This window comes from Falco punctatus, assembly GCF_963210335.1.
Source record: "Falco punctatus genome assembly, chromosome: 7".
Classification (NCBI taxonomy): domain Eukaryota; kingdom Metazoa; phylum Chordata; class Aves; order Falconiformes; family Falconidae; genus Falco; species Falco punctatus.
The window spans coordinates 29,882,117-30,170,474 of NC_137587.1; the positions used below are offsets into that span (position 1 = coordinate 29,882,117).

General features: G+C 40.6%; 6 protein-coding genes and 1 long non-coding RNA gene across 8 annotated transcripts in view; 6 read left to right on the forward strand and 1 right to left on the reverse strand.

Annotated features, from left to right (window-relative positions):
* The window catches only part of TDP1 (tyrosyl-DNA phosphodiesterase 1), a 45,469-nt gene extending 234 nt beyond the window's left edge, over positions 1-45,235 (forward strand). The window contains exons 2-16 of the mRNA XM_080396731.1: positions 619-1,169; positions 2,550-2,593; positions 3,245-3,300; positions 4,339-4,435; positions 5,736-5,770; positions 8,051-8,143; positions 10,468-10,638; positions 12,211-12,289; positions 14,613-14,798; positions 15,564-15,612; positions 18,495-18,561; positions 22,616-22,723; positions 24,196-24,298; positions 37,333-37,447; positions 44,749-45,235. Coding sequence (XP_080252857.1) covers positions 623-1,169; positions 2,550-2,593; positions 3,245-3,300; positions 4,339-4,435; positions 5,736-5,770; positions 8,051-8,143; positions 10,468-10,638; positions 12,211-12,289; positions 14,613-14,798; positions 15,564-15,612; positions 18,495-18,561; positions 22,616-22,723; positions 24,196-24,298; positions 37,333-37,447; positions 44,749-44,822 — 1,824 coding nt within the window. The 5' untranslated portion in view covers positions 619-622 and the 3' untranslated portion in view covers positions 44,823-45,235. The remainder of the gene's footprint in view (positions 1-618; positions 1,170-2,549; positions 2,594-3,244; positions 3,301-4,338; positions 4,436-5,735; positions 5,771-8,050; positions 8,144-10,467; positions 10,639-12,210; positions 12,290-14,612; positions 14,799-15,563; positions 15,613-18,494; positions 18,562-22,615; positions 22,724-24,195; positions 24,299-37,332; positions 37,448-44,748) is intronic.
* Positions 45,236-54,189: 8,954 nt separating this feature from the next.
* On the forward strand, positions 54,190-175,095 carry KCNK13 (potassium two pore domain channel subfamily K member 13). The gene is made up of 3 exons (XM_080396735.1): positions 54,190-54,840; positions 121,172-139,209; positions 139,386-175,095. The coding sequence occupies exons 1-2, from the start codon at positions 54,504-54,506 to the stop codon at positions 122,062-122,064; spliced, it is 1,230 nt and encodes a 409-aa protein (XP_080252861.1). The 5' UTR covers positions 54,190-54,503; the 3' UTR covers positions 122,065-139,209; positions 139,386-175,095.
* LOC308067612 (uncharacterized protein) lies at positions 54,854-80,608 on the forward strand. The gene is made up of 4 exons (XM_080396754.1): positions 54,854-60,206; positions 60,403-60,490; positions 60,674-60,799; positions 61,567-80,608. The coding sequence occupies exons 2-4, from the start codon at positions 60,483-60,485 to the stop codon at positions 61,763-61,765; spliced, it is 333 nt and encodes a 110-aa protein (XP_080252880.1). The 5' UTR covers positions 54,854-60,206; positions 60,403-60,482; the 3' UTR covers positions 61,766-80,608.
* Positions 175,096-177,220: 2,125 nt separating the features above from the next.
* On the forward strand, positions 177,221-186,270 carry PSMC1 (proteasome 26S subunit, ATPase 1). The gene is made up of 11 exons (XM_080396733.1): positions 177,221-177,327; positions 178,063-178,116; positions 178,951-179,047; positions 179,451-179,575; positions 180,082-180,267; positions 180,456-180,584; positions 181,568-181,664; positions 181,838-182,027; positions 183,102-183,253; positions 185,021-185,175; positions 185,974-186,270. The coding sequence occupies exons 1-11, from the start codon at positions 177,325-177,327 to the stop codon at positions 186,106-186,108; spliced, it is 1,323 nt and encodes a 440-aa protein (XP_080252859.1). The 5' UTR covers positions 177,221-177,324; the 3' UTR covers positions 186,109-186,270.
* Positions 186,271-189,390: 3,120 nt separating this feature from the next.
* Positions 189,391-220,106, reverse strand: NRDE2 (NRDE-2, necessary for RNA interference, domain containing). 2 transcript variants are annotated; one of them, XM_080396691.1, is made up of 14 exons: positions 219,205-220,106; positions 211,787-211,895; positions 209,563-209,787; positions 207,439-207,588; positions 205,480-205,936; positions 204,885-205,287; positions 201,104-201,237; positions 198,962-199,082; positions 196,799-196,977; positions 195,721-196,107; positions 193,773-194,695; positions 191,427-191,565; positions 190,367-190,438; positions 189,391-189,711 (listed from the first exon to the last, which is right to left on the reverse strand). In XM_080396691.1, exons 1-14 carry the CDS (start codon positions 219,281-219,283, stop codon positions 189,586-189,588), a joined length of 3,504 nt encoding a protein of 1,167 aa, XP_080252817.1. In that variant the 5' UTR covers positions 219,284-220,106; the 3' UTR covers positions 189,391-189,585. The 2 variants fall into 2 exon arrangements, with proteins under 2 accessions (XP_080252817.1, XP_080252816.1); XM_080396690.1 differs by having other exon boundaries at positions 209,563-209,790.
* LOC308067616 lies at positions 211,902-221,115 on the forward strand. The gene is made up of 2 exons (XR_013929676.1): positions 211,902-216,269; positions 220,102-221,115. It is a non-coding gene; the product is annotated as an uncharacterized lncRNA (long non-coding RNA).
* A 31,936-nt stretch (positions 221,116-253,051) lies between these two features.
* CALM1 (calmodulin 1) lies at positions 253,052-262,449 on the forward strand. The gene is made up of 6 exons (XM_080396752.1): positions 253,052-253,220; positions 256,267-256,297; positions 257,183-257,326; positions 259,391-259,497; positions 260,973-261,108; positions 261,344-262,449. Exons 1-6 carry the CDS (start codon positions 253,218-253,220, stop codon positions 261,370-261,372), a joined length of 450 nt encoding a protein of 149 aa, XP_080252878.1. The 5' UTR covers positions 253,052-253,217; the 3' UTR covers positions 261,373-262,449.
* The last annotated feature ends 25,909 nt before the right edge of the window (positions 262,450-288,358 follow it).

Consider the following 288,358-nt stretch of genomic DNA (forward strand, 5'->3'; position numbering starts at 1 on the left):
GTTCGCCCCGCTGCGGTGCCTCCTTCGGCCGCGGGCTCCGCCTCCCCCGCGGGGCGGTGTCGCAGCCGGCGGGAGCAGCGGTGCCGTCCACATGGGCGGCGGCGGACGGCGTTCCTGCCGCACTCGGCTGAAGGGGGGAAGCGCGGCTGTGGGCCTGGCAGGGGCGGGGGGGCGGCGGCGGGGGTCTGTGGCTCCAGGCCGTGGTTCCGGAGAGAGCGGCCTTGGCTCGGTTCCGTGCTCCCGTGTCCTCCGCGCGCCGGAGCCCGGAGCAGTGGGGTCGCTATGAGAAAGATCTGTGTCGGGCAAACTATTAATTTGACTTTCGAAGTGCTTTCTTGTACGTGCCCCTCTCCTAGCCCGTTTTCCATGTGCAGATTTCCACTTTAGCTGCTTCCCGCTTGATGGTTGCTCCCATGGCACGTGTTTCTTTGTTTCCTGGGCACTGACACAAATAACCCTTGAACGCTATGAAATATTCCCGAGTCAGAAGTTGCATGGAGATTCTGCTAAATATAAGATTCCATGGTAATCAGCAAATGGAAACTGCGAAGGGAAATAGGCTTAAGTGTAGGAAAAATGCACAACTTTTGTTCGGGGTTTTCTTTTTGTAATCCCTAGGAACATGCTTCAGGAAGGTGCACATGGAAAGTGGACAGTATCTAGCAGTGATGAAAGTACTGAGGAGAATTCAGACAGTGAAAAACCATCTACATCTTCACTGTTGGGTGCTGCATGTGGCAATGCAAGTGGGCCGCAATATCCATGCTCCGAAGCTCGGAAGGCTGCTCATAAGAGAAAAGCTTCTCCCCTGAAGCCCAGTGATAAAAGTTTTTCTACAGAAATACCTCCAGCAGGAAAACAGAGAATTAGCCAAGAAGGCTTAGGTTGGTGTCTTTCTAGTAGTGATGAAGAGCCTGAAGATCGAGAAAACCATGCCCACAAAGAAACAGTGAAAGAAGAAAAATGTGATGCACCCAAAGAGCATCCTCAGAATCTTTGCAAAGATGATGAACTCTTAGAGGATGAGAAAGCAGAGGAGTATAATGAAACACCTGATGAAGCCCAAGATACCTGGGATTTGTTGAATGGAGGGAACCCTTTCAGGTTTTTTCTCACGAAAGTCAGAGGAATTGAACAGAGCTATAATTCTGGAGCCCTGCACATAAAAGGTGAACAAGTGGCTTCTACTGAAGTGGGCTTTTGGGAGACTTGTTTGCAAGAGAGTGCTTATTTTTAGCTTGTGGCTATTTTTAGGTGCATGTATTCCTTGTTGTAGCTGAAGCTTCATATTCTAAATGTCCAAGTTGTAGGAATTGGTTCAGTTATCTTTGTCTGTCTCTTTTAGATGTATAATGTATAAAGCATTAATTTGCTGATACCGAGTCTGTTGTGACTTCTGAACTGTGCTCTAGAAATCTCATGTGCACTTAGCAAAGGCAAATCATATGGTGCTGCTTACTGCTGCTTTCTCTGTCAGTTAATCTGGGGAAGACCATATGCCTTTGGTTCTTAAAGGGGTGCTTTTCTTGGGTGCCTAACCATCTCTGAGTAGTTGTACTTGTCTTTATGCTGCTGAGTGGTTTGGTCCTAGTAGTTCGCTATTATATGGTGCAGTACAAGACAGTACATCTGAAGTTCTGTGGCTTGGATTCATAGGCCCATTTCAATGTAATTAGAAGTGAGCACAAGTCAAGATGAAGTCTTTGGTGTACAGTACTGATGCTTCAGGAATGCTGTGTAGTTGTAGTAAAAAAAAAAAAAGTAGTTCTCTGAAGGAGAACAAATGACTGAAGACCTATACAATTAGGTTATAACTCTTCCTTGACCTCATGTGCTCCCTATGAGCATTGATTATTGATGGCAGCCTTGTGTCAGAGACCTCAGTTGCTTTACTACTTTGTGTATCCGCTTTGTGAATTCATTGTGGCTTTTGTCTTGTTCTATCTTAGCAGTAGTTGTCCCACTAGGTGATTAATTGAGCTGGTGAAGGGGCTGAGAAGTTTAACCTGCAAAACCTGATTTCTGTAGAGATAGGGTATGAGATATTTTGTCTATCCTAGAACATATTTGTAATTTGTTCTCAAGTTGCTGTTGTGCTTCTGTTACTGGGGTTATAAATCCTCAGTTGGATTAGTTTTCTATGTTACCATGATTGAGCTAATGATACACATATCCTAAGAATAGTCTGCAACAAGTCTTTAAGTATTACCTGTGCCCCTATTGCTCTACTCTGCCACAGTTGTACAAGCTCTCTCTATAGGGGAGAGAGTAGTTTGATGTCCTTTTTTCCATATGATCTTGGTCTCCATCTTCTTAAAATTTGTTTTCTACTTTGAGAGGATTAATACTTTTTATAAACATAAGACCATAAGAGTTTCACAGGAGAATTCCGTGTGTTCAGAATAGTGAACTTAACTGTGAATGTCTCTGTTAGACCAAGTCTGTGAACCTGTCTGGCACTTGTGGTAGTTATCAAACTGTTTGAGATGTGAAATGTTTACTTGAACCTTTTTTTTTTTTACTCAATTATGTTTTAATGTTTTTAATAGATATTTTGTCTCCTCTTTTTGGGACTCTCGTATCTTCTGCCCAGGTGAGTTTTCTGTTTGCCAAATTGATCTCACTTTCTTATTTCACTTTAAACTTCATAATCCATGTTTACACAAGATACCCGGGATTGTTAAATTGAGGGAATGCTTTCATGTCTTCTCACTTGTTTGTAACTGGTATTAGCAGGGAACCTGGTTAAAATACAGAGGAAACTATAAATGTTTTCAGCTGTACAATTTATTGAAATATAAAAATCATTCCATGTTCTACTTAAAATTAAGGCAATTGTAAGATGGCATTCTCCCCTTTTTTGGGGGGGTGTGCAACTGAAAAATGCGTATTTAAATGCACATAAATATGTTTTCTAAAGAGAATAACCTTGTGATCTAGGAGTGATGTTTTTGTTATTGCATAGAAGCTTTTGCTATCATTCATGATATAAGTATGTGGCAAAGAGATGGTTCTTCTGCAAGTTAAATAATATATATTTTTGAATAACTTAAATTTATTCCTGAATTAAGAGACATGAAAGAAAGCATGTCAAATTAAAAAATACACCTGTTCTTAAAACATGCTATGTATGATACGTAATATTGACTGATGACTCTGTGTAGGAAGCTTTTTTTGCTGTAGTTCATTGTTCTGGCAAAGTCTGCTTTTTTAATAAGTCTGCTTTCTTTTCCTTATGTACAAGTTTAACTACTGTATAGATGTGGGATGGCTTGTGAGACAGTATCCGCAGGAATTCAGGTATTTTTATTTTATGAAGATGAAATGATACAGTTTCCAAATCATTCTGTTCATGCAAGTTCCTGTTATAAGTGAATGATAAACACTTGTTTGCATTTGCAAATTGTTACTAGCTGTGTATGTGTAGACTCTTGGTTTTCCTTGAACGTTTATTCCACAGTTGTAGTTCTCTATTGATTTCTTGACTCTTTTCAAGACTGTTAAATGGTCAGAGTTCAATAGGGCTAGTTTTTGATTTTATTAATTAACACCTAGGAGTTCCCATTGTGGGCCATGATAACAATGCAGTAGATGACCAATAAAGACAGAATAACAAACTTTTTTGCCATACGGTTTACTGAGCCAAGAGCAAGGTAATGCAGGAGAAAGGAGGGAATGTGGAAAGGGCACAAGAAAACTGTGAAAGTGATCGGAGTAATATATCAACGGGTATGATATTGTTGTGAACGCAGGTTTTATGTTTGCTTGAAATTCCTTTCTGGTATTTGCAACCTACTGCAGATGAAGTAAGTGTATGATGTACAGTTTTCTCTCTATCTTTTTTTTTTTTTTACATTTTACTGGAAATGCAGTATAATGGAGCATTAGGAAGTGAACATGAAACTATTGCCACAGTAGACCTAGCCCTTTCCTTTTCCCTCTTCCTTCCCACCTTCTCTGTAAGATAACGATTACTACATTGTCTTACATCCACAGTGTGTGTATCAGTACTTCTGAGAACTTTTATTTGTTTCTCTCCATATAGGCAGGAGTTCCTTACAAGATCTTGTATTATTAGTTTCTTTTGCGATATTTAATTTACTCTGTGCTCCCTGTTTTCCTTTTTTTCCCCATTAAAGTTTGCTAGTATCTTTCTCTTACAGGTTCTATTGTAGTTAACTGCCCTTTTGAGTTAGTTAATAAGGCATATAGATTTTTAGTGCTATCTTCCTGCTGGGCTATCAGATTTAGGGGCCACAAATCATAGCTACATTAAGGAGTGGTTTAGACTGATTACTAATTCACTTATGTTTTAACAGTAATCTCCTTTTATTTAAGGAAGAAGCCATTGTTGATAGTTCATGGTGAAAAGAGAGAATCCAAAGCTGAACTGCTTGCACAGGCTCGCCCTTATGAGAACATTAGCTTTTGTCAGGTAATTGAAATTTGTATCATCCTTTAGTTGAAATTAAGCCATCTGTTGCACTCAGTCTTATTAAGGAAGAAGGGGGAAATGGCATTTGTGATGGTATTCTCAGACAGGAAAACTCCTTCAGATTCTTCTGGTAGACTTACATGTGTTCCTTCATGCTAGTACCCCAAAACGAACAATGTTGAAGCTGTCACTGGCTAAAAGTACTTTCTTAACATCTGTAACTCATGTTTTGTTCTCTCCCTAGAAATTGTGCTGTAAATACTCTTTAGTAAGAGCAAAGCACTAATAAAAAAGCATTTCTGTCTGGCTTCTATGCTTTTCTTTGTAATGTTAGCCATTAAGCTGCTTGTAACAGCCATTGTATGCTTCAGAATCACAGAATGCTTGAGGGTGGAAGGGACCTCTGGAGGTCATCTGGTTAACCTCTCTTGCTCAAGCAGGGTCTCAGATACATTTGTCCAGGCTAATGTCCAGATAGGTTTGGAATATGAACAAGGATGGGGATTCCACAACCTCCCTGTGCAACCTGTGCCGGTGGTCAGTCACCCTCACAGTAAAAAAAGTGTTTCCTGATGTTTAGGGGGAACCTCCTGTGTTTCAGTTTGTGCCCAGTGTCTCTGGGCACAACTGAAAAGAGCCTGGCTCCTTCCTTGCACGCTCCCTTCAGGTATTAAACACACTGGTCAGATCCTCTCTGAGCCTTCTGCAGGCTGCATAGGCCCAGCTCTCTTAAGCTCTCTTCATTGGAGACGTGCTCCAGTCCCTTAATTACCTTGGTGGCCCTTCATTGGACCCTGCAGTGTGCCCATGTCTTCCCTGTACTGAGGAGCCCAGAAATGGACACAGCACTGAATGTATGGCCTCACCAGTGCTGAACAGTGGGGAAGGATCACCTGCCGTGACCTGCTGGCAATGGTCCTCCTGATGCAGCCCAGGACATTGTTAGTCATCTTTGCTGTAAGAGCACCTTGCTGGCTTCTGTCAGCTTGATGTCCAGCAGGAACCTCAGGTCCTTCTCTGCAAAGCTGGCTGTTTCTGAAAATACTGCTGGTAAGAGACCAGAAATTCTGCTGGAGCAGTTCCAGCAAAGAGTTGCGTGGCTGTTTAAAGTCTAACTTCTAGAAATTAGGGAATATGTTTAAAGGTGTTGGGGGCGGGGGGCGGAAAGAAATGTATTTTGTGATCTGTCCGCTAGAGAGCAGTGAAGTGAAACAAAATGAAGAAACGCCTCTCCTTTAACATTCTTGCATATAGGAATGCACAATAGGAATTTTTAATGATCAACTTTTTAATTTTATAGGCGAAGCTGGATATAGCATTTGGAACTCATCATACGTAAGTAACAGCTATGAAGCAGAAAACTGGCCATATTTAGAAGTGGAGCTGGTACATGCAGTTACTGTGATTAAGACACTAGACTAATTAGTAGTCCACAGTATTTATAGCATAGCAAGATCGATTATTACTGTTTGTGAAAACATAATTCTGAAAGCCTGATATATATTAATGAAACTTAAAAGTAGTACCTTTCCTGTTCTATATGTATCAGTTTCATTTATCTGCAAGTTACTGTAAAGCCATAAAACTGGCCTTCATAGAAATTGCTGAGTCTTGGAAGAAAATTTTCCATAATTATTTTGTATTTATAGATTATAGATTTGCTCTAGTTTGAGAAAGCAAATCAGTTTATTGGGTATATATAAGATGTACAAGTTAGAAAATTGAAGTCAGTGAAGTGCAGGTCCTGGCTCTTAACTCATGCCTTAATAACAAAACGGTAATGCAGAGTTGATCAGTCATTGGCAGATCAGACATAACACTGATTTACTCAGTTTTTGCAATTAATGTGGAGGATCTGGAAAGAGTGAATTCTGAGGTCTTCTCAAAAAAATTTAAATTTGGTATTGTAGAAGTGTCACAAAGGGGATTTTGTAGATTGCAAGCTATCAATAAGAACAAATTTAATCTTACAGCAAAGATCTTTGGATTCAGGACACTGCAGTATTTTTTTAATCAATTAATCCTTTCATAGAACTCACTTTATAAAACATAATATTATGCTAAAACATTGATCTTAAAGAGCCATTTGTGGTGTGTTTCTGGTAGAAAGCAAACTGACCTCATTGCCTACTTGGAGAAGGATATGCAAATAAGGGAAAAATCAGCATTTGAAAAACAAATGTTGCTTCTCAGGTTTAGTGAGGTATATGGATGGAATTGAGGTGGTTTTTCAAATTGATTGTTTTTAAAGCTTTAGGTTATTTTCACTTAAGCAGTTTAAGCAGCAGCTCTCATTCTTGTATGCCCAACTTTAAACTTTTTCTTCTACCACGCTTTGGGATAAGTAATGGATAGTGATGTGTAATGCTACAGTTCTTTAGCTCTATATTTTAAAGGGTTGTTCTGGGTAGTATTTCTGAATGCATGTTCTACTGCAGGTGGAAAACATCAGGTGTGTAGCAGACCAGTAAATCTGGATATTGTTGGGTAATGAAACAATTTTGTTTGAAGAGAAGCTTGACAGTTTCCACCCCATCAAATATAAAGACTTAAATTCACATCATTCTTGTTGTATGATGTAAAACTTAAATTACAAGTTGGTGACCTTTTTGAGGTAGTGATGTTTTAATCAGTTATCACTTCTATACCTTAGTCTTTATTTTGCTGTAAAATACTTATTTTACTGTCAAGTCTGTTTGTACTTAGATCAAGGCATAACACGTGGGGAACTACTTTATAGTTAGGAAGTCTTGCATATTGCATAAACTATGCAGGAAGCACAGGAAAAATGTGCAGGTACTTGAATATTAGTTTGCTGAGCTCTTAACATCAAAAGCAGAAATTACTGAATAAATCATTGTCTAAATTTGAGCCTGATATGATTTGCATAGCATCATCTTGCTGTGGGACAGCAATGAAAATAAGTGTGTTCCCTTACAGCTTTCATTTTTGAGCATTGGTTTCTGTGGAAACAATCTCATCCTTCAGGGTCACATGGATATGCTGTATTTACACAACTATTGAAAACTTGTATGTGAAAATTTGAGCACTTACGTTACCAAAACTACAGATGTTTATTTTTAACTCTATTACTAATTTTTAAATGCCTTTGTGCTGTAGCTTGAGTTTAGATTTATAATAGATAAATAGCCTTTTTTGCTATCCCAATGGTTAGTTACCTATATACCTTCTTTTATTTTGAAGGTTCTCAGTTTGAGAAAAGAACTAGGTTTTAATTCAGCTATAAGCACAGGCCTTTTAGTGTTCCTTAATTTTTTAACTATCTGCAAAGGAATAAGTTTATCTAAAGAACATAGCAAATATAGAAAGTGTTCTGCAAGTATTAATTTTTTTGTTTGGGGAAATCAGTTGCATGAGATGTTAAGCTGTACTCCGGAATGTATTGTAAGATGCTGCTGACAAAAGTACTTGGGGGTGGTCTAATAACTGCCATGAGTTTAGCGTGCACATGGATTGAAGTCTTACTGTTTTCACTGTGCAGAACAAGGTTTTGATAATAACTACCTTGGATCATTTTAATGAATTGTTAATTTATCTGCTACACTCAATATACTTGAAATAGACTGAGTATTATGTATCTTTTTCTTTTAAAAGGAAAATGATGTTGTTGTTATATGAAGAAGGTCTTCGAGTTGTGATACATACATCCAATCTTATTGCTGAAGACTGGCACCAGAAAACTCAGGGGTAAGCAACAATCTCTAGCAGGTGTATGTTTACTTTAATACTTTCAGTAGGTATCTGCTACTGCTGGAGACAAGATGCTAGGTTGGATTATCCAGTGCTACAAGTCTTACACTCCTAAGATACAGCTATCCTGCAAAACCAAAAATCAAGCCTAAAATTGTGGTAGGTGTCTAAGCCTGAACTCTACTTGCTTTCTACTGTAAACAAAGTTATGACCTGAGCTGGCTGTTACCTTAAACTTGGTCTGGCTGACTTAAGATCTTCTATTATGCCATGCTGTCCCTTTGTGAAAAAATTGCCTAGCTATAAAGTACTCCTTCGTACAAATCTGAAGCAGCTGTTTAGACTCTATGCTGGGTTAAAAGCTGCCTGGATGGCCAAGCCCAGCTAGTGGTAGTAAGTGGAGTGACACCTGGCTGGTGGCCAGTCACAAGTGGTGCTCCCCAGGGCTCAGTGTTGGGGCCACTCCTCTTTGATATGTTTGTCGATGATCTGGAGGAGGGGATCTAATGCACCCTCAGTAAGTTTGCAGGCAACACCAAATTGGTAGGGAGTGTTGATCTGCTGGAGGGCAGGAAGGCTCTGCAGAGGGATCTGGACAGGTGGATTGACTGGTTGAGGCCAAGTTGTATGAGGTTCAGCAAGGCTATGTGCCAGGTCACAACAACCCCATGCAATGCCACAGGCTTAGGGAAGAGTGGCTGGAGATCTGCCTGGCGGAAAAGGACCTGGGGCTGTTGGTCAACAGCCAGCTGGATATGAGCCAGCAGTGTGCCTGGGTGACCAAGGCAGCCAACGGCATCCCAGCTTGTATCAGACACAGTGTGGCCAGCAGGACTAGGACAGTGATCGTCCCCCTATACTGGGCACTGGTGAGGCTGCACCTCAAATCCTGTTTTGGCCCCTCACTGCAAGACAGACCCTGAGGTGCTGGAGCGTGTCCAGGGAAGGGCAATGAGGCTGGTGAAGGGTCTGGAGCACAAGTCCCATGAGGAGCAGCTGAGGGACCTGGGGCTGTTTAGCCTGGAGAACAGGAGACTTGGGGGGGACCTTATCACTGTACTAACACCTGAAAAGAGGATGTAGGCAGGTGGGGGTCGGTCTTTTCTGCCAGATTACAAGCAACAGGCCAAGAGGAAATGGCCTCAAGTTACGCCAAGGGAGGTTTAGATTGAGTACTAGGAAAAAAGTTTCTTTACTGAGAAAAGGTGGTCAAGCATTGGAACAGGCTGCCCAGGGAAGTGGTTGAATGGCCATCCTTGGAGGCGTTGAAAAAACATGTAGATGAGGTGCTTAGAGACATGGCTTAGTGATAGACTTGTCAGTCCTGGGTTAACAGTTGGACTTGATGATCCAACGGTCTTTTCCAGCCTAAATGAATCTGTGATTGAAAATGGCTTTTCAGAAACTACTCTCACCTTGACTTCCATTTTGCTGCCATTAAATGTGGCAAGGTTTTGATGCTTCTCACTTGTCTGGGGGAAGGTCTCAAGGGTTTTGAGTGGCAAAATAAAACCACTGATTTTTTTGCCTTCAGATCTTTTACTTAAGGGTGGCTTTAGTATCTTTTGGTAGTTAGCTTTTCAGAAAGTGAAGAAGGCATGAAAATACCTACTTGGGATGGTTAAGAAGTTGCCCTACTTGTCAAAAATGAAAACCATTTTTCTTTTTAGCTTTTGCACCCTGCAATAATATGCAGTATCACGAATGTGATGGTTCACTGGCTTCTTATTTTTATAGGCTTCTGAATTACAGAGGATAATATCAATGTGTTGTAAAGTTGATAATGCAGAACCTTTGGTTTCCATGGCTACAATAATGTGTGACTAGAAAGAAATGCTAGATGTTTTCCCTGCATAATGCCCACCCTATTTTATTCTGTTGGAAGTTCTGGAGAAGCGAGTTATCACTGTGGGTTACTCTTCAAACTGTGCAGAACTTTGAAATGCTGTAATTGGTCATTTTTCCTATATCATTATGGAAGCCAATACCTCAGAAGAATTCATTACAGTGTTCTAATCGTACAGAAAATCTTTGAAAGGACTGTTCGTTGGTAAGTGAGCCTGGCCTGTTTAACAGTGGTGAAAGCTGTAAACAGGTGCATGGATAAGTGTGAGATTGTCTTCATTTGGAAGTATTAGTTCTATGGTATTGATTGTAAGACCTGGTGATTCTGTAATTGTAAAATAAAGGCAAATCACTTTGTAGTTAGTATCACGATAGATCTGTCTAGTATTCATTTGGGACCTTCAGGTGTGCTTTGATCACTTACTAAACCTATGTGTTAATGTGTGGTGTCCTTATTTTTGTGGCTTTGTTTTTAGAATATGGCTAAGCCCTTTATATCCAAGGCTACCTCAGGGAACAACTGGTTCTGCTGGTGAATCTGAAACTAATTTTAAATCCGACCTAATAAGTTACTTGATGGCTTACAATTCTCCTACGCTCAAGGAATGGATAGATCTGATTCAAGAACATGATTTATCAGAAACAAGGTATAAGTTATCTTGTGTTTATAATAACTTGCACGCTGCTTTTCCAAAAAATTTAAACATCTCTGTTAGGATCTATTAGACCACGGGTTTGGTTTGTAAGCTTACCTTTTTACAGACTTAAGTCTTCAAACATGAGTCTAACTTTAGGCAGTTTTTTAAATCTTATGTAAGTTATGTTGAACTGACCAACTTTTAGTTTTATAAACATATGTTTTAAAGGAATGAAAAAAGGTGCATCAGCAATAACTTGACACAAGGTAGATATACGTAATAGATACTCAGTTTCATTTAAGTCAGTCTAGCTTAAATATTTGCTCCATTAAAATTATCAGTAGACAAAACTGCATTGTATTTGGTTTGTTGTGCAAGAGGGATCATATAAGCCAAGGTTACTGTAATGGGGATTTTATTAAGAATAGGTTTCTGAACTTTACCATATAAGTACAGTCTGTATACATATGTATAGATATTTGTCCATTACAGGCATGGGTTTGTCTGGTAGGCAATGTTATGTTAAATAATAACTCTGTGTTGAAATGGTCTTCTCTAATATTGCATTGCTGATATTACTTAAAATAGTTCAGGATGCTTAATTTACTTCTAATAGATATATCCCACATTTCTACTGAAATGTGGCATTTGCTTCAGAGAGTGTAAATCTCCTTGGCTGCTTAATAGTAGTTTTATAAGCTGGCAAAAAAATTGTTAAAAAGAAAACTGTGGTGGAAATAGAGACTGAAATCCTGTCTAGTTTAATACATAAAAAAAAGTCCTTTTTTTCTTTATGTGGATTCTTAGAAGATTGGAAGGGGTAAAAAATAAAAATAATTGTCTTAATCAAGTGAGCTAACACCCTGAGCTGCTGTTCTTATTCACTTTGTCATCTACATGAGCTTGGAGAGGTTGGTAGAGCCCTAACTGATGTGAGTTTATGCATGGGTTAGGGAAGAGTCAGTTGTTAAGATAAGGATCAGTTCCTTGCCATATAAAATATGTAGGGGACATTCATTTATGGATAAAACTAGGCATGAGTACAGTAAAGAACAGCTGCCTAAAGCATTGTTTTGAATCTGAGCAGGTCTGTTCTCAGGGTAAAGTCAAACAGGATACTAAACCATTACTAGGAAGACAGTTGAAGAAGGTGTACTTTGCATCTGAACTATTAGGTGACCAAATGAAATCTCATACTGAATGAATCTTCCAATTTAGATGTAGCAATAGATTGGCTTTACTCAAAATTACATATTTATTTCTGTGCCAAATAAGAGCTCTTTGCATTTATGCTAACATGATCTGTCTTCTGCATTTTTGTACACAGGAATAGATGCAGTTCTTGTGTAGGCTATAGAATAGCCTGGTGGTGCATGACAGCCGTATAGGATGCTAATAATAAATTACACAGCTGAAAATCCACTTTATATTATAAATCTTAAATGTGAAAGATTAACTATTTCTAGTTGTACTTCTATGTTCAACCTTGCTGATAGGTTTTACATAAATACCTTAATACTTTGCAAACCAAAACACTTCAGAGTTGCAAATAACTTTGCGTTGTGTTTTTCCTTTCTGTAGAGTATATCTGCTTGGTTCTACCCCTGGACGATATCAAGGTAGTGACAAAGAGAAGTGGGGTCATCTTAGGCTCAGGAAGGTACTAAAACTATAATCTTTTTTGTTAATATAATTTTAACTGTAAATATAATTTTGGGGAGCATTCTTTAGTTCAATTTTTCCAGCTATGATCAGCAATCTTTTAATACATTGGTACAGTTTGCTAGCAATAACGTAAGCTTCCAACTTATCACAGCGTAGACTTTGCACGTAATATTCCTGGGAATTACTACCATGCTCAGCTTGTGGTCTGAATGTGCTAACGGATATCTGAGGAGTCACCATGACTCAAATGACTTTGTCTGCTGTTGGTTTTTCTAACAAGTATGACGCCATAAAAACGTTGTGACTGGGAAACAAATACAGCCTTTTTCAAAGGCACTCACTGAGTGAAAATGTGTTGATACAGACTGGCTTGCACATAGGGAACAGGCTTATTTTGTTTACTGAAATGTAGAGGGCTATTGCAATTTCTTCTTCCCTATTGACCTGACAAAAAAAAATATCACATTAACACCAAATTTGCATGTAGGTGATGCCATCAGTTCAGTCAGGTCTTTAATCTTTCTAAGATCTTGATTTTTTAAATTATTATTTTTTAAATCAACTGAATAATTAGGAACATAGATTTATTTGGGTTTTGCAAACACCACCATCCCCCCCCATTTGTTTTTTTGGAAGAATTTTGGGTATTTTGATCATGAATCAGTTTACATGATAGCAGGTCTGTTGGCAACAGATGGGGTACACCTGTCTTAAAGTGGTAAAAGGATCTAGGATCACTAGGGCAGTGATCATCCCCCTGTATTCGGCACTGGTGAGGCTGCACCTCAAATCCTGTTTTGGCCCCTCACTGCAAGACAGACTGCAAGGTGCTGGAGCGTGTCCAGGGAAGGGCAACGAGGCTGGTGAAGGGTCTGGAGCACAGGTCCCATGAGGAGCAGCTGAGTGACCCGGGGCTGCTTAGTCGGGAGAAAAGGAGACTGAGGGGAGAGCTTGGTGTGCTCTATAACTTCCTGCAAGGAGGTTGTAGCGAGGTGGGTGTGGGTTTCTTCTCCCAAGTAACAAGCGATAGAGCCTGAACTGGTGCCAGGAGAGATTTAGTTCAGCTATTAAGTGAAATTTCTTTGTTGAGAAAAGGTGGTCAAGCATTGCAACAGGCTGCCCAGGGAAGTGGTTGAGTCACTATCCCTGGAGGTGTTTAAAAGACTTATAGATGGGGTGCATATAGGGATGCGATTTAGTGTTAGACTTGGCAGTCCTAGGTTAATGTTTGGACTTGATGATTTTAAAGGCATTTTCCCAACCTAAACAATTGTATGTTTGTTTAGGCAAGCCATAATGCTTAATCTTCATACAAGACTGTATTTCTCAGGTTTATGGGGCTCCTTTTCAGTATTTGTTTAGAATGAGGTAAGGTATTTCATGTCATCTGTTAAGTGCCTCAGAACTGGGGAAATTTCAACCTCCACCTCCTGCTGAAGTGGCATTATTTGAAATTCCCTCATGAATTTTATGTGACATTCTAATTCTGTCCATGCCAAATTTCAGTGACAAAAAATACCTATTTATCGTAGTGCTTTCCAAAACAAGTCTACTCTTTTAGACCTCCCCTTGCTCATAAAGTGCTTGCCCATTCTCATGTGTTGTTGGCATGGGGTTTTTTTTGCCTAGCAAGACACTGAATGATAGCAAAATAAACCAGAAAAATCCTGTAAAGGATAAAGATGGTCTTGTGGCAGATGTTTCAGTGATTGAAAAGATTATTTTTTTAGTGACTGAGGTCACTTAATTTTGTATCCTCTCTGCAGGGGGAAAAGGTAGCCACTGCATCCAATTTAATATATGTCTATATCCATCTGGTTTTAATGTGACTTTAAATTCCATTCACAGCTAAAGAACTCCTCTAAAAGGATTATTTCAGTTTTCTCTCCAACTGTTCTTTTTCCCATCTTATTGTAGGCTTCTATTGTAGTTGGGACTTTAGGATATGAGAGGAATTTTATGGCCTACAACCACCAAATATAAAAAGTTTTAGTTGTTTAATTTATTGTGACTTCTGAAGCTTATGTTTCATGTTTTTAGGAAGAGCTGCTAGTTTTCTTTTTACTCGTTATTTAATGGTGGGCTTCAGTGCTTTTGGATAAAACTTCCAATGTTTGACCTTCTCTTGAAGGAAAAGTGGGTTTATTTGGAGAGCCTTGTGACTTCTCTGTTGCAAAGTTAGATAGTTTGAATGTTAATTTCTTTTGTTGTCAGAAGTGAGTTATAGGGGCTTTATTATATCGGAAGCAATGTCAAACCACTAATTAAGGTTTTCTTTGCCTGTTGAAGTCTAACAATGTTTTGATTTCCCTCACTAGCTTTTGAAAGAGCATGCTTTGTCAATACCAGCACAAGAATCCTGGCCTGTCGTTGGACAGTTCTCAAGCATTGGTTCAATGGGAGCTGATGGGTCCAAATGGCTGTGCTCAGAGTTCCAGGAGAGCCTGGTGGCTGCAGGCAGCAGTATGACAGCTCTCCTTAAATGTGATGTTCCACTCCGTTTGGTATGTCTTTTAGATGCTAGTGACCTTTACTTAACACTTGTTCATTTGTTGTTTAAATCTTGGTCATTGGTTTGATTTTACCTTTTGGAAGGCATTGATGTACTTTCCATTGTGAAGTCATAAGGATGCCACTTCAGTGTTTTAGTTTACATACTAACTTGTATATGGAATACTACAGAAACGTACTGTAATTTCCATCTGTAAGACATTAGAGTGTTACATTATCATTATATTATCTTTGTCTTCTGTTGAGTCTTGTATCTGCTACTGAGATGTAACTGAAGCCTGAGTGATTAATACCTAAGCCAAATTATTTTCTAACCTGGTTATTTGGTTATTAGCACAATTAAGGGCATGAGCAGAAACAAGTTTGTAGCAGGAGCTTGTTAAATCAAGGAGAAAATGTTGTCAAACTACGACCTTACCATATGCTAATTGCCCCTGCATGCTGATATTTAAGAGATGAGTCTAAAATCTCATAAAATAATGTTAAGGGCTTACTTTGACACTGTGGAAGTGGTTGAAGCAGGATTGTTTTAGTCTTGCTAGCTAATTTTGGTAAGCTGTGCAAAAGCAGTAAAAATATTACAGACTTCCTGTGTTACTGGCACACAACTTTTAAGCTGCATTGTCATTTTATTCTGAAGAAAACATTAAAAGCTTCATTTCTCAAGGTATTTTTTTTTTTTGGTTGAAAATGGAGAGCTTGTGTATTTAGAGCTGTGTCATCAAAACTATTCTTTCTCACCCCCACCCCTCTCCAAGGTTTATCCTACCGTGAACAATGTGAGGCAAAGTCTGGAAGGCTATCCCGGTAAGCAGATGAACCCCCATTTATTAGCATTTTGTGGTCATAATGTCCTGCAAAATCACTTTAGTGGTTGATTTTGAATGAACCTGAAGTTGTCATCTTGATGAGAAGCTGGTAGAATAGGTGGCAGTAGAATCATTTTATTACTGTTGCTGGAGCTCTGGCTCTAGCTCTCCTATTGTGATTGAATAGAAAAAGCTTTATGGGCATTGTTGTAAAATGTTTGTCTGTATAACCATGTTCATATGTCACTGTAAGGAAAAATCAGCTCTTGCCTACTGTTCTAACTTAATCATACTTTCATTTTGACAGAAAATTCAGGTTTGAGTGTGCCAAGTTCTCCTTGTGATGTCTTTGCAGTGCCATCCTGCACATCAGATACAATAGAGAATAAGATGTTTCACTACTCATTAGTAATTTTTTTAATATTGCAGTATGCAGTTGTTCAGTCCTCTCATGCTTGTGTTAATAAAGTCAATAGTTTGTATAGAAAGCATAGCCCCAGCCAGCCTGAAAGAGGAAGAAGTACTGTAGTATTCTGATGCAGCAAAGCTTTTGTTTCTCAAAAGCAAGCACCCTTGCATCCTAAGGGACCTGGCTGATGTCAGTGCGAAGCTGTCTTTCATTAGTCTGCAAAAGGTCAAAGCAATTGGAAGAGGTTCATGAGGATTAGTGATTGGGATTAGTCAGCATGCGTTTATATAGGAGAAATCATGCTTGATTAACCTGATGTCCTTCTATGACAAGGTGACTGGCTTGATGAATGACAGAAGTGTCCAGTATGTTGTTTGTCTTAACTTTAAGGCTTTTGACACAGTCTCCTAACACATTACAGACAACCTGATGAAGTACAGGCTGGATGAGTAGACAGTGAGGTGGTTTGGAAACTGGCTGAACTGCCAGGCCTCAATGGTTGTGATCAGTGGCACAAAGGCTAGCTGGAGGCCAGCCAGTAGTGGTGGTGTGTGCTAGGCATTGATATTGGGGCATTTAATATCTTCATTAATGACCTGGATGGTGGGGCAGAGTATACACTGTGAGTTTGCAAAAGATAGAAACTCAGGAGGAGCGGTCGATGTATCAGATGACTGTGCTGCCATTCAGAGGGGCTGTACATGCTAGAGAAATGGGCCAACAAGAATGTTGAGCAGTTCAAAGAGAGCAATGCAAAGTACTGTTTTGGGGCAAGAATAACTCCAGGTACACGCTGAGCGTTGACTGGGGAAAGACCTGAGAGCGCTGCTGGTCACATAGCTGAAGATGAGCCAGCAATTCTCTCCTGTGGCAAGAAGGCCAACAGCATCCTGGGCTGCATTAGGAAGCACTTTGCTGTGGGGTGACCCATCCCCTCTATTTAGTACTGGTGAGGTCACATCTGGAGTGCTGTGTCCAGTTGTTGCCTTCCCAGTACAAGACAGACATGGACATACTGAACCCAAACCCAGCAAAAGGCCACGAAGATGAATAAGGGATTGGAGCATCAACGGAAGGCTGAGAGAGCTGGGTAATTCTTCAGCCTGGAGAAGAGAACTTTCCTGGGAGATCTGATAATGTGTATAAATACCTGATAGGAAGATGCAAAGTAGAGGCAGATTCTTCACATGCTGACTGGTGAAAGAACAAGAGGCAGTGGACATCAATTGAGATAAAGGAGATTCCAGTGTAATCTTACAGCAAAAATGTTTTCTGATGTTTAAAGTTGCTGGGAGAGAGAGGTTGTAGAGTCTCCATTCTCGGAGATATTCAAAACCTGACAAGACACTGTACTGAGCAATATGCTCTGTTTGACCCTGCTTTGAGCAGGGAGTTAATCTAGGTGATCTCCAGTGGGTGCTTCCAGCTTCAACAATTCAGTGATTCTTTGGCATTGGTGAATTCATAAACACGTGTTCCTGTTCCAAGCTGAATACCTGTGCTCCTGTGTAGTATGAAGTGGAGTCGTTGTTGAACTCTTCTAACAATTGGTAGAATTTGAACACATGGCTAGCAGGCATGCTTTCAGCTCTCTTTTTCATCTGAATTTAGTGGTGTTTGGACAAATGTAGAAACTGCGGCCAGTGCATTTATAGATGTTAGTTAGGGTCTTTTGAAATACTTTTGCTTGTCTCAGCATCTGTTTAGCAAATTTTTAGGAAAAAAAATGGTAAGAAGTGCAATGACTTCTTACTGTAATTTCTTTCACATTGTGAAATAACTTGGTGAGTTACTTAACTCTGTATTTGTACACAGGAACAGCTCCATGGGCTCGTGCAGTTAGTGCATTCCTGAGAGTCGTAAAGCTTTTGTTACAGGTCTCAATGGTATCTTCTAGGACAGGTTGAATGCAGTAGGTTTTGCATCATGTTTGTAATAAACAATACTAATATAACTCAGTATGCCATGGCTGACTTTTCTTTAAATCCATTTGGAGAAATCACAACGTGCCTTAGCCAAAGACCAAATCAATACAAATATAATTTCATCAGAGAAGTTCTTGCTTTTTAAAATGTTTTTTGGTGGTCTACTTTGTTTTGGCGTTTTTCTGAAAGTTGCCTGTTTTATTCCCTCTAGCTTGTATGAGTAATGATTCTGATTTGTTGATATCAAGTGGTATTGTAACAAAAAATTACCCATAAATATCTGTCTTATAAAAGTACTTAATTCTATAGCTTGTATATTGTTTCTCTTAGTGTAAATCTGCTGTGTAGTGTTTAAAAACTTCTTAAACTACAAGAATGAGGAAAAAATCCCCGTCCAACTACATACTAGTTTATATTACTGGAGCATTTAACCATTTTCTGAAAATAAGCAATGAAGATAATATAGATAGCAAGCATCTGGAGGAATAAGCTGCTTCTAGTATGTCTTTCAAAAAACAAATGTACATGTTCTATTTTTTCCTTAAGCTGGTGGCTCGCTTCCATACAGTATACAGACAGCACAGAAACAGCTGTGGTTACATTCCTATTTTCAGTAAGTAGAGCTCAATGCTTTGTTGTTTGTTTTTCTTTTTTTCCTTAGACTGTATGTTTAAACTTACAATGCTGTAATGTTTGAGTTTCAAAAGCAAATTAAGGGGAAGCATTCAGGAGTATGATATTCTTCAACTCCTTAAAAGAAAAGCTGATAGTTTTTTATCTGCTGGTTTTATCTCTAAAACAGTCAAAACATGCTATTTACCTGTAAAAATTACCTGTTGCTAATGTAGACCACTACCAGACTTTGGATTCTGTATTTAAGCTTTCCTTCTCTGAACTGGAATAATGTTACTCTTCTTTCTTTCTTTTTTTTTTTGACAGTTGTATTTCACTTTCCCACTTATGCATCAGTATTAACAGGATTTCAAGTGAGCCACAACAGGGTTAGGAAGGCTTTTGTGTTTGGGTTCTTTTTGAGTGCAAAAATTCTCAGTCTGTCATGGTAATATCTTCTCTTAAAGGTGCCTGACGTTTTCCATTAAGAATTCTGTTTTCACATGCTACTAATTTTGCCAAATTCTAAATCTAGCACATTCCATGCCAGATGTCTCCCTGAGGCTGAATTTTTAAAAACTTAAGCATGTTTTGAGAACAATGGGAAAAGTTGTTTTGCACAGATCAAAAAAAAAAAAAATAAATTTGGTAACCTCTTATAAGACCACAGCTCCCCATTCCTTTCAGCAGAAACTTTTAATTTTTCCAGGTGGGAGTTGCTCTGGTAAGATACTTTCCCCATATCTAAGTAATAGCGTGTAAAGTTGTGTATATAGTCAGAGGGCTGAGAATACAATTGCTAGTGGCAGAGAGCATTCTCCATTCTGGAGTGAACATGATTGCTGCTGTGAGCCTTGCTGATCCATGTCCAAGGAATGGAACTGGAACAGAAAGCATGTGAGGCTTTGTTTCTCCTGCCTTTGAAGTGTGCTCTCTGAGCACATTCGGCAAGGAAGAAAGCTACAAAGATGTTCAAGAATTCAAGATTGTTCAGTTATGATTAAAAAAGTGAGGAGACAGTAAAACTGGGAGTGTTCATACAGTTTTAATTCAGTTTCTATATATACTTCATGAGAATCTTGTTGGAAGAAAAATTTAGCTTTTTTCAGTTAGTCTCTTATTTAGTGTACAGAACGTTACTTGATGAGATCATTCATTGATTTATTCCTGTTTAATGAGAAAACACCCACATACCTGTCTCATTGGGCATACTAGGGTCCTGCTCTGGCAACAAAAGAGCTGTTTTAAATAGAAGGAATAGCTCCTTGTTACAAGCAGGGAGAGAGTAATGGAGTTGGAAAGTGGTGTCCTGTAGTCTCACCCAAAGAGGTAGAACCTCTGCCCCAGGCAAACAGTTTTTGTAATGTGTGTGGGCTGCTTTTCTGTCTCTTCTGCTGGCTGAGTCTATTTAACCTATAATGCAGCTCTGAACTGTAATTTCTCAGAAGAATTAGGTAACTAAACATAATGTTGATTTTACTTTTCTGATTGTAGCAAATGATTACTAGATCGCTTTGTTAGATTAGCTACTGTGTAAATGGTGCATTTTGCTCAGTTTTCTCTCTGATAGGGTTGCTGTTTTTTCCTTTCAGTATTGCTAATTGATAAGGAGAGATTTGCAGTGCGTAATGATTTGTTAATTGCCGCTTTTGTTAGTTCCTTTTCCTTACCCCACACTTGAGCTTTTAGTTTACATGGTACCATGACCTCTAACTGTCAAAAAAAACCCTAAACCAACAAACCAACATACCTCAAGCTGTAGTTTTGCTCCTTAAGATTTATCAAAGCTAGTTTCATTTAATTAACGGTATTTATCTTGAGACTGAACATGCCTGAGGTTTACTGCAACATGAGATCAGTCCTGTGTACATCATCTGCCAGCTGCATTCTGGTGAAAAGTTTACTGCTTAAAATGTGTTAAGTCAATTTGGCTAGAAGTAGCCTGAAATTGTTATACTGACATATGCTCTGCAACTTCTTGAATTTTACTTTAGGGTTTTTGTAATCTGTTTTGGCTTTTTTTTTTTCCTAAAATATGCCAGGAAAGTTCCATGGTGAAATTGAAATTTAGCTGTATTAAGAATAAATTAAATGTGATATTGTACCCATCTGAAACCCCTTCCAGTTCTTTTGGTTTATAATGTTTTCTCTTCAGCCTAAAAGCTTATCTCCAGACTAGATAATGACATTTCTTAAATACTTCTTTGTTAATAATGCTTTTACTAAAAGCATCTGAGTTTCTCAATGGGGTAATGACTTAAAAAAAACCCCAACTAAGCAAATGAAAAAATAAACCCAAAACCAGTTGGAGAACATAGTCGCTTTCTTTTCCCTTCTTGTCTTTACGTATTTGTGCTGTCCTACAAAGAAAATATGGCCAAAATAGATGCTCCCTTTTCTGATTTTAACTTTCTGGAATACCAGTTTCAATCAGTTTATAATTGAAACTAACTGCAATTAGATTACTGTAGCTAGTAAATGGAAGAGAAGTGGTGGTACTCTTGCTAAAACACAGTACTTAATTGTATCTGTCAAAGATAAGGAGGCAGAAAGGCAGTAGACGGGGACAGTAGCTCAAAATTATTGCAGTTAATAGTGGGAGGAGTTTTATCCCTGAGTAAGGCAGCAAGATAGATCTAAAGAAAGTCTGTGTTGGGTTCCCAATTCTACTGTTTTTCCTGGCTTTCATTTTTACAATGTTGCTGGAGTTACCCAGGGGGTTTTGTGCTTTAAACTCATAGATAATGTTTGCCTCAACTGTCAGTTGTGAGATAAAAGCTGTTAACAAGAATTCTTGAGTTATGGTATAGCCCTATACTCTGTATGTATGGAAAGTGTGGAGTTCTGTAGGGGAACACAAGTTTAGTTTACAAGTTTCTATATCATGTATATCTTAGTCTGTTCTTCAGAAACAGATTTCAGTGTGGCTTGCAACAAAATATAAAAATGTCTTGTTTGCTCCAAACATGCATACAGTGTTTCAGCTCTTGCTATTTAGGAATACAGGACCAGTTCTCAGCAACAGTTTTCTTTCCTTCATCACAGGATGGGGTTCTTGAAGTAGGTCTTGACCCCTGAACGGCAAAGCTTCTTGGCTTAGCTATGTGCAAGTTAGTCCTGAAAGTCAACTTAGGTAAATAATTCCAGCCCTTCCACTTCAGTCATCTTAAGCTTTTAAATGAATGCAGTTCACTTAGGAGGGCTTTTCAGAGCTGATTGATTCTTTTTTGATTTGCTTTTTAGAGGAGAACGCTGAATTAGAGAAACGCAAAACCAGAGCCTATTATATTCCAAACTGAGGAAAGAAGTCTCTGGGTGGAGGAAGGTGTATTTAAAAGCCTCCTTCCTGACTGAGTCAGACCTAAGAGCTGCGAATGGAAAATGCTTCTAAATACTACCATGATTATGTACCCTTCAGTTATGTGCATATATTTACTGCTTGCTTACAGTTTAGATCTGTAACACTGATGCTGAACTACCCCAGCAATGGCTTGCTGTTTTAAACTAGTTTTATATATACATATAGATACAAGCTCTATTCTCTTAAGCCCCCAAATTTCTCAGTGGCTTAGGGGCGTAGAAAAGGGAAGAAGGGCAGTATCAAGAATTCATTCGTTGGTCCCTGCCTTTACTTCATGTGTAACAAATTTTAATAAGCTTGAGGAGTTTTGTGAGATTTAATTTGTTCCTAAGCTCCTTTGTTTAAATGCATAACCATTGGTAATCTTCAAAGAAGAAATACTGGCTGGAAGTTCGGACTCAGTTTCTTGAGTACTAGCTGGAGTGGAGGAGTGGAAAACCTTGTTAGGAGAGCTGATACCCTGAGGAAAATGGTTGCTTTGTCAAGAAAAAATAAATCCTGCCCTGTGACTACTATTGAGATCAGATTTCAGGATAAAAATTCAGTTAAAGCATTTTCAGCCTTTCTGTAGGGGAAATGAGACTAAATGCAGCAAGTGTAGGGTAATATCACTGAAAACATGGCACTGTAGTATGGTAATTTTAAGGCCTTAAAATAAAACTATATATGAAAACAATTCCTTTTCTTTTTCTAGTAAATGGTCAGCAGAAGTCTCGGGTCGAAGTCATGCTATGCCTCACATTAAGACATACATGAGACTCTCTCCTGACTTCCAGAAGATTGCATGGTTCTTAGTTACAAGGTAAACAACTAACCATACACCTCTCACAAAAAAAAAGTCATATATAAGGTTCTTGTCAATTGCAGGTCCAGGTGAATTACTGCCATAATCCTCATAATATTACAAGTAGTGATAAGAATTTTTGTCCATATTTAATGTTTCTTCATTTTATTGCCCCTTTGAGGGCTGCAGGTTGAAATGATTAAGTTAGGAACTGTTGGCAGTAGCCACCAAAATCTTGTCTGGGCTGTAACTACCAATTTGGGCGTTCAGCATCAACTGAAGTGATAAGTATTTTTAAGCCTTGGGTTAAATTTCTTTAACACATGCTGCACTTGAATGTCCTGGTTTGTACGAAACAGATGTGTATTAAGCCAAAGTTTATACTTGTGCTGCCTTATTATGAAACATGTAGATACCTAGTATTTGGAATATGACCTTTTGTTACTGAGCTGTTCAGCTGTCTAGCTTGAAGTCTAGCTTTGTACTTCTGCTGTTGTTTTTTAAAGCCAAAAGAGGGAGCAAGAAATTTCTTGACATGAGGGGAGAATGTCTTACTGTGAATGAAAAATACAGATGTTTCAGTTCTGCCAAAACTGATTTTTGTGCAAACCTATATGCTATAGGCAATGGTCTTTGCATCCTTACTCTTATATTCTGTCTTTCCGAATTTCATCGCTGATCAATACAGTTGCCTGCAATGATAGTAGTGATTAAGGTGCTTTTAAAGGTTTTAAGTTATTCAGATGCGATGCTGAGTCCACCTAATTCAGAAATTCATGGTCACTTTTATTTTTTTCTCATGTTTCTTCTATTCCATCATTTGATACTATCAAAGAAGCATGCAGTATGTCTCTCAGTTTAAATGTAGTGTTTAAGCTTTGTGCTTTGCTGTAGAAGTAGGTCTTGACAACAGAATTGCAGGGGTTTTTTGACTCCAAATTGATACACTTCATAGCAGATACTGATGAAGGATTATTTACAACATGGTACTGAATAACACATTAAAACAAGAATACCTCTAATATTTGTTTTCATAAATATATCAAAGAAAAAAATGCCAGGAGCAAAAGATACTGTTTAACACTTGCAAAAATGCTTTGTACTAAATGTATTATAATGTAGGTAGTCATAATTGAGCTAGCCTTTAATCTTCCAAAGTCATCAAACAAGCTATTTACCAGTATCAACCTCCTTTTTTGAAATGTGCAGGGAAGATTCAAAAGGCTGAATTTGTCTTGTAGATCTGTATGGCATAGACTTCTATAATTATCCATGTGTTGTACGAATACCCTTCTACATATTGTCTCTGCTGTTCCCACTGTGCTATAAAAATAGCAATAAGGAATAACACCCAGATCACTTCTCATGAAAAAACTGTTCTAGCAGTAAAGCTTCACTTCAATCAGAAGTGCATTGGTACAACTGCGGTATTTAAATATTTTCTGCCATGAAGATTATGCCTCACTGAAATGCTTTGTTTCTCTTTGCAGTGCCAATCTATCTAAGGCAGCTTGGGGAGCGCTGGAGAAAAACGGCACTCAGTTGATGATCCGTTCTTATGAACTCGGAGTCCTTTTCTTGCCTTCAGCATTTGTGAGTTCATAGTTGAAGTATAAATCCTGGAGTGTACTGAGAATATGCAAATATTGATGAGTACAAATATGACTGAATAATCTAATTATTAGGTTCTGTATTTCTGGGTTAGAAAGCTGATAGCAAGTGGAGTTTATACAAGGTTTTCTTTAAAATAGAAACAGTCTTTTTTCCTACGCAGCAAGTATGGATTTTGTATTGATCTGACTCTGTGTTACTGAAATTACAAAAATATTTTGAAATTGTAACATATACTAAACGTTGCTGAAAAGGATGATCAAACCTATTCTGTGCTTCTTAAAACTAGGCTGAGTGCATATTCACATTGAAGTGATGTGTCTGGGTTGTAATTTGAAAAACAATTCTTAATGTTGCACTGATTGCTGTTCTTGCTCTTTCCCTGAAATGCATTTGCAAAGCCATGTGACTTTTCTCAAACTTTTTGCTTTGAGTTCTCAAATGTGTCTTCTAAAATCTCTGATACAACTCCAAGAACATCTTCATAAAAGGCTATTTAAAAGCTGAAGGACTGTATCTTCCAGGCCTATGACAGCAGTCTCAGTATGTAGAAGACAAGTATGACCCAAAGTAACTATTATTCTAGTGTGAAGCAGAGGACTGGGAGACGTGAAAGGTTTTCATGGTAACTAAGGTCCATCTACCTTGTAGTCTAGTCTTAGTGCAGTTGTGGCAGGTGCCATGGGGATTGGTATAACAGTATGTATGTAATATCTCTTAGTATATGTTCCCTATGATTTATTTTAAAGGCTTTCTAGGATAAAAATTGTATCCAGACCATGATGGCTAGTACCTACAACACTGTTTATTCTCTTAACACATCAAGTTCCTTATTAAACTACTCTTGCTGGTTTTTAGCCCTCTACAGAATCCTGTGCTAGTGAGTGCTGTGACTTAATTGTGCATTGTATTGAAAACAAAAAGCTTCCTTCTCTTGTTTAGATTGTTTTTGTCGTACTTGGATCTGCTGCCCGATAGTGGGGATGTGAGCTTCTTGTTCCTGTTGTTGATACCTCCTTCTCTCTGGTGAACCTGTTAGTACCAAAATGTTACCAACAGCAGTTAATCTATGATGAGAAACCATTCAAACTCGTTCCTGTGGAATTTCTTCTTTTCCAGAGGAGAAATTGGAAGTTTCTCTGAAATGTTAGTGTGCTATAAGTCCTTAAAAATATTTTTTATGAATACATCTTTCCTAGATAATATTCATAGATATTCACATAACGTTTCACTTCTGTTGACTAGTGATGTACTCCCAAATGAAAATTTACTAATATTATGATATTAAAAGTTACCTACCATTACTGTATAACTGTAGTCTCCTAAGATCACGATATTATGATTGATGGTTTCTGGCTGTATCTAAAGAACTCATTACTTCTGTAAACAACTCCTTTAACATTTATTAAGGAGTTGATGTAGTAGTGTGGTCTCTGATGCTCTGAACTTTAGAGACAATTTCAGACATTGTTCTCCAGCATGGTTTTTTATGCGGAAGAAAACTTAGAGAAAATGCATTGATCAGAGACTGAAACAAGAAAAAAATCCAACAACTTCCTATAGTAGAAAGCATTGGTTTTGATATCACTGTGCTCTGAAAAAAAGCAAACATCACTTGTGTAAACAGCTATTAATAACAGAATAATGAAGCACTGAGGAAAAAATTTGTGCAAAAAGACTTTACTTTTAACAGCAGCTGACATCAAGGGGTAAAATAATGCTCTAAGCTGGCTACTGTTATTTCTGGATGCTGTCAAGCAAAGATTTTACATACAGTACTGATGTGATTGTGCTTAATGAATGAAGTTTTTTGTATTAACATAACTGATCACCAGATTGTACAGTAATTTTAAATAATTTCAATATTCCTGTTTTGACCCTGGACTTCCCATGCATTGCTAGTTCTGGAAAACACACTTCAAATAGATAGAAAATCAGGAATAATTGAGTTAGTCTCTTTGCCAAGAGTTGACCGTATGTGTTTCAGATCTGAGCAATCCGCCAAACTTTTGCTTTAAGGAAAAAAAAACACCCACCAAACAGGAAAAAAGGCCACTCCCCAAAAAAACCCCAACAAAACCAAACTGAAACCTTGTGAGAATGTTTGGCTTGCATTCCACTCTGAATCTTGCTTGCATTCTACACAAGATTTCTTGCATGTGGAGCAGGGGAGGGGGCATCACCAGAATATTTTTCAGAGGGCCAAAACCTATGTAAAAAGATCTTGATTTTTCTTCCCTGTGCCTAAAACTGTAAGTCTTAATGCCTTTGATCTCATTGTTGCGAGGTTTTCTATAACTCAGTTTCATTCTAATATAATTTTGATGAACAGAATTATTTGTTCAGGAGCATTTAACTTATCAGAAATATAAAAGATTCTGAAACACTTGAACCTTAGAAAATTTCAGCAATCTGAAGCCTTTACCCTATTTGCAAACTAGTTAACCTTTCTGCTGTTAATTACTTTTTTATCATTCTAGGTGTGTTAGACCAAAATTGTTTCTGCTTGTAGTTCAGTCTTAGCAGTTGGAGTAAAATCCACCTAGTCATTTAAGAGATTGAGAATTATTAAAAATAGAAGTGTATTTTTATTTTTGTTGCATCAAAATAACCAAAACTTAAATGCAGTGTCTAAGCTAAGTTTACTGATGATTAAGAATACATTGGATACTTATTAAGCATCTGCTCCAGCTTTTAGCAGAAGTCTGCAGGCTGGTTTATGCAAGAAAATTTAGAGATACATTCTGCTATAAGTCCAATACGAGTACTCTAATAGTAATGAGAACTGTAAGAACGGTTTGGTAAATACTTTTGGGTAAACAGTTCCTAATGAAGCTTATGCCTTGTGGTCATCAGGGTGAGAGGCAAAAAAGACATTGGCTGGGTCTGCTGTAACAAGAGAAAAAGTTCTACTGAAACACTGCAAAATTTTAACCTCTTTTCTCCCTCCTTTGCCAAACCTCTGTTTAGGGACTAGAGATAATTCTTGGTGTGGGAGGGTGGTTGCATTGCTTTGAATCTTAAAGGCTTTTCAGCAGTTTTTACTGCACTTTAGTCATACGCTCACTCTAAATCTGTTCATGAAATGAACCACAGAGAACGTGGGTTTTAAATGTGTGAGAATCCTCGACTTCTGACATTCTGGTTTTTCCTTTTAATCAGTGTTTTGGGAAAGATAGTCGGGGTGGTCCTGTTCTAATCCCTGCTATGTTCAGGTAAAGATCAAATTAACCTATTACTATATAGCTTTATATTATTTAGTTGAAACAGCAAGTAGTGTGAAAACTTCCTGCAGTGTGAAGGGCCGCTGCTGAAAACTTGACTATTAAGTAAGCAGTGAAAAAATGTTTATTTTGGTTTTATTGTTTTTAGTAGCAAAAAGGAGGAAGAATTAATAATTTCATACACTGGGAGCAGGAACTGTAATCTTGTACAGTGTGCCTGTAAGGTAGAATTATATTAATTACAGGAGTAGGATTTGTCTGTTCTCAGTTTATTCCACTGCTCCCTACTGTCTGATTGTTGTGATTTTCCCCTAGAAAAAGATTTCAGGCTTTAAGACTCTTAATAGTGTTATTGTGCTCTTATGTAACACTTGTGTAGCAGTCAACCTTACAGCAATAATGAAGTTCTAGTTTTCGTCTCGAGAGTGTCCACCTTTTTCATGACAATTTTTTTCTTCTTGAGAAAATACAGTTTCTGTGCTGCTTTGTAATTTCTTTTTAAAGTTGAAAATAAACACAGCATATTAAATATAGTCAGTGTCAAATGCAAAAGCTAGGGGCCACTATTCTCAAAACTGAACTTCCACTTGTACCCTTAACATAGTTATAGAAGTGTAAATTAGCAGAATTGGAGGGGGTAGAGTGAGGCTGTTTGGGACCCAAACAGCTTTTCAGAGTGCAAGAAACATACATATTGGCAAGATCAATCACCAACACCAAGTGATTTAAGTACTGCTGGAAACAAATTAACTGTTGGCATCAAGAATTTGAATGGCTGGTGTTTTATTGCACTGTAAACTTACCTTTATGATGCATGCATAACAATCTTTTATCTGAAAACCAGAAATAGCTTAATGCACCCAAGATGTTTCTTTCTTGAGAATTGCCAGTTGATGGTTATAGCAATGGAGTTCAGAAAAAAATTGGCAAAACTGTCCAAGAAATGGAGCTACTAGAGAGCCAAGGTAAGTATTATGTTATGTACTAGTGGTGCCCATGCTAGATAAGAGTTCCTGAGGTATATCTATACAAACTGCTGTCATTAGTGACATGCCTTCCGTTAATTAAATACATTTGTAATGTTTTAGTAGACACCAATACCTCTGGCAGTTTTTCCTTTATGCAGCTTTAGGAGCCAGCATTTAAAGAAGGTGGTTCCAAATATCTTTAGGTAACAGTTAATTTAGCTTCCATAACTTGAGATAACCTGTTCTAAGGCTGTGTTTCAGTCTAATGATACTCTGCATTAGACTTTATAGTGATAGGATCTGACCTTTGAGAAATCTGTCAAAAATCATTCTGTCAAAGGTGTCATTAACTGCTAGAGATGAGGATTTTGTCTACTGGGCCATCCTTTGTCATCAAAGGCTGTGGAAATTTTGTAACAATATCCAGTACAGAAGGAGCCTTCAGCAGGATTGTAGTTAGTTACTCATAAGAGTAAAATAATCTAATTTCTATACATACAGCAGATCAAAACACAAAAGTTACTCATACAAACCTAGCCAAGATCTTGATCTTGCTGAGTAGTTGTAGGGCAAGTTCAGATTTGCAGAAAGGATGCTGACAAGACTGGGATTGTGGCAATCATTTTTGTTTGTTCGAGGCCTCTCTTAAACCTACAACTGCTGCAGGCTTAGACTCTCAGCCTAGGAAGAATGCATATATAGTGAAGCTTTACTGCAACTCAAGATCACATTCTGGTGACAGGTAGGTTGCTGTACCTGTTTCACTCAGCAGATCAGTCTGTTAGAGAATTAAACACCTAAGCTAGTCTGTTCCTTTGAGACGTTTGAGAAGCCAGATTCCAACCTACCTTATCACATGGAACTGCATCAACAGTCGGCTGTACCATGACACCAGCCTGTGCATGGATGTCTTCATTGCCTTAGTTGTACTGGCACTGGTGCTTATTGGCATTTCTTGTGCTTTAAACCAGCTTGGATTGGACTGGCCAAAACCAAATGGCACAAGTTTTCAGGTGTTGTTCCATGAACCAGCACAAAATGATGAGTTGATTGTTAATGCAAGGAAGCAATAGGAAGGGCAGGTTCAAGGGGGCAGAGAGCAGGGAGGTGAGTGTAGGATCACATTGAGATAGCATGCATTTGGCCAGGTTATGGAACCAGAGCCTATGGAGACGGACAGTCAGTGAAGTTTTGAATTAAAATGGGCATAAATGGCTAGGACCTGGCTGAGGAAAATACATTGCGCATTATAAATGGTAGAGCCAAGCCCCCAGATCTTTCCCTTTTTGTCACAGTGGTTACTTTAAAATATCCATTGTTGGGGAAGAAGAAAGCTTAACTTTGTCATATCAAAGGAACATCTCAAAACTCTGACCAAAAGCAGATGCTTATAGAAAAGTACAGTGGTCAGCCACGTATGCAGTAGTTTAAGTCAGGAAGTCTTCAGGGATAGAAGCCTCCTTTGCAAGCATCTCGTGTATTCTCTTAAATGCCTGTAAGCTTTTAGCATTCGCAACATGTGGAACTCGGCTAGAACAACTTAATGTCACATGAAGCAGAGTGTTGTGAGAATTGGTTTAATTTGATGGTTTTTTCCTTTTCGCATTGAAAGACGGTAACAATGTGGTCTGTGATCACCTTTTCCACACCACTCTTTCTGCAGACTTTAGCTGTTTGTAGGCTGAAGAGTCCTTAGCCTGTTGCTCCTAGGGTAGAGATTGTTTGATCATTCTTACTGCTGTTCTCTATTTTTCTTCTGTATCATTTGGGTTGAGAGGGTAGTGAGTGGAGGGACAAAAGCACACATGAGATGGAAGTATAAATATGGAGAAACAGATCCAGATGTAAATCTGTGACAAATGATGTTCTCACCCACTGAGTCTGGCGTGCTCGTTTGGTGTTTTTGTTTTTTGGGTTTTTTTAACAAAGCGGTACGTAATAGGTTAGGTTGTTTTTCAACAAGTGAATGAGGAAGTTGTTCATTCAGAATTGACAGAAGTGTATATGCATGAGAAACAATTCTAACGTTGCAAGTTGTGATAATTTAGTTTGATTTTTGTCAAATGCCATAATGACAATGTATGCAATATAAAGATACTTTCTGTAAGTACAGTGCTTTCTCTACAGACCTCAAAACTTTTGTCTTATGTAAATTTATAGAAAGCATGTAAATATGTGCTCATATACAGGTGGGTGTAGTAAAATATGCCAGTGTGTATGAGACAGTCTTATGTTTGAGCTTCAGACCTCTTGGAACACAACTTAATTGAAGCTCATCTAAAACTTGCATGAATAATGTGTAGCAATACATATTTTTGAAGAGAGCACTCAGTTCTTTTCCTCTCTGTTTCCTTAATATTGATGCTTAATTGTGCAGGCTGGCAACCAGAAAAAAAAGTCACCTGTCAGTAGTCACATGATACGGTGTATATGGGAGCAAAGTGGGGAAAGGGACTGTGTCTGTCTTTCATTACACTGCAAAGTGACTGCAGGGACACCTGATAACTAGGTGGTAGTCAGAGACACAAATATTAGTACTTGTTTTATATACATGCAGTCATCTGATATTTTGCAATGCTTATCTTGTGTATATGCCCTGCAGTTAATTCTGCGTTAAAATTACTTCTTTGATAACTTGGTCCAGTTGTCAGGGGTTTTGTTGGTTCAGTGTGGTTTTAACATCCTATGTGGCATATTAGTCTTACATGAAAATAATGGAGGACTGGGAATAGACTTAACATTTTTAGAAACTGAATTTTCTGAAGTTTGTTTGCAATTAAAAATAGACTACAAACTAGATAGTGCTTTGAAACATAACTGAGCATTCTTAGACTTCAAGAGACAGTAAGCTCTAGCTATTGGCCTGACAATTTAATACTGCCAATTTCTGATAGTTCTGTTTCTTCGGGTTGTTTCATGCATTTTGATCACAAAGTTAATGACACTCTGGTAGAAGTTAAGGCTTTGAATCATAGGATCGTTCAGGTTGGAAAAGACCTTGAATAGAGTTGGACAGAGAAAACATTTCTGGCAGCGGTGGGATTCGAACCCACGCCCCCGGAGAGACTGGAGCCTTAATCCAGCGCCTTAGACCGCTCGGCCACGCTACCCTGGTGGAGTGCTATTGCACATACTTAATATTCCTAAACTTAAAAATGCCACTAGCTCTGCAGTTTGTGCATTCGGTTTTCTGTGGAATACAAATTTGGGAGTTAATTGTTCTTCGCTTGCCATCTGTTGACTGCCAAGTTTTTTGTCTGGTTTTTAAAATGCTTCCAGTACTTGTGCTTTGTGGTTGGGTCTTGGCCTGATGTGCTGATGCAGACTCTCAGGAATGTGTTGAATGGTTGTTCTCAACATAGCAGCAGCTGTTATCATTTACAGTTTTAGTGTTTAGGGAGAAATTAGCTGATGCTGACAGATCACAAGCTTCCCTTGATTAAAAAATAATGTTTATAAAAAAGATTGTGTCCTGTGTTTGAACTGCATTTCCCTTTCTATCTCCAGTTCTATTTCTCACCTCCTACATCTTCACTCTTACTCACGTTCAGCTTGTTCAGCTGCTGGGGATTCCTTTCCAGAGGCTGAAATAAGTTACATCTTTAACATGTAAAACACCTAACATAATGAAGTTCTGGGAAGCATGTTGCAGTAATTACTTAGAAAAGCCTGGGAGTGTCTAATGAAAAGAGTTTTAAACAAATAGTTCCTCCTCACAGCCCTTGTCCGATGAAGCTGTAACAAACTCAACTTGACCTGTAAAACAACATAAAAGCTTGTGGAATTCTTAAATCTTTTTAAAGATCTGTTGAAGAATACGGTACTAGCCAGTCACCTTTTGGTAACATAAACTCAGAGAAATACAGTAGCTGCTATTAAACTGAGAACTTAACCATGCTTGCCTACCTACTGCTATCAGTGCTACAATTATATCTAGATAATCAGTCACAGACAACTAATAGTGTTTAAAGTTCTGAAATGCTGTATTTGATGGTGTATACTCACTGGTAATGAGTAAAATACTCATGTACTTGCCTATGGGGGTGGTGTATGGGCTGAATCTTGTTCAGAGAACAGCTAGCTGTAATGTATATGTGTGTGATCATTAGAACTGAACTGCTTAATTTTTTGCTGAGTTCAAACAACTGAACTGAGTACCTTCAGTCATAGCTCAACTCTGACCAGAACCAAAATAAATAGGTTAAGCTCTTTGTAACATTAATTTTTTTCTTTGTACCACTTTGGTTTCTCTGGTTTCAGGTGAAGTCTTCTATCCTGTATGAAATGGAGTGTGGGTGGGAAAATAAATACAGTGTAGGCAAACCAAGAGTTTATATATAGACTTTAGGACGTTAAACCTTGCTTTTAGTGTTCACAGAACGGCCACAAGGTTTCCAAACTCCAGTGGTAGAGACACCCAGAGACACATTTTCCATGCCAAGGAACTTCGGCTTTAGATACCTGAATTTGGCACTGTGGGCTTCTTGCAGAAAAAAATTTTAAAAAATGCTCTGATAAAATTGAGTAAAACTGTTCTGAATAAATGCGCCTCAGTGTTGAGGAAGGATATCATTGCATACTCTCCTGGCCAGAAGAGCATGGTCACTGCAAAGTTTGTGTGCATCCTTAATTCTTTACTGCCTAAACTACTAAGTTTTTAAATAGTTTTGCTGAAGAGCAGGCTTTTTTTATGTTTACTAGCATGGGAAAGGATAGTCCCATAATCATCCAGTGGAATTATTGGCTGCTTCCTGTAGGAGTTACTTCAGTAGTAACAAAATATTGTAGTGATATCAGTATTAATTCCCACTGATGTAGGGATAGCCATTCTTGCCTCTCTCTTGTGTGATGCTTTTCTATAGTCTGCAGTGTGCCTTGGTTTGGGGCAAAAATGGTTGGAAAGCAGAATTTTAAAAGCTGTTCTACTTTTCCTGTTCATCCTCCCAGTGCCTGCTTTTACAATGTATGATGCTAAGGCACTAATAGAACCCACAACAGCATCTGAAGTTTCATAAATACAAAAAAAATATGCTTTCCCAACTGAGAAACTTGTATTGACATTTCAAAACGTATTGCTGTGAGCAGCAGTCAAAGAACAAAATATAGCTGCAGAGGGAAAAATTCTGAAAGAATAGAATAAGGCTGAGGAAAACTTGAGGCAGGCAGAATTTTTTTTTTTTTTTAGGCAAGAGCCTGCTGGTTTGCTTTTGGAAACAGCAATGAGAGCTGTGAACACTTAGGAAATGCTCAAAACAGGCAAAATGTGTGACTTGTAATTTCTGTGTGCAGATAGAGACATGAGAGTTATTTTTAAAAGCATGTGAATCTCCTTGGAGGGCCTTATTAAAGAATGTATTTCATAACCTAGACTCTCACTCCAGGATGTTTTAAGGAAAACTAAGTATCTTAGAATAGCATTTCCTGAATGGAAGATCTCTACAGGTTAAATTCTGACAAATAAAACAGTTTAGGGATCAATTGATGAGACAAGTGGGGTTGGAGGACAGCATCAGAAAAGAAATAAGATGCTCAGAGAAGAGGAAAATGTAACTAGTGGCTACTGAGGAAGAACAAGGAAGAGGAAGGCAAGAGAAGGAAGCAAAATGCCTGCAAAGAAATACACTGAAGTAGTAACAGGGGACAGAAGAAGTGAAGCAGAAATGCAAACATTATGGGTCTGGAAAAAAGATGGATAACAGGGAGGAAAATAAGACGGAAAATGTCTATAAGTGGTGGGGATTTTTTTTTCTTGTGTGAAAATCAGCCACTGCCATGAACTTCAGAACGGCATGCATGTTCTTGATACTTAAGCTGAGATTACTATGTATGTATGTAGAGGCCTGAGTAGGTGGTGTTCTACACTATGTGTTTTGATAGCAATGATTATACAAATTTCACTCAGATTGTGCCAGGTAACAGCTGTGTAGCTTTGGTGGTCTTGATCAGGCATGCATATGAAGTTCATAATAGAATAAGAACCAACTCAATACAGCAGAGAAGCCTTCTTTACCATTCCACATTTCTCTCATAGCAGCATGTGGAAAACAAGGGAAAAGCTCACAGGTGCTTGGGGCTATCAAACCTCATACAAGCCACTTTATCTGCAACATAAAAGTGACCTTATGAGTAGTATCTAGGACTGCACACCACCCAGACGTTCCACCAGCGGAAACCTGACTACTATGAGTTGCGAAGAAAGTTCTTACCTCCACTTACACAGTTTCAGTTCTTTCTGAGCTGTAGTATCCTTGGCATATTTCATGTTCTTTCCACTACAGACATAAGTGTGGTTATTTGCATTTTTACATGAAATTTCTATCAGAGTGGTTCCAATTAATTGGAAGTAAAGCTGTACAACTAGATTGTTCCATTTTTCCCTGAAGTTATTAATTTGTTATCTTTCTATTCAGTCAATTTCAAACCCATAGATATTTATGAGCTTTTAAAAATAATCTTATCTTTGCATTGGTTTGTTTTGAAGATGTTGCTTGTTACTTAAAGGCTAAGCTCTACAGAAGATTGTAGCCTGATTTGATTTTAATAAATTAATCAAAATTCCACTGACTTTAATGGCATAAGAAGGGGAAGTTTAAAATGGCTTTTCATTCATACAGTCCTTTAGCATGGACATTGTTTGTTTCCCCTATTCTTTCATTTAAAAGGCAGTGCCTTTTACCTAGTCTTTGATATAATACACATTTTTTCGTAGATCATAACCAGTAGCTTCCCATTACTTTGGGTCATGAGACAAAAGAAGCATCTATATTCTAAAGGAGTTTCTTGAACTGACTTGCTAGTACTGCTGTAATACAGCTTGATGTTGTCTTTGGCAGCTCTGCCTATTTTCTGTTACTGTGCTTCTTGGGCATCAAAGAAAAGGGTGTAAGTGTAAGGCTGCTTTGTAACCTGTGCTTTTTGTGGTCATATGAATGTTGCTTCCTCTAGCTTACAGTGTTGGCATTTGATGAAGTAAAACTTCAGTAAAGAAGAATTTACAGTATGGTAAAAGTACCATATATAGACGTGACTATCAATTCAGCCAGTGTGTATCCTGTTTTATTCAAATGGGATTATTTAGTGGTGAATAAGAAGCTTGCTTGTGCTACAGTAATCCAGTAAAATTTGGACTGATGGATCCTACAGCTGGGATAAAGTATAAGTTAATATTTGGGTATGAGCCAGCAATGTGCGCTCACAGCCCAGAAGGCCAAAAGAAGTGTGGCCAGCAGGCTGACAGAGGTGATTCTGCCCCTCTGCTCTGGTGAGACCCCATCTGGACTACTGTGCCCAGCTCTGGGGACCTCAGTACAACAAAGACACGGACCTGTTGGAGTGGGTCCAGAGCAGGGCCGCAAAAAATGATTGGAGGGCTGGAGCACTGCTTCTATGAGGACAGGCTGAGAGAGGTGGGGTTGTTCAGCCTGGGGAAGAGAGGGTTCCAGGGAGACCTTAGAGCAGCCTTTCAAGACTTCAGGGGGCCTTACAAAAAAGATGGGAACAAGACTTTTTAGCAGAGCCTGTTACCAACAGGACAAGGGGTCATGGCCTTAAACTAAAAGAGGTAGATTCAGACTAGATATAAGGGAGAATTTTTTTATGATGAGGGTGGTGAAACACTGCCACAGGTTGCCCAGAGAGGTGGCAGCTGCTCCATCCCTGGAGAGGTTTAGGTTGGACGGGGCTCTGAGAAAACCTGATGTAGTTGAAGATGTCCCTGCTCATTGCAGGGGGTTTGTACTAGATGACCTTTAAGGGTCCCTTCCAAACCAAACTATTGTATGATTCTATGAATTTAGAAAGAAAAGTATGGTTGTTCAGTAATGTCTTAGAAATAAATAATAAAAGCTTGATAGCCTTTAAACTTTCAGTCTATTCTAATCTAATTGTACTTGATTGACAATAGGCCATTGGAAATCTCAGTGTTAGAGATTTGCTTTTATATAGCTCATTACAACTGATGAATGGGATCCAATTTCTCTGGAGAAGTGGCTAAGCAATATCATCTGCCAAAGTTATTTTAATAGCTTTAAATCTATCTTCCCTTGTATTGCCTTGCATTACAGCTTTTTTTTGGTAGTTCTTAACCTTGTTTGAAGTTCACTGTCATTCCAATATGAGCGTAGTCTTTGAAACTTTTACTCAAGCAGTTTCAAATCTTCATTAAATTTTTTTAGTGTACATGGATGGTGTTGTCTAAGTTATCTAAAAAGCATAAGTCTGAAGTCATGTGTCTGTATCACAAGTTGAGTTTTAATTCAGATTGTGAAAGATACAGAATATCTAACTAATATGGTCAGGATGAAACTGAACAACAAAGAGAAATTTTTTAAAGCTTTTCCCTTTAGTTAAGTATTAAACACCAAAGGTATTAATGTTTTGTTTCATAATTAAAATTTGGTTCCAACATCCATAAGAGTTTATGCAAAAGAAGCAACATCTTGTTGTATCGAGATATGCTGCTCATACTGTACTAGCAAAGACTTGTGCAGCTTATACAGAATTGCTTACACAAAGTCACAAGTGTGTTTACCTATTGAACACGTAAATAGATAGATATATGCGTAAGGGACAGAGAAAACTAAGTATATCCAGTAGGGCCACACGCATGAATGTAAAAGAAAGAGAAGAGCCTAAAATAGTAGCACTAATAGAAGCTGAGTTCTTAGGACAGGAAGATGCTAAAGTATCTAATCTAAGTAACAGAGCCAAAACATTTTGTTTACCAAAGTAAGTCTTACTGAGAAAGAATCTATTGTGGATTAAGTTTGTCTTTTTCCTCAAAAACTAATAAGTCTGTCTTCTGTATGTTTCACTTCCTTCAAAGGGATTGGACAAAGGTTACTTTCATGTGAGAGGGAAAATGCATTCAGAAGGTAATGATTCAGCAAAATATTTTCCTGTACCTTATGACCTGCCACCAGAACAGTATGGAAGCAAAGGTAAGGCATGACTTCAGAAGAAAAGTAGGTGTGTTATATATGGAGTAAACTAATTTGAGTAACTCTTGAGTCATTTGAACACTGCGATGTTCCAAAGATTTAACATTTTTGTGGCATGACTCCATTTGAGATTATATCAGTCCCACATTCTGCTTGTGACTTCAAAGCAAGCAACTACAGAGTCTTGTGGTTCAAATTTTTTCTGTATTGTTGTTTAAGGTTTGAGTCAACAACCTAAATATTTTTTTCATTCCTCTTCTGGGATTCTTGTGTGCATTAGGAAAATAGATATTATTTATGGAATCAAAATATTTTTCAGCAGAACTAATGGGGGAAGGAGTGTTGAAAGAGGAATGTTTAGAAAAGAGCAGGTGTCAGGAAAAAATGGGGTGTGAAAGAAATACTGTAGAGCAAATGTGAAAGAATTGCTGCAAATCAGAAGAAAGAAGAGTTCTATTTGTTCTATTCTGTATTTCATAGTTTCAGACTTCCATTTTCTTGAAGATCTGTGTTAGAATCCTCCTTGGAGGGGCAGAGGGGATATATTTCATAACACTTGCTGAGATGGTAAAAATTTCAACCTTCTCAGCTTCTGAGACTCTAGAACATTCAGATCAGGAAAGTGATAAGTAAGTGCTGCTATGAGGTAATGAAAACCTAAGGCTTGAAAACCTAAAAATACACTGAGTAATGCTAAAAGATTGTAACTAACTTCTTCGAGAAGCCATGATCTAGAAAAGATGTCATCTGCAGCAGAGTTTGAAATAATAGAGAGTAACGAAGAGTTCAGGAAAGATGGTGTTTATTGCAATTTAAATCTTTCTGTAGATTTTTGAACTAACGAATGATGTGGGGAGAAAGAATTTTTAAAAGCTGTGAAGTAAATAGACTATTTATAGAGTCTTATATAGTAAATAAAAGTAAAGACACATCATTTCAGGGTGACTGAAGTCCCCCAGCAGGATCAGAGTCTGCAAGCATGGTGCTTCCTGTAGTTGAAGTAAGAACGTTTCAGTAGCATCCTCTTTAGTCAGGCGACCTGTAGTAAGTAACTATGTGTTTTTCTTTGTTGGCTTGTCCTATGATTTTTTTACCCATAAGCTGTCAACCCAGCGCTGTTTTTCAAACACAGCTCTGTGCAGTCAGTCTACTTTTTTCTACACTGAGAGCAAGCCCCCTCCCTTTCTTCCTTGCCTGTCCCTTCTGAACAGTTTATAGCCATTGATTGCAGTGCTCCAGTCATGTGATTCATCCCACCAAGTTTCAGTGATACTGATTACATTGCAGCTTTCTTAGCTGCACAGTGGCTTCCAGCTCCTGTTTGTTATCCATGCTGTGGCATTCATATAGAGGCCCTTCAGCTGGGCTGTTGACTGTGTCACCCTTTTAGAGGAGCAAGCCATAATCCCTTTGCAGCATTTCACAGGTGTTTCCCTGTTGTTTCCTAAGGCATCAGCAGTCCCCTGGCCCTTCTGTGTTGCTTAAAACTCCATCCCTTTCCACCACTGAGGAGTCTAGATTAAACCTTTACTTACAAGTCTGACCAGCTTGTTGGCAAAGAGGCTCTTGCCCCAGTCGGTATCAGTTGAATCCCATCAGCTCCCAAGAAACCTGGCTTGTCACAGGTAGATCCATGATTATAGAAGCCAGACCTTGAGTACAGCACCAGCTGCATACAGACATTCACTTGTTCAATATGATAAATGTTACTTTTGTAACTTGCAAAGATGATTTTTCTGCTTTAAGACCTTGCTACTTACCTAAAGAATTCTTGACTGCTATTTCAGTTTTCCCAGAGAAAAAATACTGGCTCAATGTAGAAATGGTAATACAATCAAATGTATCGTATGGTTGGATGGGGCTTTGAGCAACAGGATCTAGTGAAACACGTTCCTGCCCATGGCGGGGGGTTGGAAGTAGATGATCTTTAAGGTCCCTTCCAACCCAAAACATTCTATGATTCTGTGATCTATTATACTGTTTTATTTAGTATAAAACACACTGCCCATTGAAGTACTGTTTATGTTGTTTGGGGGAGTGGTGGCAGGGGTTGTGCCAGGGTTGCTAGCTAACTAAAGGGGAAGGATACATTGCAACTAACAATTGTGCTCTGGGACATGTATGCACTGTCTGCTTGTTAACTAATGTTGATTGATGATTTTTGGAAGGTTCTTCTAAAAGTTCATACGTAAATTTGTTGAAAATTTAAAACAAAGATTAAAAAGGTGAATCCATGTGCACTCTCAAATGTGTTACATACGTTGTCTTCCATTTAACCTACTGTGGCAGTGAGTTTTTATGCATGTTTCAACTAAATGTTAAGATTTTTTTCCAAAGAAGTTTTTTCACTATTTGCATGGAAAACTTATTTCTGTAGAGAACTCATTTGTCTGTAGTTCAGCTTTTGGGTCTCAGCTTTCTCCCGTGATAGGAACAAATGTCAGAATTCAAGTTGTTTAGGCTTTGGCAATGGAAGCAAAGACAGCTGCCTGTGCCTTTTCACATCTCGTTCCTGAATATTCTGCTTCAGTTCCTCAGTCTCCTGGTGGAAAAGCTGTTTAAAGAATTTCCATGTTATGGGATGGACTCATAAAATAATCTGTAATCTGTCTTTAAAAATACAGTTATCAACTACCAAAGTCTCTGGAGTGATATAAATAGATTTATTTTAATAAAGTCTTGAGAAGCAGAAATGCAAGTAATTATCTTTTCCCTAAAGAAACCATATTGACTGATCCCTATAATTGAAGGAGAAAAGGCTCGGGGGGATTTTCCATGAACTTAGATCCTCTAATCATGGGAAAAAAAAGTACACATCACTTTCATATAATCAGAAAAATCCTATTAGGAGCAGGAGGGAAGAGAAGCAAGTGGAACGGTGAATAGATGGTCAGGAGCAGGGCCATATATTTGCCATGTTGAAGTTCTAAGTAGAACTGAGGTATACCAAAATACGCTGTTTTTTCCTGTACACATGCAAATTCAAATCTTGGACCAGACACACTTAATGTTACAGAATTGTATAATGTAACAAAGTGAAAGAAAAACAGTTCCTTAGTGTGTGGAAATAATTTAATTGCAAAGATCAAAACCCTGATCCTCTCATGAAAGCACAGTATTTTTTTTAGAGTGTTTGAGAACTGATTCCCCCTATCATTTTTGTTTCAACCTATTGAGAAGTTTTTTAGAACAGACTTACATTGCACAAAGGGATACAGCCCCAGGGGTTGTTTGTTTTTTTTTTTTTTGCACCTTTGTATAGGAAGAGGTGCAAGCTGCTTGCTGTAGTCATGGATTATCACTTAAAGCGTGATTTAAATATTACACAGTTTACTGACTGTAAAGGAAATAATCTGCTTTGTACGCTCCCATACAGAAGTCATCTGTATGGGAGGAACTTGAAACTTAAAAAATCCCTTTGATGTACTAATGTATTATAGAACAGCTTGAGAAAGGCATCAGAAAAGTGCAAAGGTCTTTGTGTGTGTGTGTGTTTGTCATCATATCAACGCTTTGAGAAACAAAGCAAATGCTGCTTTTAAATTGTAGTACTGGGTTTTGTTTTCTTTTTCTTTTTTCCCCAATAAGTGGTCGTTGTCCTGACCTTGTTTGTGAATATTATTATAGATCCCACATTTACACCCTGTCTGCCTTTCCCCTTTCTTTGAGATCTTTCAAGTATGATTTTTGCATTGAGAGGAACAAGATGAGTTCCTTTCTATATGCCATGCTTATCCAAAGGGAGGGGAGAAAAGAGACTGAAGTATGGTGTGCACCTTCTACAAGTGCTGAAAGGGAGAACTTTCCAGCCTCATGCAGCAGGCAGCAAGTTTGCTGCATTACAATGTATGTGTAGAATGACTTGAAGAACTCCAGTTATTCGTGAGTAACCTTTCTATATAGGTGAACACTTTTTACTTCAAAGCTGTTTTTCATTTGGGAGACTCATGAAATATTGTGAAAGATGGTGTAAGACTCCAGTGTCCATGTTTAGAAATCAGCCAGGAATAGCTCTCATCCAGATCTCCACTCACAATGCAAAAGACACTTGTATTTTAAACTGTAGGAAGAGGATCACAGAGATGCTTTAATTGTGTTTTATACTTTACTATTCAATGGCATGTTCCTGTAATTCATAGCCTTTTCAGGTTTTGGCTGTACATACCATACTGCCATCTGTCATACTTAGGAGAACATGAAATTTTGAGATAGCTTGCTAGGGTGTTTTTGACCTACACAATATACTGCATTTATGAAATACTATTGTTAAAATTTGCAAAATAACCTTCTTGTACCATTGTCAGCTCATGATTTCATATTCTGTAACATGATCTCCAAATTGGGGCATTCTTTGAGTGATTAATCAGGTGTACTTGAAAAATAACTTGTCTTGTTCTTCAGGGCTTCTTTATCTTTATATGAAATGTGATAGTCTATTCAGTTGTGGAAGAATCTTCAAAAGTCTGCCAGAGTATAACTGAAACAGTGCTTTGTCTGAGATTTCAGATAAACTTAAAGTAGCAATGGGGTAGGAATGGCCCCGTTCATTTTACTGTGTGCTAACTAGTGCTAGAGTTCTGCTGCTTATGAGGCAAGAAGGAAGCAGTGGTACTGGGTCACTAGATACCCACATTTTGTCTCAACTGCATCTTCTTGGCATTAGCATTATCAGAAATGAGGAGCTGAATTTGAAATGTGTAGAGGATAGGTACGTTGAGGATGCTTTACAAATACATATAGCAGGGTTCTAAATAGGGAAGTTAACACACACACACACCCCCCAAAGGATTTAATTTTCAAATGTTTGGCTATCATTTTAGTGTGCAACAGTAAGTAGCTGTGCTCATACAGTATTTTTACACAGTCATTGTCTTTCTTTTGCTGATATAGCTCCTATTAAAAGTGATAAAAAATTTTTAAATACATCTGACACTTTAAAAATGACTGAATTATAATTTGTTTCAGCAATAGTTTTACACATATTATTAAAATAATATCCAGTGTTTCACAAAAACAATACCATTTCCATTAATAGAACAAAGTTCAAAGTATGTTAATAGCTACCTTAAAAAAATTTTATTAAGATAGCCACAATAAAAAAGAACTAAAGTAAGTATTGAAGCCTCTCCGAGTGCTTTAAGGGTTGACTGAAATAATTCCTGTACATCCAAGTCTTCCTCTGCCTGTATGTATGTTTTGCTGAATTAAACAGTTACTGCAGATGGTAACAAAGATGGATAGGTCCAAGCTGCATAATGTACTCCAAGCGACAGATTCCAATGCTTCAGTGGGACTGGATTTATTCAGATGTCATAGATGGAGGTCAATGATCAAATCTCAATGTGTGCTCGAAATCCTCAATGCTTTTTCCAGCACTTGCTCTATTCTTGACCCATTCTTATAACTGTTAATATTTACTATGCAGTAAGGTATCCACCTAAAATAAAAGAAAAAACACATGACTGTCAAGTAGGAGACTGATAGAAGCAGCTTAGGAAAATAATGGCGCTACTCCTTTTTTTGTTTTGGTTTGGGTTTTAAGAGATCATTCATGCAATTGGCCCAGAAACCTAGAGACATTTTTTGGCAGTACACTGAGTTAAGTGCTATAGTTTCTTCCAGTTTCTGATGCCTTTTATTGTTTTGCGCTTGGAGGTCACCAATTCACTGTAACCAAAGGCTAGCCAACTACTTGTTCCACCTAGAAGCTGTATGATGATTTTAGATCAGGGGAAAGCACAGATGTTAATGTTATTGTAAGAGGACAATAAAAATAATATGAAAGATGGCATTTGTGGCACAGGCTGTTCTTTCTCTGGTGATCACATTCCTGTGACTTGTAAAATCCCTATCAGCCTTCATAAACTCTAAACTGAAAGTCTTTCTTCAAGTCAAGCAGATTCACTTTTGTTGTAATTTAAAGCATTTTCCTATTACCCTCTTACTACTGTGAACAGACACTTTTGTACAACTTTTGCATAGTTGGGATATGTTTCAGTACAACATATGGAACTACAGTACTGGAATTAAACGCACTTTGTTAGCAAGTAATAGGACTTGGTAGGAATGCTTTCCCTGCCCCATGTTTAATTGGCGGTACTTGTAGTGCGCTGTTGTGTAATTTGTGTGTACATCCCTTCACTACTGCTTCTGTCACTTTCTTACTCTCCTCTTCTTGCTACAGTAATTCTTATTTCATATACTGTGAGAGCTGGCATTGGATCCTGTAAACTTAAAATTGGACAACGGTAATCATCATCAGTAGCTTATTTAAAATTTCGATTGACAAGCATGTAGCAAATCTTCTTTAGCAAGTGTATCATGTATACATGTATCATGTAACATAGTGTATCATGTAGATGAGTAGCTTGGTTTTGATAAATGAACAACTCACATCATCCTCAGTACATTCGGTTTAATCTCTGCATCATACAGATTAATGTCACTGTCTTCCTTCAGGGCTCATTTTGTAGATGGAGAAAAGAAGCAAGGCTAGATTTATATAAACTTATTGGAGAAAAATCACTGAAAGAATTTAAGGAGTTTTCTCTGTATTCCAGTAGGAATAGCCTGAGAGAATCACAGAATCATAGAATGTTTGGGTTGGAAGAATAATAGTTTGGCTTCATAGACCAGCTGCTTTTCTGCAAGATGTACATGGCAGGAAGAGCCTAGAGCAGGTTGCAGAGCAAGCAGTTGTCTCATGCTGCATTGCCTTTTCTCCTTCCCAAAAGTGGGAATAGCTTCTGTATTCTGAGAAGTGGAGGGAGGGAAATGTCAGCTGCAAACGTGTTATTCATCTAAAGATGTAATGTTTGAAGAAGTGAGGTGTGAATTTGAACATTTCAGAGTTCAGACAGTGTCATTCTTAGATACTGAATTCTTGCTGTCCGTGTGAGAAGTATTAATACGTTACAGCACTTATTTATAATTGCATTTGGTTAAGAGATACATAGTCAAAACTTGCTGCCTGTGGGCCAAACCAAATGTGGCTGCATTACTGTTCTTTGTATACTGTCTGAAATACCATTCTTTTATAGCTGGTGGGGGAGTATGTTGGGTTATGATAATTATATTTAAAATAATACTTGGGGGGAAGCAAAGCCCTTTGAAAACTGTAACCTTTTAAAAAATAGCTGAATAAGAATTTCAGTAAACTGAAATTGCACGTGGGGTTATGTGAAAATCACTGGGAATTTTGACTGTCCTCTTCCTCCAAAGGGAGTGGGGGAGGAAGAGGATCAAAATTTTACATTTAATAACTGAATTTATCATGAGCATGTTTTTGTTTTGGTTTACAGATCAGCCATGGATTTGGAATATTCCTTACACTAATGCCCCTGATACGCATGGAAACATGTGGGTTCCATCCTGAATGTTTCCAGTATTCTGTGACATTTCACTTACTGACACTGACCCTGCCAAGCTACTTGCAAGACTGCTTATTTCTGTTTTTTAAGCTATATTGTCTGCTATAATGGGTAATTTGTAGTTGAAAGAAGCATGAAAATGTTGATAATGGGAGGATTTTTGGAGAATCTGTAACCACATTATTACAAATGAGCCTACGTTTTAAAATACCTTTTTATATGCTTCTTCCTTACTGTGGTTCCTAATATACTTTTCAAGGTTAACAGGTGTAGACTGTTCTCAGAGATTCTCTCTGCATTTTTAGCTGTAATGAATTAAAAATGTACTGTTCTGCAAGACTTATTTGGCCCCAGTAGCTGGAATAGAAGCTATTGTATGTAAAATTTAAATAAAAATAAAGTCAATCTTGTTTATATATCCTTTGTTCCATCTTCTTCTAAGTGTATGCATTTCAAATTGGATTGAAACTTTGCTTTGTAATTATCACTTCTAATGCAAACTCTGATATTTGTTTTTTTGGCTTTTTGCAGCATTTGGCTTCTTGTCAGTTATTTCCTAATCTCTTTTTTTTCCCCCCTGACGCCACTTTGCGGACATCCAAGTACTGTCGAAAACACTGATTTGCAGTGGATGGGCTTGGGTACTGAAGAGTAGTCTTAAGTAGTGCTGTGGAATGTATGAACAACTGGTCCTGCAGCCTGGAAATCTTGTAGTATAGTGTGATGCTTTGTTCAGAATTCCCTCTGGATCCCAAATAATCTGACAGGGAAGCTGTTCCCGTACTATCTCATTCATTTTGCAGTGTCATTCCCCAGGACAGTTTAGAGTACGCTGGGAGTGCGCTACTTCCTAATGTTTATCTAGTGTTTATCAGTTTCATTCAAAAATCACCATAGAAATGGTGTGTGTTTAGGAATGGTCATGGCATCTATCTGCCTACCAAGGAGAAGATCTCTTTTTCCTACACTGTCACAGAACAATCCATAGAGAAACTCCAAGTTCTGCTACTTTTCCATGTTTCATATCCTTTCCCTGTTTTCTACCCTCTAGTTACATTCAAGTTCTCTGGTGCAGTTAGCAGATGGTCTTTCAAATCGGAAAGGTTACAGCTTTGAGTTACTCTTGGGGAAATTATTGTACAGTCTCTTACTCAAAGAGTAAATGGAACTACAGAGCGAAATAGCCTTGCGTTTAAAACAGAGAAATTTTACACTTGCTCCTCACAGCAAATACCAGGAACTTAGGTATTTAGGTCGCTCATTTCTTAGTCCATGTTGGCAATTTAGAAGGCCAGTAGTCCTTGTTATTGCTTCACCTGGTTTTGAGAACTTTGCAAGTAATGTCAGCTGAGTGTGGGTCAGAGTGCTGCTGGGATGTCCACGGACCAGACAGGAAGATTGCTTCCTGTTTTCACCTTCCCTTGATTCTGTATGCAGAATCTGTACTGTTTGTGCTACACACAAAAACTTTTTGATTCTGCCCCTGATGAGCCTGAAGAGACAGGGATCAGGGAAGGTAACATGAAAATGGAGCAGTGAGCTCTAAAAACTGAGTTACCAACTTCACAGCCATTGTTGTACTTACTTGTTAACAGAGTATTAATCACTTTAATTATTTTGACTCTATGAGAATTAGAAGTTCTAAGTAGTAAAATATCTTCATAGGAGGAAAGCTTTAAGAGTTCCAGAAGGTGAGCTAACAACTAATGGACATGTATCTTTAAATTATGAAGAATGTGATTTATTAGTGTTCCATATATGAGTGTTTCTGATTTTGCCACAGAGTGGTTTGACTAGCTCTGAGGCATTACTGCTTAAATTCCAGCTGGAATTTTTCAGTTTCCAGGAACTTGGCATGATTTAACTTCAGCTTTCCAGGGCTCAGATGAATGTAGTGTCAGAAGGTCCTTCCAAAGTCCATTGGTGGGAACCAATAAACCAAGTGATCAGTTCTGCTAGGAAATTCAGGAAATCTTTCCAACACAGAGCTATGACCCAAGGCAACTTGGACTGTGGTATAAGCGTGGAAGTGGAGCACTGCTGGTGGCAGAGGTGGAGGTAAGAGTGAAGGGTGGGGGTTTGGTTTGCTGGACAATATGTGGTGTTGGGCAAACTAATGGTTCAAATCAAGGTTGAGTTTGGTTGAAACAGATAACGTGTGTAGTTCTAACTGTCTAAGCAATGCTCTTCCAGAACTGCAAGGAAAACTTGTTTTGAAGAAACTGAAGACAACTAAAACTCCAGGGTGGCAACAGTCTTTTGCAGTCAGTCCTGTGCAACCCAAACACAGCTGGGCTTCATGACATACTTGAGCTGGACAGAAGGGTCTTGAAAAACCTTTGGCCAGGAAATGCTATTTAATAACAATTTTCTAGATGTGCAGCCTCTTGGGTGCCAGGACAGACCTGAGAATACTTCTTAACTGTCCAAATAAAATTTTAAAATTTTTCTTGTGCACAATATTTTGAAATTCCATTTTTCATGCCACCCTAATATTTTTTTATTATTATTTCATGTCAGGGTCCCTAGCATTTAGAAGTGAAACTGAATAAAGAGAAGGAGAAAACAGACAAAGTAGTCCAAGCCACAGCAGAATGTCTGACATGTAACTGAATTTGACTCTGGGATCTTTGGTTAAAGTGATATTTAGGTGTGAGACCTGTGTGCTTCTTTATTTTTAAAAGGTAGTTAAAATTAAAAAAACAAACACAGGAAAAAAGCAATAGCATTATACAAGTAATTGTTATTCAGCACAACATCTTTTTTTACTCAATAAATTGCTGATTAATTTTTCTTGCTATTGCTGAGAATGAATCTGTAAGTGCTTTTCAGAATTTATTGTTAATATATATTAGTATGTGCTGGTGCAAACAATGTGCATGCATTTCTGCAGTGCTGCTAATTAGGTTGTAAAGAAGGAAGTTGTGCATTTTTCTGTGCCTAAATCACTCAAACAATTTGATCAAGCCTTAGCCAATTTTAAGGGCTAATATAATTGCTTACGTTTTGTAAAAGCTCAGCTGACTCCTAACCCCCAGCTGTACAAGGTCCCATACTGGGGTTATAAACCATGCGTCACAAACATCACAACCTGGAAGGGAAGTGAACTCTGCAGAGCTGCCATACACCCTGTAGAAGGAGAGATCAAGGTGGATGACTAGAAATGTGGTTACACAATGGCACTTCAATATTGGACTGCTTTGCTGTAGCCATTAACATAATAGGATAATAAAAGTTTACTCCCTCCTGGAAAAAGGAAGGAAACTTGGTCGTTGCTTATGATTCTGAAAAGGTTAAATCTTCTGTCAAGGGCAGCATAGCATTGTGCAGTTTCTTATTGGAGTCACATAGTAAAACAATGATCTCATTTTGGTTTGCTCAAGACCATGATACAGTGATCTATTTAGAGTCTTTTCACCGTACTCGAGATTAAATCCAGCATCACAGAAGGTAAAAAGGCATAAAAGGTACCATGCATTTTGTTCCATGTTAGGTGTGCAAATGTGCTATGATATTATAACTGTGTCATTTGGTGACCTTCCCAAACATTTCAACATGCTTTTTTCAGCAGTTACTGATATGTTAATTCCTTGTACTTTCTTCTGCTAAGGCTTACTATGGTTTTGATATTCCAGACTGTCTTCCAGTAAACAAATATGAATACAGTAACAGAAATAATTGCACAAAAAATCCAGGTAAATTATAATTAATAGAGAGATGTGATACCAAGAACTGAATATTGAAATCGGTAGATTAATGTCATGTATAGATATTCAGTGTGACATGCTCTGGCTACCCAACGTGTGTATTTGAAAAAGCTAGAATGGAGATGTAATGTTCTTTATAATGCTAGATGCTACCTAATCCCATAGGTATTTTTACTGACATCGCTAAAGTTGCTGACATTTTACAGCTGCAGAATTAATCACTGTGACCCAGGATGTCAGAAATTTAGCAGAACACTGACAGTAGTCACACCATTCCCTTTCTCTTACCTCCGAGCTTCTTTTAATCTGAGCAACTGTAACTGGCATCCTAAAGGGCAAAAGAAAGAAACATAGCAAAAAGCACTGGAGGCTGAAGGGAGATGTGAAAGTTCAGACAAATAAGTTCCTATGTTAATCAACAGTCTCTATATCCTTGGCTTTTTTTCTTTTTGTAATATACTCTTTTCTGCTTCTCCATTTATCAAGATTTTATCTCTGTTCAGACTATTTCCCAGTACTGCTTTCTAAATGTTGCTGCAGTGCTTTCAAGGTATTGTGACCCCATTGTATTAATCAGAATAAAAAGTTCATCCTTTAGTTGAAAGTATTTTCCATTGCTTAGAACGGAGGACTGCAAGCGGGCTCCTGGATTCTTTTACTAACTCTGTTCTGACTTCACACTAGTTGATTCGTGTGTCTCTGATTCTCGCTTAACATGCAAATCACTACCGGACACAGTTCTAGCATGAATAAACAACTTTGCTCTGAATTGTGGTTGGTTGGTATGCAGTCTGGAAAACTAAGCTATCAACTCGACCAAGTTTTTCTTACCAGCTGAAATGCTGAAAGATAAACAGCATGCAAATGCAAAGTGGCTTCCAAAAGTGGAAGTTGTTCTTAAGGACAGCTCTCGAGCAGTCCCTTGTAGGGGCTTTTAAGCCCTGTCTATCTGCCTCACTCTCCCAATTGTAAAATTTAATTTCCAAATATATTTAAAAAAACCCCACCTATAGGGTATTCTCTAAGTATAAATGAAATATTGTCTTCTTCAGGTAGACTGGAATACAATTATCTTTATCAGCCACGCTTTAGTAACTGATGTGAAAGATATGGAAAAAGTTTTCACATTTCTCATTCCTGAGAATCTCTTTTATACAGCAAGGCTCAGTTGTCTTTACTGCTAAGTGTCTTCTGCTTTGGGAGGGATGTGCACACTAGATAAAGGCAAGAAGCAACATTCTGGCTGAACATGAGCCAGTGGTGTGCCCAGGTGGCCAAGAAGGCCGACAGCATCCTGGCTTGTGTCCGAAACAGTGTGGCCAGCAGGACTAGGGAAGTGATGGTCCCCCTGTACTCAGCACTGGTGAGGCCGCACCTTGAGTCCTGTGTCCAGTTTTGGCCCCTCACTGCAGGAGGATGTAGAGGTGCTGGAGCGTGTCCCGGGAAGGGCAATGAGGCTGGTGAAGGGTCTGGAGCACAAGTCCCATGAGGAGCAGCTGAGGGAACTGGGGCTGTTTAGCCTGGAGAAAAGGAGACTCAGGGGGGACCTTATCGCTCTCTACAGCTCCCTGCAAGGAGGATGCAGCGAGGTGGGTGTGGGTCTCTTTTCCCAAGTAGCAAGTGATAGGACAAGATGAAATGGCCTCAATTTGCACCAGGGGAGATATTGGGAAATATTTTTTCAGTGAAAGGGTTGTCAAGCATTGGAACAGGCTGCCCAGGGGCACGGTGGAATCGCAATGCCTGGAGGCATTTAAAAAAAAAAATAAATGTGTAGATGTGGCACTTAGGGACATGTTTAGTGGTGGACTTGGCAGTGTTATGTGAACAGTTGGACTTGATGATCTTAAAGGTCTTTTCCAACCTAGATGATTCTATGATTCTATGATTTTTTACTTCACATTCAGTAGGACTCCCCCAGAGATACAATCTCTTTGAAACTCCTAGCAAAGCAATGGGGATGTTGAAAAGTCTAGCGTATTCTAGATGCCCCAAGTGTTACACATTCATGAGGTTTTGGATTTTTTTTCCAAATTAGTCTGTTAACATCAAGGTTATTAAGTTCCAGAAGAAGTTTTGTTCAGCATCAAAGGTAACAGAAGGCTGCTTCCTTTGCTCCTCTAGCAATATGTTTTATTATGTATAAAATTTGCTCAGGAGTAAATTGCAGCTCTCCTATAGCAGCTCATAGATAAGCAGTGTATTTTATTTAAGTGTACCACCTTATCACTTCCAAAGGAGATGTTTAATCAAAAAGTACCGACACTGTCAACGAACGAGAGTAAATCTCTATGTGATGCTTCCAAGTAATTTGCTGATGCATTAATAATAGCTCTGTTCTGACCAGACATTTGTTGGTAATCGTTACTAGGGTGCTCAGTGACTGTAGTTTTGTTACAGAATCCCAGAATCATGGAATTGTGAGGGTTGCAAGGGACCTCTGGAGATCATCTAGTCCAGCCCCCTGCTAAAGCAGGTTGTCCTAGAGCAGGCTGCACATAGTTGCATCCAGGTGGGTTTTGAACGCCTCCAGAGAAGGAGGCTCCACAGCCTCTCTGGGCAGCCTCAGAGTAAAGTTCTTCTGCACACTCAGATGGAACTTCTTGTGTGGCAGTTTGTGCCCATTGCCCCTTGTCCTGTCACTGGGCACCACTGAAATGAGACTGGCCCCATGCTCTTGGCACCCGCCCTTAAGATATTTGTAAATATGTTAATTACAGGGTTCTCATTTACCATTATCAACAGAACTAGTAAAGACACTGATTTTTTTCCTATTATTTACAATCACGCTAAGCCTCACCACCACCAATCTCTTTGTCACGAAATACCTGCACACATAGACACTAGGGAGCTGTGTGCTGCTGGTGCTGAGGGGTAGGTAGGGCACATGTAGCAGGTTTCCTGATAATGATGCCACCAGGGACTGTACTGAGGTTAATGGCAATGCATTCAGTGTTTGTGCTCACAAGGTGTTAACTTTGGTTTGGAGTTAAACATCAGCAACAGGTTTAACCATTTTTTTTTACCTGAAATGAAAAGCTATTTTTTTTTCCTAATGCCAGTGAATACATTGCTTTTCTTTATTCAGCCTTGCTTAAATGCTCTTAATGGGTGACTGCATCATTACACTGTCTGTGCTTTCCACACACTCCAGTTTTTCCAGCTACCTACCCAACAACAATGGAATTAATGACCTTTTATACAAGAAAGTATTCTTCAGAATAAGTACCTTAATTAAAACAGAGGAAGTAAAGGAAGAAAAGGAGCTTAAAACAATAAAAGGTGCCACACCTGTGATATTTGTCAGCCACCTTCTCATTTTCCACTTCAGGATTCCAGTCAATATCAGCTCACACTTGCTTGATCCCTTAACAGTAAGCATGTCCTTAAAAAGCTGCTTTCTCAAGAGGTTAAATCACAGCACATCCTTCAGTGTTTTAGTTTGGTGAAGGTCAGGTTTGACAAATTAAGGGAAGTTGCCATTTTTGATATCCAGTGACACTAGTACACTTCATTGTCATTCAAAACCATGCCAGATGTTCTTATCTGCATTAATTCTTACCTGCTCCCCCTACGCCCAAGACCAACACAAGAATAACTTTTCCTCACTAACAAAATAGTATGTAAGTAATAGGAGGAGCTCAATAGCCTTGAATAATTTTCCCAGGAAAATTCTTGGGATAATGTGATCGTTGTTCACATTCCTTTGGGCAATCACATTGATGTCATGGTTTTTAAATGATAGAAGTAGACTGCCAACCTTTTTGATGTATCCTTCTCCAAAACAGGCATCCAACACTAGCCAAAGATGATACACCTCAAACACACCTCAAAAAGCAGATCAATAATCACATGTTGTAATGGCAGTTAAAGTTCCTGTTCCCACCGCGCTATTCCAAGCCACCCAAGGACAACTTTGATGGATGAAGACCTCAGCGTGGACTGAGGGTGCTCAGTCAGTTCTGCCTCTGCTGGCTGCGAGAGCACTGACTGAGAGCCATCTTTCTGGCAAAGCAGGGAAATACAGGGGTGTGGTTTTTTTCCCTCTAATAGTAACTATCAATAGTTTTTAAGATACACCAGCATTTTTTATGGAAGCATGTGGTTACCTTTAGCACTTGGCACAGAGTGTGGTTAGTTTGACTGGCATCTCGTCTTCCTCTTTTTTTTGGCTGTGTAATGTCTTCCAGTGTTGCTGCTAATTTTAATTGCCATATGTCAGTCTATGCTGCAGACTAATGAAAAAGGAATAAAATCCTGCAACATGATGTGTTATGTATTACCTACGAATAAAGCAAATAAAACCAATGGGAATAAACAAAGGGGAAGCGTGAGTCTCATTCATCCTCGGCTGTTGCTTTGCTGTGCGATGTGAGGAAGTGACTTAGCTTTCCTCTGTGCCTGGTGCCCAAGCAGATGCGCTGCCACACAGCTGGTGATCCTCCCTCGAGCACCGGCACAGAGTTGCCCGCAGCCCCCTCCCAGGGCTCTGACCGATACCTGAATACGCCTCAGGCTGAGAGACCACCAGTGACTCTTACACTGAGCGTGTATGATTGTGCACCGCAAAGGGAGATTTCTAACTGCTAAGACCTTAGTGTTAGCTCCCATTGCTTTTTAACTGCATTTAACTGGGGGGAAGAAAAAAAAAAAAAGGTAGTTGTTGTAGTAATACTTCATTAACCTGCTTTCTAAAATTAAAAGTTGTCTTTCACTAGAAAGAAAGAGTGTTTATATACTAATATGTTTTACAGAGCTGAATTCTAGCTCTGAATGATTTTAAAGTAGAATTCATCACTGTAGTAATTGCCAGATATTGCAGAGTTTAGCTTTTTTTCCTTATAGTAACACGGATTTTTCCAGAAGGTTTGGATCGCGAGCTCTTTGCCCCTGAGAACGATGCGTTTTGAAGCCACACCGCAGCTGGAGAGCTGCCTCTGCCTTCCGCGGCCCTCCGACTGCCCGATTCTGGAGGACGGAGACGCCACAACCTGTCGCGACAGCAAGCGGTGGCCAGCCCTGCCGAGCGAGAGGTGCCCTCTTTTGGCAGAGGGGGGTCATTTGTGTTGCTTCGATAGCAGGGGCACCTCATCGGCCGCAGGTGCTTACTCCGGGGCTCTGTGTGAGAGGCCCCGTGCCCGCGGCGACCCCAGCGGACGGGGCGGACGGCAGCCCCGACGGGCGGGAAGGCGGCGGCCGCTGGCGGGGCACCCCCCGCCCCTCGGAGAGGCGGAGGCCGCGGGGCAGCCGTCCTCCGTGGGCCCGCCCCGCCAGGTGCCGGCCCGGCGCGCCCTGCCCGCAGCGCCGGCGAGACCCTCGAGGCGGCGGCCGCGCCTCTGCTGAGGGGAGCGTCCCTTCGGGGCGCGGCGCGGCGCGGCCACGGCGCGGCCAGCCCGGAGCTGGGGGCCGCCGCCTCCGTCGGACCGGGGCGGAGGAGCCCCGCGCCGGCGAGGGAGGGCGGCGGGGCGAGCTGCCGCCCGGCGAGCTGCCGCCGGTCCCGCCTCGCCCCCCCCCGCGGCAGGCAGGAGGCGCCTGGCGGTGCCTGTCCCTGCGCCCCGCTCCGACGTGCTTGGGGCGGGGAAGGAAGGGGATATGAAACCGGCGGGGCCGGGAGCCCGGCGCGGGGCGCGGCGGGGCTGAGGGGCTCTGCGCGACGCGACGGGACGGGACGGGGCGGGACGGGACGGGACGGGCGGCTCCCTCGCCCGCAGGATGCGCCGCAGCCCGCAGCCCGTCCGCCGCGGGGCCGTGCCGTGCGCGGTGGGGCAGTGCCCTGCCCCCGGGGCGGAGGTGCCGGACGGCTCCCGGGAGCGCCGCTCGCCGCCGCCGCCGCCGGGCTCCGCGGCACCCTGAGCTTGCGGCCGCGGCCCTGCGCACGCCTGGCGGGCGGCGCCGTGATGCCCGGCGGCGGCGGCGGCGGCGGCGGGAGGGCCCCGACGTAGCGTGGCGGCGAGGCAGCCCGGTCCCGCGGGGCGGAGGATGGCGTGTCGCGGCGGCTGCTGCTCCAGCGCGGGTCGCCTGAACGCGGACAACGCGCGGTTCCTCCTGCTGGCGGTGCTGATCGTGCTGTACATGCTGTGCGGCGCCGCCGTCTTCTCGGCCATCGAGCTGCCCACGGAGCGGGAGGCCAAGGAGCGCTGGGAGGAGCGGCTGGAGAACTTCACCCGGCGCCACAACCTCAGCCGCGCCGAGCTCCGGCACTTCCTTCGGGAGTACGAGGAGGCCAGCGTGGCCGGCATCCGCGTCGATGACATTCGGCCCCGGTGGGATTTCACCGGCGCTTTCTACTTCGTGGGCACCGTCGTTTCCACTATCGGTGAGCGGCGGCACCCGCCGGCGGCCGTGGAGGGACGGGCGGGGACCGGGGCGGCGGCGGGGCGAGGGCGGGCGGGGATGCGCAGCCCCCTCTCCCCTTCCCCGGGCTTCAGCGGGCTTCGTGCCCGTGCCGGGCAGGGTCCTGCCCCCTCGCTGCTCCTTTGTTCCCTCCGCCCACCGAAGAGACGCTGCGGGGGGAAGCACCGCGCCGCGGAGAGGAGACGCGCCCCGGGCAACGGCCCCCGGAGCGTGCGGCGGCCGGCTGCCCTCCCCGCTCCCCAGCCAGCTGCCCCCTACCCCAGCCGGCTGTCCCCCCTCCCCTGCCGGCTGCACCCTCGCTCCCCGGCCAGCTGCCCCCCACCCCGGCCGGCTGTCCGCCCCGCTCCGGCCGGTTGTCCGCCCTCCCCTGCCGGCTGCACCCCCGCTCCCCGGCCGGCAGCCCCCCTCCCCGGGGCTCGCTTGCCTAGCAGAGCAACTTGGGCTTGGCATGCGGTGGCAGATTTTGTGGGAGAACAGTCGCGCCCAGAGCGAAAGCTTTAAACAAATGCTGTATGTCTTTAAATGCTGGGAAATCTTATTATAGCGAATCTCAGATCGGGAGGTAGGTGGCTTCGTAGGTTGTGAGCTCGGAAGGGACCTTTCTGAGGATCTAGTTAGTTCTTAATGAGAACCATAAAATAGGGTTTGTAGCGTCCAGCTACAAAGCATGCAACTTGGAAATGTTGGGTTCCAAACCACTCGGCTTTTTACTCTTCTGGCTTTCAGAGACAAAATCAACCAGTGGGTGGGCGCTGCTTATTTCGTTTGGGAATAAACCCGAGTTTATTCAGGTTGAAGGAGCCTTCGGGAGGAAGGCGATACTGAATGGAAATTCCGAGGGGGCTGACGAGAGTACATCAAGATGCAAAGGGACAGCACCAGGCACTGACATACGCACCCCAGGGAGCCCATGGGTGTCAACAGAAAGGCTTCCTTCGGGCAGCTGCGGGCAGCTGAAAGCCTGGAGAAACAGACCTTTAGCTAAAGACAGGCGATGTTGTGTGCGTTTACCACTAGGGCAAATGGAGTCACTAAATCTTGGTAATGCTATTTCCAATGCACATCAGTCTTCCTCCACGTTTGAAATGCACACTGAGGAATGGTTGGTTAATTACCGACAGCAATTCTTCAGGAAATCTCCATTAACACTCGTTCCCTGACAGAGTTTTGAGATGCCTTGCTTTATGCAGGACATGTGAGAGTTTGTGCTGCAGGTTGTAGAATACCTGATGCTTTCCGGTGGTTCTGCTCAGCCTGTCCCTAATACTGAGTTTCTTAGGTCTGCAGTTAATTTTATCGTGAAAGATGTCATCTTTTATATTTCCTCGGGGCATCAAGATTTGGGTGTTTGTGTCCTTAGACCTTGTCTGTAAGACCAAGAACTATGCTTGAATGTTCTGCTGAACTGGTAATTTAAAATAACTTCTAACGTTGTTAAACCCATTTTTGCAAACTGCTGTAGTCGTTCGGCATTGTAACATCTCCTGTAAGGTGTGCTTCTTGTATAAGCAAAATACATGTTGATGCTAACCTTTGCTACAGTCATAGAATCGTAGTAAAGACAACTGGGACCAGGTCTCCAAAGTGCACCTGGTCCACCTCTGTTACCAGAGGAGGACAATTATATGTGACTTCTTTTTACCTAATAGATGTTTGTCCAAGCTGCCATTTTGAACCTGTGCTGCTGGAGATCCCACAACTTCCACAAGGAATCCAGCCTTGTGCATTACTATCCTCACTAGAAAAAAAGGTTTTCCTGATGTCTACCTTACTGCAGCTCAGTGACTTGCATTTCTGTCTTACCATCCTTCATACCCAGAGAATGGCCTCTTAGGTACTCAAAGATCGTTGTCATGTATCCTTTCAGTCTTCTCATTCAGAAAACCCCAATGTTGTAACCCCGCTTTGCAGTGATACAGTTACTTCTTATATATTAACTGATGCCGGTAGTTCTTAACATTCATATTTATCATATATAAATGAGATTGTAGAGGAGAGAGGGGTATCTGTGGTCTTACTAACTGTAGCTGCTTGCAAACACAAGCATCCGCTTACCCACTCACACTTTCTGGTAGTTTCTCCGGCTTGCTGATTTCCATAGCCCACAATTTAGATCTCCATCAATGTTTCTGAAGAAAATATCCTTGAGACCCCTTTTGCTTCAGATTGTGTCTGCTCTATAGACGTTGGCAATTTACATCCTGTCCCTTCTTTTGAACTGGCATGGCTTTTTCTCAGTCTTATCAATGGTGTCACCTTCTGGGTGTGTTTTATCAATTGCATCATTTTTTCTTAATCCCGTCAGTGGCATTGCACTCTTTCAGTCATATCAGTGGCATCCCTCTTTCTTAATCTTCTCAGTAGCATTGCTACTTTGTGAGACTGTGGGTTTCAGCTCTTGATCTTAGCTTGTGCTGCAGGCTGGGCCCTCCAGACGTACACAAGACTCTTGTGCTTTGGCCAGATCCCCTCAGCTGTGCCATGCAGGAGGGTTCTCCTGCAGGCTCTGCAACCACACGCTCATTTTTATGAACTGTATTGGGGTCCTAACAATAGGGTTTGTTTTATGCATCTCAAATCAAGATTTTTGCTGTCTTGTCAGCCCTTCCCAAATGGTCCACATCTTTCATGCCCCAGTATAGTGCCCCAAAGTTCATGTATTACTCCATCTGTGACCTTGCTAGTTCTGAGGAAAGTGGAAGGATTATTCCATGTGGTTTTCAGTCTGTACTTCTGGTGGCTTTTCTACATTTCTACATTTCTACAGCTAAATAGAATTTTGTGACTTCAGCTAAAAGCACTTTTTCAGGAATGGGTGCTTTTATGGCATATTCCTAGTATCAGCTAACTTTCTACACTCAGCACTATGTGCTGGTATAGGAGCTTTTGATTTAGCAGGTAAATTGTTGTAAAAGCAGTCATCTTTTATTTCTTTTGTAAATTTCTTTTTTTCTCTTTGGCATAGAGGAAATTATTTTGCTACTCCACCAGCAGAAATATATTTTTTCTGCAGTCAATAATGCAAACCTAGCCACTTTGATATACTGCTAAAGAATCACTCAAAAGTTACCTGTAGCATCTACTGCTTCCTGTACTTTAGCTAGAAATACCATCACGTATTTTTGCATTTCAGAGGAAAGAAGAGAGTTTTGCGATATCCAAGGGAATAACACTGTCTTTTTAATTAAGATTCACATGAAATGTTTTTCACATAGGTATCAGAGCATGGTGTCAGTGCTTCAAGTCAAGTCAAAACTAAATATAAGCAGCCTAGTTTTATTTGTAAAGAAAATAACAAAGCTAAACAGAGCTGAACTAATAAGAAATAAATAGTTTGTCTTTTCTTAGTTTACTAATTTAGAGTTCGTTCCATAAAAGGGTTTATTCCTATCAGTACTCAGCCTGTAACTCCAAACTTTAATATGTCTTTTGGACTCTGTGTAAGCCATTATGGAATAAACGCCACATGTTTGTCATGGTCAGACCAGGCTGGATGGGGCTTTGAGCAGCCTTGTCTAGAGGAGGGTGTTGGAACTAGATGATCTTTAAGGTCCCTTCCAAACCAAAACATTCTATGATTCTGTGATCTATTATTCTGTTTTATTTAGTATGAAACACACTGCCCATGTAATTACTATTAATGTTGTTTTGAGGAGTGGTGGCAGGGGTTGTGCCAGGGTTGCTAGCTAACTAAAGGGGAAGGATACATTGCAACTAACGATTGTGCTCTGGGACACGTATGCACTGTCTGCTTGTTAACTAATGCTCAAATTGATGATTTTTGGAAGGTGTGACCCAGAACTAATGCTACTATTAGAAATGTAGGAAGGTAGCGACAAATACCTGCCCTACTGGGACACTGTAGACCAGCCAGGAGGTGATCCCAAGGAAAAAGATGGGGTCGAAGCCTCTCCATCCCATGAAGGCAGATGCGTAAGTCTAACCCGCAGAAGGAGACCACAGGTGTGTATTGGGCTCCTCCATAAGCCCACTTTGGTTTCTGATCAGCCCTTTGTCACATAGTGTAGTGTCCCTTTTGCTTAGAAATTGGGTGGTAGTAGTGCTGTCTCAGGACGCGAGAGATCAAAGCAACTTCTTTCTCAGCAAGGACTTGAAGCAACATCCTCGTGTCTCAGCAGAGTGCCCTTACCACCGGTCTGGGGAATATTTTTAAGCCAGGACTCTCGGTGTTTTCTGTTGAAACTCATTTACTTTGCATAGACTGATAAAATATTCTGCAGACTAGAAAGTACAAGTTCTAAGTCCCGATTTGCACTTCAGTGAATGTTTATTTGGTTTATAGAGGGGGGTACAGCATTTGGTAGGCTCTGGGTGTTCAGCAGCATTAGACTGTAGGGTTGCAGTCATCAGCAGGCACCCTGATACTGAAGGACCTCTGTGGTACCTTGTGACAGTAGTGCCTCCAAGAGGTAGGGAGCTGCTGCCCAGGTGTCTGAAGATCAGTGCATTGGATCGCTGCTTACCTTTTGTGACAGACACCTGGGCACCCTCAGTTCCACTGGAAACAGGTGGACACTACGACCCTTGAGCAATACAGAGGGTTAGCATACGGGGATATTTGCAGCATCTAGATCCTCCTCTGCTCTTTGAAACCATTGGAAAAAACCTGTTACTGACTTCAGTTGCGTCAAATGAATGATCTGTCAATGCCTCAAGACACCCTTATCTCATGAGCAGCTATTTTTCTTTGAATAACTTAAGAACGTTGAAAGGACTGTGTTTCCTTTTTCTTTTAAAAAAACACCACCTATGCTCACCCCAGCCCATATTATGATCTTGATTAAAACCTGTTTATTTTAACTGTAAATGGCACAAAATGTATCTTGTCATAAAGGCACAGCCTGAAGCAACTCCTCAAACTGGCGTATGATACAGCTGCCCTTTTCACGGGGTGATGGAGGTTGGAGAGGGTCTCTGCAGATCCTCTGCAGACGCTCTAGTTCAGCCTGCGCTCCAGGCGGGGTCAGCTGCAGCCAGCTGTGCAGGGATGTGTCCTCCTGGGGTCTGGGTATCTCCATGGACAGTCCATAAGCTCTCAGGACAACCTGTGCCGGTGTTCAACCACCCTCGCAGTAAAAGAGGGGGTTTTTCTTCTGTTAAATGGAATTGCCTGTATTTTCAATTTGTGCCTGTTGCCTCTTGTGTTTTTTCTGTGTGAACTGTTCACGAGCAGTGAGGTGAAGGAGGAAGTTGCATCATCCTCACAAAACGAGGCACATTTTCTGGAGAAATTGTCAAAATTTGCATCCTTCTTCTCTGCAAGAAGCTGCAGCATGTTGGGCCAGAGGTGTAAAGTCTTCTTGCAAGGTGAGAAAAGAGATTTCTCCACTGATGCATTACCTGAGGCCAAAGAGGTAAAATCTCCTGGAGTGACAGGTGAGGTGTTTACCACAGAGTGACAAGCAACAACAGAGCCTATTGTACAGAAGGGTTAGAAGGAGTCACAGCACCTTCTTCAAGCAGCTTAGAGAGGGTTGCTGACGAGAGCATTGTTTGCTGACAGGGATATCTGCATGGTGTGAGGCAGCTGCACTGGCCCTGTTAGAGCAGTCTGTAATGGCATGAAGGAGGGAGTGCTGACCGATGTCAGAGTAAGTACCCATTTCCTCATTTTCACCTGCGTAACTGCAGTACTTACTACTGAGTGGAGTTACAGCTGTGCAAGAGAAAAGTGTGCATGGGGATAATGCACAGCAAACCACCAAGGTCATTAAAACCAGAGAGCTGGGCTACTGCTTGTAGCCTTGAGATTACCCTGTCTTTACCATGTGTAGAGTGAACACAACTGCACTGAACGATCCACCTGAGGCCAAGGACCAGGCTTGCTCCTGGAGTCACAGAGACCAAAGGATGTGCCATTGCCTAACCATACTGAACTATTTGAACTTGGACAGCACAAGGTACTTTGTTCTCCTAGCTAACATTTTTCTTCTTTAAGTATTGTTTACGCGCAAGCAGACCTAATGATTCCAAGTGACCTGTTTCAGCCACTGAGCCATAACCACAGCTCCATAATCCCAGGTGGGACAAAGAGATAAGCTTACAGGAGCTAGTGTTCCCTTTTTTGTAGATTCATTCAGTTTCTGGGTTTTTCTAATCATAGACTCTGGTCTTCTCTTGCTTCTTGGTGAGCTGATGCTTCAAGGAAGTTGTGCATATGCAGAAAGCGTGTCCTGCCATTTAGAGGAAAGCAATACAAGTAGAATCTTTTAGTTGTGCTTGAAGCTGTACCCCTCATTCATTAATAAAGCGTGTCATCTCGCTGCTTCACTTTATCCAGGCCAACAGTGAGAACAGAACTATTCTTTGACTCACAGAGGCTAAGCTCATTGTTACGCCCATAAAGTCTATTGTCATTCTTGTCCTTGAATGTCAGTTGCCTAGCTGCGAACTTTGGAAGACAGCATCAGACCCTGAATCCTGTCCCAAATGCAACCCCCTATAGATTTGATTTTAAAGAGATCCATCTTTTCCTTAAAAACAGTGGCATGCAGCTGTTGAATAAAAGCATAGTGATTAAAGTTCTGCCACAAGAAGGGGAGTTTGGGTTTCAGGTCCCTGCTTTGACCACAGCTCTCACATTCTGCCTGTTCTTGATAGAGGCTACATTTAGTGGAGGGCAATGTGTACATAATTTTCAGTTTTATGGATCCTTTACTGATTCCAGGATGCTTTTCACCAAGGCTGCTGTCGGTGATGGAGACATTCCTATGAGGAAGAACTTGTTCATCATGGGGGCTGTTTCAGACACCCTGCTGAGCTGCCTGCCTTCTCCCTGGTACCACGTACAGTACCAGAGCATGCAAGGACTGGATTACATTCCTCGAGCCACTAAGCCTCTGAGTCCTTTCCTGGATATAAAGTAGTTTCTGTCATCTTGCCATACTCACCAGCAGAAGTGCAAAGATTGCACCACGCTGTTCAGATTCTCTTTAAGATAACCACTTACAAATAAAAGATTTAGTTCCAACGAGCTCTGTTGAAGGTAATGTATTGATGGTTTCCCTGCTTTCTCCTATTGTGGAGTGACCAGGAGGATAGGAATACTCCAAATATCAGTGCAGGTCATGATTGCTTAAGTTAGTGTGACACATACTCTCTTTTTTCCTTTGAATCTACCACATCCTGCAGTCTCTGACTTGACAGGCGTGGTCCACTTACACTCTGAAAAGATGGGGTACAGGTTACTGAATGTCACGTCTGCTGTCCTTTCCTTTTTGGCATACTTTAAAAATGATAATTTTTTTCCAGGATGAAAAAATATTCAAAGATCTCATAGTTTCAGTGCAGAAAACCAGAAACTCTGATGAACATAAACATTATACAAGAAACAGCTTCTTAAAAAAGTCATTGTGCTAATTAGTGTACCAACAACTTCATTGTGATAATTTAAAAGTGAAAAGTGCATTTGGCTGAGTAACTAACATTGAACAAGGAAATGAAGTTTAGAAGAGAAGATCTTGCTTTGAAATATTTCAGAGATGTATGAGAAACAAAATGAAAAATAAATTGTTACACTGATTGCTTTGGAGGCTGTTTTTTTCAGAAGGTATTGAAACAATCCTGCTGGCCTACATTGTGTAAACAGGGTTTGGTTTTTTTTCAAAATAGTGTAGCATTTGCATTAAGAGGACTGCAAAGGGGATTTTAATTAAAGATAAAAAGTGTCTCACCCAATATATGTCTTAAAATTGGAGCTACAAAAGAAAGAGGAACAACAAGACTTGCTTGATGCCAACAAGAGGACACAGCAGCCATAAACAATGAAATTAGAGGCAGCGAAGAACAAGATTTATTTGACATGCAGGGAGCTGGTAGTGAAGGAAAAAAAAAACACCAAACAAATTGGGCAAAAATGTTCCTCTCTCGTTTTGATATTTGGAGAAGAAAGTTTTGTCTAGTGTATATAAAAAAGTCTTTCATTAATTATAGGTCATCTTTAAAATGCATTCTAATACTCCTGCATTGACAGCCCTGAGAGCCTGAAAGATATATGTCCTGTGGGAGGAGGATGGGACTGTTTCCCTTCCCTTGGCTTGGGAGCGTGCCTCAGGAGAGGCATCTCTAGAGCAGAAGGCGCCTCACTTCTCATTCCCATCCTTCATCGCCACCCCCTGCCCTGCTTTGTTCTGTGTTTGCCAATAAGCGCTGCTTAGGCTGATGCTTGAGGGAAGTTTCAGGTAAACTGAGGCCATTTACTTGCTTTACAGAGACTACCAAGTAGTTGTCAACTCACTTTAACTTGTAATTGCTACCAACCTAGGACTGCATCTGTTAATAAACTAGAACATTCCCCACCTTTGAAAGACTTACATGCTCAAGTAAATGGGTCACTGTAACTTTTACTGAAAGCTTTCTGTAATATATGACAGATCTGTATAAAGCAAAGATGTAGGAAAAAATGTGAAAAGGACGACAGTGGTTATAATGACAGGATGGCCACCAGCCTCTGCTATCTGCAGAACGAAGTTGAAATATTCAAAGAAAGCAAACCATGTCATAGAAGGGAAGTATAAAATTAAATCAGCCTGGAACTTCTTTTACAAGCAAGAGCTAAAAAGGTACAAGTGTGATAGCCTAGCATGTTCTGTCTTGGATACTGGTTAAAACACAAGGAAAACCATGTGGCTGTAACACACAAGGTTAGGGGAAGGGCCAGGTCAGTTCTCCTCTGTAAATTTTCTTGTTAGTGCCAGAGTCTTCAAGTTATCCAATTTTACAGAAGATAACTAAAACAGGTCAGATAAATTAATATGCCCTAACGTGTCTGTTCCTCGTCCCTGCCTGGAAAAAAAACCAGCTGAGATGCTGAGTGCAAAGGTAGATACTAATACTATTGGAGTTGAAATTTAGGTAGAATAAATCCCACCCTAGCAATCTAAAGATGGGAACCCAGGCAGTAGCAGAACCAAATCAGCACACCAGATTTGATTTTAGCCTAGTTTCAATGAAAGTGTAGAAGACAACTGACTGCAGAGTGGCAGAGCTCATTATTCTTTAAAGGAGAATGGGGAAGAACAGAAAACCAGGGGATTTCAAGAGCAAAACTTGTAATAAACTCCGAGATCTGCAGTGTGCAATCTCAGAGGAACCAAAACTAAAGAAAAAATTACTTAAGGCAGCCTAGCAGTTTCTCGGACAAAAGGTATGAGTGATACTGACTTAAGTGATCCAAATGTAGGAGGAGGACAGGTACTGTAATAAAAGACCAGTATGTCCAAAATTTAAGTTAATTACTGGTTTCAGTCGCAAGAATGAAGACAAATAAAAGGAATAATATGGAAATTCAAGAATAGAAAAGAAGTCCAGCTCTCAAAACATGATGCTATTAGCAAGGGATGTCAAGGGTGATGTGAACTCATTCATCAGCGCAATACTGATGAGAAAACGACGTGTCTGCCTTGAAAAGAGGAAGAGATCTCAACAAATGATGCAAGAGGGCTGATGTTTTTTGCCTTTTTCTGCATCAGTCTCCTGAAAAGGTCAACTCTGAACTGATGTGTGGTACAACTAATACTTGTAGTAAAGGGGAAAGTATAAGAATGGGTTAGAATCCCTAAAATTGTCAGATCTTTTCAAATCATTTAGCCAACTCAACTTCATTCTGTAGTCAAATTACTAAAGCTATAAGGAGCCTTTTGGCAATTCATGGAAGGGGCTGAAATTCCAGGCAACTTAAAATAGCAAATATTTTGCTAGTCTTTAAAAAAGATGATGACAGGAAGGAATTAAAAAACAAAATTATAGCCTAAACAACCTTAATTCACTGAACATTGCTTGAGTAGGTAATCAGATCAACTATTTGTAAACATTAAAATGGAAACAAGGAGTCAAGTAATGATCAACATGAAATTGCCAAATGTAGATCTCATAAAAGTCAGTCTATTTTGTTGTATGATAAGGTAGCTAACCCTGTGGATAAGAAACAAGCAACCGATATCAGATATCTTGACTTTAGCATGATTTTTGACATTGCCTCACGTTGAATAAGCAACCTGAGGAAATGTGGTTCCAATGAATTAGCAATGGGACCAGCTGGAAATTGTATTTATTGACCAGTTTTCACCAGATCATTGTCGGAACAGAAGGGTGTCTCAGATGGGGTTCTGCAGGGGCCTGCCACCTGTCTCCGGTCCAGAACTGTTGCTATGCCTTTGTAAAAAAAATTCTTTTAAGATCACATTTAAATATAGGAGGAAGATTGCAGCGTAATATTTCCGCTGTGTGCTGCACTGGGAAGCATTGCCTGGAATACGGTTTTCAGATCTTGGCTGCTTCGCCTCTGGAAGCAGAGTCTAGAAGGAACTGATTGGTATGATGAGGCATTTAGAAAACAGAACTTGCGCAAAAATTTGAAAAAATTAAGGAAGTTGCACAGCTGAAAGAACGGAATTAGTGAAGGAGAGTATGATGTATGAAAATACGATGCAGGAAGGATTAAACACACTGTTCTTTAAGTGCATGGCAGCTGGGATCAATGATCAATGGGCTTAAATTGCAACAAAGAAGATTCAGGTCGTACATGAGAAAAAGTTTCCTAACACTGAGTAGAGTGAAGCAGTTGTGCAGCCTCCTTAGGAATGCCATAGACACTTCATCACCTTTACACTCAGCTTAACCAGACATCCCGGAAGAATGACGCTGGAATCTTTAATTCCATCATTGGGCAGTGAATGGACTAGATGACCTTTTGATGCCTCTGCCAGAGCTTTTTTCCCCAGGTTCTCTCATAGTATGTATTCATTATCCCTGTTATCCTTAAATAAATAATAAAAAAAAGGCAAGTTGTTCAGCGCACTGCATATAGAATCTTGTTCTTTGGTAATTTTTCACTTGTATTTTTCAAGTATCGGTGACAAGTTTACGTGGGACTTCATAGATTTTTTTTTTAAACCTTCAGGAAATGAAAGCAACATTTTAGTATTAGGATGAAGCTTTAACATGTGCACTTGTGTTACCCTGCTTAGTATAAATCTCAAATTAAATAAACTTTAAAAAAAGCCTAAAATAGAACTGATCACGGACTAAGAAGCACTTAATTAAAACCAGTGAAATCAGACATAACAATGTCTTTACTGCTGCTGGAATAAAAAAAAAAAAAACCTGAATGGAAAAAGACTCATCAAAAGACAGCTAAAAATAAACAGACCCTTTACTTTCAAGAACTTGGTCCTGTAAGGAGCCAAGTACTTTGCTGGAAGTCTCTGTTTTGGCAGCTGTAATTAATTGTTACATGTACTGGTGTGACTTCGAGACAAAAGAGCATGAGGAAAGCAGTTACCCATATTCAACAGGGGAAGAATGAAGGCAATGAAATTCCATTTAAACTGAGTGGTGGATGTTCTCCACTGTGCCCTCCACTGCTCTCTTCATCTCCCACATGTTGAAAAGAGAGACCTAGCAAAAGAAAACATTGCTCACTTTTGGGGCAATATGCTTTTGTTGTTTTCCTGCAGACACCAGGGGATGAGTGGAAATGAAGGGTGGCAGGGCATGCCCAGACCTTGCTGACACGTACAGGCATGGCTGGGGCCACTGTGTGGGATGCCACTTTTCAATCACAGGCAGATAAGTCCTAGAATATGAAATTGTTGGAAGGCCTAAATGATTTGGATGGCCAGATCCTATATTCAGGAGTTATTTAACACAATTAAAGCTTCTAGAAGTCCATATACTCCCAAGCTAAGGCATTTTTTGCACAAAACACTGCTGAAAATGGAACGTAGTCCTTCAGGTGACGTGCAGCAGGACCTTCGCAGGAGGTCTGTGTGTCTGAAGGGAACGCTGCGCGTTCGCTAGGTGAAGGTGGAGGGAACGCTGCAGGCAGAGCCGGAGTGCCCCCCACTTACGCTGCGGCTCGTTGCAGAAAGGTGAGTAGGTTGGGAAAGGCACCGTGGTCACGGCTGCTTTAGCATCTCCCCAGCAAAGGCTGAGCATACAAGTACCAGCCAAGGAAAGCTCAGGTAGATGTTGGCTTTCTCCAGATGGGCCAGCTGAAGGATAGCTCCGTTCTCCAGACAGGCCGCTCTCCAGCCTACTCACCTTGTGAAAAGATCTCCCCGCTATCGTTCTACCACTTCTGCCTAATACTTACTTCTAAGGCACCTATAATTTTCCAAGCCAGACGTTTCCTGAGGAGCATGGTGCAGGCTGAGCTAGAGGCTAATTCAATGTACTGGAGCACACAGCAAATGAGAGTTTTCTGACTGGAGTGGTAACATGCAGTACTAAGTTTTCCCGTTTCCTGGAGGGAAAATTACTTTTTTAATTGAAAGCAAAAGCCTAATCAGGGCTGAGAACATTAGACATGCCACAAAGTGGGATAAATTGGACGAAGCAAAGAAAAATACTAATTTAAACAAATTAATCGCTGGTTGTGGGAGCAGTCTGAATTTGTCCAGCGAATGACTTCTAGGAATGAAGGGGGCTGATCCCAAATAGTGGGATCATTAAAAAAAAAAAAAGACTATATTGACTTAAGTGATTAAAAACTAGTCAGTTCAAATAATGATTTATATTTTAGCTATTAATATAAAATAATTATTTTGACTTGGATTAGCCCACATATAAACCAAATGGGAAAGTTGTGCTAATTAAATCATAAATGCAGGGGGGAAGGGTTGCAAACTTAAATCCCGATATTAGCTGACTGTCTTAACTGAATGTTAGAATAGTTTAGTCAAGATATAAAGTACTGAAAATAAAGGCTTTGGTTACCATTTATGTTTACTTACATGGATAGAACTGTTTATTCACTGTAGTTATTTCAGCTGTTAAGATGAAGCATTTGTTCAGGTGATTGATGCACCAACAGTTAATACATTAAACCTTTTTTTAGCACAGTAAAAAATACTTCAGAATTGTTTCAATATTGAAAATGAAAAAAATTGGGTTTATACATGAATGGTATTCTTTGTAATATTCTTATATAATTCAGATGCCAAGAAAAATATTTAGGGTTATAATATTGGGATTTTTATAGCATTCATGTGGCTAAAGAGTTCCATTGATTTCACACTTCCATCCCTGAAGGAAGAATATAGCTTGTGGAAGTGTTTCAGTCTTCTTGACATGTGAAAATTCAATATATCAGAAGGTTCTGTTGATTGCAAATATAGCCTAGGCTTTTTGCAGCCTCAAACCGATTTTGAGTTCGAGGTGGTTTTGTTCTCATAGTAAGAATGTTAGTAAGACACTAAATGTGATTTTATTCACATGGAAGAAGCGGCAAGTATTTTAAGCATAACACTTTTTAATAGGAAGCAGTTCTGCTGAAAATCTGGTAGTCTTCAGTTACCAAAAAACTAAAAAAGTGGAAAGTACATATTACTTCAGTGTAAAACTGTAACATTGTAAAAAAAGAAGTAGCGAAACTGATTTTAAATGTACTGAGGATGCAGACTAAAAGAAGTTTTCTATTTTAAGCATGTATTTGTATCCATTTTGTACTTTTCTGCAATGGTATTTTGCAGTAATTAGAACTTCACAGCAACAGCTGTCCAGCCTTCTTGCTAAAATAGACTGTTCCTTGTGTACGTCTGTTTTTCTGATTCTCTTATTCATGCCAGTGTTGTAGATGTAGCCTGTACAGACAGATGAGCTTTGCTGGTTCTGTCTGGTAGAGGATAATGCTTACCAAATAGGCATGATACTGAATTCCGTGTTCTTATGCACACACATAAAGTTGTTTATGTAGTCGAGCTCAAAAATCTTAAAGGTAGTTACCAAAACCACCATGGTCCCTTAATTATTTTGAGAATAAGGAAATGTTATAGTCCAGTTAGAAGCAGAAACTGGATTTTTTCTGAAGTTATTTCTATAAAAATATAAATAGGATAATGCTGTTACAGTAGAACCTTCTCTTTAAATGCAACTTTTCTTTCATATTGCAGATTAATTCCTTTTTTTTTTTTTTATTCCTTCCGTTTGTCTTCTTCCTACATCACACCTTTTTTCCATTCCCTGTGCTCTGCACTGGTGCTGTGGTGCTGTTTATTGTAAGAAAAAGATTTTGTACTGGACAGTTTCTCTCGTTTTTCTAAGTAGGAGTTAATTTTGTTATACAGGCTGCCCTTCTTCCTTTCATCTTTTATGTGTAATGCTTTAAATGGGAATTTTCATCTGCCCGAAGAACTAGAGTCTGCACTGTCCGTCTCAGGCTGCAATATTCCTAGTTCACTGAGTAAGCAGGTGCAAGCTGGGTTTGTGGTTTAATGAGAAAGTTCTTAAGACTGTCCTACATGCTTTAGGGAGCAGTACTGACTATTCCTTTCACTGAAGTGCTACTTCACCACAAATTTAAACATCCTAGTGCTGAAAGAGACACTGCCTTTCAGATGAGCTGTAAACCAAAGCCCCTTATCATTACAACTGTCTTGGCACTCTCTGTAAGAGTAAGACTTCAGCTTTGCCCGTATTTTAATTGCGATGTTCCTGGTACAGGTACATAAAAGGAATTCTGCCCACATTTTCAGCTGGACAGTGTATTCTGACACCATTCTCTGATACCTCATGGGGTTATGTTCCCTGTTACATTACAGCCTTGTTTCCTGGCAGGACTGCTATAGTTCAGTGCCAGTGACAAGACACCCCTATATAGTCCTAAAAATATAATTTTGGAAGGAAATGTGTTTCACAAGTTGCTAGTATTGAAGTATTGCAAAGAAATAAAACATTTACTCTTGAGCACCCTCATTTACTCTTGAAGGCCATTAGTGACAATTTCAAGGTTCTCTACATTTGTTCCTTCTAAATTTTTTTTGTCTGGAATTGGCAAGAGGAGAGTAATAGAAGGTAGCAAGTAACAGGCTTGTCACAACTAGGTGCTAAATATTTTGTGATTTATGCAGCAAGAGCTGGTTACTGCTTTGCAAATTGTCCTTTTATAAGGAGAAATCCTCCTGTTAGCAATGTTTTTCCTCAGACGCTCCCCCAGAATGAATTATGTCCTGCTTCAAGGTCTGGTTCAGGAGGGTGCTGGAAAAGAAATGAACTGAATGAGATTTTATTGCAGAAACTTTGGAATTGTTTTCTGAGGTATTTAAAGTTGAGCATGTAAATAACAAGGTATGTGAGTTTGCAATTAGTTTAAAAGCCATCTTTTGCAGTGTACTTCTACACAGATTGTAAAGTGTTTTGCTACTCAAATCAAGGACAAAATACTTCTTTTTGAAATACCATTTTATTTAGTCTAAAAGTTTGTGTTGTATCTTGGAGAGGCTGTTGCACTGAAGGGCAGATAATTTTAGGATTAATTTTTTATCTTACCAGCATTCAAGGGGCTAAATTCAATGTCTTATACAACCTGTCTGCAGGTTGTCTTATACAACCTTCTCAAGAAAACAGTGGCATGACTCAAAATTACAATCTCACTCTATGCATTGCGTCCCTCTGTCTCAGATTCAGCCTGGCAGTCCTGCTCAGAACCCTCTCACACGCTGTCCCAGTGTGCTGGGAACCTTCCTAAGGATTTAAAAAATAATTACTCAAAAAAAAGTACACAGGTACTCACTACTGCTTGCTCAAACTGAACTGATACAGCTGTCTTTGGTGCCACTGAATATTATCCAAGCTAAATGCCTTTGTCCCTCACTCACAGGTATTCCAGATGTTTTGAAGATACAGATCCAGCAAAAGAACATTATAAATATAGGCAGTTGCCTTTCAACAGCAAAGCTATGCTCAAAATCTTTTGACTTGTGTGTTCTGGACTGCTTACTTTAATGAATCCTAAGAGAGATTTCATCCCTTACACATGATAATTACAGCATTGTACAGGTGCTTGTTCCTACAACATTTCATTTCTTCGTTAAGGACTTAGAGCTTGAGGCTTTGCTGCTAACTGGCATATCTGTAATTCCTGAAGAGGAAAGACCTTTAACATAATGAAAGGGTCCGTTCATTAATGGTGCCTGTCCATTTATTTCACACAGGGAATGCCTGTTTTTCTTCTCACCACTTCAGTGGGAAGCATTTTAATCATTTAGAGCATTTGTAGAAAATATAGTTACTTGGGGTGGGTATGTTGGTATGTTCTTTTATTTGTGGGAAAGGTTAAAAATTTGCACAATCTCATCCTAATCAAGAGCACAGAAGTTTAAACTTCATCTATGTGTATGGATAGGGATGGGATCTAGCCTGTGACCATTGTAAGAATTTCCTGAATAAGGAAGTAACATGAACCAGGAACCTAATTAGAGTAAAAACAATCTCACTCTATACATTGCATCCCTCTGTCTCTGATTCAGCCTGGCAGTTCTGCTCAGAACCCTCTCACATGCTGTCCCAGTGTGCTGGGAACCTTCCTAAGGATTTAAAAACTTGTGCAGAAATCTGCACATTCCTTGCTGCAGAGAGCTAGATCATACTGCTATAGATGCTCCATGAGTGCTGCTGACAGACACTGCCTTGGTGGCAGAAAATTCTCCTGCAGGACAAGGAGTCATGTTGCTCTGATGCAGTCAGATTGGTATTTAAGCAGTCGCTGAAGCTGATGAGGAAAGGGCACAAGTGTGTCAACTGCCACTGATTCTGCATACTTTCAGGGCATCCTTTCTCAGAGTCTATTGTGCAATCCTAGCTGAAATTCAAGACTACTCCAATTCAGTGGGGTCCCTGGAGTGATCCTGCGAGGGTAAATCAAGTGCTGACTAGAAAAAATGACTTAAAGTGGTGTTTCTTCATCTATTTTTTTTCCTTAGAACAGTGCATTATATCAGCAGCACTTTCAATTGCAAACAGATCATTATTTTCCATGACAGAACAAGTTGCGCAAGAAGGAAGTAATAGGGAATAGCCCAGATCTAGCATGAAAATGAGCAGCTCGTAAGAATACAAAAATACCAGCTCAGTTTCCGATGTGTTTATTTGCTGCTAGAGCTGTGAGATACAACAGTCTCATGCCCAGAATTGCCTCCCTGACAGATTAAAGGGGGAGCATTGGCAAGTGTTTGCAATCCTGACAAAATCATGTCAACTCCTGACATAATGAGTAATCGGGGGAAAAAAAAGTGTGAAACACATTTAAGTATTAGTTTAAGATATTTTAGAGTTGACAGAGAATCCGCACCTGATCAGCATAGAGAAAAATCAAAGCAAGAAGTACGGGTGAGAAGAAGCACTGCTCTGACTTCCACAAGCACTTCCCAGCACTTGCTCCCAGCACAGGCCGGCACTCCGAGGTGCAGCTGTCTGCAGCGAGAAGGCTGCGGGCATCTAGAAGCCGGCTTTTGCCTTGCTGTGATATCAGAAATGTCGAGTGACTAAGCTCTAAGTTCAGATAGCTGTGGAAGAAAGGAATAAGTGTAAAAGGCTATGAATTTACAGGAAAACAGTTAAGCATCCACAGCAGGGGAGACTTGTCTGATTGCGCTGAAACATTCTAATCACATCATTTATTTACATTTCATCATAAATAGTGTCTTGGTTGCAAATGCAGTCTGCTTTTCTCCCCCCCATGCTGTTTTGGCTGTTTTTCTATCTATTCACTGGAGCCATGCCCAAATTATGGAACTGGAAAAACTGGACTCTGGTGCCTTGATTGATGCCCGTGATTGGTGAGAAGGAAGGTGCTCCCAGCAAAGCAGTGTGTAGAAGCATTTATCCAGTGCTGGCTGCTGTAGGAGTCTCCTGTAACCAGGGATGCGGGATGTGTCTTACTGGCCCACAGTATCCAGCCCACTATTCCCCAGCTGCCGGGGGATTATGCTTCTTGTAGCTGAGGAAGGACTTGCTTTCAGCAAAAATATTTTCATCCTCATTCTTCCATTCTGTTCTGCAAGTCTTATTTTCTGTGTAATGTGTAGTGGGCCCTGGCCCTATATTCTGCTGTAAGGTGAAAGTCATGACGTGCAGATAACCAGCTACCAAGAGATGGGTATTAAGGGGGCAATCTCCTCCTGACTGTGTCTGAATTTCATCGTATGACCTGGAATAATGAGTATTCCTCTTTCTGAGCTGTTGTAAATCCAAACAGTTCGTCATCATTTTATATACCCTTTAATGGTAAGTTGGGCTGCAGAGTATCTGTGACTCCATTTCTGCAGCGCTACTGCATAATTCAGAATTACAGACCAAGTTATAAAATGAAAACGTGTTTCTTAGCAGAACTGTTTTACAAAACAGCTGCTCAGCTTTATTAAGAAAGGAGATAGGTAGTAACTGGCCCACCGAACCCTTGACCTCTGGAACTGTCCCAGGACACAGGTTAGTGCTCAGTCTGGCTGCTAGAGGACAGCTTGCAACAGCAGCACGCTCAGGGGAGTGAGTGAGTTAGGGGAAGCAGGTGACCTGGTGGACCTAGTTCAGGCTCAAGATACCATTTGGACAGAGACTCCAAAAGTTTCTACAGATCATACACAAAAAGTTATCTGCAGGAATACTTTTTTTTTTTCTCCTTCAAAGCAATGTGGAGCAGCCAGATATGTAATGTCAAGGATTCTGCAGGCTGCCAAGTGCGCCAAGGACTCCACTTGCTGAATATAAAAAGGAGAGTGGCTTCTGGAAAGTTTCTGGTATTGGGACAGTTGGAGATCTTTTCCTGGAATAATGGTAGTTTCTCCCATGCTGAAGGGAGCCTGAGGAGCGCTGTGCATCCGAGAGCCGCCAGTGTGGCTGGGCTGTCATGAACCTTTGGCTCTGCGACAGGCTGTTTTGGGGTTACTAGTTACTTGCCACTGGGCAAGCCACAGAGCGGAGCTGTCTCTCAGCCACATGCAAGGAAGCCGGGCCTCTAAGCAGACCACTGAGGAAGAGGCTTCTTAATTGTCAGAATCTTGTTTCTGTTTTGGGAAAAATATGTCAAAACCAAAATGTTTCAGTGAACCACTTGGGTTTGATGCTTTGTTATTTCCCCATGAAAAAACGTTTTGTTAGAAAATTCCTACTTAATTCCACTACACAGAAACAATTAGAATATAAGTAACTTTCTTTCTTTGTTCCCTTTACTTTTAATTTAATTGGCTTTAATTTTTAAAAAAAATATATTCTATTTTTAAAATTAGAAATGAATCAAACATCTGGCACCATGGGCTTTTCTTCACGTCAAGTAACTATTATGGGACTTGGTAAGAAGCCAGTTTGTTCTACCCAGTGAAGAATCATCTATGGTGGCCAACAGAGTTTTACTTGAATCCAAAGAAAACAAACAAACATTTTTGTTCCATAGAGGATGTCAGAAACCTCTGCCTTAGCCACAGAGCCAAATTCAAATTCTCCTTTACAAAAAACCCAACGGTGCTTATGGATGTGAACATTAGAAAGTGAAGTTGGCCTTCCCCACCTATTCTGAGGCTTGTGCTCTTGCAAGGCTCTGACTCAGAGAACAGATAACTCAGATCAGTGATAAAACTTAGATTTAGCCCTGCAGAGAGGTGTGTAGCTCCCTTTCATGGCTTTAATGAGGCTTTGTCCATAGCAAAACAACAAAATCCTAATGCATTTTAAGTCTTTTGTAGGCTTTGCTTGGAAGAAGCATCCTGAGAGACGAGTTACGCAGACATTTGAGCTCTTTTCATTTAATTGCCACTTAATTAAAATGTTAAAATGGAATAACTTTACTGAGTAATGCTCCCAGCAGCAGTAAGGCAGAAAGACAGAAAATGTTAAGGTTACGACATAGTGTCAGCATGCAAGAAAGGAATGTGAAGTGGGTATGACAAACTTTAACGATATGTTTTGTGTTAGATGTAAATATCATTGGTTGTTATTACTTCATTAATTAGGAGGTGATCAAAAACCTGTAGATAGAAGCAAAAGCCTCAATTACAACAAATACAACTTTAAAGTACTTAGAATAACAGCCATTTCAAAAGAAAGGGCAAAGATTTTTTAACAATACGAATACTGATTTTCTAGCAATGTACTTTCTTTAGCACTTGCCTTTTCAGGACATCCAAAAAAGTAAATCTATGCAAGATCCCACAAAACTAAGCAATGTAGAAGAAAAAGATGCTCAGCAGAGTAGATGCATAATTAAACGCTGCACAATTAGTGCTACAAGATGGGTCAGACCCTGAAATACCATGAACTGGTTAGGTTTTGTTTTCTAAAATCATGAATTCAGTTTGGTTAAATAGAAGTGCTAGAAGTAGGACTTTTAATTTCAGAAGTTTATTTCTAAAATGTAGAATGTAGTGTTTATGACTGGTCCATTCAGTGAAGTATATCCCCCTCAGAGCCTCTCTGGGTCTTGTTTTTTGTTTCAGGACTCTGTAAAGCTGTGGGGTATGATGACAGCAGAGGTCCAACAGACACTGCTATGAATGGTTTCATTCAGATGTTTTTTCCACTCTATATAAATCTTTTTCAACAACCACAGGCTTTGCACCTGATTTTTCTTTTTTCCCTCCCTCTTTTCCTTATTGTCTACTTGTTCATTTGTTCCTGACCGTTGCCTTGCCCCTGATGACAACACAGGCGTGACTGAGGCTTTCAGGCTGTGTTGGACTGGATCTTGTCTTTCTTGAAGAGTTGTCTTCTAGGACACAGCACTGGAGAAGCCCCTGGGGCCCTTTACCTGAGCCAGCTGCCAGGTGTGATAAGCTAAGGGGCTGCCAGGAGCAGTTTTTCTGGATGCAGATTCCTCTGAAGAATCTTATTTCCTAGGGCAAGGATGAAAGATGACCTCTTAACAGCATCAGTAAGAGATGGCAGTCAGTGTCAGGACTTTGCTATACTGGTAAAATAAAAAAGCAGAGGTAACATGGTCATTATCTTCCCTAGCAGCATTACATCCCTGCTCCATTTCTCCTCCTGTTATCGTTGGCACTGTGGCACAGGTTCCCTAAGAAGGGACAGCAGAGGCTCTGTCCCAGCCTTGTGTTCAAGTTGGTCGTTTAGATACTGCTCCAGGGGAGCGAGAGCAATGCTTGAAACCTCCCTGTGGCCAAGTAGGACTTAGATTTGAAGCTGCTGACTTCCCAGATGATTGGTTACTTCAGTCATTGCCCGCTCATTATATGCAATACAATTAGGCACCACCACTAGTGACTTTGGACAGAATTCGTAATTGCCAGTGCCTAGGAAAGTTAACAAATGTAAGTCAAGAGATGCAAAGAGAGTTTAGACATCTCTTTGCCTGACTCCTCAAGCGCAAGGATTGGATAGTCAGGCTCTGTAGAGTATTCATGGCAACTCATATTTAGGTGCTTTGGGTACTTTGTGGAGGAACAATGAAGCTCTAGGAATTTTGCAAGTCAGGTATCTGCAGAGGGGAGAGATTCTGAATAGTACTCAAATTTCTGTGTTGAAAATGTGCCTAAAATAGATGGTACTGTAGACAGTATCTGAAAAACAACCCAGATTTGTGTGGATCCTCAGTAATCACCCTGAAGTGATGAAACTACTTACTTTCTTATTCTGGGCAAGTAATATGTATAAGCAGGTCTCTGCAGAAATGAGTTTAAAATTTTCCTTCTGCAATTACATTAAAAACATATAATTAATGTAGCTGAAATTTCTTTTTTTGCTTTTTTTCCTCCATTTGTTTCGTCACAGGACAGTGAAATATAGCTAGTTTTCTTCATACTGGCATTTCTTACAGCAAGGTGAAACAGAAGAGCACGTGAAGTCTTCTGTAAAGCCACAAACAATCTCAGAAGGACAAAAAGATAGCTATTTTTTAGATCGATTAGTTTCCAAGTTTTTAGTATTCATTTAATTTTACATTTACAATTATATTTTTAAGGTATTATGATGAAAATATGTAGGCTTGAAGCTCTGATGTGTGAAGTAAAGGAATAAACCCAATACTTGCTATTGAATAAATCCTCCTGCTGTTGATCTGAGGACTGCAGAATCTGCCAAAACTTCTACCAGCAGCACCATGGGAACCTCTGGAAACATCAAGGGGTTCAGTGATTACTGTCAAAACACGCACAAATTACCAATAAAAAATAACAACCCTGCAGTACCTGAGAGATGCTTATCTCCTTTGAACCTTTCTGGATTGTAATTGATACCAGTTTAGTTTCACTAAATTAAGAGCATTTTGTTGGAAAAACAGTTACTGTCCCCTTAGACATAACATAGTGAACCATGGCGATAAAAGTTTTGTGGCCATTAGTCAACTGGATGCATGAAGGGTGAAGCCTAAACTGCGTGGCTTGCTTTCTGCCCTGTTGTCACTGGGTCTGGGCATGAGCTGCTGCGCTGCCAAGAACTGCCTTGATGTGCCACCAGGAGCCTGACTGCCAGGGCCATCGTGCCGACGAACTCTGCTAATCTGCAAGTGCAGGGCTCTGATAATAGCTTAGGCTTGGGTAGAAATTACTTTTTTTCAGTGCATCAGCACTTAGATGTGAAGATTTCTAATCTTGCAGAATCTTCCTTGCAGAAGTTACAGAGTAAGGCTGCCCAGGCTGTTGGGACACCTCTGTGTGAAGGTGTATTTGACACATGCCACACCACAGAAGACCTGTATTCATTTACACACCTAGACACAAACAAGTGAAGTAGTAAATAGAAATGAAACAAACCTGCAAAGTTTTCCTGAAATTTATCAGCGTTTGATATGGGATTTTCCTGTTTTCAGAAAGCATGTTTTCATATAGAAACCATATATATCTTTAGGCTGACTTCTGTATTTGGCAAGCAATTGGAATGCAGGAGTAATACTGCTGTACTGAACACCAAGATGTGTGTATCTGATCAAAGTCATGGGGAGACCAGTGGTGATTGTGAAGTCCACACAGAGGAACTGAGCTTAGGGATGGTTTTGGAGATGGTTCTGTCTGTACCTGATGCACTCACACATCTGGACATCTGATAATAACCTCAGAAACAAAGCTGAGGTTATAACTTAGGTTTCAGCTGAACTGGGAGTGTATAGCATCCCAAGTGGCCCAGATGCTTGTGAGGTTATATTGAAACTTAATTTGATTTTTTTTAATTTTAAATTTTTACTTGAACTCAGTTTCCTTCAATTTATTCCTTTTATTCCCTCAGGCAACCCACTCTACAGTAACTGTTAAATGTCTTCTGTTCTTCTTAAAGCACATGCACATACTATGTCTTATCAAGAGCTACACTGCTAAATGCTGGGCAATGCAGATATGCTAGTTGCTGTCAAAGAGAATATGTAGAAGGTTTTTCAGACTGCTTTTCTTTTAGAATAACATGAATTAGCATCTCTGTCTGTTATCCAAACTCTTGTCAGAAAATCTGTAGGATTGTAATTATCTTGGAGACTTCTAGCCCTGTTTCAGATTTGACAGAGACTGGTCAACGGCTCCAAAAATTACTCAAGCAGAATATCACTCACAGGTAATCAGAGATGGACAGGTGGGTATGTAAGCTCCATTTTATTGCAAAGCCCTAAACTAGCCCTAAAACGATATATATATGCTTATTTTTACTGTTGCTATCACTACTGGACTGTCCTATGCCAAGCTTTTCTTCAGATTTCTAAAAGGTTTGAGCTTCACAACGTATCTGTGGGTGTAAGTGCTTTTTTGTTAATTCCTGGCTAGGCACAGTAAGAATGTTTTTGCATGTACATGTTTTATGTGTACATAACATAGGTTCAACACAGGTATGGAGGGCTTCTCATAGCAGAATTAGGCAGGGAACCTGTGAGTTCTAATCTTTACAAAGTAATGTAATCTTTGCCTAAGAGTATTTTTGCTTTGTAAATAATCTCTAAATAAACTAGAATGTAAAGGATAAGCAGGAAAGACATGGATTGTGGATGTTCACACACACTTGGATTAAAACTTCAGAAACTCCTGAGCAGCATATGAAAATATGTAAGACAAAACTTTAATCTTTCAGACACTATCATCTGCCATCATTACTGTTACCTCCACCATTTTTTCTGCTGAAAAATTCCATTTCTCCTCATTGCTATGGGACTATGAAAGAATTTGCTGGGTAAAAATGTAACAGCTGTGATTTCCCTGCCTAAAATCCAGTGAATCATTTTTGACTCTTACACATTGCTCATGATTGCATTTAATGAAAATCAAGATCACGATGGATCTTCTTCAGCAGCTATAAGAAAAGAGTTACTGGAGAAAGCAGCCTTTGAGTCAGTTGAGGAAAATTCTGCAGGGGAGATTTTCACTCTTCCATCCGCCAGTATAATCCTGGGGCTCATAAATTATCAGAGTTCTCAGCACCCAATAGGCAAAATCCAGGACAAATAATCAGCCTTGAAATGTAAAGAATGGAAACAATTCAGTGATTCACCCAGGTATTTAAAACTTTTAAAATAGGGAACCATCATTTAGAACCAACGTACAGTGCCAGCTAGAAAGAATAGTATTGCAGGCATAGGCAAGAAAGCCTGTTGTTCTTTTAATGTTTGTTAGTTTCTAGGAAAATGCCACTGCTAGTGCAGTCCTGTACCCATGGAAATATGAGTTTATGATGCTGGCTCTCAAGTTCTTCTGTGTTCCATATTGAAATGCAAATCAACCTAAGACTTCTGTCCTCACTTCAGGAGCAATACAGCAAGGAAATGAGTAGCTCTGCCATTAGGAAAAAAATGGTGATTGCACATTTTACAATGCTAATGTTCTTGCTTAGGACACTAGGATATGAAACTCACTGTTAATGGTTATTTTAGTTTCTCACTGATAGAGGCAGTGCCACTGATTATTGCTGGGAACTGAATGTGCTTTGAGCCACAGGTCTACTGTTTTAGATTAGAGCCTAGAGATTAGAGGTAATTGCCTAAGTCTAGAAAGTCCTGAATTTGGAAAGTCAGCATCACTTTTATTTCTTGGTAGTCAATTCATAATAAAGAAGGAAGAAAAGGAAATTATATCAATTTCTTACCTATGCAAGTTTGGTTTACATATTTTTTTCTTTATTGTAAACTCTGTATTACTGGATATATTCCTTGAGAAGTGGTGCTTTGTTCTTAAAAATAAGTATGTCATCTGGAAGGAAAGAAATGTCTTTAAGGAATGGATAATTTCATGTTTTCATGGTGATGCATCCAGTTGTGTTAGTTGCAGTGATTTGTATTTAATCCTGGAGTATTGTAAGATTGGCTGAGTGCTTTGGAATGGGACATGTGCCAACAAATCCACAAGCTATGCTTGCCAGGTAGTGCTCAAAGGTATGAATTGACAGAGATCTTTACGATACTGTAAGCAGTGTCATCTTGCAAAGGTGCCTCCCTTGACAAGGTATTTTAAGTAGAAAATTAGAATAAAATTGTCCTTTTGGACCATATGGTCTTGGTTATCTCAGTGGAAGAAACTAGACCCTGAAATCAGTTTTCACACTTGGACAGATGTGGCAGCCAAGGTGTTTCTGTCAATCTGTTACTGATGGTCTTGAACATTAAAATTAAGGTGGACTATGCTATGATCTCAATTTCCGATACCTTTATGTATAAAAAAAAAAAGAGTTCCCCTTTATATAAAGTCAGGTGTGATTTGCAAGGTGTTGAAAGTTAGTGTTTAGTTAGCTCTAAGTGATGTTTTCCAGCAGATCTTTCTGTCTTTCCAAATTTGATCTCATACCGTGGTGATATTCAGGGCTTCCCCTTCTCAGAGTGAAAGTGATCGGTGCCTCAGCAGATGGAAAGACGGGCGTGTGGTTGGGGCTGCAGGACTTCCCCATGCTTTTTAAATGCTGTAGGATCTTCACACCCCACCTCCACAGCAACCACACATGAATAGAAGAAACATTGGCTTAGTATCTCAGCATGAGGAGAAGTATTTGTTGCCTTCTGGCCTTACATAAGTGCTGCTCATCTTTCCTTGCAGGAATATTTCAAAATAGAAACAGAAATAGAGGCTGACTGACTTCACCGGAAGACCACATCTTGTTTGCCTAAAGATTTCTTTGCAAAGAACCAAGCCCTGTGTATACCTACATCACATAGGAAAGTTGTGCTAGTGCTACTCCAAACCAAGATTTTCTGATGTCTTTCTCTTCCTATATGTCAGCTGAACAGCAGTTAAATTCTGCAAGAGAAACTTGTACTCACTGTCACAGACATCGCACTACACCGTACTTTGCATTGCTGCCTCATTTAAAGCTTGCTAGAGTATGTCCTTGTTAATAAGAGTATATGTATTTGGTGTTATTTCAACAGTATGTTGTTAACTGTATCACCTACAAAGGAGAGCCTGTCACATGGTGCAGCTCAGAAATTGCTGTCCTTGCTACTATATAATGTCAACTGGCCATGCCATACCATCTTGCATGCTGCACCATACGATCAGTCCTCACATATGTGAGCAGGAGAAGGGAAGAAAATTGAATTTGTGCCATGCAATATTATAATTGAAAAGAAAAGGGCTAAGCTTAGCTCATATTTTGTGGGCTGATGTGCAACTGAACAAATCTGAGTTTAATATCAAAACAATCCTTCAATTATAAATTTTGAGAGTACCAAAATATTCAGTAATTATATCCTGTTTATACTGCCAAAACAAAATTTTCAATGTAAAATTTGGCTACCGTGGGATTCCAAAGGGTTAAATAGACTAAGCAGAAGAAAGTGCTGAAGTCAACTGTCAGTGGGAGGCAAATATGAGTATGACAAAGAAAATGCTATAGAAATTTAAGCAGGCATCGCAGGGTGTTTTGCTAGAAGTGAGAAGCAGGAACTATTCTCAGATTGGTTTGTTCCCTGCATCCCCCCTGCCCCATATCTCTGCTAAAAATGAAGGGAGTACTTGCCTTTATGGTCTTGATGCGGCCCATCATCACCACAGTACTGCAGTGGCCACCTGAACCGGGGGACTGTGTCAGTCTCCCGGAGGAGATGGGACGGCTGTGGCTGGGCTGCGCACCGGGCAGAGATTCCCATTCATGGCTCCGGGTCTGGCTCTGCACTGGGGAAAAACCTGAGCGCACCTGAGATGGTACTCCAAACGTTCAGGGATTGTCAGAGAATATATTTTATGAATCAGCCAAGTACATAATGCAAATAAAAAGAAAAAATGCTTACATGCTTTTAAGGCATGATATATGTATATGTTTATCATACGAGATACATAAGATATGTATACATATATATTTTTACTGGAGGTCTTTTCATGAAAAAGGAGATAATTTACTTATTGAAATCACAGCTGTTGTAATGGTAGAATGGGTGCAAGCCTTTTGAATGGCAGGATGAGAACACAAATGAGAGGTAAGATGTGCAAGAATGGGATGAGATCTGATAACGTGGGACTGCAAAATCCTGCACTGGAGAATGACCAAGTGTGCAAGTATGGGAGCTGGACGACAGGTCATGTAGAAATTTTTCAGTAACAACACCTGGGTGTTACAGAGGATCATGAACTGAACATGAAAAGGTATCTTGCTGGAAAAAAAGGAAGGTCTCCCTCTGTGGTATGTGAGCAAGAACATTGCTTGTGCAGTGTGCAAAGCAAGCGCTGCCGTCTGTTTGGACCCTGTTTGCTGTTGCTGGAGTATTCCTCAGGTCTGGGCGCTGCACCCCCAGAAAGAAGTGGAACTAAGTTGGAGAGAGTCCTGAGGAGATGGCTGAGAATGATCAGAGCCTTGAAACATCATCTGTTAGCAAAAAGTGAAGATTTAAGACTGTGCTGAAGAAAGGAGGAAGGAAAATGGGGTAAGAATCTCCCAGTACATGAAAGGAGCCTGCAAAGGCAGAGGGAGCACTCTGCTCTCTGTCCAGTGAGCAGGACCAGGTGGGTTAGGGGGACTGAGAAGAATTCAGGCTAGGTGTCCGCAGAAATATATTTCAGTGCCTTTTTGGATCTTACTAAGCAATTAGACAACCTTACTTAGGCTTGCTCTGGATGGGGTAATAGATGAGATGACCTTTTGGGTTTATTCATATCTCAATTGCAGTAGTACATAGAGTTCTCATACCCACTTCTGGGCTGCTTTCTGCAAGTGTGTGGTAAAGTCCAACCCCTGTCTCTGGTGATTTGTATAATGTGAAAATATTTTCTCTTCTTCAGCAGTATTGGTATTTAAAGAAACAACCTCTTGTTCTTGGATTAGAAAACATAAGCAAGTATGTTTCATTTTCTTTACACCATTAAGTATCTTAATGTTTGTCTTAGTATATCTTCTCTTCATATTTAACAGCCAGAGCCTTTTCAATCTCTTTTCATTCAGCAGTTTTCCTGTGCTTTTCATCATTATTGTTAATACCCCGAATCCTCTTTCTCCTACGCTGAGAGAAGTCCACAGCTTGAAAGTAGTAACCATGATGAGATCGCCCCAGTGATGTGGACTAGTGCTTTGCAGTGCTGCACGCTCGTGACACCCAACTCTAGCAATTTACATTAAGTGCTTAACTTTAATTATATATATGGTACCTTGGCCTGTACTGTATTTTAAATTAATCTCCTGTTCTTTATGTTCTAGCATTTGTTAGCTATTTTGATTGTTACTCGGCTCTACATCTTTTTAATTATAAAAGTTGGTGTGGCAAATCAGCATCTCTTTTCATTGTGGAAGGCTGTGTCCTCTCATCATTCATTCCAGAGGCGTGTGTTTGACTAGCATTAGACAGGTTTGTATTAGACTGATTTAGTTCATTAACCATTCTTTTTTCTATTTTAGTTTATGCCTCTTCTTCCATATATATTTTCCTATTTTTTCCGCAGTCTGATGATGTTTTCTGTTTCTTTGGTGGGGTTCTTTACTGAGCTACTCCCTCAGAAAAATTCAAGGCCCAGTTGAGGTCATTCTGGCTGAGGATGAAATCAGAAGGAGAGCCAGTAATGCACAGAGTTTTAGACAGGATCAGATCCAGATGCTGTGTTGAAGCTGTCATGAAAGCCTCAGAGGTGCAACCGACATATGAGGACATGGGCTGGCAATGTTTTTCCACAAGGGAAAAGCTAGAGGTAGGTGTAGAAGTGATTCATATATGAAAAAGGGGTTTAAGTATCTCTGGGATGGTTTGTTCTTACAGAACTGGGAGGATAACAGCATGAGGACTTACAGCACTGCAAAATCCTGCCTTAAATAACAGGAATGCTTTCACACTTACCATAGTAACAGCGAAATTGCTAGTGGTAAAATTAACTTAGCCTCTATATACTTTGTAATATTGCTATTTTAGCACTTAGTATGTCTTCTAACTTTGCTTGTGGCCAGGCTATGTGATGAAATCAGAAAGTCTGCAGTCTATTAAAGTAGCCCTTAATAGTGGTTGTAGTGCATACCTGTCAATGGTGGTTTTAAATCAATGCTTGGAAATAAAGATTTTATTCAGAGCTTGTCTTCTTCAGAGAAAAACTGAAAAAATGCCACTTAATCTAAAGCACAGGACACCTGGAGGGATAAATTTACTGCTGAATGTACATTTATCACTGATGCTGTGTTTGCATTTTGAAGTCACCACAGGCTTTAACAGGGACCTACGTACAGACTTTTCTCCTATGTGGTAGTTAGAGCTGCCCTGAATTACTTTGCTAGTGGATCATTGTTCAGAACACGAACATCAGTGGAAACTGAGTTTTAGAGCAAACGATGGTATTAGGCTGCAGACAGCATGAATTTTCTAGTAAATATATTCATGCAATTGTTGTAGGTATGAATATTTCACACATTTCAGTAATTCTGAAAGAACTATGAGGAATCTAAATGACTTTTACAGAATTTTTAAAATAAACCCTCCCTGTACTAAGAAAGTATTCCAGGAAGTATTTTCTTTAAAAAACAACCCAAGTTCCCTTCCCTGTCTGAGTCACCAACACTAAAATCAGTAATACCACGTCCTCATGATAAATGCTTTTAATGGCAAGGAAAATACAATTGGTTTTTGCAACTTTTTTCCATTGTACTTCTAGAAACTAGAAAACTCAGTTACTGGTTGGTCAATTCATTGGGTTTTGTGGACGTGACAAGGAGCTAGAGGAAAGGTGTCCTTCATGCTCTGCAGATGCCTGCAATCGGGAGCTCTGCCTGGAGCACCTCTTACCCTCCGTTATTTCAGTAGCAAGGTAGTGCCAGCTCTCGTACTGTCTGTCTAGCGCTGAGCCTCTCTAGAAAACCCTCAGGCCGATGCCTCTTGATGCCTCCCAGAAACTCATTTTGGTGTTGGTGGGCTGCACACCTGCCACCATCCTTGTCCACGGCCAGGCAGTGGAGAGGCAAACAGTGCTGGATGGTGGACACCGAGCTGTGGCAGCTCCTCAACTGAACCAGTCTCCCCACATGCCTGGCCAAAGCGGAGGAGGCTTTCGGGGCTCCAAAGTGCTTACTCACAACTTTGTCTGGGTAAACATACATAGCTTTTTTGACCTTTGAGATTAATTTTTTTTTTCTACTTTGAGCAAAATTTTTACAGAACAAAGGGAGTCTAGGGGAGAGCCACACAGATTTCCAGCAGGTCAAGGTGTGGATAGATGAGAGAGGATTTTAAAAAGCAAATATTAATTGCACGGTAAGAGGCAGTTACGTAACATCCTGTAAATATTTGACAGTACAGGATAAACTGATGGCAATTAAAATATTTAGAAATGTAAACATATGTTTTTTGGTACTATGGGAGGAGTGCATTTACTTAGCATGAAAAAGAGTATGATTAATAGTAATGGGCTAAAATTAAGCAAGAAAAAGTTTAAGATGAATATTAGGGAAAAATTGGAAGTTTTATTTGGCATTATCTCTCAGGTTGTGGTTTTGAATCAGCAGTGGTCTAGAAGATGCTTGCTGTTAAATGATCTAGTTATTTCATCTGTTGTGTTTGAAGCAGTTGTCTTGCGAATCTTTTCTTATTCTTTCCTTCCAAGTTTGCAATTGTGGCAAGCTGGGCATGGGGATAGACCATGACTGCAAATGCTGAGGGAAAGGACATGTTCAGTCACAGGTAGAAGAGGCAGCTATGAAACATCTCTTCTAGTAAGATGTGGTTCTTGTACACGAAAAGATTTTCAACATGTTATGAGCTGATGAGGAACATTTTATTAGAAGTTATGCAGGTCCTACTACAAGATTTATTTTAGCTCATTTAATAATTTCAGTGGGCTGGAGGTTTTGATTTAATAAGGATCCCACTTTAAACTTGGGAATACCATGTAACTTTATTTTAATGGAAAAGCTATGCCCAACAAGTAGCTTTCAGAATACTAAATCTTTTCAGTTTTTTTCTGTGTAACAGAAAAGTAATGTAGCTGAAATATTATGTAACTTATTACTCAACTAGGCTATTAAAATTATTTAGGGGTTTTGATGGCTTTTCCCCCCAGTCTTTGTCATCCCTATCAGATAGTATTTATTTTGTTTGCTAGATACTGAGTCATTTGTGCAAAGTTTTACATCTGCTGTTCACACCACATTTATATGTCACTGAATTTGCTATCTTGGTGTCTGACTCATCATTGTGTTTCCCCAGTGTAAACAGATTTTTTTTCTAATGGAGTTACAAAGGCATAAGAAAGGAGTAACATAGCACTAGACAAAAAGCTTTGGCTAGTGTAAAATTTTTCTATGTGAATATCTGTGCATGGCTAATGAGAATATACAGACATAGCAACAATTTTTCAGGGCTGTTTGTTTTTTTTTTTTTGTGAGCTGTGTACATAGGTACGCTTTGAGGTCTTAACTGCTTTCTATCTGACATAGACAGAAGGAAACTTTCTGTGACTGATTTGTTTTATAGTCATACAGTAAGAGTCTTATAGTCCTTCCGTTTCTGAAGACTAACTACCTGGTTATTTTCAGAGGCAGGATACACTGTGTTGGGCATGCAGACACCATGATGCCATATCTATATTCCTCAGGAAACCGAACAGTAGTACAGGAGTGGTGAAGCAAATGCAATTTTAAAAACATGCTCTTGCCTTTATTTAATGCCATTTGCAATCTTTTCCAGCTTGTGATGACCCAGTGCAGGGCTCCCATGCTAAGCATATTGCCTCGCACTGTGTAACAGGCAGAGTATCTTAACATCAATGTCTGAGTCTCTTTGAAAACTGCAGGTGTAATTGGGTGATGCCAGCATGGGGGAACAGCACACAAGGGTGAAGGCAGCTGCTAAGACTGGTCTCCACACCTGGACAGGACAGGCAGAAATCTGGACTGTGCTGCAGAGTTAACACACTGCCTTGTTGGGGAGCAGATGTACGAATACAGACCAGAAAGATGTGAGGCTGTTGCTGTTTGTGGCCTTTTGCAGTTCATCCTTTATGCCACAGCAGCCGTGTACTGAAGTTTTAACAATGGAAGTGTACATGGAGTCAAATGCAGAATAACTTGTCCATGGGAAGTCAGAGGTCAGCTGTGCACTACCGTGAGATGCCTTGCACTACTGTGATTAATCTGTTAGATGAAATTAGTTGTGCAGTCGTTTTGTTCCATTCAGTACCTTATTATGTTTTCTTGATAAGCATTCATTTTACAGTCATGGGGAAGCTGCTTAGTGCTGCAAGTTCTTCAAAGAAATAGAAGTCAAAAGGTTTTAGCATCTATTTGAAGTTTTGCCACTAACTAATAGACAGGCTTTGCCTCTCCTCTGCCTCAGTTTAAACATCTGCCAAATGAGGCAAAAATGCTTTATTATCTAACACAACTTCAGCGAGATTCAGTTTAATCACATACATAACGGAATGTAATATTTGAGTTTATGAGTTACAAAAAGTACAAATAAATGCCAGTGTTAAAGCCTTGTTAATCATAATTTTCAGTAGCTTCTTCAGTTTTCAAGGTGATGCTTTGCCATTGACTTCAGCCAAGCCGAGATTTTACACTGTGCAGGAGTTTTTTGTACACTTAACGCAACAGAAGGATTCCTTTAACTTACCCCATACACGTTTACAATTATAGAGAAATATTTTGCAAATTCTGTGCCTATTGCCTCACCTTATTTGAGACTAAGTAACGTTGAGGCACTGATAGTCATTTATTATGACAGACTCTCTTTAATATCCTGCTTCGGTGCTTGGGGTTTTGAACTTATTTTTTGTCCACCTGAGATATATTAGTAAATTCTTCTCCAGGTTTCTGTCCTTTGGTCAAGGCTATGCTTTATCTTTCTTGCTTCAAACTACATACAAAGACTCGGGAGAGAAGATATTAGGAAAGAGTCACGGGAACAGCGGAGTATGAAGAGACTTGTTTTCTAAAGAAAGTCTTGACTTCATTCTAATTTATTACAAAGGAAGGGGTGTGTGTGGTGCTTTTGTGACCACATGAGGAACAGAAAACCTATTTTAGAAATAGCCAATCCAGCAGGTTGGTTTGTATGGTTTGGCCAGCCCAGGCTTTCAGTGTTTGATTTTAGCTACTGGAGTTATGGCAGAATTCATCCATCAGCATTTACAGTTAGGGGTTCTTTCATTCAGAATTTATGAAGAAGGATTTTTTTGCTTGTTGAAGATTTTATTACCTTCCCATGTCAATAAGAATTGCCAGCAAGAATATTGATATAACTGAAAGTAAATGACTATGTGTTATTTTTCTTAATCTAAATAATTTTATTGTCTTAAACATAATCTTCAATCTTACATAATATGTTCCCTTTCAGGCAGGAACAGTTTTTCCTTTTTTTATTTGGCATGTTTTCCAAACTTTGTGTCATACATGGGAAAAAAAGTGACTCCCCCATATTTCTCTGCATTCTATCAAAATACAAGAGAAGACGTTCTATGGAAGGTATTTGTCTCCAGGGACAGTCTAAATCCTAGAAAGAAAGCTAATTTAATGTTTTCTTCTAGCCTTTAATCCCCATATGCTGATGAACACTTTATTGTGGCAGGCATGGTGATTATTTAATAGAAATTTTTTAAAAATAATCATTTTCTGTGGTGTCTGCAGCCAAAATATTATGGCATTGTATATTGCTGCCTGAGAATCTGCCCAGATATAAAAGCAGAACTCACACCTGTTTTCACTAACTGCAAAATCACTGAAAAACCCCTCAGAAGGGCCACAGAAGACAATTACTGAAATGCTTTGTTGCTGTTGTTGTTGTTCTCACTTTCAGTAGTCTATGGCTGTCTTACTAACATTGAAGAAGAAAAAGAAATACTTGACTTTTGAGTTGGTTTTGATTTGAATTGTAGAAACAAAATTTATCTCTGGGAGAACAAATAATGATTTTATCAGGATCAGCTTAAACCATTAAAAAAAAAAAAAAGAAGCACAGACCATCAGATTTCTGTATCACTGAAAGAAAATTGCAGACCCATTCATTGTAACTGAAAGCACACTAAAAAATCTTCAGTGGGATTGAATGGCCATCTACCAGTTTATTCATCTGTCTTTCAAAGTTGCACTTTGTTTTTGAAAGTTTTTGAAAGCAGTGACAATATTTTCAGTCATTCACCCTTTGGTGAGGAACTCAAGGAGAGGTCTGTGTGTTTGAGACTCAGTGTCACTGCACACGTTGCATGCTCACTTAATCTGCATGTGACATCAAAAACTGTTTTTCTTTTTGAAAGAGTTGAAGTTCCTGTTTCCTGTCACCAATTCACTTTTTTCAAGTCATAAGCCCCATGCCATCTGTGCACATTTCATTGCAAGGCTCTAATTTCTATCTGTCAAGCTAAAAGGAAGCATCTTCTCATAGCAGTTCAATATTGCTCATTGACATTCAGGAGGATTCATCCTGGAAGGCAAGAAAAGACTTTGTCAGAAAAAGAGAAGTTTTAGCATATGGGAACAAGACTCGAAAGTGTCCATCACCCATGGAGATATGCTTAACTTCCCAGTAAAAGCAAATATGGCAGTTTTCTGCATCTTGTAACTTTAAATTGGCAAGACTCCGTTTGTATTAATGGAATTGTTCACTTGTCCTACAGTGGGAAACATTAGAAATTACTTGTTAATTATTGGTGTCAACAATTGCATCTTATCTAGTGTGCTAAAACACAGTGCTTCATCTGTGGATGCGCATGTGCTGTACATCTCCTTTAAAGTGAAATCTTGTCCTCATCTGTATTTCCTATATGAAGCTCTAATTCTCTTTTGCAATGTTCCAGTTAGTTTACATGTACATAAATAGCAGGGAAGGTGAGCTTGAAAAGAATGTGAGATTGTTCATTTCTAGCAGACTATGCCTGTATCAAATGTGAGAAGAATGAGAGAAAAAACAGGGTCAGGAAAGCTGGAGGTTGTGTTCAGGTAGAATCACACCTAATTAGAAGAAGTCTCATTTTTGTCCATGAGGTTCTAGCAGACTTCTTAACATACCTGTTTAATGATGCTCAAAAATAATTGTAGATGTGAAGATGTGACAGTTCCTGATATGATTTATTTCATTTTATTAAAGTTGGGCTTGGATAAAATCATTGTTCATTGGAAAAAATGGCAATGAAATATAATCTGGCAATGGCTATTTCACTATCACTTCTTCACAGAGGTTGCTTTTATCCTCTTGGAAATAGAAGACTAAAATAAATTATATGAAATTAAAAAGCTGCTTGCAAATTTCAGGATAAGTTCTTGTATATCTGCAATTGATTTCTTGCCTTAGAAACGAATGTCATAATGTGTGAAACTCAAAGCTGGGCATGAATAATGCTTGGCTGAATGAGAGCCAAGGAGACTTTAGTCTTACTTGGCTTGTGTTAAAAAGTGAGTAATTCGCTGTGTTTGAAAAAAAGGTTGATTTAGCCGAACCGCTTTCATATAAAACAGAGTTCGATGGAGTCTAATCTGGATGAGTGTCCCCCAAAGGAGCCTAGCTGTGTGTGTCATGGTGCAGCCCCCTCTGAGCCGGATGGACCTCCGTCAGCGAAGCGCCTAAGGAAAAGTAAATCAGGCAGGCAAGGTAATACTTTATCTTGGATCTGGGAAGAGAAAGGCAACAGCAACAGGATGGACTATTAAATTAAGCAAAATCAATTACTTGATTGTCCAGGTGGCCTCTGAGATGGAAGCTGCAGTACTGCACTCCTGGCTCCCCTGGGCCGGTATCTGAGGATGAGACCAGGGAAGCAGAGAACGGTGAACTGGAGGACGCAGAGGAAAAAAAGTTCTGTTGCTGGTTTCCAGTAGTAGCACTGACGTACCTGATAGCCTGTTTCCACAGTGCTTTCTGGCCTCATGCTATACAGTTATATGGGAAAGTTACCAAAGCTGTAGCACACATGGAGTTGTCCACCTTAGACCCGGAAATGCAATGGCAAAGCAACTGAAGGTGAAAGTCAGCTTTAAAACTAAGGTGTATCATAGCTGTTTCTGCTACTTTCTGTGTTAATGGAAGGAACTAATGTTTTTCTTCAGCGGAGGGTTGCACAGAAGGTTATCTGCTCTTTTCCTGGGCAGCTAAACTGCTGACTTCAAACTGACTTGTACAAGTGACTGTCAGATGCTCTGTAAGTGTCTTTACAGAAACTAAACACTAGTTTTCCTAATGGATCCAAAATAATACTAAGAAAACCCCACAGCTGTGCCCAGCTAGATGTGAGGAAGGTAGTAAATTGATCACCATGGACAACTCTCCCTACACAGATGTCAGTTCCTCCTCATCGTTCCTGAGAGGAGGGAAGACAGCAGAGGAAGGCGCAGGGCTTGCTGCTCTGCAGAGCCTCTGCACCGCTCCGTCTGCTCCCCATCCCCAGAGGAACAGGTACCTCTGCACCCTCATTTTAGGAAGCACGAAAACTCACATCTGCTGCCAGCAGGGATGACTTTCAGCCTGCTGGTGCATTGGTGGTGATTTTTTGCAATGGCTGGCAGACTGCTTGAGTTGCCATTTTATCAGCATTTATACCCACTCTGAGAACTGATCCTGCTGGGCTGTTGTTTCTGCTGCATCCCCCTGGCTTTCTCTGCCTCTGCCTACGTTCTCCTATATACAGTTGCCCGTAGCAATATCCATTTGAAAAGGCCCCCAGTGCTATCTCTCCAGTCCTCTGGAGGAGCAGCACTGGAAGAGCTCAGCTTTCTGAGCCTCCCCTGGTGAGCAGGGAACAAAGGAAACATACCTCCAGAAAACAACGGTTTCCAGGAATGAAAGGACAGCATGTCCAAACCCAAAAGCGTTTGATGAATCGCTCACTCACTAGGAGCTGGTCTGGTGAAAAGACCACATTCCTAATGCTGTGCATCTTGCTTCAGAGGCAGTGCTGCACCCCGTAGCCCTGCAGCCCTTCCACACCCAACACCCAGAACCACGTCCTCTCTCCCACCTACCTGCTTCTCATGGGGCTGTGCAATTAGCTGGGTCAAAGAACTCATCTGGTTAAAAGTACTCTGACAAAAGTGTTATTTTTTACCTTCTCCTCTGGATCAATGTGCAGCCACAGACAATTGCACTGGCATGACAGGAAAGCCAACACCAGGGCTAAGTGAGCAAGAGCTGCCTCTGCTGCTGTTGCCACTGACATAAATGCTTATCAAACTTCAGTGTAAATTGAGAAAGCTACGTTTTTTCAGTATAGCTGACAACCGTATTTATGCTGCCAATGTTGGTGTAACTGCGGCAACAGGGCTCAGACAGAACTTGGCAGGTGGGACTCACTTCTCCTGGAGTCCTGCACCCAAATTTGCCATCACCTGAGAATATAAAGGATTTGGTAAAAGGTGCCCAATGCTGATATGGAGCCAGCATCTGTCAAGTCTGTGTTTCTGGACATCCAAGTCCCAGAATTTTTCAACCTTAATGTTGGGATGTTTGGACCCAGATCTAAGCTCTCAACAGGTCATTCATCCTTATGCCAAGGTCCTTCTGCATCCTTTTTCTTTATTGCTTCCCCAACATATGCCACCACCTGCCAGTTATGTGAAACCATGGATCTGTACCTTTTAATCCATCAGATTAAACACGTTCCATTTACTGAAATAGCAAAACTGCAGCAGCATTTAACAAGGCTAGATGCAGTGAGGTCTCTGAGTAAGAACTGCTGAAGTTGGTATGTTGTAACTCAGAATAGTGGTACAGCTCAGAACTGGGCACTGGAGCTCCAAAGTCCTTGAGCCTGCCTCTCATCAATGCTAGTGATGCCTTCATTTTCTTATTTGGTGTGCATTACACTGAAATTATCTTAATAGGAGGGAGTTTATTATTTCTGTTCTTGCAGATATGGCTCTTCTTATGTCCAAATACAAATACAAAATGAAGTCTATGTAGCAGATCTTCAATAAACATGGCAAAATAGAAGCGTATTATAACTTTTTCAGACTGAAAGTGAATTTCTATTTGTTATGTAAAGCATGTCTTTTAGAGACACTTAGAAAATACACAGTAGGTGTGTACATTCTGGAGGAGAAGCTTATGGCAGTGGGAACCTAGATTTTCCTTAGCCAGTGCAGTGGGTAGAAAAGCTCAGATACTCACAGATACCTTCCTACTCAAAGCAGTCAACTCATGTTTTAAGTGTTTAAATTAGTTCAGCCTGCAAAATTGTTTGTACGCCTGATGCAGCTCTTGGGGGATCAGTACAGACAGTGCTGTATGCCTTGTCTCATTCCAGAGAGACCATTGCTGCAAAAAAAGGCTGTGTAAAATGGGGAATTCAGAGGTTTTTAAATTATATACTAGCATCTTACAAGCCAAAGCGGTAAATGATGTGTCATTTTTAAGATGTCCATACCCTGTCGGTCAGTATCGTTATACTGTGGAAGACCTGATCCTCGAGCAGGCTGCTCTAGCATGCGCCTACTCATACAGTGCTGGAATAACTCCATAATTTCCTCACACCTGCTCACATCACTAAGTTGTGACTATGCTGAATTACTGCTCTCAGACTGCTGAGTTTAAAAACAGTCACTTCAGCCTATTTAAAATAGCATTACTTGGAGGATGCTATAATAGAGACTCAGAATTTACTAATCTGAGTAGAAAAAGTAAAGCAATACTTATTTGTAGTATAAGACCTATAACTGTACAGTCTCCTTAAAAGGATGCACTCAGATTTTTATCATTAGCTTTTCATGGGGATATATAAAACATGGCAGTTTGGGGTTTTTAATTTGCTTTTTGTCATGTACCAAAGTAAGAGAGTATCATATGCATCAATGCCTTCAATAAACCTGCAGTGGGCAAAGTCCTTGAAAAAAGAAAGTAGTTACCATTCCTCATGCTGAATGGGCTGCAAAGCAAATGGTGTCTTTGCCTGAATCATCAGAGATCTCCTCAGATTCAATTGTTCCAAGGTGAAAATAGCAAAGTTTTTAACTGAAGCTGTGAACATTCTGTGGAAAGACAGAGCGCAAGAACTGCACATCCTCTTCCTCACAAGCATCAAAGCCTCAGATGTGGCAAGAGACGTAGGAGGTAATCTGCACAGCACTGTGTACTTTCATAACTGAGTTGTGAACAGAACTGAAATATGTGTAGTCATGATTATTCTGTGTTGAAGGGAAATACGTACCTTAATAATGTATGGAGATGCTACAGTGATTTACAGTTCAAACTATATGTCTTTAGCCATAGAATCTTGTACTCAAATTTAAATTGACATGCAGTAAAGTAATCCTGGTTTGCTAATATCCCTTAATAATTTTGTGAAAACAGATTAGTTCTCACATCAAAACCTGCTTGGGAGGAGGTACCCAAAATTTAATCATGTGCATGATGTCAGTCACCCAGCCTCTCTTGTCTCAATGTTGGGTTTTATTGTGTCAGTCAGTATATCATGTTTGATCTCTATGAATTGCTGGAAGCTGGTTAATTAGGTGTTTTTTAAGATATGTGCTTTATTAAGTAATGACAAAAGATAAAAAGGATTTCCTGAGCCTGAGTTAATACTTTTGCCAAGGAACACTGTAAGGGCCCTTGCTGAAAAAAGGCTTTGTTCATTGTCTAGGTGCCAGGCTACAGTGATTATGCCTTACAATGTAGAGAGGAAGCAATTAGCACTAAATCTGGCTTTCTGAACTCACCTGTAAATGAATTCTGTGCACACCTGTCTGCAATGAGGGGGTGCCCAAAGCCTCCCATGGCTTAAGTTCGGGGAAGAAGAGACCTCCTCAGATGAGCATGGAGGGAGTGTGGATTAGTTTTTTGCTGCATGTAGGCATATTCCAGGGCAGAACTTGAGTGGATAAGCAATTGTTTATAACCAGCACTTATGTCTTCAATAAAGGATCTCACCTGGGGTCTGTGCCTTCATATGCCACAAATGATGCCTGAACAGGGACTTGAGGAAAAAGGGGGAAAAAAAACCAACAAAAAACCCCAACAAAATGGTGGCATAGCCCAGCTGAGCCAGGGAAGATGGATATGTGAAGATGGATATGTGAACACTCTCATCACCACTGCAGGATGGTAGGTGAGCGGCTGGGAGCCATGGGACAATCATTAATATTGGAATAGAAAAATTGAACAGAAAAATCATAAGGATGTTTTGGACCAAAACAGCTGAAATCACCCCCACCCACAGATTCTGCATTTTGGGCAAAGCCAACTGAGTTACCACATTCTGGTGAGTTGTCTGAGATTAGTCTTTTGAAACAAACATTCCCTTGGTAATCATGTTTATCCTCTTGCAACAGTAAGATATCATGTCCAGTAAAGGCTGTATGAATTTCATTCATGTGTTTGCAGCAAGGAGTAAGAGGAAAAACCTGAATCTTTTCTGTGCTGTTTTGCAAGCGTGACTAGATCTGTAGATTTAAATTGTACTATGCATTTTATTGACAAAGACCCGAAGAGAGACTTGAGCTGAAGCAGTTCTGAAAGCAAGAGAGAGTATACTACAGTGCCTTAGATCAGTGCAGAAAGGAGGCTATGCAAAAGGGAGATGTGGAGTTATTCAGTGCATTCCCTGTCTGATACCAGGCAGTGACCAGCTGTGTGAGAACAGCTCCCATATGAAGCTGTAAAAGAACTCAGATGCTCAGTTAAAGATTTTCTGGACTCAAATCAGCATTTACCATGCGCTTGTACACTGCCATTGCAGAAGGATATGTAATGACCCAATATGACTGCAAAGGGCTGTGTCGTATGACTCTTAACTTTATGCAGTGTACAGTTTGGATAATGGCGTACTGGGACTGAGCTGCTGTGCAGAGAATGGATAATTTAATGAACATGAAAGATCTAGATCGAGGGCCTTGGTGGATCCCTGTTCAGCTTGTTTGACTAGCTGGTCATAGACCTCTTACCAATGATGAGCCAAAGAACAAGCCAGAATAACGTGGATTTTCCTGTTTCTTTCCTTGCACTTGACATCACTGACAAGCTTTAACCATGTTGAATAAGTTAGGATGTGATACAAAAAATATTGATGTGTGGGTTTGTTATATTGCTACGGGGTTTGGCCACTGTTATGTCTACTGTATTTGATGAACCTGGTATGAGCCATGATACAGAGGGCTATCCATCAAGCTATGATGGTTCAAATTCACACACTCTTAATTTATTCAATTTAACAAACAGAAAGGGGGGAATTGTAAGGGCCCTTTCTGAGAAAAGGCTCTGTTTATTGTATGGGTGCCAGGCTGCACTGCAGAGTGGTTATGCCTTAAAATGTAGTGAGGAAACAACTAACACTAAATCTGGTTCTCTGAGCTCACCTGCAAATCCATTCTGTGCACACCTGTCTGCAATGAGGGGGGCGCCCAAAGTACCAGGGAAGAAGAGAAATCCTCAGATGAGCATGGAGGGGGAAAACAGTTTGGTGGAGTGTGAACTGGCTGCAAAGGTGCTTTGCTGCACATAGGCATATTCCAGAGCAGAACCTGGGTGGATAAGTGATTGTATGTAACCATATTGTGTGCAATAAAGGATCTCACTTGGGGTCCATGTCTTCATATGCCACAGAACACAATAGAAATGTGACAACTAATCCAAAACTAAAGGACAAGGTGGGAGGAAGGACAGAAGGAACCTTCCTCTCAAATTTTCAGCAGAGTTGGAGTAACATGCAATCTCTGACTGGGCAAGCAGGGAAGCAAGGCTCCTGTAAAACCACAAGAAATTCCCAACAAAGCGAGACCAACGGTCCCTTTAGTCCTGTGTCATGTTCTGACACCAGCAGGAGGTGATGCCATTTGGGGATGTGAGCCTGGCCAGTCACAGGTCTGTTCCCCTTGTACTTCCTCAGCATCCATAATCATTGGATGTGGATGTTAGAATATATGTTCTGACCCTATCCAATTACTCTCTCCTCACGGACCCTTCCCCTATGAATTTGTCAAATTCCTTTCTGAGTTTGCTCACGCTGTCTGCCTGTATGGTCTCCATTGGAGGCAAAATCCAGACATTCAGAACTCTTTGTGTAAAAAAGAACTTTAAGATTTAAAGCCGTTTCTTATTTGTTCCATTAAATGGTGTGCTAGTTCTGGTATTTCAGAATCTGGCAAATACCCCGACCCAGCTTAGAATTTTGCAACCCTTAATCATACCCAGCCTCAGCTCATTAGTCTCTAAATGGAGAAGTTCTTTCCTTGTAAAAAAAGCTATCCATTCCCTTAATCACTTTAGTCATCCTTCTTTATATCTTCTTTAACTCCACTCTCCTTCTTCAGATGTAGAGACCAGAACTGAATGCAGTTCAAGATGTTTACAGCAAGATTCTTATATAGCAGCCAAATGATGCGCTATTTTTAGTGCTTTTTCCTGACTTTTTTTCCTCTGAGTGCTGCTGCACATTGAGCCGGTAATTTCACAGAAATGGCAATGGTGACTCCAAGATCATCTTCCCATGGTGAAATGTCCAGGTGTGTGTTCAGCACTGTATAGGCATGGTTTAGGTTATTTTTCCCTTGCTAAGTTTCCCTACATTACTACACTGAAGTTCATCTGCTACCTTTCTGCAGACTCACTGTGTTCTGTGAAATCCTTCCTTGCTATCAGTGGCATTTGATTACCCAAACAAACAGTGTCACCCGCAAACCTGGGGAATCTCGGAGTGCACTGTCTTCTCCCGGTCATTGGTGAAGATGGTAAATAGAACTGGTTCCAATACCGATCCCTGGGGAATCGGTGCATTCAGAAGGTCTCCTGTCTATATCAATGTGACAGAATCTCTCTTTTATATTTTTGCTGACACTGATGTAATGATAAAAATAAAAATAAAGAACTAAGCCAGCTTCACTTTGAAAGTTCAGATGGACTCACTGATATCTAGTAAAGAAGGAATATAGGAAGAAAAAATGTTACTCTTAGAGAAGGATGTTTATGAGGCTCTGTCCATAGTCCTGTCACCTAAAGTGAAAACTTGAGTCTGAGCAGAGACGTTTCCAAGTAAATATTTGATGATTGATTTTTTTTTTTTTTTGGTAATATTTTTCTGGTCCTCTAATCAGGTGTGCAACCTCATACTTTGTTAAAACAATTGTGATTTATTCCTTTCCCTATTCTTGGTTTGTGCTAAAGTCCCTGGAGATACCTGGCATGCTGCTCTTCACAAAAGCTATCTAGTTGGTGTGTAGGTATATCTGATGGCACCTTGTACTCAAGACATGTTCAGAGGATGTCGGGAGCCTGACACATTTCATATAGTGCTGTAAAGGTCAGTTGAAATGTGGGTAACACGAGGGGCCAAGTTCCTCTAAAGAAGTCTCAGCTGCCAGCTTTCACTCACCAGCAACACCCATGGAATTTGATTACCGGTTGCTGGCAACACACAGGAGGAATGTTCCGGTTTGCCTGCAGCAGCTATTCCACAAATCCTTTTGAGCATCATGAGTAGGGGTTCCCTGTATGTGTGTGCTCTGAGATGACATGCAGGCAGAGGAAGAAGTTGCTGCAGCTGTGCATCAGCTGCTTTGGCTGTGAGGTGCTAAAAGTAGCTGTGTTGGGAAGCAGCTGGACTGGGACGCTGTGCCTCCTAACACTGGCTTCACTCCTCCCAACATAGTGGGGCATCCCGTTCCATGTTTTACACAAGGTCCGTGTACACTGCTTCCACCCTGGTGCTTTGCACGAGCAAACAATGTCAAGAGGACTGAATCCAAATCTCAAACTTCTGTAACAGGCAGACATCGCCAGCCAGGTTTTTAAGTGGAAGTGGCAATAGCTGTTGTGTGTTGTGCTAAAAGCAGTCCTGCCGCTGCACATTAGCCACGGTTAGTACAGCCAGTGGTTTAAGCACTGCAGGGTGCTTAACAGGACGACTACCTCGCCTGTGCATCCAGGAATGCTCAGGCTAGTGGAGGCAGCAGCATCTATAGTCACATGGCAAAACTAAGCATCTAGAGAAGTTTTGAGGAAGGGAGGATAATTACCTGCAGACTTTCAATACCTGGAGTTCTGTGCATCTCTTTCTTAAACTTTGTCACCTAGATTTTTCATGAAGCACACTTTAGGTGCTGATGTACTATTTTTGCTTTGGTCTTCAGTAAGTATTTAAAGATGCACTTTACAATCAATATATCCTCTTGTCTTCTGCCAATAGTTCTTCGACATACATCCAACTGCAAAGGTGCTCTTCATGGTAAAGGAGTATTTACTTCAGCAAGTAAATTCCCAGCTGTGTTTATTTCCAGAGAATGTTAATGAAAAAGTTGTGTGCTTTTTTTTATTTGGTTTTGGGTTTGATGGTTTTTTAATCAAGAAAAATCATCAATTTGTACAGTCTATCTTTATGTGACCTCCTTTGCATTCTCACCAAATCTCTTTGATTGCACCCAACTTCCTGGGCATTCCTGAGTTTGAATTTAAAACCTTTTTGGCCTGTCTAGCATGTTTTGAGGAGAGGACTCATTTTTTTCTATTTCATGGATCTCAGTGTATGGCTTCCAGGGCTGACGCTGATCCTATAAGACAACCTGTCAGCGTGAGCGCACGCCCTTCCCAGAGCTCTGGCCCCAGGGAGCTCTGATACGTGGTCTACCTCTCCAGGACCACACAGTGAAGCACATCCCACATAAATTCTTCAAATGTTCAAAATCAACCACAGCCTTCTCTGAAGAGAGGAAGAAATACTCAAACTGAGATAAAGTATCTGTTTGCTAAGATGAACTGGCCCACAATCTTTCCAGTATCCCCCCCCTTTTGATTTAGACTTTTCTTCCTTGTGGAGTCTCCTCTAAAGAAACATGTCTCCTTCTGCTCCCCAGAAATTCCTGCTCTCTGGGGACTTAAAGACCTTTCTTCTGCTGACAGCCTTTGACTTTTTTTCTTTAAAAAAGTTCTGTTTGTTCCTTTGCAAGATGTGCGATAACATATTGTTCTTTCCCTGAGAAGGAAAGGAATTAAATAATTATTTTCTGGCTTTAGACTCTTCTTGGCATCTTCATCAGCTACCCAGAATTTGGTTATTGAAGTCAAGTTCTTCTTTGTTTTATTCTGTTTCTTTATTTACTCCAGAGAGGAGGTTGGTATCGGTCAGCCATGAGCTGAGTTGCTACATACTGAGACAGATAATTTTATACAATTGGAAATTTACCCTTGAACTTACTTAACCTTGCTTTATGCAGAGTCCTTGAATCATCATTGGATGTCACGTAGGTTTTTTGTTGACTCCTCAGAATCAGCTGTTAGGTTTTAAGAAGCTGAATGATCTTGGGCAAGCTTATATAAACCTAGGGAAAGGCAAGAACAGCAAGCACACAACATCAGTATATATGGTTCTTGCTGTGCATTATTCCTTCGCTTTCCAGTTTGTTTTTGCAATATACTTGCTCGCATCACAAAAATTAATGGCAAAACTTCACTTTGTAAGATGTGAGTAGCAAATTCCAGGAATTTCACATCAATAGCAGCAGGCAACCCCCCAAATTCTAGACAAGATAAAACGCTGCCCGAAGTAACCATTCTATTTTTAGCATTTATGCTTCTATCTGCAAAGATATTTTTATTATAAATAGGTAGCTCCCAACAAATCCCAGGGCTGTGGATCAAATTTTACCTCACTTATTGCTGCAAAACTACTGTAATTACATTAATCTTAATAGATTTATGTCTAATTTGTAGAATATGGTTTGTATCAAGGCCAAAATCTGATTGCCCAATGAATTTATCTGATACTGTGTCATGTACTAAGGGTACGGAAATCTGACTAGAACTACTGTGTAATTACTGCTTTGTCAACTGGATTTTCCTGCCTACTGGAAATAAAAGCAATAAGCAACAAAATTCCAGCATTTAATGATTTTAAGATTTTAAGAAACATTTTCAGCCTCAACTGATTATATCCATTTTGATTAACTCCCTCTGAATTTTATCCTACTGAAACGGAAGGGTGTTTCTTGCAAGGTTGGGATGGAGATGGCAAGGACAATTTATATGGAAGTGCTTTACTAAGGAGGGTGCTGCAAATGTGAAAATAATGACCAGTAGTTCAGAATTCTTCTTGATGTTTGGATTAACACAGGGCAAATATTTGCTAATGCCAAAGCTTCTTGTTGAAATGAAAGACTTAACTAGCTTCTCCTACTGCCAATTAGTTTTTGGGGAAGGGTTTGCACATGCATATAGTTGTATTGACCCATGCTCTGTCTTCCTATTTAATTCATTTATCTTTCCCATCACAATGATGTTTCTATTACATTAAATCTGGGAAGCATGTACCTATCACATTATGTTCTTTATCTAGAATATAAGAACTCTTTGGGTGTGAGACCTTAGAAGCAGTGATAAGAAGTGATGTAGGAATACAAAGTGTGTTGTTCTGTCTTTGTACAGTCTTTTAGCTAGGAATAAGGACTAAGAATAAGGATGAGGAAATGCATTTTTGTAAGTTGTGGAAAAGAACGTAAACATTTTGCAATTGACAAACTTTCCCTTCCTTCTGTGGTCACTTGGAACAGAAAGTGGCAATGAGCTGCTCGGGCTGGGGCTGTGCTCCAAAGCAGCAGTTTTCAAACAGAAGGACAGATTTTCCTCCCCAGGAGTTGGAATGGGATATGGAAATAAGGATGTCTATAAAGCAGCTCCTAAAAAAAATATAATAATTCATCACTTTACCTCCATTGATCAGTGACAGCATTCCAGGCAGGAAGGGGAAAGACCACTCTTGGCCTGAACTTTTGTTGGAGAAATGTTTCAGTGAATCCATATAATGGTTTGAACCAAGGAGCAAATTTGCATGGGCAAATAGATAACAAACAGCAAAAGGGGCTAGAAATGAAAGGCAGCGTGCAGCCAGGAGAGCCACTGATCAACTACAGCAAATGCAGAAGCTGTGATGAATTGTTTTTTCTTCTCTTCGTTCTCAATAGCTGGTTGATGACTTTTAAAGCCTTTCACAAATAACACACTGGCAGTCCTGCAGAAGTCGACATATTGTTCACCCTCCATGGCTGGTCATGCCTGACAGAGTATGAAATAAATGATGTGAAAATTATCTCAAACACCATATTACAATAGTTTGGGAAAGAGTAGCTTTTATCAAACAGCTGTAAACCACTATATATTATCACCTCATTAAAGATTTTTTTTGGTATTTGATATTTTTGTAATCTATGTAATCAATATGTCTTCACTAGTCAACAACATTTCAGATCCAGATACATTTATACAGAAAGCATTTTTAAAGATAATGTATCATTCCTCAGATGGAGTAGGAATTTTGAAGTAGTGAATGTTTTTTACAAGCAGCCAAAAAGCACTTACTAAAGCAGCAGGCAGATAACAGCTTGGTTTCCAAGCCAGGAGGTAACCATCAGCTTAAACACACTTAAAAAGAGAAGCGTTTCAGGCAAGGAGGTTCAGTGACAAGCATCTGTGGTGGCAGGTCATCAAGCACAGTTTGAAATTTTGAGTGAAATTTTAAACGTTTTCTCTAAGTAACTCAGTCCTTAGGTCTGAAAGATAAGAGTTGCTGAAGAACCCCAGTTCTTCAGAGCCTTTTCAGAAGATGATACAGGTCAAAAATTTTAAACAGAGAGGGGATATTTTTCATAACTTGTGAAGCAATTTGTTAAAAGCTTTTGCATCATCAATCACAGAAACAAAACAAAGATTAATATCTAGGATGTAGAAGCATTTCCTGATCCACAGCAGCATTTGTGAAGAAGAGTTTTGTTGGAGTTTCAAGATTTTTAACAGAAAATTTGTCAAATGTCTGTCACAGATGTACTGACATTTTCCTACACATTTTCTGAGCATGGAAAGGGCCTATGGGGACAGTTTGCCCTGTCTATAACCCCCCATTTGTGAAAGCAGATCATTTGAGCCCGCTTCCATAATCAAAGGTGGCTTTGAAAGGGTTGTGAACAGGTGTTTACTGCTGAACTGTTCATCATGAATGGTATCTTAAGCAAGAGACTGAGACTTGAATGCAGGTATAAATATTGTAAAACAGTTCTTGTTTCTGACTAAAGGATTACTTAGCCCCAAAATAGGCAGGGATTAAAATGTTCCAGCTGAGAAGAAAAGGCCATTTAAAAGTGCATCTTCGTTAATTACTTTGGATGATTAATTATTTTGGATGATCCAATAGATGCAACAGTTGTGGGGAAGCCTTTCAACACTGCATTATTATATATAAAAGGAAACCCAGGGATTATAAAGTTAGATGCCAATCCTGTGATGATTCCTATAAAGTGGATTATTAGCTAATAGTTTAGTATTATCTGTAGATTTTATTCATTGGGATTATCCAGCATCTTCAGTAAAAATTACTACAGATTTAAACTGTTGTTTCTGTACACAATCAAGTAACAACCACTTATAGAGGATTTTTTTGTATATATATCCTACTGCATTGCCTACCCTCTAAAGAACAAATAATAAATACATTACCAGGCTGCATGCAGACTCTTATGGCAAACTGCATTGCATCTGTAAATAAATGTGACCCTGACCTGATGATCATTCAGAAAAGAGCAGAAGTGACACATCCCCATTTGCTTTAGCAAAGTTGCTGCAGTGTGCTAGGACTTCAAAACCTTGACTCCAGATCCTAGAAATGAAGAGCTAATGCAAAGTAGAGGCTGAGCACATCCTCCATCTGTGCTGCCTGAAATCAGTGTGTTTGGTGGGAATATCCAATGCCTCCTGCCAGCGTTATAGGTCTTTTGAAAGTGGCAGCCATGTAAAAATCAGCATCTCCAAAATAGCTGAGGATTTAGTGCATCACTTTGCCCAGGTGTTTTTTTTTTTGACTGGGAAGGATGAAGGATCTGGGCTGAGAGGATGCTGACACCCCTGATTTTCTAAATTCTTTAAGCTGTCATACCTGCCATTAAGGAAAGTCTAAGAGGATGCCTGGGCAAAAGAGGGAACTTTCTGGATGAAAGAAAAACCTTTAGCACCTGTGTAGTTTTGCCCTACGACTCTACGGGTTGTGCCAGTTTGCTGCCTGGCAGACCAGCATCAAGTATAAGTAGATAATTTCCCTTCTAACACTACAGAGGTTCATCAGGAATCCTTTTTGACATTTTTATTCCTGGGAATTACATAAATTATATGGTTTTAAATAGAATATTGCTATTCCATTTCTGAAATTTTCTGTGGCCTCTACTGCTCATGCCAAGACTGATGCTTAACTTCAGCATCAGCATTTCACCTAACAATTTTCTGTTGGTCTATTTTATAAGTATATCTGGTGACACATAACAGCAGAAGTGGACAATAGGAAACAGGACTTAAGAAATACATAAAACTCATTGCCAGAGTGGGAAAAATAGTTTTCAAGTTACCTGAGCCACCAGGTCTTTTTCAAGAGAAGTTTACTAATAACATAGAAGGGGAAATTATTATGACTTTCAATAAACTCATCTGCTTGCTTAGTGAGGATCTAACCAAACATGGTAAATTACAGACTGCACCCACACCAGGATTTGGGAAGGAGGTGAAAGTATTGCTAGGCCTCCTCACTAGTAAATATTGCATGGGTTGTACAGTAAAGATGCGCAGATGTTCGAGCAGCTGGACCAGTTACCAGCAATACAATTCTTGAGGTAGTTGTCTAAGCTAGGTGTCAGTTTTTTTGGAAGTTATGTCTTCAGCAGAAAGTCTGCTAAGACATCTTCAGCTTTAAATGTTACTCTGTCAGTTGTGAGACTGATAAGTGGGTGTTGAAAAGATCCTGATATTCAAAACCATAATATGAGGTCAGAAGATACAAGGACGAGAACGTGAATCAGCTATAACATGCATATGAAGCAGCTGCCATTGCTAGCCAATGGTTACATGAATGTATCAAATCTTCTGCGTGATGACACCTTACCGTTGCTGGTACATGGGCAATTACCGGATCTTACACAAACGAAAATTTCTTTGGGGTGGCAGGGTGTCTTAAACTCCATCCGTCAATGCACATTCACAGAGATGGATGGAGTTTAGTTTGCTGTTTACTTGTCAGGATGTCTTCATTCCTCTTTCCCTGAACTGTATATACTGTCCCAGAATAGTCATTAAATCTTCAAGTAAGAGTGCATTTTATGTTATATTTTGCTCTGGATACTTAAAACACCTCTTAGTCATGGACAGCATTGGATGCTTTTTTTCTTACCTCAACCAGGAGGATTTATCATTTGAATATACTTAAAGCTTGTTATTCCAGTGCTTCTGTAAAGAGGACTTCTAGTGGTGCATTTTGTAAAAGATAAATCATAAAGCCATGAGCATGTTAAGATTATCTAAAAACATGTTTTAGCAAGCCCAGACATGCATCTGGTAAAGAACGTCACTGTCATGCCTCTAAGTAAAACATTGCTCTTGGGACTGCAGCAATACTCAGTGCACAGCAAAATGCAGCATCACTAGGTCAGCCATAGTTTTCCTTAAAGCATCCGCACCCCAGGACCTCTAATAGTTTCAGTGAAGCAGAATGTACTGGAATAATTACTAATTTTTGGTCTACAGCTCCCTTTTGTTAGTTCACAAAATATTTTTGTACTGGACCAGCCAATTTTGTCGTTCAGCATTTTAATGTTATTACATACTCAAATCATACTATACTCCTAACAACATCCTGTTGTAGTTTTGGGATTTTTTGCCTTGTTTTGCACTTGTGGGATTTCAACAGTTATGGTCTGCCTATTCTGTTGCAACACGGTTAATTTTTCTGTCTACATCATTCTGCATCATATGTGTTGAGACTTTTGAAAACACAAAAACGTAAAAGCTTAATTTTTTCCCATTCATCTGAAACTGTCCTTTGGAGAGCATCACTTATTTTTCTACCTGTTAAGAAAGTTGCTGTGACTCTGAAACCATTAATTTCTTCAGCTCTTGTCTGGGTGGAAAAAAGGTATTATTTTTTTTTCTCCTATGTGGTTCACAAGCCTTTTTTTCAGAAGAAAATGATCCTCTAATGGAAGTCTGATAAAGTCCCTCTCTCCAACTACTCCACTGACAGGCTTCCTATTTTAAAAGACATTCCTTTGTGACACAGGCTTTTGCACCTATTTTTCAGCATGTACATTATATGCTGTATCAAAGCACTATTTCCTTTTCATGGCAAACGGGTTTGGACATGGCTTCCAGGAAGCCATTATAGAGAGACAAAAGACTGCAGAATCCTGTTAGTGCAGAAAGGACTTGGTAAATGGCCTCTAAAACTTTCAGATTTATTTTCACACAGTTAGCCATGGCATTGGTCACTTAGAGTCCTGAGAAATGCTGTCATTTAATTATTTGCTTCTTTTTCCAAAATAGAACTTGCTGTTCAGCTGGGGAATCAGCTCTGTGAGTGATGTGGTTAGAAGCATTTAAACCAATTACCAGCACAGGTGACATCTTCAAAACTTCTAGAAAGATTCAGGACTTGACTTTGTCATTTTTTCAAGGGTTTTTAAATGAACCAGGTATATTGTATTTCAAGTTATTCGTGTATTTCTTCTTCCCCTGGCAGAATACTTTATGAACTAAATAGGTGACACTTCAGTTCCTGGGATAAACATATGTAGCAAAAGTTTTCTCGCTTCACGGTTTTCATAAGCAGAATGTGAAAAATAATTTTCATTAAACATAGTTATCTAACTGATCAGCACGAACAGGATCAAGCAAACCACAGCACATCTGTGAAAAAGGTATTTACAAAGCAGGGTGCTGTACACAAACTGCCAACAGCCAAACCTCTCTGCTTCCAGGCTTAAACGCTTCCAGAAGACTAGGAAAAGCTATCTTCCAAAATAACCTGAAATCTCTAGGATGATTCTTTGTGCCTTTTAAAATGTCTTTCCTTTATTTAACACTGTTTGAAATGATGGGCATTTCTTAAGTGACTGTTTCTTAGCACGAAGGCCAGGACGTAGCCCTAGGTTAGATCTTTCAGGCTTCGAGAAAGTGAGTTGGTATGTTGCACTGCAAATTCCATGGAATGTCTTGAAAGTTCAGCCAGGCATTCCCCCCCTCAAGTTTTTATTCTTACATTTTTCAGCATTATGATTTCAACTCAGTGATTGTCGTTCTTCAGGTAATGGCTCAGAGAAGAGCTTCCCTCTCCTGGAGGCTCACAGGTACTGAATTCGGGTAGGAATCTCCTTTGCTGAGCCAGGTAGCTGGTGCTACCTGTGGGCAGAGGTCAGAGCCCCCTGGAGCAGGTTGCATGTCCAACAGCAGCGCGTTTTTTGCTCACAAACAACAGCTGTTGATTCAGTTAACAAACTTGCAGAGGGAAGCCTCGCAAAGCAGAGGGAAAGCAAATAAAGAATCTGTGGGTCTCTCAAAGGCTGCTCTTGGGCATTAATCCTTTTATCAAAAGTGTTTCAGAAAGTTTCACAATTTTACTCCTGAAAGGACTCACTACAGTTTTATCTTTGCATATATGAGTGTCTCTGTTTCCAGGCATCATTACAGTATGATTTTATTTTCACAAATTTATAAATATCTGACTGGAAAGCCTGGCATCCCTTTTATCCTCGAAGTGAATTCTGATCTCACTGGACACCTGCTGTGCATGGGAGCCCCCCCGCACCCCCCCCAAAAAAAAAAAAAAAAAAAAGTTAAAAAAATCTTTGAGCTGGGGGCTGCTCTGGCTATCTCCAGAGGCCCCTTCCAGTCTCAGCCATCCTCTGATTTGGGGATGACCTTAGTACATTGCTTGTCCAGTTATATTGGAAAATGCCCAGCTTTGTAGCTTTTGACCACTCTTTAACATATTGTTACAATCTCATTCAGTTCTACCCTGCTCTGCATGCTTGTCATCTTCTTGTTGAATTGTTTGTGTGGGTAAGGCATCTGATGCTGAGATTTTGAGTATGCCTGATGCACAGAGAGCAGGAATCATCCAGATAGTTAAGAACGGTTATCAGTCCTTGCAGTAGGTATTCTGTTGTGGGTTAGTTTAGTATTTGCAATGGCACAATACTTTGACAACAAGCCAAACTTGCTATGGAAGATTTGGAGTAGTGCAGTGTGAACCTTCCTGTCCTATTTTTACATATAGATCATTTCTACATAAATGTTTGGAGCTGTAAAATCATTTGAGTAGGCTGGGTCACTGAACTTAGGTTTTTCTTACAGACATATGCCACTTAGACCTGTCACTAAAGGAGCATCTCTGGCTTCACAAGGAAGGGCCACATGCGTTACAGTTAGGACATCCATGAGCAAGGGACTTAGCAAGTCCTTGCCTTTTGAAAAAGCCAGGCATTTTGAAAACAAAGTTATACATCTTGTCATTGTGCACATAGAAGCCAGCACACTGTTTAAGCAAGACTTATTCTTTCCTCCAAACCCAAAATCACTGTGCTTTCTATTGCTTTTATATTTCTTTGATTTGTTTGTTTGTTTTTTGTTTAAGCAAGACTTATTCTTTCCTCCAAACCCAAAATCACTGTGCTTTCTATTGCTTTTATATTTCTTTGATTTGTTTGTTTGTTTTTTTTTAGTTCTCTATGATGTTCTAAGTTTGTCTTGACATTTTTGCACCTGGTGGCAATAATATTTCTTTTGTAAGTGCTGTGTTCTTTGGAGTAGCCTGACATGATTCAGGCTGAGCAACCTGATCAAGTGAAAGATGTCCCTGTCCATGGCAGGGGAGCTGGACAAGATGATCTTTAAAGGTTCCTTCCAGCCCCAACTGTTCGGTGATTCCATGATTACTTCACAAACTCAGGTTTTATTCCCAAGTGTCCATCTATAATTGCCCCCAGCATAAATTTTTGCTTTCAAAATGTCAAAAAAGGGTGAGAAATAGCTTTTTTCCCCTTCATGAGACACAGATTAATGGGTAAGAAATTCAAAGTTGATAAAACAGGTCTTAAGGTCGTCGTCATGTGCTCGTTGCAAGTGCTCACAGAATTTTCAGTTCTGTCACCAGTTCTCCAGTGATAAATATTCACTGAAATCTCTCATAATGTTTGCTGTCAGCATTGTCTGCCAGTTTTTATTTTAATCACAATATTAATTTCTGCTTTTATACAGAATATTTAAAAACCTTTACTATGTACCATGCCAGCAGCCTTTTCTATATGGTGTGAGCTCACGGGCCTTGCTTTACATTTGCAGTCCCTGCAGCACCTGCTTGGGAACTGTGGGTTTTTTGTCTTTATTCTTAGCTTTTTGGGGCTCTCTGTCAGTCTCTAAGGAACTAAAGCAGTGGTTTTATGTTATGCTCCTTTGATCTGTCCTTTAGTTTGATGTATCCAAGCATCAGGCTAACCAACTTTTCTAGGTGATGTTTGCTTCTCCTTGGAGCCAATGCTGAGGCACTGGCACGAGGTGGTTCTGGTAGCAATGGCTCCCAACCTCCCTCTCCATCATCAAGATAAGGCTTGAAAGGTTAGGAAAATGTAATCACACACAAGCACACATGTACATATACTCTTCCTTCATGTTACCAAAAATTAGTTTTCCATATCTGTGTCCAGATTCCTTCCAGACTCTAATGCTGGAGATTTTTTTTCTTCTCCTTACTTTTTTTCAGCTTAACGCTCACAGCCAAGGTCTTTCTGCTTTAGTTGAACTAAAAGTGATGCAGTTGCATAAAATTGCTCTGATTGTGTTGGTATTTAAAGCCAAGGAAGAGCTTTAATTTTACCAAATCTCCTTCAGCAGTATGCCACTAACAGTGTTTCCCCAGGGTCATGTTGCCAAAAGGATTCAAATAGACATCACATTTGCTCACATTTTTCCATTGGGGGAAACCAAAAAACCTGCCTTAGTTCCCATAGTTTTACCCCTAAATGAGAAGAAACACTAAAGCTTTACTCCAGAGCAAAGTTGTGTATGCCAAGAATAAAATTCACAATAAGCAATTTTAAGCTAACCTTTGAAAACTTAAAATACAGACAGATTTGTACTATTTAAAAGGAAAGATTTAGTGTAGATGAACCTATAGCTTAATTAGTACACAACATTATGTTCCTGTTCCTTAATAGCTGAAGTTACTATGTTTACACTGACTGAAAACAAAACCTCGGAACAGTGTTAATTACATTCACAATTCAAAGTATTATCCTGCCAAAATGAATTATGACTTGAAGTTACTGCATATCATTAGTAAGATAAATTATTAAACAGAAAAGAGGTTTCTATACATGTATATGTATTCATCACATAGAAACATGCTTCTCTGAGACTTACATATATTTTTGAGTTTTGCGTATATATAAATATATTTGTGTTAAGTTCCTTTTGCTGTAAAGAACTGAGAGAAAGAAATATTTTTTTATTCTTGTTTCAGTCACACTTTAAGATCTTTAGGTCTGGTTTTGATTCTTCAACACATCACAGACACCTCATATATACAGAGTAAATAATATATATACTTGTCTTCTGAACATAGTCTTCTGGGATCAGTAAGAGAAGGCCAATATTTTAAAGCATTTTCTCCTATTAAAGCATTTACAGGGACTTCTTTTAGTGCTAAATGTTAACCAAACATACATCTCAAATCAGACTGCTAATGCATTTCTCAATGACCTTCAATCCAAAAGTGTATGCCTTTGGCTTTCAATTGAATATATTTCTGTTGTGATTAAAATTTTATTTGCTTTTATTCTTACGATGTTCTTTAACAGGAATGGAACTAGCAATACTGCTGGTTTTTGCTGTACTATATAAACTGCCTGGTCAGCCATGACATTTTTTTAACCAGGGGAAGTATCGGTTCATTCTGTCATATTTCCTTATTGTTCCTTCCATAAATTTGTGTGTAATTTTGAGTTTAGGATATTGTGGCTATTATAATTTTAAGGAAAACCAGTTAGTGTTAAACAATCTGCTGACCCACTGCGGGGGGTCTAACACTTTGCTATAGTTTGAATTTGAGACACTTATTTACTGCGGGTTTGCCAAACTCTGTGAGGTGTGTTGGCACCCACCCCGGGGAGAGGACTTCTAGGATGCATTGGCGTAGTGACAGGGTCAGATGAGTCCCTTGGGTTTGGTGCAGTCGGGCTGGACAAACAGGCACATTCTCCCCTCAAGGCACAGGCTGAGCATCCTTCCAGCACATAGCAATCTAATTATTTTTAATTTATTTATTTTGAATGAGAGAAATGCTACTGCTTTAGCATTATGGAGGCATCAAACAGAACTTTTTTTTTTTTTTTCATTGTAAAACGCAGGGCTTTCATTTCTCCAAAAAGAAGTAGCAAAACACTGGTTCCCAATAGACTCAGCCAGCAGCCTTAGGGCTGCAGCCTCTGCCAGGGGCTGAGACGGGGCAGGAGTGCTAAAGAGCTCCACTCGCTGAATTGTAGTTGATGCTACTTGTCCCCAGAACTAACCCTTGTCGTTATTACCCATACCAAGGGAACAGCTGCTGCGCACGTTTCAGCAGTTTCCCACCATCTTGGGGTCACGCAGGTGCAGGTTTGTACCCAAAGAGGTGTCTGAGCCCTGCTGCACTGGGCTTGGTGTCACCTTTGGGGCAGGTTGCTTTTGTGGAGGAGAGAGGTGGAAGCTGGTGTCTGCAGTGCATTTGCAAACAGCTGTGGGCACTGAACCTTTACTGCCTTCCCAGGGGCTGGGATAGAGTGCTCGAAAGCTCCTGCAGCCCTGGCCGGGTTACCGATATTATTCTGCCTTTTCAAGCCTGCTGAACTATTGATGGCTGCCTTTGATGGGTGTGCAGGCTGGACCAGAAATGGTGTTGCACCTATATGTAGGGCTTAAGGACCTTTTCAGATGACATAATAAAATTAGTATTTAATTAAATATTAAATACAAACTTGTTAATGAAATTTAGAATATTTCATTAGATAAATGTTCCTATGTTTTAAGACTAAACAAAACCCACACAAATGTTTAAATGACTGTTCAATTCACAAAGCAGAATATATTTTCAAATCTAAGCCCTGTTTTCTATCCCTATAGTAATACAGAAGGTGTATAGACTTACAATTCTATCTAGGGTTGATGGAAAGGCACTGGGCATAGCACCTCAGGTTTCAAAAACTATGTAAAAATTGTGAAGGGAAACCAGAAGATAGATGTAAAATATTTGTACATGGAATATTAATACAAGGAGCTGTATCAAGGCTGTGTACATTTATCACACAAGACCTGGAATGAACCTTAAATAAAATATAACCTTAATTATACAAAGCATAATGGCAAGGTTTCCATAAATTATCTTACCTGAAAAACTTTTAATAATGAAAATTACAGAGGCTCTCTCTCCCGAAGAGTCATGTATTATTTAAAGACTAGGTAGATATTATAACAGAGGTATATCTCTATGGACCCATATCTCTATGGGTCCATAGAGATGTCTATTAAAATTGAATTTTTGTTATATTTTTCATCAAACCTTGTCCCTTTAGCATTCTTTTTACTTATGTCTTTTAGATTTCTTAACATTGGAAGCTTTTCTTATGCTACGTTTCTGCTCAAGGCAGAATGTGGGGTTTATATATGTGAAATGAGAGAGACAGGTTTTAACAGTGACTCACTATGAGCTGAACTTTGCTGTGTTAAATACAGACATTGCCTTACATACATTAACAAAAAACCCCATTTTTTTATTATGCTATAAAAAAAAATAAATCTGTGAAAGCCCAGGATTTTGCTATTTCTACCCTCAAAGTCCCATTCAGGCACTTGGTGTGACACTAACCTACATCCGCATTATGAGGTCAGGTTTTCAGAAGGCTTTTCTCAGAGGCAAAGAAGCATTATGCACAATCACTTACACAGTCTTTTATATTCCCATGGTGGCACAGACTGAGCAGGGGACTCGTGCAGTCCTTGAAGCAGTATCTCCCTCCTGTCTTTAAGCATCATTGAAACAGTGGTGAGAGTGCTGTCTGCCAACGCTCCGAGCAAGTCAGAGGAAAAATATCTCAATATATGTGGGGATGTATAGATTGTACGTGGGTACCTATTATTATTATCATGATTTTTTTTTATTTATGTATTTACTTATTTATTTTATTATTTATACTTATTAACTTAATCAAAGCATCTTATATCAGCAATTTCAACATCAATAGTGCCCTTTAGGGATGGACTTAACCCCGCTAGGAGCTCTGCAGATAGTTGCATCTCTCTTAGCCTGCCTAAGCGTAACATTGCAAGTGCAGACGGGCACAGAAGGAAGCAGGAGCAATGGCACTCCAGGCAGGGTCCCAGGTCATCAAGGAGCCATCACTCTGCATAGCAGTATATCTGTAGATATGACTCAGCTCTTAATAGCCCTGGAGACGTTTCCAGCTTTTACAGCTCCAGAATGCTCAGCATGCCCAGGTGGGAGGCACAGAGCTCACTCAGGCAGGAAGATCTGGAAACAGAAGAGCATATAGCATGAAGGAATGCTGTTACAGCTGTATATCCTTGCCTTCCTGGGCAGGCTAAGCCCTTCACCATATAGCCATCTGCACAAGCAAATAGCATTGCCGATGGAATAAATGCTACCACACACCAGGCTGTCCCCGATAAAATATTATTTGTCAAATAATTGTTGCAGTAGAGGAGAGTTTGAGGACATGGATGGCTCATTTTCCCCTCCTCGTCAGAGAGAAGGTCAAGATGTTGAAATGAATGGTCGTGACAACATGTACAGACACATCTTGCCAGCCAGCCACACAGTTCAGATGCCGAGCTTCCACTGATGGGAAATCAGAGATGTGTACATGCATGTGTGTGTGATTTTCTGCACACACTTAGCAACGTGAACCATGCTAGACATTTTTTTTCATCAGAAATCAGATCCAAGTCCAAGTTTACTGCTGTCAGGTAGCTGTGACAGCACCGTGTCTGCTTCCATAGATGTGTTTGCTCACACAGTGAAAGTCTTCACAGAAATGTGTCATCTTCTTCTCTTCCTGGGATGAAGCACTTAATGCCCTCATTCCTTTCTAGAACAGGACTCTGTTACAAGCTTGCTGACCTCGGAGTCCTAATGGGACTGATGTGACATGATTTGAGAGTGCCTTAGCTGTTCCAACAAGAGTTCCTACAGGTGACAATCACTCCAGCGGAACTAGAGGTTTTCTAGAACTACTTATTCTGCTCGGAGAGCAAAAATATCACAGCAGAATTGAATTTTGCCCAATTATTGGTGTCTGCACACCGTAGGAACAGTGCGCAGCACAAGGCATTTTCTCAATAAAGTCTCTGAAGTACAGCTTCTCTTATAGTTGTTTCTTGTGCCTCTCTTTTAGAAGCACAAATTATCCTTATGTAGACAGTTCAGTGCAGAATGTGTCTGAGGGAAGCAGGATCAGAATCTTTGCAGGTATCTAAGACTTTCTATATTCCTCTTTCCTAATTACTATTTTACTGATGAACTTTTCACTGCAGTTGGAAGTCTTCACCCTGTTTAGCTTGATTCACACCTGTCATGATATCCTCAATCATTTTTCAGTGACTGTTCCACTGATGAAATTCATAATTTCCCCAGTGAGTCATGACCAAAGTAGAACTGATAGAGAAAAACAAGGAAAAGAGTTAATCAAATAAATAGAAAATGCATTAGGAGTACAACCACAATATCACAGACAAAGAGCACTGATCGTAGGCTAAACTGAAAAGCTGTTACATGATGATATTTATATTTCTAACATCACAATGATTCATTGTTGTTGCTACAGTGTTACCCCCTCTTTCTACCCACTTCCTCTTTGTGGGAAAGGCAGGAGCAGCGAACTGCACATGTTCAAAAAGGAAATGAAACCTCTCAGAAGAGACCCCATCTCGCGATCCAAAATTAACTGTAAAATCAATATGTCTGTCCTAGTCTTCCTACACACACATTATATTCAGCGCTCCAGGCTTCATTCATGAGGGATTAGGACTGATGTACTGTTTCTCATATACTTTCACAGCATCAATCATACCAGGAAATGAAAACTGAAGGTTTAATTAATGTAACCTGTGAATGTCAGGACATCCAGAATTAAAACACATGCCAAACCATGTATCACCAGGCAGGGGGAGATAAGCGTGGGTAATGATCCAGGCGAAACACCTATAGCAACTGGTAGTGCTGGAGTAGTTTACAACAGAAAAGATGAAATGACCTAGTGCTGGCCTGGAGCAAGCAGCTGGATTCCCTGAGGCTGTGTGTCATGTGTGACATGCCAGGACATGGGTCGCGGAGTCCCCTGGGCTGTGCCCATTTGACTGTCTGAGGAACAGGGTGTGATCGGGCTGGGGGACCTGGGCAGAGCAAGAACAGCTGGGCAGGACTGATGCACAGCCTTGTTCCAGGGGTCTGGCTTTTGGAGGCTGGCACATTTTAATTCAGCTTTTCTAGATTTTCAGAGGTTGATAAATCAAGGTATTGAGGAAAGAAAATAAACTAGACTGTTTTTGTAGAGTTAATTAGTTATAGAAAGTTGATGCCTGTTACCACTTGTTAGATTTCAATATAAGCATGCTACTGTTAGACTGAGATCGTTATTTGCTTAATTTCATTCAATATTTACCTTCTGTCAGAGGATTCTGCTTTAGGATAACTTCTTGTTGGACCTCAGTCATTCTTATCAAACTGACTATTGATAAGAATTACAGGTGCTTGCTTTTCTTTGGTTATACCCAGTACTTGCTTCAGGAAATCTTGAAGGACGATTATAATATGCTATCAATGTGTTTACACTTTTGAATTGTTCTTTTTTATAAGTAACCTTTATCTTCTTGGAATATGCACACCATATAGCCTGAACACACAGGTGGCTTTTAGACCACTTTGCATTAACAGTCTTCATAACAGAAGTTTTGCTGCCAAGACAAAATCTGCAAAATTGCTTTGCGTAGGAGGTGTGCAGTGCTTTAGAAAACTTTTACTGACTTAACTTAGAGTTTAAATTCCTTCCAACTTCTGAAAATATAGCTTTTCCACAGATAAATTCAGAATTAGTATGAATAGTCAGCAAACAAATCTGAATTCTTGCTTAAGCACTATGTGAAAGAAACCAAACCACAATAGTTGAAGGAAAATTGAAGCTACAAATAGTAGCTACAAGTAGTACAATGTAGTTGCTCAGTTCAGCTGAACATTAGAAAAGGTAACACGAGTTTACAGTAGTCAATGGATCATGGGACACAGGCAAGTCGGTATCATACACATCTCGGAACAGAAATCTGAAATTTTTACTAAGAAGTCCTTCAGTGCTGGGCTGGTAAAGTTAGGATTTTTCATGCATATCTATCAGTGGTGACAATATAGTGCCATATCTGCAGACATATCTAACAAATCAATTGAAACACTTTTCAGTACCTTAAAAACATTCAATTTTCCCAACTCAGAAATTCCCACTTGATTAACTATAATCTCTATTTCTTGAAGTAACTGTTTTTCAAGAAATGTCACCCAACTTGTAACATAAAGTTCACTAAATTTCATCAGCGTTCTCTCATACTGTAAAAAAAAAAATCACTAGCATTGTTTTTCTGCAGTTTCCTGGTTTTGCTTCTTCATCTCAAGAAGCTATCTTGTATTTTCAAATAATCTCGGTGTCAGCAACTGCTTTTATTTCCTCTTTCATGTGATTTCATAATTTCATTCTGTATTTGCTTGCCGGTCTGCAATTTAACTTCTTGCTCTTTCAGAGTTATGGATCATACTGCTGCTCTAATTGCTTGCTAAGTCATTTCCCTTCTATATATTAGACTGTTGGTTTATCCCCTGTTTCTCATATTTGACAAATCTCTTTCAAACTGCCAGGATTGAAGTTTTCCACGCAGGACTTACAAAAGAGCTCAAACATGAGACTGCTGCTTAACTAAGTGTGGTTTATAGCCTAAAATTGGGTTTGCTGCAAGGAGAAGAAAAAATAGCAAATTTAATGATTTGTAGAAAAGGCTGCAGAGATATTCCTGGAAACCATAGGCCAGTAAGTCCGTCTTCCATAGAGGCATATTAGTAAAGTGTAAACAGGAGTACAATTAGTCAGGACTTAAAAAAAGGCAATAGAGCTTTTGCAGAGGAAAGTAATGTCTCACAAAAATTACAGTGTATCTTGACATTCCAAAGGCTTTTTCACAAACGTCTTCACCAAAGCCTCTAAAGAAATAAAACTCTAATGGGCTGAAAAGTGGAGTCTTACCATTGATAAATAACTGTTTAAAAATAACAGAAAAAAAAGTCTAGGTATCAATATTCAGTTTTAAAGATGGAAGCAGGTTAATAACAGGGTCTCTGAGGGTCTTTACTGACACCTGCACATTTCAACAGTCATAAACAATGTAAGAAAAGAGATAAATAAAAAGATAAGAACATTTCTTAGGACAGAGGAGCATTCAGCATAGTCAACTATAAACTTGACTGTAATGAACTGTAAACGAATCTCATATTACTGAATAACTAAGTAAAAAATTTAGATGAGATTCAGTGGTGACAAATGCAAAGTAATGCATAGCTCCTGCCAGACACTGAAGAGCTCCAAGACAGCCATCACTTGTTGAGCAAGGGAGCTAAGATCCGCTGCGGATAGGTTGCTGAAAATATCAGTTCAGTGGTCAACAGCAACTAAAAAGACAAATAGGAATTCCTTTGAAAAAGATAGCAAAGCACAACACATAAGTATGTCCTGCATGAATTCAAAGTACTTTTGTATTGCAAGTGCTGTATATAGTTCTGGTCCTGCTCCTTTACCTCTGAAAGACTGTACTACGGTAGAAAAGAAACAAGAAAGACAACAGGGCTGGTCAGGAGTATGTCTTGGTAGACTGAAAACTAGATACTAAATGCTATAGATCTCCTTATACTGGGGAAGAAATTAGAAAGAAGGAAATAATAGAGGTCTATAAAATTCAGAAGAGGGAAGGTGAAGTAAGAAAGTGCATAGAGAATGACGAGTGCTACAGCTATCTGCAAAAAGTGGGAAGCCTGAAATGAATTGTCAGGCAGCAGGTTAGACTAAGACTTTTCCACAAATTATAATTACATTGTGCAACTTACTGCCTCAGGTTTAATGGAAACCAACAGTATAAATGATTTGAAAAATTATTTGACAAGACTGATGATAGAGTTATTAAATATGATGTCCTCAAAGCCTCTAAAATGCCGATTTCCACAAGCTGGGAGGATGTCCCAGGGAAAGACCACTCTGTTCATATTTTCTTCACACTTTCTTGTATTCTTTCACTGTCAAGGGCAGCAGTCTGACCCACTATGGTGATACTGTGTCCTTGCAGCTTGGTCCTGCTGAAGTCTCTAATTCCAGGGCAGCTGACACCCCTCAGCTGGCACACAGAACATGGATGCCCACCTCCTGCAGTAGGTGGCAAGCAAAAATATGGCAATTTCTTCTAAACCCATTATTCTTTGTTGTAATAAAAGCCAAGTACCTGGGAAGGCTTAGTTGCACAACTCTAGTATGTATTTGGATGGTTGATTTGACAATGACAATACCAATAGCTACATTTTCAGATAAACATGACTTGCAGCTATAAAAGATACGTAGATTCAGTTTGTGAATAAACCTGATCTTGTAATTATGGTGGAGAAATACTTGCATGTGACACTGTCAGCTACCTCAAGGCGACAGCAAAAATGAACCAGTACATCTGTATGCACACTCTTTCTCTAGCGTCTCCAGGAATCATTGAAGTTATAAGGACTTTGCCTTTGGTTAACATTTTAAGGGATTGGAAAGAAAGCATCTGCTGGTTTTAAGGCTGTACTCAGTTACGAAGAGAGGATGGTTCAGGGGCAGTTCTGCTTGTACAGGTCATGGGCATGGAAATGGGGACTGCTGGCCCAGTTCTAGGGTATCCCACCAGGAAACAGGGGAAGTGTAATTCTCCTGGGATGCTGCAAGGACTGGAGGAAGACACCAGGCTGAGCAACAGGTGTCCTACCATTCTGCCACTTGAAGACTTGAAACGGACATCTTTCAGCTGCAAAATTAAGTATTTCGGATTAAAAATTCTGCCTCAATCAAACACATCAATAGTAATTCAGATACACTGCATCCTGTTCGTCTCTGGTTCAGTTTGTCAGGTAGGTAGCATCTCATGTGGCTTGTCAGAGAAAGCCTCAGCTGCTATGCAGAGACCTGCTAGGCATTTGTTCATATTATATTTTTGAAAAAAAAAAAATCTGCAATCTTTCAGGGTTTAAATCCTGTAGTGGCACCCCAGAGTCCATTTTCCTTTTCTATAATGGAAGGAAAAAAAGGCATTTTACAAGCAAAGGAGGAAATCCATGTTTTTTAGTCCCTTGCCCGCTAGAGTACCTGAAGCAGAAGAGAAGGGATAAATACTGCTTTTGCTAGTGAGCCATAACTGTATTTCTCGTGTCAGGGCATTTGCTTTATGCCATGAGTGATGCATGCCAGTCTCTCATGCCGTTCACCCAGTGCCAGAGGCTCCTCACCTTTCCATCTCTGCCCAGCCTGCAGCTGCTTCTCTTCTTCAATGAGCAAGGTGGGCCAGCGATGTGGCAGCCCCCCGTCTCCCTCCCCACCGGCTGCTTTGGGCAGATCCCACAAGCTGCAAAGGTTCCTCTCGTCCATGGGTCTTTATGTGTCTGTCCACAGGGTGGAAGTCATGACTTGCATATAAGCCAGCCTGCACAGAAAATGAGCATCAAAACTAGGATTATGGGGGGATCAGGTCATGGAGCAGAAGGGGAAGGAAGAAAGCAAGTGGAAATATTTGTGTGCCAAGGGGCACAACAGCAAAAAAATTCTTGTCACAAAGAACGTTTGTCTCTTGTCATGCTGTTCCCCACAACACAGGGCTGCAGCCCAGGTCTCTATCACAGAAATGTCATGGGGAGGCTTGAGCCTCCTGTAGGTCCCCTTGACACCGCGGTTTGGCTCTGGCTGCAGGCACAGATGCAGTGACCCGCGAGAGCCCGTTCTTGGGTCTGTAGTTCAGAGTGGGTTGTGCCGGCGGGGTGAGGGCGAGGGCTGTCACTGAGCTGTGTGAGGCAGGAGCAGTGTTAGGGAGGAACCTGCACTGGTAGCAGGTTACCAGGGAAGGGATGAGTGTGGTTCAGGCTGTTGGAAATGTGGTCTCTTCACACTGCGGTTGTGTGTGTCCCAAGCACAAGTGTATCATGCTGAATAGGATTCCTTTATCTCCCAGAGCCTAATGTCTTGATTTCATAATTAGCATCTCACAGTTACAAAGAGAAGGAAACAAATAACTGTGTCTCTTGTCCAACATGATTTTTCTGTCCTCTCAGCCAGAGTGTTTTGGCTTAATTGATCATTTATGTAATCCCTTATTAATCCTAATAAAACAGTGGCAAAGTCATTTATCTGTATGTATGTATGAGTATTAATTACTCCGGTTTCCTCAATGATGTTCTGGACACGCTTTTTATTCTTTAGTAATATCTTATTAAAGCAAGATTGTCTTATGAGTAGTTTTAACCAAAACAAAATTACTATTTGCCGGCTTTAGGAAGGGAGGGACTTGAGAGAAGACTGAAGCACCTCTGGCCTGAGAAATCCCATGATAGGAAATGAGACCAGAGGAGACTTTCGTTAAGACTCACATACAGTCTTGAGCTGTGGAGTGGGACACAGAGAAATTGGAAAACTTCAACAATGCTGATTTTAAAAGGCCTGATAATGTGTGACAGACACCAGTGTCAGATGCTGGGCAGCTCAAATGCCTGCTGGGGACCCTCGTAAGGGGCTGCTGACCTTGCCAGGGGCTGCACCCTCCAGTGTGCGCTCCCAGACTGGGCTTCCCTGGCCGGGCTGGGGTGGGTGTTGGTGCTGGCTGATATGCCACCTGCACTTACAGCAGGAGCTAAGTGATGGTCAGAAAAATTTCACCTTGCATTAAAAAAACGTGGTGGGAATGGACCCCTGCAAGGCCAGAGCCACCTCTGGGTCAGACCCATGGTGCAGAACAGCACCAGAGAGAAGGAAGTGGATGTGATAACATCAAAGCCTGGATGTGATCCAAGGCACAAAGAGGGATGCAGTAAGCCTAGCGATCAGACCAAAATTCAGACCTCCACTAAATGTTTTATTTGAAAACACTTTTCTGTGTTTTCTTCTGCTTTTTGTTTCATTCTGATTCTGGAGGAGATGCTGACATGAATTTCCTTCCCCTTAGTGCTGGGACATAGTCAAGCACAAGTGGGTAACAGCTGTGGAGAGTGTCCGCTTTTTCCCAGAGCTGAGCTGTACTACAGGGATTTGCTGCCAGTTCGTTGGTCTTGCATGTGACAAAACTCCTGACACGATAACTACAGGTTTATTTTTTTCAACTGTTCTGTTTTGTCTTCCAGGGTTTGGCATGACCACCCCAGCCACCGTTGGAGGCAAAATTTTTCTGATATTTTACGGCCTTATAGGATGTGCAGGGACCATTTTGTTCTTTAACCTGTTCCTGGAGCGCTTGATCACTGTCATAGCCTATGTCATGAAGTCCTGCCATGAAAGACAGCTGAGGAGGAAAGGGGTTCTCCCTCACAACAGCCGGCGGGGCTCAGGGACATCTGAGGTGGACAGCCTGGCAGGCTGGAAGCCCTCCGTGTACTATGTCATGCTGATTTTATGTGTAGCATCACTCATCATTTCCTGCTGTGCCTCTGCAATGTACACACCGATAGAAGGGTGGAGTTACTTTGACTCACTTTACTTCTGCTTCGTGGCCTTCAGCACCATTGGTTTCGGTGATCTGGTCAGTAGCCAGAACATCAACTATGAGAGCCAAGGTCTTTACCGCTTTGGCAATTTTGTCTTCATACTCATGGGGGTGTGCTGCATCTATTCCTTATTTAATGTGATCTCTATTGTCATCAAACAATCCATAAACTGGATATTAAAGAAGCTGGACTGCAGGTGCTGCCACAGATGCCAAAGAAAATTATTTCGTTCACGGAGGAATGTGGTAATGCCGGGAAATGTGCGCAGCCGGAGAAACATCTCCATCGAGACTGATGTTGTCAATGAGAGTGACACAGACGGACGCCGGCTGTCAGGCGAGATGATCTCCATGAAAGACTTCCTGGCCTCCAACAAAGTCTCACTGGCCATCATGCAGAAACAGCTGTCGGAAACTGCTAATGGCTATCCGAGGCAAATGAGCTCTAATTCAAAGCAAAATGGATTCTCTGGTGGGGTTGGAGCCCTAGCAATTATGAATAACAGACTGGCAGAGACAAGTGTGGATAGGTAAAAGAATTACAGTGATAGTGAAACAGTGTGAACTATTTCAACAAGCATAGAAACAACGTGAATCAAGTGGAAGTAGCTAGGGAAAGAGTGTCACAAGAGGGTGGGATGGATATGAATGGCATACCTCCTGCTGGAAGACCTCTGACACTTTTTTGGGGCTGTCAATGTCTTTGCTCTTTGAATTGCACAGTCTCAGCCCTCCTCCTTCTCCTTCCTTCTGTTCCTCAAGCAGATCATTGCAAAAGAAATCTAATTTAGCCTTCAGATCAATTTTCCATGTCCTGTTCTCCCCAATTTATGTGAAATACAGATTTCAGGATAAGAAATCTGTGCTATGGGAAGAAACCAAGTGTGTCTACTGAACACATTCTTAATTCAAAGATTGTTCTGAGCTTTCTGTCTTATTCTCGTCATACCTGTTTTCTGAAAGTAGCTTACCTGAGACCAAAAGAGGAATCAGCCTTTCTCTGTGATATTGTAGATCTAATTTAATGGAAAATAATATGAAAGTTGGTAGGACTATTCTGGAGCTATTGTGATGTGAGTGAGAAGAGACCTTGGCCTTTAGAATTTAATGTAGTCTTCATTTTCCCTGTCAAAATTTATCCTATTTTTGTTTTCTTCTCTGCATTTGCAAAACAAATGATTTTTTTTCTAGGCTACTTTTTCTTCTAGAACTAAATCACTGTGGCTTTCTGTTTCAAAAATATCAAATGACATTGAAAACTGCCACACTGATGAGTTGTATGAATTGTTCCACAAGAATAATCAGAAACTTCCAAATTCCAGTTCATATTTTGCTCAATTGTGACTGAAGCAATTGAAAATCAGCATTATGAAATGCAAGTAGTAACTGAGTTTACACAACAATCTTTAGTACGCAATTAGATTGCCATGCCAACATTCAATGTATTATTATAAGCTACTGTGATCACAAAATCACTTTGGCAGTGTCCTTTTTACCTTTTATGTAATTCTGTCCTTCTTCAGCTGCTTTTCTGGTTTTCAGTGATGGTAATGGCAGGGTCTTGATTAGGGACATAGAAAATATTTAACTCCTCATTTTTCTCAATGAAATGCTCCAAGCATTCATTATGACTAGAAAGGAGATTTCAATGAGAAGAATAATAACAAGAAGAGCATGAAAACAGGAAAAGAGCTGATCTTTAATGACCATGAGATCATCCGTTCTATTAGGTAACTGGAGAAATGAGGGATTAAATTAACAAAGTCTGGCAAGAATTTAAGGAAGACTGGGCTGAATTCCTGATTCTTCTTTAACCATGCAATGCATTAAAGCTAAACAGTATATGAGGGTGTAAATAAGCAGAACTGGTCATGAAAGACCTGACCCAGTTCCCCCTGAAAAGAATACTACGTGCCTCAGGACCAAGTGTTTTCTCACAGCTAGAAAACATTGCAGAATACTACAGGTTTAGGGAATTTAAAACACCATTATGCAGTTCTTAATTTCTCTCATATGGAACAATGGAGACAGCCTCTTCAGCTTAATTGTATTAGGAACTAATATCATATCCTTGTTCTTCATTCTGGCCAAAAAGTTCTTTTATTTAGGTTCCAAATGCTTTAGAATAGCATTTTAGTACTTATTTTAAGCAATATATGAATTTGAAAACAAAAACATACCTCTTGGAATCCTTTCATATGATAAAGTAAAACCAGATATTACTTAACTAGTGAAAAGAATTGCAAGCTCTTTTGACATATTACAGCTAAAATGTCCTGATTAAAAGTCTAATACTGCTGTCCGTCCTTACAAGGAGAGCTTCAAGCTGAAGCCATTAGTCCAGATTTTGATATCAACTCAGCTGTGTAGCAGTGGAATACCCCTAAGAGTATTCCTTCACATTTGCATCCATGTAAAATCTGAATTGGCTCCCAAACCCCAACTTTGGTGAGAAAAGCAGTCTGACTTGTTTTTTTCAGGGGGGTTATGTATTAGCAAAAATTGCCACTAAGTTATTTTAGGTGATATTATAGTACCCAAGATCTATTCTATTGTTACACCTTTTTTCTTCTCCCAAGACCTTGTCTCAACCTCACTGAATAAAAATACTTGGATATAAAAAAGTACTGCTCTGAAGCCTTCTTTCCAAACTCATTCAGCAATACCTTTGTTCAGTGCCTGCAAACCTAAGATACCTTTGTTACAGAAGTATTCCTCATGCTGCCAACTAGCAGAAATTGTTTAGTACTTTACCTGTTGCTTAAGCAGGGCTCTCATCCCAGGCAGAACAGCCACAGTCTTGAAAAGTGCAACTTCTCCATTTATGCCGATCATTAACTCTTAAGTTGTAATCATCAGATTCTGCTGACCGCTAAAGGCAGAAGTTACTCAACACTGCTACCTTTTCCAGATGATTGAGGCAATACACATTTTCATCTTAGACAAACAAACAAAACATGCAAGTTTCTTTATTATATAGTTCTGTATCATTGTTAATGAAGGATTTGGCTTCCACATAGGATTTTCACTCAAATCCTTCCATATGTAATTAGCTTTCAAAATTTGGTTCTGGAAGTCTAAACACAGAGCAAAATTCATAGCAAAAAGGTGAGAAAGCAAATAGAAGGAGAGAAAAACGTATACATTGAGGGAAAGAGATAAACATCCTGTATAGTCAATTCAACAGGGATTATTTAACTTATAGAATATGACACATTCTAGTAGCAAATCATTAGGACAGTCTTCAGACGATTTCAGCTGCTCCCAAGACATAAGGAAGTTACGTTGCTCCTTTCCATTCTTTGTGATACCAAGCCTCAGTTATTCATCACCACAAAGGAATCTTTTATCACCTATTTTCAACAGATCTGAAAACATCTGTGGTTATGAAATCAAGGGACTAATATGTAGTCTTGATCAAATAGATTGGGCAAGGCTGTATGAGACCTTTGGTGTTTGCTAGCTCTGCCTTCATTGATCAGTCCTGATCTCAAGCACTGGCTTCCCCGTGACCCGAGTCTGCCAGTTGTAAATCTCTCTGCAGTGGTTTTGTGACCTGATTTCATGTCCACTGAAGATAAAGAGGGAATAAGTGCACTAATTTCATCTCATCGTCTCTATTCAGATGTGAATTGCTATTCCAGAGATGGACCAGTACATTCTGTGACTGTGCCATCTTGTATTATGGTGTCATCCTGTCCCCAGAAGACCTCTGACTTTGTCATTGAGTTCCCTCTGTAGCAGCCACACTGAATGCTGAGTGAGGTAGCTTTACCTAGGAGACCATTAGAATTCGTAGAGAATATCTGGAGATAAATAAGAAGACATTTAAGATTGGAAAGAGACATTCTGACTCCAGTCCAATGGTGCTACTACAGTGGGTTTTGTTAAAGGCATTGGACAGAGAAATCCCAAAAAGCTCACTTCATAATTTAGCATCATGTTAGTTACAATAAAAATACAGACAACATCACATTTCTTGCATTACTTTTTAAAGTAGTGATCAGGAATTAAAGGAAATGGTGTCAAATAGCCAGGGATCTATTTTCAAAACTGTGCAATCTAAATTTTAATGCTGTATTGCTTAGCACTAAAATCTCACTCAACAAGACAGAAGCCTGCTTTCAAAAGTACTGAGTTTCCCTATTGCCTGCTATGAATTTGCATGATGGCTAATGAGATATGGGTATGGGGTTTTTATTGAAAAAATGTTTTAAGGAAAACCCTGGATGTACTGATGCTCTGAATCTGCACTTAACAGGTCAGGAGTACCACTAAAATCAGTGGGTTAAACTGCAAGTTGCAGCCTGGCAGACTGAAACTGAAAGTCCTTAATGGAGTAATCTGGAAGTTGGGCTTATAATTATGCCACACCTTAATAATATTATTATTGTACAAAACAATTATTGCACATTGAAAGGAAATATTCAGTGCTAACCAAAATACCATCAAATGAGTAAAGGTAGTCCTTAGGGTTTTCTGGCTAGTCAGGTTTTGCAGATGCTTTGCTGGCTATGTAGCTGTCAAGAAAGCTACATTCATCTCCGTGAAGGACACGGTCCTCTCTTTACAAGGACACGAACAGGCTTTTTGAAGGCATCTAATTCCTGCTGAAATTCAATTCACCTTGACTTTCAGTAGAAACCAAGTACCTAATTCCCTTAGGCAATTTCAGAGTCCCAACTGTGTATTAGGTTTTGAATTTAAGCTGACCTGACAGTGTCCCTGAAAAGTTCAAACACTTGCAGCAAGGTTTCAGTGCTGCCGGACAGTAATAGCTGAATTCATTTATTTAAAAGCCTTTTATGGCAAACTTTTTGCATCAACCAAATAGCACAAGCAATGTTTACAGTTTGTTTGACTTAATCTTGGCCTCTGCCAGTTTTAATTATATTTGACACATTTACAAATTGAATAAAAAAGAGAAGGTTGGGCTGAACATGAAAACCAAACTAGCTTCATTTCTCAGATGGAATTAATCAAGAGAAAGAGATCAGGTTGGGGAAAGAGCTTTCTGATTAACATTATATTTGAATAAAGTTCCTCAGGAGGTGGAAGGTATTAAGTGGTTTGGATGACTCCTCTCCCAACAGCTGTGGAAGTGGAGCCATTTGATATGACCCACTGATGTCCCCACTCTGGGAACAGCAGCTCAGCAAGCCTTAGCTGAGAGAAGGGTCAGCATTTCAATCAATAAAGTTTGCATCTTTTGTTGTTTTGATTTCAGTTGCTAACATTTGGATAATACCATAATTTCTTGCGGTCTTTAAGAACTAGCAAAGTTATTTTGTTCCAATTTAATTTACAAGCTGTGGAGCCAAGTGTTGTCTTTGCCCTGGGCAGAAAATACTGCCAAATATACGAGTACAATCTGTCTATTTGAGAACTTTCACAGCAGTTTTTTGCTTAACCTAGGAAGTAAGAATACAATCCCTTCCCTCTTCCGTATCTTCCAAACATATCTTCGCAACAATGCCCACACAGTACTCTGTGCTTACCGTTTAAAAGGTCACATTTCACTAGGAAAATTAAAGCCATTTCTTATCAAAGTGGACTAACACAATCCTATTCTTTATTAGATTTAAGAGAAACACAGTGTGAACACAAAGAATGACGCTTCAGGTCCAAGCAGTCAGAAGCTTTTTGATATGACCCATGTTTATAAAGCTGTTTCATGTCAGACCAGAAAAAAACTCCAACACTGCAGCTTTTTAAAATCATTAGTAAATGTAAGGACAACCTTTTGGGATGGGTACATTAATGTGTATTTTGTTTTTCTACAGTTCCACTCTAATATTTGCCTTCCGTTTTCATTATTTGAAATTATTTGTGATAATAGAATAAAGAATATAAATTTGCAAAGATTTTGAGAGCACAATAGTGAGACTTGTTTAAAAATAAATATCCTTTTCCTCAGGTCACTTAGCTTTTTAGAAAGGGAAAGTTTAAATAAAAGTAGAATCAACGAGCTTCCTTTCCAAGCAAGTGTGCCAGTTTCTGGATTCCTGGGTTTTCTATTAGGTGTTCATGCAGAAGCTCCCAGAGAGAGGAAAGATGGCCTAATTTTCAATTATCTTTTAAAATATCTTTCAGATCTATTTCCCCTTTCAAAGCATTAGAACACTGTCAGTGTTTTCTGTTTGTGGTCTTACCTGAGAAAACATAACCTTGCTTTTTGATACCTTTAGAAGAAAAAGATGCACATGAATAAAAATGAAAATAACCTTACATAACCTTTACATGTACTGCTTGAGGCTGCAGAAATCCTCCTTTTTTTGCTAACTAGGTTTGCATCCAGCTCACTGAAGTGGTTTGGTCTTATTAGTGAATAGTCACAGTTCAAATTGCAGAATCATAAAATCATTTAATTGGAAAAGACCTTTAAGATCATCAAGTCCAACCGTTAGAATCACAGAATGGCTGGGGTTGGAAGGGACCTCTGGAGATCATCTAGTTCAACCTCCTGCTAAAGCAGGTTCACCCAGAGCAGGTTGCACAGGATCGCATCCAGGTGGGTTTGTAAAGTCTCCAGAGAAGGAGGCTCCACAACTGCTCTGGGCAGCCTGTTCCGGTGTTCTGGCACCCTCAGAGTAAAGTTCTTCCTCACACTGAGATGAAACTTCTTGTGTTGCAGTTTGTGCCCATTGCCCCTTGTCCTGTCACTGGGCACCACTGAAAAGAGCCTGGCCCCATCCTCTTGGCACCCGCCCTTAAGATGTTTGTAGACATTGATAAGATCCCTCTCAGTGTTCTCTTCTCCAGGCTAAAGAGGCCCAGCTCTCTCAGCCTTTCCTCACAAGGGAGATGCTCCAGTCCCCAAGTCATCTTCATAGCCCTCCACTGGACCCTCCCCAGTACTTTGCCATCTCTCTGGAACTGGGGAGCCCAGCACTGGACACGGCACTCCAGGTGTGGCCTCACCAGGGCAGAATAGAGGGGGGAGGATCACCTCCCTCGACCTGCTGGCCACGCTCCTCCTAATGCCCCCCAGGATCCCACCGGCCTTCTTGGCCACCAGGGCACACTGCTGGCTCATGGGCAACTTGCTGTCCACCAGCACTTCCAGGTCCTTCTCTGCAGAGCTGCCTTCCAGCAGGCCAGCCCCCAGCCTGTACTGGTGCATGGGGTTGTTCCTCCCTTGGTGCAGGACCCTGCACTCGCCTTTCCTGAACTTCATTGGGTTCCTCTCTGCCCAGCTCTCCAGCCTGCCCAGGTCTCACTGAACGGCAGTGCAGCCTGCTGGTGAATCAGCCACTCCTCCTAGTTTTGTGTCATCAGCAAACTGGCTGAGGGTACCCTCAGTCCCTTCATCCAGGTCACTGATGAACAAATACAATCAAAGAACCTTAAAGTTGCATTTGTTCATCTGTTCTACATGCTAGAAATGAGCTGATGGTCTGAATAGTGGGTATTGTGCTAAGTCTGTTAGACTTAAAAAGGCTGGAATCACCATTGCTGTCATCTCTGCAATGGTCAGGGAGATGCTGTGTGACCAGTAAAGTCCATACTGCTGCTGCAGCAGCAATTGCTGGCTATTAACCTCTGGGCGTCGTATTGTCTGCATCTAGTGTACCGGGCCAGAAGTAAACAAGAGATAATGCTTTCCAGAACCACCAGTTCAGAAATTCACAGAATAATTTACTCTGGAAGAGGCCTCTGGATGCCATCTAGTCTCCAAACCATTTTCCAAAGCAGGTCCAGCTAGTTCCTGCCCATGAGTGCAAATATCTGTAATTTGCTGGGTGCTGCTGCTGCTGTGTGTAGCACTCTTGCGGTGTGCTGGGAGTGCCCTTCTCTCATGAAATACTGGCCAGCCCCCCATACCAAGAGAAAATGCCTTTCCTCTGCAGCTATTGCATTTGGGCAAATACTTAGCTTACACATTTCTTTGTAAATAGCATCTAGGCAGCTGCTATTCTCAGCCTAATACATAGCAGATGGGTATTTTGATCCTTAGATATCATTATGGTTGGTGGTGTTATTACAGATGGCACTATATGAAAAGGCCAGTTAGTCTATCAGCCCCAGGCTTCTAGGCAGGGTATTACCCTTTGGCAAGCAAGCCATGGCATCTTGGCTTAGCTCTGCATGTTGGATTTTGCTCCGTTCTTGGCTCAGGAACTGATTCTTCTCCACTGAAATCAATGGAGACTTTGCTACTGGGCTCTTTATCTGACATTTTTCACAAGAATTAATTTCACTTTACAAAATAATCCAAAGAAATGTTGATTAGCCTTTAGCTTTGCTTTTACCTCCAGCTGTGCAAATACTATTTCTACTCATGCAATACTGAGTTCTGCACCAGCTTATTACCCAGGGACCATTATTTGGTCTACAAAATAATGATCTACTTATAAGGAAGACTTACTTATAATTGAAAGTATCCAGATTATTATATCTAAGAATTGTTTAGTAGTCACTCATTTCCTCAGCTGGAGAGCTCTGACAAATTTCTCATTTTCCCTGAAACTTCCTTCAGTTCTGCAAGGACAGGTCTTGCTCTGTGCTTACTGCCTGTATCACCTTGTTCTTTCCCTCAACTTTCTTCCCTCAGTCCACACCTGCAAGAACCTCTTGCCTTCTTCCCCCCCACACACACATTCATCTTTCTGTCAGTTCATCAAATCCTTCTCCCAGCCAAATATACGATGGGGTTTGCCTCTGTTGAACATTGCACTTGGAAGCGGACTCATTGTCAAAAAAGATGGTCATAAAACAAACACCTCTTTATTCAATGTAGATTCAGAGCCCTACCTCATCCATTAAATGTAATCATAAAGATGTGTTTTTATTATTTTTCATTCCTGCTTTCACTGAGAGTAGTAAGACAGTTTTTAGGGAGTTGGAATACAAGTATCACATGCAGGTACTTGGGATGGAGAGGAGCAGAAGTCACTTTGATGCCACGGCAGCTGGAAGGGATATTCTGCTTCTTTTTGTACATCCATTTGGCCTGCAATTTGCCCACACTTATATACTATCGAATGATGCCTTCAGTAGAGGCTGAGTTGATTGGCAGAGTCATTATTACTTTCGGCTTACCACATTTTAATAAATGAATGGGTCTGTGTTGCTCATTGAGCACAGCAACAATCAGTAACACTCCAGACTTCCCCACGTATTAGGGAAGCAATAGTCTTGACTTTAACTTTCTTCCCTGAGGACTAATCTTCGTGGCTGCTATAAAACACAACCATGGCATAGAGGCTAAAGACTTTCATCTCATCATCTTCTCAGCCATGACTTCACTGGCATTTGAGTGCGATTTCTTGCACCAGTACCAGAGGCAGTAATAAGATGTTCTTAAAGCATTTTTGCGTGAAACCTCATGGAAACAAATTGCATGTGATAAGACTGTGCATATGTGTCTGTGTGCCTCTGCTCTGTTTTAAACATGGACCAATTTAAAAAAAAAATGCCAAAGGGGGAGAAGTCTCACACAGAATTGACATCCTGGAAGTTTTCATAAATGTTAGCACCTCACCTGAGAAAAAGTCTGAGAAGCAGGCTCGCAACCTGTCAGATACAAGAAAAGCCACACAAAACAGGTCAGGAGGGAAAAACAGTGAGGTGCACAAAGAGAATGATGTTCTGAATATCCTGTCAGCCGAGAAGGTGTCAAAGAGAGCTTACACCTCCTCAGACATGCAGCACAGATCCCAAGGGAGAACAGTGAGTGTTGCGATACTTTAGCATCACTAAAAAAAAGATCTCTTTAATCTGCCAAGATTTTAACTTTTTTATTTATAGCTCAGTCCCTACCCTGAGCTCTGTTACCTTCCTTGGATGCCCTGTGCTTAAACCACTGAAACTACAGAAATGTGTCACCTTATCTGCAAAAGGTTTGGTCCATGTTTGACACCATGCACAGATCTGTGCAATAGCAAGTAGTATCCACAGAACACAGTTCATGACAACAAGAAATCAGAGAACTTTGTTGTGCTTTTCATGCATTTCCAGTGTTAGAGATTCTACAGTTGTCCCAGGCAACCTATTGCAATTTTTTTTAAAAAAAAAATTTCTAAATGTTTAATTTCACTTTCCCTAGCTACAGCCAAAGTGCATCGGTTGCATTCTAGCCATGCCGAATACGGAGATTAGAATATTCCCTTCCTTTTCCAAAAGAAGTGATTTTTCACAATATCTCCATTCAGTCTTCACTATGTCTGACTAGAAAAATCCCCTTCCACGTGTGACATCTCCTATAGTTGCTCTACTGTACTCCAGACTATCTGCTAGATCCACTTTTTTCCCCTTTGACATATGGTGCTCAAAATCAGATACAGTGACTCAGAAAATATTTTATTAACGGAACATGGAGCAGCACAATTATTTTCCACATCTTTCTTACAACAACCTGTTCATTTAGGTTCTGGGCTGTTGCTTGCTATTTTAAAGTACTGTTGATTGATCTTCAATTTGTCATATGCTATTAGCATCAAATTATTTTTGGCAAAACTGTTACCTACACTGTAGTGCCTCTAGTCTACATAGGTGATTATTCCTGTGTACCATCTTACATTATTGTTGAATTGCTTCTAGTTTTTCAGATCACTTTTCCATAGCCATTTGGGTTTGAATTCTAGTCCTCAGCATCTTTGACACCCCTGACTGTCACAGCACTCTCAAAGCTAGCCAGCTGCAATAAGGTCTTTTACCATCTCATACCAGCATACTCTTCATGCCAGCCCCTCTGCTGCCTTCTCCTAGTCTCTTCTCATCCAGAGTACATGTTCTTTCTCTTCTCTCTGCTTCTTCCTCCTCTCTCTTCCTCAGCTTCTCTCTCTTCATTGGCTGCCCAACCACTGAACAGAACTAGCCACAGCAGCACCTTATCTACATCAGCCAACCCACCACCCCTAAAGCCAGCCCACAGCTTTATGTTATCAATATTAATAAACCCAGCTTCATTCCTCTATATATGACTGTCTGAGATCATCTTCAGACTTAAAAATTGTGTTCTCTATTCCATCATCCAAGTTATTAATAAAAATATTGACCCAGGGAAAGTTTTGCAAAACCCAACAGATACCTTCCTCCAGTTTGAAACTAAGCTATCACTCTGCAAATGCTGCTGTTCAAATAATGTTTCCCAAACAATTTTGCACTCATCTCATGCTAGTTTCATCAAATGTAAATGACAGTAAGCTGCAGTTGCAATATTTTTATTCCAGGTTGTGAAATATGAGCCAGAAATAGCTTTCAGATCCCTGAATGAATTTGCACAAGTGTTTAGTAGGGGAATGGATAGTTAAAATTTAAAATCAAACAAAAGTAAATCTTGATTTACCAAGCCTCCAGCATAAACCCCTGCTCTGTCCTTTTACAGTCACATCTTATAAAAAAATTGTGTTCCCAGAGCTACAGAAGTAGGTGAAACTACTTGAAAGACTACCTGGAAGAATTCAGTCTGAAAACTACAAAAGTACTTGGCAATAACACAGTAGGACTTGGGTTGAGTTTTTCCCTCCATGTCATGTATTTCTGTTTTACTGATTAAAATCCATTTAAAAAATCAAACATCACCACGGAATATTATTCTATAAATATGAGTTCAATTTTAATTTAAGTTTGTACATCAAATCCTATTTTAGGTGATATTATGCTAGAAATATTCATCCTGAGTGGCTAAAAGTGAAAGGTTTTTCAAGAACAATTTTCCCTTGATGTGTGAGGCTGTTGATTATCTTTTTGAAACAGCAGGAGGAGAGCAGGAATAGAGCTGTGTGACCAGCATATCACAGAAACTTTCTTGCTTCAATCCCCAAAACAAACCTTGTGGATTGATAATGAATTGGCTGAATGTGAGGGAGTTAATTATTTGTTTGCCTAAGGCATCTTGGCTTATGGTCCACTAGCAAATGCTTGTCTGACAGAAAAAAAAAAAAAAAAGGTGTAAAATGTACTTTGTGTTCCCATCAGATACTCATTGTAAGGAAATCTTCCTTGCAGGGAAGCTGGTCTGAGCTAAGGTTTGCTGGAGAGCATGCTGCTCCCTTTCTGAACTCTGGAGAGTTATATATTAAATATACAAAATCCGCTTTGTGGGAAGTAGGTCAATACAGTAAAGACATCACTCTCTTGATTTTGATAAACTTTGAATGGGCTCATGAAAGGAGTTGTATCACAACTGTTTGGCAACATGAGAGGAGTTGTATCACAATTGTTTGGCAACAGTCATAACTGCAATTTCCAGCACAGAACAGCACAGGGCCTCTGGGAGCAAATTTAAGTTAATAGTATTAGTAAGCAACAGAGACAGTGTAGAACAGCACCACAGAGAAGAAAGTGAGGAGAACTCACTAAAAGTGACATTGGATGTTGATGAGGACTAGATGTAAGCTGGGACTTTTAAACGGGAAACACTGGTCTCCTTTCAGGTGGACGGTAGTGTGGGAGATTTTTAGGGCTGCTTTTTCCAGAAGTTGTCCTTAAGTGTGTAAGCAAATGAGCCTGCTGCATGCAGTATCCTGATAATTCTGGTGCTGTAGTAAGCTGCAGCAGCAGAATACATGATAATCAAAGCATGTCTGAGTTGTTGTTACAGGAACAGAGTATTCTTCCGAAGGACTGAAGTATCTTCATAGACTGGGTTCCTCCCAAATAAAATCTCCAAAAGATCTAAATTATTTAGGTGCCTGAACCTGAAATTAGAGTTATTTTCAGTCACGTTCTAAGGGCGACTTTAAAACAATGTCTATGTTTCCAACACCAGCCTGCTGCACAGTGTGGTCATGTCACCCCAAACACCTTTGACATGAACACAGCCACCACCTGCTTCCCACTCACTGTGCTGGGGACCCTCCGCGACTTGCAGGGGTGAAGGTACACACAGCCCCATACCACAAAGGCTGCTGTGATTGCAGTAGCAAGGGATTTCCCCACTCTTGCTGTTTGTTTTCACGGTTATCCAGCGGTGATTTTCCCAGGGAGCAGGCTTGCCAGCCAGGTAACCTCCCAGGCACCACGTTCCAGGGCACTCACCTGCAGCCCTGCGTCCATGCACTGCTGTGGCAGAAAAGGCTGCACCTCAGCTGGCTGCCCGGCCTCCGATGGAGGTTTCGCTGCCCAGCCAGCAGGTCAAGTGCCCTGACCCCCTGCACATTGCCGGGGCAGGTGCTTACAGGGATGGGCAGTTTTGGAAGAGCTTAAGGATGAAATTGTAAGATTCTGCTCAGGTGTTCCTTTACTTTAAAAGCCTCTCCACTAATATAGCTATTAAAGATCACCATAAACAAGTTTTTTAAGTGAGCAGCAGAACTAATAATGCCTGTGTCATACAAATTTATGTCACCCATACTTGTTCCCTGTAAACACTGTAACATCCTCGTATTCCCTATATCATCAGCAAACAAATCCGGCCCCTTTCCTTCTATTCCCAATGACACCCTAATCCAATACTCCACTGGATATCGAATATTCAGATAGTCTCAGCTCCCTCCTGTAGCCATAGCAAGCCCACCATGTTATCCTGTTTTCCACATTTTTAATACCCATCTCCTGTGTTGCCCCCTGCTCCCTGGCCAGCTCATCCTAAGCTGGCAGTGCCTGGGCAGGCTGCTAACAGGCCAGGTAGCAGCTTGCCCTGCCCTTCCCTCAGGCACACTTCTCTTCTAGGCACTTACCTTCACAAAATTTGTAGAAATTTAATATTTTTCATATTTCTACCCCTGTATCAAATGTGGTCGAAAATAACCAAGAGGTTCAAATGCTTTCAAAGAGTCCCAACAGTTGCGTTACCAGCTCATTACCATCAAAAACTGTGAGCAGGAGGCTGTAGCCATGACACAGCTCTAATACTAAATAGGTATTGTGATGGGGGAAAGGAATCTGCATCTGACTTAGTCCAACTGCCAGCACAAATGCTCTAATAACTAATTAGAACTAGGGTATTCCAGGAAACAATATCAGAATATTGTCCCCTGAAGGGACAGTGGAAAACCTGAAGAATAATACTTCACATTCCTAGAGCTAGAAATAACTCTGAGGCACTCCAGCAACATTGTGTTATTACCAGATGTAATACCACAAAGTACTTGAGTATATTCTATTTTGAAGAGAAAACATTAAAGTGCATGAGATGGGTTCTAAGCAATATTTATAGAAGCAAGTAAAAAAGCTACTGCCTGTATCTCCAAAGGCAGCTCAATGATGACATCTGCTCAAGGTACAAAGCAAGTGAAAAAGAAGTAGCATGTTAAACCGTATTAAGATGTGTTATTGTACTATATAGATCAGATGTCCTCATCCTGGTTTTATTGTAATAGCTTGACAACAAGATGATTAGTAAAAGTAAAAAAAAAAAAAAAAAAAAAAAGCTCAAGGAAAAGCAATTAAAAAAATTCAAATTAGAGGTCCCCAAATGCTTACTTCTGAGGCGCACACATAGGAAAACAAAAAGTCAGGACTAGTTGCAGATGAATCATGAAATAATTGTGAGTCTTGCTTATACCATGGCTGGAGGGAACCCAGGGGGCACAGGGCGTGACTGAGAAAAGCCAGTCCTTCGGCATGAGCTTCACCAGGTGCTCAGGAGGGCAACTATTCCCTTGTGTGCAGGTACAACAGGAGCAAGGCTCACACATCTAACTCAAGTCCCAGGGTGGCCAGCAGAATGACCACTTGCAGAATAAAAGGAACAGAACAGATAAATATTGGGACCCTTCTAGTTATCTTCACTGAAAGCATTAAAAAGGATTGAATTGGAATAAAATGCCAAAAAAGGGCAAGTAAAAGGGAAAAAAGTGCACTTTAAGATTGTGTTTAGTTAAAGCAGAACAATAATAATGTAAAAATGCAGTAGAATTTAAAAAATGGATGTCTACATAAATAATAATTGTGCTATCCGATATAAAGTAATGCTTCAGAATTATCATTCTTCCAGGCAGATAATGTTAAGAAAAAATTTCCCTCTCCTGGAAAACATAAATTTTTCTAAGAAGTGTAGGTGAAAGTTTTCTCTTTAGCAGTTTGCATTAAGGACTGGTAACCAGACCAATAAGCCTCTGCAGTTCCCATGTAACTAAACTGCTCAGGAAGTACTTGAACAAAGTGAATTTACTTTGAAAATATATCCGTGCTAATAGCAGCATGGATCCCGTAAAAAAATAATTATTGAAAAAGCAAAATGTATGTTTTTTATACACTGCAACCATATCATAACATTTAAAGATTTTCTTCTCCACTGCCAAATGCTCAGGAAATCAACAAGTTTGTTACAAATTGATGTAAACTACCAAGTTCCTTTCCAGCTTTGGTAAATGCTGAGGACTGTTTAAGGGCAAAGCAGTTATACAAACAGATTTTCAGGTGGGGGTAAACTGATGGATTTACACCAAAGAAGGATTTAGCCTTCGGTACTGTGGGGCCTAAATATTCACCCAGCTCTTTCCCACTAAAATAATGGACTGCTCTGTCCAAAGCCTTCTGGAGTGCCCACATTTCTGATTTTTGCAGCAATTAGATATTAGAATAATTTACATTAAAAGACCTGTAAGGAAATGACTAGTAGTGTGGCTAATATATGTAGCTGTATGAATCTTTTAGCTTGTATTTTAAGTGTTGTATTTCATCATCTTATTCTACTTTAACAGCTACTTGATTTTTGCATATATTGGTACATAAGCTCAGCATCAGGGATTAGGGTAATGTTCCATGAAGATAGGCAACAGTGATAATGTATCATTCAAAACTCACATTTTATGAGATTCAAGTCTTTCAAAGTGATTTTCCCACTATTTTTTTAATTAGGTATTCATTTGTTGACACTTTCTAATTGAGAGATATTCAATTATTGACCAGCTATTATGAAGATTGGTAGAGCCTGCTGAAAGCAATAAGTAGAAAATCCGTCCCTAAAAAAGCACTGTCGTCACCAAGTTTGGCTCCTGCAAATGAGAAGCTATGAGAATATTAATAGCATGCAATCCATTTATTTTCATGTCCAGAAATGGTTTGCAAGTTATTTGAAAATTAAGATACTGGTATTTTTCTATTCAATAAAAGACAGCAATGTTACCATATGTGCGTGGATTAATTTTTTTTCAGGTAGCATTGACCAAAATGACTACTTGCTTAACACTGCAAAGCAGCAGACATCAGGAAACTTGCTGGGTTTTTTCCAAACACCTGTTCAGAGTGTGTAAGGGCAGGATGAGCGGCCCTGCTACAAGGCACAGAAACGTACGGCTGGTGGTTTGTGGTGAGAGTAGGATTTGGCACCACACAAAAAGTGTTTGCACAAGTCAGAAAGCTGCTGTATGAGCACAGATTACAAGATGTCCAAGTGAGAGGCCTTTTTGTTGCTCCCACCCTATGATGGGGATGCAGCCTGGCCCCCACAGCAGCCCCCAAAGCAGGCCCTGGTGTGTCCCCCAGCTTCCAGGTGTTTTGGGGTGGCACCAGGCAACCCCCTGATGCTCTGGAGCAAAGCCAGCGGTTAGTCGGTCCCTCAGGGGAACAGTATGCCTTGGCCTGTCCCCCACAGGGCTACGCTCAGTGAGGAGGGCTGGGGAGAAGCACAAGTGCGAGGCACTGCAACAGACCTGCCCGAGACCTGCCGAGGGTGAGGTGGGTCTGGGTGAGACCCTGCTGAAGGGAGCCGGGATCAGACATGGCCCTGGGATGGCTGGGCAGTGCTGTGGGGATGGGGACAGGCCAAGGCGAGGCCGGGATGTGGGCAGGGCAGGGGGAGCCGGCGACCCGCTGCAGGCCTCTGGGCCATGGGCAGGGTGCGAGAGGCCGGGCAGGGCCGGCGGGGCCCTCAGCGCCCTGACTCATGCACGGTTTGCTCTGGTGAGGGTGAGAGCTCCAGCTCAGGTGGCCATGGCTGCCCCCAGGCATGGGTCTGTCAGCTGGCGGAGGTAAGAAGCAGCCATTTTAGGCAGGAACTTCTCAAAGGGCAGCAAGATCATGACAGGGTTTGTGGTTTGCTTCAGCTCAGTTTCGGTTCCCCAGATAAACCCTACCAGTGATCCCCCAGACCGCAGCAGCCATTTGCTTGGCAGGAGCTGGCTGCTGCCTTGCAGCGCTGCGAGGCCCCGCCATGTCCCGTGACAGGAGAAACAGTCAGCGCTCACTGCCGAGGCGAGAGTCTGTCAGTTAAATGCTCTCTAATTTAATTTGCCCGTCACGGACTTGGGCCGTTTTGTGCAAAAGTGTCTTGAACCCAGTCTATTAGTATGTTAGCACAGCTTGTCAAAATGCTCTCATGGTCTCAGCAAACAGCTAAATTAGACACTTGTCCCTTCTAATGTGATGTATCAAATCAGTGCCGACAGCTCCTGGGCATGCTGTCTGCCAAAAGGCAGATGTTTCTGTTCATTGAAACTCAGTTGCTATAATTAAGATGATTTTTATGTCTTCAATTCTATTTTTTCTGAAAGCTATTCTTGTGGCTGAGTTTGTGCTCTGTCAAATACAGTATCAGTGGTGAGTGAGAACTCAGTTCTCATATGGGAAGTAAATGATGTTATTCTCAGAGCATAACCTAGGGTTTGTGTTTTGCAGATTCCTGAAGGCCTCTCCTCCTGCTTTGCTTGGTATAAGATAACAAATGCTGCATGAAGATGCATTGGCTTTGTCTGAGTGGAGGAAAAACATTCATGTTGAAATCCCTGCTGGAAATAAATGATCAGACCTGATTTTTATTCTTCTAAAGACCAGACTCCTATATCTCAGGTTAGTGTCTCAGTCACAGGATCAAGGATTACTTTCTTTGGGTTTACCAAGACAGAGTTTGTCCTAAGGCATAAAATTCTGTGTGATCTATTTTAGTGAATAGCTGGGGTGGTGAAGGACTCTGCTATGCTAGCTGAGAAAAAAAAAACAACCCACCATTTTCATCTTGACTGTAGCACATTGTCTATGGCACAATGGACTGGTGATGGAGCAGGCCTGATAAGTACTTCCCAAGCTGAGACAGGACAAACACATATAAATGTCGGTGTGAATCTGGTTGTTCTTTATTCATTGGCTGTCACTACCTTTGAACTTAATATTATTTTCATTTCCTCTCCCTGTTTCTCATTTCCAGTGCAATTGATACCAACCAACAAGTACTCTGTTAGAAATGCGTTGTGCTTTACACTGAACAGCAGACTTGTTTGATGTTAATAGCTTTGAGTACGTGACACCAGCCTGTCATTACCTGATATAACCCTTCCTTCATATCAGTGCTAATGAGATGAGGAACTTCTGGGAAGCTAAGCTATTGAAGATTCCTGCTCTGCCCCTGTACTCTTTTTGGTATGTTCAAATCCCAAGTGTAGGATCCTGCCTTCCAGGCACTGAATCTTCATCAATTCCAGTGAACTTTAGAGTCGGTATTGAAAGGCTGTCCAAAAGATTAGATCTTTGGACACGGCCAGTGAACTAGCATGATAATGGAAGATAATAGAAGAGGCTATGAAATGGGGTTTGTACTCTTTGTTTGTTTGCATTCTAACTTGGATTCCTTTAGTGAGTAACCTCTTTTGTTGTTTGGGTTTTTTTCCCAGTTTTTGAGTTCTAAGAATCTCAGTCTTCAGATGAAATAAACACAGGTTCTGCCATTTGTTTCCAATTAAAAGTGTTACTTCTGACATTTATTGGGTGACTGGTTTCTCCTAGTGCTTATTAGTATAGTCCTAATGAAGTAGTAAGGCAGATTTTGGATTGCTTTTTTCACTTGGTATGTCTTCTGCTCTGTCTCATCATGTCTGAAAGCCTTGTTCTTACTCTAAGAGGTCTAAGGGGTAGCCAAGTAGATTAACTTTTGACAATGCATTTGTCCTTACCAATACTGAGCGCAGCTGAGGGGACAGTTGTCCTTCATGTTAAGTTTCATGGACTTTCCTGCTAAACTTGTCCTCTTTTTTACTTTTAAGACTCCCACAATTTACTGATTACTTCCTGTTACTTCCTGATTGACTCAGAAGTTTTCATACCATGCCAGTGTCACTGTGATAATTTAAAACCACTTGATGCTGATGAAAATAAATGTAAGAGGTCTCATTTACCTCTCTTGACTTATTTTTTATCTGAATGTCAGAAGCTGTGTGCAGAGGAAGTCTACATATGCAGATTGATAGAAATCTGTGGACATTCATGGAAATTTGCTACTTAGTACGCTGGCAGTTTACTCTGCATTTATGCCACTCCCTCTTCCCCCCGCATATAGCAGATGTAGCAGCCTTATGAATTAATTATCTGATATGCCAGAGCAGAACGAGTTTCCATATCTTCCTGCACTGCAGTCTTCTGCTTCTAAATTAAAATGTTTGATTGAAAAGGAGATGATTGAAGGTTCCACTTCTCCCTGATTATTATACCAGGGTTCTTGTAGCCTGTTTAAATAGAATTTGTGATAGGACAGATAACCTCAAAAGAACAAGGAAACATGTTTCTCTTTTCCATTCTTTATTTGCAGAAAATACAGAATACTTCATTCTGTCTTCTCCAGGAACAGCCACAGGAAAAAATTATATTGAGTCATGTCATTTTACCTAAAGTCTTTTGCCTTAGACAAAAGTCTAGTATTTTTCTCCAGAGTTGCCAGTTTTATGGGTGAGGATGTCTATGCAGTTCTGGAGCGCACATCTTTGCAAGTCTATAAGCACACAGTTCAAAACCATGGATATTTTTCCTATGGCAGTTTTATAGTGACTTCCAAGAGGAAGTCACTGTAAAAGTAACAACACTGAGGAGATCTCAAGTATGTTCAGATAAGAAGTTTCAGGCATGACTGCAGTAGGGAAAACAACAGAGTAAAGATCTGGCAGTCTGGGGTTTATTGTGAGCTGAGAACTAGAGCACAATGCACCCAGGGATTCTGCCAATGCAATTGCCGTATGCACAGGCAATCTGCTAATGTGTTTAAGGGTTAATGTGTTTTCATTGCCATTGTTGTCCAGATAGATGATTTAATTAAAAACTAGCAGTGGATTTATTTGCACATGCTACTGTCATACCTACAGTAAAAACATCAGCTTGTTCCTAATGTTAAAGTTGCTTGAATTTATGGAAGTGGATTTTCTAAGATTCCTGCAGAAAAAAATACAGTTTAGCTTTTTTAATTAAGTCCTCCAAGGTTTCTCCTTCATTTTGCAAATGTTTCCCTTATCTATGTGCTTTTTCTGGGATGTTAGCCAAATGTTAAGAGAATGATAATACTAAATAGATTAAACATCAGTGCTATGCGAGGTAATGCTTTTTCATATCATATATGTAGCAGTTTAAGAAATGAGGCTGAACTGAAATTCCTGTATAAAATCATAGCTCAGACTGTGCAAGAGGAATGATTGAGATGCATCAATGATCTTAAAGATGTTTTCCAACCTAAATGATTCTATGATCCCAGAGGCATATTCAGCTAAACTTCTTTTGAAAATTGCATGATTCTTCTCTTGTATGTATGTTTGTGCCTTATATTAGCTCTAAACAAATCTTCATATGTTCACATTGCATAATCCTTTTTCACGTGTTCACTGTTCTTACTGCTCTGCAGCTCTCCTCTCAACTTTCATAATTGTTTGCCTCTTAACAATTTGGTAGCCAACAAGTTTTATGGTAAAAATACTTAAAGTTACTTAGTCTACCATTTCATCTCCTGGAGATAGAAGTAACAGAACTATCTGTAGTAGGAAAAGGGATGACAATTTCATCTAACTGTAAGCCTTTTAACAAATCTAAGTCCACCTAGCACTTTGTGGTTATCACCATGCAGCATGTCACGGTCATCTGAAATTTCTCAGTGACAGCAAACAAAAATCTGATCATCCTATTTCAAAAGTGGTTACATTTTGTTCAAGCAATAGGAGTATAACTTTGCCCCAGCTTTAGCAATATAGCACAAAGTTGAGCAACTCCACTTGCAGCAAAAATGTAAAAGCAAGCCAAATACGCTTTCCAATATTAAAAGAATACCTGTATCTGGCCATTAAGTATATAACCGGACACTTATTGTACTTGCACAATTAACCCTAAAGTAGCACTACTTTAAGCACACATTTTGTTAAAATAGCCTTGATCTATAATAGCTCTAAGATTCTGAGAATATATCACAAAGCTGCAAGGTAATTTATAGATATTCTGCTTCTTGATGAGTTGGTTTAGACACCTTATTAGCACTTGCTTTAATAAAGTACCACAGTGCAGGTGGTTCCCTGCTGTATTTAAGAAACCTCTCTTTTGTTGTCACTAGCGATTATCTTGATGAATCTATTCAGAGAACATTGGCTTCCAGTGCACTTTTCCTCACTCATCTCAGGAAGGAGAATTAAATTTAGCCATGCACAGTAATGGGTTACATCCATACACAAATAAAGTATATTAAGTGTTTTGCATTTACATCATACTTATTGGTGTTTCTCTGGAGTGGCCTGTGCTTGTATTTGGTAGGGAGTCATTCAAGACAACAAACTGGTCCTTCTGAAGAGAAGTTACATCAAACTCAGGTCTAACAGACATACTGAACATAGGCTATAGGTAGGGATGCTAGACAAGTTTCTAGATGTTGCGTTGTGGAGAAGAAAGAGGAATATCCTAACACATTAAATGTAAAGGTCATGTCATCAAGAGTCAGAACTTGAAACAGTCAAGTGGCTCTGTGCTAATCATCACACCAGTGCAAATGTTGTTGCAAAGACAGGAGCTGGTTAAACATCCTCAGGCCTTGCCAAGCCATCTCTTCTGTATGTGAAACAAGTTACATTCAAAACTGTATTTATTAATGAAGTGTTTTGAAGCCAGTGAGATGGAAGTTATATTTTTTTCCCCAGCAGCCTGGACCATCTTTGTTTATCAAAGTAAGACCCTGCAATTTCTGTTCACCAAGTATAGCAGGTACATCTCTTCCTGACAAGACTCAGAAATCTCATCAATCTCAAGTGACTCAGCTGAATATTTTCTTGGCTAGAATTATTTGAGTCTAGCGAAAAAGACACAATGGTACATTCAGCCTTCAGAGAGCAGTTTGGCTGTGATGATTATAAAATGGGGCCTATAAGTGGAGAAGGTACTTCCATCTCTTACGAAATCATTCATTTGCTTCTCAGATAAACATTTTAGAAGGAGAGTGTTGCTTCTCTCTTCCTCTTGCTTATGGATATCCATTAATTAATTGGACTCTTCAAATGTGCATTCATATATAGAGGCAGCTGAAGTATGGTGGTGAGTGCTACACTGCCTATGGTTAACACAGGCTACTTGGAACTGTGAGTTTGAAAATCTCTTTCACTGCGCAACAACATTTCTTCTGTGATGTCACTTGGAGACACCTTTTTCTGCTAACTGTGGTGAAACAGCAGCAGCTGTCTGCTTCGGTGCCATTTTGCTCCAATTGATGGATGTGCCATCACCTTCTCTCCTTCAAATTCTCTACATTTGTGCCTACATTTCATAACGGATGTGGAAACCCTTCCACAACATTTGGACTTAGTGAGATAGGGATTATGCAAAACTACTAAAGAAACCTTCCCTGGCCTTGCCAACTACAGACTAGATCTGCAACAGCCCTTTTGCACAGCTCTGTTCTCACCATCTACCTTCCAATCCTTTCTCTGTCCCTCCCTGTATGGACTAGGAAGATGCTATGCCAGACTTAAATGTTATGTTTCCATCTGTAAATTGTACTGCAATGCCGCCATCTGCCATATGCAGCCTCCAGCCCCACCAGCTTCATTGCCCATTTGGGCACTTCTGCAGCTGCATTTGTCTTCTCCCTGCACAGCTCCGTCTGGGTGGGAATGCTCTTCCTGAGCCTGTCTTTTCTCAGCCAGCTCCTGGTATCATGGTGATCTGTTGCTTGGTACTTCACTTTTTTCCTTAATTATCTTCCCAGGTAATGGGAATTTAACAGAGCAGTACATTGACAAGAAAAAAATACCCATTTTAATTGTCTTAGTCATAAAATTCAGGTGTTGGCCAAATGGTCACAGCTGAGCAATAAAAAAGCCCTCTCTTATGGCTAGCCTTGATAGTAATTTTATAGTTTCTATGGTTGCAGTATATGCTTAGCTTTAAAGAGTCTGCTACCAATGCTGTCATTGCAGTCACTGTAGTGACCCCCTTTCCCCTCAGTCCACTGAGTCTGAATAACAATTTTGATATAAACATTGTGGTATGCCCTAGATGTAGGAGTTAATATCAAAGTTTTCTGGCAGGCTTGTGCAGCTAGTGCTGGTGCCTGTCATAGCTCTGGTTCTGTTGCGACTCAATTAAGCCGTATCAAGGCATCCTGGGTGTGCTGATCCCATCCAATTCCAACATAAGTGTGTCTGGCTCCAAAATCTGTTGTCATGTCAGACTCTCTTTTAAAATAATGCCTTTCAGAATCCATATTTTAAAGTATGTCAAGACTTGGTAGGGAAAATGTTATCACAATGTAATAATTTTCTTTTCTTTTGCTGTACCTAAATTCCAAATTCCAATACTTTTAAGGGTGGAAATGCTTTGGACTTGCTGATTATTTTCTCTTTTTTTCCCCCTGCAGTGCAGTTAAACTATTTCTATTATAAATGTAATGCATTTGAAGTTAAGAGGTGGTATAGAGCATCTTGAGGTAAAATCTTCAAAACCATAAATCCTCCAACTCCTTGTCTCATTCCACACACCCACCCTCCAAAAAAATCCCAGAATAAACAACTAGGATTTTCATTTGTCTTTATGGGGAGAAAAGAAGATAATGCTGGACCAGATGAATGATGTATTCAGATCTGTATCTGGGAGCAACTGGTGCAAGATGTCTTAGAGAAGACTGCCTGAATAACTGAAATAATCTGCTTATGTTGGAAACTTCTCTTTCAAGTCTTTCACTTAGAATGCAGCTTATGTCCAGAAACAGTACAGTTTATATTGCTTAGAAAGTTGTCACGTCTTATATTGAATTGCCCTGTTCAGATGGATGTTCCTGTCTTACTTTGTTCTGTGTAAAAGAAATGCACTGGAGTTTCATGGGTGGACTGTAACATTTTAAACATCTACACAAAGTGCACAAAGAGAAAAGCAATGGAGAACAAGGCCAGTGCTACTAAAACTGGGATGTGTTCATGGAAAAAGTTCCTGATAAAGATATCCAAGACCTTAAGCACTGGACCATCTTCACTCTAATCATAGAATATTCTAGCAGGCCTAGAAAGATCTCACTCATTTTCCTGTTTCCCTATCTTTCCAAATTCACAGGGAAAACAGATTTTTAATTATAATAAATTATTTTCTATTACACCTATGTAAACACCTGTATACCTTTCGGCTACACGCTTTGCAAAGCTGGTGTCAAAGCACTCATTTTTCTTATAAGGCAAGATGACATATGATACTACTTCAATAAGGTGATAACAGGAGTATTAAAAAGAACAAAGATATTTTATTGTCTTCTGATAAATCATCCTTCATATGAAAAAACACCTAAGTTTTATGAACTCACTAAATTACCAGTCATTTCATTTTAAAGTGTCTGACTGTACTGTGGATTTCTGGGTTTGCTTTCTGATTTCTCGTAGTATAATAGATGCACATCCTTCATCTGAAGGCTAGTTTTATTGCTTTGAAACAGTAATTTGTGCATGTTTGCATTCTGTCCCAGCTCAGCTCATTTAGAGCTGCTAGCAGGACTAAAGTTAATAATATGGTGGGCATGAAACCATTAGATTCAAGTGTAAGAGGAAGCAGTAATATACTGATTTATGTAGTCTTGCAAGTGACTAGGGAGAGCTGGAACTTCATTTTGATGTTTATACACTTTCCCTCTGGTTTGTTTTTTGGTGACAGTTGCCACCATAGCATTTCAGAGGGGAAAGAAGCATCTTCCCCTATGGCTGTGAACAGGGCCTTGAGCACACTGATGAGCTGCCCAGAGTGACATCAGTCTGAGGCTACTGGAACTTGAACCCACAAAATGTTGAACTTAAAAACTGTTCTTTGCATTGCAAAGCTGTATGGCAAAGCCACACGTTAAGTAGCAGTAGGACATTGCTCCACACATAGGGAGAGGGAGCAGGTGGCCCATTCGGAGGGATGTGAAAGTATCTAATGCTCCCAGAGGAACCCATACATAACCTGCTACAGAACAAAATCCAAGGTCTTTTTGTCCTCCCCAGTGTTACACTGGTGTAGTAAAAACACAAAATAGGTAGCTTCTGAGCACTGCCAAGAAGTACAGAAATGTGTACACACGTGAACATTGTATGGATAATTTTGGGGCTGAAAGGCTGACGCTGTTGTGTGAGACATTCCAAGGCAGTACAATATTGCTGGCACAGACACTCGCAATGTTGATGTGCTCATCAGTCTGCCATCAGTACTTGGTTTCAAGCGAGTTTTCTCAGCTTTGGCTCTTGTTCTAAAAAGTTCTTGGTAAAAATACTTGTAGTTCAATACTGCATTATTTGTTCTGTGCTATAAAATCTCCTTATATTACTGCTCTAGCTGCAAGCACAATTCCAGGTTTTGCTTATGGGTAATGAAATCAGCAGATGACTAATGTTAAGTCAAACAAGGAGAATTTAAGCTCATGTGACAGTCCCTGGGAAAGACATACTGTTATCTATTTCCCTGAGCTCCAGCAGCTATACACTCATTGCTTACCACTTCAGCTTTCCAGTTTTAACATGTGGGAAGGGGGAGGTTTTGGCACTTGTTCATTAAAATTTAATCCCCTGTTTGCAGTATGTCATAGTTTACTGTAGGCAAAATGATGAGTGAGAAGTGTTAATGAGCATTGTTAGTGTTACAGGCTGTTACTCTGGACTTCTACTCCTTAATTTTACACCAGGGGTTCCCAAACTGTCTTTGCTATGTACAATCACAAACAGGAGCTCTGCAATGTAGGGCAAGCTATGTACCAACGTGAAGTGTTCTGCACACTATTTGTGTTACATGCACAGCTCTTTGTGCAGTATAAACTTGGCACTCCAAAACTGTACTAGGATACTGTTAGATAATCTCATCTAATTTAAAGATACTTGGCTAGGTTCCAAACCCCTAAGTTTAAGGAATTTAGTTACATAAAATATTGGCTATGTTTTTGAAGCTGAAGGGAGGAAAATTAGGTTGAAACTTTATTCCATTTAATGAGTAAGCTTCTGTGAGGCTTTGCAATCATTGATCTGACCTAATCATTCATCTAATTACCATAATCACTCCTGACATCTGATGCACACATCTTCTTGTATTCAAGGAAAAGTATAAAATAACCACCTTAAAGTTATTTCTGCAGTGCAGGTCTGTCCTGTTTGAGTAACTGCTGCCTTTACTCTCAACAAGACAGTATGCCTCATGATGCTGCTTCCAGAGAACTTGGGGTGAGGGAGCCACAGTCTGACCCCTCTCAACACTTCTGCCCTCAGCTCCTCACTGCTTCTGCCATGTGCTATTCAGAAAAATCCCAAGACATCTGTAGTGCTCATCCCAGAAAAGGGAGTATTAACTCTGATCTCTTCACTGGTGAAAATGTGGAATTATACCAAGCCCGTTTTCGTGCATTTTGATGGTGAACCATATCTCTGACAGTTTGCAGTTAGTTCTGATTCACCTTTAAGCAGTCTCACTTGGGCCATATTTCCCCAGATTGCTTATGAAAATATTGTGGAAAGGTGGCATCAGAGACCTGCGAAGATGTATGGTCTCTGCCTCTTCTCCCTCAGCTAGAGTGTCCTCTCTTGCAGAAAGGAATTACACTGATTTTCCATGATTTGTTGTTGCCATACCCATGTAGGTATGCCTCATCTGCTTGGAGCTGAGGAGCAGGCCTGCTCTTTGCTTGTTTTCATAAGCACCTGTAGACAGTTTGGATGTTTCTTTGCCGAGACAGGACTCTGACTGGGGCTACTGGACTCTTCCAAAACTGATATAAAATAAAAAATTGTAGCCTAATGCACCTGAATAAGGAGAGGAAATCATGATCAGATAACCTAGCATTTCTAACAGTTCTGTGCTGGTTTAGCAGCTTCAGTAGGTATTCAGTTAGGTATTGTAAAATGGAACTTGCATTAGACATTATCCTTTAAAAGATACTCCAAGGCACAAAACCTGGGAAAATTTTCTTAGAATTTACAATGTGATGCCCCTTCTGTGATTTTTTTTTAATTTGCCTCAAGAAAATTATAAGAATATTAGGACAAAGGTATGTTCTCTTCTCCAAGTTCTTTCATAGGTTGCCTAATAAAAATAATTTCAAGTTCTATTAAAAGTGTTATTTTCTCTGAACGGGGTATTAGCCCAGACTTTCCTATTTACAATTAAACCAAGCAGCCTATGTGAGATGAAGCTTATGCTAGTAAAAGCATTAACAAATCAAGCCAAAATGAGACTGACTACTGACACAAGTGTTTTATAAACTGAGCTTACAGTGAAGAATGTGAAAGTAGAATCTTCTGTTGACACTTCATATCCAGATCTTTACCAGTGAGGTAGCTTAGTACAGAGCTTTGAAAGACTGTCTTAAAGTGAGTGCTGTTAAGATTAGTTGGAAAATTAGTTAAATCTCTGTTATCTTTGTGGTTATGAGCAACTCTTCAGATTTTGGTGGGCTCAGTTTTAGGGCCAATGCTCTTTAATATTTTTATAAATGATCTAGAAACAGGAATTGAATGTACATTAAGTAAGTATGCTGATGATGCTAATCTAGGGGAAGCTGTGGACTCCCTTGAGGATGGAGAGGCCTTACAGAGAGATCTGGACAGGCTGGAGAACTGGGCTATTACCAGCCATACAAAATCTAGCTGGATTCTGCAACTGGGATGGGGTAATCCTGTTTATGCATACAAACTGGGGGATGGGAGGCTGAAGAGCAGTCTTGCAGAAAGAGACCTAGGGGCTTGGGTTGACAACAAGTTAAATACGAGTCAACAGTGTGCCCTGGCAGCCAAAAGGGCCAACCACATCCTAAACTGCATCTAGCACAGCATAGCTAGCTGGTCGAGGGAGGTGACTGTCCCACTCTACACTGCGCTGGTGCAGCCCCACCTCAGGTACTGTGGGCACCTCAATATAAGAATGACATCAAACGATTAGAGTGTGTCCAGAGGAGGACAACCAAGATGGTGAAAGATCTTGAGGGCAACACTTATGAGGAGAGGCTGAGGTCACTGGGTGTGTTCATCTCGCAGAAGAGAAGGCTGAGGGGTGACCTCATGGTACTCTACAACTTCATCAAGGGGGGCAGAAGAATGAGAGGCACTGATCTCCTCTCTAGTGACCAGTGATAGGACACAAGGAAATGGAATGAAGCTGCTTCAAGGGAAGTTCAGATTGTACATTAGGAAAAGGTTCTTCATTGGGAAGGTGGCCAGCCACTGAAGCAGGCTCCCCAGGGAAATCGTCATGGCACCAAGCCTGTCAGATTTCAAGGAGCATCTGGATGACACTCAGTCATATGGTTTAGTTTTAGGTAACCTTGTGAGGAACAGGGAGTTGGACTTGATGATCCTTATGGGTCTCTTCCAACTTGAGATATTCTGATTCTGTGATTTTCCCTGTGTGTAAAGGGACCTGGCTCCTGCTCCAGAACAAGGCTTCTCCTCTCCTGATTCTTGGCAGACAGCTGTCCCTCCTGCCCCCTTTGATATATTTTTCTTATGATTTGTACTTTTGGTTTGGAAAGAGAAAAGCGTTTTGAAAGAAAACAGTAAAGGAAAACCATGATGCAAACAATGTTACACTGAGTGCTACCCATTTCTGTCCTGTAGGCTGAGAAATTCTGAATTGTTCAGATGACCATCCTAGCCTTTAGGCGATATTGAAAGCTGTCCCCAGCCTCACTTCATAAGATAGTGTTTGGTTTGTGAACACCTCCAAGAGATGGAATGGATGCTGCCAGCTCTGACAAGTAAGACAAACCTGTTCCTCTGCTCCATGGCTTCAGGAAGGATCCTTTCTCATGCTGCTGCATCCAGCCCCTGCTGCACCAACACCCTGTCCCAGCAGCAGACAACCCATGGAGGAGGTAGGGCAAAAAGTATCTTGGCTGGGGCCATACAACAGGCAAATTACTGCAAGCAGCACCTGACTCTCCTGGCTCATGGACCACAGCTCTGTCTGCTGTGCCCCTGCCAGAAACCCTTCAGCTGTCTTGGCCATGCTGTGACTCAGAAAAACATAGACAGGGAAGACTTTCAGAGAGCCCTGGGGCAGCTTTGTCCAGCTGCAGATGATGCTTACAACGATTTCCTTTAGAGTCCAGTGAGTGACCTATTCACCCTGTTAGTTGTGAATAAACAGGACAGGTGGTTTTTACACTGGGAAGTATTTTGATTGGAGATGAGAAGCTGTTAATTTAAGGAAGGCAAGTTCCAGAAGCAGAAAATCACTTTACTTGTTTGTTGGATAGTTATCCAATAAAATTATTTCTCCTTGTGGTAACTTTAACATCCTTGAACTAGGACTTAATAAATAAATCAATAAATACTTCTACCCTAGGGATAACTGTGAAAGAACTATATTTAAGAAAGAGCACACCATTCCCCTGCAGCCCAATAATACCTGCCCTTCCTGGGAGGGGGGCCAGAAAACAGATTTTCACCTTTTGCTAGCAATCATCAGGCTCCTATGGTGGCTGCTTGCCTGGATATAGCTGTGGTTGAATTGGATTTTGAATAAAACACTATCAAACAATGTAGAACAGAAAAAATTGGTTTTTTCATCCCTAACTGAAGGTGTTAAAAAAATAATTTATCAAAATTCAGGGTTACTTTCTGCTCTGTTTCATCATCCTGCACAAATTTGATATTAATTATGATTCAATTAGTAATGTAAACAGTTTTAAAGCATCTTCTTCCTATGTATTTCAAATACAATAATGAAATTTAAGAAAAGGTGCAGGAAAGAAGTCAGAGTCTGTGGCAAGCAAGCCACTAAACAGGCCATTGGTGGCCAAATCCTCTAAAAAATGTATGCAGGTGTTTATACAACTCAGCAGCTGTGTACATCAGTGGTCACTTGTGCCATAAAACTTATGTGACTCTCAGGATGCACATCCTTCTATTTAGTCATCCTATTGACTTTTTTGTCCTCTGTGACATTGACTCTTGAGGATGAAATTGTGTGTGTTGCCCTCTGAGCAAAGGACAGCCTCATACCTGGGTTCTCATAGGTGATTTGGGCAGGCACAGATGCGAATAGCAGCTTGCCAGTTCCCCCTGGCACACCCAGCTCTAACACATATTTGTCAGCCATGCTTTAAAAGTTAGATTTGGTGGGGTCAGAAAGCTGTGCAGGAGCAGCCCCAAGTTCAGAGCATGGCCCTATGTGGGGCTGACACTTTTGTGCAGCTGGTGAGGAGAGCAGGAATGACCAGAAACACCATACAATGCCTCAGGAGTGCTCAACAGTTTTGGTGCTGATGTTCCTGTATGCTTTATAGCTTGTGTTAACTACACTGTCATAGGATGTTGAAAAACTTCATGGAGACTGCTGTAAGTATTGGCCAAAAAGGATGGCATTACCTTTTCCCAAATGTGTGGTGTTTTGACATTGTAACACTCTTAGCTTGTTGGATGAAGGTTCTGCAAGCAGTGTGGGTTGGGGAGCACTCAGTGTACCATCAGTTTGTAGGCTTGAAGGGGCTGGATGCCACTCAGATCTTGGTTGTTGTCCACATGCCCATAGGCTGTATGTTTACTGAATCTGGTTTGTGTATCCTCAAGAGCTGCTTAGTAGCAGGAGATTAATTTTGAGAATCTAAATTTTTTTTATATAGTTATCTAAAACTAACAATAACTACTTTGTGAATCTACTCTGAAGTCCATAATTTGATTTTGCAATTCTTTTTAATGGTTCTGAGGCTTTCTAAGGATAACTTTAAAAAATACCCCAATTTTGGAAATCTCAGTTACTCATTGTATCTGACAATGTTTGTAACTACTAAACTAACTTCATTGCTCACACACAATGTGTCATAAATCTTGTCTGCTGTTCAAGCATTTTACAGTCTAGTGAAATGATTCTGCCTCTTAACAACACTGTTTGGAGAATAGGCTGCCATTGGGATAATTATAAATCAACTACAGGATCTCCCACAATCTACTCACTGATTTAGTGTCTCTGAGGCTGTAAGGAATGTACCATGCATGGCCCTCCATGAAGCTCCCAGCCATACTACTTTATTACAAGATGCCTCACAGCGGTGATACCATGGGTGAAGAAAATGACCCACACAGACCCCTCTGCTCCTTTCTCACCAACATCAAGGGCTATCAGTGGCACTAGAGTACATAGCCTTCATTATATTACCAATAAACATGGACTGGCCCCTCTGCATCAGGGATCAGCTAGTTTAGACGTTATCTCTTCATGTCACATAAAATGGCTAAGACCAGCTGAGACATTTGTGCTGTCAATACAGAGAACTAAACCTCCCAGTATCAGCTGCTGGAAGTTGTCAACTGAAAGATTAATCACCCACTGTAAAATCTGGCCCAGTCTCTCAGGATTTGGGGCTTGTCAGTCTGCTGACTTTTAAACTGGTGATGAGGTGCTTGGGTGCCTTGGCAATGGGCAGCCTGCCATACAAGCAACCGAAGCAGCTAAATAAGTGGTGAGTCAAAGATTCTCAATAAAAATGAAACATAATGGCTTAAATAAAATTTAACATCCAAATGCTTCCTGCAAACTGAGACAATTGAAGCATGGCGTAGAAACAGGAATGGCCTTGTCAGATGTGGGATCTATCAGGTTCTGAAACACCACAGACTGGATTGTAGGAAGCTAATTATGCAATACAGGTGACAGCTATGTGTGCTTGTCAAGAAGCAAGCCGCCTCCTCAATAAAGCCTCCAAAACCCCTTGGCTTGTGTAGACAATTAGTTCTATGGCAATTTGAAAATGGGTAAGTCTTGTCCTCAGACAAACAGACCAAACTGCCCTACACTGGTGACAGCAGTGACCCCATTCCCTTCAGTGATGTGTTTTGACCAGTACCTCTAACACCTGCAGGTCCTTTAGTTTGCCATATGTGCACCTGTGCTTGCCCGCTCAGGCCTTTCCCTGCAACAGCCCTTCTGCCACTCTGGCAGTGCGCTGCAAGGCACAACTTCCTCAGTGTGACACAGCAAAAGGTGAGTTTGCTTTGCCTCTTACTCTCTTCCTTCATTGTCCTGAGAGGTGAAGGAGTGACAGCAGCAGCAGCATGGTGACCTCATCTGCTGTGGTCTTTGTGTTGAGACATGAGCAGGGTGACCTGCACTGAAAGGCACGGTGCCGGGATGGAAAAATGCACCACTTTTATAGGTTCTTCCTGGCACAACCAGTTCCTAGCAGGAACCTATGTGTACCACAGGCTCTGTGTCATAAGCAAATGCCACAGTCCCTTTTGGCTCTTAGCTGGAGAAGATGTCTCCTAAAATGTACCATGAGAACAAAAGAGAGGCTGATGGTCCAAAAAGTACACAAACTGCTGTGTTGTGTGAGATGGGAAACACAGGCAGTCTAGGGCATGGGGGCAGATTTTGCACAGCAAAGTGCAGAAAGGGAGGCAGCAGAGGCAGGAGCTGAACTGAACAAGTTGGATGGTATAGCACTGGTGAAGGGTGTGAGAACAGGAGCTCTTGTGTGGGTTCAGGCAAGAGGCAACAGTGCAGCAGCTGTGTTCTGTTTGGGTGGAAAACTTCCTTGATACAAAAAGCAAGCACACTTGAGCTTGTGAGAAATGAAACAACAAGGCTTGCTGGTAGCATGTATGATAGGAGAAGGGAGACTTTTGAAAGAGCTTATTATATACAGGTAGTTTTGATCGGGGGGGGGGGGGGGGGGGAAGACTATAGCCAGTGTTTAAATATAGAATAATGACAGAACATACCTAGTGATATAACGCTGTTGCATTGATCCAAACCACTAGGCCTGTCTGGGCAATTATTTCTTACAACAAGAATAATACTGGATGTTCTTTAAAAAGAAATGTTTGATTTTTTTTCTAAGAAACACACAAATCAGTCACCTGTTGGGTCCTATTTTATAAGCCTTAGAATCCTCTTCTCAGAGTCTATGTTTGAGCGTATTTGTGGCTGAATCAAGATTTTATTGTGATTGACAGAGTTAACCTTTCCTTGTAAAAACAAGTGTTGCCCAACAAGATGTCTCTGATCAAGTCAATATCCTTGGAATTGGCATCTTACTTTCGTAGCCAAAACATATTTATCACGTTAACTGTCTCTGTACCTCCATCCTTCACATGCACCACAGAGGAAAGGAGAGAGATGCATGGCCAGCAGCTGCGGGTGGCTGTCTTGCCATAAGCACACACTCCAGCTTGGTTGGTTGGTTGCCGGTGCAGGAAAACAACTGTAGTCACTTTTCAATCGCTGTTACTCTTCGCAATGGTTTGCTGTAACTAAGGGATTCTTGACCTTCCACCATCACAGCAACATTCAGAAGCAAAAATTCCTGCCATCTGTTCAAGAGTGAGCCATATGCAGTAAGTGAATTCAAACATAAATACTCGAGTATTATCACAGCATTTCAATATCTTAAGATCACAGCTAATATTTCCCTTCAGTAATTTAAAGCTTCCATGGTTTGTTTGAAAAACAAGAATAATAACATAATTTAATTCCTAATTAGTCACCAAAGAATATGATCATGATTAATTATAGCTTTGCTGAATGACAACGGCCTTTACACCTCCCTTGAAGTACACTGACTGTTTTTAAGTCTATAGCTTGCTACGAGCTGTGAATAGACTTAAAATGAGGTTTGTTGTGCTTGAGGTATAAAAGCAGAAGAGTTTATCATCCCACCATACAGTGAATAAATCAGTGTACATGTTTTGGCTATGTGGCTTTTTCCATGGTTCTCTTTTGTGAGTTATTTGAGTTCTGTCCTCAGTGAGGGTGCAGGAGTCTGTTATGTTTTTTGTGGTTGTCTGAGTTCAGATAACCACGGGAAATAAATTCCCCTAGTTTAACAGGTTAGCTGTTGAATGTCCTTCTTTACTGAGAAGCTGGAAGGGACTGAAGGAATTATTCTCGTGATCAGACCCACTGTCATGGTCTGTGATTGTTAACAGCGGAAGCATATACCACACAATAATACCACAGCCCCAACACATACATGCAACTGCATTTTTATTATATTAGCCAGGGCACAGAACAAGGAGTTTATACCAGCTTCCTGCCTTCACGGAGATGAAAATACAAGGTTGGCAAGCTTGCCAGTGCAAATATTTTGAAGGAACTTCAGTTGCTTGGGTGAATTCTTACCAGATCAGTAATTTGCTTCATGATTGGGTTTGCATTATGAGACAATAGATCCAGCTCTAGAGACCCTCAAACCACAGTCAGCCAAAGTGCAAGCTGTCTCAGGACACAGCTTGACAAGGCCACTCAGACCAGAACAACAGCATGCTGCCAGAGGAAGGGAGGGCTCTTGCCCATGATCCAAGCATTGGGAAAAGAAAGGTCTATTCACTAGAGCAGCAGAAATCTCAGCTGACCCTCACCAGAAGATCCTGTAGGAGCCAAAGCCTTGGTGAAGGAGGGAGGAGTGGTGAACTTCAATGTATCTTCTGATCCCAGCTCATTTTCAGTTCAGATGAAGCTCAAGTCCTGTGGGTGCTTTAGATAATAATTTCTAGATGTGCAGACCCAAATTAGGGCTCAGGCTACCTGTTTCACTCTTATTTTCCCTTGGACCTTGGAAAAATTGGACTTTGGCACTTAAGCTGCTTTGCATTTTGCATTTAGTGGCTTTCAGCTGGGAACTTCCAGCACACCTGCCCCTATAAACACACCAGTGCACCCAAGGCTTGGAAAACGGGTAGGCTGGGCTCCAAGCTGAGATGTGAAATCTGTGGCTTAGAGCACAACTCCACTGCTTTTCTATTTGTGGTTACTATTTCATGCACTATGGTACATCAGATAGGGAATTATGAAGCCTGGACTTTGCCCTGTATGATGTTGGTTCAGAGCATTGGTCTGGAAAAGTAACTTAAGCTCCCTATAATTAATTTTCCCCACCCGTAGTATGGTTTGCAGTAGCTTACTTCTGTAGGATGCATTGAGAACTACGCAAGAAAAGCACTGACAATAAACAGCACATATGCACTGCAGTTGTGCATTAAATGCTTTTGATTTGTCTTTATGGACCTTAAACTAATTACAAATTGTCTTTCCAAATTAATATAATTGTTCAGACAGTATTTTAACTTCTACTCTGTTCCAGTGTGTTCTTGTGCCTCTGCCTATCAATTTGAAGACTTTGAGACTTAAGATTAATAAATACAAAAGTTGACGAGAGTAGGAAATGCAGTCTCTTCTGGGAGAAACCCTGATAATACAGACTACATGATTCAACAGCAGAGTACATTTCACTGAGAAATCAATGTGCTTAGTTGTTGAAGCATCAGAGGCAAAAACTCTTTTCACAGTAGCTGTTACTTTAATAGTTAGTTTTGAAAGTCCCTGGATAAAATCAAAAGGCCTCCAGAAGGGGCTGTTCTGAACTGCAGGAGCAGCACACTGACCTGTTGGCTATAACCAAACAGAAGTTGGAGCACTTTGCTCCCAACCAGTTATTCTCAAATACATCCCACTGCTTTGGCAGCAGCACTGTGTCAAGGCTCCTCTCTATGAAGTGGATGCTATGATTCATCCAACAAGGGCAGTTGAGTCAGACCAGTGAGGCCAAGACCTGCAAAAGGCTCACTGGGGAGTCCAGATTATAAGACTTTTTTTTTTTTTTTTTTTTTTTTTAAATTTGCAGCTATCATATGATTCTATTGAGAGTTTTACAAAATGAGAATCCCAGCAAGCTGTGGGAGCACATGTTGCTCTTGCAGGATCTGGCTTAGGATACACTATGTTATATAAGTATTTTCTGCATCTGACTATAATCTTCAAGGCACAAGTGAACCACATGAGAGCAACAAGCTCCCAAACAAAGCACACTGTTATCCTTGGAGCTGACAGAATTTCACAAGAAAGGTCAAACTGAGGTCCATAGGGATGAAATCACTGATTGGCCCATGTCTTAATACAGATTAGATGTTTAAATAGGTCTTCATACCAGTAGAGTGGTCTTCTTTTACACCCATGGTAAGTCATATCACTAATAAGTGAAAGGGGAAAAAGTATTGTTTCCTTTCTTGATAGAACACTTACCCATGGTCTGAAGAACTGAGACATCAAATACAAGCTGATTTCATAATGCTATACCGATACAGTACATCCTGGCAAGGTTGACTGAGGAGCTCCCTGGGGAAAATAAGAGTTAGAAATTTGCATTTTCAACAGAAAATGCCACAAACAAAGCAAAAAACATTTTTCTCATCCTCTCAGAAGAAAATTTTTTATATCTGCCCTCTTTTATCCAAAGGAGAGAGTTGCAGGGTTGGGTAGGAGATCCGTTAGCCCGTTGCCAGGTTTGCTCCTATTGTATGAGCATCACAGTTATTCCTTCACAGCTCAGCCAGTGCAGAGCAGGCAGATTAGCAGGGTGTATGCTGGAGTACAAACATTTGGTCATGTGACTTTCCACCCCAGATGCCCAGCCAGCAGGGACTGCAAGGTTGTTCAACCCCTGCCATTCAACCCCAATACTTCCACGCAAGAAACTCACATGGTATTTTGCCTTGCAGTAACTTTTCCATGCGGTAGAAAAAGAATGTGGGAATTTAAATTTGATTACAGCTTTTTAGTCTACTAACTGCAAAGTACTGAATGAGTTCCAAGGATAATAATAATTAATAAAACAATTAGTTAATTTGGGTGGCATCCTTTGTGTCTTTTACAGGTTGCCACAGTCAGATGTAGGTTTTTAATGGCATTTGGTACCTTTTTGCACAGATAAATTTTCACAGCCTTTGCCAGCCAGCAGATCTCCTGTACCCCAGATCCACATCAGCAGTTGCCATGGTACAACTAATGGGTAAAATGGTGCTGTGGAGGGCACATGCAAAGCAGCTTTTAATGGCTGTCCCTTCTTCCTTTGAACAGAAGCTAGCAAAGAGACAAATATTTTTCTGAAAAAAAGGTGTTAAGATTGTCAGTCTTAGAGTAGGAGTGAGCCACGACAGGGCTCCAGTAGCTCCCACCGAATTGTACAGGAAAGCAAGCATGCAACCCTGCAGGATTGCAGTGGAAGGCAGCAATACCAGCTAGTGTGTACCTTCACGTCAGCATGGATTTCAGCCCAGTTATCTGCAGCAGCATTTACACATGCATTCTTACTATACTGATCTGGGGCCAAGAAGCTCAGAAACATGAATCGGCTGAAAATGCTGCTGCTGACTCTACCAACATCCCATACCTCCTGCAGAAAGCATCTGTGTAATACTTGTAGGATAAGCCGTTTTGCTGAAGGTGCATTGCAGCTCTCCTGTGTAGTGTGTGCTGTAAGGGCTAGATACATCATTTTCATACAGCTGAGCTCTTTCAGGTCCTTTCCTGACACAGCAATGCATCACTCATCTGCTGAAACACCTGCTGAGTCCTGGCGACCTCCTAGCCCATAAGCATGGGCTTAAATGCTCTGTTGAACTGGGAACGAAATGATTTAATTTAAATACAGAACGCTTTCTTTTCCTGCTGGTTATTGAAATGATTGAACCTCAAGTGATAAATGCAACACAGTGACACAGAGCTGATCTATAATAATCAGACCTTATGGGAATTCTGTACTGTAAAACTAATTGAGTGGTTTGCCACTCTGATAAATGCAGAAATTGAAAATGTGATTTGTAATTTGGAAAATAATGGGATTAATTAAATCGTCATGTAAAACCAAAGATTTCTTGAGTAATAAGGAAGTGAACAGAAGCCCATAATTATAGCAGAAAAGAGAGTGAAAAAGCTGACTGGCAGTCACATTATCATCTATTGTTCCAAAATTTATTTGAATGGTACAGTAAAAAAATGCACTGAGGAAAGAGTGATTGCAGTGAGCCATGGCACAAAGCCAGGTGGTAGCTGCATTATTTCCTCCAAAAATGGTCCGAATCATGTGGTTTTGTTCTAGCTACCCAAGCCTGGGTAGGAAGGAAGGAAGATGACCAGAGGCTAATGTCCATTTTGCATTTAGTTTGGGATGTTTCCTGTCCTGTACCAACGCTGTTACTGACCTCCCCATGTATGTGGCACTAAAAGCAAGGCCACAATTGCTAATTGGGCTATGAATTGGACTTTGATCTGAGGGGTAGCAGCTATCTATAATCTGCAGACCATAAACACTAGGATTTTGGGTAACTTTTATGAGAGACTGTTTTTAGCTGCTCTTACCCTGCCATCTCCTCTATGAGTACAGATTTGTTTATGCTTTTGGGGTAGGCAGAAAAAGGCATGTCTGCTTGACGTCCAAGGCAAACCAGTGTTAACAGCATGTGTTCAGAGTGCCACAGGTACTGCCACGTTTGGAAGAAAGGGTAGCTGGGAGATCCCGTTGCTCCCAGGTCCACTCTATCCCAAGCCAAATCAGGTATGCTCCAAAAACATCTGCAGATAAAACAGCTGGAGCATCTGAATTCCCCACAGTTTAAACCAGGTGCTCAGCCAAAATGCAGCTGCTTACGGACCCACTTTGAGGATATAATAATGGAAATAACTCCAGGCACCTCCAGGGCTGTGCAGCAACTGTGTTTACAGTTTAGCAGCTCAGACTTTCTGTATTGTCATGTCATGGCCATTTGTGTGAATTGAGGCACAAATCCTTTGCAGATCTAACTGTTACTCATGCCAGCAAGTCTTGCCCTGTGAAGAAGAGCTGAGAGAAAAAACTGGGAGCAGAGAGTCAGTGTTAGATAGATACCCTTCAGTGGGGAACAGTAAGAGTTAAACCTTACTTTACTGTGAGATCCTGTGTGGGGCCAGAGAATGAGACCCTGACCATGCATTAAGGGGAAGGAGGAAAGTTTCTCTCTGCTTCCATTTTTCCACCGTGCATTAGTCCAATATAGACTGTGTATGGGAATGGAGAAGGAGAATTCATACTTGCATCTCTGACCAGAAAGTCCAAACAACAATTTTTTAACCTATTTATTTTAAAAATTCTGAAATTTTAGGAGAGAAGCTGTTTAGTCTTTTGTGAAAGTCACTTTTACCAAGCCCTTATCATGGTAATAAGGGTTCTGTAACAGCATGACATTGGAAGCAAAGAGAAATTACAAAGGAGAGAATACAGAGCCAGAGATGTGTGTGCCTGTTGGGCCATACTGGTGGGGAAGCCAGTCACTCCACCTGTGCTCAGCTCTCCTAGGGAATTTATGTAAATATCAATCTCATGTTCACTTTTGCAATGAGCAAAATAACCACAGTTCTGTGATTAAGCTCACAGCGTCATCTTGATCTCCTTCCCATGAGGCTGCTACAATGTAGAATGTGTCTCTCTCTCCTAGCACTGCTGTAAGACTATTTTATTTCAGCAGAAGTCTCACATTCAGCTCCATTAAATGTAATGGCATCAGATTGATATGACTACTCTTTTTAGTTATCTAAGTGACTGCTTTTGCCTTTGAGTAGGGAAATCCTCTCTCTGAAAGCCTCCATTCTCCACATTGTGCCAATGGATGGCACCATTAGCTACCACTTGCAATATAGCTACACTTTTTGGGGTGGTTGCACCCTACTGGTACCTTTTGGGCATTCTTGTCCACACCCCAGCTCCAGAGATCTGTACCAGTATGTAAAATTTCCTCCAATTTTTAAGAAGAAGATCTACAGACTTGATAAAACTACACAAAACAGAACTGTCTTTCTAGCATCACTCACCTGTTCTTCAAGCTGTTTACTCCTGTAAAAACAAAGCAATAAAAATCGATGCCATAGCATGTTGTGACAATTAACAGATGTTGCAGAGCAGCTGAGGATCTGGGGTGCAAGATGTTCACAGCATGGCTGTCCCAGTTTTTTGAGGCAGTTCAGTCCTTCCTAGATGTTTCAAATTAAATGCTCTCCCCAGCTGGCATCACAAGCAGTAGTGGCACATACGCCTGCTAGGATGTACTTGTGCTAACTCCTCAGAGTGGTTTCTACAGGTATGAGAAAGACATAAGGTGGTTCACTGCAGTTAACCCCAAAGTGCTCTCACATCTCCCATGGACAGGCAGATGCACTGACATCTTGTACTACAAAATCCTGGTAGCTGCTCTCCTGTGGCATGCTCCTTCCTTCATGCCTCACTTCACGCTGAAGGCTTGGAGGTTGCTGCTGTGGGAATGAGTTATTCCTTCAGCTTGCACCTCTAGCTCTGAGTTTGCACCTCAGTGCTAGGACAGTAGCAGCAGCTTCTGCAAAGTTAGGGGTCAACAGTGCTTTCCATCCTAGTGAGAAGACAACCAGCCACTGCAGAGAGACAGGTGGCTGCCCTGACCTCAGCTGTGGGAAAAGGCGTGTTCCCAGGGAAGCTCAGGCTGATCTCTGTAGGACTGACATACAAAGCAGAAAGGCAACTGAAAGGTTGGGAGTGTCAGCACTGCCTTTGTTGTGCTTCATCACTATCTTATAGTTTCCTCTGGGTGAGCATTTGTATAGACACTTCTGTTGTGACAGGCTCTCTGCCCTCCGCCACATGTGCCTTCTAGCACAGCTTCTGCCAGAAGACCAGCGTTAGCTGCCTGGGTGAGGGGTGCCCCTGCAGTTTGCTTGCAGTGCTGGGGAACACTGGGGCTTATGCTCATCTGCTCATCATTTTGTCTTTCCACAGATCAGTTTCCTCCTGACAGACTTCAGATTCACTCTGTGCTGTGGCTTAGGCATGCTTCATGCCTTCTAGATGAATCAATAGGAATAATGTGTTCTTAAGTGTGACAAAGGGCCTCAGAGCATCTTTGACATTTGTTTTAATTTTCCATTTTTTGGAAAAGAACCACTGGAGTTTCCATTTGATCTCTTGGGCAAATTTAGAGCAGTGTAACATGTGGCCACTTGTGCCGGGAGATTAGGCTTTGTAAAATATGACAAATTGGCAGGGCGCTAATTAGCAACACAGCCCTGTTCTCTCATTTGTGGACATGGTTTCTGGCTGTGGCTTTCTGTGAGAAACCAAATCAAAAGCAAGTAAACAATCTGAAATCTGCAATCAGAAGTGCTTGAGTAAGAAACTGTTTGACAGTTTCTAACCAGAGGCACAAAGATGGCAACAGGCACAGTAACAAAACTACCCATGCAATTTACAGGGAGAAAACAGTCACTGAAATTACTTGTCCCCAAGTGACAAAAGAAAGAATCTGTAGATTAAAACCCAAACTGAAGGGTAGATGAGCTGCCATCAGTTTCTAGACCAGACTGGTGTGTTCACCCAATTAAAGCCCCACTGCTGCAGGGACCTCAGGTTGTGGTGACTCTTTATCTCCTGTGCCTTTTTGCCATGGCATGTTACAGTCCTGCGGACTTTTGGTGGTGTACAAAAGAGGTTATACTTATCCCAGGGTATGTATGGGAAATGTGTCCAGGTCAGAGCTATGGCACAGAGGGGATGCTCTGAAGAATGTGGTGAATTAAATGCCTATTGTGTGGCTGGCTGGGATTATAGGGTCTGGCTTTCATGACCCAAGTAGCCCCTTCTGGCTTCTTGAACTTGTTGGAATATGTTATGTGCTTGGTAGCTTTTTGATTCTGACTTGGTAATTAGATAGGACATTTATAACTGAGCTAAAGGCAGTGTTCAGACAATGAACTGACATATGCTTCAAGGAGGATTTTTCTATTAAGGCTAATGGCAACAATAGCTGTTCAATAACATAATCCTCAAGCAGCATGAAATTCTTCTGGTCTCATGCACCTAGGTTTAGCTGAAAGAATTTACAGGCCTGTAATAGACTTCCACTTTTTTAGTGAGAAAATATTTGTATTAGTGCTGCTTCTGGACTTTTCATCTGAGCTCTTAGCCTTGGCCACTGCTTCCTGCAGGCAGGCTCTTAGTCAGACCTGGTGTAAACTTACTTTCAGCAAGTTGAATTAGCCTAATGACCAAAACCAGTTCTGGTCCCGAGTGTTGCATTCATGCTCAGACAGTGGTAGTTTATTTTCAATTACCTGTGTAGATAAAGGACTTGAGAGCTTCTCCACAGTGCCAGCGATAATGTGGAGGTGGCCAAAAAGGCAACAAGCAGCTCATATGTTCCAAACAGGTATTGCATTTAAATATAAAAAAAGATGTTAATATGACATTTTCCATGGTCTCACAGTGAGTTGCTACAATAATCATTTGCGACAAGCCGCATGGGAGGAAAGTTTCATCTCTTCTTTTTCTCCACAGTGAAAAGTAAATCAATGAGCTAGTGCCTTGGTGTGGCAAATGGCCCAGCTGCCTATGTCTATGGTTGAACATCATGTGCAGGGAGTTTCCCGGCATGCTGTGGGTGATAATGTGTATGTTTCCATTCCTCCTTATTGCTTGTCTGTTCTGCATCTGTTCTGGAGGACTGGGAGCACAAGAGTAACAACCAGTGATTTTCCCTCTGGGCTGGTCACTACAGGTTTCCGTGTGTCTGCTGGGTCTGAGTGCTTTCAGTAGCTGGTTGTTCCTCATCAGCCATTTTGAGAAGTGAGTTGTCTGTGCCCAGTTCCTCTGGGGCTGATGCTCCTACCTCAGGGTATTTTGCAGTTGGGATGTCTGGCCACCACATGAGCTGAGGGGAAAGGATGAAAAGAGATAGGGTCATGAAAGCTGAACTTCTCTGCCTGTTTCAAAGTGTATCCTTCCCTCCAGGTCACACAAGTAGGGAGGAAATCCAGACTGTCTTTGGCATGTATAGAAATCCTCAGTCATCAGGTTCTCAGTAAGTATGTTCAGCCGTGATGCACAGAGAATGGAAAGGAGAAGGAGAAAAGAAGCCCTCCTGGTCCTTCTGAACACTTGGACACTCATGTTTCTGTGTGATACTGTCTTTTAGTTGCCAGCAGCAAGTGCAGGAGTTCTCTAGTAGCCCCAAGTCTCTGGGAAGCCTGGCTAGGGTGGCTCCAGAGGACATATCTCACCCCAGATCCAAAACTCTCAGGGCTGTTTTCCTTCCTTGCATCTCTTTTACCATGGGAGGAAGAGAATTGTTTACAAACTCAGAATATTAATGCAAATAAAAGGTTAAGGATTCCTCCAGCAATTTTTGTCTCTTCCAAGGAGTCTGACAGCACAGACAAAGATGTCTCATTCCTGCTGGTTTTGTTTTAATTGAGGACCTTTGTTTTAATTGTCAGACCTCTGCCTGCCCAACGCTCCTTTTTTATTGAGGGTGTATGTAAACAGTGAGTTACCCATGTTTCTACCACAAGCTAATGATGAAAAGGAAACAATGGTCTCATTGTTTTTCTATTTGCTGTTACACATCTTCAGACACTTTCCTCTTCTGGAAAAACCTTCTCCAGCTATAGGTGACAGGAATCATCTGAAATCCCTTCATGCTTCAGCCAGCAGCCAGGCAGCACCTCTCCTTTCGTTGCTTCAGCTATTGTTGCTCTGTCTAGCCAACCAGTTCTAACTGTTTTATCATTGCTTTGCAAAGTCTTCACTTCACTCCTGGAGTGATCATCAATAATCATGGGTTTTGTCAGCACCATTTATTTTATTGGTGTATTGAGGATACTGAACACTTTCCTTGGAACTCCCAGCCACTGCATTACTGTGATCCAGGAGCATCTCAGCTTTCTTTTATAAAAGAAAGTCCTCTCTCATGGTCACAGAGTAAACCTTGAACATAAGGTTCTGATGCACTCTGTAAGGTCATAAAGCTGAGGACAGAGGGGCCATTAAAATATGTTTCTAAAAATCATGGAGAAGATTGTGATTCTCATTTCGGTGTTTTACAGCATGGCTTTGAGATCTGGGGTTGGCAGTGCTGTGAATGTTACATATAAGGACCGCAGCCAGCAGTTGTTAACATGGGGTTGGATTGTCAGTAGCCTCCACAGAAAAGTCATCAGGAGGAGACAGCAGGAAGCTCTGAGAAGAGCCTCTTAAAAGGGATTTAGCATCCCTGAAGGAGGGGGAAGAATGTTCTGACTCTGCAAACCGGCAGGAGCAGAAGGTACCCAGTGCTATGAACATGCAGACTCCAAGGCAAGTGGTGCTGGCTGCCTCCCCAGGGGTTGCACTGCCTTCAGCCAAAACCTTTGTGTGCTTAGCATGGACAGTGGTGACTTCTGACACTGCAATTCAAACCTGGCTGCTCTCTGAACAGCCCATGCACCAGCCTGCTTGTCCAGTACCCATGCGAGTTGCCTTACTCCAGATTCAGATGAGATACCTCACCCAGCAGTGATCTAGCTCTGCTGCCTTCTGTGCCATGTCTGGATCACTCATCAAACCTGGCTCCCATTCCACAATGCATGAGTGGGCTACAGAACAAACTGACAGGAGTGTCAGGCATTGACCTATTCAGAGGAAGAAAAATAGACGAAATGATAGTTTTCTTGGAACTGCTATTTCAGGATGTCTTGTAGCCTTTTTGTTCGACAAGCTTAGTAAAGAATGCTTATGTCGTACAGGAAATTTAGTTAGTCTGCATGAGAGGACTCCTCAATTTTTAATCTCATTTCTGCCAGAGACTAAAATCTGGCTACCATGATTATTGTCAGCCTGTTGATCTAATATTCATAATCATATCAGTAATCACTTTTCAACTGGCAGTAGGTTCTCTTACAAATACATCTGTTTGGGGTAGTGAATCCACATGCTGTAGTGATTCCTCCTCCTAGTTTGTCTTGCTTATGATATTGAACAATTTGCAGACTTTCAATGAAGTCCACACAGGCCATAATTGGCAGTGCTGCCGTTCACTGTACAAATGCATCATTTGTGTACCGTTTATTTTGATGCCATTTTTCCTGTTATGATATAGCCAATAACCCAGTCAGGAGGTGAAAGACAGATCAACTGCTCCAAATACTTTGAGGAGACACAGACTGCAGTTATTTAATAAAAAGAGAGACTGTCTCCTTACAATGCAATGAGTCATATTACATTCTTTTAAAATGCCCTTATATTTTAAAGACAGCTTATTAATAGTTCAGAATCTAGCATAAGTGAAAAAGACCACGGCTATGAAGGCTACTGATTTTTCTGGCTAAAGAACAGATATTCAATTTTATGAGTTTTACATAGGTATCAAAATTACTTACAGTAACATGCCTGCTTCTCCCCTGCCTGGGTATGGTTCATACGGGTACAGGGCAGTTTGTAGTTACTATAGGCTACAAATCTATATCCTCAAATAGGTAAATGCCAAGTTGGGCTTCAGATACCCACCAAAATCCTCTGGAATCACATTACTCTAAATTCTTTCTCATCCCCTCTTAGAAATCATGACCTTGACTTGGATGTGTGGGCTCCCCTGGGAAATGCATAGGAAAAAGTCAGGACCTCCAGAATGAGATTCACAGGTGTTGTGCTACGTTTAAGACATGCTGTGTACTATCTGCTATAGAAGAAGTGTGGCCGCTTTAAAGAATAGACCAGGATAAAAAATGGAGAAGTTTTCACTCTCCACGATCACGGCTGATTTCTGAGACTTACTGGCTTTCTGGGAACACACAATTGCTGTCTAGGTTTCGAAGGAGTGCCCTGCTTCTCTGTTGTGAAAACAGTTTGTAGAGAGTACGGTCTGCATTTACCCAAGCCCTGGCATTTGCCTTTGTTGGGATGCTTACTTCAAGGACTCAGGGGTTGCTCCAGAGGAATGATACTTATGTTAGGAAAAAAAGGCAAATAGTGTTTTATTATCAAGACTATGTAATGAAGAGACAAATAAATATTGTCACCCATACTGTAGTGAAGAAAATTATTTCATCTCCATACGAAGTCCCAACATCAGAGCGGACTGGAGGTAGAGCAACAGTGGAAATCAAAAACAGTGGGAGAGGGCTCTTGTCTAGCTTCCAGGGAAATGGTGATAGCTCCCATTTAATTGCTATAACACCAACTTGGAAGTCCTTCTAATTTATGAAGTAGTAACTGTGCTCCAATCTGAAAAGCCAAAAGCCTGGATTTATTGGGAAAATGCCCTGAAGTCCTTCCTAATACTCTGAAACTTCAAAGCTTAAATTGGACAGAGGAATGAAGTATGAAACAGGTTGACAGTGCTGCTAAAGAAAAAATAGCAAATTTGGTAGGCTTGGCAGGCTCCCCTTGACTGTTTTCTTTAACCTTTTCTGTAATCCTGCCTTACAGAAGCCAGCAAGGCTTTTCCCCCTGCAGAGCTGCTGCATGGCCAGGGCCAACTCCAACCAGCTGGGCAGGGACTCTTCAGTGTGGCCACAGCCCCACACCTGCGGGTCCAGCAGGCTGGCTGTGAGAGAGGAGGACAGAGGGAGAGTGCCTTGAGGGGCACTTCTGAGATTTGTGTAAACGAAGTAACACCACCCCCTGAAAAGCTCCATTTTTGACAGTTCTTCCTTTGTGCACTTTTGCATCACGTGAGAACCTGAAATGATGTTTGGAGTCAGTCAGAGCTGAGGGACCACACAGGCAACATGAGGATAGATTTGCATGTTCAGAGGACGCTTCCTGAGGAAACTCCACAAACATTATGTAAATAGCTGTACTCAGAGTCGTTAATAATTTTTTTCATGTAGTTTATAGAGCCATAGGGAATAGTTGCCCAGAATAACAATACAGTAGCAACAGTTTCCAGCAGTCTCCTAAATGCAGAAGAGGGGGGAGAACTCTGGGACTGTGTACCTTAAACTGCAGTTTTCCCTGCTGTTGGAGGCTGAACTGGATTTATTTTACTGCAACGGTGCTATGTTCACTCTCAATTACATGTGCTCAAGAGATCCATTTGCGAATGTTATTCATACTGTCTGACCAATTCTTCATTTACAAAAGGAGTATCCTAAGCTGTAAAAAAGAACACAATGTGAGTAATTCCTGTTGACAGGGAAGTCCCAAGAAAGCAGGTTTCGGCAGAAGGAAACGATGTACCACATACTGCTGGGAAGAAAAAAGTCACTGCTGTACCCAGAGCCACTCACAGCCACAGCGGGACATTGCCAGCGGTGTGTGCCTAAACATTTGGCTCATTGTCCTTTTAAATGTCTTTATTCCAATGCTCTGTTTAGAAGAATACTTGACAGACTCATCTCTGGGCAGCTTTGTCTGTGCAGTAACATCATGTTCTGCTTCTTTCTGTCATCCTGGTATTCCTATTCACATACTACCTCTCACTTCTTAGTGCTTATGTTCTTCTATTATTCTGTTCTTCCCAACCCTTGCCATGTATATACCCTGACATACATGTAAATACTCCTTAGATCTTTTTTGTTTTCTATTATTGATTTTGCAATGTTAAATATTTTCTCCTTGGTGATTTCTATTATCACATCCCATTCTGTCATTGTTTAGTCTCTCACTTTATTATGTATCTAGGATTAGCTAAACTGGCCTATAAGTATCTCACTTTTTTCTGCAGCTGTGACCTTTCTGTGTAGGAAGACAGTTTACTTAGATTGTATGACCGCTGCATAGGTGTGCACTGTCAGTAAGAGCAACAGCAAACAATAAATGACTAATGGGGGAAACCAGGATAACCTAGAGCAAAAAGTGCATCTCTTCATGAAAACAGCAGCACACATACACATGAAGATCTTGGCTGGCAAGTTCTAAGCTCTATTTGAGAATCACTGAGATGAAAACGAGAGTCAAATTATTACACTGTTTAATGAATTTTACTTCTAACCATAAAGTATCACTTGCGTATTTGTGGAGGAATATTGTCATGGCACTTTTTCTTACAATGCATGATCTATTCTTAATGTGTATTTTCTACCAAATATACTACTAATGTAGTTTGAAAGGTCCAGGCATTCCTGTGTAATTATTGCCAATGGTGTGCTGTGTTTAACATATCATTTTAGCTGGAATTCTTCTAGTTTTGCAAAGAAACATTGTTTCTCTGAGCAGGCATCTGCCTTTTTCATTCTCAGGCTGGGGAGGTTTGTTTTACCATGGCCTAAAGATGTCTCCTTTTAAGAGCTGACAGCAAAATACATTGATATTGTTTTAACTACTGTCCCTGTTTCATATTTAATTAACTGGAACACTTCCATGAGGTTCCTGCAGCCACAATTGTGCCACAATGAAATCACATTTCATGTATAAATATGCGTGGGCTGGACCTTTATTTGGATGTGAGACCTGCCAGCAATACACTGCTGCTACAGAAAGTTGTCTTTAGGTGTTAAGAGTGATGAAAGCAGGATAAGGGACTAGAGAATTTTGCATCTTGCTGTTGAGTCACATGTAGCCTGTGTCAGATAGGTCACTTCAGACTGAGCTTGGGAGTACTCTCATAGGTTACATCAGGGGTTTTTTTCCAGACTGAAAAACATATTCTGAAAAAAAGTAATGTCTCTTCTACCTCTAGCCTGTATAAATCTATATATCTTTGGTTGAAGACTTTCTCTTTTGTTAGAGGGGATACAGACAAATCCTACCAAATAATCACAGCACAGACAGTTGCAGTCCTCACGCTGATGCAGTGCTTTTGACACAAAGAACTGTGTGCATCAGCCTGTCACCAAAGCATCACAATCTCCTCATGTTGCCATTCAAGAAGTCACTAATATAACAGGTGATTTTACATGTTTCAAATGCAGTTAAGAGTAAATAGCATAGCTTCTAAACCAAAAGGTTATGAAAGATGTGACGCCCAAAATGTCATAGTATGACCCCAGTGCAGTTTGGTGTTATTGAAAAACAATATAATCCTACGAATCAAACTCATACGGTCTCTAAAGACTTCACACTAGAATATGAAGTATATTATCCTGTCAGATATAACATCTGAATGATACAGTACAAAAGAAACTGCTGTGAATGAAACCCAAGGAAACTGAAATAGCGAGCTATTTTTAAAGCAGGGAATATGGAAATTTTCACTAACTATAAACTTATATCTGAAAACCTTTGCTAAGGCTGACTTTATATGGGATTGGGGGGGAAAGAATCTGTATCAGGGAGGGACAAAGTTTTTTTCAATAGATTTCTTTGTAGACTTGTAGAAGACAGAATACAGCACATGCATGGCTCCTGTGCTTTTCCAGAGGAGACTGGCATCTCCAAATACTCCTGAATTCATCATCCTGCCCATTATTTGAAAACCCCATGTGAAGCAATACCGAAAGCGAACAGAAATTCATGCATTTCTCATTTCTCACTCTGCATGCCACTACCACACTCATTCCACTGAATTCAGGGCCTTTTCCAGCTGTTTTGAATATACAAGATTTCTGCACACTCTCAATAGTAAGTACTGGAAGTTCCATGATGAGGCTTTGGTTCTTATTTTCGAAGTTTTCTTTCAATAAGAATATCTTTTGTGTAAATGAGCAAAGTGGAACTAGAAAAAACAGTCCCTCAGCAGCTGAAGAAATAATCTGTAGAAACTACTGCTTGCAAGTGACGATGACTGATTTGACTAACTCAACAGATTCAATTTGCATTATTAACAGTAAACATAATTACTTAGGTATATCAACCATACCTCCAGATAGCTCTGCAATTACAGGCTGATTGAACAGACTATGCATCATGAAACTGAAGCCACAATTACTCAATAGAGGATGTGAACACGGTGAGACGCTTGAGCAGTATTAGATTACAGTGCTGCAGGAAATGACAGAAAGGAGTGATTATGTTATAGCAAACAGATTAATGTAGAACCAGTACTTCAGTGAGGAGCAATTAAAATCAGCATATCTTTATCTCAACTCCAGTGGCAAGGTGGTGAAGCTAGTGACCCCTAGGTTACTAGGGACATTAAGATTTTTCCACTTGTTTTCTGATGTCTCAGATAATGACTTCCCATTCTCTTACACTGATGATAGCTCTCTCCCTTCTCTCCACTTTCTGCTTCCCTTTAATACTCCAGTGCATTATGTCCACTTACACTATTCGTTGTTATACCGAGCCTTTCCTTCTATCTAATTCAGTGGGCTTTGCGACTGTCCCTAAATGCTTTCTGATTTCTCAAAACTACTGTCTTTAAGAAACCCTTCGCTAGTGCATCTGCACTGATCTGTTTTGCCCTCTGGCCTCCTTCCTGCACTGCACTGTGCGGAGAAGCCCCATGGAGCAGGCATAATGCCTTTCTTGGGTTTTGCAAAGCATGACGATCTGCAGCATTAGGTAAGTAATTATAACAACTCTGCCTTTTCATGAGAAAAAAAAATACAAATCATTAACAGTTAATAATTCCATGGAGTGCACAGGCTTGACAAACATCTATTGTTGTCTAAGGATTTCAGGATCACAGCCCAAGTAGTAGTCAGTATAACATCTAGAAAGCATTCATAAGTGTCTTTAGAAACATTACTTTCTGTATAATGAGGGGGTAAGTCTATTTCTTTCCATGAAAATTATTTCAGTATTTCTCCTTCAATTGAATGAGTCCTGCAAAGTGGCTCTGGAACAAACTAAGTTTATGTGAAGGCTGATGTAACTGATGATGAAGTATTCAGTTTGTTAAAACTATTCCAGGCTCTTAGTATATCGATAGGTCAACCCTGAGGAGTGCTGGGTGATGGCACCTTTTCAACATCAGCAACTATTAATCGGCCAGGTGAAGAACTCTGTATTCTGTTTAGATGGCATCTCTGTATTTTATCACTTCTCTTTTTCTCTTTCCCCCAAATTTAGTAGTATTCTCATCAGGCAGTCTTTTGTATCAGCTTTCATAAAGCTACCAAAAGCCCTACAAAATATAGACTAGGTAGTATGTTAGACCTCACAAACAAATCAGCTGATTATTACATTTGCCTGCCACGCAACAAAAAGTCACCATAGCAACATCATTCTTTGTTCACTGCTGAAGTACTATAAATTCTTTTCTTACAGAAATACAAGAACTAATAAGCCACACCACCTAGTATTTTGCCAACCACTGTTTCAAAAACAGGAAAAAAAGACATTTTCTTCTTACACTCACTTTCAGTTGGGTTTAGGATGCACCTTTCCTCTTGTGCTGCTTTCACTCATCGGAACCCTTTGGGCCAAACTTTGCCATCACTTATGGGAATGCATTTGCCACCAGGTGAATGAGGAGAATCTGATACTGCTTATACTAAGGAAGACACAATTTCACTTTAGGACTGAAACAGTCTCCTTCACCTACCTGCCTGCCTACAAGACGATGAGGTTTAACTTAGGGGAATTGTGTGTTGCTTTGAGACTTCCAAATGAGACCATATGAAGACACAGCATATTACAAGCATAGCTTTTAATATAATGACTTGTTCTGCAGTATTCTAAAAACATGTGTGAGTCAGTTTTCAAGGTGTCAGACTTTGCTACAGCACTGAAAGATTCCCAATAATTTTATTATCAACATTTTTAAAAGTGTCCATTCACTCTGGATGTTTTGAATTCTGCTTGTCCAGTTCTAAATAACTCCTGCTCCAAGGAGTCTACTTCTTAGTGGTACTCAGATTTCACAACACCAACATGTATCAGTGGGAGCTGCTGGGCAGAGGAACAAATACTTGAAGATAAAGTGATGCAGGTGAGTCAGTAGCTGGAAACTCAGCTGAGCAATCCAAAGACGCTTATTTGAGCAGCTTAGTTAAAAAAAGTCCTGTCCCTAGTTCCCTGGGTGGGCAATGTAAAGTGAAAGACTCTCCCAGAAGGTGATGAGCCTTGTTCTGAATTGGGGGAGAAACTTCTCTTAACTGACTCTGTGGGGAGCCTACACGGAGTAAATACCCTGCGGATAACTACCCTCCACATAGTTACATGCCAGTTAGTAGGTGGTGGGAATAGCTTCCATTACTAAAATGTTTGAACAACTTGTAAGCAGCACAGAAACTTAAAGGTTAATTGGGTACTCAGACACACACAGACTCAAAAAAAAAAATATATTTCCAAATGGTCCTTAATAACTTGCAGTTTTATTCATTTATTGAAGGGGATGTAAGTTCATAACCCACTTACGAGGGGGGCCAAATTGCAACTTTTGAAAATATAACCCACTATATTAGCTACAATAGCAAGATTAATATTCTTCTTATTTGTAGGTTTGTTTATTTAAACTTTTGGAAACATAAAAAGCTCTAGGCGCCTAGACATAAATTAAGAAAGACAAATTAATATGAGCAATCCTAGTAATTTCCTCTGTGTGCAAAGGGAAAATAAACCTCTTTGCTATGTACTAATCCCAACCCCAATATTTCCCCAGCCCTCAGCTGCCCTCTTCCTCCTCAAAAGCCTGGGAACAGAGGTGGGGGTTTGCAATATGCCTAAAAGAACAGCAGTAAGCCTACTTCAGAATAAAGAAAAGGGTATAGAAAACAGCAAGAAAAACAAAGCACAAAAAACCCCCACCTTCCCTGAACAACTTTTAGTATTTTTTGATATGAAGAGAAGCTTTTTGATGCCCCCAAGGCTATGTTTGTCTTTAGCAAACAAAGACTGTGTGTTATTTCCTGTTACTCCTCTTTGCTTGCTGTTTTGTTTTTTTTCTAGCGAGGATAACACACACAAAAAATCAGAGGCGCTTGGATCATTAAACATATTTATTGTTTAAACTTTCTAATTTGATATTATCCATACTCTGCAGCTAAACCAAAAATCTGGATGTGGAAAGTTAAGACAAGCAGCCAGGTTACAGAACCACATTTCTGTAATGCTTACAGTTAGCCAGTATTACTGACCCCAAGAGCTGAAAGCCATTAACCAGATCGCCCCAAATCAGGAAGCTGGTTCAAAACCAACAGCATTTCCCTTCTGTGATTCATGTTTTCTGCCACAGCATGTATTTAAGCAAATGAGCTGGGAGACAATGTTGACAGCATCCTTTTACTGTTGCTCCCATATATAATTTCCTAATTTTTATAAAGGCTATAAAACCAGATATGCTGGCGCAGATGTGTCTTACAAGCCCACAAATGCGAAGCTGAGCTTTTAGATTCACCCAACACCCCTACCGTTTAGGTCAGCTTATGAAATAATTCTCCCACTTCAAATGACTGCAAAGCTACAAGCCGCTAAATCAGGGTTTTATAAGAAAAAAGTGACGACAAATTTGAATCATACTGATCGTTACCAATTACAGGTATAATTCTAAATAAATATGGGTATGTCTGAATCTAATGTGAAGTTGAAGAGAGGAAATTATATTTGAAGGAAAGGATGTTCTAGCATCTGTACACTGTAAGGTTAAAAGAAATACAGACGCAATCCTGTAAGACAGTAAATTCCATAAAGTGTATGTTATTAAAGCAAAGAACATCTGTTTTAATTTCATTTCATTCCAAGTGTCCTTAGAAGTTACAGAACAGCTGATAGCATAACAAAAATGCAGCTAATTCGCAAAAAAATAAAAATAATAGAGAAGTCAGATTAAATCCACAGCGCAAAACAGTAACCCTTGTGAACAAACAGAACCAAACCAAACCAAACCCAAATAAATTATCAAAATCTCACACCTTTTTACACAGCCCGGCCAGTTACATTAATATTTAATAAATAAAATTCCCTACTCAGACATGGATTTAGAGAAAGCATGAAAGAAGAAACAACATCAAAGCAAAGAGCAAATCATACTTCACACCCTACTGACTGCTCTATAGTGAAGGCGTTTTTCATGAACACTGATCTTTACATTGAGAACAGTGATGGATGTAAATACAATCTCTATGCTGGTTGATTTATACAGAATACAAGTATTTTTAGACTATGTCCTCATTGTGATTGTAACTTTTCTGCTGGTAGTGACGCTGACAAAAGGCCCTGTCCTTCCATATTGACTCCCCACACAAACTTGCAATATCATGTCACAGTTTTCAGGCCAAAGAAGAGGAAGTATCTGAAGATCCCCCAAGTTCATCAGCGACACAGCCAGGGTTCCCAGAGGCAGCAGGCACTTCGGTTCTGCAGCAAGCTGCCACGGAGCAGCCGCTGCAGGCCCCCAGCAAGGATGGGGCCTCTGGTGCAAGGACACAGGGGAAAACGCACTTGACCCAAAACCGGCATTTGGTCCCAAACTGATCACATGCTTGTGTTCAGTCTGTGCTTTACCTCTGGGAATGTCAAAAGCTGGCACCAAAAGTTTCCCCAGGAGTATTACAGATTGGTAGAGCTCACTGTAAGTAGAAATGTTATGTTTATCTGGAGGGAGGGATTTCCTGAACTTCACCAGTGTTCCTACAGTGCTACCCATAAGCAAAGCAAGTCTTACACACAAAAAATTTACGTTTTTATATTGACTAGCTGATGCAAGAGATGAAAGGAAGCATCAGGCCTAGGAAAAAAACCCCATAACTTTAAATATAGGCCATGAAGAATATTTACCACTCTTCCTCCTCTGCTTCTACACTCCCACACAGGTCAGATTACAGCAGGAAGTCCAAAGAGAAAGGTCACAGTGTCTCTTCTTGCTTGTCATTTAAAACCCCTGAAACTTAGATTTCATTCCTAGACATAAAAAACCCCACAACCAACTCTCACTTTCTTTGATTTGTATTTCCATTCTTTAATTACTGAGAAGCTTATCTGGTTGCTCCCTCTGCAAATAACTTTAAAACAAGGTTGGATGTCTTCATTTATTTTGAAAACACAGGTGGGAAAACGTTACAGGAAAACAAACTTCTGGCATAAGAGTTATGGGCATTTTATACACAGAATGAATGTGTGTTTATATTGCTGGAACAGTCAAAACACATGGCAGCTCACACTACAGGTGGTGAACCACCAGCACCAGTAGCACTCTGAAAACAAGCAGTACTCAGTACCAGACACGGTCTCAGTAAAAGATCCTTCCATCGGTGTTGTAAAACACGAGCTGGTTTTGTTCCTTTCCATATTTCATGCTACTCTCCTGAGCTTTAAACTTCTGTCCTCTTCAGTGTTCACATACCTTCTTCCACAGTACCAGGCTACACATTAAAAGCAGAGTTTGCAGCGTGTGCAAGGCTGTGTTGTGACTGATGAATTCTTCCTGACAGCATATTTTAAAGAACCTCCCATGGTACATGATGGGACCGGGACCTCGGCCCAGGCAGGTGTGCAAAGCAGGCAAGAGCTGGAAACTCTAACATTCCCACTTGCGGCACGACACAGCCAGAGTGCTTTGGGTTTTCCAGGAAGACCCATCTCTCTGTGGTGAAGTAGCAGTGCTTAAGGGACATAACCGAAACCACCAGGATTAAGGCATACTTTCCCAGCATATTCAGAGGTTTTAACACCATTTTTATGAATTTTAACCTTGTGGCAACCGGCTATTATGAGCTTTAATACGTATCATAAGCTTCTTGTATTGATGTGAACTGTAAGAATACCTGAGAAACATCTCACAGGGAACGAACTGCTTTCCTCTAGGTCTCGGTGGTGGGGCAGTGCCACGCTTTCGAAGCAAGTCCCGCCGTTGGCAGGCTGTTGGACGTGCCTCCACCACTTAGTCGCTATGAAACGCTTCTTCTGTTAAGAAAATTGTTATTAATCTGAAATTGTACTCAGAAGGTATTGCAGATGAAGTAGTAGCTGAAATGTGACCACGAAGTGGCCCCCAGCGGGGCAGAAGTCGCTTTTTCTCCACCAAGCGGTTCACTGCGGCCACGAGGACGCCCGCGCATCCGACTGGACCGGCTGCAGCCGGGGGAACAGCCGGGGGAACAGCCGGGCCGCCGGGGTGGCCGAGCGCCAAACCCCCGCGGCCGACGGGCACCGGCGGGGAGCGCGGCGCGCCCAGGCGGCGGCACGGAGCCCCCTGCTGCCCGGGGCCGGCGTGACAGCCCGAGCGGCTGCCCCAGCGCCCGGGAGGCTCCGCGCGGGGTCACGTGACCCACGCCGCTTACGCGGGCGTCGCGCTCTTCGCCCCGCCCGTCTTGTCTGTCCCTTGCCGGAGCCCGTAGCGGCGCCGCCGCCTCCGTCGCCGGGCGCGGGCGGGGCAGCACTTCCGGCGCGGCGCGATGGTGAGCGGGCGGCACGGGCCCGGCCCGGGGCACCGGGGGCGCGGCCGCGCGCGGGAGGGGAGGGGGCCGCGCCGGCGCCGTGGAGCGGAGCGGGGGGCAGGCTCGGCACGGCACGGCTCGGCGCGGCCTCCTCGGCGCGGCCTCCTCAGGCATCCCGCTGCCGTCGGCCGGGGTTTTGCGGAGTCACCGCCCGCGCTGGGCCTCCAGGCCGCCCCCGGCGGGGCAGCAGCGGGGGCTGGGCAGGGCGGCGCGCCGGGGCCCGGTGCCGCTGCAGGCTCTCGCGGCCTGGCTCGCCGCGGTGGGAGCCCGGCGGCTCTGGGGCCGGGGGGCCGGGGGGCGGGCGGCCTCCTGCGGGGAGCGGCGCTGCGGGGCGCGGCTGGCGGGGGGCGCAGGTGAGTGGGCCGGCGGGAGAGCGCAGGAGAGCTGCCTTGTGCTGCACGGCGGTTCGTGGCGCTCGTTAATTTAAGCGAGCAGGGAATGAACTCAAACTACGATGTAGCAAAGCAGTGCAGTGCTACGTGAGTCAGAACCACACGGGTGAACATCTCCTGCCCTGCCTCGTAAGTCCACACTTTAATTCACTGGCTTTTGACATTTAATTGGTATATGTTAGTACTTAGTTTAGCTAGGAGAAGCCTTATTATGGCATTTCTTTACGTGGAACTGTCCATAGGCGTTGAGGTTCATAGCAATGTACTTACATTTGGCTGGTTTGTGGTTTTTCTTTTTACACAGGGTCAAAGCCAAAGTGGTGGGCATGGTCCTGGTGGTGGCAAGAAGGATGACAAGGTAATTGAAACCAAAACAAATGCTTTTACTGATGGGGCGAGGTACAAGTGTGCTACAGAGGCTGGTTGCAGTAGGTTTTATTTTACTTATTTTTTTCTCCTGCTGTTGTACTTGGAACTGCGTAAGAATATGCTCTTGCTAGCTTGGATGAAATGTCATCTCTTTTGGATGTACATTGGAGAAAATAGCTTGCTGTTCAAAACCAGAAAGTTGTACTTAACTATAAAGGAAAATGAAATTATTTCAGTAATAATTTATTCTTAAAAAGAATAGGACTATAAATCTGCCTGGGTTGGGAAAGACTAGTTGCCTTCAAAGTGTCCGTTAAGTAACTGGCTTTGATTTGAAAGTGGCATCATGCTGTCATCTCCACAAGATCTGTACTTCATGTGGTGGACTATTAGAGGCCTTTCCAGATTCCTTTTTGGATGGAAGTGTAATGCACATGGCAAACTATATCTAAGCTGGCAAACTGAATGCGTGTTATGTGTTTATTAAAATGCAACAGCAATGTTCAGGCTCAATATTTTCCTTATCCTTTCACGTATGATTTTTTTTGGTGTGATTTACTTCAGGCTTTAGCCTTATAAGTTCTATATTCACTGAAAATTGACAGAAATCTAAATTAAAGAGAGGAATGTAAAATAAGCAGGAGAAAAAATTTTTGAACTTCCTTTAAAAACTAAGAATAATATTTATTTTGTATTTCTTGCTATATATCATAATTAGACCCTTAAGCTGAGCTCTCAGTCTGTGCGCCTAACATCTGTGTGTGTTTTTCGATTGTTAATATCCTGATTTTTTTTTTTCCCCGGAATGCTCTTTATGAATAAGGATAAGAAGAAGAAATATGAACCTCCTGTTCCAACCAGAGTGGGGAAAAAGAAGAAGAAAACAAAGGGTCCAGACGCTGCCAGCAAACTCCCCCTGGGTAAGGATTCTGCCTGCCCCAGCAGTGCTGTGGGCTGGCCCCTCACTGAGAAGTACAGAGCCGTCCTCTCCCCTAGATCTGGCTGTATGTAGGTCATAATTGATTAAACAGAAGGCCAAATGTAGGTTTTTTCTAACTAACATAAAAACACAAACTAAGATTGTTGTTATGCAAGATGCAGCCTATGGATTACTGGGTAAGAGAGAGAGAGAAATTGAAATGAGGAGAAATGCAGAGGAACATTATCTTTTAACCTAGAATTACAGTGGGACAAGTAAAATACTGCTGCTTATATAGAAGTTACTGTCAGAAAACAAAAGCAGAATTTCTGGTAAAGAATTAGTGAATAATTGGTACCATGTCAAACTTGGTGTAAAATACTGTGATTGTACTTTGATTACAGTGACTCCTCACACACAGTGCAGACTCAAATTGTTAAAGTTGGAGAGAATTAAAGATTACCTCTTAATGGAGGAAGAATTTATCAGAAATCAAGAGCAGATGAAACCTTTGGAAGAGAAGCAAGAGGTGAGGTTTGAGTGAACTGTTACTTCTAATATTACAATAAGTGCTCTAAACTGCTTCATACAAAAGCAATCGAAATAAGGTGCTATGAATGTGTAAGTCAGTACAAATACCATGTATATTAATATTCTTCATTAAATCACAATTACTGTCCAGAGAACAGAGGATTTTTTTTCTAGTGGTGTAACGGTTGTGGTCCAAGCATGGGTTACTACAGATGAGGCCACAGTGGTTTTTTGTTTCTTCTGTTTTGTTAGTGGTTTGTTGCAGTGCAGCTCCCAGATATCAATCAGTAGAGAAAGAAAGTCTGTTCTAGCTATGTACATCTACATAGTGACATCCATAGGTAGAACTAAACCAACAATGCATTTGTTACTGGCCTATGCTTTTATGCCTTTTGGGGAAAGACTGTTTCTGTTATGTTTGGTGTGAACTGTTGAGCCGGTGTTGTACAAGAATGTTTTGCCAGTGTTCTTGAGGCTTTTTTCTTGGATTCTTCTTGACAACAGGAAGAAAGGTCAAAGGTGGATGATCTGAGGGGAACACCGATGTCTGTGGGTACCTTGGAGGAGATCATTGATGACAACCATGCCATCGTGTCCACGTCGGTAGGATCAGAGCACTATGTCAGTATTCTGTCTTTTGTGGACAAGGATCTGCTAGAGCCAGGCTGTTCTGTTTTGCTAAATCATAAGGTGAGTTGTTTTTATAAAATGAAGCACAAAGTTCTTGTACCATTTTTAACTAGCCTTTCTTTCTGAGAATCACAGTAGAGCCAATGCTGTTTGTTTCACACAGCTAAACAGATGGCATTGGGTTTAGGCTTCAGCTTGTATTAATAATGCTGCGTGCTTTCTTTGACAACTCTTAATGTTTGGATTAGGTTCATGCTGTGATAGGAGTTCTGATGGATGACACAGACCCTTTGGTTACTGTGATGAAAGTAGAGAAAGCTCCTCAAGAAACATACGCTGACATTGGTGGCCTTGACAACCAGATTCAAGAAATCAAGGTATTCAGCTGTACTGATTTACTGTGTTAAGCCAGCAGCGTAGCTGTTGTGCTGGGAGCTCGAAAGTGTAAGAGCAGGACCAGCTGCTGTTCGTGGAGTGTTCTTTTGTGTCTTGCACTTCTTCGTTTGACTTGGCTAGGCAGACGCCTGGACCTAAATCTTTTCAGTGGGTAGAGTACCCATTCACAAACCGTACGCGCAAAACTTTTCAGTTGCTGTGGAACCTGGAGAGCCCTGAGCTCATAGCAATCCCTGCAATACCTTACTATTTTGCAAATTGTAGAGTTACTGATTGTTGCAAGATGAGAGTTAAATTGTAAAAAGTGCTGAGGTTGTTTTGAGTGTCTGACGCCATGCAGTCTAAGGATTTTGTGGGTAGGGCTTTTTTGGCTTGTTCTGTGTTTGCATTTATTGTTTGTAACGTTGGGGTTATATTGTCTGTTCATGGGGGGTTTTGGTGGGAGGTTGGGGTTTTTTTTGATGGTGGGTTTGGGGGGAGTGTAGTTGATTGTTGGGGTTTATTGTTGGTTTTTTGTTTGGGGTTTTCTGTTTGTTTTTTTTTCCCATACCAGCAGAGCTCTATCTGGTAAAATGAACCCTGGTAAAATGAAACTCTTTTGCTTTGTGTAGGTGTCCAAAACCATAAATGCTCTTGAAAGGAAGGCATCCTTCCATAAAGGGTTCTCCTACGCCAGGGTCCTCCATGAGCGTTTGGGAGTCAGGAGGTTGGAGGAAGGGGGAACACTCACTAGTTCTTTTCCACATGTTGAGTGGAAACACTGGGAAGACCTGTTCAGATAGAGTAGCTGTCTGCCTTTAGAACTGGAGGCAGCAGACACATGCTTTTCAAGGTCTGTTTAGAAATCAGTTAAGTTTTTTGCCCTGATTACTTTTATTAATGCTGCTCTTGAGATCCCTGCAGAACTTCTGCGGAGAGCACTCACTCTTCATAAAAACTCAGGTTTTTTTTTCTTGTGCTGCAGGAATCTGTGGAGCTTCCTCTCACTCATCCGGAATACTATGAAGAGATGGGTATAAAGCCACCCAAAGGAGTCATTCTGTATGGCCCACCTGGCACAGGTATCTTAGAGTACAGTAACAACTGTGCTGAGTGAATGCAAGTGAAATAAATTACGCTTGGTTAGGATTAAAACATAGCTAAGTCTGTCACAAATTTCGTATTTTGTTAAAGTGCTTCCCTCCCTCCCTCCCTCTGCAAACTAACTACAGTATTTCTTTTCAACTAAAACCAGGTAAAACTTTACTAGCCAAAGCAGTGGCAAACCAGACTTCGGCAACCTTCCTGAGAGTGGTTGGTTCGGAACTTATACAGAAGTACTTGGGCGATGGTCCAAAGCTCGTGCGTGAACTGTTCCGTGTGGCTGAAGAGCACGCGCCCTCAATTGTCTTCATTGATGAAATTGATGCCATTGGTACCAAGAGGTACAGTATTCGAACTCCGGCTTTGTATGCAAGGGTTGCCAGGGGCAGTAAAAGGTGTCCTAGAAACACTTCTTATGCAACCATATTGATACTCCGTTTCTTGGCTCTGCTACCGTTTTCCTAATTGTCTTTTTGATATAGGCTTTTTTATCAAGTAAAACTTCAAATAACTTCTTTGAAACTAACATACATCATAACCTTTTCATACTGAATAGATACCATCAGAGACTTAACCTCTGTTCTCTTGCTACCTAGTAATATCTCTATGATAAAGCGTCTTAACAGAGAGAGATGCCATGTAGAAGTTCGTATGGTATCCTCCAAGTGCAAATCCAAATAGACAGTTATCGGCTTCAGTGATTCGGCAGTAACACAGCGTCTGTGATACAGGATATATCTATTTATCATTTGCCGCTCCAGATAGGTGGCTAAATACTTAGATTCTTAGAATATTGTATAGTAAGGTACAGCATGTGATGTCATGGAGAAGCACTGCTTGTGCCACACTAAGCTATTGTTCAGTCTGTATCCAGGTTGTATTACTTCAACAGTTCTGTAGGCTGGGTGGAACTGTCCAATACAAATAGTCTTTAAAGTAGTCAAATGTTTTTAAATAAATAAAAAGGTGCTCTTACATATTACTATAAGGCTACTAGCCTGAAGCTCTAGTATAAGGCAGCTTCTGCCCCATATGTTTCAGTATATGTAGAAAGAAACGTGGAATTCTTCATAAATGTTATGTCACTTCAAACTGTTCCTAAACATGGGTGACCTGTTTGGATATAGATTTTCTAGTCTAGATTTCCTTCACGATTGCTGTTGCTTTCCCCAGCTACAAGAACAGTTCACTGTCTCTTTAACATAGATGTCACAATATGATTCGGAAAACCTGTTTCTTGTTGTTTTCTGTAGGTGAAGATTAAATTTAAAAAAAAATAAATGTTATGGGTGTTTAAAAAAAGCAAAAAAACCCAACCCACAACATACTATTTTGTTCATGCATTTGTGGCAGTTATGTGAAGTATGTTCTTAAATTTGCATAGTGCTTTATCTGACTACCTTGTTTTCTTAAAGGTATGACTCAAATTCAGGTGGTGAGAGAGAGATCCAGCGTACGATGCTGGAGCTGCTGAACCAGCTGGATGGGTTTGACTCTCGGGGGGATGTTAAAGTTATCATGGCTACAAACAGAATAGAAACGCTGGACCCAGCTTTAATTAGGCCAGGTAAGAGTCTTCCTACTGTGTATGTTTAAGTTGCTTTTCTTTGTGAAAGACTTCTCAAGCATGGGCTGGTAAAAAGAACACAAGTTACTGGGTAGTCTTCATTCACTGTCTCATCTGTGTTGGTGTGGCTGTTAAAATTGGAACCCCTTCACAAGTTTCCCAATGGCAGAAAAACCTGTGGAAGAGAAGTAGTATGTTGGTTTCCCTTATGTATACGTGAACAATTTGAATGTTCTTCCTATGTATTAAGATGGCATAGCTGTTTGGAGTAATTGTTAAGGCAGACTGTAATGCAGAGCGTTTCGTTCACTTCTCCAGCAGCTGGGGCAGGTAGGGCAGCACCACTTGTGCTTCATAGGTGAGGACATAAGCCTTAACAATGGGAGCCTGGGTTTTGGTGGAAGGAAACAAGTCTGCTTCCTTACCAACCTGCCATACTACTGTGGCTGGGGGTTGAGCGAGGGCGTAGTACCTTGTTTTGACACATGTATTTCATCTTGAGCCAAGAGCTTGGACAGGCACAAGCAGTATTTTTAGATGGCCACTAACAATGTACCAAAACATTTCTGTAGGTATGTGGGGTCTGTTAAATCGGAAGGTAGAAAGCAACACAGATCAAAGCTAAGCCTCCCACTAGTGTCCTCAAGTAAATCCTGAGTACTGAAGAGGGTGGTAAAGATACTCCTACAGTGGAAGAGGTAAAGATAACTTCAGATGAAACTGCCAAAGAACAATGAAGAGCCACTAGACTGTGTGCACCCAAGCAGTTTAGAAAAACAGACTCCACAGTATGAAGTTGCTGAGGTGTGTGTTCTTTCAAAAAAGTCTGGGTTTGTCACTGTCTTAGCCTTACGCCCTCCAAATCAAAACCAGTGCTGTTTGTGAGAGTACAGAGGAGAAAATACTATACCAGTATTAAGAGACAAGCTAAGATGATCTAAAATTTATTGGAAGCTTCCTATACCTATTGGGTATTTAAATTACAACCATTGCTTGAGCAACCAAGGCACTTCCGGCAGCTCAGTAGATCGATTTACTGTTGTGTGTGGTAGTCTAGAATATCAATGTGGTGCCATTGACCCTTTTTAGAAAAGGTACTGTAAAACTAAAGAAAAACAGGAGTGATCTGGAGATGGAAAATATCTTTAAAAAGATTGCTCACTGAAGTTGGAACAATGAGTACCACAACATCCAAAGTCCCTGCTGACATAAAGGACACATCTGGTAGGGACTTGCAGTGGAGCTATTTATGCAGAACCTTCCTTCTTCAGTTAGGGCTTTGGGTTTTGGGGGTGTTCTTTAGGAAGTTGGTCATATAGGGAGGAAGGGTTCTTCAAGTTGCCGCAGTGATTTATTCTCTGTGTCGTGTGTATGTATGTGGCAGAAAATTAAACTTCAGAGCTAAATGTAATCTCCAAGTAGAATAAAATTTATTAACAAGAGCATAAGTATTTGATTATTGCTTTTCTGTGCTGTGACACATCAAGTTTTTTACGTTTATACGTGACTCGGGGAAGGTTTTTCATGTTTCCCAGGTGAGGTGTCTCTTACCACACTGCTGAAAAAGGCGGTGTCATTGCAGGTGTCTTTCAGCTCCAGTACCTTCCTGTTCATTGCAGATAGTCCGATCTCACCACCTACTCCAAGACGTGATTGACTGTGGTGTGAAGAAACAGTGACTGTCTGTCTACCCTTGAAATGTGCCTCCCGCTCTGTTTCCCATAGCTGCATGCAAAAAACCTAAGACTGAACTTTTCTTCTGCACAGGACGTATTGATAGGAAAATAGAGTTCCCACTACCTGATGAAAAGACCAAGAAACGGATCTTTCAGATTCACACAAGCAGGATGACATTGGCGGATGATGTGACTTTGGATGAGCTGATCATGGCAAAAGATGATCTCAGTGGTGCGGACATTAAGGTAAGTGTATGTCACTTGTTTACGCTTCAAAACACAAATCAAACCAGTTGGGGGTTTTTTACTGCATGTGGAAGCATGGTCTGTTGAAACCGTTCTCTAATTACCTGTGGTTACATCACTGAGGGACAGTTGGATGGCTGTAAAATACCTTTTATGAGTGCCATGTGCTTGGTTTTACAAGTGGGAAATTTATTGTAATTATGAGGTAGCCAGTAAGAGTATGTACCTGTTACCTGAATATGGAAGTGGACACTAGAAGGGAAGCATGGAGTCTTGCACATTTGTGCAGGATTAATCTTAAACATTACTCAGGATAGTTCCCTGAAGATACTTCTTATCCTGCACTACATCGCAAGCAGATAAAAATGCAACTGTAGATTAGGAAGCTCTAGACACACGTGTCTGCTTTTCTGAAGCAGACAGAGCCCTTGCTAGAGTTGCCACGCTAATGAGCTTAACCGGACATGACGTTACTCATCACCTCACTGCAGAAGGGTAAACACAGCCCACTGTTGACAGAGCTGGATGCATCTGTTCCTTGCAGGAGGGAAATACTGTTGTTACGAAGGTGCCTTCCTGCCATGGGAGCATTGCTCTGATGACAGAAGGGCATACTCAGTGAGCTTTGGCTAGGTGGTTTCACATGCTTCTGAACAGCATCAAACTTCAGGGTGCACATTTTGTTAATATTCTTCACTTCTGCTACAGTCAGTTGGAACAGTATGATGATGATGCTGTCTTCTAAGGTATGGCTGGGAGGGGTTGCGTAGCCGCTGACCCTTGCTTTCTTTGTTGCAGGCCATTTGTACAGAGGCTGGTTTGATGGCTTTGAGGGAACGGCGAATGAAAGTAACAAATGAAGATTTCAAAAAGTCTAAAGAAAATGTTCTGTATAAGAAGCAGGAGGGAACCCCTGAGGGACTGTATCTTTAAGTCATCTGTCTCTGCAGACTGTCAGGAACTCTTTCTGTGTTGATGATGGTCTTGTGTAAAACCATAGTCTAGCTGATTTTCATTCTTGAAGAGGTTAAATCCCAGTGGGTTTTGGGTGAGTGTAACACTTCATTTCCCAATAAAACACTTTCATGAATTGAACTGTTTTGGCAGCAGAGACCTGCTGTGTACATGGACCTGTCTGTTGCTTCAGTCAGACCGACGCTCCAGAAGAAGCACCAGTGCCAGGTGAGTGGTTGCCTCCGTGGTGCACAGCATGCTGCTGACACACCACAGCTGCAGGGGGTGCAGGCACCCCTCCCTGTCAGTCCTTAGGCAGGGCAGTATCCATCTTCGTCTCATTAGTACTCATAGTTTAGGGACTTAAGCACATTTGGGTGAGGTAGTTGTAATGGTGAAGAGTTTACAAGTTTGTATTCCTAAGAGGGCTACGTTCATTACATGAACCTGTTTGCTTTACTGCAATAGAGAATGTCTTTGAAAGGAACCCACGCAGCAGGAGGCTCCACAGCCCCAGGCCTGATGTATGTACTGTTCAGGGACATGCACTGAACAGCCCCCGTGCTGGAGGTGCACAGTTTATCATACTGCAGACATGCAGAGAGTAAATTCAAACTACAAGTCACAGGCTTGACACTTCTGCAGTGTCATCTTAAAATGGATTCTTCCCTTCCAAACAAATCTATTGCCTGCAGCTCCGTCCCCATAGCAAAATAGACATTAACTCCTAAGCTGCAGTGGTGCATATGCTGCTTATTGAGCATTGTGTAGCGTGCGCTTGTTAAGGTCTAAGAACTAAATTTCTACGTGTTGTACATGTGATTTTTAAGGCTTATATAAAGTTCCAGTTTGCAGTTAAGCAATGTGCAGTCTTTGTTCTGGAAACTTTTTGTGGGAACAAATGCTCTGGGCAGTAACAGACATCTGAGAGTTAACGTGCAGCGCAGTCCCTCTGACTGCCAGTGCTGAAACAACAATGGCAGCAGCAAGGCCAAGAGATTTTGGGTTTCCATGTAAAAATTATGTGGTTCATTGTTAAAAACAAACCCTACAGATGAATGGAGTCTATTTAATCTGGATGACAGGAACCCTGAAATAGAGTTGTTTTTCATCTGGAGATAGAAAAACAACAAGCAAAGTTTTATTACCCATTCTTGTAAACCTTAGATCCATCTCCTTGGAAAGGTCACAAGCAGCCAGCAATTTTTTAGCACTTTCTAATCATGGCAGTTGATCTCATCATTGCTTGAGGGGCTGAGGAGTTTTATGATGTGTGGCAAGCAAGGCTTTTTTTATTTGGGACATGGCTGCTAATGCTGGCTAGAAGCAACAGCCCCAGAGAGGTCCGTTCAGCTGACTGAAGGAAAGCTGCAAGGGATTAAGCTAAACCCAGAACTGTCTGCCACAATGGTTACCGAAAAAGAAACATGGCTGAAAATTAAATTACTTTTTGCAGCAGAACTTACCTTCTGCCACTTTTTCCAGCATTTCTGAACGTGAGTCACAAAGATCATGACAGAAGTAATAAAGATGAGGAGAAAGTGAACAGTGAGTACGTTCCCCATAGGGACAGAAAAAGTGACTGGGGTGTGAATTAAAAGGCAGGATTTAGCCTAGGGGCTCCGGTGTGTGAGCGGCCTCCGCCCACCCCCAGTGAAGGAAGCAGCACTGGGAGAGAAGCTGTGTGAAGGGAGGGGCCCAGGGGCAGGGATGCATGGAACAGTGACTGAAACGAGTTATTGCTGCCATCACCAGAGGTGTTCCAAGATGCAGCTGAACAGGGTGCTAGATAATCTCACCTAGGCTCGCTGTCCCACAGAAGGTTGGGCCGGATGATCTTTCAAGGTCCCTCGCAACCTGGACTGCTCTGTGATTGCACACTCTGAAGAGAAACAGGAGCACAGCCACGCTTCTGTTCTCCATGTGCCTCCCAGGTCTTCAGGGGGAAGGGCGTTCTGCTTTGATGGAGGAACAAAGCCACAGCCACACACACACACAAAATTTGCAATGTTACTGTGCAGCACACAGCCCTACCTCCAATTCAGGAGCTCTGTCACTTCTGGAAGAAGCATGGATTTTGAAAAGAAAATATGTATTTTTTTACAAAGACTAATCAATTCTATAGCAAAATCAACATAATTTGCAACCACAGCAATATTCTAAGGCTCTTAAGAAGTGTAATGCCATGTAAAAGTCCACACGTTCTGATTATTTTAAATATTGCAGGGAAAGGAATAAATGAGGTGCAGCCCAAACTAAAACATACTGTATCCTGTATTGTGCTACAGGCAAAACTGAGCCATAGGTTGTATAGCTTTCTCCAGCCATAGTTTTCCATGTACACAGATCTCACCAGGTGGATGATCCCAATTGTTTTAGTGCTGTTAGTAATATTTTTTTCCTAAAAACTCTCCGAAACAGTTTTGGGTATTCAGTGGCTGCAGGTATCCTCTTGTCAGATGAAGATCTGGCTTCTGAGTACTTGGGTCTCAAAAATTAGAGATGCTAAACTGTCTTCTGCATATTTCAGCATATTCTGTCTTATAAAAACAGAACATAACTGTATCTTTACATTGTTACTATATTTCATATTACTTCTGTAGGAGAATGCCTAAAGGCTCTTGGAATAGAAGCTACTAATTAATCATGTTTTGACTACTCTGTTTCTCTCACAATGCCTACATTTGGGTCAAAAGCAAGTAATCAGTTACAAAAATTTGTTTAAAAGCGCACTGCTTGGAGACGCATTATAGATACACTTTCATTTTTAATACACTCACAGTTCTATTAAATTAAGAAATAAATAATTCAAGTTCCTTTTGAATTTTCAAATATTCAGGTATATTTCTCATAAATATTTATATTAAAATGGTCATCTGAAAACATACAAGTCCAAGTCCAAAACAGGTGCCTGCTTAAGCAAAGACTTAGCTTTTACTAACAGTATATGTACAAATGTAACTGCTTGTACAGATGTAACGGCTGTTTGACTTGGTAGTTACATATACACACACACACATACCAAGCTGAAGGAAATTACTGAAGCCTGCCAAGTGGAGAACAGTGGAGCATCCATTTGGCAGATGTTTATTCCTGTGCTGCTCACCAAACCATAGCTGGCACGTACTGAATTCCTGCTGAACTCTAGGGAATGTAATTTCAGACAACAGAATAAGAAATGTGGGCAACATTCAACAGGAGGCTCTTTCTAAGAGGGTATCCTCCTGTAGCAGCCAGCAATACTTCAAAGAAATGGATGCATTTTTGTGGGCAAAATGCAGTACTTTATTCCAGAATACTTGCAGCTAGCAGAACTCCATTTTGACAGCAATTTACATAAAAGCTTTAAAAAAAAGTACATAGTACCCAATTCTCAACAGAGCTCCTGTTTGAAAAGAGACAGGTCTAACTTTGCTTCAGAACTACCTTCTGTACTTTCGCCTCTCCTACAGTCTTTTAAACCTCTAATAGTAGATCCAGCTCTTCCACAGGTACCCGCACTCTCAATTCTTTTTCAGTCATTAGATCAAGCGTCTCTTGCAGATGATCAGGGAAGTACTCTACTGCGTCCATGTAGAGCACCTAGAAAGACAATGAGAACACTTTCTGTGCCATCTCTCCATCATAGCAAGAAACAGTATAAAGTACGTAGATATGCAGAAAAACTCTATAGCAAGAACATAAGTGTCATACATTTCTCTAATACAATACAAACCAAATTAGTACTTCTACAGTGACAGCAATGTAATGTTTAATCAAATCTTTTCCAACTCCCACTAAATAATTTTATTCAAAAAGATAAAACAGGTCAAGAGGTGCTGGAGCATTTGCAGCATATACAGATGTTACCTGAGGAATTGCAGGTGTTCCTGAGCAATTTCTTGTACTGTTAACTAAACACATTTTTATTTGCCTATATATTTTTGCTACTACCATGCTCATGATAAAAGTCTAAAAGACACAATCACTTCTAGATGACACAGACAGGAATTTATCTCCTTGCCTCATGCAATGCAACATCTTTCTGTTCTGAAAAGCAAACACCACTGACCACTATTTTTTTTTCCATTTCCATTTTACTTGCAGAAAATCTTACAGTATTTCTCATTCAAAAATCTCTCATTTCAATTGCATAGAAATCATGACAACTACTAAAGTCTAACTTTTTTTTCCCCCCAAATACAGAACTCCAAGAATTAAGAGTATGATGACAGTTTTCTATTTTTTCTATGCTTACCTTTGCCCAAGGACAGTTTTGAAGTGCTTTATAAAACAATCCTCTACTTTTTTCTTTTTTTCCTAGTGAAGTCTGTGAGAAAAAAAATGTTCATACTTCAATGCAGTAATAGCTGAAATAATAAAACGGTTATCTCTGAGACAAAGAAGTTACTGCTGGAAAACTCAGCACTTCTGCTAAGGAATCCTTATTACTCTATATTGTGGTAGCTATGCAATTTGACTGGTGACACTGGTTACACTCTTCAGTGTAATTGAGATGTCTTTAAGGAGTGTCAGGACTTTACTTGTCCTACAAATAATGGAACAAAGACTACCAGAAAGAGCCTCTTTTGAGTATTTCAATTAAAGTCACTGCCTTTGCCTATATTTGACAACAATACTGCAAGGGGTACGGGTTGCCTGGAGTTAGAGAGTCTCCATCCTTAGAGATATCCAAAAGCTATCTAGACATCATCATGGACAACTTGGCTGTGGGTGGCCCTGCTTGAACAGTGGAGTTGAACAAGATGATCTCCAAAGGTCTCTTCCAACCTCAACCATTCAGTGGTTCTGTAAAGTTATACAAAATCAGGATCTAGATTTGACCAAAATATCAAAGTCCTTGTAATTTCCTTACAGAACCCTGAAGTAGGTCTAAAGCATAAACACACGTAATCTCTGCTGATTTTACTTACATAACAATAATAAAATCCTAAGTCCCTACAATTTCTTTCCTCTTTTCTTGAATTTTGCTCCCCTGCCCACTTACCTTTATATTGTGGCTAATGCTGGGTCAAATGCATCTATTGACATCTTATGACATATTTTTAATCTACGTAAGATGGCAGCCACAATAACTTGCCTGCATCTATACTAACACCAAACTGTCAGAAGCTATTACTCCATCTAATCTACATTAATTACATTTACCTTAATATTCCCAGCAGTAAGCAGCATTACAATTCAAATATATCACCTTGCAAATCATAGAGGTATGGCAGCATTTAGTACTGCAGCTGTGTTCATGAGAAATTCCAAATACGGTAAAAACAAACCAAAAAACCTGACAGTCTTCTTACCAGAAAGTTCAAATACATTCTCCACAGCAGTGGACAATGGGTACCATTTTCACTCTGAACTGCATGTTCAAATAGAGCTACAATCCGATTTGTTAACCCAGTTTCAGGAATCGTAGAATGTATTTCACCAACATCTGCCCTGTAACAGAGGAAAAAAGAAACCACAAACCCTTAAACCCAAGCTAAAGGACCACATCCAGGTAAGAGACGGTAAAGATCAATGTGCTGTCCCTGTTCACATAGCACTGTATATAGCCAGGTTTTTGCATTTCATGCTACAAACTCTGAATGTTATAAACCAGACTTTCAGCACTTGTTAATCTAATCAACACATTTCTATACAGGAAAAAAATCAGTTAAAAAAACAGAAACGAGGTATTTTTGTGAAATTTCTTTTGGCATGTAAAAAACCAATCCTGTCCAACAGGACTACAATAATCCACCACTATCATACGATCTTAAAACACCGATCTTAATCTTCATTCAAGACTGTGTATCATTCCAGACTTGCCACAGCAGCTCAAACTAAATCCAAGTCTAGGTCAGCAAGCCGCCTCCTGGTGCCCAGGCAAGCCTGTTCACATTTACCCATCACCTTTGTAAGACCATTATGTTGGTCTCAGGTCAAGGCTCTGTATCTCAACCACGATTACAGTAGTAACTTTCTTTTTCACCCAGAGATTCAAATCCCCTAAGTTCCAGGCATAACACAAAAGCAGGCATGTATTTTTCACCGAAGCATTGATTTTCATGTACAGCTGATACAGACTGGCTTATTTTTGATGCTTGAGCTTGATGAAACAGCCTGGAGCACTCACAGCAGTATCACTTCTGTTGGTGTGCACTCTCTTGGCCTGCCAGCTTGTTCCACTCAACCTCAACACTTGCTCCTAATTTGCCTCTTTTTCCAAGGGTCTTTGAGGTCATAGTTCTTTTTATCTTAACCTTTGCCATGAGGGAAAACGATGTAATCTACCCTGCACAGAGTCAGACATCAGCAGGGAGCACTGTACCTCACACTAACATACACACTACTGCTTTACCCTTCACGTTCATTTCTTTAAAGGAATTCCACGCACCAAAACAAAATAGGAAGTACTCACACATAGTACAGATATTTTCTTAGTTTTTCACAACATCATAAACCACTAGTTTTAGTGGTTTATGTGTGACAGGCCATTTATGTCTGTGTGGTAGTAGTACAACTCTGCTCTTGCAACATCCAACTTGTCTCTGTACAAATACAACCTGTAAGAAAGGCTATGCTGGCAGAGAACAATCTGGAATGGAACTAAATGTCACAGAGGAAATCATCATTCTGGAATTTTAACATCAGTTTCCACTAACAATAATGAACCATATCATAGTGTCAGTCTGTAATTAACAGTAAATCAAATTATAAGCCTCCTTTATATTTGGTGGCTGTAGAATTCTTATTACAATTTAGGATGAAGTATACTGACAGCTCAGGAATGTCACTGTCATGTATGCATGCCTGTTGCCAGACTGTGGCAATCAAAGCAGTGGGCGCACTGTCATTTTAAAGTATAGTGATCATTCTGTAATTTCATCAAGCATGAATATTATAAGCTTACAGCTATGTAAAGCTTCCAGATAACGTTTCCTAGAAATCTCTGTTGCTATGTGCAGACAAAAGAACAAAGCCACCAATGTTATTAGAAATATGTAGGAGAGGTAGTTCCAAGCAATGGGTAGACAACAGTTAGAGATTAAGCTTTAAGAATGAACCTTCAGTTCCCCACATATCCTGTCCTTTTCTCCTTTCCCAGAAGCGAAGCCCAAACCACACTGTGATTCAGGAAATTTCCAGCCTCTTCTACCTAGCAACAGACCCATATGAAAACCAAGCTCTCAAGTACTCACTATGGAAACAGATCTGCCACAACTGTATTCTGTGATCCAGGAGTAAAGCAGGGCAGTGAGCTCAGTCAGAAACTGCAGCATAGCTCCGTATTACACTCCTTATTGCTGTAGTATTAAAATGCAGCAGTTTCTAAGCTCACAGTGTACACCCTGGCCATCTAAGGCAACTCTTAGCTATTTAAAAACGACTCAAATGCGTACCATCTTGGTGTCAGTACCAAGTAAGTAAACACAAAGCAACACACAATCTGATCCAGTAGAAAGGACGTAAGACTATCACCTAGATCTTTAATTCTGTTCAGGATTTTGCCACTGACTCACCATTCAGTCTTGAACAAATAACCTTCCCTAACTATAGCCTCTGCATCTGCAAAATGAGAACTATGATAGCATTTTCTCTCCTCTATTAAGTGATTAGACAGATTAAAAAAAGCATAATCATAAAGAGCTGCAAGATATTACCTCTGGACATTCTCAATGAGTTTTTTTCTCATTTGCTCAGCTTGGATTGCAAACAGCCATGGCTCTAAAGAGTTAGTAGACCTTGTGACACCATCAAAAAATCTTCGTGCTTTGCTAGCACTGTGAGACTTCCTTTGGATATGGATATATGACCTCCAAAGGGACCGGTTGCTAGGATACCGTTTCAGAGCCTCTGTTAGTGCCTCTCGCAGAGGATTCAAAGGATAAACACTAATTTTCATGTGGAATCTGAGCAAATTTGTATGCAGCAGTGTGACAGCTTCAAGAGCAGTGGAAAAATTTCGAATGCCAAAATTCTCTCCAGTATTTTCACATTTCTGTGGACCAAGAGCTTCAAGTTTTTCCGAAGTCTGTGCATATATTAATACTGCAGCATCAATCCCAACAGTCAAATACTGGAACAGTGCGTAACAACCAACCAAGTTAACCAGCTGATTAGCATCACCAACCTGATCAGAAACTGGTGGTTTACTTAAATAATCTTGCAGTGCATGCTCATATGTTTTACGAGCTTTCAAGACATTTACAGCTAACACTTGTCCACTATAAAGCACATATGGTCCACTTTCAGCCAATTTGGTCAATATATGAACAGCACGTGACATAACAGCTCCTTCTATACTTTCTAGTAGTTCAACTTCCAGCTGAGCATAAAGCAGACTGAGGCTGCAGATTTGGGGACTCTTCAATCCTTCTGTCCCTGCTGTGCAAAGAGCTGTGTCAAATACCTTCCTGGCATCGTCAATGTTACCAAGCAGCCATTCCAGGTAGGCATACAATTTCCAGAGAGAAAGGTGGTTTCGGTTGTCAGGTGCTTTAAGGAGATTCTTGGCCAACTTTTTACTCTTCCTCCCTTGTGCTTTCAGCTTCTTCTTCTTTTTCGCTTGGAGACACTGAACTACCTGCAGGGGAGAAAAAACAGAACAAATTTTGAGAGGAGTGGGAGAAAAAAGGGAAAAAAACCCACCATACCTCACAGCATTTTTTAATTTCATTACTGTGTTTGGTTTTGTATCGTTCCATATTTCACCACAGTCTTACCTGTTGCTACTGAGTGCTGTAAATTGTCACAACTGCTTGTTGTCAAGTCCCCTGAACACAGCCAAATTACACAGAATTCTCACTATCCTGCCTCTGCCATTAATATCAAATTTCACTCTTTTAAAGGGCCAACTGCTCAAATAAAGTGCTACTAACCTGTAATGGTTGAGAAAAGGAAAATTAACTAACTTGTCTGGCCAGACACAATTTATGACTAGTACAATTAAGCCACCAAGCAGCTTTTCACAATGACGAATGTGCTGACAGACAAATCTGCACATGGGGTGGGAAAATCACACATCTTCTGGTCAGGTAGAGTTTGGGTAAGAGACAGGGAACTTCTCTGTAAGGAAACACAATACTAAACTTCCTGAAGCGTTAGGAAGACAACCTGGACTCTCATCCTCCTGCGGGCATTTTACCTAAACAGATCCGTATTCAAGTGATAAAGTGCTACTTCCTTCAACAACACTACAAATGTAACTTGTATAGGATGTAGTTTCTTGGTAAGATGCTCTTATCATAGTATTGAGTATTATGCACTTAGTAGAATAGTTTGGTGAAAGCACCTAGCTGACTCACTTTGCCGTGTAGAAAATCACTTGCATCCATTCCTGTCTGGCATACAATGTATCATATAACATTAATCCAAAACGGCAAAAAATATTTTGTTACATGTAAGCCACTGTAACATATACTGAAGAAAAGGGGTGGTTTTGTTTGTTTTGGGGGTTTTTACTCCCAGTGCAATCTTTACTGGCATTTCCTGATGTGAATACTTAGTTCTACAAGACTTGATTTTCATCAATATTTAAATTCAATATAAATATTAATACACAAGAAAGCCACATATCAAAAAAGTGATTATATGCAGATTCCTCATTACCTTAGATATTTCATACTGTAACCAACAAATGGACAGGTTGGATTTTTCCTTTCCTGAAAATAGCAGGAATAGAACATGAAAAACATTCTGTATGAACTCCTCTCCTTCTTTATAGTGGCCTATGTGATGTCTCCCTCGTAGCATTGTGTCCATATGACCAATACTGTTGAATCCAGAAAGTGGAAATTCAACAGAAGTCAGTGGCTTTTCATCAGAAAGCACACTCTCAAAGATGTTATTTTCATCCATGGCAATATAGAGGTTGGAAGGGAAGAGTTTACTTGTACATGGAACTCCCAGGAATTGCAAAAATGAGTAGAGTAGTTGACGCTGAAGATCTGGATTAGAAAGCTGGATTAAAGATGGTCCAAGATCATCAAATAATACCTAAAAAAAAAACAAATTAAAACAAACTCCATTAATTTATGCAATCAAATAAAACCAGCAAACCTGTAATTTATGTAATTAGAGAACCTTTTCAAGTCAATAAGTATTTATAATTACTATTTAAATGGTAACAGTCATTCAAATTAAAAACAGACAAGTTAAGCAATGCGCTCTTCCAGTCAGACTGTAAATTTGCTATCAAGATCTCTTTGCCCACGAGTACCAAAGACCTCCACAGAAAACTTACACAATAAAGGTCTGGAAGATATTATCGCTTAGGCCATTCAAAGATATTTTTATTTAAAAAAATCAATGTCTGTTTTGACCTATCTCCCAAGAAGGAAAAAAAATCCACCTGACTTGAAGGCAACAAAACATTTGTTTGTTTAATGCATATATCTTCTTAAACACAGATTTCTGTCACATTTCCACATACAGATGAAAGAAATCACAAAACAGCAAAGACAGACTATTTGCCTACAGCCCTTTCCAAAGTTTACCATGAGCTTCCCATATATTTCAGAAGTCTCAGCACAAAACCTCAGGTAAATTTTGAATTCCAAACATAGAAAAGAATTTTTTTTCCAAAGAAAAAAAAGTATTACTCCTCTAAAATACACATTAGCAATAAATTCAAAGGAAATGATAACTCGTCTTATCATGTTCCCTTGCTTTATTATATCACAGTGACCTGTCTTTCTGGATCTTCACAATCTTCTTCCATTTCCTTTTTGGTTTTGTCTGGCCTCCAAGGTAACCAATGCCTTGCTTCACGAGAATATTCCACATCCAACCAAATATGCCACTTTGGGAGAGTTTTATCCTTTATTTCTTGATCCTCATCTATCTCTTCATCATCATCATCGTCATCTAAAACCAAATCAAGACACAAAGCCCCACATAAAATTATTATAGAAAAATTAATCCACCAAATCCAGAGGCCAGACTCAACATTCAATTTAACTGCTTTAAAAATGTAAACAAATAAAGTGTTAATAAAACAGACACAAGACAGAGCTGAAAATTTCCACATCACAGTTCTGGGTTTTGACACCAACTCTGTAAGAGTAGGAGGTTTCCAGACTTTCTGAACCAGTGAATCAGTGTCATCACTCAAACTTTCTCACAGAGGAGAAAATAAACCACTGACAGGCTGTGGACCGCTTTTATCAAAAGTGGTTTACAAGCAACAGCCAAGAATCAGTCACCTTTTTGTGCAACAGAGGTTCTTTACTTCATACCTGGGCATACAATCTCAAATGTGCTCTATGAATACTCACATGCATAAAACATTTTGAAAAAAACACTGGAAGTATGTAGTACTATAATATTAAACATCGCAAACCAAGCTTGACAATGTTGCTTTAAAATACCTGGTATTTTTAGTATTTTAATTAAGGTGCAATTGAAACAACCAATGTGTTAAACACACACAAAAGGAAGTGCTTAACCACATCCCACTTTTATGATGAACCTTCTGGACTATTAGACACAATTAACGTATTTTTCCTGTGCAATGTATTAACTGTGCTGAAACTGACAAGCACCTGTAAGCTAAGGGAAACCTTGTAGAGATTTTTCAGATATTTTTTATTTCTTGTTGAGAAAAAAAAAGTCCTCAAAGTTTATGGTTACCTGTACTATTTTTTGGAGTACAAAACCAGGCCATTTCTATGCCACCTTCAAATTCTTAATCCTGACATTTACAATTAACTAGGTGAAACGCTCCCACTCCCAGTTCTTAAATTTGAGATAAAACAAACAGGTGATGGCAAGACTTTCACTCTCTATTTTTTATATTCTAGTGCTCCTCCTTTAGTTAGCAACTCTATGAAAAATGACAGTATTTCCACAATCTAACCAAAGTTTGAAAGAAATTGACAGTTTCAGAGACTACATGTGATTACAGATTGTACCTGAACTTTTGGGCTTGACACACATGGGGATAAGCACTGATATATGCTGGACCTGCCCAAGACCAACAGTGGTCGTCTTCTCTGTACTGAATCTTCTCAATTTGTGGACAAAATGGTCAAAGCCATGAGGGGCAAGGAAACTCCATCTTAATCCAGGGACAAGGAAAGCACAGGATCATTTTTCAGTTCCCTCGTTTACTAAAAGCTGAGCCAAACTTGCTTCATTAGCGTTGCTACTGCAGCAGGAACAGCAAAAGCAGAGACAGCTCATCTCTGGTCAGATACATTCCAGATGTATCCCCTGCTTCCCTTCAAGATACATCTGTCTGAGGAAGTCCCGGTGAGCACTGCAGACCAGAAGACAAGGTGGGAATAAGCACAGGGAGGCATTTTCTGCGTCCCTGCTCACCCAGAAGCACTCCAGCCAAGTGAGGATACAATTCCTCCGTTTTCTGCATCACAAAGAGAAGGAAAGATTTCCCTCCTGTTTCTACTATGTATTTGCTACAAGAAACTGAAACCTGATTCTAGAAATGGTATCATTAAGCTAGGAAACCTTGAGGCAACTATCATCTAACACTATAACCCCACCTGGTCTACCAGTCTGATGAAAGGGTGTTAAGGGAAGCAGCTTCCTTAGATGGGCATGGGTCTCAACCAAGTACTCACACCTTCAGTCTCCGCACAGAGTGGAGGATATACCCTGTTCCTTAATTCTTATCCCTAGGAAGGACAACAATATTCCATAAACAATATCATACATAGAATACTCAACACATGCTTTTCCTTGTGAAGTGTGATATACTTTACCTTAATCTCGCTAAGTATTTTTTAAAACACCTATGCAAAAACATAAGAACAAACAGCTTGTATCATTCTAATAAAAATGTTTAGAAGAACACATAGACATACAACTACACATATCGACATAGGCATACCGGGCTTAAGAGCAATCCAGCCACCCTTTTCTTGTTGGTGCATCCATGCTTTCCAGCCTCTTGCTCCTTTTTCTCCAATTCGTGGTTCCCCGCTATCCCAAAAGGGTTCAAAGAATTCCACCTGTTGTTTTGGGCAGGGGCAACCAAAACAAAACAGAGAAAAATCATTTTTGCTGTTGTACAGACACTGCTTGGGTCAACTTAGATTTTCCAGACCCTACAATCACATATCTGGGTGCAACTTCTGTACCTCAAGACTTTGTTCAATGCTGCTTAAGAATCAGCAGGAACAACTGAGTACTTCAGTTATGCCTATGACACAGCAGGACTGTCATCAATCATGAAGATAGGTTGTTTTTAAAAGGTATTGGGCTTTAAAGAAAGCAGAAGACTTGTGTGCCAAATGCCCTAATACAGATCTTTCAAGGATAAGGATCCAAAGTCCCCAAAGTGTGGCTTTCAGAAATGAAATATCTCATTTTCCCTATCTTCCATGAGACTATGAAGAATTTGGCTAATGGAATGATAATTCAGACAATCATACACCTATGGTCAAATCAAAATGCTACAGTTTGACATAAATATGACTGGACTGAGGACAAGAGGAAAAGATCTGTAAGGCTTTTCATTTCTCAGGTTTCAGGGTGGTCAACAACTCCAGGGCGGTCAACAACTTCAGGGCGGTCAACAACTTCAGGGCATTTTCCAGTGAATCATTGACTCTGTCACTGCCTGCATGCAATCCATCATCTTGAGATTCATCAATTCCTCCCCTGCTTTGTGGATACTTCGCTCTAATGACTCTGTCCTATTATATGCTTCTGCTGTGTACCAAACCTTGGACACTGAGATGTGACTTCATACAAGTATTAACAAAAAAAATTACTCTAAGAAAAATCAAGCATCAACATATCAGAAAATGCAGAGCTTACAGCAACTGCAAAATCTAATTCTGCTCCTCACGGATTTATTCTTTGCTCCAAGTGAGAAAGTGAACTGTGAAAACAGTATGGAAACAAGTAATTCAAGACTGAGTCATAACACTTCTGTAAGAGGGCAATATGCAATCAGCTGTAAATCTGGCATTTTCCTATTTCAAGAACTGCACTTTCCTACTTAAACACTGTCCTTTTAAATTGATGTTCCTTTTCATCCTGGTTTCTTACGAGTTTTTAAACACTACAGATAATCTTGCAGTGTTGTGTAACTTGAGCTTTATCTGTGTAACCACAACAAATGTCTCAAACTGGTAATTGTGATTTAACTCTAAACTTTTGGCTCTTTAAGAGGACACCATTATTATTTAAACTACAAGACTGCTCCATTGGTGGGTAATACCATTAATAAAGAGACCAAAACAATGGAACATCAGTAGTGATTGCTGGAGAAGGTGGTGAGGTAATAGAAGAAAATTCAATTTCTGTCCTCTGTGGTAGCCCAGCTGCCTAACTGGTGCGCTCCCCCCCCCCCCCCCCCAAAAAGGAAGCACCTCCCAAAAATTTAGTGGGATGATGCTACACTGGCAACAGCCTGCTGTAAATATTAATGTACTGATTATTATTGGGGTGCGCACCCAACATTATCCTGAGAAAATCAAGAGAAAAAGTGATTTAGTACTTCAACAGAAATAGCTGAATGGAATCTCATGGGCCAAATAAAAGATAATTTAAAACAAGAAGGTGTTCCTAATGTAGCCATCAAAGAACTACTGAAAACAGATAGCTAAGAACCTAAGAAATGTTTGCAAGAACTGTCAAGAACAGAAAGCGACTGTAGGTTCTATCAGCTTTCTCCATCAAGAGTAACAAAACAGCAGTAGTTTTGGGGAAAAGAAGCAAGGGAAATGCTAACTAGACACAGATATTGGTCAGCCAGATTTTTTTTTTTTTCATTTTTAATTAGCAAGAAAGAAGATACAAAACGACTGGTTATCACGCTTTATTATATAGAGGCAGCCATTTAGCATGTAGTTCCAGAGGGCCCACAAGCATTTTTCCAATGCAAGCATCACCTTGAAGAACCACAAAGAACACTGCGACTCAAAATATTTCCCTATGTTCTTAAAAATTTACCAACATTCTTTTGTTACAGCATTCTCTGTAATTCACAAGGACATACAACCATTTAAACAGAAATTGCTACCTGTCCCCTTGTTGGCAGATCTTTTACACTGTCAGGTTTAAAGAAGGTGAAGTCAATCAGAGCCTGAAACAGAGACACTGCTTTCTCGGAATGGCCAGCCTGTCTCAGAAAGTGGCACTGCTGAATAAATATAGCTGTAAAGTAAAGAAGATGACATTTTAATATTTCAAATAAATTTTTTGCACAGTATTTTTGCTACAGCCCAAATATATGAGACACACAAGTGCTATAGAGAACTGTTTTGATACATAACAGTATCAAAATCCAAAACACAGCAAATAACTAGCATAAATGTATGTCAGAATTGTTGTAGTTTTAATTAACTTTAAGACCTCCCACTTTAAATGTGTCAAAGAGATGATTTTTTATTCATGTCATACAGGCATTGTCCTTGTTGATGAGTAAGAGTTATACACAATAGTCCCAACTTCAGTTTATCCAACACCTGTCAGAGTGGGCCACAGTCCTCTTTGAAGATGCTGGGCATTATTATGATTCACACAGTAAGTGATTACAACAATTTCTGCATGACAGTTACACTGGTAGTATGTTGGAAATATACCATTTTCTTTCCAACTGTCATTCCCATTTTTCTTCTCCTTTGCTTAAGAACTCAGTTAAGAGAAGTCTGCTCTTTACATCAAAGTATTACTGCTTGAAAGTAGAGTCCTATTCCTTGCTCTCCAACAAATTATTTCTGTAATCACTGCCACATCCCTACTGCACACTTAGCCCCAAGTTTCAACTTAAAAAGGGAAGCAAAGCCCATTTTTCTATTCATGTGTTTCCAACAAGAGTCTTAAATGAAAGAGCTGGGAAAATAACAGGTATTGTAAATACCTCTATTAGCAGGCAGTTCAAGGACTTCAGAGATACTCCATCACTCCAAATTACACTCAAGAGTTAACACAACAGGCTGCTCAAACCCCAAATTGCTTTAAATCAAAATTTTGATTGGCTTGCAAAACCACCCCAAACCCATAAATCAAGACTTAAATAATTCATCAATAGTTTTAAAAACAGTTCTTCAAAAACTATTGTTTCTTCACCAAACACATTGGCTTTGGAGAGTTAAAACAATCAAAAGGTTTAATTGTCTAGATGCATACATATAGTAATATTGGTTAGCAGCAATTTTTTCTAATGATCACCTTATTTTTTTAAAACTAAGAGATGACAAATTATTTAATCCCTTTAACCTTTATTCAAATTTAAATCAGATGTGTGTACATAAAAATTTGAATTCAGCTAGAACATGCAAACTAGACATTTTAGCAGATTTTCCTGCAAAGTCAGCGACTGTTTCTGATAACAAAGACTCTAAGATTTCTGAAGATATTTAAACAACACAAGTATGATTAAATATATAACAGAATCTTCTTAACTATTTTAACCAACTCGGGCACTGTGTCCAAAGGACACTGAAAAAGTTGTCCTTTCCTAGCCTCTCAGCTTCAGACAGATGAACTTTGATTTAAATACTCTGAATGTAGAGAATGTCTCATCAGGACTTGCTGCCAAACTGGAGCCAAAAATAAATTATAGCATAAGATTTTCTGCATGATGAAAAAAAAAACCCCAAGATATTTGAAGAAATGCAAAGATCAGCATTTTCTTTGTGGTAAAAGCTGAAAACAGCATAAATACATATTTAATTTAGTCCATGATGGTAAGCCATTTCTGCAGCTGAACTGACCGTTTTTTTAGGACGTTTCTCCCCAACCAGTAGGTATAATTTGAAAAACAGGACTCTTTCCACAACAAAATTTGAGAATGTTTACCTTCATCTGCTTTACACTAACAGTTCCTAGTAAATTTAAAACACTATGAATTACCTCAAAAAGTAAAAAGTTATGTACAATTTTAAATCAATTCTTACCTGGTTACTTAAATGTCGTGTTTTAAAAAACACACACCCATTTCCAAGCAGATAGTACTGCATACTGAATTGAACACTAGATGGCATAGTCCACCACTATTTAAAATTAGCTCATACTTCGTGGTTAGCAAAGGTCAAAGGTTGAAGATACAAGCCTACCATATTCCTACACTGCTACTCACCTCATAATTAATTTGTGAAACTCTGCATATTTATATTAACGAACAATTTGGTAATCTTCCTAATAAGTACACTGACAGTTCAAATTCAGCCCAAGAATAGGTATTTGAGTCACTAAAAAAAAATAATAATCTCTGATCAAGAAGTCTTCCCACTGGAAATTTCTCCACTCCCATTGTTTGAATTCCAAAGCAGGGGGAAAAAAACCCAAACAAACAAAATACCAAACCGAGCAACAAAACCCCCAACTGCATTCATAAACAAATCGCTACAGTCTTAATACAGAAAAACAAGACATTAAGAGTCAAACAGGAACACAAATGAAGTTGAGTTCATTTTCATTTTAACCTGTCTATAGACATTGCCAGCAAACAAGTATTTTGAAAAATGTCAATCAATTTAATATAATTAACTAAATAAAGTTTAACTCCATTAAACTAAACTTCTCATTAACAGTTCACAAACGGTATTTAATGAGTCAAAAAACGTTCTGAAGGGAAACAAAATGAAAGAATAACCTTTCTGTTAGAAAAAAAAAAAAAAAAAAAAAAAGAGATGCTGAATAAAACATTTGTCCTGAGAATCATTCCTTGTGGTTAGCATACAAAGTGACTCTGTTAGAAAACAGAAACACTCGAAGCAATTAGAAGCCATCAAGCACAACAATATCCACCTGCCAGCACAGGTTTTTTCCTTTACAGCACTTTTACCACTGCCTAATCCAAGATAAATCAAGCTAAGACCATAATAGATATGACCACCTGAAACTTAATTTCTCAATCTAGAAGTCCAGACTGGCTATTGCATAACAGATAGCATCATTGCTCAAACAGCACTTACAGGACTCGGGTACAAACAGAGGTTCCTTGGACTACGCCACACATGAAGAAATGCAGACCACTTTATAATAGTCTCCTCTAAATATAAAACAAATTTTAAAAGGGAAAAAAACCCCAAACATATTCCTGGTGACACTAATATTTCTGCCTCCTCAGTGTATTCATAGATTAATAATCACAATGACCCCCTGAGGTAGAGAAGCAAAATTGAGATGAGATAGGTTAAGTCATTTAGCTCCAGATAAATTTAAAGCCCATGGCAGAACTGAGCATGAACTTGTTTCTTCCCTGGATCCAGTCTAGCATCCTAACCATCTGACTAGCTTCCCTTCCAGGAATAATTATATAATAAATTATAAGTGGTAGATAAACGCATATAATAAATACAAAAGGTATGATCACATGGTATTACAGTTCAGAATTCCCCATCTACGAACTGAGATGCTCAAAATTTCACACCAGACTTCCCATGTCCCTTCTCTTCTCTGGATTAAAGTAATTAACTATAAAACTTTAGAACAAGAGATAACTGTTTCTTTCACAAGCCAACCTTTTTTAAAAAAATAATATTTTTTTTTCAAAGAGAAAAGCACATCTCAACTGCTGGCTGCAATTCTCCAGCCTTGACATTGTACTATAAAACCGCTCAGCACATTAGACTTTACTGGATATTATATCACAAACTCTCCTGGGGAAGAAAAGCATCTGCTATATCCATATTTGGTTGGAATATCTGCTTTAATTCTCAGCTAAGAAATCAGAATGTCAGGCATTTTTAAAAAAATAAAATCTTCCTATAATACATGGGGAAGTCTCTCATTACAGAGAATGTATTCAACTCCTATGAAGACCATTCTGACCATAACATGAAACAGAATCTTACCCAGCATAGCTTCTTCTGTGCCAGGCAGTAGAGGGTGTGATACCATGCTGCCATCCTGTACAGCTGCCAGTGTAGTCAAACACTTTCCATAGAGACTATTGATTTTTGAAACAGAAAAGGTAGTGAACTGACTTTGACAGAACAGTAGATATTTCTTCCACAACTCCGGATTATTGGGATGTAAGAAAATTAGCTTCTGCCATTCTTTGATCAAAGCTGGTGGTTCCCAGAATTCTGCGCAAATCTTCAGCCTGGCAAGTTTCAGATCAACATTACTTGGATTGCTTTCAATTGCCCTCTCTAAAATAGCCAGTTTCTTTTCCAAGATTAACTTCAGTGATTTTCTTCTTACTTCCTGCTCTCCCTTACTGGCATAAGGGCTAGGTCCTCTCATTAATTCATCCTTAAAACAAAAAGAAAAATCATTACATGAGGAAGAATCGTCACTAAAATCACAAGAAAAATGCTGGCACATGTGGAGATGAATTAAGAGCTCACTCTTCACCAACAAAAGATACACACTCCTAAACAAATTCAATTACAATATAATGTTCATGTATTTCTTACAAGCAACCAGATCTGTCAGAACACATACCTGAAAAGAAACAAATTCCATCCAAGCATTAATATCTCTTGGGTTTTCTCTGACTTTCTTATTATGTTCTTCCACTTTTGTCATTAGAATGGAGTTCATGTTTATCACAGGCTCTTGAACTGCTTGCTGCGCATTTACAGGCTCTGTACTCTTGCTCCCATTCCCTTGTAGCCACACTGTAGTTGATGGATCATAAATCCCAAGAGGATTTACCTCTGTTGTGTCAGAAGGATCCTCAGCTTCCATTTGGAAAACTGGTACGAAAGCAGCTGGGTCAGATGAAGAACTTTTACTGCAAACAAGAATCCCATCTGTGTTCAGCATCTTCACATTGTTCTTTGTGAAGTAGCGCTCAGGTCGCCTCTGTAACTGCTTCCTTTTTGATGCAGAACTGTCCCAAGTTATACACTGTTTCTTTGCATCTATGCCAAGACAGGACTCTCCTCTCCTTTTGTATCTTAGAAGGAAAAATACAATTAAGTATCTCCTAAAATACATGTTAGAAAAGGTACCTCCTTTTTGAAAGAAAGTATGGAAGAAATACATTAATTCAAATTGACCCAAGTAATGTATGCATAGACCTTCAAAAGTGTAAAGAACTTGGTAACTTTCTCCTTATTGAAGACTTTAATTTATATATTTTTTCAGTGCCAACACAACTTTTATTATCATACTAAGCTTCCTTTCAGTTCAACAATATCTGTCATACTCAGCAGAAGAAAGGTTTTTTTCCTCCTATCATTTTAAGCCATGTAGACAAACCTGGAGAAAGAACAACAGACCACATTATTTAAAGCTATTTAGATTAGATTATTTCAAACTGAAAAAAAATAAATAATCAGACACCAGTAGTTCAGTCTGGTACTGTCTTTCTGTATCCCTAAGCCTCTGTCCATTTGATATGCCAAGAAGTGGGCAGGGGGTGGAGAGGAAGAAGAGATGAGGTTCATAAAGACCACAATAATCTTACGGATTAAGAAAGGAAAATACCATCTTAAAATATTACCGATAATATCATTTCAGTGGCAAACATAGTGACGTGCAATGCTAAAATAACACTTTTCCTCTCAAACAATAGCTGACAATCCAAAGGTGGCAGAAAATTGGAATGGATTGTAACCAGGCAATTTTACTGCAAAGGTATATACACTACAAAAATAAAACCCATAAATCCTCCTTCCTTACTTCTTCTATATAGTATTTTTCTATATAGAATTTTCCTCGAGAACATCAAGAACGAGTGTACACACATAATGCACGAGCCCAGTGTAGGCTCCTTTAGATGAGCTTCTCCATTAATGCAGGGAAATGTCCTGAAGGGTCACCACAGTAAGTATCAGTAACCCGCTAAGGATTTTGAATATGCAACGTCATTCATACTCATTTGAAATGTAGCAATGCATAAGATGGATAACCTTTGGTACAATGTCTGGGTCATCTAACACAGAACCTGTTTGCTAAGAAAGTACCTGTACATTGTTTTGCAAGGACATCAAACTACTCAAGTAAGTGAACCTCTTCACAAATCAAGTATGAAATAATCGGTACCTTCATTTCCCTTTCAGACACAGAAACAGAACAATAAAGAGAGCGCAAAAGAGACACTTGCCCAAAGACGACCTGTAACAGAACTTGGGATTTCTGAGCTCAAAATCATACTTTTGAATCTGCCCCATGCTGTTACCTCCAGATGGCAGTCCTACAAGTTCACATGCCTACAGCCTACTACACAGAGTGTTGTTAAAAGAAAATCATGCAATTTATGCCCCTTGTTTCATGCCAACTTTCACCTTTTAAAATATTTACTCCTAATGCAAAGTCAAGTTTTGAAGTAAACTATTCAGTTACCTTATCTTCCCACCTTCTACATAAAAACATCATGGCCAGACTCAAGTTAATGAATCCTGAGACAGTGACTCTGTGATAGCTGGAATACCAATAGAAATCAAGATATTGTACCTTGCTATGTCCCCTCGATACAGGGATTTGTAGGCCCAGTTTGCAGGGTCTGGTTTCTTGTCTATTCTGAAGGTTTCTGCTGTGAAAGCCTGGATATCATCAAGCCAAAGCAAGCGACTGCTGGTAAGATTTGGTGTTTTCTTATCTGGACTGCAGAAAAGAAGTAGTGTATTTATTCTAAGCATTTGTCCACATATTCAGTATTTACAAAATCCAGGAAACACTGAGTAAATTAAATTACTATGAACTAAAGAAATGCAGAGTCATGGTACATGATCCATTATTGCAAAGTCAGTCACACACTTGGGAAAACAACTAGAAATACACTAATAGGACCATCAAAACAAAACACAAACATCTCTTGCACTTCCAAAAACTGGATTTATGATTATGAAAGGTAATAGCCAATCAATTGCTTGGCAAACAGTCTAAAAGCCATATATTACTACTTCTATAATTTACTTCTGTCTTACTAAGATGCTACAATTAAGAAAAGAGGATAATTTCTAAGAGGATTGTGTTGACTAGCTGTAATTATACCCACGCATTTGATAAAACAGCACACAAAGTTGTTTGTGGATTACAGTTATACAGATGAACTTAAGTGGAAATTGCCACCTGCCTTTGAACTGTAGACAACTATGAACTTCCAATCTGAATTCACAAATATGTAATTCAGTAAACGGGTTTTATAGTCTTGAGAAGCTTTCTAAAATTTCACAAGATCTATTGCATTTACAGCAAATTTGTGGTTCAGGTTTCAAAAACAGTCTCCTGAAAACTCAGTATTCTCTCAGTATCAACAATTTATGGAAAGAAGTAAAACCAGACATCCTGAAAGAACTTCAGCCTTTTCATTTGGGCAAAGCACTGGCTGGTTGGGCCAGCCTAGCAAACAGCAGATAAACCAGGTTCAGCACATAAATCCTTTCCATCCAGCCCAGACACCCTTCCAGCAAAGACTAGAGTGACTGGGCAGAGCAGAATGGTCTTGGCATCCCAATGATTTTCCATGGGGAAACAATGTTAAAAACCCTTGGCACAGACACATGCCCACAAGCCTGTGCTCTCAGCTCCTGATTAATTTGCCTTGGGAAAAGTAGTAAACTGAGGTAAACTCAAGGACTGCCTGGACTACCCCTAGCTGTGAGAACAATTCCTCAATGTCACCAAATCCTCACTCTGTCCCCAGAAGCAGCTGCAATGCTGTGAATTAAAAGCCAGAGCTGCTGATGCTAAAGGAAAAACAGGAACTAGGGAATCAGAGAGGCAAACTGGCTGCTCAAACTAGCAAACATTATGAGAAACAGGGAAAGCTGACTTACGCAGCCAGTTAGATTGGGCCACTTTGAATGAAATGACCAAAACCTATCAGACTGAGGAAAGCACAGCTAGGTATGGCAAATTTGAACACTCAGTGTGTTCACAGGACCTCTTTTACTGCTCAAAAATCATGCTAGTCACACGTGCCTATTTTCTTGTTGCATAAAAAATTATATATCCACTAATTACACAGTAATTTAAGGCTCTGGGAATTAACAAAAAATTTCTAGCAAAACAGTTTCAATTGTTTAAATACCCATCTAGATGTACCATGAGCAAGAAGTACAAAGCAACACAGCATACAGCAATAAATGGCTGGACATAAAAGAAATGTTAAATCATACAACAAACTTTGTCTTAATATGAAAAAAAGGAAACATTAAGTCTGTGAGGAGGAAGTTGTTTTACAAGGCAAATACAGCTATATATTGACTTTTGCACTAATTAAGAACATGCAATCCCTCTTCAAACTCTCCCAAAAGAAGATCCATGAAAGGAAACAAGATACTTACAAAAACTCAACATAAGTATCTACATGTCATTTAGAATGTATTTCATTACTGCCATCCCATGCTTTGTTCTGCAGAACAGTACTTCACAGAATATTTTAGTCAGTTTTTCAGGTATGAATAAAAAAGTGGTTCTAATTCAATTTTCATTGCTTTGAATGCAGGTTTACTCATATACAGCTTAGAAAAAAAAAATTACCCACAAGCAGTAAGAATTTAATTCCTGCAGTTGAAGAAACAAGTACAAGAACACAATGAATTCACATCTTGCACAGTATTAATAAATACATACTTTGCTGCTGCTTCCTTTTCGTTATTTCTGCCACTTCCTGTGATTTTGTCCTTGATGTACTTGGTGTCCAGGTCTGATTCACTGTTACTGGAGTCCCCTTTGGTTTTCCTTTTTGCCCTCTTATAGTGGTGATGTTTTTTCTTTTTCTTTTTTCTTTTCTTACTTGACTGTTTCAGACTCTCATCTGTATCACTTTCCTCTGACAACTCTGACCTTGAAGTAGTCCTGCTTGGAAACAAGTATATATATTTATATATACACCTATATATCCAAGTAGTAAAACTGTAAAGAAATACCACCATGAGAAAGTTTAGAAAAATTTTACCCTTTACTTTTATTCTCCCTGAATTTTTGGAGAAGAGAGTTAGCAGCAACACATACCATGGAAGTGATACAAATCTGCATTAAATGGCAACTATGTCTTTTCAGCTGCTGGAATTAATGACAACCAGTCTTAATTTTAATTGTCAAAGGCATTTTGATGTGTGATCTGTATAAATATCCATCTGTTACCATCACCAAATTAAAAAAAGAGGACTGAGCTGATAAAGTTGCATAACTTTGCTAAGACAACTTAGGTCAAGCTAAAAGGATAAGAAATCTTTCAAGGTGACCTGCAAAAGAAAAAAGTCTACAGTTTTTTTTCCTTGTTTCTTTATGATTTACATAATAATTATCAAAAGCACACTTTTAAAATCACTTCTGATCAGAAATTCAAACCTCACCAATCAAGGAACGATTTTTGATGACTACTGAATAAATGTTACCATATAACATAACGCAGTAACAAACTACATCCAACAGACAACTGACTTGCTGAGAGATCACACAAGGGACAGATGGTTTTGTCAAAACACGTGTATATCATTGTACATACTACATATACGCTGATACTTAATAATCAACTGAAATCACAGAGGTCTTCTCTAATCCTTAATTAAAGCAAAAGCTCCACTTAAACAGTTTTTCTGGAATCTTTCAATAGAAGAAAGGAATGACAAGTCTTAGTATTCCTAATGTCAATAGAAGAAAATGTAGCATTTCAGAAACAAGGTACCTCAAAAAAAACCCTTACTCAATTTATTGAAGGGCACTAAGAAAAAAGAAGCCATGAGAGAACCATTAGCAGGCCTTTAAAAGAAACATACAGAACAACTCCCCAAAAAACACCAACTATGTTGGAGTAATTAGTTTTTGCTGAACTGAAAATGTACCCTAGTAGTAGGCAAAAAGATCAAACATCTCTGTAGACTATCTTTTGACAAATTCTTTTTCGAAGATTAATTAAATATGGTGAGTTTACTATGTAATTCTATCTGAATGGTAATTTGTAAATTCGTCAGTTTTATGACATTAAAGTCCTGAAAAGATCTGAAGAAATATAAGCAGAAATATAATGTATGACTGATAAACAGAACAGTGATGGCATTTTCATCACACAATGCACATAAATGGAAGAATAAGTATAAGAAAGATGTATTCAGCTGTGCTTGTTATAGACATTCTCTGTCATCAATAGATATCCTAAACACAGGAGCTTGTATCAAATTAAAAGCGACTAAGTTTTTGAACTTGGCAACTGCAACTTCATTCCATTCATTATTAAATGCTAGTTACAGTGATTATATGCCGAGTACAGCAACTATTCTAGTGAAGGTATTAAAACTAGCTCTTCAGCAAATGTGGCTGCTTAAAGCTCATTTTTGTAAAAGAATATAATCACCCACTTCAGTGATCAGCATGTTCTACACAGCCACACAACTTGATACATGTAGCATTTCATTAATTCACATCTTCAACTAGTTTTTAAAAAGTAAAAAACTTAGCTGTGAAATGGTTGATTGAGCTGGTTTTCACAGAGAAATCACAAAGATGATGCTTAATCTTTAAATTATTTCAAGGGTCACTTAGGACATTTAAAAGCTAATGAAGACTCATGACCACTCAGTTCCCTTCCAATTCCAAAATAACAATGATTTAAATGTAGCTGTGAGAAGAAGAAAATGGGAATGTAATTGCGTAAGTATAATTTCTCATTACTTTAAGTTAAAGGACATGGAAGTATTATTCATACTTTTAAATATGACTCAGTTCAGGCCTTTTTAAATACTGAACAGTGGAATGAAAAGCAGCCCTAAAAGCTCTTGATTTTGGTCTCATATAAAAAAAGATAAGCAGAACAAAAGAAAGAGGCTATTTTAAAAGATACTGAAGCATATTCTACCTTATTAGTGGTGATTTTTCAGGACTGAGGTTTACAGCTTCTGCAGTGCGCTGATGCAGTAATAGTGCATCTTCTGTAGAGAAGCTTGGGTTACTAAGCCAGTCCAACTCTGCAGGTAAAGAAAAGTGTGAGATCAATACAAATCAGCTTGCTGTGCTTTTTAAAGTTGGGGGTTAATTTAGTCAGCCGACAGCTAAATTCACAGCAAATGTCACTAAGTCATGTGTAATAACTGAGCATACTGGAAAGCAGTCCATGCAATTTCCATTTAGCAGAACACTAGGCTGTAAAGAGGTAAAATATTTAGGAGATAGAATCTTCCCCTGACATAAATCTAGGCTTGAAACTATATAATAATACTTAAAATTTAATATTGAAAGCAGATAATATGTTTCATAAATTGTTATATAATTTAAAAACCCCAAAGCTAATATTAATTTTTACCACATGAAAATTCTAACTACATATATTCATATATTACATGTTATGTGTGTAAGAAGATTTTCTAGTGTATCTTCATATATTTATATTATTAAATAATTATAATAACTATATACAATACAGATATTTACATATTTAACGAGTAAAACTGAAAAAATTATAGCAGGACATAATTAAATGAAAGGTGTAGTTAATGTAATGCAACTTAGGTAAACTTGCAAAAATGTATTTACTTACTGTATGGAAAATATTTTTAACACTATTTTATTGATACCAACACCCATTACTGGTAAGAATACTCAAGGGTTTTATACAAGGTCAAAATGTGTCACTGGATTCTCAGCTCTCTAACCACCAAAATACCATTAGGCTTATAAGTAGTGTGAAAAAAAGCTAAATTATGCTAGTTTTGATATATTAGTCAGCATTAATCATTCTGCATCTAGACCTCAGCCATTTCAGTCATTGGATAAGATCAGATACTGACAGTATGAGGAAGGGGAATTTTTTGCCAAGATTTTACTGATATTGAAACTTCTATAATAATTGTCAAATTTCATTTCTAGAATTCTTTCAAGTACACGAAGTTTTCTAACCTAAACAACAAATGTTACTTCGCATTAGCACAGAATTTAACAGCAGTCTCTCCAGTGCCAGACCACAGGAGATAACAACAAAAGGAACATTAAATTTGGTCTCCCTGTCTGTTCTCCATGCTGTTTACAATCATTTTTGCCTCAGCATTCTTCCTGTCACACTCCTGTGTCTGTGCTTTTGTCCACACTGACCTCTAATCCTTAAATAGCATGAACTAATTGCCTGCCAAGCCATACACCTCTCCACCTTCTAAAGTGTTTCTTTCAGAAATAGCTCTTCCTACCAAAATTCTTTCTTCTCTCTCTTATCCCTCAAACGTTGTCCACAAGAGGATTTTAAATGGAGTAGGCTGCAAAACAGTTTGTTAACCTAAATTCACCTCATCAAGAACTACATACAATGAAGCAAACCTCCAGCGTGTGTTTCCCAAGAGACTGCCCCTGCTACCAAAGACCAAAGGCCCTGTAAGGATAGTCACCTTCCCTGGTTCATCTTGAACCTCCACAACTGTGCAGAGGAGAACCAACAATTCATTGACATTGTCAGGACCAAAACACACTTCACATAAGCATCCCAACCAATACGCTGCAGAACACTGCTACACACCATTTCCCAGCTCACCAAAATGTAGGACAGACTGAAAAAAAAAAATTCAGCTGTATAATATATATGCATATTATTGTAACTTCCTGCCTGGCAATCAGAATCACCAAACCTAAGGCAAATACACTACCCTACTTCAGTGTAAATCAACATAATAGTGTTTTTTTTCCCCTTTCAGGAAAATACTTAAGATGTATTAATGTAAAATTAGAACAAAAACTGAAACCTTAAAACCACAATCCTTACTTGCCTATTTAAAATATGATAAAAATCCACTATTTCATATAAATTAATCCACCCTGGCAGAAACGTCTTCGTTTTAGGTAGGTGTGTATGATTCTAAAACTCAATCTACCACAAAGCATTCTTCCAAACTCTTCAATGAGCTTAAAGGAGAAAGATTTATGCTGGATAATATCCAAACAACATCAAAATAATTACTTCCCCTGCTGGGGAACAGTGTTTTTAACAGTACCTTAATGTCTTATTTCAATCCTGTAAGAGATGTATTAAGAACCAACCTAAAATTGGAATTACTTAGAAAAATTGTATTAAGTATTTTCCATGAAATAACCCAACATGTTTCTCATGGATAATTCTGTAAACATTATATTATTTAAAACACAGAGGAGTTAAATAAATGCATACACCTGATAACTGCATAATCAAATTGGAGTTATTCAATATATGTCATGCAGTATACCAAGTGCTGCAGGATTTGACATATATTTATTAAATGTGATATTGATTTTTAAAATTATCTTCCTTATATTCAATTATTTCTGCTCATTTTGGTAATGAATATACGGTGTAAAAGAAGGTGGGAACGAACTGCAACCCTACAATGTCTTTCTGCTGGTCACACTCTGGTCTTCCTTTAACAAACAGATTCAGAGAAAGTCCAACGGTCCAGAGCACTCCGGATTTCAGTAAGTACAACTAATCTGTGTATAAAGCCTTTTATTTATTTACAGAATTAAAGGAGACATTTAATTCCCTTTAAAAAAATCCATCTTTGTTTTGATTTGTGTTGTACTACCAAGATCCACCTAACAAAGCAGAAAAAATTTACTGGTTGGCAGAGTTTCTGTTGCAAAGGTGTATCACGTAACCGCACAGAAGTGTAACTTATTAGCTAGACAGATCTTTTTAAAGTTATTATGTGTGTTCCAGATACACAAAACGTACCTAATTCGTCTTTGGCCAGACCTCCAATAACAAACTTCAGGCTTGAAAATACTCTCTGTAGCCTTTGAGCTTCTCTTCTTTTCAATAAATTATTGTTTCCCTTTGTAATGTCTAATAAATCATTTACTAGTATTATTTTTTTGGTAGAAATAAAGGTAGTCCTGTACTGATTTGAATGAAGAATTACAGCTCAAAAATCACTTTAAATATATTAATACTAAAACTCATGACACTTAAAAGTAAGCTCAAGTTAAATAATTTACCTTTAGTCATACAGCTGTTGATGACAAAATTCAGAATTCAAGACTTAGAAGTCTAAGATGTTTAAGACCTTGATCTAAGTTCTTTTAAAATGCTGTACACATCAAAACAGGTTTTTCATTGATTTCAAGAGCACAATATCAGTTCCTCCACAGATTAACGCAATAATGCATTTTTTAATATTATTCATCAGTGTAAACACTTTAGATACGGACCAGCCCAAACTACGAAAAAAATGTTTGCATGTATAAAGTACACTAAAACTTTGTAACTTTAAGCCTTATGGCACTACAGTGCCAAATGATTTCCAAATGGAGATATAGATCCATAGCAGCATTAAGAGCTTCTGTCTTAAAAACTGGAAAATAGGAATCAACTGCTACATTTCTTTTTAAAATAGCATGATTAATCACATTGATGAAATGAACAGAGAAGAAAATACACAAAGAAAGCAGTAAAGCTCCAGCTGTTTTTGAAGACACAATAAAACACGGAACTGACCAACCACATAAATTTCCCTGAGGCACAAAACACACTTTAAACAAAAGAGGCCACACCTGAACTGGCAGAAGAGGGGAAAGCCGTTATCTTTAGATCTCTCTGTTTAGAAGGCTGTTCTAAGACCAGAACCATATTCTTAAATAAAAACAGTGAGCTGGCAAAATTTTGATTCCCCTCCTTCTTCCAGCAAATTAATCCTGCAGCTCACAAAAGGATGAAGTCTGGATTTCTGAGCTGTGTCCTCCACACTTTACACTCCCTATGGCTGCCACAGCTTCAGTAATTATCTCTAGACCCTTCTACAGTACTTTGCCACATCCCTTAATTACTGGCTGGGCAAGAGGCAGACTGTGCTGTGTCAGATTGTGATCTCCAAAGATGTTAGCTGGCTAAGGTACAGATGCTCATTGCCAAGCCTATCTGTCCTGGTTACAGTTCAATTCATGTTATAGCCTCTCTTGCAGCAGTGGCACTTTTATCTAGTTTTACCTTTCCTAAGCAAACATAGATTTTCACAGACCTCCTCTATAACCTTCTCTATTTTTGCCATTTCTCTCTCCTACCACAACAAATTTGACTGAAAGGGTAAAAACTCCTGAAGAGGAAGAGAGGGATATTGAGCAAGTAGGCCTGCAGACACATGCACTGCAAGCCTGCATGAGATAGCTTTCCTTAGGAAATTTGCCTTAAATATAGCAAAATAATGCCTATTACCATTTTTTAATTATATATATATTATATATAATTATATATTACCATATATTATTAGAAATAAAGTTCCAAAATATCATTTTGAACTAACTTTACCTGAAAGTATCTGTTATTCCCTTACAGATGTGAAGGTCACTCACTAACTTGGTGCAATATGATCACAACAGTGAGCACAAGCAGGGTAAGGTTTATTTTTATATGTTAAATTATTGTTTTGGGACCTCCAAGGAATAACTCACTTTGAGAAATGGAGTCAAAAATCCCGACTGTGCCTGCAGCTTGGTACTACCTGGGCAGATGACATCAAATTGCATTTTTAAAACACTGAAGAACCACAGTGCAAGGATCAACTCCTGTAGCACAGTCAATATGCCTCTGTGGATACACCAGGGAAAAGTTTAGAATTCTTCAGCTAGTGTTTTCTGAACAATTTAATCAAATTGACCTAATACTCTGGAAAGAACTGAAATTTTTTCCATTACACAACATCCAAGTCCAAACCTCCCTGTAAATAATCTCCACTGAATCAGTTAGTTGGATATAAGCACTTCAATTATCAAAATGCATTCCAAGCTTTAAAAATTTACCTTTTCATTTCTTATTTTTCCTTGTCAGATGTCTAAAAAGTTTATCACTTTCTCAGACCATATTTACATCTTTAAGAACATAAAGTATAAAAGATGTAAAAGACTTCTTTTGTCATAATATCCATGTACTTGTTTTTGGTTTACCATCCACATGTTTGAGCACAACACTAGAAGCAATCCAATACCATTCCTTTTATACCTTCCAAAGCAGGAAAAAAAAATTAAAATTTACCATGCATGTCTACAGAGACAACTTTTAAGAGTTATGCAAAGCCTTCTGTTGCCTCTCAGAATCCTGAAAATCTGCTTTCAGCAAAAAACCCTGCACCATCCTACCTATACAATAGTTACAGACTGTAAATAATGCTGTGCATAATGCTTACTACTGTCAGTACAGTTAATTATGACTGTTCATGGCTACTGATAAATTTGTAATTTATCTTTTACCAGAAACGAATTAAGCTTGACAACATAATTGTAAGAAACCATATACAAAATTACTTTGCATTCTAGAGGTTGCTGCAACTCAGCATTCTAGCAGGATAGGAAGTGTACATCAATACTTATATTTCAGGCAGCACTTGTAAGTGGTTTAGGAGGATTTGTAAAGAGTATGAGACAGAGGTGGTTGGAGGAATGAAACATGGCCAGCATATTTACATTATTACCTCAATTTTTACAGTAGAACTACAAAACAGTCCTAAATGACTGCAAAAGACACCTCACTTTTGCATATCATGTTAAATACAACATACTCTGTGATCTCTGTATTATGATGGACTTTGGCTTCACATCAGCTCTGAGAAGAGAGAGTCATCTATCAGACAGATACCAAAGTTGCCCATCGAGTTCTTACAAGCTGAACGTGTGAAATTTGACATATGACAGTGTAAATGTGGTTCTGAGTTAATACTTAATTTGTATAACTTATACTGAAACACAGTCGTTAAAACACGAAGTACAATATTGGCTAAAACATAAGCCTAACAAATTGTGTTTCTTAATGCTTTGTCAATAATTCTCATACAAAAAACTTCCAGTAGACCAAAATGTAACTCATAAACAGTCCTAGTAACTACATTCTAGATCCAAAAGTCAGTCTTAACATCTTCTTCTGTGATGTTAGATCTTCCAGACAGATGGTCTGCAGCGACACAGACTATGCGTAACAAACCTAGAGGCTAAAATCACAGAGTTTTAAAATATAAGCAAGGTCTTACTACTAGAGAGTTTTACTGTACCTCTGTCTGGCAGAGCAGCTCCTCTCTTGTCAGAAGCTGTAATTCGGGATCTTATTGCATCCACTACTCACTGCACCTGGTGTCATTACCAGAAAGGCTCCTAAACATGGCTAGAACACCCCTGTACTGGCAGACAGTATCAACAGCTGCAATGCCATCAGGGGTAACACACAACTGGGTAGAACAAGAAGCTAACCCCAGACTGTGTTGCTAAAAGCTTAAAAAAATCATCATACTGACTGTACCAAATACACAAGAAATTTAGCCCAGGGAAACGATTATCTTGATGCTTCCCCTTGCTGTGCTGCCTACAGCATGGGCAGACTAAAAGGTGGTGGAAGCTGGCAAGCAAACAGCATAGTTCAAAAACATCTCCCAGTAGAATTAATAAACGTCATGCATATTTCAGCATTTGGCAATACACCAGATAGGGTTCTTCACTCATTTAATAAAAATATAACTTGCTAGACAGCCACCATGACAGTCAAAATGATACTGAATTATAATCTCACTCGTGACGTTTCAAAAAATAAATTTTACAACTAAAATTTGGCTTAATAAGCCTGGAAATGAGAAAACGCTTTTTAAGCTATCCAAGGCTAGTAGTAAAAAAAACCCAAACACCGAACACACACACACAAACCCCACCATCTCGCCTCTGCATAAAGCGAACCTTCTCCACCACACAGAATGCTGACATACATGTATACAAATTTGAGCCATGCCTCCAGCACCCGTCAGCAAGCAGTTAGCTGGAAGCAAATCTGAACACACCTGAGAACCCGCCAATGCGAAGGGAATGGGAACGTCCCTATTTCGGGTTCCCCGCGAGTTATCTCACAGAAATTAACTTTATTCGTAACTAGTAACTTTTTCCACACGGGCAGCGGCGCGCCTTGCGCGGAGTGCGCCTGTGCGGGCCATACGCGCTCCACTCCGGAGGGATGGGCCGGGCTGGGCCGGGGTCACGCCGCCTCCGCGACAGCGCCCGGCCGGGCAGGCGAGCCCCTCTGCCGCGCTGCCCAGCCCCGCGGCCCGGGGTCCCGGACCCCAGCGGCAGCACCGCCCGCGCCGCAACTGCATGGCGGGGGCGGAGCGCGCCCGGGCGGGCCGGGCTGCCCCGGCGGAGGGTGGGCCGGCTGGCGGCCGGAGCAGGCCCGCTGGGGTGCGTGGGGAGGCCGGCACAGTGCAGAAGGCTCCGCGTTGAGGCGAGTGGAAGCGGAAGGTCTGCCCGAGGGCCGGGCCGCGGCGGGCTACTGGGCGAAAGAGGGTTCTCCCAGGACTTTACCTTTCCTGGAGCCCTCGCTGCTGCCGGTTGGGGGCTCCCCTGGCTCGGCGGCACCGGCAAAGGCCGGGAACAGGGCCATGTCTCAGCTTACCGCCACTACTATCGGCCCGAACTGCCCCGCGGAGCGGCGGGGCAAGATGGCGCCGCGGCGCCGAGCGTACTGGGAGACGTAGTTCGCCCTCCCCCGCCTTCCCAAAATGGCGGCGGGGCCGGGAGGCGGCTGCGGGTATATTGCCTTCTCCAGGCCTTCGCGTTTCTTGTGCAACCCGCCGCCGTCGCTAAGGGGAGCGGAGAGAGGAACTGGTGGAGGAAAAGTAAGGATTGGGGTTTCCAGAGCCAGCCTTTCCTTTCCCACCATCCTGTCATTCTCCATGGGGTTCCCTGTGAGGGAATACCTGAGCAACATCTGGAGACTGGAATGCTGAGCTGTGTAGAGGGGGATGTTTTAAGAACCATGCTGAAACCCGTATGGAGGGCTTAGGGAAGAAAAACCCTCCAGCGGTCAAGTCGGTGCTTTATAAGCCTCCTGACCGGGGAGTCACCCATCAGGTTTAATAGCATCCATGATCCTGCCCTCCATAAAGGAGCTGGACCCAAAAGTGTGCCTTTTTTCTTCATATATTAAAGCTACTCCATAATGTTCTCCTTGTTTAATTTCTTTAGCTTTTCTAACTAACTCCTACACTGGTACTGCTGCCTGACCAGAATTTCATGCAGTGATTAAGTTACAGGTGTACAATGGGTCTAGGGATTATACAGAATTATAACTGGTTTGTTTTCTGCTCCTTTCCCTATACCTTCTGATCCTTTAAAAAACTATAAAACTATTTCTTAATCTTTGTTTCCTACTTTTGATTTATTATTAATCCATAAAATGCTATTCATTTTTATCAACAGGAGTGAAGACTGTAAGTACAGAGATAAGAGAATTCAAGAACAAAACAGTGTTATGAACACTGATAGTCTGGAAGTCATCAAATGAGTGGGGCCTGATTGCCAGTTTGGAAAGAATGGGCTTTAAAATGTATGCTTACATGCGGTATGTAACATACAGAAATACGTATCTGCCTAGAACTGATACAGAAGATAGGGAAAAAATCTAAAAGAAGCACATTACTGATTTGTGACCAAATTCTGAAGAGATAATTTAAAAAAAAATATATCTTGTCACATGTGCTTTTTAACCTTTTTCCTGAGAAGATAAAACCTATGTAATTGTGCTACCTGAACAAGCATTTGTTTTTCTGTCTGTCTGGCATAATTTTTCCAGGTAGTGTTAGAAGTCATGACCAATTTCAACCAAATTTAACAGAAGGTTACAGGTTATTACATTGCTGCAAATTACATGGAAACAGGTAGCAACGCAGAGCAGGCTTTTCAGTGGGAGGAAAATGCCAGTGTGCATGCAGTTTATATTTGGAAAGTTGAGTCAGAAGTCTCCTGCTCATGGAAATATTTGCTACTATCGTATTTGGATAGTTACTGAAAATTGTAAATGTGTTTATTCTGCATACCTCAGCACTGGGAAAACTACCAGATATCTACAGAAAATGTAATTATTTCCCTATTCTATTATGAGCCAGACTCAAAGCCCTTTCAAGATACTGATGTTCTAGATCCAGTATAAACTAAATGGATTTCACAACAAAAGCATTCAGCTTGTTTGCTGAATGTCATTATTCACATTGTCTCTTAGCTGCTTATAGTGATGGTAGCTAACAGCTTCACAATTAAGAGAATACAGAAAATAGGCTTTTTAAGAGTAAAGCAAATAACCAAAGAGAGAGTTTTTAAGAATCCTAAATAGATATTTATGCCCTGCAGCCCTGGAAATTAGCCCCAGTATGGATAAAGAGAGGGATAAGTTAACAAAGGGTGTTAACTTAATCCCTGTGACATTAAGAAAAAACACAACAAAACAAAAACCCAGCATATTTAACACTACCACAAAAATGCAGGTGGTATTTCCAGTTATTACAAGTGGAAGTCAGACGTGTATGAACATTGCTTTTAGATTATTGCATTTATTTGTACAAGTAATTTATTTATCATTAGTAGAAATTAGTTATGTAGTAAAATCTTCTACAATTACATTTCCTTGACTTTACTGAGTGAGCAATGCCCATTCTGATGAAATGTAGTTTTCTGCAATGTATTTAGTTCCACCTCCAACAAGTTTTATTTTGTAGCTTTTGTCTTAAAACTCTGCAAAATGCATTTTAATAATATCATATGAATACTTTGCTAAGCCTTTACAGACAAAAAGTACTATTATAAATAAATTATTTCCCTCAACACAGTTGAGCCAATCCTTTTATTAGGATTTAGTGAAGAACCTGACCAAAACACCTCTTGATGTCTAGAATAAAGTTACCTCAAACAGTCTGCACTGTTTCTTTAGTTCTATCCTAATAACAGAAAACCAGCAAGCCTTTTACAATACAGACAAAACCACAGCAGCTGTATGCAACAAGAGTTCCTTGTTAAGGAACAAACCAACTAGAGGAACTAACAAGTTCCCTACTTAAGAACACTCTGGTCTGCATTTTGCGCTGTATTTACCTAGTTACATTTTAAAGTCTGGTATGGTTAATATTTTTATTACTAATCCATATTAAAGATTTTTCTTCTTTGGAAAGACTTATGGTAAATAATGTACTAAATTACCTAAGCAGATGTAAGACTGATAGTTTTCAGTAGATTTGGGACTTGAATTCTTTTGTATGTTTTGAGAAAAATGATAACATTATATTTAGGGACCAAAAAAACCCCCCTTTCATCAGGTCCATAATATTTTCCTTATTTCGGTGAAATTGTAGCAGATATTTGTGAATCTGACTTTTGTGAAATGGGTGCCATATGAAGCAGTAATTTGGGACCCCTCACCAGGGCCTGAAAGGCCGCAGCAGGCCAGTTTGGTTCTTGGCCTCACACATGCACATTTTGCTCTTGTCGTGCTCTCCCCACACTTAACTTTACAGCCTGTGATATCACATCTCTCATATCTTTCATATTTTCTGTTGCTTCTCCACACTTCCTACTTTATAGTAAGTCCTGTAGTTAGTTCTTTGTTCTGCTCTGATGATTTGTTCTGCTCTGAGGAGCTCCTGCTAGAAGTAGGTTCATCCCTCTATGAGATATCAAGAGACTATCCTCTTTACAAAGGAGGGTTTGTTTTCGTATGCAAAAACTTACAAGAACAAGCCTTATAGTACAGCACTGTAAATGGTGTTATTTAATGCATATGCATTGGGTACTTTGAATAAAAGCATCAAAAATAAAGGCAACCATTTTCAGTAAGGGCTACACTGCACTCATTTAACGAAATAAGCATCCCTAATATATTGTAAAATTGTGTAAGACTGTAAGAGCAGAGGTCACGTTAGGGAGGACATGAGATGAATTCTGACCGCAAAGCTAGAGGGACAATCAGGTGTATTCACATGTGCCTTCTTTGGCTCCCCTGAAGGACCCATATGGGATGGTTTAGCAGGCTTCCACCTCTGTACTCCACCAGCCTTTTCAAACCTCATCGACATACCGAATGCTGCAGCATGTGCTGGTATCGTAATAAGAACGTTATGCAGTTTACTCCAGTAAGAAAATACGTGGTTTAAATATGACACATTTAGCATGCTCTAAGGGTGGGAGGAACGGGGCAAATGTGAAAGGCGGGTGCTGTAGCTGTATCTCCCTGCAGTGAGACCTATGGAGCACAACGGGGTTTCCAATAACACAGGTTCCTGTTCCCATGGTGTGCCAAGTTTCCAGCCTTCCTCTACATTTCCCCAGCCCCTTCTCAGGTTTCTTTCACTAAGAAATCCTTTTGTCTGTGCCAATGCTGGTCAGACGTATTGAGAACCACTGAGTAATTTTACCAAGGGATAATTTTTTAGAGACCCGCTCGGCAGGTGGAACGGTGAGAGCTCTGGTTTCAGCTCTGCCCGGTGCAGCGCGCTGCCACAGGGCTGTAGCCTCAGCACCAGCCCGTGGCCAGCCTCACCAGGAGAACGTGGTGGAGATGATCTCCTGTGGGAACATCACGAATTTAGGACTTCAGTGATGCCTGATAAGGTCCTCATAGCCATTTTATTTCCTTTCCACCCTGCTGTCAGGGTACTGCGTGGGCCAGCAGCTCCCAGAGGACCAGGAGCTGTGGGGGCCAGGACAGGAGCTCTCCAGCCAGGAGCAGGGCTCTGGGGGCACCAGGGTGATGAACTAAAGCCACGGTCAGACTGACCCTGTATGCATGTATGAAATATGTATACACTGTTCCATCACACAAAACAGAAACAGCAACAAAATTAATATGAAAAACCTTTGTTTCAAAGCCATACTCTAGATAGGCCTTTTAGGTGTTTAGACATAAACCTCAGACTTTTAAAATATTTTAACTTCTGCTGTACATGCATATTTACATATGTGAATATACATCTGTATTTCTATATCGATACAAAAAATGAGGATCTCGATACTGTTCCCATTACATGTACTGAGAATTTTGTTGTGAACAAAACTACACCCAGAAGAGGAAGGAGATATTTTGCAAACATAGCATTCTGTTTGCTAGAAGTGCCCACCAGCTTTTTATACGAGCTTTCTCACTATGAAGACTAGAGAATTTTAAGAAATTCTGAATGAATAGAACTTCCTATATATCCAAAACCATGCAAATGTGTCCAGTTTATTTTGTAGAGAGACAGAGTCAAGGAGTTTGATTCCTGAGAAAAACCAAACCACATGAAACAAACCAACCAAAAAACCCACCTCACCTCCACCCTTATTTTTGGCCTGGTTTTATATCTGGTACCCTAGAGTCCCACAATCCTTCTTTTTGAAACAACACAGCAATAGATCTTCCTGTAATAAAAATGCATTGGACATACTATTATTCTCAGATGAAAACAAGTAAGCGTTACATGCCATTCTGACGGAAGGCATTCTGTTCACTGCAGCATTTTGAGGTGGCTTTGTGCCTTCATCATACAGCCACAGGTAAAGCTTCCAGTTACTGCAATGGGGTGGTTTATTTGTGTCTTGGGATCATAGGATCAGATGTTTTCATTTGGGGGAGGGGTAGTATGCCTGATGAACCTTTCAAAATGCAGCCTATGAAACACAGTTAGCATGTTTAAATAGTTGGTATTTAAAACTAAATAGGTTACGCTGTCTAATAGACAGGATTTTCCATTTTCTATTGCTACTATCGTTCTGCATTTCCTTGGGTTTCATATTTTCTTATGTAAAATCCATGGTCATTTCTCATTAGACTTTTCCTCCAAATAAAGTTTATCTAGCCATTTATCCCTCATCTCTAACCTTTTGTGAACATAGGTCTGGAAGGGATGGTCTGAGTCACTGAGTTCAGTCTTCTCTGCTGAAAACCTTACCACACAAGTCTGTTCATATATTCAATTTTGAAATTTTTTGTGCTTTTCTACCCACAACTCCTGTTGCAAGACAGGTCCAGAACCTTGATTTTCCAATGCTTAGAAACATCCTGACTTCCTCCTTAGTTTCATTCATGCTCTGTTTATATCCATCTGTTTCTGACCCAGCATTTTTCTATGGCTTAAAATAGCTCTTTGCTTCACCAGGGTGCTAACCTGGATGTAATCTATGCACAGACAGTAAACATATGCCACTCAGTCTTTCTTCTGTTAAGGAATTTAAAATTTTTGTAAGATTTTTTTGCACTTTTCTCAGTTCATATTCTGAACTAGAATTGTACACACTATTCCAGAGGCAGTGGTACTCCACAGAATGGCCTACTTCTCATCCTCTACTGAAAATATTCTACAGCCCTGCATTTAACGTCTAGTTGGCTGAATCATACTAGTGATTTGTAATGATCGTGATCAATAATTACACTTGGGCATTTCCAGTCTATTGCTTCCCCTGGATAAATCCCCCTATTATACCAGAAAATCTGGTTATTAATCCCTAAGGACACAGCCTTGTATTTTGTATGAAATTTAGCTTTACTTCTATTACTCCAGGTTCCTAGGTCACCTGTTTGTAGGAATGAAATTCTTGATATGGCTTGTTGTGAGCCAAGGCCTCTCAGTTTTTGCCATCAGCATCGGCATGCACTGCATTTATTAAATAAGATTGGGCCAAATGCTGGTATAAGGAGCCACATTTATAATCCCTCTCTATTCTCATAATATCCTTTCCATCACAGACCTATTGTCATCCCTCTTTTAGCCACTTCTTTATCTAACTTACATTTTTGTACTATTTCTCATTTCAACTAATAATCTCACAAGTACTACATTATCAAGTGCTTTACTGAGAGAAAAATCAATAGTATCTACCAGGTTTCCATCCATAAATATTCTGCTGCCATTGAAGTATACCCATGTACCTTTAGTAAACTTGGGCTGCATTTTATCCCATCTTCCATTTATACTCATAGTGTTCATTATTTTAAAATTTTGTTTTAAAGCTTTGTGTGTTATTGTAGACTAACAGAATAATTGCAAATATATTAAAAGTTTATAAAAAGAAAAGTTAAGCTTGCTATATAGCACCACCACAATGCAATGCATGGATTAAAATCTCTACCACAAGCCATAAAACTTCATGCTGTAGTTCTTTCATTATGTTTCATTATTTAATTCAATCATTATGTCAGTAATGTTTCCCCATTTGAGTAAGTTGAGCTCTCCTAGTTTAGCTTCCATGCCATGGTTCTTTTCACTTTGTGTATATTCTCTTCTAACAGCAAACTTAGCTTTTGCTTTCCTTTCTACATCTTTGTCTGTTCTGCAAGCTGCAAAATTTACTCATTAGGCTGGGAAATGTAGCTAGATGATATATAACCTCAGCGCTTTGGAGCTCCCACTTCTTTTTGTGGTAGTTGCAATGTGCTACCTATGTTGCTAAATAGTCTTTTGCTTTTTGTTTTGCTCTTTTGCATGATCTAGCTCTGGGCTAGGTTTGGAAAACCTTCCCTGAGTCCTGCATCTCCAAGTCTGCAAGTCACAGATTTATTCATTCATTCATTTCCCTTCTCCATTCCATACTGAGTTTTCCATTGTTTTTACTCTGACTACTGAAGTGGTTACTCATCCCAGTTCCATACTTGGAATGTAAATTCCAGATGTTTTTTGCATGTCTGGGATAAATTCCAGATCTCTATAATGTTTAAGCCTCTGATTTATTCAGACCATTTGAATACCTCAATTACTATAATCTACCAACATTTTTTCTTAAGGTATTAGAAAAGCCCTCCAAAACTTCAATTGTTGAAACAGTTTTGTTTGTTCTTCCAAACAAAGACTGCTCTATTTTTACTTTAAATGCAACCAGCTCTCTCCCCATCCTTACTACCTACCTAAAATTAGTCTAAAATAGCATCAGATTGTGCCCAGTAAAAAAAAAATAATAATGCTTTGGTTGTCACTTGCACAAATAACTGGGATGTACTGGTATTAGTAGCTCATATTTTCCACTTTACATCTGCATTTTTTAATCTCTCTTCAACCTCATCAGAAATCTCCTTCATCCCCATGTTTTACCAACAACTGAGCCATGATGCTTGCAGGAGATTTTCCTTTCTCTCATCTCCATTTGTACTGCAAAATTCTATTAATTCAGCTGCCACCAAAATCACAAACTTTTCTCCAGTTTACTAGAAAATTTCAATTGGTAAATAATATCACATAGGTATCCATTATTGATATAAAAAAGTTTTATTACCAGACAGTTTGTATAATGCTTGAGTTGTATGCATTGTCACTTCTCTGACAGAATGCTGGTCACTGTCACTAGACAACCAATACAACAGACATTGAAACTAGCTGATAAATAGACAGTAAAAAAAACCCAGCCCACCCACCCACCGCCAACAATATAATGCACTAGAATCCTGCTGTCCTGAACTTTGTACTGTTCTTTTGGTGCACTGAGGATTATTATGCCTATAAAAACACCAGTCTAATACCTAAATCATGGATGGCATCACTAAGTCACAATAATATATTAACTGGGACTAATCATCTATGTATTTATTAAAATGAAATCCTATATCTTACTAGCAGTGAAAGTCTTTTTATACAAACTGCAATTATTGTGCTGAAGTGCTGTTACTTTTGACCTGAAGAGCAGCAATATGCTGCACAACCTTGAGAAGAGGAAAATGCATAGGCAAGTATACTTGGTAAGTGCTATAATAGCATTAGGAAATGTAATCTTCATGCAAAGAGGAAAAGACATTAGTTTTATTTTTATAGTCCTTCCTCAAAGGTATGGCTGTGCTTCTTCCATGCACTTCTTTTTCACCTGACTTGTCCCTCAGTGTTTTCCTGCACCCACTGGAATCAGTTCTTTTGGCTCAGAAGGCTGGAAAAAAACAGCAGTACATGCATTAAAAGTATTAGAAGGAAAAGTAAGGGTAATGGTAATTCAAACCTATTTCTTAGTGCAGTAAAATACCCTAAGCCAGAATAATTTGGATGTCCATGCACCTTCATCAGGGTATAAGTGAAAAAAAAACCCACACATCTATACAATTTTACATTTCATAGCTTATTTTATATACACATACAGAAGTGGAGCAGTTTGAAATTTAAAAATTTCCAAAAAAATTGAGTATATAAAAAATCTGGTACTCAGTCTGTACCACAAGCTTGAACATGCACAACATCATAAAAATGTTTGCAACAGCCTTCTTTGCCATGTGAGCAGGAGGCTGGACTAGAGGACCTTTTGAAGGCCCTTCCAAGCCAACCCATGTTATGATGCTGTACAAATTCTCTCTCCCTCCACAAGCTTTTCTCTCACAACCACTGATCCACATCCAGACACACACAAAACCAGATAACAACCCTTTGTCAAATACTCACAGCATAAATCTGCCTCCCATATACACATATTTCCTTTCTGGTACCCAAATTCAGGTTGATCATCACCACCATGACCATTTGCTCACAAATGGCCAGTCATATATTGTTCCTTTTCTTTTTCCTAAGACTCAGCATTGTACAACAATCATTTATCCCACATACTCTCTCCTCCCTTAATAAATATCACTTCCTTTTTTCATTTCCCTCAGATTCTTCATCACTTTATCTCAGACCATCAATTTTGTTCAAAGCTATTGGGCTTTCATGAACCCTGAGCTCATTTTCACAACTGCAGCCATTATCTGAAATACTTCCTACCCATCTGGTTATAAATCAGTCCTTTTTGGTCAGAGGAGTTCTTACCTATCTTCATGACTTCAGTTTTGGCAGCACATGAAATCCACCTTCAGAAATACAAGCTTGGACATATCACTGGGATAGAACCAAAGCATTACTAAGACAAAGGAACAAAAAACGCCGCATCAGTCCAGGCTAGTCCTCAATAGCTTGCAAGAGAAGCATTATGTGTGGTTCAGATGGGTGAAGGAATGTGATAAATACATGGAGTGTGAAAGATTTACTCATATCTGTCTGTGTGCTTCCCAAATACTGTGCACATCTCTGCTAAACAGCAAGGTAGCAGGTAGCCATAGTGGCCTTGATGGGTAAGATGTCTCTGATGATCTAATAATTCTTGAGAGGTCAAGCAGTGGAAACCAAAGCCCACAGACAACAAAAAACAGTGTTCCAGAGCTTGTGATGAATGACTCCATGAATGAAGAAGCCAGAAGATTGATTTCTGTAACCAGTGTTATTTGCTTAAAAAATGTTTCACATTACTACTGAAATCATCTGGAATACTTTTCCTCAAATTCTTCTAAGTCAGTGTGTCAATACGTTGTCAATACATCAAGCATTCTGATGACCCCTCTCTAATAACGTAGCCTCAGTTACCTCACTGAGGTAACTGGAGTAGATTTAGCATTCCTTTTACCACTGTAGATTAAAACACTATAGATCATTCCTCTTCAATTTATTGTGCTAGTATCATTTGTTTACAAATTTAGGATACAGAGTGGTATAGCCAACCTAAAGCATTTCTTATTCACTTAGGTGGAAAAGGAATGAAAATGAAAACATTTCTCATTTACAGGTCATATTAACAAACAAAATATTGAAACAAATCTTTTTTCTGTAAGACATAACCCCACATATAGTGTGATCTGCTGTAGTTTTTCCTGAGCACATAGCTCACAGGCAGCACATTCCCTGCAAGACTCTCTGACACTGCTCAAGGCCTTAGAAAACTACTGCAGTAACTATGGTCCAGGTTGGTTCAGAACATAACAATTGTTTCCTGTAGAATATGAACTGCTCACGGAAAATGATACTTAGATAACAAAGCTTAGGCACACAGTCCCTATTATGTTGTTCAATCTTGCATTGTTGATTTTCCCATTTCCCAAAGAAGCATTTCCAAATTTCAACCCCTGCCAGGTTGGGGATTGGATTCTTTTCCACTGTCCATTATTAGAGGAATTAGGAATTTGCAGAGGAAAAAAACCCCAACCTTATCTACTGGTCCAAACCACACTACTGATTAGCCAGAAGGTGGAGAGTTTCTGAGAGGTTAAATATCAACCAAGGTAAGCCAGTGTGTCTAGCTCAAAGCAAAAATTAGGCATGTTTGATCTGCAGCACTAGTCCACAGACAGACCTGTATAGGACCACTGTAGATAGCTCTCAACAACTTCTGAGCACAGAGCATCCTTCCATTAGACTAAAAGGAGAGCAATGGCATTTACTACTCATCTAAACACATCTTAACATCTGCTTAGCCATCTCATAGATAAGTGGTGAGGCATAGGTTCCGCCTGTATTTCTAACAAATGAAGCCACAGTTCCCTTCCACTGAAATGAGTATGAGCTTCTCTGCACCTCCATTCAAGCAGATTAATTCCTCTCACACACCTGATTTATCTTGTTTTCATAGGTTATCACACTTCTGACTATAGATTTGAAGAGAAAGAATTCATTTTGACATTTGAGATCTTGTGAGGGGACAGGTTAAAATACAAAAGGAAGGAAACATTAACCTTTATCCTACTAAAGGTTAAACACACCTGGAAATGTATGAGGCTTGATCTCAGAACTTTATAGGACTAAGGTTGCTTAATATTTAAAATACTACACTGGAAAAATAATTTAAAGTTCCATTATGTATTATCTCCTTTCCACTTCTAACAAATGAAAAGCTTACTTTATTGAGGGAAAAGCATTGGGAAAATTACCCAATAAAATCTCAGTACCTCAAGTATATTATTCCTCTTGATCAAAAGCCATGAGAGAATGAACTATGAGTAGCATGTAGATATAGGAATAAAGTCTTTCTCTAGAGCAATGTGAGAGCATGTGAAAAATAATTAGAAGATAGAAAAGGGTAAAAGTCAGAAAACTGTAAAACACTACTGAATTTGTATAATTTAGTATTATTTGTCAATTTTTTTTGTAAAAGTGGACAAGTATCATTTGAATATGGAAAACCTCTAAAATGCCTTAGTGAAAGTTTATTATTCCTTACACTCTACTTTGATAAACAGCCTTAGTCCGTTAATTTTTGTCTACTCTTGTCATTATTATCTGCATTAGATATGAGGTGTTCTCTGTATAATTTAGCCTAGCAATTACACTAAGTTATTATTCCAAACTAGAAATCATATATTAAAAAAATACAGAAAATCCATAGAGAAGTAATCAGAAATACAACTAACAGAAATACATGCTTCACCCTATTTATGCAATTTAATAATAACTAGGAAATTTTTATTAGTGTTCATCGGTATATCCAGAACAACTTCATTAATTTTTAAAGTATAGCCAAACATGGTAGACAATCTTGTACTGGAAGTAATCAAACACTGCAGCTGTATTTCCCAGGAAATGTAACCATTGATTCCTGATAATTTGGACTGTTCAAAAGTCCTAAAATCTAAACAACACTGAAATGGTATTTGACCACCTTTGCTACCAAAAGGGTGCCAGTGAGTTTTAGAATGAAGTGCTTCTTTTGAGCAAAGCATATTGCAGTTTTAATGAAGAAAGCACAACATACGCTTAAATCAAAAAATTCTGACACATACATGCTGGAAGGGGAAGCTGCACTCCACCCCAAACTATGTTACAGCCTTTGGCAGAAGCATACAGTGGCCTCATATGAACTGTGGAATCTCTAAACACTGTCAAAGCAGCCTTCATTTAGGAAGAGCTGCATAAAGCAAGTTATGCTAGGTTCGTCCAAGTTCAGTTATAGAACACTGTACCTTGGGTTTGTGAGTTGGTATCCCAAATTTCTTGGAAAACAAATCAGTAACAATATACTGGAAAGAAAAAAACTCAGATGTTGACATTATAGAAGAACCTGAACAGACGTAATCATTAATGGATGCCCTGCAGTAGAGTACCACTACTGAAATATGCACCCTGAAGACTAAGCCCTAGTCTAGAAAGCATCCTGTTTTAAAATGCTAAGGATCAGGGTTTTCCTTTGGCTGCTAGAAGTAATTGCTTTTTATTGCCATTCAGTAAATAACTATTTGAGAAAGGTAAATTAACAGGACTAGCAGTGGCAGACCAGCCTGGGGATAAGCATATTCAGATAATCAGCACCGTATGTTCAGTGAGTTGTCAGGATCATAGATAAACTGGGGAGGGGTGCAAGGAGAGACTAAGGAGGAAAGGGAGGGAGGAAGGCAGTAAGAAAGGCTAAAGCTAGAAAATGAAGCTGCTGAATGCCAATAATGTAAATTAATAGCTGTAGCCAAACAGAGAGTTTCCTGGTAATATAATTTGTTCTTCTCAAGTCAAGAGAAATATTCTATTTTCAGGTGATCTTTGTTGTTCGGGGATCTCTTTCCCTGGGGTTGCCAGCTGTGTTTTGATAGCCAGATTGGGTAGGAGATTTCTCCAGCGGCAGATTCTGACATCTTTCTTCCCTGTTGAGGAAACAGCTTGACAGCCATAGGTTCCTTTGCTTGTCAAGGGATTTTTTTGCTCCTTAGCAAAGTGCCTGCTCTGTATTTATTCTCTTTGTTTGGATTTCTTTTCCTTTTCAATGATGTTTTTCACACACAAAGATTCTCACCCTCTCAAGGAAAACCATGGTTAGACCTATCCCATGCCACTCCTGGAAGTGACTTCTGAAGCCTTATGATCACCTCTCTCCCCTCCATGCCATATATTTTCTTTCCCCACAAGTGAGGTGGAGCAAGAGGAGGCAGAAGCAAGGACAAGCAGGGATATATTTCTGTGTAATTCCTGTGATACCATCCCTGTGGGGCAGAAAGCCCGCTGCAGACACTTACTTTGTAGCTTTTTCTTCATTGAAGTCGCTGACAAAGGTGACTGGGAAACCCAAGGCTCTATTGTTTTTCATTCCCAACAAGCCATGAAGTGCATGTGTGTGGCTCGGTGAAGCCATCTAGCTTTTCACAGAGTACTGTGTGTGGTTTGTAATTTTGCAGCCGTGCCATTTTCTAAGTGGTAGTTCAGTACTAAAAAACATTTTCATGTACTAAAATGAAATAATTCTTTCTATTAATGCCATTCCTAAATTATTTTATTTGCAGGGGAGAAAAAGCCTTCCCTCAAATCTCCACCTACCTATCACCATTTTCCATTTTTTAATACTTTATCTTCTCAGAGCAAACACGTTTGCTGATCTGGGAAGCATTGTTTTGTTTGAGGTTACTCCTCATTTACAATGGTACAGCTATTAAATTAGTGGAATTACAGGAGTGTAGCTGCCCTGTCACTATTGTTTCATGATTAAAAAAAATTCAATAGTAGCTTAAAGCCTTCTTATATACACCTTCTGCCCCTCAGCTGTGCCAACACAATTGTTTGGAGGGCTTCTTAAATAAGGCTTATTAAAAGTTGTCTCTGGGAACTGATTTGATTTTTAAAACAAAGTTACTGATCTTTAAAAGTTGTGCTAGCACAACCAAATGGGTGGCATGCCACAGGCAGAAGAGGGAACAAAAAAAGGGAAGCAGGAATACTTCAAGCTGATACTGCTGCTTGGACAGCAGTAAAACAACAGCCTATGCAAGATAAAAAGTGAGAGCGGGCTTGTAACACCCATTGAGCCAATTCTCAATTATCTATGATTAGATTATCTATGCTGCAGATTATCTGCGCCACAAATGTGACCCCAACCACCCTGCCACCAGCATAGGTCTTAGCTGAGGCCAACCACTGTGCAAACGTCTCTTGCAAGACTGTGCGGAACCTGGGAACAATACACACACCTTCATGCAGAGCCAGAGATCAGAAATTCTGTCAAAACAAAGTTGCCTCTGTGAATAAACAGCTGAGGCTTCTCCCCACCGTGTCCTCCGAACCAGGAGTGACAGATCGCATGCCGCAGTCACATCTCACCGCTTCCCCGCAGAAACAGCCCAAACCCAGCTGGGCTTCAGGCCAGCGGCGGCTGACTCCATGTGGAGACAGCTGGAACGATCCCCAGCACGTGGGACTATGGGAGGCCTTTTAGGTCAGGTGAATACGATACACATGCACGGATCCAGTTTGGATATCTGACCCGACAAACTCTCCTGCAAGGAACTAAGGAGATGGCATTGAAATTTCAGCAGCAAGAAGCCTGGCCAGTTTCTGGAGGAAAGTATGGAAGCAGAATGAAAAGGTCAAAATGGCATAGGTGACACCGCCAGTGAGGCATTTACACCATAAAGTATTACTTGCAAAAGAAAACAGGAAACATTACAATTAGGAGTAGGATGTTGAGGAGCATTCTGTCTTTGGCTCAGCTCCAGCCCAGTTGAGCTAGATGACAGAGGATCCAGCTGAAGTTATAAGGTGATTATTTCTTGCTTGCCTGTTGCAGTGCTAACACAAAGCTTACAAGCACAGTAGTTTCCTACAAACCACCATAAAACAATCACCTGTCAGTGTGGAAGTACATTTCAATGCTAGATAGTAGCTTTGCAGCTGATTATTCTCTATTATTTATATTGCACCATAAGGTTGTTTACCATTTTGGATTATTTTAAAAGAATATAGTTTGCCATAGAAAAGCAAGCTGACTTCCAAGTGAACACAAGTATTTTTACTCTAATGTAATTGCTATCACTGTGCCTTTAATGGATCATCAAAAAATGCAAACCTAATTATTTTAATGATTCGCAAATATTCAGATACGGTGTACAACTTCAGTAAATCAGCTACCTTCTGGAGTTTCAATTTTTGTGTGTTTTGTCTCCCCATATAAGCAGTACCAATGAAGCCAAACAGGCTGTTGGCCTGTTCTGTGTTGCAATCTTGTGTGTATTATATTATCTAGTAACGCCAATTCTTTTTGGCTGAAATTGTTGGCCTGCTTTTCACACCTTTAAGGTTGTTTCTGTTAAGAAAAGAAATTGATGACATTTTATATGATGCCCTTTATTTAGGAAGAACGGGCATAACATCCTCATTTATGGAGCACAAAGAAATTGAGATGAATAGGAGCAATTTATTTACCTGCAGTTCCCCGATTCTCTGTAAGCAGCTGTATTCCAAAAATCTTCCTTCCAGTATTTCTGACGCCACACAAGACAGAATTACAGCAGCTTCCAGATCACTTTCTTAGTTCTGAAATCATTTCTAAATCCTCAAAAAACAGTTGGACTGTTTGACCCTCCTGTTGTCAGCACCTGCATGTGACCCAGTGTCAGTACAACATTTTCTACTGCCTGATATCTAAATCAAAGTAAATTTTAATTGTTTATTGTGGTTTCTAAATGGAAAGTGGCCCCTACTCTGAACAAAATGATTGAACTGTCCAACACCAAACACAGTACCATGCCCTTCAGACTTCATTTTTTCATATTGTCAAACAAATCCCTTTGCAACTGCATGGAATCTCTTAGCTTAGCCAGATATCACTGGCAATCCCATGTGGCCATCCACTGAAGCCAAGAGAATTACTGCAGGGAGGGACTTGGCAGTACAGCATTTTGAACCGAGTTCCCTTAAGCAAGAAATAGCACAAATGTACAAATCCGGCTGTGTTTGAAGGTTCTGTTTTGCAGCCATCTGTGCAGGCTTTTATTGTTAAACAGGAGTAAAACAAATTCTGGATTAAATGATACTCATTTATATATGCGTTTCGGTAGAAAGAAAATACACAGAATTAGGAAAGCTGAAAATAAGTAGAAAAAACTGGTTTGAGTTATTAGAAGACCCAGAAAACTCTATGTTTGAGTAAAATGCTAAGCATCCAGCTTAATATATGTTGAACACTGCAAATTAACATCAGAATCCCAATATGATTTCTTAAGCTAAAAAATACAGTCAGCTGAAGGCAGTTTACTGTGTGTTGATTTCTCAGACAAAACATGAGGGATGAAATGTTGCCTTCTTTGTAATGGTACATAAAATCTTGTATAATTTTTGTAAAAGAAGTAATGTGCTTGATTAGTGTTTGCCAAATCAATGAGTAATTACATGGTGAAACATATTGCTACAGAGACCCACGCAGGTCAAGAACTGAGTAAATTCTAAAAATGTCATGAATAACAAACTACCCAGAGCTGCAGTTGTTCACAATACTTCTGGAAGCCTTATTACATGTCATGCTCCAAAATTAAGAAAATCTCATACTGTTACAGTTTAGAATACAATCTTCTGTGGGGAACAGACTGTCTCCTGTTACGAGCAGCGAGTACTTCATTCAAGGACCTGATCTTGCCATAGCTGTAGAAAGACACTGACCCAGTCTGATCTTGAGTCTGATTCAGAATAGTATTTTCTACCTATGAGCCTCTGAGCTTTCTGTGACATCCCTGCTGTTTGGGAGCTGAGGAAAGCAGGGTGGATTCCCATTTCAGTTACTTTTTTACCATTTTGCTTTGTCAGTAACAACCGTTTTAAGGATGAGGTGCATAAATAATGGCACCAGTTTGTACATCTTTTTCTCAACATATCGACTCAACTGTGTTTTAAACTGTGCCTTCAGAGTTCTTTTAAAATGCAACTTTGCGCAAAAACTTGATCCACATTCTGCTTTCAATTCTAATTTGGGATCAGTTTAAGCTGGGACAAGATCAATAATCCTGTTAACAACATTATTTTTGCCTTTTTAACACTCTTTAAATTGCAAGGAACAACACAAGTGGAAGATACATACTCAACTGAGCAGTGGAACAATCACCACTGCAAAAGTAGTTCCAAGCAGACACTAACCATTCACACTGTGAAGTCTCCCTGTGTCTCCAGTATGCTCTGGCAGACCTGTTACTCTGAAATAGCCCGTGCAACCCAGGAGTAAGCTCCTCTACACCTGGAGCTGTGTATGATCAGCAGCTAACACCAACAAGCTGATGGGCAGTGACTTGCTGCAGTACAAGCCAGCAGCTCTTGCCTCTCCACCATCATTGCCACACCATAGAAGCCTAGCCAGAGCCACCTTTTTCAAGATTCTGGAAGCAAGACAAGGTAGCAAATGTGACATGAATGGAGTGGAGGTAGATGAGGGGATGGAGCTGGCTTCTTTTTGTGGAGATGAGGGAGGCACGTTAAAATTTGGGGCTTCAGTATGTGATGCACAGACGCAGGTAGTCAAGTGGCATAAGAGGGCAGGTGTGGAAGCACATCCATGCAGACCAGTCTGGGGACAGAAATTTGGTGCTACCAGTTGCACCAAAGGCTTGTCCCTATCCAATGGATTAATGCTGGAAGCCCCTGCTCTGTATCAGTCTGTTTTGTTGTCATGGAATCAGTGCTAGGATGGATAACACACAAGTTAAAGTTTACACCCAGGAAGTTAATCACACGCTGTGACTGATCAACACACCCCCACAATGGAAGAAGGCTCAGAGCCATAAACTCCTGCCATAAAACCTGGGACAGTATTAGTCAAACAGTTTACTTGGAGCTATGGGGTACTATAGAAAAAACTCACCCACTATGTAACAGCCCAGTATAGCTTTTTAAGAAACCAGACAGGTTATGGCACATTGACTATAGGGCTTTAATAAAGCAACTGGCCCTTTAGCAGCCCCTGTTCCCAGCACAGTAGTTATGAACATGCTTTTTTTTGTGGGTGGGAGTGTTAGGGACAAAAGGCATGGTCTTTATGATCCTCATACAAGAGCAAGACAAGCCACAGTTGGCATTTACTTGGGGTGGAAGACAATATACCTTTTATTGCCTACCACAAGGTTTTAAACACAGCCACTCCTTTGCCCACACCGTGTTAGCTGAACAGCTAGAATCAATCATCCTCCCACATGAAGTAGCAATTTTGCAATATACAGATGATACTGTAATTGGAAGACATGATGGGGAAATAGTTCACTAAAGTGTGAATGCTATCATCCAGCATTTACAAAAATTAAACACTAGTGTTCCTGACTTGAAATGGCGAGGACCAAGTCAAGAATTTACATTTTTAGGTACTTGATGGATAGGAGGACAGAAAACTTTTCCAGAACCTGTATGAGCAGAGATACAAAGCATTCAAGCACCTCTGATAAAAAAGAATTACAAGCTTTATTAGGAACTTTTGGGTTTTGGAGGCCACACATTCCTGGATTCAGTATTCGGGGGGGGGGGGGGGGGGGGGGGGGGAATCTCTGCAATTTGCTGAAGAAAAATGCAATATGAAATTGGGAGGAAAATCACGAAACATTAAATACTTTAAATGACGACACTTTACTAACCAATCTATGTGACCCCTTAACTTTGCACACCCATGTACACTTCATATAGGCATAGGTTATGAGGATATCAGTGGGAATTATGGCAACAAGATGTGCAAGGTAGAAAAGCTTACCTACTAGTTTTGCTCTAAATTGTGACAAGGCTCCCAGCTACACTCCCTTTGAGAAGGTGCCAATTAGCTGCGTATGAGGGGCTGCTAACTACCAAGCCATTAACTCAAGAAAGGGAAATCAGGTTATATGCCTCCATTTCTATTTTAAACCCAAGCCATTACTCTTAATGGTAGCCCAGGAAACTGCTGTGCAGTTATGGGCTTTAGATGTACTTTACTAGGTGACAAGTGATGGGATGAATAAAGAAAACAAATGATCAGAGTGCAGAGCAAATTGGGATGCCTATTGAATACTCCCATCTGCCCTCCTCTTGTGCTGCCCTGGGAAGGGGAGACAAAAAAGTTCGGTTCACAGTGGCTAGAGATCTGGGTGGGAAAAAAAAAATTGGCAAGTAACGGTAGAGACACAAAGGTAAAGAAAAACTCACTGGAAAAAGATTTATGACACAGACCAATCTAAGTGCATATTCATTGGACATGTATCTGCCCACCAAAAAAACAAAAACCCTGAGGCAAACTGGAATCAGATGGCTGATCATTTGGCTAAAATAAATGTATTGCAAAACTTGAGGCAGAAGGGCTAGTAAGTGGGTACAGGAATGGCTAGGACGCACTGGGAATTATGAGTTATTTCCACAGGCTGTAAGGAGAGGGTGGCCTGTGACAAAAGCTCTGGCAATACACATTGTAGGTGCATGCCATTTTTTTTAAACAACGTACCTCTCAAAAGGACAATAGTTTGCCAGTCTCAGGGAAGGTAAACTGAGAAACCCGTCAAGTCGATTATATTGGTCTTTTAAAGTGAACACCTGAAGGATGGAAATACATCCTCAGCAGAGTAGAAACAGTGGTGTAAAGAATATGCACCCCACCCAGGCTGTGACTGGTCCAGCAATCATTGCTGGTTTAAACCTGTGGTTTGCTACTTTTCCTTTGCCCAGAGAAATACAATATGATACTGTATCACACCTTAAAAAAAAAATAAAATAAAAGGAAGTTTTACAAAGGAAATAAGAGTATGGGATTCTGCAGGCACTAGGGAGAGTATGTTAACAATAACTGGGGCTTGGATTATGTCTGAGACCTATATGTCTTCTTTTGCAGGAAAATACAGGATTACCTCATCACCATGGGAATATCGGCAATGAGAAGGTATGCCCGAGACTTGTCTCTGACAGGTTCTGCATTTTCACATTGCCTTTGGAACAGCTCAGGTATTTAACATCAGTTGCAACGCAACTTTGAAACTAGTTACAAGAAGAATTCTGTCTACATTAGCCCAAAGTCAAGGACTGATAGTAGGTGACAATATTACAGTAATCCTAAGGTCTAAAATTACCTATAATTTTATATGTAATTTATATGTGAGTACTGGATGGGAAACTGCAAATGATTTTAACAATAAAATGAAATGGGTACTGCAGACATATAAGGTAACTAATCATACCTTAATGGCTCCCAAAAATTATGCTCCTGTTGTAAACAATGAGAGCAATATAATAATATACAGCAATTTTTCCATTCAATAGAAAGTTGATGTGAATGGACAAAATTAAGACACCACTTGTTCCTGACTGCATATCTTATAAAGCAATGAAAACAACTGCTTAACAAAGGTACTGCTTTGCTTAATGCAATTGCATGATGGATTAGAATTCCAAATGGATGGGTTATGGCTCCAAAATTAATGGCAATGAACACACATTTTAACGTAACCAATGTAAGCACTAGTGCATGGAACAAGATTTGTGCTGCATATAGTCACCCTCTCTATGATTCATGGCTACAAGACCATACACCAATAGGACACAGAACTAGAAGAGGTATCATGCAAACTTTGCTGGGTGGAATTGGTACAGGATCAGGAATACTGAATTCATTTGATAGTGAAACTCTATAAAATAAACTACCAGAAATGAAGAAATGAAAACTGGTGTAACCAGAATGATTGCAGGGTGGCTACCAACAGCTTTACAAACTTCCATACAAGACTGACAATGTACTTGGCACCTTTTGAGACACACTAGTGTATTGCTGTGGTCCCTGTTACTAACCACAAAAACATACCACAGGAAGCCAGCTCGGCTTTATCTTGTGTTCTATTTCAATAGAATAGTATATACCAGGTCGATCAGATTTGGGTAGCCATTGTAAGTAGTCAAAGACAAACCTTAGAACCAATGTTCCCAGACTTGGTAAAAGACAATTTTGAAGGAGGATGGCTTAAAACTATTGAGGGCCTTTATTATTATGATGCAGCTACAGAGGAGTTGGTATTCCAGTTGCTAGGAATTCAACAGATAAATCCCACTCATACAAAAAACATACCCTTATACCATGTGCTGTCATTCCCAAAGTGCAATAAAAAGATGTAGATAGCTATAGTAGCAGGAGATTGCATTGTAATACACATGACATTTCTGAAATTAGTAAACACTACATCTACTGGCTATCACGCTGAGGATAGATCTTCCCCACCAAGCCTAAGAGCTCCAGAATTACACTGTATAAAACACTCCTCCAACTATCTGCCTCTGGCAGCACGTTCACAGTAACGAGATGCGAGTATATGGCCATGGTTTTGGATGCATGTCTGTATCCACCTTCAGTACTATCCACTTTGAAGAATATGTAAATTTTGGAACTAGCTGCTGTAATGAGACATACATTTTTGACCAAATAACCAATCAGATTTACAGGTTAACTTCTTCGTGACTGAACAGAAGATGTCTTATTTCACATCATTTAAGATAGAATATGACCTTTGATCCACAAGATGACTTTCTCAAACAAAATGCCAAGGTTGTTCAACATCTGTCTGAAACTGGAAAATGTTTAGATGAAAGACAAGTGGTATATGATAATAATGAACTCATTCAATTTGTGAAGGTAGAAACTAGCCTTACTAAACATCACTGGTATATCCTTAAGGGTTTGTTACCAAAAGCTAACAATTTATTGAAACTAATGTTACATCTTATGCTTGTATTGTTAATAATCATTGTATTGTTATTTGTTGTAACCTTGATATTGACCTGTTACCCAAAAATTCAAACAGTATGTGATATTACTAATTATAAAACTCTTGTGTTCTTGTGCATTTGTTCTTGGCTGACCCAAAAGTCACTTATCAAGTTTATCTGACATCAGCTTTTATAAAAATAGAAAATAAAAACAAACAAAAGAGTATCACTTTAGCAACTTTAATAGCTTTGCCAAACTTTAATCACTTGGGCTGAAAATTTCCATGATGATTGTCTGCCTTGGCCTATACAAACTTCATTCAAAACTGTTCGTAATAATACTCTAATAACAGCCACAGAGAAGTCCATACAGAAATTAATATTTTTTTCCTTAGAATAGGGCTTGACTAGCTTTCAGCAAATACAGCATAGGCACACTCCAAACAAAGAGGCTAAAGCAAAATTCTGAACAGCTATTCACTAAATAGCACCAACTAAACTGAATGCTGGATAGACAGTGGTCCTGAAGAAAAAATAGCACATGATGATGTTGTTCAAAATTGTAATATAATGTAAACAACCAACTTAAACACTTCCTAGCTTTTCCGTGCTTGAACTTGCAACTGTAATGCCTTTATTTGACTGTGTGTTTACATGTGTACACCTCCATGCATACAAAAACATAATAAATATACACATCAAGTAGAAGCAATGAGTCAAAATGCTGCAAGTTTTAGAAGAACGAACACATTACCTGAAAAGGAAAAATTGGAATTATTCTCCTAATATGAACATGTAGTTCCATGTTCTGTTATTTGGTAGTACCATGCAGGCTCCATAAGATGGCAGGCCTGCATATATTTAACAGATGTTAGTGTAATGACATTTCTGTAAATACATTGCTTTTAAAATGGTTGCTTTATGAATGGTGCATGTTTTTAGTCAGAATGTTTCAAATGTGATATATTTAGAACCGTAACAAGCTCTGATTACTACTAGGTATCACCTTTCCCATACTCACTGATGGCTTTGTACACAGCCTTGTACATAGAGCACTGGTAAAAAAAAAAAATAATGTAGCTTTACCACTAAGAGCTGATTGACTTGGAATTGCCTGAACTGCATCAATGTAACTCTCTCTAATAAATATGTAATTTATATTTATTCCCATTGATTCATTCTAGCAACTTGTGCTCAAAGTAAGCCAGTTCTTAGAATGTAATTGCTGTCCTGAACACACTGAAGCTCTTGAGTTAATCTTCTGAACAGTCCGCTTTATAGGAGACTTTTTGGGGCAACAATGATTTAGCTGTTAACCTTGAAACTGGTTTCCCATTGAATGACAATGTTACTTCTAAAAGCTTTTTTCAGGTTCTCTGACATTAATGTAGTTCTATTATTTGTACAGTCCTTATAGTAAATGAATACAACAAATTGGCTTTATGACTAATATACAATGTTTAAGGTTGTTCTGGTGTATACTGTGTGATGCCTTTACCAGTGCTCTATACCCATTTCCTTTCCATTTGTTAAGACCTCAAGTTTAGGCCTAAAATTTTCAAACATGAATTTTTCAAAAACGCTATCATAGTTTAAATGTCCAAGCAAGAAATGTAATGAGCTTACAATCTCACTGTTATGTTTCACTTCAGCAAACACTCACTCATAAACGTTATAATTATAATTACACAGGCATATAATTTTCCCATAAAGGTTTCATTGGACTTGTTCCACTTGGCTAGGACTACAAGGAAAAGTGGCTAGATTTTTTTTTAACATTTTGAAAGAATTCTTTGGAAAAAAGAAGTGTTCATGCCAGCAGGAAAGCAGTTTGTACTTAGTAAGGCTGTGAAAAGGAAATCATGATAATTTTAAAATAAAAAGTGTTCTACTTCCTTGTAAGCAAATGGAATAAAGGAAACAAATTGCCGTGGAATTTGACTCAGAATCTTTCCAATAGCACATCAGGAATGTCATCCTGAAAACTGTAGTTAGGAAGAAAACTTTCACTAGAGTCAAGAAATTGGGCCGTTATGTTCATATGCAAATTAGCAATTTTTTCATATGTAAACATGGTCTTTTAATAATTCCTTAGCAGTGAACCTTATTTAAAATACTGCTCCCTGACACATTCACAGAGTTTTAGCTGACTCATTCTTCAAGAATGTGATTTTGAAATAGAGCAATGAAACCACTCCAATAACAGAAATACTGAAGATTTTAGGTATTATGAGTGTCTGTAACCTACTTCTACATTGATATGGTTATGGTATCTAGCTCTGCAGAAGCCCCAGGAAGTTTTTGTTGGTTTGAAACTCCCATCATTTTCAAAGTGGTCCTGTAAGCTGGTGCTGAGAAGGCTTTGCTGTTTGTCTGCTTCTGGTTTAACTAAGCTTATTTCAATTAGAGAGAGAGAAAAAAAACCCACAGGAGTGGTTATGGCATGGCTGCGGTTCCTTATGCAACAAGCAGGGCTGCAGTGGGCCCTGGCCAGGCCCACGCCACCCAGCCGTGTCCACAAGCCCCAGATGGCGGCAGGCCAGCCTCGCGTGCCTCTGCGGAGCTCTGCAGCTCCAGTCCCGTTTTGCAGAAGCATCTCTTTGTGCTGAAAGACTTTGCAGCATTTCAGCGAGATATTTAGGATATCACTCATCACTTTATCATGCGTATCCTCCTCCAACTGTCACTCAAACTGTCACTTTGAGCAACGGTCCAAGAAACGCTTCTCACACCGGCAGTGGAAGGGCAGAACGAGCAAATTTGTGCTGCCACGTCTTGTACCTCTGGCACCGTGCATTGTGGAGAAGGAATGAGAAAGGACACTTTGTCTTTTTGCTGCTTTTTGATACAGCAACCCAGCTCTACAGAGATAACTGACTGACTGAGGAAAAGCTCTTTCCTGCCAGCTCTGGCTCATGAGCCAAGCAATTGCTATTGCTGCAAGCTGCAGCACCGTGAAGAGGCGGGAAACCTAGCCCTAGGGTTGCTGATACAGCCACGGAAGGCCCGAGAGCCACAGGCACGCCGCAAGCCTCTGCGGGCGCGGCCCGGGCCGGGCTCCGGGCGGCCGCCACCGCCGCCATGCCCGCGGGCAGCCGCTACCGTCCCCACAGGAGCCCGACAGTACACGCACTCCAGCATCTTCACTTGACGCATTGCAGGTACAACGCAACCAATCAGAGGGCTTGACTCTTAGCAGCTAACCATTGCAGAGTCCCTGTAGCCAATCAGGCGGTCCTTGACAAAGTGCTGCCTCGCCATCGCTGCTTCCGTCCGCCGTGCATGCGATAGGTAACCTTCCGCGAAAGGATATAGGCCCTGGTACCGGCGAAGGCGCCGGTGAGCGGCTCGCCGCCCGCCGAGGGAGATAGGCTGGGCCGCGCTAGCGTTACTTGCGACGTCGCCGTCGCTGCGGGACCCGGCAGAGCGCGGGGTGCTGCCGCCGCCCCAGCCCAGCGCAGAGCTCTCCCGCCGCGGCCCCGCTGGGTGCGGGAAAGGCGGAAAAATACCGCCTGGCTCGGGCGGCTGCGGGCGGCGCTGGGCCGGCAGCGCGCTGTGCTGCGCCGCCCGCGCCCCGGCGGCTGCTTACGGTGTCGGTCGCCATCAGCGGTCCCTGCGCGGAGACCCGGAGCCTGGGGAGTCACCAGAGCCGAGCCGACCCAAAGCCTCAGTTCAGGCCTATTTCAGAGTGACTGCGGAGGAGCTGCCGAGCCGTCTGCGCCGAGCCGGCGAACGGCGTCTGCTCGGGACGCGGCTGCGGGCCCTGCAGCGACTGTCAGTGACCTGTGTCAGCCATGGCACCTCCGCGACCAGCCGCGCCCTGGTGCCGCGGGCCGAGCGCAGGGCGCCGGCGGGGACCGCAGCAAGGTGCAAGTGATAAGGCAGCCCGATGCCTCCCAAATCACATAGATCTCCTGCAGCGAACTGAAGTCCCCGGCACATCGACGGTTCCTTCTCTATATCCTTATTTTGGGGCACCTGGTTAAAAACCCACCCCCTTCCCTATGCCCACAGACCAAGTAATAAACGCCCTGAAGTGCAGGTTCAGGTGCAGCCATGTCTTCCTGCCAACACAACGCTGTGGGCACTGGCCTGGGACAGTGGCCGAGCTGCTGTACCTTCCCGAACATCCAGCCGGAACAACCTGCGTGGGGGCTTGGCAAGAGTATCTGAAGAGGTTCGCTCTCCAAAGGGCACTCCCTGGCCCCACTGGAGGCTGAGGGATCGACCGAGGACCTTGGGACAGCCTAGATTATAATGACAACGTGCTTTCTGCAAGAATTAAGCTAGGTGACTACTTGACACCCATGGACCCATCACAGAATAGAGTTCAATTTTTTAATATTTTTTTTTTGCAGAAGCTTGTGGGCCAGCAGTATGTTGCTGAGGAGAGAACAAGATGAGACAAACTAAAGAAAGAAGTGGGAGGAGGAGTAGGAAGACATCTATGTTTAAGAGATTTAACCTGATAATAATAATAAAATAGACTATTTTGAGTCTTTCACTTTTTGCTTATTTAATGCTGAATATCTTGTTTCAGTTATATTTTAGTTAAGGAGATTGGTACTCTGTAAGCACCTAAAATAGAATATGGAGATAGAGACAGCAGAAGCAGAATGGATGCCAAAGTGAAATGATCTGGAGTGCTGAGCACTGCATCAGCCCACACACGGGCCCACCCCAAGGGTAGTGATGCAGAAAAGTCTTAGATGGTGCTCCCTGCTTGGAAAAATGATGTCAGTATTGGCAGACCTGAAACTAAACTGAAGGCTAACCAAAATAAACTCATTAAATGTGTTTCCCTTATATATAGCATAAAAATCCCATTCTCAGTGCAGTGCACCTTTGTGTCAGGCTTGTGCCCTTTAACAGCACTGCTGACAGCTTCACAGCCAGCACTTAACAGTGCACTTACTAAATAAAAGTACTTCATTAGCATCTAGCATACTTCTGGTACCACAAAAATAATAACAAATAGCCATAGTGTGGGGAAGGTCAGTGCTGCTTGCCAGGAAAGGTGTGCACAAAGTGCTAGACGCCTGGGACAGACCCTGTTTCAGGCATATTCTTACCTCACAGAAGCTGACAGCCTCAGAATAAGGCAGGCAGAACACAGATTTAATTAGGTAGCTGATGTGAACTGTACCCTCACAAAAACATTGGGAAGAACAGCAGGCTCTGTGGGACAGCTCTGTTTTCCAGGTTTACAAAGAAAGACGGGTTTTCTTGGTGCCATTTCTGGAATTTCAACAACGATGTGACATGCTTTAGGAAGGAGGCACATGCATACTCCAAGGGTCAGGCATTCTAAAAGGCTGGACTTCACACATGCTAGTAGTAGGTAGACACCTAGCATTCTAGACAAAGAACCGGATCAAAGAGAAACCTTAAGGGGGATATCAGAATCTATGTTCAGAAAGCATCAAACATTCCTGTTGTTTAAAAAATTCTTTTCACTAAAAGACTTTGAAAAAGATGAGCCCTCAGTAGAGGATTTCCTAGGTACTGCCATGCCAGGTTCCCAGGGGAGAGGCAGTCTGTTTGCTCACTGGCAATAGGCTGTGGAGATTGGAATTTATTTTTACAGTTTCTGGGAACTGATGCTAGAAATTAATCTTTTCTTCAAGGTTTTTGAAAAACTTAGGGCTTCCCCCCCCAAATGGTGGTCAGGCAGCTGGAGAATTTATTCATTATCAGGTGGGTTTATTATTGATGCAAGCACAAGCAATGTACAGTAACTGTCCAAAGAAGTGTAATGATTCCATAGCTTTCTTCATGCTCTTAAGACAAATGAACAACAATATCATCTGGCAATGATTCTGGCTTCCAGTGCCTGTAATTTCGGACGTATGTATACTACTTCTCACCTCAGGCCAGCTCCACAGCATGGCAGATAAGCATACTGGATGTCTCCTGGATGGCAGTAGTTGACACCCATTAACTCAGGTAGTTTTGATCTTGTAGCTTCTTCTTCCAAGGAATTTGACAAACTGAGAAACTCTTCATTTCGAGTGTGTGAGAGAAAGGAAGGGAAGAATAAATCCCTAACTGATGCAAATGAGCATGAATTTATTGTCTTCAGGGCATGTTTAGAGTTGCTGAAAATCTGTACCAGAAACTATGATCTGATTTAAAATTATGATCACCCTTGAACGGCGTATGTGGAGTTGTTGAATTTTTTACTTCTAGCTGTAGCATGAAGATTTATGACAGCCCTACCTGACCCAAAGAAAATTCTTTTCACATAGACCTATTACAAAATTACAGTTTGGGGTTAAGTAAGGGAGATTTGGCCATTAGAGGATGTATCTGTGGATTTCACATACCTGTCTGCCTAAGTCATATATTCTCATACATATATACACATTAAATTTAGCTGGGACTTTTATTGCAAAATTATGTCCCAGTTTGCCCCACAGGAATATTCAGATGAAAATGAATTACTCATGAACAAAGGAGAGGTGTAAAAAACAATGCAAATGGCTCATTTACTAATTTCTGTTATATAAAAAAGCAATCCTGAGTGTCTTTGAAGATTATTTTTTTTTCTGTGTTAAATAGGACAAACTGAAATGAGAAAATGGTACTGGAATTGAATGAACTGATTTGCAACCTTTCTTCAGGACTTTCTGAAGCATTTTTGTTTACCATTGCTTATTATACCATTATAAGTTATATATTGGTTCAAGATCTGTAGCTAACAGCAACAGCTGTTCAGCTTTTATCTATTAGTTCTAAGACAGCGATTAGAACTTATAAAGTAAACCAGGTTTTGGCCCACTCAGTTTTCCAGCATATTCTTGAGAAATGAAATGCAAACTCAAGCCATCCCTAATAAGGTGAATCTGACTAAGAATTGTTTGTTACATTTTATCAGTTAAAATATTGAGGAATCTATCTACTGAAATTAGAACTTTTTCTATCATTAGAATGACTGTTCCCATATGCATCTTTCTATACAGAATATTTTTTAATATATTTGTGGTAAAAATAGATTACTTTTATTTGACAATGTACTAACTGGAATCACCATCAGGTAATACAGTTCACACACACGCACCCAACAGTGAAGAAGCGTGACCTAGGTACGCGTGGCAATGTTATGTAAAAATATGAAATACTGAATAAATGCTTATATAAATATTATGTCCTCTTCTGCATTTGATTCTTGAAAAATAGTGGATACAATTTGGCTTTTATCCATAAAAACACTAACAAAACATAAACAATAGAAAAATGGAACCAGTAACTTCTGTTTATATCATGAATCATCCAATGTTTACCTTCCAATGAAACCGGCAATTACAAAAACTGAAGGAAAATCTTGTTTTCACATACTCCAATGTTTCTAGAGAACTCTTCATAGAACTATGAAGAAAGGGGGTTTTTTTAAGACTGTGAAAAAGTTTTGTTCCTTTTTCATTTATTTTACATTTCAAGTGTAAAAAAGTAGGGAAAAGCACTTTGGCTTAAATAGTTACTTTATAATGTTTAATCTGCAAGATGTTATGACTGAGTTTATGTACAGGAGCAGGTCTGTAACTCCCATCTGTACTAGTCTTTTTATGATAGGATCTTTAAGGTTCCCAACTCAAACTGCCCTCAGTTTAAAACATGAAACTTTTCAAATTATCCTCAAGGATGCCAATTTACATAGCTACATAGAAAATTCACTAATTTAATTGTAATGTGTAAATAATTTGGTTCTAACCAACAGCTAAATAATTTTGTATTGCCATCTAAAATTTTACAAGACAATGGACACTCAAAGTAGGTAGCAACTACTATTATTCAATTACAAAGATGGCTTTCTAACACTTGGTACTCAGTGAAACTCCTTAATTGCATGTGATTTTGATACACACCATTGGGAATGAGGCAAATATAAAGAAACCATGAGCATCTAAAGGATTGGGGAGTTTGGGGGGTTTTCTCTGTCTCAAAAGAAAAAAAAAAGAAACATTAATCTACAGGAACATGTAAGTTCCCATTTAAAAGAGCTACCAGGTCTGGAAATTGAAATGTTAAGATTGAAGCAATTTTTATTTTCACATCTTGTATAAGTGTGGTCAAATTCAATTCTGCTCTAGCTTTTTATTTCAGTGGAGTTCCACCCACTTATTTGCAATCTTAGTGAAGCTCATAAGAGTATTTTTATAAGGATACTGGCTTAGATTTTCATAGCTTCCAATGGTATTTAGAAACGTTAATTTTGTGCAAAACGATCTCCCAAAAAAATATTGCCTATATGAACAGAGTTTAATAGAGAGGGTAAAAACCCATTTTTTCTGATATACCAACAGAATTCCAATTGACTTGAAACACAGTATAACAAATCCAAACCCAGCTTGGGTAGCTCACACATATAACCGGCAATATTATAGCCATGAAAAATAATTATGAATTTGTTCCACTTGCACAGATGTTTGCATGCATGTATATACTTGACTTGGCTTCTTATACTTCTAACTTATTATACACTGGTTATCTATGCTTATCACCATAATATCAATCTCCCAGCTGTGCATTAAATGATATGACAAACTTCTGTCCATCTGTTCTCACATCCATTCTCCCGGGGCAGAGTCAGTGAAATGTTTTAATTTTGATTTTTTAAAAATATTTTCATTTCATATATATGAATATATAGAATATGAGAAAACAATTGATATATGTGAGGCCGTGTTCTTCAGTGCTTATGTTAACAAAGCCAAGGCTGAAGAGCACACCTTGCATGTAAGTAGTAAGGTTTATTATTCTTCCAAGTTCTTAACAGAATTCCTCCTTATATCTTCGGCTATTCTCTAATATTCCCTGTCCATACCCATGGATATGTTAAGTCTGCAGAAACAGAGACCAACACTGTAACCTTACTATCATATTAAGGCAAAATTTAGAAACGCAATACTAGGTAGAACGGTTGTAAGTCTTCCATTGCAACTAACAAACTTATAAAATAATATTTTGTTAATATTACAGCTTAAACACAAGTCAACAAAAGCATGCTTAGTGATAGAGAGTAAAATAATTCAGAACAGTGAATCTATCCAGTCAGAAATTCATCTCAATAGCTATCACATAGCCCTCTGTTCATAAAAAATCTCTGTAGCAATGGGATGGCCAAGTTCTATGGTTTTAGGCGCAAACACTGAGTAATTCCATGGCCCGGTCCAGCTCCCACTGAGATCCTGGAGATTTTGAATGAGACTGTAGAAGATCTTGGCAAATCATTTGACATTGTATGTCATTGGAATGACGGGGCCATTTCTTGCCTGCCCACAACTGAATGTAAATTTTAAGAGAACAAAGAATACTCATAAAAATCTAGCTGTACAATTGAATGAAAGCAAATTTACAAGGAGCAGGCAGATGCCAGTTCAGATGAGTTTTTTTTCTACATTAAGTAAGCAGCAGCAAAACATCAGTATTCTGTTTTGTTTACATTTATCACTGCCATATGTCAAATTAGGAAAAAAATTCCCCTTACTCAAAATGTTATTTTGGAGCATTAGCTGTGAAGTATTTTCAAATACAGAATGATGCAATTTCACAGAAACTATTGCAGAACCTAACTGTGGCACCTTAATTATCATCTTGGTTTTTTTCTTAAATAAAGCAAAATAACTATATTCCAAACTATTTTAAAACTTTATTTTAAAATTCCATTTTTAATATAAATGAATTATTAGCATGAACCACCAAGACTTAGCAAAAGTAGACACAAAAAAATGTTAAAAAAAAAAAAGAAATAGGAATAAATGCACAGCAATCCTTCTACTAAAAGGCCCTGTTAATCTTTGGCAACGTTCGTTACATGTGACTGAGTGGCTTTTAACTTCACATTTCCCAGTTTCTTCACCTATGTCCAAACATAGTAATGCTGATAGTTTGTAAAAGAATCAACATAAATTTTAATTACTTATCTCATAGTCTCTCCTCAACAGATAAATCTAATCCCATCCTTCACTTTTTAACAAGTGAAGGTTTGGATCAATGGAGGAACATATTATATGCACTTAAAATTAACGTTAAAGACACTCAAATAAGGAACCCAGAGTCTAAGCAGTGATATTTAAATGTTGGTAAGATTATTGTCCTGATAATACCTTCAGCTTCCATGTTAGACACGTTCTGGCCAAAGACCGTGAGACTGCATTAGCTATTTATCTTTGCAATATAATTGTACAAATTTCTTAGCCCAATGTTGATCTATAAATCAGTGTTTCAACAATGAGATCTTCACCTGTGCAAGACCAGCACAGTGAGGCGAATGGTTTGTATGTGAACATTGTTCTTCACACGTGCTTGTGACACTTGAGGAGTTCCAAGATTCACTTATCCAAGCAAAAGGTCTTGTGGCCCACATCAGTTAAACATCGTGCCATGTCTTCCAGAAAGAAATTAAGCTTGGAAAATAAGAACTTAAAATTGTTGGTCTGGTTTGAAAACAATAGATCAATTTGCATGTTCTTCCACAGGAAAAAAAATAATCCAGCATCACTGCTTAGTAGTTAAAAAAATATATATTAAAAATAGGAGGCTGGGCATTCTGCATTTAAAATGGAAGCTGTCTAGAAACCTATCATTTGCAGACTACCCAGCTGCAAATCAGTTTTCTGACATCACTTTATATACTGGTTCCTGCACAAATGTTAGAATGGTTTGGGGACCAACCTATGACACAATAAATATGGTATTTTGTTTTCTAGGAGAAATCCTCCTGGATTGTAAACAGGTAACTGTTGTGTTTGCCAACCTATCACTGTGTTCCAGAAAGGCAAGCAAGTAAATTGTAACTTCAGTGGTAGAGCTGCTGAAATTGTTAAACAAACAGAACCCAACTGATTCTGTCTTTACTTCAAACACTGAAACTATGCGCTATTTTTCAAAAACAGAAAAATGTATTTTAAAAGATTTAGTTCTGCTATACTGCAAGTAGATCATCAAAATTATGACCACACTGGAAATACTGCTAGTGTGTGTCCCAATCCAGAGAGAGGCCCAGACTAAAACGTTAACTAAAAATATCTTGAATTACAAGGGAGCTTAAAAATCTAAGGGTACTTGTCATGAACAGAAGCAAAATCCTTGATTCCAGTGTGGGTCCCTGTTTGTTTGTGTTTCCAATATGAAAGGAGGCACAGTGCAAATGCTACAACATTTACCTGGGTTATTATCAGTTGGTGGCCAAACTCCTCAAACCCAGAGCAGACAGAGGAGAAATGAATAAAACCACTTGACATCAGGACATGCTTTTGCTGCCTCTCACTTCTAGGCTACCGCCGTTCTGCTGAGAAGGGGCTGAAGTGACACGTCAGTTGTAGACCACCGATTCTGGATTGAATTTTACTGTCATCTAGATTTTGGTGCTTGACAAAAACCCTATGATTAAAAAAAAAAAAAAAAAGCAGCGGTGCTCGCTTCACCATACCAGCTTGCCAGTCTCTGCCGTGCCCGCCTTGTTCAGACATCCCCGAAGACTGTGCTTTACTGACGCGCCCCCCGCCCCCGCCGTGCCATCCTCCTCTCCCAGCTGCCGCTCCGGGCTCCCCAGGGCAGCGCAGGCCACCGCGCCGCCACCGGGGATGCTGCCGAGGAAAAAAAGAAAAGAAAATAAAAAAACCCAAACCAAAAAAAGCATCAATCCGGCCGAGGCTCCCCGCAGCCCCGGGGGCTCCAGCCTGGGTAGCGACGGGGAGACGGGGACAGACCTCGGAGCGGGGCCGACCACTCGCTCTCCCCGCCGCCCCCCGCGGCCTCCGTCGGCACCGGCGCTCAGCGGAAAATGGCCACTGCCGGAGCCAGGCTGCCCTCGTCCCTCGCCGCCCGGCCCGGGGACGGGGGGGCGGCCGCGCAGCCCGCGGCGGGCTGCAGCCCTGTCGCCCTGGGAGCAGGGCCTCCCCTCGGGCGGGGGGTGTTTGTCACCCACCTGTCCCTGCGTGGCTCTTACCTCGGGGGCGAGGAGAGAGGGGAAGGGGAGAGAAACGGGGGGGGTGGGGGGGGGGGTGGGAAGCACCGCGGGGCTGGAGCCCGCGGTCCCAGCCCCGGCTCCCGCAGCGCGCAGGCGGCCGCCAACCGCGCCTCTGGGGGAGAGCGGCTGCGGGGGGTGGGGGTGGGGAAACAGGCCCGCCGGGGGAGGGGAGGGGCCGGGCCGCGGAGGGGGCAGGGCTGCTCGCCGCAGTCACCCTCACACATACCGCGCCGGGGAGGAGAGAAAAGAGGGCCCCGCTCCGGCGGAGGGATACAGCCCTACATATATAGCGGGGCGGCGCAGGCTCACATCTTCAGCACTTCGCCAAGCCGCGCCGGGAAGGAGGGAGCAGCCGCCACCGCCGCTCGTGGTCGCGCAGTTCGTGCCGCCGCCGCGCCATGGTAGGTCGCTCGGCCGGCCGCGGCGCCCGGTCTGGCGTGCAGGGGACTCGCTGCGGTGCCGGGGACGGTGGGGTCGGCAGAGCCGGGCTTTCCTTCGGGGGGTGGGTGGGTGGTGGTGTAAGCCCCCCAGGGAGGGGGAGGCGGGAGGCCGCAGCTCTCAGCCCTTCCCGCCCGGATGCCCGGCGGGTGCGCGGGCCGGCAGCTGCGGACGCCCCCCTCCCCCCCCGCCGCGCTGCTGCGGCCCTTCCTCCTCCGCCGCTTCCTTCCCCGTTCCCCGGGGCCTGCCGTGTGGGCGCCCCGGCCCCGCGCCCTCCCGCTGCGGCCCCGCCTCGCCTTCCCCCGCATGTGGCGTCCGCTCCCCTCCGGAAAGGGCCGGGCGCGCCTGGCCGGGGCCCCTCGGCCGGGCAGGGCGCGCTGCGGGTGGGGGCCGCGCCGGGCGGGGCGCGGGGCTGCGGGCGCGGATTCCGCTGGGCTCCGGCACCAGCTGCACTGCGCAGGGAGCGGGGGGGCGCCCGGGGGAGGGCACCGCGCTGCAGCTACTGCGCCCTCGCCCCCCCCATCCCCCAAAAAAACGCAGCGGCGGCGGCGAAGCCCATCGCTGCCTGCATTACATCATGTCTCCTCCTCTTCCTCCCCGGCCCCCGCGCGCCCCCCGGCTGCGGGGGACCGGGGCGCAGTGCGCGTCGCTCGGCTGGAAGCGGCCCAACGCCCGCATGGCGGGCTCGGAGGGGGGGAGCGCAGCCTTCCCTCTCGCCCGGGGGTCTGCGGGGGAAGAGCCGCTGCCCCCGCCGCCGAGGGGAGGGTGTGGGGAAGGCTGCGGAACCCCGGTGCCCTCCCGGCTGAAGGATGAGAGCGTGGCGCGGCCGGGGAGGGAGGGGAAGCGGGGACGCAGTGCAGCAGTGGGCGGCAGCCGGCCGGGAAAGGGCGCCTGTTGCGCCCGGCGGGCTGCGAGCCCCAGCTCCCCCGCTCGGGCGGTGCCGGCCCCCGCCTCGCCTGCCGAGCCGCATCGCCGTGGGCTCCGGGAGCAGCGCCGTCATCCCCGGGCGCTGCGGTGGCAGCCCGGGCTCCTCGCAGGAGAGGGCGAGAGGAAGGGCTGGGATTTTCCCGGCGGTTTGTCGCTTCCTACGAGAGCGGCGAAACAGTTGCGGGCTGACCTCTAATCGCGTTTTGGCAATCTGGGTGTTGCTCGGCTCTGTCTCTCCATCTCCCCTTCCCGTCGGGGAAGGCTGACATCACCAGGGCAGGATCTGATGACTTGGCTGGGTGGGGTGGTGGCTGCAGCCCCGGGTACCCCGCTCCCGCGGCGGGGGGGAGCACAGCGGCCGTGCCTGTTGCTCGGCGGGCAGAGCCCCGCGGCGGCGGGGGGCGGGCGGCGCGCCTCGGGCACCGCGCGGCGTGCCAGGTTAGGGTGGTGACTCTTTTTTTTTTTAATTCGAAATACGATTTTTAGGAACACGCAGGGAGCTCCGACTGATGGGGCGGCGAGCCGGTGCTGTGGGTCGGAGGGTTTTGCCGAGGTGTGGCTCTGTTTCCTGTTCTGCAGGGCACTGAGTCTGTTATGTAAATTCCTTAGATAATCTTTAAGTAAAACCTCGTATTTTCTGGAAAATCACGAAGCGTGCAGGAAGTCGAACTGGGTTTTGAATGCAGGTTTCTGGCTGTTACTAAAGAACACTTATTAAATTTGAGCTGTCTTCAGCTGTTCATGTTTCTATCCTTTTCCCCCACCTCCCCCCCAGCTCACCGTTCATATGGGGAATTGTTTAATCATTACATACAGACATGAAAACATAAATAAAAAACCCAACACCTATTTACAGGTGAAATGTTTGTCACTTAATGTACACAGCAGGCTTTAAACCCTACCCTGTTCCCCTTAACAGACTGTATAGGTGTTTAATTCTCAATTTTATTTGTTGCTTTTCACTGCAGTTAGGTTTTCATACTCAAAAAAAGGTATTTTAGGACAAAACGGTTACAAGATGCCTGCTTTCTCTGACCTACAAAATTCTGTTCTGTTAGTGAAAGTTGCTCAGTAAAATGAGTTTAAAAGGAGTTAGTACCTTGTGTTCTTCAGTATCTGTGACTAGGTGTGTGTAAAACCCAGGTGTTTTTTCTTTCCTTTATTACTAGGAAATTGCATATTCTTCCATAAATAACTGGTTAGCTTCTTTGACTCAAAACAGTGGAGCTTTTTGTGATGCTCTAGTCATACAGAAGGGAGAGGCTTTTCTGGAAGGATGTGTTTAGCACAGTTAAGCTTTGGGAAAGCCCATTTAATTTGCCCACTGAGCTGTATACCTTTGGATGCAGCAGTGGCCTCTTGAAGTATGGAAGGTCACGAGCAGGCATATTTTAAGCCTTGCCACCTTAAAATGATGCATAAAACACCTTGCATTTCAGTGAGGTACCTTAAACAGCTTGGCTGAATGGGAAAATAACATGATGCTAGAAAGCTGGCTTTTTCTCTGTCATGGATGGCAAAAATCTCCATAATACTGAGAAGTAATTCCTCCTAGTATCACGGCACGGTTCTTTCTGTTAAGCGTACAGTAAGCTAATACTTGATGCAATGTGGTGGGGGAGGATGGGCCTCTCAGTAGTGTTAGATCACTAGGTGGCACGCTTGTCATTAGTCCGCTAATGTGCAAATACACCCCCCCCACACACTATTAGGGTCACTGTACTGCTGGAACTGACATCTGATGTGAAACCCCAAACACATGGTATTAAGGATTTCATGCCTCTGTGACCAATTGCAAGGAGTCTGCCTGGTGTCCTTCAGTTGACCAAATTGGATTCTCCAAATGTAAGCATGGCATGCCTGGTCCTTCATGTGCAGTTTCAAAACAAGTTGGCTTATATGCTTTTGGAAATGGCTGTGTGGTGTAGGTGAATGGAATCTCCTTGCAGAGGCAGAATTCCAGGGGTGGAAAGCGCTTTGTAAAAGTAATGATAAATCACTGGTGGAATCTAAGGGAAGCCTCTCTTGGCTTGACATAGCTAGAGGTAAATGATATTCTAAAATGTTCTATTCTTCATGTAGGCTGATCAGCTGACTGAAGAACAGATTGCTGGTAAGTGTTTTTGAGAAATGATTGGGTTTTGCTAACTCCTTGTGATTTAAAAAAAAACTACTGTCCCAAACATAATGGGGGAAAAAATTTTTGACAATTACAAATCTGTACTAACACTTTTTTAAAAACACTCATCTAAAAAAAACCCCAAACTTTGGGAAAATTATTGGTTCGTTGCCTCCTGATTTAGGCTGCTTGTTCCTTGGACCACAGATAATGATTTTTTTAGACTTTCAGACTGGAGCCAAGTACTCCTAGATTTCTTGAAAACAGAAATAATTGCTAGACACAGGTGAACTTCTTATAGGTACTGCTTCCTTTTTAGTAAAGTGAAGATGAAATGGCAACAAATAAACCTAAAATGGATTTATTAGAAATTAATATAAGCTTGTGTTTCTTAAATGGCTTCTAACAGACTATCTGTAAATCAAGCTGGTTAGGAGAAGGAGCATTGTTTGACTGTATGGAGACCAGTCACCTACTTGTGGCTGACATCTGTTCTTACTGTCTGGTGTCTTAAAAATGAGTGGTAAATGACAACACTGTAAGTCTGTTAATGGTGAAGGGAACTCAGTGGGTCCTTTCACTTATCCCAAGCAGCTCCTGCTTATGGTGCAACAGTGCCTCAAGCAAGATGATGTTGAAATGCATTAGAGAGTTGTAATGCAGATAATCACCACATGAAATGTTTGAATATGCTATGCAAATTATGTTATGGTACTGTAAGTTTTATTTATATTTGAAAGTGTTCATTCTCTCAATATGTGGACAGTTAGATAAAATGTTTCTTAAAATTGTAGCAGGCGTTGTCAGTGGTGTGCATTTTTAGTATGCAGTTTTCTCATGCTGGTGATGTTACTAAACACTGGGACTTTCTGCCTCCAGAATTCAAGGAAGCCTTTTCCCTATTTGACAAAGATGGTGATGGTACTATCACAACAAAAGAACTGGGAACTGTCATGAGGTCGTTGGGTCAAAATCCAACAGAAGCAGAATTGCAGGATATGATCAACGAGGTAGATGCTGATGGTAAGTGTTGGAAAAATAGTTATTAGTGCTGTGATCATCTTAAGTATGTATGACCTCCACACCTGGGCTTGGATTGCATAGAGAATATTCTGTGACATTGATCTCTTGAGGTAGTTTCAAAATACTCAGTAGAACCTCAACCTTGAGTGGTATCAATTTTTTGATTGCTGTCTGCACAGCAGTTGAAGATGCTGGCAGTATTGGTGAGAATCTAAAAAAGAGGCTGGGCAGAGACAAAATTATGCTGTTTATTAATATTTTATGGGCCACAGGCTTCCTATTGCTGTCTGACTTGCTGTGACCTGCTGTTAACCTGCATTTCCACCCAGCTTTTCTATACATGTTTCGTCAGCCCATGTTCGTCTTAATAGCTGTATTAATGTCTGTGGTTTTGTCCAATGCCAAAAATGTGGTAGGAGTGCCAAAAATGTGGTAGGAGTGGAATAGTGCTAAACTTCTAAGCATTGAAAACACAACAGGGAGATACTGTATAGTCTAATGCAGTGTATTAGCTCACTGATAGATCAGGTGGAGGGATTGGAGGCACAAGAAGGAAAACCTTCCAGTACTAAGTCTGTCAGAATTAATTTCAATGGATGCCAGAAAGTGTAAGTTTCCTCAGACTCCAGACAGGCTAGCAGTTACAAAAAGAAAAAATGTTTTTCCTGATCAGTGATGTCAAGGCTTTGATCTTGTATGTTGGTGGTGATAGTGATTTTTCTCAAATACCTCTGTAAAAGAGTGAAAGTATATTGGCATAAATATAGATAATCTGATTACCAGACTACATTAATTACACCTATGGTCCTAAAAGTGTAAGTTGACCTAGTTTGTTAACTCCTAGATGCAGATACTGGAAAACTTCAGGGTTTGAGGTGCTCTGTGTAGAGTTCATGTGTAGTGGCTTTCTAGGCTGCAGTCTACAATGCTGCACTGGTAGATCCAAAATGAAAGGAGACTGAAAACTTCAGATAAGTATGGTTGTCAATCTGCTTAAAGTTGTTTTATGGCAGAATGCTTTGCTGTTAATTTAAGTGTTCATTGAGGATTTCTCGAAGCGGAGTACAGGACTTGTATTCAGATTTAGCTGGTATATGTCATCATGGCCAGCTTTGTCTAGCTGTGTATGTCTCCATCTGGAATCCCTAAGCTGTGAAAGTTCTCTTAAGCTGCATTTATTTAACTTACTTGCTGTACTTATGGAATGGGTAGATTGTAGTTGCACAGTGAACAATTTAATGCATTTTTTGCATACAGGGCTGAGTCCTGACCATACAAATCTAGTTTCTGCTGTTCTAAAGAACTTGGTTCTTTACTGTACCACTTCTCTCATATCTTTGGGCAGCTTGAAGTTTGGATCCTTACTTAGAATTAAGAACATAAAAATCTTAGGGGTAAGGCCTGGATATTAGCAGGGGTTTTTAGTTTTTCATACAAGAACACCTACTATAGGCTTATCAGAAATGTCAAATAATGGCAGCTTTTCTCATGTCACTGGAATCTGCAGATCCTTGTTGCCCCTTAAAATGGTGCATTACTTCTGTGGTGCACAGTGTATGTTAAGGAAGTTGGTTTTTAACAAAGAACAAATCTGAGCAGCTCAGTGAAGTGTAATTTTCTCAAATTTTAGAATCCTAGATCTGTAGTGCCAGCTTTATAATGCATTCCTTTCTGGAATCTCCCTACAGCAATTGGGAGACTTTAAAGAAACTAAATGATTAATTTGGGGGAGTGATTTGAAGTAAAGGTAAGTCTTAGTATTGGTTAACCTTAGAGCACCAGGCTGATGTTAATACTTGCTACTTGGGTGGCAAATGATATGGCTTGACCTGGAGAGAAGGCAACAAGTTGATCGCATTGTGCTGAAACACTGCAGTGACAGTGGCTGCCACACATTGTAATTGCAAAAAGTCAGTGGTAACAATTTAGGGAGAAGATGCAGTTCTCTGTAAGAATGGTTTATAGAGGATCTGTCAGTCTTGTCCCTGGTTGAGTTAAATGCCAGGGGTTTTTGTATAAAGAAAAGCATGGAAGTTTAATTCTTGGAAGTTTCTTTTCATTAAGGCAATGGCACTATTGACTTCCCTGAGTTTTTAACCATGATGGCCAGAAAAATGAAGGACACAGACAGCGAGGAGGAAATCCGTGAGGCATTCCGAGTCTTTGACAAGGTATTATTAAAAGTACAAATACTCTTTAGAAGCAGCAATGATGTCCATCTTTTTTCCTTAGTGTTTTCTCCCTTGTCTAGAAGGAAAAAAATATCCTCTAACAGAAGTAAAGGATCTTGAAACAGAACTGGGACTGTTCTGGAAACAGAACCAGGACTGTTGTAGGCTGGTTGTACTTGCTTTACGCAGCAGGTCAAAGCTTTAGGCTCATCCATGAGGAAAACTTTCTGGCCTTAGCAGCAGACATGAGCAGAACTCAATGCTTGTGGAGTGTTGTTTTTTTCTGAGGGTGGGGAGGTGGAAGAATGTGATTTTTCTGTACCTTCTGATTTTGGGGGAATGGGGAAACATTTGCATGAATGCATGAGGTTTTTATACTTATTTATAGAAGCTTTTTGAAGCTGAGGGACACAAAGCATTGCATGTTCTGTTTTCAAGATATGTGGGCTCTGAGGTTGCTTTCAGGAAAACTTAAGAGCTCAACTTCCTCTCTCCTTTAATGATACCTGGGCATACATGATGAAGGTCAATTATTTCAGAACAGGAGTTTCCCTCTGGATTGCGTGGAGATGACAGATGTTAAAAGAGAATTGTTTTGAATAATGGGTCATGTGGCTGCTAAGATGATGCACATGCATGTGTGGAGGAAGGCCTTACTACTTCTTTCTATGGAAAAAAAGTGCTGGTCTGTAGTATTTAGTTGGAAGTGTCCTAGAGGAAATTGGTTTTGTTTGTTTGGTTAGTACTTCATCTACTTTGGAGTTATTTCTGCAGACTAGCTTTGAATTTAAAGCCACTGAGGTAGCTTATCTATTGGTGGTGGCCATATGAACTCCTGCTCTAAGCTAGTGTATTCTTCCTGTACATGGAAGAGGACAATTTCTGAAATGGCTAGGAATGATACTAATGGGAACACTGACTTAGTGTTGTTCATTTTTTTTTTTCCTCACGAAGCTTTTCACCACTCCATATGAGTAGAATTTAAATGCTTTCTTTGAAAGTTTGTTCTACATCAGGCTTTTTGGATAAGATTATATAGCCACCTGCAGTCTGGTTATAGAGGGTAGTATTACACAAGAGAAAGCTGACTTCGTATTCTTGCTGGTGGGGAAATTAGCAGCCTTGGTGTTTTTGGTTTGGTTTTTTTGGCCTTGCTTAGGCAGTGGACACTATAAACAAAGCTAATTTTGTTTCTGTGTTTATTTTTGAAAGTTCTTTAAAAGTATTAAATATACCTTATCACAGCCAGAAATCGGGCATGCAATTATTCTTAGAGTACAGTAATTGTATAGAAGGATATGATGGCATGTGTTCTTTGTAAGGCAATGGGACTAGTAAATACGATAGGGTTATACAGTCAGGTCTGCCTGTCTGTCCCAAGTGCTGCAAGTCTCGTTCAGAATCGGTTACTGGAATGTAGTTTGAGTTAATGTCAGGATTTTTGATCATGATCTTTTGTAACTCCTTCCTCACAGGATGGCAATGGCTATATCAGTGCAGCAGAACTACGTCACGTTATGACAAACTTAGGAGAAAAGCTAACAGATGAAGAAGTAGACGAAATGATCAGAGAAGCAGACATTGATGGGGATGGGCAAGTCAACTATGAAGGTAAAATGATTCTTGTCTTGACTCAAAACCATTATTTGAGTGAAAGCCTGTTGCGTAGGGCATTCATTTCTAGTACTTGAGATGCCAGCTTATTTGGTTGTCCACTTCTGTGAATGAAAACATAGATGCAGTGAAAGGGGCGCTTTTTTTTGGTTTTGTACCAAGTGTGTTTAAGAGACTTGCCAGCTGAAGTACTCTGGAGACAGTAAATCACAGTGACTTTTTATCTTTACAGAATTCGTACAGATGATGACTGCAAAGTGAAGAGACCTCCTTTACACCTTTTTTCCTCTAGAAGAATCAAATTGAATCTTTTACTTACCTCTTGCAAAAAAAATGTTCATTTATTCATTCTGTTTCTGTATAGCAAAACTGAATGTCAAAATACCTTCTGTCCACAAACTGCATGTAATGGTTGGTGGTCCTGTCCCCAAAAGATAAACATCAGTTTTACAATATAAATAATTATACTACCTTGAAAATAAAAGGAAGCACTTAGTGAACTCAAAAGTTCCATTTGCTAATGACTATTACACTGTTTGGGCTGGCCAGTTTTTCATGCATGCAGCTTGACAATTGAGCACAGTCAGACATTTGTATTAAAAGGAAATAAAAAAACCAACCTAAAGGATCCACTCTTTTGTTCAACAGTGGATTCTAGTTCAATTTGTAGTATAAATTGTCATAGCTGGTTTACTTTAAAATTGGTTTATACCTCAGGATGGTATGCAGCAAAATGGTTGAAGGATGCAAAACTTAGAGAAAATGCCCTAAAGGTTGAATGGTTCTCCTGTACGTAGCAGTGTGCTCCAAAAATAAGATGATCTTAACTATGGATGGCATGTCTGTGTTGAAATACTGGTTTAACATTGTCTGCATTGCACTATAGTGAAACGGGTGTCGGGCTGTTACCGTTCACAAAATTTTTAAAAGAAACCTTCACCAAGGGAGCATCTTTGGACTCTCATATTTTTAAAACCTTCTGTACCATGACTTGGAGCTGGCGGAGTAGCCTATGGACTTCAGCACAACTATCAACATCGCTGTTCAAGATACTACAATTTATGTCCATTCCAAGTTGTAAATGCTAGTCTTTTTTTCCAATAAAAGACCATTAACTTAAAGGTGGTGTTAAATGCTTTGTAAAGCTAAAATATATATAATTGAGATGGTAAACCAAAAAAAGCAGTAGGAGGGAAGTGTTTCTATGAATGACTTGCTGCTAAATTATAATGCACATGTATGCAATAAGTTATCCCCTATCTTTTCAAGATGGCAAGAACTGACCTCCTGTAACCCAAGACCTTTGCTATAAATAAATGAACTTGTGCTTGCCTTTCATATTACGACAATGTTAATTTAGTTGGTCTCAAAGTCGTGTAATGCTGACTCGTCAACTATCAGCACAGAAGTAACACCTCATTTCACTAAAGTGGAGAGCTCTGAGCATGCATGTCAATGCTGGGGGAACATGTATAGGTTGCTTAGTTTTTTTGACAGGTTATAGAAACTAGTTGGAGAATTTAAACAGTGTGGACTTCATAGATACCTATGATTATCAAACATGCCAAAAATGCATTTCTCTACCCACAGAAAACAAGAGGACACTTATTTTACAATATGTAAAAAGATAAAAAACACAACAAAAAAACTAAGCCTTTTTGGAAACTGGGGCTATTATGTCTTGACTTATCTTCTCAAACACTTGCATGAATTTTGTGGGGTGGAGAAGAGGACTAGGGTTAATTTAAAAACCATCTTGTTACTTCTGCTTTGCATGCACTAGCAGTGCTTAGTCATTCCAGGTCTCTGAGTAAGTATTCTCTGATCCCTTCAGCTTCCCTGTGAATGAGTGGCCAAGCAGCCATGTCCACTCTTCCTTGTCTGAAAGAAGAATGCTTTTTTCTTTTTTTTTTTTCCCCCAAATAGCAGAGCCTCCATGTGGAAGGCTTTTATGCTTGGGAGGGAGGGACTGCAGCTTAATTACTTGACTAAGTTTGTTTCCAAACAGTAACTGGAGTTGCAAACCTTAATTGCTTAATTGCCTTTGGTGTTGGAGAGTATTGATATTATCTCTTGAAAGAGGTGCAAGTCTCCATTCATCCTGTCTAACTGAGGTGCCTGTGTTAAGAATTTGGTTGCTTGAAATGCAGTTTTGCTCAGTGAGGGTCAAGCATCACCTCCAGAAGGCAACTGGTACTATGCCTTCAGTGATTATTTTTTTTTTTTCCCCTGGGGGGGGGGGCGAGTTCTGGGTGACTAGGGACCCAGACACCTTAACCAAGTGCCTAAAAGTTAGATGGGCTGAATGTAGGCAATTGTTTAGATCTCTAGTTGTTGCAAAGGCTTTTTGCTATGGCTCTGTATGCTGTCTAGCAAACTGGCCATGATGATGGGAATGTCTGACTACCATTTGAAAGTAGTCTTGCATGGCAGCTGCAAACTGCTACTTTGGTAGTGCTTGAGAATGGCTGCACTGATTCTGTAGACCAGCTTTTAAAGAGAAAATACTCAAGAGACAGGCAAGGTAGGAGCAATGGTTGCTGCTCTGAACTAATTCTGCCTGCGTGTGCAGAGATGTTGTCTAGTAGGTAAATGCTTCTTACCATCTATCTGTCATTCACTCACGGTTGGTAGGGTAGTTCATTTAAGAACAGCTGCTTTTAGCTTATTCAGTGTTCTGTGCTTGCTAGCGAAGAGACCTCATTCCTGCAAGAGGTTCTTGGCTTGATTAGAAATTGTCTGGCAGTGTGCAGTGTCGGTATGCCCTGTAACTGAATCTGCCTGGAGGTATCTAATTATTAACTGACTTCAGTACCACATCAACCTCGAGTAAATGTGTTCTCTGTACAGGACTTTAGCTCTGTTCCCTTCTGCATAGTGACTATCTAGAGAAATGAAATGGTGTCATCAAGGACTTTTTTTTTTTTCTGTGAGTGTGCGTGTGTGGCTTTGGCTTTTTCCAACTGTGAAAGTGTGGGCTGGATACACTTGGTGCATGGCTTAGAAACATGGGACTGGAAAGAACTTCCTGGGTCATCAGATCCAGTCCCCTGCTATTGCAGGCAACCGTGTCATATACTCCTTTTAATAAACTGATCAAGCTTAACCACCTGCTTGTAAGTGGCTTGTTTTCATGGAAGTTCTGTAACTCATGTTGCTCTCAACTGATGCAAGTAATATATGAAATATGAAGTTAATCAAAAGGTCCTCCAGCTTAGCTTTAGGTTTATCATTACACTTATTTAACTGACTTTCTCGAACCTGTTATTCTTTGAACAACACTCAGGAAAGTGTTGAATCTTTACATCCCCTTGCTATGAATAAGAGCTGGTGTGCTTGCTTATTTTTTTTAATGGAAAAGATGGATGTCTGGCTTGTTGAAATTTGTTAGATATGTTAACTGTCAAGGCAAGAAACAACTGAGTTACTTGTATTTGATACATAAATTTAAGGCTAGAGTATACATAACCATTTTTAAAACACATCAACTTGCAGTGTAGTTTTATATTTAATACTGAAATTGTACTGCTAAAGTTTAAACTGCTGTTAATCATATTCCTCTTCTGATCATAATGAAAAAATAAAGGGTAAGAAAATGCTTAACATAGATTATTCATTATCATGCTTATTTTATTAATAATTCAGGCACTGAAATGTCTCCAGGTATGGGGCATTTGTTTTGTTTGCTGGGGGGGGGGGGGAGGGGGAGGTTACTTATGTGGTAGAAGACTCTTATCCCCAACCGTTTGTCACACTTGTGTAGCTTCAGAAACACAGGCACTATCAAAAACTGATCAAGAAATTGCCTTACACCTTACCGATGCGCTAAAGGCAGGTGTGGGTCTGGTCTGCGGGCAGTGCACAGTGCTGCAGCTGCCGGTTCCTGCACCCTGCCCAGGTGAGTGGGGAGGGGGTGAGGCTGTGTCTTGGTCCCTACATTGCAGTACGCATGTGATGTGAATGCAGATCCTTGTTCCTAGGTGACACCATCCTAAACTAAAAGCAGAGTCTTGAGGGTTTAGAAATAACAAGAGTTAATAATGGCTTGCTTCTCCCTTACCATGAAACTAACTGGAACACTTGTCTTACTGCAGTTCAGTTAGGGTTTGGTTTTGTGTGGGGTTTTTTTGTTTGTTTGGTGGGGTTTTTTGGTTTGTTTTTAAAATTCAATGACTAAGTGAAATCTGACAGAAAGGACGGTGGTGGGACCATGGCATGTCTCCTGGCCACAGACGTCTAGCTGTCAAATGAAGATAGGTGATGAGGGCTGATGATGTGTTTCTCCTGACTGACATTTAGGAAAGCAAGTGGTTCACTTGCAGACAGAGCAGCTGGACCTTTAAAATCAGTAAGACAAACATTTAAAAGTTGTGGGGGTGTTTTTATATAACAGCATTGCATTTCCAAAATACTAGAGGGTTGGGTTTTTAAAAAATCCAAATACAAGACTTTGAAGTAATGAATTATATGATGAATTGTGTATGGATCTGGAGTTCCAAAGACTCCTGGTGTTATTTGCTGTAGAAAATTCGTATGAAGGCCCAAGTACTTAAGGGATTTTCTTTTTTCTAAGAACCCCTATCAGTGAGTATCCTAGGGAAGCATTCAGAGGATATTTGCAATTAGTTGATGATTTGTTTTAAGTTTGATATTAATAAATCTGGTTTTGAACTGAAGTGGCCAAATATGCCCGCAAATGGCAGAGCTGCTAATTAGGTAGACACTAAGAAAATCTCTTATAGTCCCATGGATGATTAAACATAGCTGATACCTAGAAGTAAATGAGTGCTTGTATTGCTCTCCATCCTACTAGCGACGGTAATCGTGAGCAGAGAGAGCAGCCTGTCCTGCTCTCCTCTCTGTAGCACTGATAAGGACCCTCTACTTACTTCCCTGTGCAGTGCTTTGCTCTGCAGAGGCCAGACTTCTACTTCAGAGCATAGCACAGCCCTTTTGGCCACCAAACTACTAAACCCCAGGAGAAAAAACCCACATTTGGTGCAAAAAAAAAAAGGAGTGTATTACAGCAGGGGGTTAAACTTCTCCCAGATCCCTATGGAGTCTGAGATGCTGTGTGACACCAGCACTGAGTAACGAGTTGCAACATTACAGAAAGACAGTTGAGAAGCAGCTCTACCAGCATAACCACCAGACCCTAAGAAAGAGGTTGCAAGTTGCCTTCTCCAGCATCCCTATATGTGTTCAACAAAGCTGGCTTCAGCTGGCGATGAGTACCACAGCCTTGTACGTGGTGACTTCTTGTTCTGATCTTTCATAGAAGCTTCACTGACTGGGAAATCTTGCACAGATCTCCTCCAAAGAGCCACTTCCATTTCAGTTGCCTCAGAAGTCGGCATCTCCAGAAATACTGAAAGAATTATTCATAGTGCAGCCTTTTCCTGGCAAGAAATCTAAAATAATTAGCAGTTGAAGTACAGTATGAAAACTGGGCTAATCACTTAAAAATGAATCAAAATGTTTTCTGATTTTATTTCTAGATCTCTAAGTATGATGTATTTGAAAAACAGATTCTTGAACACAAGTTCTACTTGCCCTACCAGTTGCAGCATTTCAAATGAACACAATATTTGAACAGGAACCAACTGGATCATCTGAGAAATCCATAAAAAGTCATTAAATAGCATTCTGCATTTTACTAGTTTGCACTGGGCAGTTACAATGCTGCCAGTGTAGTAAGTAATTCTGAAAAAAGATACGGTGAAAGAAATGGGTAGGGTGAAAGTAATAAGAATACCTGAGCATGGGACCGGTGTGTAGTCTTGTCTTGGGGGGTGTTTGTTGCCCATAAAGCTATAAACATTTGTGAGCTCCCTGGGCATTATGTTTTCCTAGCCGTGGTGCTGTCACTCAGATTGTCCGTTTCTAACCTGCCCCCCAAAGCCCTGCCATGCTAACTCTACATATACCTGAAAATATACAACCTGGAAAAGTTAGTTGTAAGCCTGCTGCAGTCCAGAACTTGCCAAACATGCTCTGCTTATTCTGAGCTTTCTTTACAAATACAATAAAAATAATTTCCTCCAGACATTCTGGTAGAGACAAAATACAACCACAATTTCAGATAGTTTTTTGCTGAACTTCTTTTGTTAAGTAAAATACTTTAACACATGGAGTATTTAGATCCATAGGAATCCGTGTGCAGCATCATCAAAACTAGTTTCTCACAGATTTTAACATAAAATTTGATGGATATTTCCTAATAACTTTTTTGTTTCTTTAGATTAAGTACAAATTCCTACACACATACACCAGATGCCCTGACAATTAGTAAGTGAGCATGATGCTGTTCACCCTACATAGCTGAATTAAAGACAAGTAAAGTCGATCAGTAAATCAGGTCAATAACTAAAACATCTTTTCACCACCTAAGAAGATACTTTGCTCTACAGCACAGTTACGAAAGCACAGCTAAAGTGTGAAAACTGCCTTGCTGATTTATTTTCCATCAAATGAATTTGTAGAGGAAGGTAAGTAATTTCTTTACTAGCTTGGGTTATTATTCTTTTCTATATTAAACATTTTTACACACAGAAAATAGTTGTGGCAAAAGAGTGGTCTTAGGGCTACAAAACTAAGCAATCAAAATTTAAAAAATACCCAGTTAAGGCTATCCATGAAACTCCAGTTTGGCCTATTGCAAACTGGATTGCAAAGCATGATGACACTGTCTTGCCTCCTACTACGCTGCCCACAGCATCTTTGCATCAGTGTATTGAATATTTGCAACTTGAAAAAAAATTTATTTTGAATATTGCAACTTTATTTTTGAATGCATTATTCCATACCCCAGTCACTACCCATTACCCAGCTCTTCTTCCAAAGACAGAATTACTGGTTTCTTCAAATTTTCGTATGGCACTGAGACACTCGAGTGCTTCACAAATACTGTTTTCTTTTTAGGACACACAGTGAAGTAAGGACATGCTTTATCCTCATTGAACAGTAGGGCTGAGGTGCAGTCACTGAAGTCCAAAGCAGTATTTCTGAGAGCATTTGTCAGAATCATAATTGTGACTTATGTCTGGTACAAAGAGACCTCGTCACTAACGGTGTCCTTTGTGTCTGAAAATCAGTCTAAGCCTCTGGGTCAAGCAGTTGTAGCAACTGCCTGTAGGTAGCTGGGTCCGAGCAGCCGACCCCGCACGATGACTCCACGCAGAGACTGAGCACTCCTTTTCCAGGGCAGCCATAGCCTGCCTCATCCAGCAGGCCAGCCTTTCTCTTCTCCCAGCCCCTGTATCACTCACTGCAACAGAAGAGATCAACTACACAGCATTTCTTTCATTGCACCGTGCTGATTCATGCCCAGAGCAGCTCCCCTTGTGCCAGGGAGGAGACGAAGCTGAAATAAACAGGGTGTTTTTGTGTAGGACCATAAAATATAGGGGTGGAAGGGAAGCAGGAGAATAGAAGTGGCAAAGAAACTCAATTCTGGCACTTCCTAACTTTGAGGTGTAACTCTGTACTTTCACGGCTCTTTCAATCCTGGAATTTACCATTGTGAGAGTGAAAGCAGAACTCTGCTCCCAGCACAGGAAACTCCATTGTGTGGCATCATGGTGACACCCCTATCAGTCATCATTGTCCCAGCCACTGCCTTTGGGCTCAGCACAGGCCGTGACGTGAGGTGACAGGGAAGGCAGGCAAAGCTCTTCCGCTTCCCCAGCCAACCCCAAACGGAGAGGGAGCACTTTGCCCACGGGTTTGCAGAGGAAAGGTGGATTCAAGGACTGTGGGGGCAGCTCAAGGCCCTGCAGGAGGCTGTACTTTAATGGCCCTAGGCTCTTCCACCCCTTTACTGTAACTGTGACCCCATACCTCCTGTCCTCTGCCTGTCCTACCCCCTCCCTTCCTCTCTGTTTTGTTCTCCACCCTTATCAGGCCCAGCTTGTGCCTGTCAGACTTTTCCAGGTTTCCTTGCCCCTTGTTCATCCTCTCTGCTGTTGTGGGTTAACCCAGGTGGGCAGCTCAGCTCCACCAGCTGTTTACTCACCACCACCACCACCACCACCATCCCCACCCCCCAGTGAGATAGGAAGAGAATTAGAAGGGTAAAAGTGCAAAAAATCAGGTTGAGATAGTCAGTTTAACCAGGAAGGTAAAAGCAATGTGCACAAGCAAAGTGAAACAAGGAACTCATTCACTACTCCCCATCAGCAGGCAGGTATTCAGCCATCCCCAGGAGAGCAGGGCTCCATCGCACATAATGATTATTTGGGAAGATAAATGCCATCACTCTGAACGTCCTCCCTCCCTTTTTATTCCCCCAGCTTTTATTGCTGAGCATAACATCCTATGGTCTGGGATATCCCTTGGGTCAGCTGGGGTCAGCTGTCCCAGCTGTGTCCCCTCCCAGTTCCTTGTGCACCCCCAGCCTGCTCGCTGGTGCGGCCATGTGAGGAGCAGAAAACACCTTGACTCTGTGTAAGCACTGCTCAGCAATAGCTAAAACAACCCTCTGTTATCACCACTTTTTGGGTCAAAAATCCAAAACTTGGCACTGTATGAGCTACTATGAAGAAAAAGAACTCTATCCCAGCCCAAACCAGTACATCAGTTCATCTATAGCTCTCTCTGACCAGGACTGACAATGATGCATCTTCTTCCAGATCTGCATTCTCACAAGCACCTACCAACATTTTGTCCCAACCTGCTGATTTCCCACCAAGCAACTTTCTTCTCTGTGTTGCTCCAGACAGAGTGATCGCTCAAGTAAGGGCACAGAAGAAAGCCCTCCTGTGCTCTGCTCAGGCCCCAGGCCGTGGACTTGGATCTGCACCTCACTGGCCTTGCAGCAGCAGGGAGCAGTGGTTGCAAAAAAACAGATAACAGAGCAGGTTGTCCCGAGCTTCAGACTGCGGGTACCTGGTCTGGGGAGAGGTAAGCTGCTGGAAGTCTACCTTGGCCATGAGTGTGGCTGTGAGGGTACACTGCCCTGCCTCACCACTTTCCTGAAATGCTGCTTTCATCTCAGAAGAGTTACTACTTTTGAAAACATGAAGTGCACCGCTCTCTCCCATATATATGCACACATATGTCCTTGCATTCAGGAAAAGCTTTGTTGTCCACAGCTGACCAGAATAATTTTAGATGTCAGATTAAGCAGTCACTTCACCAACCACTGACATCCAGCCATCTTGAGCCTAAAATTCATTTTTTTAAGGGATCGTCTTTGCCCATAGGTTGTTTCCAGCAAAGATCGATGCGCCAGGTTTTGAACTTGGGGCCATAACATGGTGCAGGACATAAGTCCAAGACAGCAAGGGAAGTGGGACCAGGAACAGACTATCCCAAGACACCAGGATCCCTGACAGCCCTCTTCTCCCACCAACTCTCCTCTCCCTCTCTCTTCCGACCTAACCTAATCTCCATGTCTTCTTAGGCTTCATGAGCCTAAATTTACCTATTCTACAAAGGGCACCTGTTGGTAGGAAGCTTTAGATTAGGAGATCAGTTATATTTGCTAAACTACTGCAGGAGTACCCCCAAAAAAGTACAAGTAGGAAGCTTTTGATTGCAGAAGTATGCCTGCAGAAAAAGTCACCTAAAGTTTGATTGCACTGATGTTAAGTTATTATGGTAGTTTGAAGTTTTATGAAGCAATAGTTATAATAATGTCATTTTAGTGCTCTGTACTAGACACATTAGACTTGCTTCCATACAGTAGGTAGTCACTATCTGGGGAAAAATAACCTTCCTTCTCTGATGTGGCAAAAAGCTTCATCATATCAAAGCTATTGCCATTAGTGAATATGTACAAATGGAGAAGTAAAATCTAATAAAATATATATAGCTAGGTACTTTTTCAGACTTGTGCAGTACATTGCTTACTATGAAATAATGGAATGTAGTTTAGTGCTTCTCGTTTTAACAGGATAGGGAAGAATTCAGATCATTAATAATGATTAATGCCGATCACATGCAAGTGACTTCACACTGCCAGTCAAATTATGATAATTTCTTCAAGGATAAAGTATGCAATGAATCTGTTTGTGGATTGTTAATTACTAAAACAACACTGAATCTCACGTGCAGCTTTAGTTCCTAAGCTATTACCCACAGGTTGTAGAATCTACTTGTATGGCAGTGTGGGTATTTTTAGTGATTTACAACTTGTAAGGCATTGCCTTGACCAAATTCCAGATTAAATTAATTTGAGCAGTTAATACAATAACAATTGGAGTAGGCATTAAGGTCATGTCGTTGAATTGGTGAGAAAACTGAACCATTATTTTAGGGCTGTTGCTGGCTGTACACTATTGACTGCTAGTTTTGGAATTTATTTCATCTCTTCAGTCTTATGCTATTGGATTGGCAAAGTCTTTTTACATGCAAATTTTCAAATGAATTGAGTAGACGTCCTTCTGAGTGAATAGGTTCCTGTTAAATATTTCAGTCTGGGATTTGACCCATTTTGCAAATTTATCACCTTACAGCAAATTTTATCCCAATTTTATGTTTCCAAATATGAAAAATTCCATCACTCTTTTCAACGAAAACCAACAAAAGCATCACTCTACAATCACCATGTTCTGCTCCTGCACTACCAACCTGGTGCCCATGAACTCTGGCAATTAGGCAGGATTAGCTGAACAAGGCAGATTCATCATTAGCTCAGAATTTCTTTGATTCTGGAGATGTAGGTCAGACCAAGTTTTACAAAATGAGGTTTTGTGGTTTCATTTAATTTTTTATTATACCCTTTATAAAAAAGAAAAAAGGTTTAAAAGGAAAAAGGTGTTACTGGTGTAAACAAAGGCAGGAAAGCTGGACTGATGGACTTAGGGAGGAATAAAAGATGAGTGTGTTTGGCAAAGCACTCACACAGAAGAACTCTGCTAGGGATGATGAGAGATTTCTGTAGAGCCAGCTCTGGGAGAATCCCTGCAGAGAAGAGAGGCAAGTGGGGGCAGAAGTGTTTGAGGGAAGATCTAAAATAGATGAAAAAACGTGAAACATGCAAATGGCCTTGGGAATGCATCCTGCTACAAATTATAGCAGCCATGCTGCAGAAGCAAAGCTGCCACGGCCTGCTTTATACTCCTTGCATGGGTTAGAGGAGAAAAAACAATACAAAGAAGGGACCTGTTTAATGTGGACATTGGGGGAAAAGTATGAAAAGATCCCAGACTTGGTGCTGGGAAAGCTGCACCCCTGTACAAGCTTTGTCCAGTGTCATGCCTGTTCCCACTTGTCTGGAAGGCAAGCAGTTGAGGACCATGCAGCTGCTGTCACCAGACATCACTGGGGTCAGCCCTGGGATCACGCCTTACACCCTGACAGTCTCCTGGCTTTAACTACTTTGTTCTGGGATGCTGAAAGGCATCTACGATGCAAGGGAAGTCAGTGCTCTGAGTGTGTCTGCAGCAAGGGCTGCACCAGCAGGGCCATCCGTGAAGGTCAAGCTGTCCTTTTCGATACAGGGAACAGGGTACAGCTTCTCTCCAGCCCTGTGCAGCTTCCCACCTTGCACAGAATGAGTGACCACCACGCGGTGCAGAGGAAAACAACATGCGCAAGCAAGTGCTTCTCTCATTTCTTACTCTCTCTGTAGAGGGGAAAGCTCCATCTGAAGTCTCTGCGCCAGCGATGCTGTGTTTAGGAGGGTGAAATTGTCAGAGGACCTAAGACTGGTGCCCAGGACTGCGTACCCTGGCCGTCAGGAAACAGACTTGGAACCCCACTGCACAGATCCCAAGGGGGCAGGGGCTATATTGGATGTAAATGTTGAAGCCAAGGAGCTTACAGGCATGTCCAAGAACTTGGAAAATGATCTTCAACACCATAGGCTTTAGGTAGCAGCTGAGCAGAGGTTTAGGGGACTGTGACTTGGGAGGAGTGGGACACAATCCTTTTGTGTTTCCAGTTCCACCAATGACTCTAGTGGTGGCTTGGCTTTCTGCCTAGTCTTTAAAGCTGGCCTTGTCTCCTGTGCTGCAGTCCATGTCACCAAGCTTGGGTACTGCTTTTTTTAGCGTGTTTTCTCTATCCAGTTATTGCCCACATGCAGTTCTCCTCAACTTCTAAAATATTAGCAGATCGCAGTTTGGGACTGAAGCCTTACATGGCACTAAGCTTGAATACAGGCTTTTTCATTGAAAACTGTCAGACAAGAGCTTTGAAGTGTACCTGGAACTGTTGTGAACAGTTTAAAATAGAGCACGATATTCTCTGGCTCCTTTCTTTAGCCTCTAGCTCTAATTTTTTATTTTTCACATCAGTTTTAAAACCAGTGAAATAGAGACTACACAGAAGGTGTATCGGGTTCCAGATTAACAGTGTGTGACAAATTCAAATGTGAACACTTTCCTTATTTTGACCAGTTTAGCAAACAGTCTAGAGAAAGGAATGTGGTGCAAAGCCACCCAGCCCAGGTTCGTCGGTTCAGATGTCACCTGCAAGAAGTTAACAGAAGTGGTGGGCAGCGAGTGCCTGCTTGGCAGCCCGCAGAGGCCGCACGTAACCTCGCCCTCTGCGAGTACTCGTGGCTGTTGGTTTCCCCTTCACGGGTGCTGCTGTGGCAGGGGACAACACCCAGTGTCCCACCCGGGTGGTGCTGCAGCTGCTAAAGAGACGTCCCCGTGCTCAGCAGGCGGAGCACACATGGCTCCCAGGTTTAAACCCACGCCTCTGCAGGCCACCCTGCGCCTGGAGGCCACAAGGCTCGGTGTGTCACCGCGGCCGGGGCTGCTTGACCAGCAGTGGCTGTCGGCTGCCAGGGGTCCTCGTTGTCACCCACTGCGGGGGTGCCGGGACTTGCTGCTGTGGTGGGCACCGTGCTGGCCTGGCTGAGGCTCGGGCTCAGGGACCTGCCAGGCACTCGCTGCTTCCTGGCAGGTTTTGCAGCCGTTTCCCAGCGCCCTGCTGCTCCCGCCGGTGCTGGCGGCTGATGGACCCAGCTGGAACCAGCCGGGAGAGCCCTGCACCACGGCTCGCTCGGCTGCGGGGGGTTACACCCTCGAAGTCTGCTCTGGCTGCTCCACAGGGCCGGGGTGGAAAGTGGGATTTGTTGTTACTGATACCACCATTGGATCCAACAGGCTGGTGTGAGCTCCCCACTCACTGTTTTTTATTGCCCTTCACGAGGAAGTCAGCCGTGGAGCCGGTTCCTTCCCGCCCACCGAAACGTCCCTGTGCCCATGGGAGCAGCACGGCCGCCAGGCCGGAGCCCACGCAGCCAGCTGGCAGCCTGCCCTGGCCCATCGCTGGTGGCCCACTGGCACCTGCCACCCTGGCCCAGGGAAATGTGTGGGGACATTGGCACGCTGTGGGCTGGAGGGGCTGGAGGAAACAGGCCTCAGGTCAGCAGCTCCCACTGCTGCTGCCCAGGACATAAACACAGGGGAGGAAGCACCTCACAAAGGGACGCGGGCTGCGCGCAGCTGCCTGCACTGAGCATGGGCAGCTGAACCCCCCAAAACTTCTGCCAAATTCAGATTTAAGCTCTGTCAGTGGCCTCTATCTTGTTAATAAAATGAAACACCCCCATTCCCCTCTCGCCCGCGAATGCAGTAGGCTTGAAATTCAGATGCAGAGAGAAATTTCACACCTTTAAACCTCCCCCACCCCTCCCCAGCCCCCCACCCCCCCAGTTGTTTATAGCATGCCAGGCATATTGTTCCTTTATTTTTTTCTTCCCCTCTTTCTGGATCAATATGAACATCTTTAATACTTTTATGATTGGTCTCTACAAATATTATCAGGGAAACAAATACCAGAAAAGAAGAGTCTGAAAGTGAAGAGAGAATTCTAGAAGGACAAATGGGTAGGAAGGGCCCCAGGGTAAATCAGCCTTGCAAATTAAAGGTGTCCTAGCATCAGAAGAGTGTAGCTCTGGATCCACCACTCCCTAGGTAGCCATGGGACAAAAAGAATTGGCTAATTTTTGCTCAGGCCTTACCAAAGAGAATAGACAATGTGATTGTGAATTTCCCAAAAGCCAGCCCCAAGTCTTTCTCCTGTCTTCATAATGGCACTTGCAGTGGGGCTAAATAGCCAGGGCTCTTTATTATAGTGTACTTCAGGAAGACTTTTATAGTAAAATTGGTGTTTTCCCACTGTCCAGTCAGTCTCCCTGTTCCTAACGGAAAAGTTCCCTCCTTTTTTGCTTTGCATCTTGCTGCAGTTTTTTGATGCTGTTTAGCCATTACAGAGCCTGTTCATTATGCCCACAGCAAACTAAACGGAAGAGGAGCTTTCAATCAAATCCATTGAATCCTGGGTATCTTGTGCAGCTCCCTTGTTTTTTTTCCCCAGTTCAAAACCTCTGAGTGTTTTGCAGTGATGCTATTAGTGAACTGCCTGCATGCGTATAAACAACATTACCACATTGTTTCCATAGTCCAAATGATTAATTCAACTTCTGCTTGTCTTCATTTTATCTTATTTTAGACAACTAACAAAGTTTCTTAAGTGTGTACTCAGGTCAATGAGCTCAAGAGCTAATGCTCAAAGAGGAGGACTTATTGGGAAATAAGAGCTCAGTAAGGATTTATGAGCCGCTTTCTGGTGAGGCTGAAGCCTGGTCTGATGCAATAGTGACAGGTACATTATTACCATACCGTAAATATTTAATTTTTTGCTGTAACAAGTTTGATAGTGACAGTTGACTTCCCCCAGGGCAAGTAGCCTCTTATGAACATTATATTCACTGTCAGCCTTGTTGTATGTCTAGAAGGACAAGCTGAGAACTAATTGGGAGCTGGATAGCAAAGGGCTCATGCATAGGGATGAACCCTGGGCCACAGATAGGTGAGGTAAGGAAACCTGGTGTTACCACTTCCAAGCTCTATCTGTTACTGGGTAATTAGAAGATTTCAATCTTCAGAGGTGCACAAACTCTGTTATCCACCCAGTCATTCTCTGAATTATTCACAACTCGTTTTAAAAGATAAGGGAATGAAACATAAGATGTATGCACATAAATCATAGTGAGATCTTGCCAGTACCTGCTATGGTCAAGAATGAAACCCAGCTTCCATTACAATCTCTTTTTCTCACATGTTTCTAACTTAGAAAATAAAATAAAAACAGAAACAGCAACTTCAAAGCAAATTTATTTGATTTGGTCACTCCCCAATATTAATATTTAGGGGAAGTTTGGCTATCACCTTTTTGCCTTCACCCAGAAGTTTGTTTGGTTTTTTTTTCTTTAAAAAGAAAACAAGCAAAGAAATTGAATGCAAGGTGTTCAAGCTGACAAATGCCATTGGGTTTTTTTTTCTTTAAAAAGAAAACAAGCAAAGAAATTGAATGCAAGGTGTTCAAGCTGACAAATGCCAGGATATGCAAAAGGGAAGTTTCTAACCACCTCATTGTCTGACACTGCATTTTGCATTTCTCTTTGTTAGGTTTAATATAAAGTTAAACAAAATAGTATCTGTAGTTTAATTCATGCCTTACAGACTATCCAGGGGGTCAGGTTTTCAAAGTCAGCGATAGTTCAGTTGAAAAGAGAACAGGAACTGCAGAATAGTGATTTTTTTTGAAAAAAATCTGGCCTCTTTCTTAGGTAGCCAAGGCTTCCCCTGATGAATAGAGGAGGTATCACAAATTTCTACAGTGCGCTATTTTGAAGTTGTGTATGTTTTCTTAATGTTATTAGGTAGTATATGGTGCTATGCTGAAAGAAAGAGAATTGTGCACTCACAGAGAATAAAATGATCCATTAGAACAATACATGTATTAATGCAGAATTTAAATGAATATTTAATATTACAAGACTGTCACTTTGAGTTATAGATGACTTACACATGCAGTCCCATTGACTTTAAGTGAGAGAAAAATTTGCTACTTCTCTTTTCTTTAACAAATTGTTCATTAAATGGTTGTGAGTTCTCTACTGAACCGTGTGGCATTGGAAAAGACCAGTATCTTCATTGCTCATTTATGATTTCTGTTGAAAGTCTCCATTAGAGTTGCAATTTTGCCTTATGTTATCAAATATACTAATGGAATTACCCTCTTTTGGGCCACTTTTTACTTTGCAACAACAGTTTCCATGTTTTGTTTTAATTTTATTTCTGCTCCTTCAGGCAGGTTTTCTAATGAGTTTCTCTGTGTGAGGTGCAAGGGCTTAGGTGTCTGGATGCTGCAGGCAATACAGTGCTATTCTGTAAATCCAGTGTCTACTTAGATAGTGTTAGAGGATGCAAGGTAATAGACTGAATTAATTTAACAAACTTACTGTGTAATAATCTCCTCACAGTGAAATGCATAAAGTGTCTCGTTGCTATTAAGAAACTGATTAAATTAAGAAAAAAAAATTGGATCTGGGTGCTATGAAAGTGGTCAAAGAAGGATCAGGGTCTGGGTTTTGGCCTAGGTCAGGTCCTAAAGATAGCTCACAAAGCTCCATGGGTAGTTTAGTAAATTCTGAGGTGTTAGCAGTATTTGTCGGCAACAAGATTGGTGGTTTTAATGTCTGTACATATTTTTATGTTATGAAAATACTGCAAAATCACTTTACATGGTTTGATCCTCATGGTGCTGCTGATGAAACTTTAATTGATGGCTTGAGCGGGTGCATCATTTTTAACCTGGTAAAATAGTGAAAGTGTTCACCAGTGTTTGGACCAGCTTTTACAAATACTGTATCCCCTTGACTATAATTTACATTAACAGGTGATATAGACACTGAATACTTGGAACTGTGCTGATAGAGTCAATATTACCAGGTGCTCAGCAGTCCTATGAGATGCTGAGAGATTTCTAGTGAAATCAGAGAGAGACCAAGTGTCAGCTCCTGGCTGGCTTGAGCCTTTGCAGAACACAAATTAGGTCCTATCCGCTTCTCTGCACTTCTGTCGAAAATGCTCACTCTTTCATGCTGGATAGTTACTGTTCTGCTTTATTATTGCTTATGACAAAGTAACAGAGTAATCAAAGTCAGTCTTTTTATAATCATATCAGAGTAGTGATTTAGTAGGACATCATATTTTTCTGGGGGGATTTTACAATGCTTGTTTTAGTCATCTGGAATGGAAACACACAAAGCGATGCAGTCCCAGTACCCAGCCAGAGACTGTTGGAACAAATACGCACCATCGTATATAATAGAGTTGGACAGTTTATTTATTTGAAATAAAATACTGAAGAATTGCGCCAATTAGAGTGATGTTTGTCCAGACCATCTTTGTTGGACTTGAAAAGAAAATATTGTGCTCTTCTTGCTGCTCTTTTCTGGGTTTTTCTTTCTCTCCTCACACTTAATCTCTTGGGTTTCTTGCTTTCATGGCTACTGCAAGCCATGCAATTTAAGAAAAGACCTACAAATAAAGCTGTTGTGTTTATTACTATTCATCTGTATTCAAACAAAATAAAAGGCAGTGTTTGAAGATGAACAGAGCCTGCTGACAACACCATGGAGGTCTTCCTGAGAGCTTGGAAAGCCTTCTAGTGTAGGAGGGGAAACAGGAGGATGCACACCTTTTTTCTCCACTCTTTATTCACACAGAAAACATCAGGATTTGAGATCTATCTGTGTCTGGCAATCTCCTGGATGTAAACATTGTGTGCAAGACCACAACAGGAAAAGATGGCATGCTCTTGAAACTGAAGACAGATGTTTAAGAAGATAACAGTCCACGGAGATGCTGCTGTGCTGGCAGTCAGTCTAGTCCTTAGCATGCAGACCTGGTTCTTGGTGCCTCTTCCAGATCCCCCTGCCTGCGTTGCTTCCTTCTGCTGTTGGTTTCTTGGAATGTGGCTATATAAGCTGCAGCTGCAGTGAAGGTCCTTGTTCTGTTTCTCAGTGTGGATTGCAGATATTAGCCCTACATCAAGAACAATCCCAAAAGTTTCCTGGGAGGTGCACAAACTCAGGGGCTGGTAGTGTTTATCTGGAGAGGATGTGGGCCTGGGAGGTGCCCCACAGGTGCTCCATCCCTCAGGACCTGTCCATTCCCTTGTAAATCATAGCAGAGTTCAGATTTAATTTTGTTTTCTTCACGTCAATCTTACTTAAATTTAAAGCATATAGCTAACTCTACCTCTTTCTGCTGTGCAGAATGTGGGAGGAATATAACAGGTTCCCTAAAACATTGGATGATGTTCTGAAGGGCTGCAAAGACCCATGAACTATATAAGAAACTGCAAACCTGAAATTCTTGGTAATATTTTAACCAGTCATCCTTCTTCAGGCTAGAGAAAAAAACCTGTCTCACCCTGTGTCTGCATATATAGCACTAGTATGATTCATCACGCTTCCCTTCTTTCTCAGAAGCTGCCTTCACAGCCGTTTGGTCCTCATATGTTCTTTCACAGAACTGAATTGGGCATTTTTTCAGAATTACAAAGCAAAATGTTCACACCATAATCACCAAATGGAAGAAGTTGGGTTTTTTTCAGGCACTTGGGCATATGCATTTGTTTCCTGCAGCATATTTCCAGCTTCAGTGGTGGATATGGTACTGACAAAAGGGTTAATGACTTCTCTGCGGTTGCTAGGTAATGCTGTCTTGTCTTTGGGACCACTTACTAGTTAGTGACAGACTCTCTGATGATGTAATGCTTAAATAGTAATTGCGGAGTGCATTAAATCACCTTTTTATTTTGCTTGTTTCCTTTAGAAAGCTAGGAAATGAAACATAAAAGCCTGCAGCATTGTGATATTATGACTGCATGGATAAATCAACCAAAAGCCAGAAAATACAGAAGCTGAACATTAGTTTAAGGAGACATCTTCAGCTTTGAGAGAGTGAGCTCTCTTGCTAATGCATTGTAATAGAAATACAGCTTTTGGTAAAAAGTACTGTTGCTTCATAGTTCTTGGACCAATGTAGATTGAAATGATGGGTCCAAGTGATGGGTCACTACAAAAATAAATACAGAAATGCCAAACAGGCTAACAGGCTGTATTGCAGTTAAAAATTCCTTTGCTTGTTTTTTTTTTTTTTTCTTATTTCTGTTTAATTCAGCAATTAGAGCCACTCTTATAAAACAACAAGCATAGTTTGGCTTCAGATTACTTTGGGACACAGGCCAAACTGCTCAAATCCACATGCTGAGCAAGGTGCAGCCAGAACCCATGCAGTCAGATCGGTTCCAGAGGTGCATTCTTTGGATATCAGATCTGAAGCAAATGCTAATTTGCTCCTAGGTAACAGGAAAACACATTAAAGTGAATACAACTATTCAATAAACATTTCATTCTCACTTCTGTTCATCTCATTCAGCCAAGTGGTCCAACCCCAGATCCCTCCTTTCCTAGTCTGGGAAATACTGGAGGAGGGACCAGAGACTCAGTGGGGGTTTACACCCTTAAAACCCTCAGAGCCTGCGAGAACCCTTGACCCCAGCTGTGGCACCCCTCACCTGTGTTTGCTGTCTCAGCCTCTTGAGACCCTTTCCTCCACCTCCCCTGCCCACCCCCAGGTTCATGTGGACCAGGATTGGTTTGCTGATGCCTGCCCTAAGTTTGCACGACCCCAGCAAGGCTGCTTTAAAGTGAGCACAGCACAGGCTCAGCAAGTGGCATTGGAACAGCATGCCGATGCCTTCTTTCACATGGCCTTTCCCTTTTTCTCCACAAACATCTCAGACCATGAAAGAGCATTTGGAGTCTGGGGACTTGGGGCTGTTACAAAGTGTCTCTCTTTTCATGCAAGCAGGGCAAATTCACTTGTGGATGCCATTCCCGAGGCAGGATCTTACCCTAGATTAGAAAGCAATCACATAATGGAGAAGTAGGTATTTATATAGCTGGCGCCATATAAGCGGAGAGAGAAAGGTACTGGTAAACACCACGTTCTTTTTTTAATCTCTTTGCGTAATCATTTATGAACCCTTTGGTGACCAGGAGAAATTGCATGCTCACTCAAACCTATATAATTGTGCTGAGCTCAGCAGGTGTGCCTGGATGTTGCTGAGAGTAGCTGTCTTAACCAGCAACGGCAGCAACCCAGCATCTTTGTAGTTCCCATTTGACAAATTAAAAGGTCCTATTTCAGGCTTTCCCTTATAATTCTACAGTGCTGTGTTTAGTGGACACATGAAGGGACACCAGTTGCTCTCGGAGATGTGTGTGGGATTCAGTGCAAGGAGACAACAAGAAGTCTGCAGTCTTCAGCACACAGCTTTTTTATTCTGCCAGTAAAACTAGCAAGTATAAAATACACAGGCTGAAAGGAAAAGGGAAAGAATTGTATCCTTAGGTGAGCCCTTCTCTGTTTTTTGGGACATGCAGTCATACAAAGGTGGACACTACATCAAAAGCAATATAGAGGATGAGATCATTCTTATAGTCAGATTCAGTGCAGGAATTATGTACCAGAATCGCAGTGTATAGAGACTGTTTGCAAGGCAATCTCTCCTATGACAGATCATTCAAATGCTTGTGGCAAGTACAGTGACTGGTGATATGAAAAAGTGGTAGTAGGAAAATAACTGACTACAGATTGTGAACCACTTTAGAGAGATAAATTTTATTATACTAAGTTGAGTTTCAGCCTGTATGTAGGTAGCTATACTATAATAAGGATGGTGAAGTATCACCATAGCTGGGAATGACATTACCAGTCACATTTTATTCCATTTCACTAGATAGGAGATTTCATCCTACTCATTCATTTGTCTCATTTTGAAAAACATAATCCCTTTATGCAAATACCTGATACATAATGCATCGTCCCAGCCAAGGGAGCATGCACTGTTTCAAAGTCATCCCATTTTGCACTCGCGTTTCTCCCCACGCAGAGCAGGTGGCAGGTAAATGCCTGTTGCAGTGCTGAATGGCATCTCTGGGTACTGCATCCATCCTGGAGGGCTGACAGACACGTGCATGTGAGGTGAAGTCTGGTTTACTGATTTGCTCATTTTTCCATTTCTGAACCCATCATTAAGAATGGTGTCATGTCTAATGCATGAGAAGCATTTGAGAGAGTTACAGAAACACTGAATGCATTAAGGGAAGAAGGTTTAGCTCCACAAATCAAGGCTTTCAGAGATAATCCTAGGAACTGTCATTGTCTTCCACTTAAGTAACAAATTCACAACAAAGACTGATACAAGATGGTAAGAGATTGCACTACATTACTACTGAAACTGAACTGTTACTTTGATACTCTTTAAAAATGCTTTTCCCTCTAAGGATCAGTGCTCTCCACAAACATCACTTACACCATTATACACTTATGATCGTGCTGACTGAGCTTCCCGCCTGCAGTGCTGGCAGTCACGACTACCCCTGCCTTGCAGAGAAAGGACATAGCTTGCCAGCAGTCCACCCTGTCCTCTTCCAAGTATGAATCTTGGCACAAAGTGTGGCCCAAAATTATTCATCTGGTCTGTGATGGATCTAACCAGAGATAACTACAGTCACCTGAGTACCACCTGAGGAAGTCCTGGCAGTGCTGCTCACGGGGACTTGTGTGCAGCTCCTGTGTTTGGGTCTCCACAAGCAAGCAGTGCTTCCTCTTCAGTTTCTTTTGGCTTGAGAGAGGCAGAACATTGTTCTCATTCACTGGTTTTTCTGGATCAGACTTGGTCTTTGCTTTAGTTAGCACAAGAAATACATAGACCAAACCCAAGTAGTGGAATAAACATGTATTTCCCAATCTCCATTTCAAAAGTGTATCTGAGTTTAGGTCATCATCTATCCAAGGTCTTTCTGGACATTTTGTGGATTCTGCATGGATCCACAAGTCTTCTCTCTTCTTGCAATCGTTACCTTTGACCATGGCTTATTCTGCAAGTGACAAGGTCTTCACTAATATAAAAGCTTTTCCCAAAGCTTTCTTTTCTCCTGACATGCACCTTGCCAGGTTAATGAGTTCTAGCATTAGCATCCGGCTTCTGTGGTCAGCTACTGGCAGTTTCTGATCTCTGCTGTGGGCAAAATATTTGCCCAGTTTTACTTCTCAGCCAGCCCTTGAAGACCCCCTGTGCAGCAGGCTGGATGTGCAGGGGAGCGGTGCAGGGAGGAGAGGACCTGTGCACACATGTGCAAGGCAGACACCCGTGGTGCTGGGCAGAAATGGGAAATTCAGGGGGCCGTGTGGAGCTCTGCTCCATCTCCCTTCGCCTAGCAAGGTCCAGGCCTAATTCTAGACTGGGGTCGTGTGTCTGTCCTCTTCCCAGTTCAGCAATGGCTCCCTTCAGCAAAACCCTCTTACTGCTTTGTCTGCAGGACTGGGCTCCTGACGAGTCATTTCTATCCCATACATGTGCTGAGCCATTCTCATCAAATGGCTGCAGAGGTCTGTTTCTGCCTCTCTCCTCCTCAATAAATCTGCAATTTGGAAAGCAGATTTCATTTTGCCGATTCTGTCTGACTGTTTATTATGCTGGATTTCTAAGGCACTTACGCTTGGCTCGGTGATTCCTCAGAAAGGGAATGGTGCCTATTGTAGTTAACCCTGTAAAATGTCTAATGAATAATTAAATAGCATGTTGTCTGTAATTCAGCTTTGTCAGTTTGGTCAGTCAGTTGCTGGTTGCTGCTCCTATCAGACAAAAACCTTGCTGTGAAGCTTGTTTAAAATTCAGCATTTGCTAATTAGCATTGTTCCGAATGTAATTCTAAGTGCCACTTCTTCAGGCAATTCAAGAGAGCAATGTAGAATTTCAGTGTCTCTATGGAGACCATCTATAATTTAAAAGACAGAAACAACAGTTTAATGCCTTGTAATACTTAAAAAAATCACCAGTAGCTCTTTCCGAAATACCCCCAAAATACAAATAGAGAAAGGATTGTGCCCTGCTAGTATAGGAAGCCAATTTGTTGAAGATTGCTGAACTGTGGTGAAACTAGGTGAGGGCCAAGTTAAAGCACCAGGATTAGTCTCAGGGGTTTAAACTAAATACTGAATAAATATTTAAAATGCAAAAGATCAAATTGTTAGGCACACATGCCAGCTGTCGGAAGGTAAAAGCATTTTGTTGGATTTATGCACAGAAAGACCAAGAAATGAATTTAACAGCCCTGCTAACCATCTGGCTCGCAGGACCGTAAGCCATGACTGATCTTGATTTCCAGGGAAGAAGCAAAGCTGGTTTGATCACCCACACCAGGCATCTTGCCTCCAGCAATGCCTTATATCCGATGCTTCAGAGACAAACGATGTTGGGTATGACAGAAAGACAGGGTCTCCTGTAAATAACCAGCAACCACACAGGCGAGCTCTGATGAATGAGTAATGCGAGATGTATCTACAAAGCTGTACCTCCCCCTGTACAGTAGTACAGCTGATCAAAACCCTGTGCTGAAGCTGGTGGTGCTGCAGCACATCGGGGAAAGGAGAACTGCCTGCCTGCAGCAGGGCACCGGGGTGACCACAGCTCCTGAGGGTCTTCAGGCTTGCAGCAGCCCACTGATGCCTTGGACACTCTAAAATCATGGACAGAGAACAGTGCTGGGTATGATGTGGGAAAAATATGCAGAAAGCAAAGGCCATGTTCCCTACAGCCGAGGAGCAGAGTAAAGATGAAAGCTAATGGGGCAGAAAAGAAGGTCCCAGCAGCCATGAAAGATCCCCATCCTGGTCCAGACACTTTGCACCTGGCAGCTTTGGGGAGCTTTCTCGTCTCATGGCACGTCATGAAATCAGCAGGGAGAGTGGGAAAGGGAAACCAGGAAAGGAGCAAAAGACAGGAGAGAGCTTGAGTAGGCAGGGTGGGGAGTACAGCCCCTCTCAAAGTTGGGTTGGAGGCACCAGATATGAGGAGGGATAAGCCACATCCCACAACGGATGGGGAAAAGGCAGCACCTTGCAAGGCCCAGCACTGTACCAGGCAGACTTTGGGCAAAAATGCTGTGTGCCCTGAATTTTGCAGGTTAAGGGGAACGAGTACAAATCTCACCATGCAGCCTGTAGGAAGAGGTAGGATAAAAGGTAGGCTACTCTGCCTGGAAAGAATAAGCAGAAGGTAAAGAAAACTTCTAAAACTGAGGTCTTTATTGCTCAGATTTCTCTGTACCTTTTTCAAGGTTGCCTTGCAGTTGAGAGCTTCTGCTCTCCTAGTGTGAAATACCCTAAAATAAATAACGCTATCTTCTCCAATGGTGCATTATAATCAGAGTAGGAGTTTTTAAAAAGCCAGGCGGAAATGTGTGGTCTAATTTCTAGCTGAGTTGATCAGAGATCAGTTTTCTTACATCCTTAAAGGTATTTTAATATAGTAGGATTTCTTCTTATGCCTTGTTAGATCACAGGAAATATTTACTACTCCGAATTGTTAAAGGAATACATTTTACTTTATTCATTGTCTTATTTCCTTTGCCCCTTCAGCAATAAAGTTCATTAGTGTCTGTAAAAATAGACATTTAATGAGATGTTTATTTCATTTAATGAAAGTCTAATATTTTCTGCCTGGAGTACAATATCTACTTAGTGCTTTTTTTCTACATTAGGTACACATTAACTACATAACTAGATATTAAAACCGAACAGGGATTTTGTTCTTTAATACCAATAATTCTCTTTTTTCCTTATTATTCACTCACTGTTCCAGCTGATGTCAGTGGATGGACACATATAGGAAAAGCGTTATCAGACAACTCAATGCACTTCATTCTTCATGTGCAGCAGTATTTTTCTGGAAGAAACAAATGGGTTTTGCACACCAGCTTTAGTTTTTAGGTGGCTTTTGTGATTTCTTGTCTTGCAACATCTTCATTTGGAGCACTAGGGTATATACAACCATGGAATGAAAGAAATTCTTTGGTCATGGCAGTTTTCAGAAGTTGTAGTACTTGGCATATGATTAGGGATGGCTCTTATGATGAGCCCTTGTCAGTTCAATGCTCAGCTCACTCACTTTTGTCTCCTTTCTCCCCTTTATTTTCTTCCTGTCCCAATATGCACTCCTGCTATATGTGAGTAGTTATCAGAGCCTTCAGCAGTCATCTTGAAATACTTTCTTCACAGAAGCTGCCAGTGTGCACTGAAATCCTGTTCCTTCCAGGTGGTAAGATGCTGGTCCAACCAATGAACTGTATATGCTACACCTGTGAAGTGTCTGCAAGAGCATGTATAGGGTGCAGTTCTGCAATCACATGTCCCTCTGCTCCAGCAAAGGTTAAACCAGTGGTCCATGGCTGCAAAACCATGGGTTTTAATCTTGCATCACAACTGTGTGTGAGTTAAAAAGAAGGTGAATTGCTGGAAGCTCCATGCTTCTTTCTCCCTTCGAAACAAGCACATGTATCAGGGCACAGCTGGTCACGCCAAGCCAAACAACAGTAGAGTTGGATCAAGCCAGCTGTATTTTGGCCAGAACCTTGCCCCCATATCGATCTTTCTTAATTAGCCAACATAGAGTGTGAAATTATGCCTCATCAACACGGCCATACTCCTGTTTAACTTTTTTCTTTTCTGGTGGATCAGCATTAGTTGGCTGCAAAAAAAATTTAAAAAGCAATAAATACCCTATCAAAAACGATACTTCCTTCCAACCCCGGCTCCAGGGCAGGAATGTTTCATGGATCAAAGCAGCTGGAATCAGCTGGTATTTGTACCACAAAGGCATCTTGCCTGGAGCAGAAAAGATCCCACATCTCTAATCAGATGTATGTCCATTTTGAAAACAAAACATTAGGTTCCCCCTTTATTCCATTTCCTTTCTGTCTGCTGGTGTAAATAGATACAGGACATATCTTAAGAGTCTGTGTGATGCCTTCTGACCCACTGGATCGCACTTCAGATATCTACTTCAGACCTCTCTTAATATCATGTCTCCTCTACTTCAGACCAGGTCAGCTATTATTGTGTTAAGAATATTAGAAGTGTTTTTTAAAATTTAGTAAATTAAACCCTACCATTTCTTATGTGTCTTTTCTTCCTTTCCAATGACACTGTTTGGGCAATACATCATAAAAAATGCCTCTCTACAGTGATGTATGGCACTAATTTATCATGCAAGCACTATCTTTTTGGTGATATATTAGAACAATGCATCATTAAAACATCATTGATGTAGATATATATTACTCAGCTACTGACTGGCTAGCAACAATATATACATGGGGATTTAGATGGGTTTAATGTATTAAATCAAAAGTGCATTGGTTTGAATCTAAAATAATAATAGCCAAATGCTGTTAAGAATGGTGTGAAGTCTTATATATAGGCCTCTGCAAGACATTTCAATTAAAAAAAAAAAAAAAGCTGTTTTAATGAAGTAGTGGAAGCTGCCCTTCGGCCACCCACATTGTTTTCCTGTTCCAGAATGGGCCAGAAAGGAAAGAAAAAGGCAGAATGAAAAGATACAGGGCAATAGTCCAAAGGCATCACTGCCTCCCACAGCTTTAATGGGAAATCGGAAAAATAATAAAAGCAAGTGAATATGTAAATGGTGAAAAGTGGTACTATTCCTTTAGGATTTGCTGACAGATTTGGGTCTTTTTAATGTCCCTGACTTTGAAGTTAAAACAGGGTCTCTGATCTTTAATAAACTGAAGTGAGGTGGACCATGGGTGTGGGCACTAATAATAAGAATGAAAAGGAAGCATGACTGTATGTGATTCATTAGTTTCTAGCAAATTATGTGACTCTGTCCTGGAGCACTTTTTAAATTCCTTGTCTTTTTCTATAATGATTCCATTTGCCCAAATGAAAATACAAGGTCACATCTGTTGAGGAAAAATTGTGTTGACAGAGCCCTTTGTAGACTATTTCAACTTGTGCCAGAACGTAAGATGCACCTGCAGTTTCTAGAGGTTGTTGGCTCTTCCTGAACCCACATCTTTTGAGAACATTCAGGGAACACTCAGAGCGTCAGGGAGAGGCCATTGCATTCTTCTGTATGGGTCCTTTCTGTCTCCAAGTGCAAGCCAAAGGCAGAAGCTGTGTTACAAACCTCTACCTGCTCTGGTTCCTTTGGGGGAATTTTTTTGGTTTTGTAGGGATTCTCAGTGATCTGAAAGGCAATTTTTTTTTTTAAATCCTCTGCTCTTCATTTTATGTGATAAGAACACCTAGATGGTTAATAATTTCATCTCATAACCCACCTTTTAACCATAAAAAATTTAACTAAGTATCAGAAGCTACTTACAGCAAAGCATAACAACTGTTTTATCCAAGCTCAAGGTGTCAGAGCTGGGACTGCAGTCAGTGGGCTCCTTCCATGTTTTTCTAGACTTTAAACCATGTTTACCTTCCAGAACTTCCTGCAGTCCTTCACCTTTGTTAACTATGTTTTATCAGTCTGATTTCTTATATTACCATGTTACTAGCTTAACCAAACTTTCAGGCTGACTATCATAGCACAGCAGATTCAGCTCAGTAAT

Bases quoted from the DNA above. Each gene is read 5' to 3' on its own strand.
- KCNK13 (XM_080396735.1), top strand. From the start codon at position 54,504: ATGGCGTGTCGCGGCGGCTGCTGCTCCAGCGCGGGTCGCCTGAACGCG. The intron at 54,841-121,171 runs GTGAGCGGCGGC...TTTGTCTTCCAG, and splicing joins CACCGTCGTTTCCACTATCG to GGTTTGGCATGACCACCCCA.
- LOC308067612 (XM_080396754.1), top strand. The intron at 60,800-61,566 runs GTACTTTGTTCT...TACTGATTCCAG, and splicing joins TTGAACTTGGACAGCACAAG to GATGCTTTTCACCAAGGCTG.
- PSMC1 (XM_080396733.1), top strand. The intron at 179,048-179,450 runs GTAAGGATTCTG...CTTTGATTACAG, and splicing joins TGCCAGCAAACTCCCCCTGG to TGACTCCTCACACACAGTGC. The intron at 185,176-185,973 runs GTAAGTGTATGT...TCTTTGTTGCAG, and splicing joins TCAGTGGTGCGGACATTAAG to GCCATTTGTACAGAGGCTGG.
- NRDE2 (XM_080396690.1), bottom strand. From the start codon at position 219,283: ATGGCCCTGTTCCCGGCCTTTGCCGGTGCCGCCGAGCCAGGGGAGCCC. The intron at 205,937-207,438 runs GTACAATATCTT...TTTCCTTCTAAG, and splicing joins TATCGAGGGGACATAGCAAG to ATACAAAAGGAGAGGAGAGT. The intron at 196,978-198,961 runs GTATGCCTATGT...ATTTGGTTTTAG, and splicing joins CTGGATTGCTCTTAAGCCCG to ATGACGATGATGATGATGAA.
- CALM1 (XM_080396752.1), top strand. The intron at 256,298-257,182 runs GTAAGTGTTTTT...TTCTGCCTCCAG, and splicing joins GACTGAAGAACAGATTGCTG to AATTCAAGGAAGCCTTTTCC. The intron at 257,327-259,390 runs GTAAGTGTTGGA...CTTTTCATTAAG, and splicing joins CAACGAGGTAGATGCTGATG to GCAATGGCACTATTGACTTC.